The sequence below is a fragment of the Vanessa cardui genome, chromosome 10 (genome assembly GCF_905220365.1).
Source record: "Vanessa cardui chromosome 10, ilVanCard2.1, whole genome shotgun sequence".
NCBI classification, from domain to species: domain Eukaryota; kingdom Metazoa; phylum Arthropoda; class Insecta; order Lepidoptera; family Nymphalidae; genus Vanessa; species Vanessa cardui.
The window spans coordinates 5,217,160-5,460,952 of record NC_061132.1 but is presented as its reverse complement, the minus strand read 5'-3'; the positions used below and the strand labels follow the sequence as shown (position 1 = coordinate 5,460,952).

The window sequence follows — 243,793 nt, the reverse complement described above, 5'->3', positions numbered from 1 at the left end:
AATCTTGCTTACTTACTTACTAAATAAAAGTTTAAAATAATATTCAAATACATAAACAGTTCAATTCGAGTCGAGATGGCCCAGTGGTTAGAACGCGTGCATCTTAACCGATGATTGCGAGTTCAAACCCAGGCAAGCACCGCTGATTCATGTGCTTAATTTGTCTTTATAATTCATCTCGTGCTCAGCGGTGAAGGAAAACATCGTAAGGAAACCTGCGTGTAACAAATTTCATAGAAATTCTGCCACATGTGCATTCCACCAACCCGCATTGGAACAGCGTGGTGGAATACGTTCCAAACCTTCTCCTCAAAGGGAGAGGAGGCCTTTAGCCCAGCAGTGGGCTTTACAGGCTGTTGTTGTTGTTGAAACAGTTTAATAGCTAAATTATAAGTAAGACATTTTGTAATATTTCCTAATTAAAGTTTTAATAAGCGAGTCCTCTCTAAAAAACTATAACTCTCTACAACATAGCACAGTACACACAGCATGTTCTACAGTGCATCAGGCAGGATTCTATCCTTATCGTTATCCTCACGAGATCCTAATAAAGGAAGAGATCTTAAAGAATTTACTCAAATAATAAATATATAAGTTTCAAAATAATGTCTCGCGAAATGTACAAGTAGGGGTATCAATGTATAGTAGGACACAAATTAGATGTAGCATCGGAAAATGCGATGGAATGAAATTTAAACCGATTACTGCCGATTTATACAACCAATAGAAATAGCTCCCTAACGCGCCATTCGACACTATTCGTCGCTATAGATTCTCGCGTTAGAGAAAGTAAGTGCATGTGAATCGACGTGTCAAATTGACGAATATATGTATTAGGTCATACGATATTACAAGTTATTACGTTTGTGTAAAGATCATATTCACATAAGAAATAAATATTGTTAATTTAGGATAGCGTCCTTAATTCGGATGTGATCGGTTTTACGAATTTTGCCGATACTGCATTTAAGTTGTTTCTTACTAAACATAGTAGTCATACATAAGTACACGTATTTTTTATAAATGATAAAATAAATTACGAGTCATAAAATTTAACATAAATTTATTTTGCTCACACTATTTACATAATATTGCGTAAAGTACAAATTTAAAATATACATCAGTATAATACTACCTACTGTTAAAGTACAAACGTCTTTATGTATATATGACAAGAAAAATTACAAAACATTAATATTTCGGAGTCTTGGAGAATCCCGTTTCGTCGCCGGTGTACTGTGGAGCCTTACGCTTTTGTATTATATTCTGAATCTGAAAAAAAAATGTATAACATGTCTATTAATATATACAATTGAATATTATTTTAGAGCAGGAAAGCAAATAACTAGACGAAACAGTAGTTATGTGACATCATAATATTTAAACTCTAAATATTTCGTCATTGAGTGGATCTAATATAATTATTTAACAAAATCATAACACACAGCTTAAGAAACAAACACAAAATAAATCTTTATAATCCTAGAACGAAATATGGTAATAGAAGCATTCTGTTTAACGGGGTAAAATTATATAATAGTTTGCCGAATAGTACAAAAGAGTGTACAAGTATAGCTAACTTTAAAAAGAAACTAAAAATATTTATAAGCGAAAATATATATGAATAAAATTGGTAAACATTATTTCTATATTTAAAATACAATTTAATGTTACTAAAATTTTAACCATTTACTACATAATTTTTTCATTGTTTTTATTTATCTTCTTTGGGTCAATGTCGATATTTACTCCCGCGGATTATACCACAAAAAACAAACTTTGTATATAAGATATGTGTATTGCTCATTGCTCATTCTTTATGGGTAATAAAGTTATTTAACCTGATATTTTGTGCTTATATGTACATACATACAACTGGCTCACTAAAAACTAAGAACTAACATTAAGAGAGCTACACACTACGAGCAATAAAGCAATGGTTCAATGAAACGAATAAATGTACCTGCTGCCACTCTCGATCGAGCTCTGCCTTCTCACTCTTATCTTTGGTCTTCCTTGTCTTGCGTCCGTCCTGGGTCTTCACGCCGTACTGGAAGGCGGCCTTCGGCAGGGCCTCCTTGCTACTCATGTACGCCGAGTACTCCTCCTGTGTATCGAAGTCCCACCGACCTACAACGAGAGCGACGATTAACCACGGACCAGGGCCGTATTTAGGGCAGGGCAACCGGAGCAACTGCCCTGGGGCCCCCACATGAGTGGGGGCCACATCAGTTTCCAACGAGTTAACAAATACCGAGATATAGTCAAATTATAATAATGTTACTACTTAATAATTTAAAAGTTACCGATACAAAGTAATTAAATCATAGCTTACATATTGAAATAAAAAAAAGTAATTAATTCATGATAATATAATTATTAGGTTTTTCACGCTTCTGTTTATCTAGGGCCCCCACTGCCCTCCAAAACTTTAAATCCGACTCTGCCATGGACGGGGGGGGGGGGGCGGCTCGAGTTCGCTCGCGTCAATGCTCACCGATGGGGCCCTTCTTGTTGCCGGCGTCCATCTTGGTGTAGTCGACCTCGTCGTCGGAGTCGTCGATGGCGTCGTCCATCTCGCGCAGGCCGGGGTAGCATTCGGCGTAGCCCTCGGGCTCGGCGGCCAGGCGCGACAGCAGCGCCGCCGAGCGCTTGTCGCGCTCCGAGGGGTTCGCGGCCGCGCGACGCGCCGGAGCCCCGGGGCCTGCGCAGGCGCACATGCTACTTATTAAGAAACGTTGACAAGCCTGTCGCCCGACAGTCAAGGGCGCACTTTGTTAACAAATGCTATTGAAACGCTGTCAAAACTGTCGCGAGACAGTCAAGGGCATTGTTTAGGTTTACGACGAAGGCTCGATAGACAAACGAGCCAACAAATATTAAGTGTTCACAGCTGCCTATTGAAATTAGCTTTTTATGGCATGTAAGCCATCCTATACGTCGCCAATGCGCACAGACATTGAGGACTAACGTGATATGTTCCGCACGCACTTCGTTAACAAATGCTATTGAAACGCTGTCAAACCTATAGCCCGACAGTCAAGGGCATTGTTTAGGTGCCTTACGACGAAGACTCGTTTGTCTAACGAGCCTTCGTCGTAACAAATATCAAGTGATCATAGCTGCCTATAGAAATTAGATCATTATGGCATGTAAGCCATCCTTTACGTCGCCAATGCGCACAGACATTGAGGACTAACGTTATATGTTCCTAGGCTTTTTTAATGATATTCAAGTGGGCTTTCAAAATCAAAGTATACTTTATTCAAACCATAATTTATTATATTTATTCTTAATATAATAAATTATGTCTTAATATTATTATATATATATATATATATATATATATATTTATTCATATATATCAGCGAACGGGCCAATGGACCACCTGATTGCCATTGGTCAACACCGCCTATGAAATGGCTGTTACAAAACCTTGCCGCCAACGCTGAAAACTAAGATGTTATATCCTAAGCCCGACGCTATACGAACCTTCTTCCTTTTCGGTTTCAAGCGGCTTATCAAAGTAGGTCCGGGGGCGATCGTCTCGCCGGTCGCCCCGCCGGTCGCCGGCGACGTAGTCTCCGATGTCGCCGTATATGGAATCGTCGTTACGACCTTTCTCCGTCGCTTTATCCTAGGAGAAAACGTTGTATTAATATTATATTATTAATATAATTTATACAAACTTGAAATAATTATTTGTGCTACTAGTCATAATTTGTACTCGTGTCTGGTTGGTTATATTTAATTTTATCATTAAAAAAAAAGAAAAAAAATACCCGCTGAGTTTCTTTCACCGGTTCTTCCTAGGTCAGGGTATCCTTTTCCGAACTGACGCTACTGTTTAATTTGACTATCAATGAGTAAGACTGAGTGATTCATCAGTACGAAGACTAAGCTATTAAAAGTAAGAGTTATCACATTTTAGGAGTAGGATCGTTCTGTTGAAAAAAACCCATCCACTAAGTAAGGAATACAAAATTACAAATAAAGGAAGGAATTTAAAATTATAAGTATGGCCTATTTGATTTACCCTGCTTCAATGATATTCTAATAAACAGATATGTTATATCCATACTAAACAACAGTAAAAAGGGTGCCGCGCCGGGGACCGTTTATTTTAGTTTATTTTTACATTTCGTTACAAGTAAAAAGGATAGCTTGATAAAAACAATAAGTAAAAGATACTAGATATTTTAATTACGCAAAACGTATAACTACGTAATTATGATGTATTATAACGTATTACTACGTAAAACAACTAAAGGCAAACGTCCCAATTAGGACGTTTTCTAGTCTTCACTTTTTGCGCGTTAATAACATATCTGTTTACTAGAACATCATTGCCCTGCGTGAAAAAAAAAAAAGTATGGCGTATTTAGCGTTAATAACATATCTGTTTACTACAACATCATTAACGTGCGTGAAAAAAAAAACATGTATGTCGTATTTAGCGTTAATAACATATCTGTTTACTAGAACATCATTGACCAGCGTGAAAAAAAAAAAACAAAACAAGTATGGCGTATTTAGCGATAATAACATATCTGTTTACTAGGACATCATAGCCCTGCGTGAAAAACAAAAATCAAGTATGGCGTATTTGGCGTTAATAACATATCTGTTTACTAGAACACCATTGACCTGCGTGAAAAAAAAAAAAAAAAAAAAAAAAAAAATACAAGTATGTCGTATTTAGCGATATCGTCGGCGGTACCTTGGGCTTGCGCAGCTTTCGGTGCCGGCCGTGGCGCAGGTAGGCGAATATCTGCGCCAGCTTGTCGAGCACCGCGTCGGCGGCGCCGGGCGAGCTGCGACGGTCGCAGTCGGGCACGTCGGCCTTGCTTCGCGTCAGCGTCGTCGGGATGTCGCTGTCGGCGCCGCCCTCCTCGTCCAAATCGACCACGTACGCCATGCGACCCGCCGCGAACAACTCGTTTCGCACCACCTTCTTGTTCCTGAACGAATATGTACGGCCCGGTGTTACAACCAGTCGCGTAGTTAGGTGAGGAAGGGCCCTTGTGAATAGAAAAAGAATCGGGCCCCCACGCCCTCTCAAACTAATAATTACGCTATAAAAATTATAGATACCAAATAAGAAATCTTTTTTTTCTAACTTCAGAAGCTTAAGTTATAGTTTAGAGGGCCCCCTGAACTCCGGGGCCCTGGTGCACTGCACCACCTGCCCTACGATAGCTACGCCACTGGTTACAACGCGCCCATCTCGACCGATGATTACAGGTTCGAAGCCAGGCTAGCACCACTAAATACTCATGCGCTTAATTTGTGTTTACAATTCATCTCGTTCTCGACGATGAGGGAAAACAACGTGAGGAAAGATGAGTGTGTCAATTTCATAGAAATTCTGCCACATGTGGAGGAATATGTTCCAAACTTAGCCTTAGCCCAGCAGTGGGAAAATTACAGGCTGTTGTTGTTGTTGCACTTAGTGGACAGTCGATTATATCTTGTATCAACCTACTAGGAAATAAAGACAAATATTATGTATAAATAATGAAATGTATAGAACATTACACTTAATAGGTGAAACTTACACTGAGATTTTAAATAAACATGGTTATTTTTCGTAGATAAAAAAAAAAGTAAATGTCTCGTCTTAAATATTTGTAGTTACACTGAGATATTTTATATAACTAGACTAGTTGTTGTTTTAGAAGTTGGTCAAATCAAGTTGGTTGGTTGGTTTCTTGGAGTTCAAATTAGCTTCACAAAAATTTCATCATATTCGTTTCATCGGTTTGGTCGTTTTTCTTTCACATTTATAAATATAAATATGAGACAACATCACATACATTACTTTGATCCCAATGTAAGTAGCTAAAGCACTTGTGTTATGGAAATCAGAAGTAACGACGGTACCACAAACACCCAGACCCAAGACAACATAGAAAACTAATGATAATCTACATTGACTCGGCCGGGAATCGAACCCGGGACCTCGGAGTGAGGTACCCATGAAAACCGGTGTACACGCCACTCGACCACGGAGGCCGTCAAATTTATAATATTAATATAGAATAGTGGGCATTATTGTTTCCGACGTGCTTTAAAAATTGTTTCAATATCCAGACAAATAATCAAAATATCTTCTACCAGAAAATAAAACGCGTAGTACAAAATCTTTACTAATATTATAAACGGCTCTGCATTTTACACTTTCACTGCGAAACCGCAGACGAATTTAATTACATTTGTTATGAAGCAAACTTGAATCCCAAAGAAGACCCTTCACAACCGATAACGAAAACGCCTGCGAAGATGCGTGGAACTACTAGTATATGCAGACCCTTCTTCCCCTGTGGGCGCTTTGGGCACGTGCCCAGGGCCCCACAAATCACAATCGATAGGGGTCCGTCCGCCCCGTCGGTTCATATAAAATATGTGAATATTTTCAAAATAAATATTCTGACTTTTACGATAAATCCAACCTACAAATATAAATCAACACAGCATTATTTATTCACAAATTGAAGAACAATCAAAGTTTTTTCGTCTAAAAGTGTTCTGTCAAGTTCATAGGGCCCCATTATCCTAATATGCCAACTGGCCAAGGCCTCCAATAGGTTTAAGGCCCTGTATATTGTATGTTGATTTTAATCACATAAGTCAGAATGTACTTTCCGGATGTATAAAGTATATTTGATTTAATTGTTTCATATTTCACTTACTTTTGTTCCATGATCAAATTATGAATGTTTCTAGCCATGGGCGATTCATATTGTACCTCTTCTTCCTGTAAAAAAGTATTATTAATAATAAGTTAGACGATATCATCAGCATTATGGGTGTTTATCTAGATTATACAGTAAATTATGGATACCGCAGAATTGTGTGAATTACAACGACGCCAATCGACAAAAAAATATATAGTACGACACAAATTAGATGTAGCATCGGAAAATGCAATGGAATGAAAATAAAACCGATTACTGCCGATTTACACAACCAATAGAAATAGCTCCATCCAGAACGACAAATATCTAAAATGACTTTTTCATTCCAAATGATCTCATTTCCTACATACTTTCTAGTGTAATATTGTCAGAATTATTGTTTCAATCATTTTTGATTGACATCTATATAACAATAATTCTGACAATATTACACTAGAAAGTATGTACGAAATATCATTTAATATATACCAATGACATTCTAATAAACAGATATGTTATACCCATACTAGACAACAGAAAAAAGTGTGCCGTTTATTTTAAATTTCGTTACAAGAAAAAGGGATAGCTTGATAAAAACAATACGTATAAGGGATAAATAGATGTTTTAATTACGCAAAACGTATTACTACATAATTATGATGTATTATAACGTATAACTGGCATAATTATGATGAAAACGACTAAGGCAAACGTCCCAATTAGGACGTTTTCTAGTCTTCACTTTTTGCGCGTTAATGACATATCTGTTTACTAGAACCTCATTGATATATACTAAAAGTCATTTTAGAGATTTTTGCAATAGTGACGATGTCGTTCTGGATGAGCGATATTGTTTTAAATCGCATACACGAAAACAGTATCAATATTCAAACCAAATACAACACTATGCATTAAAAAACATTGAATAAGTACTAACTTTCTTTTCACTTAGTATTGCCTGACCTCAATGAATACAACTATACATTACATACCGCTGGTAATATTTCTTTGGTCTCCTGTATCGGTTCTATCGGTGCTGATACAAGTCGTTCCATTTCTGCCTCTTCTTCTTGTTCACGAGTTTGAATCTCTGAACGTACCTGATAAACAATAAAAGGATCTGTTAGTATTATATTGATTTTTAATAACATTTTCATTAACTATTTTGTATCACAGCTTTTAACATCCATGTATGATTTACCAATGCCAACACAGTGCACAATGTGTGTGTGTGTGTATGTGCACATATTTTATTCTCACACTCTCATAGTCCAAGGATACAATCCTGCATAAGTTGCATTCAGAATAGGAATCAAAAGCTTCCGATCAGAATCATGAGTGATTCGAGAGGAAGGTTTTTGTATATAATACATGGACAATATAGTACAGAAACACTGATAATTTAGAGGTTTCTAATGTGATGTAAATAAACAAATTCTGTAGTATATTTAATATCAATATTGCAACTGGCAGGTCGCTAGTGTATAATATAGCCGATCTGTTAGCAAGTGACATGAATTACGAAATGTAAGGTTTGTTTAATTCTATTCCTTCAATGAGAATAAATATAGCTCATTCTCCATGTAGGACATATCCATTCTCTGCTGACGCAAAGTATTATTGCACTATAAGATACATAGATTAGAAATTCAACTTACTTTTTGCAACAGAGCATAGTCAAGACCTTTGACCAAGTGAGTATGCTCCATATCACCACCAAGATATTTAGATTCCTGAAATAAAACATAACAATCATCACTGTCAAGTAATATATGACCGTAACATTTTTAGTTCCTAAAGTCCCTCACCCTATATATATTGAATGTTTGTTTAAGCATGTGTTTAGTCCATTTTGTTCATTCTTTTGTAAATATATCAAATGTAATAAAATTAAGTTGTCAAGTCCAATTTAGTATCATATTTAAGTATATATGTATATAGTTTAGAATAATAACAATTATTTTTAATTTACCCTATTAGTAGATCGTACTGATGGTGTTGTTGTAGGTTAAGGATTAATAAGTAAATTACTACTACTAGGCTTTAAAATTTAATTGTTTTTACCATTTTTTCATTTCATTTGGCCTTCTCCATCCTATGTGACTGGCCTGTATGTGGCCATTAAACAAAGAATTGAATTTAATTGAACATTTTAGTGAAGGAAAATATTGTGAGAAAATCTGCATGTGTCTAATTTCATAGAAATTCTGCCACATGTGTATTCCACCAACCCACATTGGAACAGCATGGTCAAATATGTTCCAAACCTTCTCCTCCAAGGGAGAGGAGGCCTTAGCAGTGGAAAATTGACAGGCCGTTGATTTGATTTCTTTTGAATTATTTTTTACAAAGACCAGTTTACCTGAATCATCTGCCTTCTCCTTTCTTTCGCATCCATCCCAGATTTAACATCGGGTGCAACGGCTCTATAAGAAACAAAAAATAAGTTTTATATTATTAAACATTTCTTGTGAAGTACAATTTAATAATTCAATAAGTTTTTGAGAAAGACTTACGTCTATAATTTATTATCTTTATGTCTATAAATTATTGTTGATCAACAAAAAATTACTAAACAGTCAATTTTAGAACTTCAAAGCAAAGCTACCTGTATGCGCTACTGGTGTTACTTGTAGGATCGACAGCACAAATATCATTAACTCCATCTCTTCTTTCTCGTGCCCTGTCTCTGTATTTTTCGGCAAGCTCTGCAAGCTTATTGTCTTCTTGTTTTTTTAAAGCAGCATAATAGGATTTCTTTTTACGACGAAGTTCACCTTTGTTTTCAGCTGGTGGCGGCATAGACCTAAGATATTTAACAGAAAAAGTCATAAACTGCAAATTAAATTGATGACAAATGTATTTGAGTTACAATATCTTAATTATATGAATTAAAATTGTTCAGAAACACCATTCGAATTACCCTGAATTAGCCATGGCCTCCCTCACAGATCCAGCGGGGTGGGCACCTCCGGCTGGTGTTGACCGAGGAGTCATTAGCAATTTCCTGAAGTCGTCATTTGTCAGTCTTTGAGACACTGGAGTGTCTTCAACACTTCTGTGATCCTCCATTTCGTTTTTTGATCACTCTAATTCAGTATGTTAAGATATCGCAACCGATTAGGTGAAGTAATTATATAGCTTTTTTTAAAATAGAAGCTTAACAATCAATAAACCGAACAGCAGCATCCCAAATACAGAAGAATATAAAATTACTATAATATATATAATATGAATATAACATTAGCTTTTAGTTTAAAAACATTTCCCACTTGTCACAATGAAATGAATACTCCAAACTCCAAAGACTGGGAAAACAGATTAAACACTACAGTGTAACAGGCGACAGCTATAATTTTGATTTTTAATTTTTGATAAGAGAGGTATATGAAATATTTAAACGGAGTATAGAGTATAATAACACTGCCGCCTCTTGTGTATCTTTCTCAATCGTGTTTTAATTATTTATTTATTGGTGTACAATAAAGGGTATTTTGATTTGATTTGATTTGATTTACTGTAAAATTAAAAAATTTCATTTTTTCGACTGTAAAAATAAATATTGAAAGAATATCACACAAAAATCAATAGCAATAAATGAATAATTATTTTTAAGATTAAACTACAAAATCGTAACAATACATTTGTATTTTTGTTTCCATACATTCTATTTTTTTATTTTATTTATTCTGGCTAGTTAATAACTAGTAGTTATTCATTGTCCTAATAAAAACAGAAACAGTCGATCCTCCTGAGTAATAACTTTCATTTAATATTAACTCACTTTTGATAAGTCAAATTCCTAACTTTGGAGGAGATTCATTTTTTATATTTTTTTTGATATTTCAATATGATTGTAACTGTTCATTAACTGTTCTGTCTGTATTTTATTCGATAGGGTTTTTATTTTGAAATAATATCTACTAAAATTGTCAATCTAATCTTAAGTCTCTTTTAGAAAAATTAAATAAGGTAACTAGTTACGATTTAGTTAAAATGATTGAGAGAAGCTACTCAAATAAATTATATCTTGATTCGATTTGCTTCTGCAAATAACCATTGCAACCTTTCTTTTTTTATGTAATTACCGTTGCGGAGTATTTACATAGAAAAATATAGACTCAGCCTAAACAAAAGCTTGATAACTAGATAATTCCACGTTTTTTAATATCTCAAAAAATACTTTATAACGTCGCACCTACATCTCACCGGCAGTGAACACGATAGTAGGTATGCTTACGAAGTGGCGGTACCCACCGCTCTTCAGTGGGTAATCCGGTGCAGTGAATCCACCTTGAAAAAAAAGCACTGCTGCTCACAGGATTTCGCCGTTAGTTAATATTTAACATTGAATAGGGATCATAGAGAAATTGATATATTAATTATTTGTACGTACCGTCTGAACAGGACATAAAAAAGAAACCTTGTCGAATATTTTGCGTTGTACATTTGCGTGAAAAAAAAAAACAAATTTAATTTTTAAAGTTTTATTTTGATAATATAATATACTAAAAAATACTAATATTCATATTTTAATAACAATTCCTGGGAAATATGAAATGCAATTATCCAAATAATGCATGGAAAGTTGTACCTTTAAATCCAACATTGCCAGTAGGATTATCTTGAAATGTTATATACATCCTGCAACATTAAAAAATAATATAAGTAAGTAAAAAAAAGTAAAGTAACAGCCTGTAAATTTCCCACTGCTGGGCTAATGGCCTCCTCTTCCATTAAGGAGAGTGTTTGGAACATATTCCACCACGCTGTTCCAATGCGGGTTGGTGGAATGCACATGTGGCAGAATTTCGATGAAATTAAACACATGCAGGTTTCCTCACGATGTTTTCCTTCACCGCCGAGCACGAGATGAATTATAAACACAAATTAAGCACATATATATAGTGGTGCTTGCCTGGGTTTGAAGCCGCAATCTTCGGTTAAGATGGACGCGTTCTAACCACTGGGCCATCTCAGCTCTTATAAGTATGGAGTTGTAAATAGAAATATTTATGAATGTTAATTGGACGAATATGATAGATAAGTTTATCACTTGATTTAATATAATTATTATAACATATACAAATTTAACCTCTTTTGACCTGAAATTTATATAAATTTTGTGTCCTTAATTATATGATTGATAATGTATTAAGATTATATAATCCTAATACTATTAATATATTACTATACTGATCTACAAAAAGTTTCATCAAATTTATTTTTCTTGTTCAAATTTTTGAAAAAATAAATATTGAAATTTTAGTTTAATAATATCATATTTTTCTTTTTGTAAAAACTTTTTCTTCTACTTCTGTATATATATTAATAATGTTCTTGTTTTAATAATATCAGTATAATAGGCCTTTCCATGTCAGTCAGTGCCTATGTCTATGGGCTTTCTTGCCTACTCATCATCATGGCTCATTCGCTAGTTTGCATAATAAACAAATAAATAAAAATAAAGGTAACAGGCTTTGTACTTGTATAATACTAAGTACTTATTACATATTTGCAAAAATGTTAAAATATGAAAATAATTATTATAAGATACATTATTAAATAATAACTAGTTTAAAAATAAGCACAACTATTACCTATCCTGTGGGACACCCAATTCTTTTTCTACTAGTTCAAATAGTATTTTAGCATGTTTTTTATTCTGTTCAACACCAAGAGCTCCAATAGACATAAGATTGGCAATTGCACAAGGTTCAGTGGTACCACCAAAACTCATTGGTATATCCGGAATAACAGACACTACACAATACTGAAAAGTTGAACAAGATTTTACTCATTATTTAAAAATACAAACTTGAAAAAGGAGATGGAGTACCTCAGTGAACAAAACAAGTGAACATTGAATCAAGATTGCAGGTTAAAACCCTGGCATGCACTATGGAATTTTAAACTGTGATTATAATTACATCTCATGTTTGATAGTATAGGAAATCAAACTGAGAGAACACATTGAAATGGCAGAGTGGAATAAACATTATTGCATTACATGATTAGACAATAACAACAGATTTGACCCGTGGTCCCACTGTGCCAATACCTAATGTTAATTCCTGAAATTATTTAACATAACAAAAATATTTAAATCAGTGGCTACCTATTGATACATTTATATTTTAACCTCCAAAGATTATATCATAATCAATGTTATATTTTTTGTACCTCAATTTAAAATATTACAGCTAAGAGTAACTATTACACCATTTATTTTTATTTTTGTGTGATATATAAAATTATATTGACTACCTATTAACTGTACCAATATTTTAATATGATACAAAATTAATATAACAGGATTTAAATTCATAAAGGCAAATTTGATGTTAGGGAAGATGAACAAATCCAGAAGTAGAAGTAGGAACATGAGACATGAGTTCGCTGGTATCCAACAAGTATTTATACACTCCGTTTATTTGTGCCCACAGCTTAACGTGTACAAATAGTTACTGATGAATGTCCCAAGTTTGATTTTACTATATCTACCTGCTCAGGCTTTCCAAGAGATTTAGCCAAAATCGGCACTGCTTTCGTCACGAAATCCTGTGGAATTTTCGACTTCGGCACATTCGTTTCTATTCTGAAATGCGGCATTTTAAATAAATCCCGTTCTAACTCAAGCAGATTTTATGATGTAGTTACTCAGCAACTTCTTATTAGTACTGAACTTTTGATATTATAAGTAGTAAGTACCTACATATTATGGTTATATAGGTAATCTTTATTATAGAACTACTATCAAACAGTATTTAAATACGTTCTACTTATTAATCTCAAACTATAGTCTGTGGTCATGGTGTATCGATTTAATGTTTGCAAAGATCTTTGTTCTCCAAAATTAACTACACAGAGAAGATTAAAAATTCAATTGAAAATTTATTTATATTTGGATATTGAGTATTGGGTATCTACTATCCAGTAAGATTATTGTTTATGGCAAGAATGATTATCCAATACAATAACCTATGAAAGAAGGATTTTTTTTTATTTGTTTAAATAAAATATTATTAATAGCTTATTAAAACTTAATACATGATAGCTTAACTGAGCTTAAACCTTCCTTCCTTCCTTCCTTCCTTCTTTAACGATTCTATTTAAGTATAAGGTATTTACATTACATTATACTTGGTAATTGGTAGGTTGTAAGATTTACTTTGAAGCATGTGTGAGCCGGGAGCCCGTGACTAATGTAACTACAGGCACAAGGGTCCCTTGAAGAGACATAATAAGTTACATCTTAGTTCCCAAGGTTGTTGTTCTTCTTACAACGTCAATGTTTATAAGTGACTAGTTATAATTTGCTAGTAGAAAAGCATATTGTGCAGAACTTATGGATTTTGATTAATATGAATAATATATCTTTTTTTATGATACAAAACTATTAACTATACAGCTTTGTCCATCCAAAATCAAATCATAATCAAAACAAAATCCATAGTGAATATCATAGACTAATCAAGCTCTCGACCAAAATTTACTTATATCGCGTTAATTTGTTGTCTTTGAAAGAAAAGTCTATGGTTGGTAATTTCCTATGGGGTAGTTACGAGTACCTATATTATTTTACACTATTTAAGCCGTGTAATTATTAGTATCAAGTATTTAGTATAGAATTATATACGCATTATGTGTGGTCTTGTAACGTGCTTTATCATATATTTCAATATTGTCCCAAATTAGTTTTCATATATTTTTATTTTTGGAATAGAATAAAAGTGTAGTACAGTGATTAATGACAAAACTCATCTAAAATAATATAAGCAACTTTTATTTATTAATTTTGTTAATCAAAGTGTTTGCATCTTACAATTACTTTCTTTTGTCAATTATAAAATGGGGGCTGATAACTCGAAAACTACGAGAAGGTATGTTGATATAAAATTATAAAATTAACTACCTATAATAACCATATATCATAATAAATTATATCTAAATATTACTAATAATCGTGTGAATCATTGTGGTTTTTCAAGTTGAATCCCAATTACGATATTTTTTGTGAAAAATGAAGTCTCTTGTTATATTATTGTTATTAACATATCACTTCAAATTATTTCTCTAATTTGTTTTCGTATTGAGTAAACTATATAAGAAAATTTGATATTAATCAAAACAAAGTAAATATGATAAATATATTTTCGTATTAAGTTTTAAAATTGTATTAAACTCAATTAATGGCCCCTTAAAATATATTTCAATTATTTATTCATAGATAAATATGTAAAATCATAAATTAATTTAATCTATCACAAAAGCAGGCAAGATTCTAACGAATTACATCGAGATTTGCAGTATCAAGAAGAAGAATATGCAGAAAAATATATGGCTTTTGTTCAATCTCAGATTGAGATTCATGAATCTATCAAAAGAAATCGAAACAGGTATATTAAATAAACTTATTTTTAAAATATATTTATATCAACTTAATGAATCAATTAACAAAATTAGTTTATTAATACATTTACGCAGAAGAATGGTGTCTTTATATACTAGAAGCTAGAACTATTAGCATATGTTTAACCCTTACTTGATGAACTTAAGTTAGTTTATTGATTAGCTAATTATGTTAACGGATGATCAATTAACTTAATTATGTTACATGTATAATATGCAAACTAATTTGTTTATGTATAAATGAACACAAATATTTTACGTTAATATACCTTATACACTTTGAGCTCAGTCTCCTCGTAGGAAAACATTTTGTTTCTTTTTCAAACACATTTAAACTATTTTTTTTTAACTATTATGGATATTCTGAAAAATTAAGTGTATATAAAAATAGTGACCAGGTTTGAACCTGCTATCTGTTAATATATACTTTATCAAGTACAGAACTATCCTGAATCAAGTTTTCAGGAATTTTTCAAACTATTTAATATCAATAAATAGTCATATAAAAGAAATATCAATGCTGGTACTCAGTAAATAAACGAACTGTTAATTCTTGTTTGTCGTTGTAATTAAACTATAATGTTAGAGATAAACACCAATGATGACATGGAAACAAATGGAAATACTGGGTTCAAAGTAATTCATATTAGGCTGTTTGGCTGGTTTTTTAAATCCATTTTATATTATTTAGTAGAGGTCAAGGAACCCAGTTAAAGTTTTTTTTTTTTTATATATAGTACATTTTTGTGGAAAAATAACAAATTAAATATTCTATAATTAAATAGCGCCCGAAAACGCTACTGACAATATGGCGCTGCAATGGACTCGGTGACGTCACTTGCCTGTATTGGTACATTTAATCCATATACTATAGGCAAGGAACGTTCACAATCAGGAGTGTTTTGTGTGTCATAAAAAAAGTTTTAAAATATTTTTTTTTATTTATGGAGTTTTGATTAAATTCATTATTATCTTCAACTTTTGTTAGTAAATAACCATTCTTAAATTTATAATTTATAGCGATTACAATAATTGACACTTTATTTTCCACATAGTCAAATAGCCTATAAGGGATGGGGTGAAATTTGATTGAAATGTTGATAATTTGCAAGATAAACGGAAAATAATTTACTGATATGAACTATTTTAAATGATATTAATATATATCATACTACTTATCATAACTGTCAAAAAGAACTAGGCCTGTATATACACTTGAATATATGACATTTTAATAGAAATAAGTAAACTTTCGACTTAAGAAAGTCGAGATGGCCCAGTGGTTAGAACGCGTGCATCTTAACCGATGATTGCGGGTTCAACCCAGGCAAGTACCGCTAATTCATGTGCTTAATTTGTCTTTATAATTCATCTCGTACTCAGCGGTGAAGGAAAACATCGTGAGGAAACCTGCATGTGACAAATTTCATAGAAATTCTGCCACATGTGTATTCTACCAATCCGCATTGGAACAGCGTGGTGGAATATGTTCCAAACCTTCTCCTCAAAAGGGAGAGGAGGAGGAGGTGGGAATTTACAGGCTGTTGTTGTTGTTGTAAATAAAGTAACAAAAAACGACGAAAATCTAACCAGTGGGCCATCTCGGTTCACTTTATTTAATCATCGTCAAATTCCAGATCACACGTCCCACCCGTACCTTCAAACTCGTCTCGCATTTCGCCTCCGTCAACCAATATAAATTCTGTAAATACAACGCACTATGATGCGAGACCCTACTTCAGGTAAGGGAAACATTTTTAACTGATTTTGCCCGCGAACACGTTTATTCGTGACAAAAAAAGTTTTACTGCGCTTTTAATTTTTTTTTTAATCATCGTCAAATTTCAGCTCTGCATTCTCATCAACGCCTTCGACTTCGTCTCACATTTCAACTCCAACTACCAATATAAATTCTGAAATTCCATCGAACTCAGATACTACTAGATCAAATTTCAGGTAATCTAAACATTATCAACATGTTAATTGTGTCTATTTGATTGAAAGATGGTTTGAGTTCTGGGGAAGGACAATGGCTACCTTTCTTTAATTCCGAGGGTGTAAACGGGTAAAGCCGTAGTTTCAGCTAATAATAACAAGTAAGGCAAGAAAATCAGTAGTTACTCTGTTTCAACATTTAAAAATGCACTCGTGTTTCTTGCCGGTTCTTCTCGGCAGAACCTATTCTCCAAACCGGTGGTAGCTTCACTTAAAATAGTTGTTAAATGACGATTTATAAGTACTCGTAAATGCGTACTTGAATAAAAATTATTAGATTAGATTTTATATGAAATATATTTTTTTTGACTGGACCTTTTGACACAAAACTGAAAAAAGAAGTAATTTCTAAAAGTGAAGAAGAAACTGGAGTCCGATTTGACAAATTCAACTTCAATTTATTTTCGAAAAACGCAATTAATTTTCGTTTGTGTCAATGTTATATTTTTATACAACTATCGAATAAGTAATCATAACAGGAGTGACGTCACTGAACGCTAATTAGTGTTTTGATATCCGTTCCCAAGTTACTTTTAATTCGTAATTATTCTTAAAAACATATAAAATATAAACCTAGCAGTGGCCCTTCTTTGATTTATTAACATAAGAATTAACAACATTAAATGCTTAAATATATATATACAAATATTAACTAAAACTAGTTACTGTATAAATCTTGACCGCATGGAATGGTGGCAAGAATGCTAGCAGCATTCCCCGTTGAATCGCAATTCCGATCCTCTGGGCAAAAAACGAACCAGCCCTCCTGTCACCAGTGGAGGCAATGAGGCGAGGTGTTATACTTTTGATGAAGCTTTTTGCACCACTACTCCAAGGGCCAAGCGTTTCGATTGTTTTTTCGTTTTTCGTTTCCTTCTTTGATATATTTTTAACTATATTCTCATGTTCCCTATTGTATTTAGTATAGTAGACCTCACCTTATTTGTAATTCAGACATTTTATTCATCAATAATTGAAATGAAATTATACACACAAATAGTGGCGTCAATAGGGCGGTGCCACCGGTGCCCAGGCACAGGGCATAGACTCTCGGGGGCGCAAGAATAGACAGACTGGGTAGGACTATTGTTTTTTTTGTTTTGCTCTTGTCAATATTCCGCTGAGTCCCTACAACTCGAAGAAGTTCACAGTAGTGAACCTGCGTTTAAGTTTAGTGAGTGAGACAGTATAATAAGCAAATGGTCTGCTTAAATAGGACGCAGTTATGTAAGCTCGCACAGGGCGCAGATAAGGCTATTTACGGCACTGCACACAAATACTATTAATTACTGCATTTCCTTTTGTAGAAAATTTCAGCTTGTTTGTAGGTCTATTGCTCTTTGACTAGAAGGCGATGCAGTCGAATCCTACCAATTTTAAAGTTCACATCTCCATTTATAAAATAACTCTTCTGAAAATTCTTTGAGCTTCATCAGAGTCAGATTTAAAGGTCTGGAGGTCCCCGGGCCACAAAGCAGTGGGGGCCCTAGACAAACAAGAGCGTGAACAACCTAATAATTATATTATATTTATTATATTATCATGAATTAATTACTTTTTTTTTATTTCAATCAGTAAGCTTATGATTTAAATACTTTGCATCGGTAACTTTTAAAATATTAAGTAGTACCATTATTATAATTTGACTATAACTCGGTATTTGTTTACTCGTTGAAAACTGATGTGGCCCCCACTCATGTGAAGGCCCCAGGGCAGTTGCCCCGGTTGCCCTCCCCTAAATACGGCCCTGAGCTTCATGATTGTTCTAACTTAATATTATGTTTGTCATTTTATATTTTCAGTTCGTCGACCTCTTCGACTTCTCCGCACTCTTCTCTATCTTCACCTCCAACTAACGCCGTAACTCCTTCTAACAATACAAATGCTGGAAACATACATAATAGGGGAGCTATACCGAAATCTAGGTAAAGTACAACTAAAATGTACTATTAATAACTTGATGTATTTATTATTATTATTTTTTTTATAGGGTATAGGTTGGCGGACGAGCATATGGGCCATCTGATGGTAAGTGGTCATCATCGCCCATAGACAATGACGCTGGAAGAAATATTAACTATTCATTCAATGTGCCACCAACCTTGGGAACTAAGATGTTATGTCCCTTGTGCCTGTAGTTACACTGGCTCACTCACTCTTCAGACCGGAACACCACAATACTGAGTACTGTTATTTGGCGGTATAATAACTGATGAGTGAGTGGTGCCTATCCAGACGGACTTGCACAAAGCCCTACCACCATTAAATACATATATACAAAGATAACCCAAGGGTTACGGTTTAGTACGCGTGCATCTTAATCTATGATTGTGGATTCAAACCTAGGCAAACCACAACTGAATTTTCATATTCGTAATAGTTTGTGTCTATAATTATTTCGTAAGAAAACTGGTCTGCATTGAAGCGACGTGGTGGAAAATGCTCCTAGCCTTCGGTTAGGTCTCCTTAGACCTGCAAACGAACAGTTACAAGAAAAAAAAAAAAAAAGAAATATATATATATACAGAGCCATATTTAGGGGAGGGCAACCGGGGCAACTGCCCTGGGGCCTCCACATGAGAGGGGGCCACAGTTTTCAGCAAGTTAACAAATATTGAGATATAGTCAAATTATAATAATGTTACTATTTAATATTTTAAAAGTTACCGATACAAATACGAAACAATTCATAGCTTACTGATTGAAATAAAAAAAATAATTAATTCATAATAATATAATTATTAGAGTGTTCACGCTTCTGTTTGTCTAGGGCCCTCACTGCTTTGTGGCCCGGGGGCCTCCACACCTTTAAATCAGCCTCTGTATATATAAATATCCACGGCTCACGAGGATCTCGGTTCAAAGCCCCCGGCGGGGTCGACATACAGTTAAGAGGCTTTTATATTCCTTGTTAGAGGTCGGAGTCAGAAAGCACAGTCTTTGGTCCTGCGCCTGAAGTTCACACACTAATACTTATAAAATATTTAATTTAAGGAAAGTTCCTGACACACGGATGAACAGTTCACCTGTGGGCGTGAAATGTGTGACATGTAATACTGACTTTAACCTGCAAATATACCAATGTCGAAACGGTCATAGTTCCTGCAACTTGTGCAAGTTTATCGGAAAGAATTGCGGACGTTGTTCTATGCCAATAACGGCCGTAAGGAACATAACACTGGAAACAATTATTGCGGATATGAAGACAAAAAACACAACTACTACTAATGTATGTATTTCATTTTCATTTACTTCAAATTAAAAGATATCATTTCATAATAATAATTTAGTGTATTTCTAGTTTTATACAATAATATTGTAATGAACAGATATGTTATATCCAAACTAATTTATAAATAACAGAAAAAAGTGTGCCGCGCCGGGGACCGTTTATTTTACAATTTCGTTACAAGTAAAAAGGATAGCTTGATAAAAACAATATGTAAAAGGGATAACTAGATGTTTTAATTACGTAAAACGTATTACTACGTAATTATGATGTATTATAACGTATTACTACGTAAAACGACTTAAGGCAAACGTCCCAATTAGGACGTTTTCTAGTCTTCATTTTTGCGCGTTAATAACATATCTGTTTACTACAACATCATTGGTTTTATACATTAAAACATTCTTATAGCTAAAGTAATTTTTAGACATAACATCACCATCATCCTCCTGCCCTTATCCCAATTTTACTCGGGGTCGGCGCAGCATCTCTTCTCCTTCCATACTTCTCTGTCAGACGTCATCTCACAAGTAACCTTTTTTCTAACCATATCCTCTTTCACACAATCCATCCATTTCCTTGGTCGTTCTCTACCTCTTCCGCCTTCCTCAAATTTTTAGACATATATACCTACATATTCTATGCAATTTTCTCATATATTTGCTATAGCGAACTGATCATATGTTGCTAATCTATCTTAACTTTTTCCGCCGTCTGATTAGACTGTACTTATTTATTTAATTGTGCAAACGGAAAACTGTTATAACATAGTGTATTGACAAATATAATTATTGGAAAACACAATTTTTAATAATTTTGATGAAGACGATTTAATTTGCCTTACATCATTTTATCTATACATATAATAAATAATAATGATGAAATTGGAGTGTCTGTTTGTAATATTAAAAAAGCCCTTTTTTACTCAATGCATATGTGTACACGGTACATATACCAAAATAATATTTTTTACAATTTTTGTCTGTCTGTTTGTTCCGTCTAATCTCTGTAACGGCTAGAGCGATTTTGACAGGACTTTCACTGGCAGATAACTGATATAATAAGTATACTAACTAATAATAAATTTAAACGCGTACTTACTAGGTCGCGGGCACAGCTAATATTATATATAAGTATATATATATATATATTTATATTTTTTTGTGATCTGTCGCCAGTTAATAATTTTAACCTGCATGGTCATTGGTCGACGGCAGCTGATCACGCCGTATGCGACCAATGACTGACCTTGAAATGAAGACCAGTCTAGTGATAATTCAATTTTGTCCAAATTTCAGGAACGTATTAAGTGTCGCAATGCAAGTATTGGTTGTTGTCTTTCTTTCACGATACACGAAATGGACAACCACTTACAAGAATGTCCTTATACGGATATGGAATGTCCACTAAAATCAATATTTAATACCTGTGCTTGGAAAGGTATGTGATTTGGATATGTACATGTTGTGTTAATTTTTATTATAGTATTTGACTCCGGTCTCGATCATTCTGATTCTGACTTTTAAATTGAAAAAATATTTACGACTATTAACTTCGTAGAATCGTTTTTTGAATAAATTCATAAATATTTATTTTTCAGGTAAAATTAACGATATATATACCCATTTTAAAAGCGAACACCCAGACAACTGTGTAGCAGATGTGGACAAAGAAATGGCTCTCAGAAATATAAATAAGGATCAAACTTACGTTTATTATGTGAAAATTGGTCAATTCAATTTCATAATTTACATTGAATTAAATAATAACAAGAGGACACTATCTATGACGGCTCAACTTCTGGGCACAAAAGTCAGTGCATCAAAATGGACTTATGAGTTCATTGTGTACAATAAAAATAATCCACAAAGACAATTTCAGTACAATGATGTTTGTTATTCAACTACGGCAATGATTAAGGAAATATTTAATAATCAGCAATGTGCGACAGTCAATGCCGAATATGCCAAAACATTTGTTAATAGAGGTTGCTTGACTTACAAGTTTTTCCTAAAAAGAAACTCGCAAAATAATTCCAAAAACTCTGAAAAAATATGATTTAGCAAAAAATTTATAGTACATTTTCCAATTGAAGTTCAAATATCCCAAGAAGGTACATATAATTAACAGCTTTAGAATTTGACGTTATTAATAAGATTAATTCGTGTTTGCATTTAGATAAGGGCTGTCAATTTCACAAAAATAAGTACAAACATAACAATTTTCTGACTATTTTAAGTGCAAAATGTTATACCATAATTGAACCACCAATTGAAAGAAGGGAGTAAATCCAAACAATAGGAACGGAGATATTAAAAAAAATATAACTTTTTGCTTTCAACTTATAAACTTATAGGACATCAATGATTATAAAGAAAATATCAATCCTGATTCATTCACCGCCAGACCTGCCTTAAATGTATTATATTTAGCCCTACGTCTAAAGAATGTATAAAATAGAATATGTCGAAAAGTGGCGTTTATTCCCTTCTTCCAATTGGTGGTTCAATTGGTAATAAAAGCGAACTGCTGAATTTAGTATTGCCAGTCTTCATTTCGAACACTAAAGATTTATCATGTAAACTGTAGTCATCACTATCGTCTCTTTTTTCGTCACTTTAACTGAGAAACTATTTAATTTTTGGCGGTGTAAGTTGTTTTTTCTTTTTCTTTTCATAGATACAAATGTAAAAACTGTTTACCAATTTTATTTTAATTTTCCATTCTTTATATCTCTAAATATTTTTATCTATCTATCTATAATATACGAAAGCATTTTTATTTGTTAATCTATTAATCGTGGGAGATTAATCAATTACGACAATATTTGTACAATTTTTAGCGGGTGTTTTAACACTGTTTTCACTGTCTCATTCTTTTATCATTGATTGATTCGACAGAAGACAAAAGTATAAGTAATTGAAATCCAGCATTTATATGGCAATTTTTTTTAACTTTATAATTGTAACGCACTGTACGTTTAAGGGTAATAAAAAGTACCTCATGCATCATAATTTAATTCAACGACAATCTGTAATAATACAAGCTTTTCATCTAATTCTACAGGTGTAATTCTTCTACATTTTTGTATACCTTTTTTTTAATGAGTATCGAATTATAGACAATCAAATCATAATATGGTTGAGATCACGAATTTTTACTCATTTTAAATGTCACATACTTTTTTCATAGATTACATATAGATTAATTATTTGTTATATTATTATCAAGATTAATCGATCAACAGAACATTTTGCGTAAACATGCCAAATTCGCAGTCTCTCGCATGTATTTGAATTGTGAACACATGATTGTTTTATATTTAAAATATATCTTAAAACAAGGACACTTTCTCAACTATAAACAAGTTGATGGACGGCATTATCAATGTGATTTTACAATTTAAGATCGACGAGTGTTTATATCTAACATTATGCCGCCTTTTTAAACAAAAATTGTAAACTTATTAAATATATTGTAAAATAATCAATACTTTTGTTTACTAAATCAGCTGGCTTTTATACCACACTGGCAGTGTTACTTCTACAAAATTAATGCATTGCTATCACATACTATACAGTAAATATTAATTATGCTATTGAGAACATATTCCATCCGAGTAAGTCCAATATTTAAGAGTAGTATATGATTGTTATTTCTGAATATTTTATGATATAAATATTTGACATGACTATGAATAAAATAATTGTATTCCTAAATTAAGTTTTTTATTTCATTCTTAGAAACAATGTTTTTATTAATAAACTTGGTTATCCTCTCTCGTCACACTATTATATTATATTTGTTTCATATCCCTCGCAATCTCGATATCCCTGTAGTAATTCACGTATATTGTTTCCTCCAGACCAAGTCATTATAACTTTTTAGCATAGCACATACACATACTGACTAGAATAAATTTTAAAACTCACTGTGTATAATTAAAAGTGTTGTCACACTAAAATGTATTTTAAAGTGACCAAACAGTGTTACACACAAATTATCTTAAGTGACGCAAACAGTGCTTAGACAACAACTCACAATACCTATCAAAAGTTTATAGTAAATTATTTTTCAAAAAATAATCTAATGAAATAAATTAGATATTACCCAATATCTGAGTAATATTCACTAATACATAATGATTTTTGTGTACATATTATTTATAATATGTATTTAAAGTTGTCTTTTTCCTAACAATTTAAATATCACAATATTGTTGGAGATACTCGGCACTAGTATTTATACTTGTGTCAAGTATCTTTATAAAAAACAAAAAAATTGTAGTTATATTTTCTAAATAAAATAAACAATAACAACATTACATATTACTGTGGAATGTATAAAGTATAAAACAATTAATGTTTCTATATTATGAAAAATTATAATGAACACTGATTTTTATTTTCCGAAACATATTTCTGCAATTATTCATTACTTCCCTAAATAACAATTGTTTTTATTAAAAACTTAATTAAAATAAATAAATAGTCGAGTATAAAACATTAATAGTTTCAAAATAAAATTTCTATTTAAATAAATAACTATTGCATGTAAAAAAGACAGTATTACATTTTTTCATGTCATCTATTAAATTCTCTTACGATATTAAATTAATAAATAATAGGCATACCATTATATAATTAAGTTAATAAAAATTTTAGTGCTTATTTTCATTAAATTGTGACAAGAAAATACATTTGTTTTCTTAATTGTTTATACCACCGTTGTAGGCATAATCAGCTTTGTTATGCATGACTAGGTGATTATCCACAAAGTAGAAGCTGTCAGAACAAGTTTCGAATGGTGCAGCGATCATCTCTTCAACTGTAATAAGAAATAGTAATATGAAACAAACAGAGATATAGATAATTTTTCTTTAACATAGTTAAATTTATAGCTTAAACAAATTACCTAGATCAGGTGGCAAAGAAGGAAATTCGTAAATATGTTCACAAGTATTTCTCGAAAATGGAATACAAAAGCCAAATTCGAAATCAAATGTCTTCAGTAATGTATCTCGGAAAAAATGTTTTTCAATCATTCTGAAATGATTCACGGGACGAGCACCAACTGTGAATTCAACCCTGAAATAATTCCAATATGTATGCATTAATTCTCTTAACATCATATATAATCTACAAAATAAAAAAATATACAAAATTGAAACTACCAACTCATTGATGCCTAAGCATGTTAATAATGATGCTAATACATGCTAAATTCTTACTTATCATTGAAATATTAATATTCTCTAATTCATAAACGAGGTTTGTAATTTTTAAAGAATTGACACTTACGTAGCCCCTACGGTTTTGAGTTTTAAAAATTGCGGTGTAAATTGGTACCGGACGAATCTTCCGGCATTTGGATCTAAGGGTTCTTCCTGGACATCTTCAGTTCCATCGTTATCAACACCAAAGTCAGTTGGTGGTTTGGCAATCTCAAATAACACAGTGCCAGTTTCAAGATCACGTATTTTAAATCTTGTAAAATCTATATCATATACATTGGCCTCGGGACTACATAAGTATGTATCCGTAATTTTATCCAATCTTAAAACATCCTCCGGCGTTACATCGTTACGAATTACATCGTCTCTGTTTGTTTCTGTAAGGGATATTGATTCGCACTTTTTTCCAACTAAACTCATTTTCAAAGAATTGTACTTTTGATATTAATATCAAATAAAATAATTAAATCTCAGCGCAAAAGATTACATACATTAAAAAGCTTTAAAAAATCATTTTTTGGTATTAAGTAATTGTTTCGTATTTTATATATCTATGATTAACATTTGTTTGAATTGAATTCTCAATTCTCTGGAAAGTAGAAAGTCACAAAGACGTCACTCTCCACAACTCGACATCGACTTATAATTTTGAATTTGTGACTTAGGTTCTTATACAGACTATAAAGATTTAATATATACTAACAAAATAAAACAATAACAGTTTTTATTGTGAATAATGACTATTTTTTCTATTATAAATATTCTAATCGTAAAAATCAATAAGATAAAATTGCAGAATGTCACCAATAATTATTTAATTGTTATTACATACTGAAACTATTTTTTTGAAACAGTTATGTATAAATTTTACTTATATAAATTATATTGTTAAAGTAAATTAAAACACGCATTTAAAGAATAAGCAGGGCCACAGAAATAGTGACGGTATCTTAGAATAACTCACTTATAACAATTTATTACAATGAAAGATTCTGTATTTTATATTTTAAAGTTTATTACTATAGGGAAATATTTATTTATATTTACTGCGAATTTAATACAAAGGGGACGTGACACTAAAATTATAAATTGTACTTGGTGTAAAGCTTATTCATTATATTCAAAATGAATATCGTATTTCCGAAATCACTTTTATTATTCTGAACGAATCTTTAAGTGTTGACGTAATATCCGTTGCATCATTGAGTTGAAGCATGCGCCTTGTCATTTTCAGTCATTGGTTGGTCAAAGATTTTTAAAATTGTAATAACTCGGATAATCGGCTCGTAGCTCAAGTGTCGAACTGTGATAAGTTTATTTTAGGTTTTAGTGAAATATCTAATGTGCATTTAAGTGAAATACACTAAATATTCAAGATGCTTATCAAAGAATAGTAAGTAAAGCAAAGGTTATATTGTCCTTTTGTTAATATAAATCGATTATATGTCGTCAGCTAAATTTGTTAAGGCGCCGTCAAGTAATTTTGTGTCGAATAAATGTTATTTTGTTTCAATAAAAAAACTATTAACTACTTTGCTAATAGATCAATTTCATCGTTTTGAATATTTTTGACAGTGTATGTCATTAAATATACCTTTATTCTGACAAAAGCCATTAGTTAAAACTAATATTTCGAATTACTATAAACCATATGGGAAAATTAAACTTTACTATTTCTTTTTCAGTCGTGTTACTCTTCCTTTAACAGTAGAAGAGGTAAGCATTGTTATTTTATATTGTGATTATGGAATAAGTATTAATTTACGATATCTAGACATTTTTTTTCATATTGTTTATATTAAAATTTGATCATTCGAATTATTAAAAGTTTTGATAAATTTTATCAGTATAATATCTATATAAAGCTTTATCTTATCTCCTTAATATGTAATCATACTTAATGAGCTTGATATTTCAATTTTGATATTAGGTGAATAATATATAAATATAAATGACAATTGAGTAAAAAAATAAATAAATCGTGTTTTTGAATTTTTAATGATTCTCAATTTTATTGTTTTCTTCATACAGTTATTGTAATTACATCCGAAAAAAAAAAGAAATTACATAACACTTGTTAGTTTCGATTTCTTGTAAGATTTTATATTCTAAAACACAGAACCGTAACATGATTGTACAAATATTTTTAAAATTTTCCATCAAATATCATTGTTAAATAACCAAATGAAAAATCTATATTCATGTATTTATTGCAGTTCTTCATTAAAACTCTGAATCATAAATTATTGAATATAACTATTCAAAACAAAATTCAATAATTCAGAGCCAGATGGCCTTGTGGTTTCATGATGGATCAGATTTTGACTTTAAGTATGCAACACTCCAGCTCAACTGGATAATTGTGTGCTTAATTTATTGTTAAAATTCATCTTGTTCTTAATGGTGACAGGATCCTGCATTTAGCAATATATATATTATACTTATAGCCTGCAACTAAACATCTCTAGATACTCATAATGTATTTTTTATAAATAATAATTTCATCCTCCAAAGCGGTTTGTCTAAAATATAAGAGTATTCATGAAATGGTTTGATAAATTAGTTCACCTTGAAGAAAAAACAAAGAATAATCTGTATTTGAAATACCCATTCTTAAAAAAAATATTAAGAAGAGTGTAAATTTAATTTAATATAAATTTAGTTTTAAATATTGTATTTATTATACAATTTTTTTTATATAAACTCATATCTAATTGTTTGTTGGATGTATAACAAGAATTAAAATGAGCGCTATGTGACCTTATAAATAATTATAAATTAAGTCATAAAGCCATATCATGAGAATTTTGTCATCTTGATTATAAGTATTTTTGTTTTGAGTTTTATTTCCTTAATTAAAGTATAGTTAATTATCCCCTATTAAATCTTCAAGTGTTATCATTTGTCTAACTGTTGGATCATATAACTTTAAATAACTTGCTTGATTGAAAGTCAGCTTCTGTGAAAAGTCACCTCCTTTATTGATAAACATTATTATCTTTTTAGTTTAACGGACAAAGCCGCAATATTTTGTTATATTTATTTTAGACATTATATTATTTCAACATATCATTAAAAGTTAATAAACACTTACGACTAGTATCGAAATTTCTAATACAAGCTAAACCTGCGGCTTTGCTTATTTTGAACTCAGTTGCTGATGAAAAAAAAAATTCTCCCTCAGAGTTCTTGATCGAAAATCGATCGATTTAACCGTGAAGCGTAACAGACAGAGAGCCGAACTTTCTTTCGTATCTATAATACAAGTATGGTTGTATATACAGAAATGAAATACTTAGTTCCTTATCTGAGTATTAGTGAGCACCTATTATTTTTGTATTTTATATTCCGAATGCATTATAATTGGTGGCTTTACTGATACAAAGTCTGCCAGTAATTAGTTGGTTTACACAAAAGCTGCGCTTGCGAGGTCGCGACTAGACTAGGTCAAGGACCCTCGGTTCAGCGGGCTCGGCTATGAAGTGCTGCACACGTACCGTGACTTGTCTCATGCTTCTATCTACTTATGTTTTTGCAATGAAAAACTGTAAAAATAATAACTAGCATAACAAAATCAATCAACCTTGACTTATAAAAAGACCTATTCGTATTTTATATACGATTTTTTTTGACCTCGCTAAGATTTATAATACATATATATAACGAATACATATTATGTGTTAATATCTGCATTACATAACCTTGGCATAGTCGTCGTTCTTGAACTTGTGGCAGTTTAGAATAGGATGAAGGTTTTAATAGCACATTGAAGCCGTTACACTTGACAGAGAAATGCAGTATATTAGATAAATATATACTTTATTATGTACTAATGTTTTTTTTTTCTTTATACATTTGTATAGTTTACATATGTAGCTCTATTTAAATAAGTGTCTTAACTGTCGGAATCTTCGTAAAATTGCGCATTCCTATCGCGATAAGGATTATTATAATTTATATTTGACAAAATTATACATAACAATCATGTCATAAATAAATCACGATGTTTCAACGTGAGAGAAATAATAGTTAGGTAAATAGTCCGTTATTTTTTTTTTCATCTAGAAAATTTCGATTGTTTTTTTTTTTTTAGTCTGTGCTGAATAGACGTGAAAGTGAATTAACTGATGGCTTTTATTTTATCCAGTATCAAGTTGCGCAGTTGTACTGCGTCGCTGAGGTCTCCAAAAACGAAACTGGTGGCGGCGAAGGTATCGAGGTCATCAAGAATGAACCGTTCAAAGACTATCCTTTGCTTGGTGAGTCAATTTTTTAATGTACGTAATATATATCGACGTGAAATAATTATCTTTATTTATTATCGATGAGATTTTGTTTTTTTTTTGTTATGTCAACTTCCCCTTAAATTTGACAAGCGATATTAAAATTATTTTTAATGACATAATATATAATGTTTTTATCTAATCGATTAAGTTCGATGTAGATTACGATTTTATAATTATATTTTTAAATTTACGTGTTATTTGATACAATGTTAAATTTAAAGGGGTTTATAGATTTGTTTTTTTTTTATACAATGCATTATGGCTGTTTACTGTCACCTCACAGACACGGTACTGTTACAAATTTAAGAAATTTTGAAGCATAGAAAACGCAATCAATGCGGTGTTACGTCCCTTTTCGTGTGGGTAGCTTCCTTAAAACCGTTCTTGTTGTTTCAAAGTAACTCACCCAGAGGACTTTGCATATATAAGTTCAAATAAAACTTGTTATGTTCGATAATGATTACATAATCAGTAATTATGTTTTTTTTATAACCGATCTTTTTATATATGTAATAAGTGACGTCTTCGTTGTGTCCGTACTAACAAATACTACGAATTTTATGTGAATAAATAAATACTAATTAATTAAGCTGTAAGATTACATCAAAATTTTAAATACTGTCTTTAATTTGATTTTTAAATGAATATGAAGTTAAAAAAGAATCAGTAGCAGATTGAGAAGGTTATTCGAAGAATATAAAATGATGTTCGGTAAAACATTTATTTTAAAGCTTTAATAATGACTGTAAGTTCGTGTATTACTTTCATTTGTGAAAGTGAGAGTGACCTATAATTAAATAAAAGTCTCGTCTGAAAAAGATCCGTTGCAGATTATCGCCTCAATAATATTCTTGGCTTGAGATACTCGTGATGCGTAAAAATTACTTTTACTCATTTCATTATAAACACTAAGCAGTCCTTTAAACGGCTTTTATATAAATAAAGACATGATCCAACAAGAGTCGAACAGCTTAACAGCATTTTACGTGCTTTCCAAGGCAAGTAATAGTAACATTCGTCTTCCTTATTCACTGCTTCTACTGAGAATTCCTTGAATTTTATACTGGCCTAAGATATTAATACGAACATGTATAAGCAGGCTCATAAGCTGGATACTAAGTCAACGACACACACAAAATTCACACTTAGATCGTATTTATATTTACGTAATCGACAACAAAGTTTTTTTTTTTGTCTTATGTAATTTATTTTTAACCTTGTAGTTTATTTTTTAATTTCTCAATTTGCATAAATGTAGTTTGATAAACAGCCAGTCCTACCCGTGGTCTTACTGTCATTTTTTTTTTAAATTAATTATTAGGTAAACGTACAAATGTATCATCTTATAGTAAATCCCACCAATCTCGATAGACTAGGTTCTTTAAAAAATATCGTTATATCTCCACATCAAATTTTGGGACTACCGATAAACGGTAAAGTTCCTTGTATATAGACACAAACTACTGATTTACACTGGCTGACTCATTTTTCAAACCGTAATACGACAATACAAACTAATGCCTTTATTATGAGTAAGTGTTACCCAGTCAATCATGCCCAAAGTCCTACCTTGTGAAAAGAAAGAGTTTCTAAAGAAAATTTTTATAATTTTTGTGTTTGCCATTCTACACAAAGAAACTGAAGTTGCATAGTTTTTTGGTGACGCTTTAAGCTAATTACAGATACTTACGTCACTAATGTGTGTTAGACACAGAAAAGATTGCCATAGCTTCGCCTTTTGTAATAATGGCTTTTTTTTAACAACGGAGTCAAAGATGTTTGTGATTCTTATATTGATATTGGGTCTAGACACTCATGAAGCAAACAGAAAGATATCTAACTTATTTTTTACTGAGTGACGATTTGATAAACGGATTTCGACATGAAATGTTGTATTAATCTCCTATTTGAACTTGAAGTATCAGTAGTATTTACAGGAAAATTGTTCAGGCTTAACCATGCAATGGCAATAGACCATACACGTCTCTGGCCCTCTTTATTTTTTTTTAACTTCCTTAAATATATTTTTTCCATCACAACTCAATTAGTCATCTTTGCGTTTTTCTTAAACTAAATAATATACGAACATTTTGTTTGCCGCGGCTTCGCTGGCAGTTGGGGGTTGGTCGTCAGGTGTTAAATAAGAAAAAAGAGAAAAGGCTTCCCTACGGCTCTGAACTAAGGTTCTGTTCAAAATTTCATCAAAATCGTTCCATTGGTTTGGCTGTAAAATTTTAACAGACCGACATTATTAAAGACGAAAGCCATCATCGTATTCAAATAGGACCATTGTTAAGCATTCATAATTGTTTTTTTAAGAACGGTAATGTCAGTTTCCATTTGACAGTTGTCTAAATTTGCCAATGGTAGCTATAGGGCACGCGTTTGGCGAGTAGATTCAAATTCAATTAGATCCTTCAAAGAACAGACGATAGATTCAGTAGTTATCTTTATCTATATGTTAATTATTTGTTTAAATTTTGTTGCATGTTGGCAATGTAATTATTAATGTTAGTATGGTTATGTTGGTACTTTTGTTTGGTTATGGCTGGCTGTTTGCTGACTATATATGGCATTGTATGTAATGTTATTAAAAGAATAACTTTTGTTTCTACATGAATTACTATGTATTTTGTATGAATTAAGATTTGTTTCGTCTGAATATCTTTTCCATTTCGTCATCTTCACAAAACCGAAATACGCGAACAGTCGATGGTAGTACACAAAACAAGAATGAATACTTACAGTTTAAACGACTTAGCACGAAGGCCCATGCAACGATAATATTTACAAATCCTAAGATTTTATTACAATTTGGGTGTGGGTCAGATATTTTAATTAATATTGAATGTAGTTAATAAAAATCTCATACACTTGACATATTTTTGTGCTGGTAACATTTTAATCTGTATATTATATCAAATTTTATTGCGTGTATTAATTGTCTAATTTACTTTAATAGATGATAATTTATTTAATTTTTGTTATATTTTAGTTAAGGATAACTCTAAAAACGAGCTAAATACTAAAATTGGTGAAAAGTCAAGTGAGACATCTACGTGTGGCACTTGTTCTGCGTGTGTTTATGATGGTAAAACATTATATTATGAGTAACCATCTGTAGCTCGTACAATAATTTGTGTTGATTTTTATGTAATACATAATATATCGGTAGATTTTGTATGGGTTACCTTAAAAAGGTTCTTAAATTATATATTCTACAAAGGTACTCCCAAAAGTTAATCTTTCATTTAAGTAATGATTACGAATTGATATTTGAATCATTTAGTAGTTCAAATTATTATCAATTAAAAAGTATAACAGTTTAGTTACATAATCGTATTTTGGTAACAGTAGTGCCCGTTAGTGATTAATGCATAAGATATACTAATGCAAAGAAATATCTTCAGTAGATAAATGAGAGGATAGAAATATTTATGTTATAGCAAATTCCGGCAGACTTTATTTTCGTAATGGCGATTTACACAGAAATTGATGTGCATTTAATGCTGATATACAACGTGGATACGATAAAACCTCCATGAAAAAATAATACATCGTAATCCGTCAAATAATGTTGTAGAAGATTTGATTTATATCTGGAATAGATATCAAATCAATTCATCCATTCATATATATTTAGATATATAGGTCAACACCCACAATCTGATCCGTCGAGATGAGGTTTTATTTGTATGGAAAAATCAATATATATCGCCCCAGTGAAATACTTGGCGGAAAATACTTGGTTACGGCAAGTATTAAATGAGCAGCCTATGTAGAATCACGTTTATGGCATGATGCCAGTTACATACGTGGCAAATTCATACGCCGTAAAGGTTAGGGCGATTTTAATTTTGTTCATTTTGTTGAAAGATAATTCTTAATACTGTCATTCGTAAGCCACGTCTTAGGGGTAATAAGCGGGTGCCAGTGGTCTTTTAGCAATCTTGACACCTAAAATTACTTGTCAGATATCGGGCTTTTCGGCGATGTTCTGAGACCATATCGGTTTATTTACACCCCTCATCTTAGGTAAAGATAGGCTTTGATATTGTCATAAAGTTTTATTAACACAGAAATTTAAAAATACAGATTAAACAGAGTGAAATCCAGACCGTTTTTTTTTCTTATATTGAATCACACATGTCAAAGTATACAAATAATATTTATTTCTCTTTTATCTCTTTAGTCTACACAGACAAAGAAAGTGTGCACTGCTCTTTCAGTTTATGGTCCAAGCTTAATCTGATATATTGATGCCATCAAATCGGGATACAATAGCGCATACGAAAGTGATTGTTTAAATAAATATAGTGTTTTCTTTACTTGGTACACTTTACTAGATTTCAATTTGGTGCAGTATTTCAGGGTGACATAAATAAAATAATATCTAATTTGCAATTTACATATTGTTTTTCTTTCGTCGTCGAATTATAAAATATTAATGAAATGAAATTAATTAGATTAAACTAGTCAATATATTAGAAATTATGACATTCAATTTCGGAATCGCTGTAATACAAATCATCAGATTTATATTGTAATCGACGTACAACAACAGCCTCTAAATTCCTACGGCTGGGCTAAAGGCCACCACTCCCTTTGAGGAGAAGGTTTTTGGAACATATTCCACCACGCTGTTCCAATGCGGGTTGATGGAATGCACATGTGGCAGAATTTCTATGTAATCGACGTGCTTTCATTAATTTTTCGTTGAAATTGATAAGAACATAATATGATTGTTGTACTGTCGCTGTCACAACGTGGTGTATCGTCATATTACTGAAGCCCAAAGTCTCCAGATTATAGCAACGAAGTCGTGTGTAACCTAACAAGTTGATTTCGTTTCCATCGAAGTCCAGGTTATCTTTTGTATAGGGCTGTGTTATAGTTAGTCGAGTAGATAAATACAAGTTACTGAAATTGCTTTGAACATATAACTTCTTGGACAACCAAAAGTATGATTGAACAATTGTTAGTACAGACAGTGATGATTTATTAGACGATGTTTGTTCCATTATTAATTACTACTAAGTCTCAGAGAAGCGTTCGACAATGGTGTCTTTGTTATATTTTATTGTAGAATTATACTTTTTTTTTAAATTCCTCACTAAGTGTATGTGTGTCGGAAAAATACACAACCATCCTCTTCGAAATCGTCCATCATAAGTGGTTACAGATATCGTGGGCGTCCCGATATATTTTTCCTTTGGTCACGTCATAACTTGAGATCGACTTGACCGATTTTGACATTTTGACATGACTATTTCTAAGAAAAATACATAAGCGTTTTTGCTGTGCTTTAGCAATTTACGTGGATTTTACTTTTTTTTTGTTTTCTTTTTTTTATCCCAGTTCGAATTGTATATTCATACCTAAGATCGAACAACGTGTGTCGGTTAGTTATATAATACTATACAATCGTCTTTCTGCATTTAAGTTCTTCGCCTCTTATCGATCTTTTGATTTCCGTTTTGGATGCGGCAATGTTACATTTCCTATGTAAGATTGCCGCATCCAGTGTTCGCTTTAGTGTTCAAATTTGTTCCTCCAAGGTCCAGCAAGCGCTTCGATAACATTATACCTCTGCTTCGTATTCTTAAAAAAAATGTACTGAGATGTGTGGAGGTGGCTTTATTTTTATTGTAAGGTAATTTTTAATTATCATATCTGTAAACAATTTTATGACTAATATTTAGGTCGATATCTGATGCGCTTATCGTAATGTGAGACGTCTGCTGACTCAAAAAACGTACGTAATCAAACGGTCACGTACATATTTACATTTTTGCCCGCTACTGCATTATACTTCCGCGATCGTTAACGTCGACTTATTTCTTTACATTTGCTACAATTACAACCTTTTTTCCTTATATAATATATCTGGGTTATCGTGGTAAAATGATTTACATGCAGCTATTAACTTATCATGTGTCTAAAAATTACCGAACACCTTATGTTCCTATTTTAAAAATAAATAATGTCATATCTATAATATTCTTTTTACATGAAAGTAATTTAATAATTTCGAGAAAGATATTTGTTTTACGTCTGTGACGATATTATATTGTTATCATAGGAAAAATAATAAAATTACAATCTTTTCATGACACCATTAAACGAATATAGATCTTCCGTTAATTTTTATTTTACTCTTTCGTCTAGTAAAAGTTAGTAGTGCTGTTTTTTACGTCATAAGGGCGATTATTCCGTGGGTTCATGCATATATCGCCGTTGTTTAACTCACTAGCGCACAATTATTGTCCAATGACGTCACATTCTAGTTTACACAGATGTTAAATGTTTGATTAACGCGGTTCGAAAAAAAAAACCTTTATGACTTCCTTATTCTCGTTTTATTTTACGTAATATGATTTTAAAATTTATATTAAATATTAAAATCATAAGATTATTTTTATTCATTATAATTAAAAATAATTTGTTTATTTATTATTGAGATAATTGTGTGTGAGGTATGTTGAGGGTTGATTTTTTAAGTACGCCTGATACAGTTCGTTTTTTAAATGTAATATTTTATTTTACTGTTTATATAACTTACATTTTTGAGACTAGAAGATCGATAGATCGATAGATTTTGTGAAATCAAAAAAAAAATACTGTGTTCCATTTTTGAACGTAATCGAATCTTCCAGACGTGTCCATATCTTTGATGTTGCTGTTTTTTATTATTGGTTTTATTTTTGATGTCCCTTCATGTTTTTGTTTCCAGGCAACATTAAAATTGAATTCTTTTTATAAACATTTGATCTATTATTAAACTATGCAGTAGGGTTATTCATGATTTTTAATCGTAGTAAGTTAATTATTATAATTATATTTATATTAATAAAATAATTTCATTTAGAATATCATTATGTATAATTAAATTGTATGTATACATACATATACATTAGTTAACGTAAAGTAAATAATTGTTATTTATTAATTTGAAGTGTTTTAATCTTTAGAAATATATTTTTTGTTTTTTTTTTTTTTCATATGATCTAAAAATAAATTTTAATTATTCAGATGAGTATTTATCTCTTGCTAGGAACGTTAGTTGCTAATGGATAATTAAAGACCAGTTGTTGGATTATTATGAAGATAACGATTATTTAAGAACAACTTTGAATCATGAAAATATATTCGAATCGAAAGTCGTATTTGATTCGAATATATTTTGCCTAAATATCGATATTCTGGACGATAAATGAAAAGTTGATTAAGTTGACCTGACTCTTCAAAGTTAATCATCGTTCATCTTGAATTACTCTTGTTATTGAGTTAATTATTGAAACATATATTTTATTTATGTTTATTACAAAGAGGTTATATTTGTTTGTTTGTATGTATATAATATAACTGATGAGCCAATTAAAAAAAAAAATAACAAATTGGTGTAAAGTTACATTATTTCTGAGTGCTATAGGGTTATTAATTATATTTGTATCTTATAATGTTCTTTATTAATACAATGCACCCGTGCGAAGCTGGGGCGGATCGTAAGTTTTATTGTCATTTATTTATATTATATGTTTATACGGACGGATTTAGATTATCTGTCTGTAATTAAAAAAAAAAATACATCCGTTTGTTACAGCGTACCAAATTTAATACTGAAATATTATTTATTGGTTTTAAAAATTGTATTTAATATTTATTTCGAAATATATAGTTCGTTAGTTTAATTGATATATAACGTTCTTTAATAGTGTTTCTTGTTGTATATTAGGTGGTAAATACTCATCCGGTCAGTACACGTACAAGATCTACCACCTGGCGTCTAAGGTGCCAGCGTTCATCAGAATGCTGGCCCCAAAGGGCTCCCTAGAAGTTCACGAGGAGGCATGGAACGCTTACCCATACTGTCGGACCGTGCTCACGGTAATTATGTATTAATTTACTATATCCAATGATGTTCTAGTAAACAGATATGTCATTAACGCGCGAAAAGTGAAGACTAGAAAACGTCCTAATTGTGACGTTTGCCTTTAGTCGTTTTCATCATAATTATGCCAGTAATACGTTATAATAAAACAAATATAATATATCTGGGATATCGTTGTAAAATGATTTACATGCAACTATTAACTTTTCATGTGTCTAAAAATAACCGAACACCTTATGTTCCTATTTTAAAAAAAATTATGTCATATCTATAATAATCTTTTTACATGAAAGTAATTTAATTATTTCGAGAAAGCAAAAAGTGAAGACTAGAAAACGTCCTAATTGGGACGTTTGCCTTTAGTCGTTTTCATCATAATTATGCCAGTAATCTGTTATAATACATCATAATTATGTAGTAATACGTTTTGCGTAATTAAAACATCTAGTTATCCCTTTTTCTTATTGTTTTTATCAAGCTATCCTTTTTACTTGTAACGAAATGTAAAATAAACGGTCCCCGGCGCGGCAAACTTTTTTCTGTTGTTTAGTATGGGTATGACATATCTGTTTATTAGAATATCATTGACTATATCTAATGTTGCCATGCTTAAAACTAACCATCTGCTCAGAGCATATTGAGTATGTAACATGTGTACTCTCATGATTCGATGGGAAGGAGATTTTGACACGATACAAAAGATAGCAAGCGACTTTCTAAGTCAAGGGAATTTAAACTTTGTTAACTTCAAGACTCAATTTTGTTCCTGTTACATTTAATTGAATATATCGATCTTTATGTGTGTGTGTGTGAAACAATTGTACATGTATGTCTTAATGCTTAATGGAAAACGATACTTAAAGTGATGTCATTAAGCCTCATTATCCAATAATACCCGTTTTGGAACTTTGGCTTTTCTTAATTTTCATTAACGATATAAACGGTTAACGTGTCAAGGTGTCTTAATATATAAATGTCTAATAAAAATGATTTAGTCTGCGAAATTATAATTGTTTTTAGTATACATTGTATTTTATTAATATAAGATTGATGCGTTTTTGTTTCTTTCGTACAAGTTTGTAATAGGTGTGTTTTTACTTTTAGAATCCTGGCTACATGAAGGAAAACTTCGTCATCTGCATAGAGTCCTTGCATTTACCGGACGCAGGCGATCAGCAGAATGTAAGTATATCTTTTAATGTAAAACATTTTCACTATGATGTACCGCCAAACAGCAATGCTGGGTATACTATGGTAAGTATGGTAAGTATGATGATGATTGATGATGATGATCGTTACAACGATGACCTGGATGATGATTTAAATTTATTTACCCGTATGGTACCATTCATTTATTATGTACGACTATATTCGCTAGTTTTTGACTAGCTATAGCTTTTGCTAGTTATTCTACCGCCAAATTACAGTACTCAGAATTGTTGTGTTCCGGTTTGAAGGGCGAGTGAGCCAGTGTAACTACAGGCACAAGGGACATAACATCTTAGTTCCCAAGGTTGGTGGCGCATTAACGATGTAAGGAATAGTTAATATTTCTTAAAAGTCTATGGGTGATAGCGACCCCTTACCATCAGGTGACCCATATGCTCGTCCGCCAACCTATATCATAAAAAAAGAAAAAAACTTAACAATTTTTTAAAAATATTTATTTGAAACCTTCAAAGTTCTTAAGGTACGCATCCGAGCGAACTTTGGCATTAGCTCGGTTTCCTGCGCTTTAACAAATAATTTTAACTTTCCGCATTATTTTGATCTTACGTAAGAACTATCGAATTTATTACTCCTTTCCACTACACCTATAACCGCATTGGAACAGCGTGGTGAAATATGTTCCAAATCCACTCCTTAATGGAAGAGAAGGCCTTATCTCAGCAGTGGGAATTGTACAGGTTACTTTACTTTTACCACTACACCCCTCTCCTCCTAAATCGTATTACGTAGTAAATAAATGGTCTCATACAGGTAAATACATATCTAAAAAGTTTGTAATATCAAGAAATTAATTGGAGCCAATGTAAGAAACATTTATACTACCTACATTTACAAAAGTCAACCCTTATCGTCGATAAGTCTCTTATCGCAGAGTATGAGACACATTTCGTTAATGTACATTATCAGCGATTACAATTTCTGTTAAATGGAGAATTCTAGAATATATTTTAGGTTTTCAATAATGCCTCGTAAATTACTTGTTGGTAGGGCTTTGTGCAAGCCCGTTTGGGTAGGTACCACCCACTCATCAGTTATTCTACCGCCAAATAACAGTACTCAGTATTGGTGAGTTCCGGTTTGAAGGGTGAGTGAGCCAGTGTAACTACTGGCACAAGGGACATAACGTCTTAGTTCCCAAGGTTGGTGGCGCATTGACGATGTAAGGAATGGTTAATATTTCTTACAGCGTTATTGCCTATGGGTGATGGTGACCACTTACCATCAAAAAATAACATAAAAAAAATATTCGTAAGCAAAACGAATCATAACAGTGATCGAACACTGATCTTGGACATTGCAATGAAATTCGAATTGAATGTTAATAATGTTTTGACCAGTTTCAAAGTGCTCATGATAAATGGAATGACTGCAAATTAACCCAAGTATTGGAGGTCAAGTAGCGACGAATATTTTACTGAGGTTCTTATAATTAAATTATGTATTGAATCGTCGGTGCACCCAATTAGAGTTGGGTATCGGAGATGATTTGATTCGCTTTTAAATTCTATACTAAAAGTGTAATAGCAATTCGGTATTTCAATATACATATTTAGAATAACCAAGGGTTACTAAAACAATAGGCCTAGGGCAGTGTTGGGCAAATTTTAATTGCAAGAACAATTAAAGATTAACAATTAATTAATTGTTAATTGTTACTAATACAGTTAACAATTAATCAATTGTAATTGTGGAAAATCACAACTAACAATTAATTAATTGTTAACTGTATTAGTAACAATTAACAATTAATTAATTTTTAATTGTTTTGTTAATTTTAATTAAAAAATAACAATTAAAAATACTGCTATAATATAAAGCTGGTACATATAAATATACAATATACCCGTGTGGTTCCGGGTAGTAGAATAGTGCCCCCATCTTTTCATGTAGTTAAATAAATATGTTAGCAACAAATAAAAGACTTGAACGAAGACGACGACTTGAAATGTTTTTGTTTTACACCTACGCTGCGGAAATATTGATCACAATGCAACTTTATATTATATAATATAAAAATAAACACTTTTTTTTCTGTGGAAAGAGAGATTTAGAAAAAATAAGCTATACTTAAGAGCCTTTGACCACATTTTTATTCGTCTGAAATCTAATACTTATAGCTTAATTTTCCTAAATCTTTACTAATTTCATTTTGATATATAAAGTTAATTGTTAGTTTTAATTGTTTTATAAAACAATTGAAAAAGTTAATTGCAATTATTTTAATTGTAAGTTGCAATTGACATACGTTAATCAAATTAATTTAATTGCAAGGTGCAATTAAAAGTGTAATTTCGATTAATTTAATTGTAATTAATTTAATTGCAATTACTTTTTTAGTCAATTAATAAAATAATTGACAATTGCTTGATTAATGCCCAACACTGGCCTAGGGTTAGTATCGAATGAGAGTAACTATTAAGTTTCTTGCCGGTTCTTCTCCTAAGCTGAAGAAGTTCTGCGTTTTATGTATTTCTGTAAAAGGATCACTCAGAAGTGCCTGTAAAACCTCGTAGGAAGTAAATCTTAATCTAAAAATAAAATTAAGTCTTTACAGGAAGTTCTGTCGAATTCTGATGTCGAAATTTATGGTTATGAAATTACAATAAAAGAAAATATACAATAGTTATCGGTAACGGCATATGATTTATGATTTCCTAACGACGGATCCAAGGAACGCCAACAGAGGTTTCACGTCAAAAAGCTATACTAATAATTATTAAATAGACGTTCCATTGGGTTTTTCTGTATAATAGTTTGTCTACATGTAGTCTATTTATTGGTAGTGATGGTTTATGGGTTTCAATTAATTTCTTCTTTCTTTAATCACGTTAAGAAAACTTATTTATTCACAGCAAGAACACTTAGTTACAACGACGAACAGCCATAGATAACAGTGTTGCCACACATAGTATAGACATTTGCAACCAATGTTAAATTTTATTTTTATATATCTAATAGGTAGAATATAAAGTATTAGAGTTCTATTAAGAATTGTTTTATGTCCCATTGTGTTGGTAATGGGGGTATTTATCTCGTATCGTCAGCTCCGTCTTAAGTATAACAAGAGTACTAGTAACCTTCTGGCGATCCCTTCTTGAAAAAAGTTTTTAAGAGATCTTATATGGCGCTTCACCTATGGTCTAAGACCTGATCACCTAATGTTTGGTCTCTTGGTTTATTACACACCATGAGTTAAATGCTATTAGTAGTAGATGATGAATCGTTTTTATTTTTATTTTAAATAAACATGTGATTTGTGTACAATTATTGATATTGACCGAGAAGGTCATGTGAATTTGTTTTTATAATTAATGACGTGCTCGGACCTCGGAGGTGAAGGAAAACATCGTGAGAAAAATGGCATGTGTCGAATAAAATTCCGCTCCGTACATGTGTAGGTACTGCATCGCTATATGTGTGTATAATGTACAGAGTAAGAAAACCTTCTTCAGTTTTTAAGTCAATTTTCCTTTGGCAAGTCTTAAACTCTTAGTACCTTTTGAAACTAAAGCACTAAACTGACAACTGCATACAAAATTAAACTTACATAGTATGATAACATGGTTCAAAATAGTGTAACATCTTTGGACTCGTTGGACTAACATGAAATCTCTTTAATGGTGCATTAGATATTCCATATTTAAATTAGATATGAAATCTTCTACTGAAATGGCAAAATGTGTCTTACAGTGTTATATATTCTCGATCGGTAAAGCAGACTATAGTTCATACTGAGCACACGAAAATAGATCTTAAGGTGACGAACCTTTCCTTACCTCGACTGTATAAGTTCCAAATCTGCTGAAGGTAGGAAGAACGTATTTGACCAGACGCGTAACATTTACACGCTGTTATTTTTTTAAATAAAAAATAACATAACAGTACAAAGGTCTAATTTTTTTTTAATCGTTTCAAGGATTAATTACAGATAAAAAAAAGAAACTTGTCATAATTTTTAAACGGCTTCACCTTATTTCCTTCTTGTTTATTAAGTGTCATTACGATAGTTGTTACGTAAGCGGTATTGATTGCTTCTCAGACCAGCCTCGTGGCCTCCGCTCAGTTCTACGGTAACTTACAGAAAAATAATGAATACATACAGCATTTTTTGTATTGCAATGTCTTGAATATATATCAATTAAACATATAGTTCTGAAGTTGTCGGTCTTAGATTTTAGGTAGAAAAAAAGTAGCCCATGCCTTTTCTTGGGTTTCAAGCTTGACTTATTACCTTTCTTTAAAATTTAGTTCAATAGCTTTATAATATTGTTATAGATTAATAATATGAATACTAAAATCACTTTATTTATTCCACATAATAAATAGCAATCAACTAATTAAAAAAACAATTGAATCATTTTTTTTTTTTTGGATAAGTAATACAAGGAATTCAATTTTCTTTTGTTTTTGGTAGTGGTTATCCAGTCCAGTTACGTAGGTCATAATCTTACATTTAGCTTGGTTACTTGGTCCGTAGATTGCTTGATTAATACGTTTCCCTTTTAGCTGTTAACTCAGTGTAAGGCTATAATATGCCAGGATTAACGTTCTCTTATCACTTAGCCGACACAGATGTATTAAGGAAATAATTATTATTGTACGTACAGCCTAGTTCAGCACGTACAATTACAGCGCGATTAATGGCAAATAAACAACTTTGACATTGAAATGACAGCACACGATTGGTCAGTGTAAAAATCTATGGTATGGTCTATGTATAAATCAAATTTGAAATTGTTGTGTTTAATTTTATGCCGTCGAAGTTGTTATCAGAATTTATGAAGTTTATAATAATATTGTAAATGCGAAAGTTACTTTGTCTTTCTGTCTGTTCATCATTCACGACCAAACTAATGAACCGAATTTGATGAAATTTGTTGTGAAGTAAGCTTGAACTCCATGGTAGGAAATAGGCTACTTTTTTTTAACTAGCTCATGACAACCAACCCACTAAAACTTGAGCGAAGGTGTCTTGTATAAAGCAAGCTAGATCTCCAGATATATAGGCTACGTTAAACTAAAATACAATTATATCGTAAGCGTAGCCGAAGGCAATAACTAGTTATCAACCGACTTCAAAAAAGGAGTAGGTTCTCAATTCGACTCGTAAGGTTTTTTTCTGTTTGTTACGCGATAACTCCGCCAATTATGAACCAATTTGAACAAATCTTTTTTCGGCGTATAGGTAATACCTCAAGGGTGGTCACATTTAAATTTAATAAAAAAAAAAAAACAACCCCCCAAGGGTGGAAAATTGGGGATGAACGTTTTATTTTTATTTAAAGTTTATTATATTACTTTTAATTAATATATAATTAAGAACTCTCTGTAGTTTTGTTTGTCTCGTAATTATAGCAGAGTTAATAGCAAACTGCTTGGAATATACACTGTATGAGGTTCTAAGTTTTGTTTATCTGTCCACCTTCGATTGTAATAGCCAGGCTTTGTTATGTATTTCACTAGAATGTACTTTACCCAACGGTGTTTAGGTTCATGTCGAATTGAATGTGTAACACGATGAAATAAAGAAGTCTAAAGCGTTCGTACTACCCAACTCGAATAATGTGTACTTTTAATTTGTTAGTGTTCATATTAATTTTTTAAATATCTAGACTGTGACTAGGACTCTGTCCTATTTTTAATTTTTTAAAGCTATATTAAGCATTTATCTGAATTTTAATTCCATTATTAAATAATACATTTAACTGATTATTTATTTATAATCAATTAATCATATATTCTTTATATGTTACTTTCTGCTTTGTTTAATCTAATCACTTAAATAATCATACTATCAAATTCTTGTATCTATATAACACAAAACACAATTTGGGTGTGTATCTGTGATGTGATCCACCAACTCGCATTGTAAATCGTGGAGTAAGCTCCAAATGACTTCTCAAAATGGAGGGGAAGTCCTTGCCTAGTGGGACGATAACATTATGTTATAGTACGACACAATATATATGTAGCATCGGCAAATTTAATAAAACCGAATATTGCCGATTTACACAACCAATAGAAATAACTCCCAATCGCGCCATTCTAGGCTATTCGTCGCTATAGATTCTCGCGTCAGTTCATCCCGAGAAAGCAAGTGCATGTAAAGCGATGTGTCAAATAGACGAATATATTAGGTCATATGATATTACAAGTTATTATGTTTGTATAAAGGTCATATTCACATAAGAGATAAATTTGGGATAGCGTACTTAAATCGGAAGTGATCGGTTTTACGAATTTTGCCGGTGCTACATCTAAGTTGTGTCGTACTATACATTTTCTCGATTCAGTCTTACTTGGTAGTAGGGATTTTTGCAAGGCTATTTGGGTAGGTTTATTAGATAGTCTACCATCATATCAAAACTTAGAATTAATTGACGGATGGGCGAGCCACTTATCACCAGTGCTACGGGTTCCATTTGCCAATTCGCCTGCCAATTCGCCTACATATATTTTAACTAATAAATAAATAAATTGTGTCTCGTTCGAAATTTAAAATGTAATAACATATTTGCCAGGTCCACGAGTTGCCGCCGGAAAAGCTCAAGACCCGCGAGGTTGTCAACATCGACATCGCAAACGACCCGCTGCCCAGCGCGGACTATAAGCCGGAGACGGACCCGACCAAGTTCAAGTCAGCCAAGACCGGTCGCGGCCCGCTCGTCGGCCCCTCCTGGAAGAACGACGTGAAACCGGTCATGACCTGCTACAAACTAGTCACAGCCGAGTTCAAGTGGTTCGGCTTACAGGTCAGTACCATTCTTAATTCACTCACTCATCATTCAACAAACAACAACAGCCTGTAAATTCCCACTGTTGGGCTTAAGGCCTCCTCTCCCTTTGAGGAGAAGGTCTGGAACATATTCGACCACGCTGTTCCAATGCGGGTTGGTGGAATACACATGTGGCAGAATTTCTATGAAATTTGTCACATGCAGGTTTCCTCACGATGTTTTCCTTCGCTGAGCACGAGATGAATTATAAAGACAAATTAAGCACATGAATCAGCGGTGCTTGCCTGGGTTTGAACCCGCATCATCGGTTAAGATGCACGCGTTCTAACCACTAGGCAATTCTTAATTCACTCACTCATTATTCACTCATTCTTAATTCAAATCCAGATTCCAGGTTGTGTGCGAAGTTTTGAAGGTGTTTGTTTAATCTTTTCGTAATTGAACGATTTCGGATACGATTGTTATTCCTAAAGATTGTTGAATATTTAAACTTTTAGAACAGTATTTTCAAAGCCCATCTGGGTAGATATCGACAATTATGACTGTAGGACCCTCCTGTATTGATATGATAACTATTATAGACACTGGCTCACTACTATGTCCGTCTCATACTTTCTTCAACACGACTCCCCCGACAGTCCAGCTACCCCCTCCAGTGTGGTGAGACAGTGTATTATATCTACTGTATAGAAACAAACACTAGTGTGGTGTTACGCGAATGGATAGAGTAAGGAATGAGTATATAAGAGGAAGTTGACAAGCGTGATTGACAGTAGTGAAAGTGACACCGATAGCCGAGAAGTTATGTGGAAGGCGGCTATCATGGTATGGACATGTAATGCGGAGGAATGAGGAACACATTGTAAGGAAGGCCTTGAGCATGGATGTGGATCGATATAGAGGTAGAGGACGACCAAGGAAACGATGGATGGATTGTGTGAAAGACGATATGGCTAGAAAGAATGTTACTTGTGAGATGACGTCTGACAGAGAAGTATAGAAGGAGAAGACATACTGTGCCGACCCCAAATAAAATTGGGATAAGGGAATGATGAGAAACAAACACTACAATGATCATTTTTATATTCAGATTTGAAGGGTGGTTCATTCCCAATGTTGGTGGCGCATTGCAGTTGTAAGGAATAACAATTCCTTTATAATTCTTAATCCGCTAAAGTCTATCGACGATGTTTACAAAATTGGATTAAACCGGTTCATGTGAATACGATAACACGAGTGCTCTCTCGTAATCCGTTGGGACGGCAAGACGGTCGGAAAGAGTTGACACGCATGATCAAGGGGTTTCAAGGGGGGATCAAGGGGACATGACATCCGAGGCAGGAGAGTGTAAACGCCGCCATTTTACAGAAACACACTATAACTTTTTAAATTGTATGTCCATTATACATATTGTTACTGGCGTACACTAGCCTAAGATGGATTATTAACATAATGTCATCAACGCCTCACTTATCATTTACTAGCGACCCGACCCTGCTTCGCACAGGTGCAATACTGATTCTAAATATTCAGGATTAGTTTTTTTTCGACATCACATTATAAACTTAAAATTATTAGTGTTTTTTCCTTCCTCATGAACCAATCTATCTAATTAAAAAAAGGCATCAAAATCCATTGCGTAATTTTAAAGATCTAAAAGCATACATAGGGACAGACAGCGGTAAGCGACTTAGTTTTATGCTGTGACATTGTATTAAGATCTATTTGTATAGGAGCGATGTGTTAAAGACGTTTCTTATATAACACAAGAACAGCCCTATATTAACACGATACTTCACACATTAAGTAAATTAATGTACGTTTCAAATACAGGCTGATGCTAAAAGCAGTCCTACGTAAGACAAATTATTTTATATATTCGCCATTTTTTTGTATTGTCAATAGATACATATATTGTATCGTGTGCATATGAAAGTTAAATAACAAATACTACCTATTTTATATATATATATAGACATACTATGGAGTACGCTAGTAATGGTCTCTTGAAGTCGTGTAGAGTCTACGCGTGCTGCCTTAGTGTTTATATATTAATATTATTAATGTGAAAGTGATTCTGTCTGTCTCTCATTCACGAAAAAACCGCTGAACCGATTTTGGTAAAATTTGGCGGGAAGCAAACTTGAACTTCAAAGACGGACATAGGCTACGTTTTTTTCCTAACACATATACACAATAAACGCCCAAAAATGCGAGCAATAACTAGTAACATTTAAATATGTTACTGGGAAGAATGAACTAGTTACTCGAACATTGCGTGGTCATCATTACAATTAATGTAACTTTAATTGTGGTCGTTAGGACATTGAAACACTTAGCAAATACCATATTCAAAACTTATTCAATTAAGACACAAGATTGTGTCATACCCATTATTAATAATTAAAAATAATAATAACAATATCTCTGCTTAATACTCTCTTAAAGACAACTCAAATTTTTGTTTTCTTCGGCGTTGTAATGTAGGTTTCAGAGCAGCCTGTATATAGTTCTAATCACATTTTGTTAACACAATTTAGCAGCGTTGAGCGTTATAATGCGCGAGGCGTACATGAGTATTGAGTAACGATAGTGCTTAGAATTGTTTGAGTTTGAAATGAGTATTTCAATTCTTATAATACTTTTTTTTAATTTCCTTTAATTAATAATAATTAAACCGTTTTTTGTAATAGTATGAATTTACAGAGTATTTCATTTGTTTTAATATGAAGAATAACCTCGACGACGAACGACCTCCCTGGTCGAGTGACGTGTACATCGCTTTTCATGGGTACGCCACTTCGAGGTCCCGGGTTCGATTCCCGGCCGAGTCGATGTAGATTACCATAAGTTTTCTATGTTGTCTTGGGTCTGGATGTTTGTGGTACCTTCGTTACTTCTGATTTTCCATAACACACACAGTGCTTTAGCTACTTACATTGGAATCAGAGTAATGTATGTGATGTTGTCTCATATTATATATCATATTAAAAGGGTGTCGGCAACAAGGTTTAATCAAAAAAAAAAAGAATGAGGATATATAGTAGGGTAAAAAATGCACATGGGACATATACTATGTCATGTCATGGTATGGTATCATATATGGTGTACAGAATGACTTATATGTCTATTGGCAAAGTTTACTAATCTTCACTTGGCTATCTTTTTCTTATTAATACCTTGTCTATTCATAGATATCGAATTACGACCATTTCAGAATTTAGACCAGTTACAAGTTAAAGATGACATCTGCCCATATATATAAGTATTATAGAATAAAGAATAAGATAGGATCCCTTTCTCTAAAGATACTTTTATTTACATTTGAGAAGGTTTTATTGACACCACAAAAAAAAATAAGGAGGTTTTATATTTTAACCCATTTGTGTATAAATATATTAAGTCTTTATGTGATCTTAACTCAAGTATTTCTTTAGTATTTACTCCACCTGTGCACGTTTAAGTAAATATATAATAACTCTTTGAACACAACACGTTACTATGTAATATAATAAGATTACCATAAGCTGTATGATTTACTTTAGCATATAAGGTTATATGATTTAAATTCTCCACCATATATCATACCGATAGGTCAAATCGTATACATAGCCACTTGAAGTTGCCCCACGTGAAGTAGTGTTTATATATCGGACTTACTTGTACCCAGGATACCTAGTAATGATCCGAGATGGCCCAGTGGTTAGAGCGCGGTGATTGCGGGTTCTAACTCAAGCAAGCACCACTGAATATTCATTTCATTCATTCATCTCGAGCTCGGCGGTGAAGGAAAACATTGTGAGGAAACCTGCATGTGTTAATTTCATATAAAATCTGCCACATGTGTATTCCACCAACTCGCATTGGAGCAGCGTGGTGGCATTTGTCACTAACCTTCTCATCAAAAGAAAGGGGGGCTCAGCAATGGAAAATTTATACGCTGTTGTTGTTATTGTTATATTTACTCTTGACATTGCAATATATTATATGTTACCTGTCATCATGACATATTGTATCTGTTAAGCTGTAAAGTAATGCATCGCCTTATTTCAGTTCCGGTACATTGAACATGATTGAAATATGAGTTTGTCGACCTGTATAACTAATATGCTTTTTTGTATAACGTGATACTCGAAAGAGTTGAATGTACACGTATTGGTTTAATTAACGAATTTTATTCATTCGTTTTCAGAGCAAAGTCGAGAGTGTGATCCAGAAGTCAGAGAGACGGCTGTTTACCATATTCCACAGGTAATTATAAATTTTAATGTCGTATTATGTTCTAGTTTTTATTGAATGAACACATTTATTTTTCTACACACATACATTACATAGATTATACAGAAAAAAAAAATTAAATTTAAAGAACACAGTGTAACATCAGTGCTAATGCACAGCACTGATTTTCAGATGGCCCCTGACTATTGGGTAAACATACATAAGTTTTAGTGTTTATTGAACGAACAGTCTGTAAATATTTTTGCTGTGAGGCATTGGATCCAAACCATTATTTACTCCTTAAATGAGGACAGCTAAATCGCTCCAAAATCGTATCCACCGGGCACCGGATGATTACCACAACATGTTAATTGATGACAAATATTCATTGGGAGGTTCTTTTCCTAGAATTAAAGCATTGTAACGTCCAATCGGCCCAGCCATTTTGGATTTGCCCTTCGATTTTTAATGTATCGATGATTAATTTGTACTTTTTCATAATTTCCAGGCAGGTGTTCTGCTCCATGGACGACTGGTACGGCATGACGATGGCGGACATCCGAGCTATCGAAGATCGTACCAAAGAGGAATTGGAAAAGCTTCGTCGTGAGGGAGAAGTTCGCGGAATGCGTGCTGATAACGAGTAATAGGCGCGTGCGTACACACTGCGTGCGTGCGTGCGTGCGTGCGTGCGTGCGTGCGTGCGTGCGTGCGTGCGTGCGTGCGTGCGTGCGTGCGTGCGTACGTGCGTGCGTGCGTGCGTGCATACGTGCGTGCGTGCGTGCGGCGCCGCGCGGGAAACATAGCTAGCGAGTCAAAAATCACAATCCTATTTCACTTACGGAGTATCACGTATATTACTCGACAACATACGTTGTAATAATATATTTAATGTCATTATAGTGTACGCATCGGCCGTTCCCGCGTGACGTCCGGCGCTCGCACGATGCCCGAGCCTCAAAGTCAGAGATTGCGTTTCAAAACGACTGCAGGCAGTCCAAAGCTCACTGTTTACACTACCTATTGTATGTATGTTAGGTCGTTTTTCCCGAATATAACTGTTAACTTTTAAATAATATTGACTCGGTATTATCCATGAGAAAAAAAATCTTGATGTTTATGAATTTTTCAATCTCGTTGCGTAGACTTAGATGAATAATTTATTGACGATTTTCACATTGCACAATATAATGTATGTACATATATATGTTATAAATGAACATTACAAGCAATATGTGTTAGTATTAACATAATATTAGAGGAAAGTTCATAAAATGTATAAGAAAAAGTTATTCCCGGCCTATACACTCGAACGCCGATCTCGTTTGGAGCGAGGGCATACCTTACCATTAGCAAAATAACTTCATTGAGATGTGGTATAGATACTATTTAAATAATAATAAGTCGATGTAGTCAGTGGTTAAAGGTAGTATGGTCGTTACATAACAAAATTAATTCAAAATAAAAAAAAATTTTTTAGACAAATACTAGCTACGATTATTGATCGAATATATTAATGGCATTTTAGGTCCGATTTTAAATATTTCGCTGTTTAATAAATAACATTCTACTATAAGTGAACACCTGTCTAGAGCGGGTATCGTTTGGCTGTTGTGTATTATACTACGGTAGATATAAAATGATTCATATTGCAAGTCTGTGGCCTGGTGCTAAAAGGGTCTAAGTGTATTGGACGAGACATTCGAAAAAATACCTTATAACAGCGGACCGTGAATGTTTTGTAAAAAGCTGACAAACAACTTACAAGAAATAGCGTCTAAAATGCAACCTCAGACATCAAACTAAAATTTGTGTAATGTCAGTTTCCTATTTAGGTTGTTTGCAGTTTACATTTCTTTATTTTTCTCAAATTTTTCTAAGCTCAAACGTATAAACATAATGGAAGTATTATGTGTACGAATTAAATTCTGTATCTTTTAAAAATTTTCAATTACTGATTAACACTAATTATGCGTAGGTATATTGGGCTTCTAAAGTTAATACTGTGACCTTTGCCTACCAAAAGGTTGCCGACCGCTGCCTTATAATAACGAATACCGAACAAGATCCAAACAACATATGTCCATTATATCTTCTCTGATCACTCAAAGTAAGGGTAATCGACATAGGACCTTTTAGAACCAGGCCAGAGATATAATATCGCGTAATAGTTTTTTGAATTAGTTGAGACACGAATGATTTAGGGAAAAATTTAATTGGTGCAATATATATTCGTATTCTATCGACGGCATCCTTAGATATATCAAATGGTAGCTCGGATACTTATTTTATATATATATGGGGTGTTGCAAGGTGAATTTTGGAATATTATTTATTAAATGTGTCGGTTCGGTGGCTGGAGTATCGTTGGCGCTGAGCGTTCATTTTGCAACATCCGTGTAAGGTGATCGCATGTATATTTTTTTTTTATTTAAGTTCGTTTAACAGATCAGTATTTTTTTATTATTGTGTGACATTCCAGATTCTGTACCGAGAGACATTTGAACATTATCGATTCATCTCCCTAAGTAGCTCTCTGTCTTGTCGATTGCGATTATGTGCGATTATTGCACAGAGAACGTTTCTTATATATTATACTTAATTTATTGTCAGTACATTGAGTGTCAAAAGTTGTTATTCAGTGGGAATACTATTAAAGTGTTTATGAAGTATAATATTATTGTTCATGTTCCTTAATTTTTTTTTTACATAAATAAATAGTTTGTGATCGTTTATTTTGATTTTGTATTCATTAAAATTTTCAGAATTCATCAATTTGAATTTCTTTTTTTTTATGAAATAGATACCTTTTATGGTTCTTAATACAAGTCTTTTATTATATTTCCTAGGAATTGAGTTTCACTAAATAGTGTTTTTTTTTCGTTTTTTTAATTTTTTATTTTATAAAATATTCATTTTACAACAAACAATATATCCGGGAGCATTATTCTAATAATTTAGAGGATAATTGGCTTCAGCTTTTAGCGTCGCATAGTGCTTTTGTGTTTTGTTTTTTTCTGTATTTTTATAATTTTTTTTATATCTGTTTGCATTTAAGCTACTTAATTTTACCTGTTTTCATTGAATTAATTGTTTGTGCATAATATTTTAGCACTTCTGTGGCCAAAAGTAAATCGACGAAAGGTGTGAAACTATTGACAAAGGAATGCAGTTCGCATTTTATATTATTTACAATAAAACTTGTTGCAGTTACCAAATAAAAATTAAGTACATACGAAGTATTTTGTTGTTATTTCCTCGATAGTACTTTAACGAAACACCTAAAGTCATTTGATTTTGCGAATAAACATTATATTTGAAATAGATATATAGTAATGCTTAAACTTAATTTATCAATATATTTTTGAAATTTAAATTTATTAGTAATGATCTACACTTAGCTATAACTTAAATTAATAGAAATATTTAAATCTTATTCCAGATTTTATTGTTTGTGAAGTCGGTATCCATGCGCTCCTTGTAAGCTTCTAATGTGATTTAGACTAGATTATCATATTTAATTATATTTCTAAATTATGTCATCTGTTATTTAAATAGAACACAAGATTTTTGTAGATATATTCAACAGCAGTTACATTCTTGGATATCCTTTGTATAGAAAGCTGTAATTGTCAATTTTAATGTCTAGAAATTAAAAAGTTTCGATGAATTCTCGCATTGATATATGTAAGGTAAATAACATTTGTTGTAAAATGTATTATGGATATTTTGAATGCCAACAGAAATAAAATACTTTTAATCTGCCCATGTTTTCTATTATTTACTCTTGTCTCTCGTCTTTTAACTTTCGAAACTACAATTAAGACTCATCTTTACATAGTATAAAACAAAGTCGCTTACCGCTGTCTGTCCCTAAGTATGCTTAGATCTTTAAAATTACGCAATGCGGATTTATGCGCAATTTTAATGCGGTTTTCTTTTTAATTGATAGAGTGATTCGAGAGGAAGGCTTTTGTATATAATACATGAACAACATAATAAAGAAAGGCTGACAATTTTAGAAGTTAATGTGATGTCGTAAATAAACAAATTCTGTAGTATATTTAGTATCAGTATTGCACCCGTGCGAAGCCGAGTTAGTAAAACTATATGTACATTTTTATAACAAACTGAATAACACAATTAAACTTTTACATGTAATTTTGAAAAAATCGGGTTAGGATTTCCTTAAATGAAAACGACGGATTATAGGCTCAAACTCTGTAATAAATAGTAAAAACAGTGGAAATATGTATATTTGCAAAATAATTACATTGATTTCATAAACTAACTAAAACTAAGAGATCTTTTCGGGAAGAGTATCGCGTAAATATATGACACAGGAATACTTTATTATTGATCGTTTTGTTGATTTAATTGATAAAAGAACATAGGAGCTACAAATCCATTCCAATTTTAAAGTTTATAATGATTACCATCGCTGTTAGACCGCCATTTTACAAATATATAATTAGGTACAATTATTAGTAGAAAGTGTAAAAAGTATGTAAATTTTTAAACAGGATTTCAGGTTAATTACAATGATGTTCTAGTAAACAGATATGTCATTAACGCGCAAAAAGTGAAGACTAGAAAACGTCCTAATTGGGACGTTTGCCTTTAGTCGTTTTCATCATAATTATGCCAGTAATAAGTTATAATACATCATATTTATGTAGTAATACGTTTTGCGTAATTAAAACATCTAGTTATCCCTTTTACTTATTGTTTTTATCAAGCTATCCTTTTTACTTGTAACGAAATGTAAAATAAACGGTCCCCGGCGCGGCACACTTTTTTCTGTTGTTTAGTATGGGTATAACATCTGTTTATTAGAATATCATTGTTTATTATAATATATTTAAGTTATGCGAACAAATTAGTTGCGACGTGCTGATAAGTCATTTCACAAAGTTCTTGTATTTTAACGAGAGAATAAATTACACTTCACAAATACCCAGAATGTTTATGGAAAACGGGTTCATGAATATATCATTACTTTTCTGATAAGTACATTGTGATTTTGTAAAGATCTTATTGTTCTTTAGATTCCAGAACGCAAATTAAAACCATTTATGGTTTTTGTTTGTACTGCTTGATGTTGCTCAAAATTTACCGTCTTTATCTTTAAATATGTATATCTTTTAACGGAATTTACAGCGGCCGTGATAAAGATGGTGAACATTACATAATATTTAAAAGATTATACAATAAATATGGACATGATAATCATTTTGTTTCAGATTTAGGAAATCAGAACTGTTTTATAATATGTATAACATAACAAATAACATAAAAAAACGTCAAAACTTTTATTTTACTTAACTTTGCGGCCGTATTCAATATACATATATTTTTCATATGTCGCAGTGTTACCATAAATAATGCCACAGGATTTCTAGAATGTAAGCTATGTTAACGACATTGATATGATGCTAATGATCGTAGCAGGCGGAGCAATGGCATGCTGGAATGTCACATACTCCGACCAAATATTAAGCAGGCTTTTTCAATATATTTAATAATTGATAAAATAACCTTACAAGTACAAATAACAACAACTAAAGTAAATGTTTTTTATAATTAACCAATCACATACATAGTTTTAATTTAATATAAATGTTTTTATGTTGCAAGTACAGGTACTGTGAAGCATTCAAATCGCAGAAGTTAACAAACCATAGACTTACAATTGCTATGCGACCTGTTAATGCTGCTTATATTATGCTCTTTAGAAACAGTTCTTGGTTGCAGTAGCGGATTTACAAATCTGCCGCTAGTAGGCTAGTCGGCCATAAAATTTTTGCCTCCTCTACTTTTTTTGCAATATTAATGATTTGTGTTCTATCATCCTCATTATATCGGTTTTTTTCAGGTTATTAGTGTGATTATAAACTAGGTGATATTTCTGTCAGTTACTAAATTATTTTTCCAACCCGCTATGTAGTGACGAGTATACGGATTACGGACGTAATGTGTACACATTTAATTATAAGTTGTTTTATTTATTTCTGTAAAATAATAACAAATTTGGGCTAAATTTGCAGCCCCTCTAAATCTGCCTTCCTAGGCTCCAATCTACTTAGCCTATTGGTAAATCCGTCACTGCTGGAGCTAAATGCGACTTTCGATGATGAAATAGAGGAACAACATTTAAAAACCATACATTTGTGTAGTGCCATCAACTGACGATATAAAAAAGAGAGCGGTAATTATAAAGTGTTGTATTTATGATCCACATACTAATAACCACTTAAATTATACTTCCAAAGTTTCTTTAGTAACATCGCCGACACTCAAAATATCATTCTTTACGAATCAATAATAAATTACCGTAGATTATTTTAGATATCGTCAAAATCGCAAGATTTCAATGTCAAAACTGTATTCGTCTTTTCTCCTTCTGTGCAGAGTCTGATTTAAAGGGCCTGGGACTACATAGCAACAGAGGCGTGAAGATTCTAATAATTATAATATTTAAATTTAAATTAATAAGCTATAAATTATATTCTTTTTCAGTAACTTTAAAACCATTAATTAGTAAAATTTGTAAAACTTTTTTGAGGCAGTCATCCCAGGCACCTGAAAGGACAACCTTCACTAAGTCTGACCCCGCTTCTGTGACTCGAATATCTACTAGTATTGCAAAACTATCGATACTATCAATAGTAACATTGTTACCAATAGTAAGCAATACTTACAGAGGTAGCAATGCATAGTATCGAGAGTATTGCTTACGGAAAGCTATCGATCGTATTGATCAAAACGATACCATCGATTATAATCGATATCCTGAATAGTTTTCGAGGTCAGCTATCGATAGTCTAACTATCTATAGCTATCGATAGAACACAGATACATATATAAATTTAACATTCACTAATCATTATTAACAGTACCTAATAAAAACGAGCGCGTTTTCTAAGGACGTATGAAAAAAGCGCTTTATAATAAATAAATAAGTCACATAAACACACAGGAACTATCAGTCTATGAAAATTGAAATAAATTACAATAGAATATTTAAAATGATTGTCAATTATCGGAATTTATATAATTTTTTCTTAACCTAATTTGAACATTGATTCAAAAGGATGACATTCAAAAACGTCTTTTTATATAAAATTTTACATAATATTTACGAATTACGATGCACTATACGTTGATAGTGATAGGGAGGAAATATTACACATTTTTATACAACTTTTCTTTTTACAATGCAATGCTACTGAGTCAAATTGAAGGTTAGAAAAAAAACCTATCATCTTGCTATGTGATAAAAAATAAGTGTGTTTTGGGGATATTCCCCATTAAGAGAAAAAAAAACAAAACAAAAACAAATAACAGAACAATAACAAATACCATATGTTTAAATTATATGTCAAAAGATGACACGGCGCGAAAAATTTCCTTACGATTTGCTCAAAAGGTCATATTTTCAAAATAGCGACAATTATTGTACTTACTGAAACTGCTTGATTAATCTGCCAGCTGAATAAAGTTGCATTGTCAATTGAAATCAATTTAAATTCGTTAAAAAATATCAATAAACAATAAAAGGTATATACAACATACTGTATGATTACCTCATGTCAGAGTTTCACGTTCAGTCTTGCTGGTAACGACGAATATCGAACAGTCAGACAACTAGACCACTCGGTTTTGTAATAATCAAATTATTATTATTATATAAATGTACATAGAGCGGCAAAATTAAAATATTTACACATTATGACATAAAACGATTTTGGTAATATAATAGTTTGTAATAAAATTGGCAGAATATATATTACGCAGCATAACATAAATTTCGATATGTGTAGACTAGAAAATAACATAAAATTATAAATATATAAAACGAAACAGTGATATAATGTCACATGTCACAACGAAGTCTTGATGAATTATGACAGATGCTTTTGGAATTGTCAACACAAGAACACCGACTAAAGCTCTAATACCTCATTACATACAGGAATCATTTTTCTAGCATGTACGAATAACAGGCATATTGCACAAAACATTAATCGTCAACCTCTAGTTCGAGTTCAATATCGGCGAGATTGATTTTCCTAAGCGTGTTTATTATCATGTACCTAGAAAACATTATGTATAAATATCTAAACCACACCATTTGGCTTTTGTGTTTCTTCATAGCTCGTGTCACACGACGACTTTCCGTCCACCTCAAGAAGTACCTGAAAAATATTATGTTATTTTACATTTAATCTTACGGAAAATTCAAGGGGATTACAAAGAATTTGTTGAAGTTGTTGTATTGAGATATGTTAAGGTTGCACTGTATTTATCTATGAAACGGAGAAATTAAAAGATAAAACCTGCCATGTCGTTCCGACGTCTAGACTGACGCACGGCGGAGCATTAAGATTCAAGGGGATTCACTTAATTCTGGATTTCCTAAACTAATGCTTTTTCAACTTCTTGAATACGAAACCCCTTCTATTTATTTACTTTCTAACATTAAAATGTATACGATACCCTCGGGGGTCACGATCCATTGTTTGAAAAACACTGTCCTATACCTTCCACCACTGTCGTCTTTGCCCTGTTTGCCACTGTCGTCTTTGTCGGATTCGAACCGCCCGAACTTTATATAAATATTAATTGTAACATAAACTGCTATAATTATATAACCATATGTTAGTATGTAATGTCCAGTATATGTTGATGGTACTGTGCCAGTAATTTACACAAAAAAATATGTTTAAACTCTTTACAATAGTATAGTGGGAATATAATACATGGACAATATAGTAAAGATACACTGATAACTTTAGAAGTTTCTAATGTATTTTCGTAAATATACAAATTCTATAGTATAGTTAATATCAGAATTGCACCAGCAGATTTATCTATATAAACAAAAATATATGAAGTTCATATGAATATTGACACTTAAAAACTCCTTTAAAATTTTTTATACATGTTTTGATGAGTGAATTGTAAACTGGTGTTAGAGTAAAATACAATATTGATAATTACCTTTTGGAAGACAGTACAAAACTAAGTGGCAAATCCAAGAAACCCAAATACTTTCTTAATATATTTACAGAATCTAAGGTATATACTGTGCACTCTGAAACAGAAAAAGCAACATTAACACATTCAATTAAATATTTTATAATTTCATAAAGAATTGAGAAGTGAGAACGCAATATTCAAGTGATAATGTCAAATTAAATTTAAATAAGACCTCACATGAGGTAAATAGTAAATATTACACTGCAGTATAGACATTAGAAAGTTAGAGAAGTGACTAAAAGAAATGTAACTATTTTGTATATTTTATTTAATGTATGTAATGTGTGAATATCTCAGATTAAGCCTTTAAAAATATTATACCTAATCAAAGAGAAAGCTAAAATTATTTTCCATCAAAAAAACAAAAAAAATAAATAAAAATACACTTTGAACTTATATAATTATGGAAATAAATATCAAAATGAATTCATATTTGTTAATTAATGATAAAATAATACATTTTAAAATACTTACTTTGTGGCATATTTTTTTCAACAAACATATATGCAACTGCATAAAATACTGCTGAGTGATTTGGATGAGAGGAAACACCTCCTCTATCAAATGTGACTAGAGTATCAATGTCTAAAGCTTCCACCTGATGCTGTATAAGCTTTGCTATGACTGGAACTGCCCACTGGGCCTTAGGGCTGTCTTGTAGCCTTGTGTCTGTGATGAGGCATATATTACTGTCTGGAACCCCGAGAACATGACAAGCTTCCCATAACTCCTTCTTTCTTTCCCCACCTTTTCCTTCATAATTACCTATAACAATATACCATTAATTGTATCAATCTTAAATTAGATAAAAAAATATATAGACATGGTCACTGTTTAATTACCATTGGACAAACAAAGTAAATACACTTCAGCACCTTGTTCGCACAATCTAAATATTGTGGGACCAAAGAACATGCACTCATCGTCTGGGTGAGCGACTACTAACAGCACTCTCTTGGCTCCGAGGGCTCCACGAGTCCGAGTTGGTAGTTTCCTGGCGTAACGACGATACACAACACAACACACTAACAAGTAGCCAAGCAGCCAGAAACTAATGTACAGTATAAAATTTCTTACATAAATTAATGTTTCAGCTACAAAGTTCAAGTAAATATTATAGATGTATTCTAAATTTTGTGTTGACTCATTAAATAACATTTCTGACTAGGACATAAAGTACTTTTTATCAAATATTTTAGTAAATACTTTTTATTCATCTGTTTTATTCTTAAATATATAATTATTAAAATGAATTTGTTTCTAAATATGTATGTTGTGACTTGTAGATAATTTGATACACATATGATTTGATTTTGTTTAAATGACAGTTGTAATGTCTAATATTATGTTTAATCTGTGGTATCTGTATTCTATAATATATTTCATTTGGCAAATAATTAATGATTAAACGAACTTACCTGTAAGTGAAGTTCTATCATAATTATACGAAGTGCTTCGTCCGAAGAGATTAGTAATGTGTGAGTATTATTGAACAAAATATAGTAACGCATAGGTGACACCACTTCATCACTATAGTTTAGAAAAAACAAATAGCCACTACTAAAATGGCAACACTAAAAACAAAAAAATAGACAAGGTATGTTCCTACCCCACCGAAGTCAGCCCACCTGCTATGAATTTACTCCACAGCCCCTCAAATAGTTTAAAGATTATTGGATATTTCCTCCATCAATCATTGCGGGCCACTTAGGGAGGGTGGGTGTTACTAATCTCTTCGGACGAAGCACTTCGTATAATTATGATAGAACTTCACTTACAGGTAAGTTCGTTTAATCATTAATTATACTCGTGCTTCGTCCTCGAGATTAGTAATGTGTGAGTATTATTGAACAAAATGTAGATGTTGAGAGTGAGTGGAGGGAATATCGTAAATAATAAAGATAATGGTATAGATCACCAATCTTTATTTATCATAAAGAAAAAATAATACATAAAATTAAAATAATCACAAGAAAATACAACTTTGTAATTTTTGATTAATTTACATAGCATACTTAATCAAAGAGAACATACTGTTCGCGCTAGTGCCATGTTATCTTCATTATGAATAACAGGTCTGTTATAAAAACGAGCAAAGGTAGTGGAATTGCCGCTCCATCCGGCAGTTTGCCTAATAACATCTAGATTGACTCCTAGTTTATGGGCAATGGATGTCGAAGCATGCCTAGTGCTGTGGGAAGAAAATACAGAGACGTCAATTCCACTAGCTTTTAAAGCAGACTTAATCCAGCGACTAAGGGTTTGAGTTGAAACGCCTGTATGGGGCTTATGAACTCTAATAAAAAGTTGTGAAGATTGACGCAGGTCTTTAGTTTTATTTACATATGCCATAAGGGTCTTTGCAGGACATATCTCTGGGCGTTCGCCAAAGAAAGGTAAATAAAGGATCGGATGCTTTGCACCTACTTTGGATGATTTAATTAGTTCCGTGATCCTAATAATGATTTGATCGGTTTTAATTTTGGATAACGTTTGCACCCTGTGAGCAGTAACAAGAGCAAGCAGGGTAATACATTTTTTTGAAAGTTGGTCAAGTGTTAAGCTTTCATTAGGAAACAGGGTAGCTAAATGGTTTATAACCAAGCTTGCATCCCATGTAGCGCTATACCGTGGTAGCGGTGGTCTTAGCTTGTACACGCCTTTACAAAATCTCGCAAGTCTATCATCATCGGATATATTACCAACAATTAAGGAAAGCGCAGCTCTATGGCTATTAATTGTCCCATATTGACCGCCATCGTTAAATATTTTTGTAAGGAATTCTATGACCATCGGGATTGATGGCGCATACATGTTAATTGAATTATTAGAACAAAAATTATACCATCGTTTAAGGCAGACATCATACTGCTTTACAGTGTTTTCCGACAAGGAAGCCAGTACGATGTCTAATGCGGATTCTGGGATGCATCGCTGTTGCAGCGCCGTCCGGATAACATTCCGACCGCCAGGGTAGTGTGTGCTTGAATGTTCTGGCTAGAATTTGGAATTATGACATCATTAGCTCTTAGCTTTATTACATCTGAAGAGAGAAGTCGCGTAAATAGAGGGTACCAGGGTTGGGTAGGCCAATCAGGCACCACGACAATTCCTTTAGCTTTATCTGATATTATTTTTCTTAGTGTTTTAAGGATAACTGCTACTGGTGGAAAAGCATAAAAAAGGTATTTGGACCAGTCTAACGTGAAAGCGTCAAATGCATAGGCTTCAGGGTCTCTGTGCCAAGAGGCATAAATATTGCATTTCTTATTAATTCGACTGGCAAATAAATCAATTTCGGGGACTTGAAAATGATCTACAACTTTTTGAAAACCTGAGGCAGATAACTCCCATTCAATATCAGGGTGCGTTCTTCTAGATTCCTTATCAGCAACTACATTATCTGATGATCTTATATATGACGCTACAATAAATATTTTGCGAGTTTCACACCACTGCCATATATCTTTTGTGACCCTATTCAGGTGGGGATATTGGACACCACCCATGCGATTTATATAACTAACGGCAGTGGTATTGTCAATACGCAATAAAATTTGACAGTTAAAATAATTTTTTGCAAATATTTTTAGAGCGAAATAGGCAGCTAGAAGTTCTAGTTCGTTAATATGCAATTGTAATTCACTTTTTGACCAACGACCACTGGCTTTTTGCCCATCACATGCCGCACCCCACCCAGAGAAGTTGAGGCGTCAGAGAATATCTCCAAGACATAGTTATCGTTCCTAATTCTATGTACAGAATCATTGATAACATCAAGCCACCAGTTTATATCGGGCAACAATGATGGTGGTATTAGCATGTATTTATTGTAATCCTCATTGCCTCGTAAATTTAGAACTTAACGCGTTCTAGTTGCTTAGTATATAACCATCCGTATTCGATGGCGGGGCAAGCAGAAATTAATAACCCTATGAGCTTTGCGAATTGCCTTATTTTGCAGCGTTTTAATGTTTTTATTTTTTCTAACTCAAATTTAATTCGAGTTCTTTTGTCTGACGGTAAGCTTAACTGCCATTTATGGGTGTCTATTTCAAATCCTAGGTATTTACAGACTTTCGAAGGTACTTTGACACTTTTTTCTTCGTTGATAATAAACCCTAAAGCCTGTAATAACATTTGAGTGATATCAATGTTTTGTATGCACTCTTGATAGGAATAACCCGCTAAAAATAAATCATCTAGATATATAGATGATATAAACCCACATGACCGTAACAAGCTTATGATAGGTTTCATCAATTTTGTAAAAATGAACGGCGCCGTACAGATACCGAAGGGCAGAACGTTAAATTCGTACAATTGACCATCTATAATAAAACGGAGATACTTTCGTGACCCTGGATGTACACTAACGAGAAAGTATGCATCTTTCAAGTCCAAAGTCGCGATATAAGACTCATTGGAAATGAGTTTTAGGACAGTACGAATGTCCTCCAATTTAAAGTGTTCCGTATTAATAAATTTATTTAATTTTTTTAAATTTAGGATAAATCTCATTTTGCCATTCGGTTTCGGTACCAAGAATACACGTGATAGAAACTGATCAGAGCAAGGTTCACACTGGGATATTGCTCCAATAGATAAAAGGTTACGTAAGGTATCAACCAAGTGGGTTCTTTCAGATTTTGTGAAAGTGTTTGGCTTTGGTAAACAAGGTTGATGGACTGGTTGGTTAAACTTTATTTGGTAACCATTTATCCATGATAAGATAGACTGATCACGTGTTATTAAGGACCATTGTTTACAAAAATGTTTAAGTCTGCCAGCGTAACGTACCGGATCTACGGGCGGCGGGTCTGCTTGAATCGCTGCGCGTAGTTTTGCGACAAGGGCGCGCGATGCTGCGCGTTGTGCGTGGCAGGCGGCTGGTAGCGCGGCGACGGACCCGTCGGTTGCCTGCGAGCCGAGGTCCTCGCCTTCCAGTTTAAATGTTTGGTAGAAGCCGCAGGTTTCGGTTTCTTCGGTGCATCCTGCTTAAGATCCGAAATAGATTTTGAAACAGCCTTTGCTGTTTTTAGAGTCTCGGCCAAGTCGTTCCCGAATAGGTATTTGTCAATTTTTGTTATTGACAACTGGTCCTTGAGTTCTTTTTTAACAGAATAAAGTGCAAAGTTCCGCCTTGCTTCAGATTCGGTATGTTGGATGTCGCAGAACATTCTACCAACATCCATAAGGTCTTTTATCAACTCGTTATTTTTATCTTTAGGACCCAGCTGATTAGAAATAATAATGCCTAAAGATGAAATGGCGGCAGCCATTTGCTTTTGTCTTGCTTCGATGGCCCTATCCCTTTTCACCACCTGTTCGGATAGGGCCGCCTTAATTTCAGCATTTAGCTGTGGTGCCGCTATATTTTTACAGTTTTGAGGTACTAAATTCTTCATAAGAAGATTTTTCCGAACCTCTCTGCTTAACCCAGACGTAGCAATGTGAGCAAATCTGGACGCTACGTCTTTGTTAATATCTGGGCCGTATTCAATTGTTACGGACGGATCCGCTCCCAATATGTCCAGTAATTCGGTGTTAATATCGTCGCTTGGTTCTTCATGCGAACATGAAGGCCGTGTATCATCTTGTGAATTATCGTTTATCTCAATGAGCGGTATTTCGTTATTTTGGGCCGTAGACGGTTCTACGTCGATCGTTTCGACCCTTGGAACAGTATTTGCAATTGTTTCCTGCCCTGAAACAAGACGATGTGCTTAATGTAATGTCATAAAAACATTATATAATACTGTTAGTTTTTTTTTTTTTTTTTGGAGGGTATGTACACATTTGCAACAAAATGTTCCCACACAATACTGACGCAATTTGAGGTTTTGCTTGTATACGATTCAAGTGCGGCGAGATAGTCCCTCAGACTACTCTGATGCATAATTACAAGTTTGGCGTTTATCTCCATTATAATTTGAATGCGATGAGTTAGTCCCTCAGACTACTCTGATGCATATTAACAAACTTAGCTCTTACAGCCATTACGATACAAATGCGACGAGCTAGTCGTGCAGACTACTCTGGTGCATATTTACAAACTTAGTTCTTACGGCCGTTACAATTAAAATGCGACGAGCTAGTCCCGCAGACTACTCTGATGCATATTTATTCGCTTAACGCTAACGGCCGTTACAATGCAAATGCGATGAGCTAGTCCCGCAGACTACTCTGATGCATTTTTATAAAATTGGCGTTTACGCAGGCAATTATGGTACTTTCCCCGATTACGTTAAAAAATAGTTCAAAATATGTCAAATTACTTACCTACATTCTGGGTTTGGCGAGGGTACTCGTGATGAACAAGAAGATGGGCACGACGATGACGATGACGAACTTAATGAAATATTATTACGTTTTTTTTGACGTGAGCGTTTCACTTCCTTTTCCAACTGTCGCAATTTCTTTGCTATAAATTCTAAGCTATTATCACTTGCACGTTTCGGCATGATTTTTACCTAATTTGTGCGAAAGTGAAGTGGTTGAGCACTAAAATGCGAATGAGGGGCTGTGGAGTAAATTCATAGCAGGTGGGCTGACTTCGGTGGGGTAGGAACATACCTTGTCTATTTTTTTGTTTTTAGTGTTGCCATTTTAGTAGTGGCTATTTGTTTTTTCTAAACTATAGTGATGAAGTGGTGTCACCTATGCGTTACTACATTTTGTTCAATAATACTCACACATTACTAATCTCGAGGACGAAGCACGAGTATAATATGGTTTTCTGACCACTACAAAAAATAGATAGGTATATAATAAATTTATTAAAAATATTTTTAATTTTATGATGACAATTTACATTAAGAAATTAATACTACCTTCTATAAATTTTCGGCAGTTCTTTAGTACAATTCGATTTTATGAAAAATTACCTATATAGAATTTAATAATTTACCTAAAAATGAAATGGTACCATATTTTATTGTAAAATTATTCTATCTTTTGTTAGTTAAGTCTGAACTGAGAAGTCAGTTAAATAGTAAATATTTTTCCACTTATGCATCAACGTTAAAACGCAACATAACGTGCAGTGCTAATAGTGCTATGCGAAAAAATAGTGTCAAATTTATCCGCAGTGGGAATGGGCATTAATAAAACGAAAACAATTGTATTTTGTTCCGGAAATAATCTATTACATTATTAAATACAAAGCACATTATTTAACTACGTTGTGTTTTTCTGATTTTATTTGTTTAATTAAATCGTGTCAAATACATTATATAGAATAAAAGCTAAGAAGAGAAGATGATTCAACCTGATTATCCTTCCACTATCGGCCTGCTGGCTCATCTAAACTCTGATGAGTTGAAAGAAATGCTAAATGATGATACAAAATTCGATACTGTGCTAAAAGACGTGAAACAGGTATGTACATAAATACGATACTAACTATTCATCTCTAAATATGCGAAATTTTGTGTAACGAGTGACTCATTTCTTATTAAACTATGAACTTGTTCCGCGATACAAAACTTTATTCTTAAATATTGACCATTTCTTTCTTTATATCAAGGTAAAAGATTGGGAGACAGAAAAAGAGATGATCATAGCAAGTAACAGATCACTAGCTGAATTCAATTTAAGCAAGGAGCCAGATTTAGAAGAGTTGAAATCCCAAGTCCAAGAAAAATCTGAATTAGGCGAGCAATTATGCAGTCGCATACAGGAGCTACTAAATGAATACAGTGAGTAATATTACATTGTAAACAATGAGTAGCGTGGAACTAGACAAAAGTCACATTTTGCTTCAATACTGTGTGTGTCCTAAGCAAGGACCTCCTCAACTTATAAGTAGAAGGCTGATTCCACAATTACAGATTGTATAACTTAATATAACCTATATAATTATTTGTGTAAAATATTTTCAGAATCTAAATCGGCAGGGATATCACCTGACACAACATTAGCACTATTACAAACAGCCTCATCAGAAGCAGAAGAACAATCAGAAAATATCGCACAAGATTTTCTTGCTGGAAAAATAGATGTAGATAAATTCCTTGAAGACTTTGAACCAAATCGAAAAATTATGCACTTAAGAAAATTTAAATCAGAAAAAATGAGTGAACTGTTGAGGATTGGTGGCCAAAGTTCCTATGGTAATGGAATATCTAAACCATTTTTGCCATATCCCAGTTACGGAAACCCACAGATAATGCCAAACACTCCATATCCTGTAGGGCCATTAAATATGCCAATGCCAGGTATGTATGGCAACCATTTTTAAATTATTAGTTAATTATTTACATTTTAGTATCATAAAAAAGTAATAGTCAAGAAACTGCATCATAAGCTGTGTGATTGCTTATATACCTTAAAACTAAAGGACAGGGAAATTATTATTTGTGTTATTTAATTTAGTCAAAAGTATATTATATTGCATAAAAATGTATAAAATGGATATACTCATTATCAACAAATGTTTAAAATTAAACAATAGTAGCAGTGGCCATTGTATACAACATAATTAAGAATTTAAGTTCCAAATTAGAATACTTTATAAGTTATTTTAGTTCTATTTTCCACAATAATAAGAACACAAAAGAAATATAATTGCTTATTGTTTTCTTTTAGTTTATTAGAAGTGAGATAATCTGATCTGTATGAATTAATGACATATAGATATGTAAAATTAATAAATAGAATATATTCACCTTTAAATGCTGTAAAAATAAATGAATTTTTAATCTGCACTCCTATTCATAAAAATGACATACCTTACTATATTAAATCAAGAAATTTTAATAATTACATCCATATAATATATTACAGTCGGATAGTAGAATGCACTGTTGTAAGAAAATAATGTTCTCATTTGAATAATTATTTTTCTCTTGTAATTCCTTTTATTAAAAAAGTTAAACATTACATGCATACCTCTTTGTTAAGTCATATAATGTTTTTTCCTATTGTCGGAACAATAACTGTTCATCATAACAGTCATGTATTATTTATGAAAAGGTCACAAAACCATTGGCACATTTAGTATAATTTATGTATGTGTAACTGTTGCAGCAAAGTAACATTACAATGTTACACAAGATAACTTTGAAGATAATCAAATATTTATGTTAATTAATAGAAATAATGGAATTTATAGTATTAAATAAAATTTGAAACATGTTGCTTTTATAATAAGGATCATACTTATTAAATAAAAAAAGTTTTTAATGTCAATTGATTTAAATTAATACATTTTGAACTATCCGCTTGATGTTGGTGCTTGTAGATAAAATGTGATCATGTTTTATTGTAGGATATAATGATGTAGTTTGATTAAAAAAAGAAAAGAAAAGTATATAGAAAAGTAAGTTCAAAGATGTCATCTTAAAGCATAAATATGTGTCTGAAATATTTATTATGTAATCAATATTTTATTTTCTGATCTAAATATATAAGTACATATAAATTTATCAAGAAGACGAGTGTTTCATTGTTATACTATGAGTTGCATATCCCATGTGTGTAAATAGTTTTATCATAAAAATAAAAACTCTTTTAATATTCTAGTAATTTATTAAACAAAAATAATTTATCTACAATTATCCAGTAATGAGGTATGTACAATATATACATATTAATATATGTTTCACATATTTAGATATAGGATATTATTAATTAATGATAACATAGCATTATGTGAAACAATAAAATATATTTCTATTGTAATTGATCTACCTATTAGAAGCTTCTTCCAACTATACATTGGTTGCTGATTCTTTTTCGGCTTTCTTTTGTTTTTCAGTAGTATCCGAGTCATAATCACTTTGGCCATAAGCTATTAAGCCAATAAATAGTATGAGAATCGAAAGCATTACATACATTATCCTTTCCTGACTTATATCATTTTCAATATGTATTTGTTTTTGCTGTTGGACTCTTATGAAATTTTGTTCATACTGTTTTTTCTTTAATAAATCTCCATAGTGATTTTTAGACCTGAAATTGTTTTAATAAATAATTAATATACTGTTTTTAACTTTTAGTTTTAGAATAATAGTGTAAAGGATAATTAAAAAGATTATTTTGAATATCATTTGTACACTGATAGATGTCTATGACATTATATACATTGTTAAATTTTAACACATGAAAAAATGAATGTTTGAGTCTGTTGATTTGTATTTTAGCAACTTGTAGCAAATATTTAACTTAACTCAAAATAGAAATATAAGTAATGGCTTGTGAACAGATACTGTTTAAATTATCTTATAAAAGTTATAAATCAGAAATTTTGCTGTAAACCATTTTCATACCAAGTATCAAAGTCATAAATGGGCGTCCTGCCTTCCATGTTTGGTACAACATTTCGTGCTTGACGTGACTTATAAAATTTAAGCGTCGGATCTGTAGGCTCAGGTTCTGGTCTATAATCCATACGAGTTGTATTCTCCGTACCAACAAGAAGACCTGTAAAGAAATTTAACCCATAATTTAAAGTAGTTTATATATCAAGTGAGGTATAATATTGTAAATTTTATTTTCATACCTTTATCATACATTTTTTTAAGTTTTATATTTCCTAATACTTTATATGCTTCAGTGATTGCTCTAAATTTTTTAGCTGATTCTTCATCCTAAAATAAAAATGCTATTAATTATTACGTTATTGATATGCCAAAAGAAAATAACTAGGACATTTTTACTGTATATTAATTTGGTCATGTTTATTAAATCTGAAATTAAGCATTATTAAACGTAGTCTATGCATTACCATTGTTTATCTTTCAAAACCAGATGACAATAAATGTTTGAGTTAAATTATGTGTAATTTCAGATCTAAAATTCCATGAGATTCTGCTTTTACATAATACTTAATATGAATATTTTATAAGAAAAATGAGCAACAATAGGAACAGGCTGGATTAAAGAAATCTATACTTTCATTAAATTTTTTAATGTATTAATAATAATTTTTGACCTTGGACGTATCTGGATGGTAAAGCTTCGATAATTTATAATATGCAGACTTTATATCGCTTTGAGTGGATGACGGTGTAACTCCCAACACATCGTAATGACTGGCTGCAAAACTAGGGGTCGTGCTTATTGAACGTAGAACTCCATAAAGAACCCTTGCCTTACTTTGGCCTAACATTATCGAAAACTGGAAAAACGAAATGACATTATGACACTTAAAAACGTAATTTAGTCGAAACTACTTAACATTAAATTATATTTTTAATTTTGCTACTCAGTCGCGTGATTGGAATTTGCCAATATTACGTACAATAATTATGCACCAACATTACAAATTAGATATTTTAGTCTAAAGTGATTGTGGCCATGATGATTGACTCGTGTTTTGATTATACAATAGCTGTCAATGTCATTGTCAAAGTGCAACAACATTATGTTTACAAAACTTAGGAATAAAAATTATTCTCTTGTTGCCAAGTAATTGTATTTGATAATTTTTATTTTGTTATATTAACTGAACGTTAACTGTTCTTCATAAGTTCATAAATAAATAGCTCATATTTTCTCTACGACACAACTATTTTTTATTATTGATATTGACAGTTTCTATTAACGTTAGCAAGAGCTTTGCTCTATGCTCTTCATGATTAATATACTTAATTAACTAAATGATTACGAACTATGATAAATGTTGAAAAAATATAAAATTTCTATATTGATTTTTTTTTTAACATTGGTACACATATAAAATAGTCTGTGGTCAACAAGTTACGAGAGACAACTTTTATCTATAAAAATTCGTTATCTTTGCTCGTTAGGTATTTTTTAGTATTAGTCATCGGAACGAACGTTAAACCGAACTATACGTTGATTGTTTTATTATTAATTCAGTTCTTGAATTACTGTTTTAGATTCTATAAAAGTGTTAATACATATTTTGTGTAGTGATATTTTTATTTTAACAAATTTAATAAGTAAGTATTACAAATTAACTAAAAAACTCCTATATAGTAATTCGTTTGTTACGATAACATTTGTACCTCCGCTGCAGACAAATATAAATTCAGTCCCTTTTATGGTATTCTAGTTGAGATTGAATTGTGACATCGTGTGTCCTACATACATTGCAGCTGTTTTCCTTGAAAGCTTTTAACAAAAATATATTCGTTGGGGTGACTCAGCTTCTTAGTAATACGTGCATTAGTGAAAATTGGTATTTAGTGATTTAGTTCAACTTCATTATTAATAATGTGGTAGTCTTCATTGTTCTTCATTCGTTAAAAGTTCGCTTACGATTTATTTATTTAACATATAGTCTATATTCTATTGAAGACAGTTCCTAATTTGTACTTTGTTTTTATTAGATTATAGCTAAGATGTCCTCTCGCAAGACAGCTGGTCGTCGTGGCACCAACAAGAAGCGGGCCCAGCGTGCCACATCCAATGTATTTGCTATGTTTGATCAAGCACAGATTGCAGAGTTTAAAGAAGCATTCAACATGATTGATCAGAATAGAGATGGATTCGTTGATAAGGATGATTTACATGACATGCTTGCTTCTTTAGGTAAGAACTATTAATTTAAGTCATCAATAAGTAGTTATTAGTGAATTTTGTGTATTAATTATATGTTCTACATAATAGTGCTGCTATTTGAATTCTTAGTGTACTGTCATTTGAATTTATAAACCAGAAAATTTATCAGCTTATTATATATAAAGATAAACAGTTGATGGATTGATTAATTGCATTGCATGCACTAATCTCAGGATCTAACAGTTAGATAAGAAAAATCACTTTTTGTGTTGATAAGCTTGTTTATTGAGGCTTATAGACTAAATAATGTTACGCTATACATGGGGGCAAGTGATGCTTAACAAATCTGTTCTAGGGATACATTGAGTTTCAAGCAGATTAAACATAATTATAAATAATTAGCTGTTTTAAGCTGTCTTTGTGAAATAAATGTGTAGCAAGTATATCAAATTGTCAATTTTAATAAACAACAGTCTTACTGATATTTCATTATCCTCTTTATACTTAGCCTTAAATCCTTTATATCCAATAGTATATAGTATATAACAATTTATTTTATATAATTTATGATTAATTAATTTTGTATAACTAGCTAAAATATTTACTAATTAATAAATTGTATTTAAACTGATAACTTTGTTCAGGCAAAAATCCAACGGAGGAATATTTGGAGGGTATGATGAATGAAGCTCCGGGTCCCATTAACTTCACCATGTTCCTAACACTGTTCGGTGAGCGCCTACAGGGTACTGATCCAGAGGACGTTATCAAGAATGCCTTTGGGTGAGAATTCTATAATATAGATATATTTGTCTATTATGTTAATATGTACTACTATCATTTGTGCGGAAAATTAGCGTGATTAAGTAGATTGTAAGAATACAAAATTATGGTATAGATTTTATTGTGAAGAAAAATAATGACACTGCTGCTGCCAAAAAAAAATTCAGAAGTCAGTTCTGTGATTGGTAAAAGATTGTTTCACCATACATTCTTCAGTGCGAAGAGTGTACTTATATTAATCAAACATGTTTTTTGACAATGTCCACTAAAAGGGAATGTTCTGAATATTCTCACATTATTTTTAATGGAATATTCTCCCCTACCAGTTAGATCAGCTGCCTGGAAAGTGTTATTTTAAAAACAATAAATAAGTTAAAGAATTGTATTTGAATAAATAACATTTGCCTGATACCTTAGCCTACTCATAAAATGGAAGGTGTCTCATTAAGAAATTAATGGCTAAACTATTTTAGAGTTCTATAATGCAAGTATACCATAAATAGGTAATTATAATAATTAGTGTCTGCAGTTCAAGCAGAATAATTATAGTTATCATTAGACACAAGCATAGAAATGGATCATGTGACTTATCTACCAATTATATACATATTATATGCATATAATAATGATGGTTTTTGTGTATCTGTTAGTTAGTTACCAGTATAGTTGACTTGAAAATTATAAATTCGTATTTCTGGATAATATTGATGTAATACATAATATATCAATAATATATGACACATAAACATACAGTATAGCCTATATTCTACGTGACATAACTTATTTCAATGTAAATTTTTCAAAACAATCAGTTTATTAAATTTTCTTTGGATACAGAAAACATAACAAATAAAAAATAGTAAATTTAAATGGTGCCTTAACATGCCAACAAAACTCGTTATCATAATGTATTTGATAATTAATTGTATGAGTAAGGTAATGACACCTTAGCATGGCAACACTTTTCACTTTTTAATAGGATGTATCTTGTAAGATAATGAAAGCCTAAGTGATACACTTGTTATGTTATTGGCAATAATGTCAGGGATACAAATAGCAATTAACTTTCTATTTATATATATATTTAACGTTTTTAAAAAAAGTATGTTATAAGTTGACCCTCTGTGCCCCATTACTTCTGTAAAATATGTTTGATTACAAATGTAAACCTAGTCAGACGTAAATTTACCTGTAGCATGAGTTAAGGTCATTAACATTTTCAGACTATTTCTCAAAAAGAAAATTGTCGAAATATGTAAATAAAATGTTCAATTAACGTTTTAGATGTTTCGACGAAGAGAATACAGGTGTTATTGGAGAGGAACGTCTCCGTGAATTGTTGACGACGATGGGCGATCGTTTCACGGACGACGATGTCGATGAAATGCTTCGTGAGGCTCCGATTCGGGACGGTATCTTCGACTACGTCGAGTTTACGCGCATACTCAAGCATGGCGCCAAAGACAAGGACGAACAATAAAACAATAACAGACGGCAGGTTGAATAACTTTATTTGGGTGTATTTTTTACTCTGTGAATATTATGACTGATAAATAAATAAATCGTAATAATTAACCGACCTATACAAAAGAGAAACAACTGTTATGTTTTGACGTTCCATTCTTTTTTTTTTTTACAAATATATTTCAACCTGCCATTATAATGTATAATCATTTTTTTTTTTAATTTATATTATGTAACCATATACATTATATGCCAAACTAATCCATTTTTATATAAGGTCTACTAAATCTTATTAGATATAAGTTTGCTTGTATGGATTTCGTCAATCTCAAAAGACACCGCGGTGCTAAGTATAAAGATATGTATTAGATTTGTTGCGATTTCGATTGATTTTAATCATGCATTTGTTATAAACATTTCCAATATAATTAGGTTGAGTGTATATCGTCCGTTTTCTATTTTTTGCTTATGCGATTATTTATTGGCGTTTATTTGTACTTAATTCCAATTCGATGTCTAGAAAATTGTTCGTGGATGTCTCAAATTGATTTAAAATGTCCGTATGAATTTGATAAAGTCCTAAACTTAATTATACGAAAATGTGAATTGTATGTGATTCGAAAAGTATTAAGTCATTCCGTTTTGTAACAATATTGAAGCTGATTATTATATGAAATTATGTTTTGGAAGTATAAAATCCGACTTAATTATGAAGTACTGGTAGTGTAGTATAAACTAACAATAAATATTATCTGACTACTAACCAATCATGTGTAGGAAGAAACATATTATATATTCAATGATTATGTATTTATTTTGTGTTTTTCTTATAAATTCTTTTAAAAATTATTCGTCTTTTTTATTTATAAAACACCTTTTATTAATTAGTTGAATGATGAGCCGTTTAATGAACCATCCGTGTTGAAAGCTTAGCTATTTTTATAATACCCTAAATAGCGTATAGCGTCGTGTGTTCGTTCCGAAATAAACTTCGATACATTATTATATACATTTATAGCTTGTAAATTTCTCACTGCTGGGATAAGGGAGAGGACCCTTTGAGAAAGGTTTAAAACATATTTCACCACGCTGCTTCAAAGCAGATTGGTTGATAAACATGTGGCAGGATTTCGTTGAAATTAGTCGCAGGCAGGTTTTCTCACGATTTCCTTCAATACCTATTAAGCATATGAAAATTCAGTGGTGCTTGCCTGGCTTTGAAGCCGCAATCATCGGTTATGATGCATGTGTTCTACAGGTCAATGAACTTTGACAAACAATTTTAAAATATAGAAAAAAGTTGAATAAAGGAATTTGATGTTGTATATTTATAAATGAATCCCTTTTTCCTGTGGTCACGCCAAAACTGAACAGCTTATCGAATACCTTTCATTATGTTTTTAAACTTTACTCATACCTCTCTCGAAGATTGAAAATATACATTATTTTCAGGAAACGGAGCTACCATCCCGTTTTTTGAATGTAAAGGTATTAACTTCAGCAGTACCAAGTTTGCCGGATTCTGTTTTATAAATAAATTGAATTCCATTAACATGATGTATTATATAAACATGCGTTATTCCTGTAGGATGTTGATAACACCCACCCTAATTCCGTGGTCCTTGTTTCGCCCTCTGTGGTCGAGTAGTGTGTACACCGATTTTCATGGGTACGCCAATATGAGGTCCTGGGTTCGATTCCCGGCCAAGTCGATGTAGATATATCATTAGTTTTCTATGTTGTCTTGGGCATGAGTGTTTGTGATACCGTCGTTACTTTTGATTTAAAAAAAAAGCTCAAGAACGAAACTCCGAAAAGAAGATCAGATAATATAGTTTTGAAATACTTGTTATTTCTTACTCAATATTAAAACTCATTTTTTGTAATTTAAAAGTATTTTGTGGTTTATATTTAATAACTCTTAACAACTCGAATGTCACTAATTGTCACGAATAGAGTAATCGTTTAGTAGATTAAATACCGGTTGATTAATAAATATACTTTAAGTGACGTAATAGGGTCTCATCGTCTAGATAATGATACAGTATGCGTTGTTTTACTAATTGAAGTAAAAATTCTTAAAATATTTCACTAATGATCAATTAATTGATTTGATTACGACAGAGCTTCCCAGTCTATTTTAAAAAAATCTTTTTACGAAAATTTACACTAAATGTTTTAAATATAAAATCGTCTCAGAGTATTCTTCTTTATTTATTTAGAAAAGTAAGTCTTTACCCAAACAGAGCCTATTCAGACAGGGGAATCTGATTCCAACCACAAGTTGTTTGAAGTCGGGGGAGATCAATTTACTATATAGGTACTCATATATTTTTTTGCTGTTTCACTTTTCACTCCTTACTTCTTCTACGTATCTTAATTATTCAATTAAAATTTTTAGTTAATGCAAATTTAGCCATGAGTTAGCAACATTGGTATTCATTTATATAAATTTATTTGAAATCAAACATATAAATAGATAGTTGTCATAAGTCTTGAGCAACGTCGGACGGTAAAGGGTCATTACTAAGTGAGATGATACTTTAGAAGTACTTTAGCTAGCATTTTTAAGAAGTTGGAATTGTAATTGAAGGGCCCTTCAATAACAATTCCAATGCAGTACAATATTTTGATCGATAGGAAAACTATAAGGATAAGTAGAGGGACAATTACTAAAGATGGAATAATGAGTTTGCTTACTTATTTTACAAGAAGTGCTCTTAAGAGAGGGGTACTGATACTGGGGTCTTGTGATAGGACATATTATGTGTAGGGTTGGGTTTGCTTGGAACAATGAATAGAATAAACGTCTCTTTTGCCATCTCGGCATATGATATTTAGTTCGAATATTTCACTTTTTTATTTCAATCGAAAATTTCGATAATTTTATAAACTTTATAGTAACGGGTATAAATCGTCGTTTAATTTGATAACGTCGGATCCACTCTGTATATTATAAATACTATAATTCGGTAATCGACTACAAAAATACGCCATTGCAATTGAAAGTATTTACTGGGTTTTGAGTTACTGGTTGCATAAACTTGGTTTGCCTTCATTGAGAAGAACGGTCCATTCCAGTACGCCACCTATTCGCATATGGGCATTCTCGTTCTTGACTGCAATGACGAAACAAAATTTGAGTTAAAGTAAATGTAATAAGTTACATACATAAGTTTGTATATGTCATGGGATTGTCGGAATTTAGGGAAAATTTAAGAACGATTTCAATGAACCAGATTAGAAACTTAAGAAGCTTTTTTCAATTATCTTAGCCATTTTTGGGTACACATCTTAGAAGAAGTTACAAATGACCATTACTTTAGAACATTGATTGGCTAACAACGTCATATTCTAACCAATCATAATGAATTCAAATTGATTTGAAATATGTATATTGTACTTTGTTGTTATCCTAGGCTTAACAGCAGCCTGTAAATTTCCCACTGCTGGCCCTTTGAGGAGAAGGTTTGGATCATATTCCAACACGCTATTCCAATGCGGTTTGGTGAAATACACATGTGGCAGAATTTCTAAAAAAATGGACACATCCTCACAATATTTTTCTTCACCGCCGAGCACGAGATGAATTATAAACACAAAATTAAGCACATGAATATTCAGCGGTGTTTGAATGTGTTTGAACCCGTAACCATCGTTTAAGATGCACGCGTTCTAACCAGTGGGCCAACTCCTAGGCTTCTCGAAATAATTTATTTGTCTGATTAGTCTATAAAGTCTGTATATGTAGTCTTTGAAACCATATTGCACTTATATTATACTAGTTTATCCTGAGGCTGTATCCTCGCAAAACTTATAAAACACAAATTTCCAACAGTCGTTTAGCTTAATTAGGAGTGATATTTTGTAGAATCTAGGATTGTCTACACCCTATAATGAAACACCTGCGAGATTTCAAGTTTGTAGGTGTTATAGTTTCTGAGATTTCATGATTAATCAGTATCATTTAGCTTTCTTATATAGGTATAGAAGACTGTACCTTGTGCTCTTACAAATTCTTTTGTAGGCAAATCATATGGCTTCCACTTTGGTCTACTAAGTTGAAAGTGAGTTGTAGAAGCAATGCCTTTGTGCTCTTCCTTAAAAAATGTTATTTTAAAATAAATATGCTATCAAATTTTATACTATAAATATATAAATAAAATGAGTGACACTAAAAAGGCATGAGGTCTTTTCACTTTCGATATAATAATTAAAAAATATATTAGACGTTATTTAACTTGGCAGTCTGACAAATTGGTCACTTGATGGTCATTACACCATTGGCACAACACATTGTAGACATTTTAATTGCTTAGAGGTCCAATGCACCATAAACCTTGGAAACTAAGATGTTATGCTCCTTGTGTCTGTAGTTATACTTACTCACTCATCCTTCAAACAGAACAGAACAGTATTGCGGTTTGGCCCTAGAATAAATGATGAGTGGAAGGAACACACCAAGTATATTTAACTTACTTGTTCCCACATATTACGTCGTATAATTTTTGGTTCTTGTCGATCAGATCTCGCAGACTTTGGGTTATAATCGGGAGGATGGTAAAGCATATCGTAGGCACAAAGGCGTTCCCTATTACTTTTCCATTTCGTATTAAAATATGTCTCTTTAGAAACGGGTATGACCATCTGTGTTCTAAGTCGATCTGCTAACATGATACTTATAATTTGAAAATATTTAACTATAATTTTTACTTTGTACCCATTGTTTGAAGTTTTCTTAATGTCAATGAATTTTCAATCTTTAGCCATAAAAAGTTTTATATCGATTTGACAAAGATTATTAAATTGTATGCAATTGCTCTATGCCATGTTATGTGTCAGTTCTTAAATAACTGTAACATATAATCCTCCTCAAAGGAAGTTTTCGTCAATACTTTTAGTAAACGTTTTTTAAAAAACGTAGTTTCTAGTTCAATTTTTTGGCTCGTAGACCCTGGCTATGAATTTTTTTTAACGATGAACATGCGCCCTCATATTTGGGTACTAAGATTCAACTTTTATGGAGTCACACTGACTCACTCATGGCCTGTTATACGCACGCACTCAGCGTACAAACTAAAAGTATTACTAAACGGCACTGGCCAAACGGCCGAACGACGAATAAAAAGCCACCTTGTTGTGAAGCTATATGCAGTGATAAAGTTATAGTTTACATAGTGTTTTTGAATTATACTGAAATAATCATGGTATATAGAACAACAAAAATAAAAATAATAATAACATTCCTATAATGAAAAATTACGGTATCAATTCATTAAAAAGATCCATAATCTAAACGGATGACAGGTAATACAAAAGAGATAAGGCATGGAGGAGGTTGATTGTACGAAAAAGTCATTAAAAATCATAAAAGTTTATAAGCGATCATTTTAGTTGACATTTATAAAAGTCAAGAATATGAAGGCTCAAAGACGTTTTTTTACTATATTTATCTAAAACTTGGTGAAATATATTAAAACGGGTATAAACTTAATACGACTTTAAATTTGCAATATGGACGAAAACAGTGATTATTCGAAAAATTTGAGTCAGTTTTGATTTATTTGTTTTTTTTTTTTCATAATATTACTATGCATATGTTTTATTTCTTTAGATTCACTGGACTTTCTTCTTTTCCCTGTTAAAAGGACAAACGATTCGTACACAAACTTTATATATAAAGAGAAAAATCAAAATCTAAGTGGATATAATATTGTAAATAAATATCGAAACAAGATTAACAGACAAGCGAAAAAACTATACGAGCGATCTAATGTGTCCGATATAGAAATTTTAACTTCTACAAAATTTACAGTTAATAAAAGGTATCAAAATATCGTCAAATCAGTTCAAAGCTCCGTCTCAAATCTAGAAAACTCAATTAAAAATCACAAGGATCGAAGTTTTTCCAAAAAAAATCACAGAGTGTTACATAATATTAAAACGACGGATAGTATTAATTCTTTTAATAAGTCGAAATATGAAAAACTTTTTAGTAACGAAAAATATATAACTGTTCCATTAAATATGGAAAGAAACAGACGTCAACAGAATAAGACAAATACAACTCGTAATGAATGCTTGGGCTGCGAATGTTCAAATTGTAAAAATAATCAGTCAAACGACGTTAATAGTCGTAAAAGTCGAGTGACCATTTTTGGTCAACTTGGATTGACAGAAGACGACCGCTATGTTTTAAACTGTGCTGCTACGTTGAACGACAAACCTAGTAAGACTTTTAAGTTATAATGTAACTTAATATTATTTTAATATTTAATTCATCGAATTAAAAATGTGAATTGAAATTAACATTATTTCAGTACAGACGAATTATATGGACAATAATATGAGCTTTTACCAGAATGAAACTAACAGGAACTCAGAGACGTTAGTAATCAAATTACTATTAATATTTATATCACGAAATTAAGTATTAAAGGGAAAATTGTTTACGATTTACGTAAGGGCCGCCTTGAGTAAATCGTAGGAGCTGAATGCGAGTAGCCGAAGATCGATCACAGTGGCGTGCAATTAGGGAGTCCTATGTCCAGCAGTGGTCGAAAATGGGCTGTTGATGATGATAATTGATGATGTTGTCCGATCTTACAATAAAAAAAACCTTTACAACATAATACATATGACGATAGAATGTTACATTCATTCATATTAATTTATAATATTTCAATAATTGATTTTCATTTAAGTCACTGAATATTCATGTGCTTAATTTGTGTTTATAATTCATCTCGTATTTGTGGTGAAGGAAAATATTGTCAGGAAATCTGCATGTGTCTAATTTCAAAGAAATTCTGCCATATGTGAATTACACCAACCTGCATTAGAACAGTGTGGTATAATATGTTCCAAACCTTCTCCTAATAGGGAGAGTAAGCCAAGTACATATATAATGTAAGAATAGAGTGAGTGATGTAAGGAATGGTTAATGTTCCTTACAGCGCCATTGTCATTGACGGTGGTGACCACATATCATCAGGTGGCCCATGGGCGCGTCCGCCTACCTATGGCAATACAAAAATTCAAATAGATTAAGGTGTTTTCATTGTAATAACAGAACTAAAGATGTGTAAAAATGTGATAAAATATGCTGTTTTCAGAAAGGCAACGCAGGCTACACAAGTAAATTTTAACTTTTCAAACCAAAAACCGGTGAAAGGATTCAAAAATAAAACAGTGCAATGTTGTTGCAATGATACAAATTGCACAAACATGGTAGCACGTGTTTCTGAAACTGAATGCGAAGATATTGAACTAAAACAATGCAAAAGTCCAATAGTCGTGATATCAGTTTATCCAAGGCAGGATTCAGAAGAAAATATCAAAAATAGCCCCGTCAAAATAATTCATCATCAAAACTCACCGCAGAATAAAATATTTAGTAAAATACACCAAGTGAACAATGCCCAAGTTAAGAGTGAAAGAAAGCCAAGAACAGAAACGAAAAATAACAGTTTTGTTGATCGGAGATTGAACAAAAGTAGATCTCCTTCTCCCGTATTTGAGACTGTTAACAAGGCGAAATATAAAAATACAGATTCAAAAACAAGAACGAATATAAGACCAAATCGAACAAGTCCTCTCCGTCAAGCAAGTCCTGATAAATCAGCAAATAAATCGAATGAAATTCAGAATACTTATAATACGTCTAAATATATAACGGAAACAAATATTCGAAAAGAACAACATGATATTAGAAATTCAAATAAAGAACAGGTTAAAAAGGCTTTGGTTGACACTTTTCTTAAAAATAATAAGTTATTTGATCCGAAAGAAGATACTTCAAAAATAACCGTAGATATTAATGGTGATAAAGAACAGTATAATGTTTTATTTGAACAACGTAATTTTGATACTGGGTTGACTGTGCGAAAAACATTAAAAACACAGTCTCACAAAAGAAATGATGAAAAGAATGGTGGAAAATCAAAGAAAAAATTATTACTATCAGAGAATGATGACAAAGAATGTTGTAAAAATAAGCTTTACACACCGGTAAGATTTTTAACGTATATAGATGTGGTCTTTTTTAAGATAAATTTGTTTTCGATTTTTTTTTTCAGCAATGTCGCAATGTTCCTACGAATTTGGTTTCTGAATCGGGATTAAAAGTGAAAGATAGTCTTGAAATTTGTCACAGGTAGTAGAAGTTTTATTTTTATTTTTTAATTATTAAATTAATATTCGGGTTACTTGATGCTAAAATCTACCGATCTTTCTACTTTAATATATAAACATATTGGAATTGATAGCATATTAACATTACAAAATATTTTAGGCGAGACGGGCGAGATAACTCTAGATTAGAGCAAAATCCAAAACCAACAAATTTGATCAATTGTAAGTTCATTGAATTTTTTATTTCATATCATCTAATTATACAAATTTGACAACTATAGAATCTTGAATCGACGTAATTTATTTTTAAAAAAATACCTTATAAAATTAAGGTGTTAATGTTTTAATGAGATAAGTTTACTATGAAAGACTGGGGTATGGTTTCGGTGAGAATGTTTATTCGACTAATTTGTTCCTATGCCAAGTAATTCGTAATATGAATTATGAATATTATATTATTTTGCGGTTTCAAGATTTACATGCTATAACAATGTTTGAGCAATAATAGGGATAAGTTTAAGTGGTTACATTGGATGCCTAATTAATTACAAGGTCACTCTGGCTCTTATTGCGCTATTATAGAAGAATATTCTATTATTTAATAGATTCCCTAATTATCCATTCTTATAGCCACTTACATAATTAACTTAAATTTCGAGAACTTTTCCTTTCGTCAGCCCCGAGCAAACATTTCCGAGGTGACAACTGTTCCTTAATAAATCCAGATGAAAGAGATAAAGAAATTAGAAAATTACTTGGTGTGCTAAGGGATACTAATTACCAACGTTACCAAGATCGGAAAGAACCAAAGGTATCAGTGCCAAAGAAGTGACTTGTTTTAATGTTTTTTTTTTTTTAAACTGCTATTTTTTTGTAATTATTCATTATTGTTTTTTTAGATTTGTCCCCAATATGAAACTGGAGATTGCTGTATTCGTAAACAACGGTTCTTTTTTATTATTTTTTTCATTACTTTTCATTAGTAGTCTTTAATTACATTTAATAATTACAAGTCATTAATTATTTACCACATGATGTCAATATTTTTTTCTGTTCTACAATTACAGTGTTAAAGAAATACTTCCTTCAACTCAAATCATGACGATAAAAATTAAAAAGGAAGTCCAAAAAGATTTAAAATTTGATACTGAAAAAATAAAAGATAAGATATTTTATGCTCAAACAAAAATACAAGACAACAATATCTCATTAGACAAAAAAATGGAAACAAGATGGAACACATTTAATAATATAATGGCAAATCATGTGCCTTTAAAAAATCACACTTCTATTCTTCCATGCATTGAAAACGAAAATAAAGTTTTATCACATAAACAAAAAAATAATGAAAAAAGATCAATAACACTGACAAAGAAACAATATGAAAAAGTAAAGAGAATATTAAAACAGACTGTATCAACTAAATTGAGTTCGGAAAAAAGAAAACGATATAGTATCAAACATTGTAATGTTGTGTCCATAGGAAATATTAAAGTTAAACGTAAAATAAAACGACAATTGCTTTGCCATTGTGAAGTCCAGACAGACGTCATATTTAAGTGCGTCGGAAGTCAATATGACCCACAATTTCAAAATAAGCTGACCTTTAAGGAAAGCGATAGAGAAATTAATGATAGTATTTTAAGCACATCTAAAAAAGATAAAAATGAAAAGAAGTGTGCATCTCGACATGTTATGTCCTCCATGGAAATTCGTTACGCAAGCGTTGGGTACATGAAACACGTTTCAATGTCATCAATGCAATTTGGAAAAGACGCGGATAAGCCTTTATACGAGAGAAATGCTGAGAAAGAAGATAAGACTCTTCGAACAATATACAAAGGTGCCTTTGTGTATTACTAGAACTTTCGTCTGATCATAATGTCATAAAAATACTCTTTTTTTTTTTTTTAAAAAAACATTGTATGAAAGTTTACCTTGTATGCATTTTTCTCATATATTCCATCGATGGGATTTTTCACAAATTCATTAAATTAACGTTTATCTACATTTTTGTTTCTTGGGAATTTATGCAAAGACTTTCCTTTTTTTCATACTAACTCGATCGAACTATTTTTAAATCAAGACAAAATTTTCCTTTGCGCCTATCATAGGTAAGTAGTTACGTTTGTTATAATTATTTAATTTGCTTTCAGGGCCACGGAAATGCGTTACACCCAATCTTGGTACATCGGCATTTTCATTAAATACAAAGGAAGATAGTAGGAATGGTTCTAACTATTCCATTAAGCCACCTCCGTGCTCAGGCGATTTTAAAATGAAGAAGCCATTTTTACAGAGGTTGTTGTCCTGTTTAGTGATGCGATCACGTGAATCATCTGATTTAAAGGATATTAAGAGGATACATAAATTGCCAATCCAAAACAATTCATTAGATTCCTATTTCATAAGCACATCTTTGGGTGTAAGTATTAGTACTCACTAATTCCATTTAAGTTTATCCTGCTATTGTTCAATTAATTTATTTTTTAGGCGTTAGAAATGTCATCAACCCTTTATGATACATCAGCATCCTTCTACAGCAACCATTCCATTATTCCAATTAATAAAACAAAGAGGGGATTCTTTAACTCAGTGAGAGGATTTTTGACAAAAACTCAAAGATGAGAGTTTTTTTTAATAACAATAATTGGTGTTCATTTTGTATTGTATACGATATAGAGTTTGTTATAATTTTTTACATTTTTGTATAAATTGTCGTATATTATACTTATTATGGTTTTTTTACTGTAATAAAAAACAGGAGTTTTATTACATAATAAGGAACGCTGAATAAATCACGTAGCGATAGTAGCAATTGCTACGGACCCGCGTGAAAGGGTGCCCCGCATACTTACCCACACTTCTCTGCCTGAGAGTAGTTTTTTAAAAAAAAATGTGTAGTTTAATCAGTTTTCAATAGGCTATTTGAATGGTTTTTAAAATCCATTTTATATTATTTAGTAGAAGTTAAGAAACCCAGTAAAAGTTGTTGTTTTCTCATTTCTAGTACATATTTACCGAAAAATATCATATTAAAAATTCCATATTTAAAAAACGCGCAAAATCGCTACTTGGGTAATATGGCGCTGCAATGGGGTCAGTGACATCACTTTCTTGTATTTTAATCTGTGGTACATAATATAGCAGAAAAGCAAGGTTATACCCTCATTACAAAAATTCACAATTTATTAAGTTTCTTGTCAATATTATTAATATTGGCAGCAATCTCATATCTGACTTTTTGTACATACCAGAGCCAAGAAGGGTCTTTAGAATCTACTAGGCTATCATTTACTCACAAAAATGTAACATAAATGTTCTTTTACTTTTATTACTTTAGACTTAAGTCGTTCGCAGATCAAACGTTTTTCGAAAAAAATTGCAACGGGCCTCGTGCTTGCTTGAGTATGTTGAAGTTGTGGATTATATTACCCCACGCTAATCCAACGCTGGCTAGTGGATTCACATTTGGCAGAATATCATTGAAATAAGACACATACCGGTTTACTCACGATGTTTTGTATATATTTGATGTTTGCACGAGATGAATTATAAATACAGATTAAGCACATGGAAGTTATCGAAAAGATGTGTAGAAGTTTATATCCTATATAGTATGTATAGAGTGCGGGGTTTCGAGCGGCTGTTCTATTCTTGTTATTCTCATTGGGTTGTATGACATATACCTTCATCCTTTTGAGAAATATAGAACATGAAAAAAACCTTATGTCAATGTCATTTGTCAGTGTATGTCGGATTTCACAAACTCGAGAAATTGAGCTGAAATTAAATAACATAACCTATAAAATTTATATTTATTTTGTAGTTTAGTCACTACTGTTAGATTACGAAAACAGTACAAGAATATAATTTTAGTACAAAGCCATGTTTATTTTTCATTAACATTCATAAGTGCATTATTATAACTATAAAATGGCATTTGTAAGACGTTTTACACCCTTATTAACCAAAACTTTTTTGAATTTTCCTGTCAATACACAAGGTAAGCCACTAATAATATTATTCATGTGTGATAAACATACGTTTCAATGTTTTGATTAAATTTGTTTCATTTTATATACTATTTCGTAGGTCGGAGAATACATCGTTGGGTATCACCAACTTTAATAGAACTAAAGTATCGTGAAAAAAAGCAAGGCGGAAAAATCACGAATCCTAGAAACACATTCTTAGAATGGAATTTGGAAGCCGAACTATACGCATTCGGAAAGCGTCTCAACGAAGAATTTGATTCGGATCTTTTACTTCAAGCTTTTACAGATCGGTCCTATGTAATTAAAGAGGAAATGAAACAAAAGGAAATGGAATTTGATTTAAAAATGAAAGATAATAGGGAATTAGTTAAAGAAGGTAAAGTTTAATGAAAATATAATAATGTATGTAAATATTGTAAAATCTTTAGTAACTATCAGGTTTTAATGTTAAAATCCATAACATATTAAATTTGCTAGTCAATATGAACACAGAGATGCCTAAATCAAATGTATTCAAATCATATGTATTCAATAATTAAGACAGAAATAATAAAATTTCAGCATATTTAATTGCATAATCAATTTAAAAATACCCTTAACCAAATATAATCATTTTTTTGGTGTCATATCATTAAAGTCCTTTCTTTCTGTAGAAGCTTGTTTAATATTACTGCAAGAAAATAGATTGTTGTCTTGTATGATTTCTGCTGCCAAAGTACATCAATCACTAGAATAAAAATTTCTAATAAACATTATTTTTTAAATATTTTACAGGTGAGAAATTTATGTCAGAATATATTAAACTGTATTTGGAAACAGTTTTACCTAAGTTCCCAGTGGAAGGTATACTTGGTATTAAAGATCATCTTATGAGTGAGAGTGTCCTTGCCAATATATCCCTGCACCTCGGTACAAAGGACATCATATTAGCTGCTGTAAGTAAGCTGTGGTTATCTATTCCTTTGACAATATTAAAAAAAAAGGAAACTTTAAATTTTCCCCTACCAGACCAAAGCTTTCTTTTTTATTTCAATCAATGGCCTATCATAGCTCTAAATTATATCCATATAGTATGCCTCATAACATCTAGTTATTCTTTCTTGAAATGTTTATAGGAATATCCCGTTGAACGTCAAATACTAGCAAATACATTCAAAGCTTTAGTTGGAGCCTTATTACAATCATCCGGTGAAGAACAAACTGCACATTTTGTAAGAGACTTTGTGATCACACAGTTACAAGGTAAATATGAATTACACTCAATATAAAACTAGGTTCAATATTTGAATATAAAACTTATGTGCAATGTACACCATACAATGTTCAAAATAAAAAAAATGGGTTTGTGTCTGATTCTTTACAATTTGTTAATATGTTACACCAGTCATTCATAAGCATTATTTACATTAATATATAATAATGAGTGACTTTGTGGAATGGTGGCAAGGATGAAATTGGTTCATATGTAATTCTGATCCTCTGGGTAAAATATTGACCAGTCCTCCTGGCACCAGTGGAGGTATTAAGAGTGGGTTTTACTCCCAGGTTTGATTGTTTCACATAATTGTTATAACATATTGAATAGCATATAAATGTGTTACTTGCAATGCTCTTCTTGTTTATACTTGTCAGGTCAAGATGTTAATGATTACTGGCACATTGAAGATCCTTGGACAATGCTTACTGATTTGATATCAAAAACGGGCAGTGAATTAGAACCCAGGCTAATTGGTGAAGTTGGAAAGAATACATTACTTGCCTGTTACAGAGTCGGTCTTTATTTGGACAAGAAAATGTTATCTTCAGGTTGGTGTTACTATATTGATATTATATTTAGGTGTCATCTAGATTATTTTCAGAATGCCATAAAAATTTTTGGTAAAAAGGAAACTCTTTTTTAACCATCACAATTACTGTTTAAACATTACCGAATCAATCATAAATGTAACAACAGCCTGTAAATTACCCACTGCTGGGCTAAAGCCTCTTCTCCCTTTGAAGAGAAGGTTTTAGAACATATTCTACCACACTGTTCCAATGCGATTTGGTGGATTACACTTTGCCAAATGTGTAATTTCTATTGAAATTAGACACATTCAGGTTTCCTCACAATGTTTTCCTTCAAGCCGAGCATGAGGTGAATTATAAGCACATATCAAGCACATGAATATTCAGTTATGCTTGCCTGGATTTGAACCCACAATCATTAGTTAAGATGCGTTATAACCACTGCGCCATCTCGACATAAATGTAATGTAACTGATATATTTGTTGTATAAATAAAAATTACAATTTTAGGCTTTGGTGAAACAGTACCAACAGCAAAGGAAATGGCTGCAAGAGAAGCTTTGAAAAAGATTTTCGCCACCGAGGAAAATATGTATCCAATAAATTTCAAATTAAATGGAATACCAAAATCAACATCAGATTTAAGATACAAAATATCTGCAAATTGATTTATACCAAATAGTGTATGTAGAATAAGGTAATAATAATAAAAATCCTAATGTAACTTTTAGTCTTTTATTCCATTTACATACTTATTTATTAAAATAAATAACAAACATAGATATAAACAATTATACAAAATTTATTGACACTAGTAAACAAGAACTGGCTCAATAGATAATATATTAATTCTTATTAACTATAGCCCAGGTACTATATTAAAAAAGCGATTTGTTCTGCTTGTTGATTATAGAATTATCAAATAGACATTTACAGCTGTTATTGAAATAATAAGCACCATCATCATACATATATAGTCTATGTACTATGAAAATGAGATGGTACTTTGTCAAAGTAGCGACAGAGCGTTAGCAAAATAATTTTAATAAGGATAATAAGATTTTAGCAGGTTATATTTATGTAGATATGCATTTATGTATGAATGTTCAACTGCGGCTATCATTTCGTGAGTGAGTTTTCAATATGTAATATGTCTAATAATAATTTTGACATAAAAATTTAATTTAATATATTGAATAACTTTACAATAATAAATAAGTATTATATAATAATATGAGTTTGGCTACGCTACCAAGAGCGGGTGGACCGCGCGTTCAGTTCTAAAAGGTCGGATAATCGTAGAGTCGATGTCGCATAATAGCTGTTTTACATACCGTCTAATCTGTAACCAAGCTGAAGGTAGCTTCTGAATTATCCCTCATTAAAAATTCAACTACTCATCAGCAGAACAAATTGTTTCTTCAATATCGTAACCAGGTGTAAATATTTTCTTTTTACAAAAATACATTTATTTCCAAATATAAAAGGCACATGAAATCACAGTAAACAGCCAAATTCGATGCTCAACCAGGAGCAGAGTCCATAATGAGATTGCCGTGTTTATCTTTAATTCTTATCCGACCAGATGCATAGCGTGTTTCCGATGTACCATCATTGTAGACTAATTTCACACTACCATCCGGAAATTCACGACGCTAAAAGACAAATTTGCAATTTAATTATGTTTCATTCGTAATTTTCTATGATCATTAGAAAAAATTGAAAAAAAAACAATAATTTTATAATAATTATGTATTAAATTCATGCCTTTATTTATAATAATTTTGATGTTACTTTTTTGGATGGGGGCCATTAATTTATTAAGTAAGTCGATTTAGGGAGTGACAGGGGTCGATCATGACTTATGTTGTTTATGGGTTTTATTTTTATTTGTTTATGCTTGGGTAGGAGTTTCGATAGCACTTACGTGAGATCAAATAAATGCACAATTTAAAATTATTTGAAAAAGTATAGGAAACCGCGCGATTGCCGAGGTTCGCTCGGATGCTTACATTTGAAATTACAAATAAATTGTTACTTTGAAGAATTAACTTTAAAATAAACTAAACGTGTGTTCATTTTTTCCTTTAGATTCATAAGTAATAAACATTAAACAGGGGGAAGGTTTTGGCCTATCTAGAGTATGTGTATTTTATTTATATTATTTTAAAGCTGTACTCAATTGTGTTTTAGTAAACAGATATGGTATTAACGCGCAAAAAGTGAACACTAGAAAACGTCCTAATTGGGACGTTTGCCTTTAGTCGTTTTAGGTAGCAATACGTTATAATACATCATAATTACGTAGTCATACGTTTTGCGTAATTAAAACATCTAGTTATCCCTTTTACTTTTAACGAAATGTAAAAATAAACTAAAATAAACGGTCCCCGGCGCAGCACACTTTTTTCTGTTGTTTCGTATGGATATAACATATCTGTTTATTAGAATATCATTGGCTGTACTGTATTGTTTTTGAATGGTACCTTGTGATCCTTAGCATGAACTTCAACTTGTCCGTTAGCAAAGACAATACGTTGTTCACCATTAGCGGAGACAGTCAGAGAAGCACCATCCGGGAAACGCCACTCTTCACGCACATGTTCGTTCTTAGGGTCGTAGTATCGTATACTTCCATTTGGTAGTTTAATTTCTGATGATCCATCTTTGTAGCGCTTCTCTACTTGACCACTGCAAACCGTAAATTAATCATAATAACAATGTACTTTAATGTGTTCCCTTTTATTTTAGAAATATACGCTTACATTGTAAACACTGGCTGGATTCTACGAGATAGATAAAATAAAGTACTACTGAATTGTACACTTTAAAAATTTTACAAAGTCTGCCGATGTGTATATCTTTCTCTTCGAGATAACCATAACCATTTCCTATTGCTAAATTTTTGCGAGAAGTAATGCCTTACGAAGCTATTTTAAGCAATACAGCATTAATTCTTATCCAATACTTAATTGGATCTAAAGTATATTGTGCATTTAGTATAGATCAATGTGGTCCTATAAAGCATATAATCTACCGCCAAACAACAGTACTCAGTATTTTTGTGTTCCGGTTTGAAGGGTGAGTGCGCCAGTGTAACTACAGGCACAAAGGACATAGGTAACAACTTAGTTTCCAAGGTTGGTGGTGCATTGACGATGTAAGGATTAGTTAATATTTTTTACAGCGTCAATGTCTATGGGTGATGGTGAACACATACCATCAGGTGGCCCATATACTCATCAGCCAACTTATACAATAAAAAAATTAAAAAAATTTAAATGATTATTTTCGAAGATATTACAGATTTAAAGTGCTCTCTGCATAAGCATAGCAGTTTGTATTGTCTAATTATAAAAAAAGTGGCACATGTGCAAAACTGAGGCGGGTCACTAGTATACAACAAAATTAAAATAATCGAAACAAGTACACTCAAAAAACTTACTCAGGAAACTCCAATATTTCCAGTCCATCGGGATGTGTAGTATGAAACGTCTTTGTTTCAGCGTAATAATATTTAATTCTACCTTCATTATAAAAGTTTTCTTTGATATCACCATTGTAGTACAAAAACTTGCTATATTTCCCATCAGCTGACATGATCTTAACATTACCATTTGGAAACCTAAGTTCTCTTGTACCATCCGGCTTCCTTATTTCTGTTGGATTCAAATTCGTCTTTGATAATGTTGTTTTACTTGACATTGGTTCCGGACTAGGAATAATCCTATCAGAATATACATCTTTATTTATAACAGTTCCCGATTTTAGACTGGATGAAGAGTGGTTGCTTAAAACAGAGACTGGTGATTTACTTCTATGATTGGTATCAATGTGGTTATCTAATTTGTTGTCAAAGTTTTCACTGAAATAGTTTGTTGGTGATGTAGATTCATGAGATCTATTGTACGTTATTGAAGGGGATTTAGAAGTTCTTGAACGTGAATGAGTTATTTGTTGTGATTTTGATGACAAACATTTGTCTACAGATTTCAATGAAGAGCTCTTGTTAGATTTTTCAATGAAATAATCACTATTACCAGAAAGTCTATCTGAGAGCTCAAATTGTGCTGACCCATTTGATGATCGACCTTCTAAGGATGTTGATTTAAATCTGTCATTATATAATTTCTCTAAATTGTTATCTTCATCAGTATCAGAATTACTGTTTGATATTTCTAAATCATTAGAATTGCTTTTGCTGTTACTATGATCATTATCCATATTAATACAATCAATATTATCTATTAGTTCCATATTTTTATTTTTATCACTAAGTGAATCTTTTTGACTAAAATATTTGGCATATCTGGAAGTAACATGCAGATTTGGCACACTTTTTGCCCTCATTTTCATAGTACCATTTGTATTAGGATAACTTTTCCTATTTCTACTTCTACTCTGTCTTTCAATTTCAAAAGCCTTATATTTTATGTTAGAATCTAATTGTACATCTGGTATAGAATCCTTGGAAGTCATATTAGAAAGCTTTTTATTTATTTGTTCGAGATATTTAAGATTAGTTAATCTTCGTGTTATATCGTTGCTATGTTGTATTCGCTTATTTTCTTTTTTTAGTTTTTCTACTTCATCTTCTAGATTCTTTTTATCTTTTTCTATTATTTTTATTTGATTACGTAGACGAGCTATGGTAGATGTTGATTTGGCATCTTTGATTTTTATTTCATCTTTCAAATCTTGAATTTCTTTTTTCAAGTTTATTACTTCATCTTTTTCCTTTTTATTTAATCTTCCTCTCATTTCTCTGACATATCTTTCATATGTTTGCTTTTGTTTATTTAGTTTTTCTTTTTCCTCAGCTAAATAGTATTCTGATAGAATTTTCTCTTCATTAAATTTTTGTTCAAATATATTCTTCTCTTCAAAAAACTTTTGACGTTCCATATCAACTTCTTCTCTCATTCTAGTCAAATTGGCATTTTCTTTTCTAAATGTCTCAATTTCATCCTCTAATTCTTTGAGTCTATCTTTTAAAAGTTCACTTGTGGCTATTAACTTAGCATTCATCTCTGCCATGTTAGAATTCATTGCTTCATTTTCAGCTGTCAGTGTGTCATTGTGACTTATTTCTTTTTCTTCATTATTTTGTCTGTTAGGCTTAGATCTCTGCATTTTTACAGTAGGACCTTTTTCATTATTTTTATCTTCTTTAATGCAACTTACAGATATGTTTGCTTCTGTTATAGTTTGGCATGAACAGCAGCTTGATACAGACGAACAGTTTTCACTGCATTCTGTACAATCACTGTTACATGTTTCAAGATCGCTAGACGAGTTATCATTTCTTTTTCTTGGTGCTATATCTGGCAATATATGCATTAAATTAGGATTTTTATTCAAAAATTTCTGCATTACTAGTGGAGTGCTCTCACCGGAACAATCCATGCCATTCTTTTTCAAAAACCGGTTGAAGAATGAATTGTCTATACTAAAACTTTCATGGGTGACTTTATTCTCAATAAGTTCAAATAAATTTTGTTCAGCAATTTCTCTATCCTGTCTTAATCTGGATAGGTTTTCATTGCTGCTTATATCCGATAGTGTACTTTTGGCTGGGGAAACAAAGTTTTTGTAATACTCACTCTGTTTTAATTGTCTCAGGAAGTCATCTTGCTCCTTGGTAAATACTGAAGCCCAAGTTTTGCCTTGACCAGTGTGTACAGGTTGTTTCTGTGTGGGTTTACTAATAGCAAGTTTCTCTATATTTTTTGATGATAATTGATTAGCAGATGTACTTGATGTTTGTTCATTCTGGTTAGATTCTTTTACTATTTCTTTAGGATTTAGAACACTATCTACTTTGCTGTTTGTTTTCTTAAATGAATTTTGAGGACTATGTTCTTTTAAACCTTTAGGTGTGCTATCCTTGTCTAATATTTGTATTTTAATATTATCATTTTCGGGTAATTTCTTTTTAGTCTTTTTATTAGCTACTTTGGGCACTGTCTTATTACCAACGTTTTTTCTTTTCCATGGTAAAGATTTTGTATTCTGTATGACCAAGTCATTTTTCTGGATACCAAATCGGCCCATACCTTCACCTTTCCTAAGAAATGGTTTTTTGATAGTTTTCTTTTGGTTCAAATCAGTGGGTACTTCTTTTATAATCTTTTTTTCATTCTTTAACTCTTCAGCTATTAAAGTTTCGAAATCTTTTTTTGGGGACAGTATCGGCATTTCATCTAGAGAAATTTGTTTTTTTGAAAGATGTCGCTCTACGACATTATGAGATCTTTCGCTATCCAGTCTCGGTGAACTTGAATTTCTAGATGAAACAGAATTAGCAATAAATTCAGATTCTTCGGATAAATTCAAAACTGAAACACCTTCTATAACATTTTGCAAGTTCTCTTTTCTAAATGAAGGTGTTGTGTTCGAATGTGATACTTCATTTGTCTCTTGAGTAGACTGCAACAAACTTCGGAAAGTGTTATAACTTGTACTGTTACTAAATTGACTAACGATTTCAGTGATACTAGAAGTTATTTCAGGAGAACTTTCGTATTGTAGACGATGCTTTTGCAATTTCCCGCGTTGTAAAATTTGTAATTGCCTGAGCACTTGTAAACGATCTAAAATTTGTGATGGAGATATCGAAACATCACTTTCTGAGTATGACTGATCCATTATTCTATACTACAAGAATGTACAAAGTATTACTTGTCATCTAGTATCATAATATTAAACTTTGTTGAGCCCACAAAGTTATGCACAACAATTACTATTATTGAATATTAAGTATCAACCAAGTATCAACAGAACAGTACATTTCAAATTTCTGTCAGAAATCATAAGGGAATTTTAGAGTTGCCACCTTCAATATTCTGATAATAATAGACTTGAGAAAATAAATATTGAATATCTAGGGAATACATTGTGTTATGTGGTTTTTTTTTATGTCTTTGATCCATTCATAAAATCAACCATATACTTATTCTGTAAATGAAGAATAAGATTTGTACATTTTTAATAAATATACATATGACGATGGGTTTATAACAGTGAACATTCAGATCCGTTTATCAAATGTAAGTATTATTTAATTTGCCAAAAAATAAAATTTTATTATAATGAAAACGATGCTATGTGTTTTATCATATTTTTCAATTGCTGTGCCGTTTTAATCATTATTTATATATATGGAAATTTGGATGTGTAAATATCGTATAGCTAAATTTGTTAACGTTTAAACTATGGAAGTAATGACAAAAATGTAAAACATTATATATCATATTAACATATTATAGTTCATGCGTATTGAAATAACGACTTTTGCAGGAGCAACGACGATATATGACTTGTCAAAATTACACTTAAATTGCCGTATAGTTTTAAAGCATAGACATTAGAAGATGACGACTGAAGTTAGGTTCTGTCAAGGTAATTGTCAAACGAACCAATAAATGTCAAAATTTTGGTTCACATTCATTCAATTTCAAATAACTTCTGGTTCTCTGCATACAAAAAACATACTGACCAAAATGTCTAAGAGAAGTAGCTTTCACAGAGCTCCGAAATTTAAGCCTGAAGTAAAAGCCGCCAATAACCGACCTAAACATTCGGTTGCTATGTCCAGTAGGAAAGAGAAAGTTCAGGTTCTTCCTGAACCCATCAAGTCTGTGTCCGATAAGAAACTTTACAAGTAAGTTCGCATTTATTTACAAATTTAGAATTAAAAAAAAACGTTCATAATAATAATAGTATGAATCCTATTATACTATTTATATTCTTTACTAAAATGTATTTTCAGTTTACCTTTTTTTTTGGATTTGTGTTATTATGTATGTGTGAATTACTACAATTTCTTAAAATAAAATCAAGTTAAAGAGTAGTAATTAGCTAATAAAATAATAAGTAAATGTACATTTGTGTTGTATTGGTTTTTATTTCCTCAATTAGTCTGTATGTATGTATAAAGCATGTATCCAGAAAATGTATTTTTTATTGATTATCCTACCAATGCTATCATAGTTTATCAATCAATTTTATTTTATAAATTAAATGTTCTTATTGATATAAAATGTATATTTGTAATAATGGATTAACCTATTATACTCTGTAAAGTAATATTTTATTTGCATTAAAATTAAAACAGTAAAACAAATTTAACATTTCTTTATAGTATTTATTATATTAAGTAGCAAATATTTTTTTACTAGAATTAAATTGTATTCTAATTTGAATAAATTATAAGTTTTTCTCCATATAAGCTTGTTTCTTTAATCTTTTTATATATTTATTTAAATTTTAACAAAAATATATATTTCAGAACAATTCGGTTGGAAAATGGCCTCACAGCACTCCTTATATCAGATCCAAGTCGGCAATTTGTTGCTGACGAACACAGTTCAAGTGAGGAAGAGACAAGTGGCTCTGATGACAGTTCAGGGGCCGAAACTGATGGTAGCAAATCTGGTCAGTCAGCAGCCAGTGACCAACATGGCAGTAAAAAGCGTTCGGAATTTGATGAGGAAAAACTAGTTAGTATGATTTATTATTTTATTAGCTGTTAGCTGTTGTGTATTTTTTTGTTTATTTTAAAATGATAAAAATCTACACTGTAATAGTTTTGATTAAAGTAAGTTTACCATTGAATTAAAATAATATAAATTCTTAAGAAGTACAATAATTTTAATAATAGTCAAAAAGGTTCCATTATTGATAAAACTAATAATTACATAAAATTATTTAATTATTGTATTATTATTTCATATATAAATATGTCTCAAATGTTTGAAAGTATAAAAGGTTAGAAAGTAATTATTAGATTTGTTAATAGACTTACTTGTATTTAAAAAAATACATTGAAATTAATAGTCTGTAAAAAGTTTATATAATTAATTAATTTTACAAGTGGCAATACAGATACACAAAAAATGTTTTTCCGTGTTATATTATAATCTGTATTTATTAGGAAAAATAGAATACTATACATTGGTGAAACCTAGGTATATATAAAATAAATATTAATTAGTACCGTGACTTAACTCATATTCGAAAAATAAAATCCGTGCAATTTAGAATTTTCCATGGTCACAAAAACATCGATATCGACGGAAAATCGAACGGGGAAAAAACAAATGAACACCGGCTTTGTTAAAATAAAATGTCATTGCTATGTTAAGAAATTAATTTAAATTTAATTTAAGAAAAAAGAGCTGAGTTGGCTCAGTAGTTAGAACGCGTGCGTCTTAACCGATGATTGCGGGTTCAAATCCAGGCAAGAACCACTATATATATATGTGCTTAATTTGTGTTTATAATTCATCTCATGCTCGGTGGTAAAGGAAAACATCGTGAGGAAACCTGCATGTGTCTACTTTCTTCCATCAACCCGTATTAGAACAGCTTGGTGGAATATGTCCCAAACTCTCTCCTTAATGGAAGAGAAGGCCGTATCCCAGCAGTGGGAAATTTATAGGCTGTTACTTTACTTTTTTACTTTATGTTAAGAAATTAATTTAAATATGGAACTCTATGTTGAATAAAAGGTATCGATCTTCGGGCTCGTATTAAAAATCGACAATTTTAGAAAAAAAATATTATATTCAGCCAATATTTTGTTACCACGTTTATTTAATCGTGTTGCAATAATGACCATGATTTAAATAGTTCGTTTTGTAGAATAACCTTCTTTCAGTTCATGGCCGAATTTATTGTTGTGGCTGTGAACTTAACATTATAGATTTCTAATTAACAAAACAAACTAAAAAAAAATACAATGACGCGATTTTTTAAGCATCAATTTATGTAAAAATACAACGTAAGTAATCTATTTTGCTTAAATATTCCGTAAGTAAAATTGCGTGTATCTCAACCGAAACGGCAAATCCGTGTTAGGTTTCATTGGCATAAGATTATCTCGACAGTGACTTTAGAATCTAAAGTGGTAATAGAATTTACCAACTTTCAGAGAATACTGGTTCTGGGTAGTATCTTTAAACTATCTCCTTAAAGCTTACGGATATTATATTACATGTACACTTGTACAGCCTGTAAATTTCCCACTGCTAGTCTCCTTTTCCTTTGAGGAGAAGGTTAGGAGCATGTTCTACTAATACTACTCCAATGGACTCCCATGTGGCGCAATTTCGTTGAAATTAGACACATGCAGGTTTCCTCGCGATGTTCCAACACGCTGAACACGAGATGAAATATAAACACAAATTAAGCATATGAAAATTCAGTGGTGCTTGCCTGGCTTTAAAGCCGCAATCATCGGTTATGATGTACGTGCAGTGGCGGATTTACTAATTTGCCGCTAGTAGGCTATTCAATAATTACTGACTTTTGAAATTCAATACGTTAGTTTAGTTCACAATCATATTGATTACATTCGTTCTGAAATTGCAACTTTTCCGACTCTTTATTCTTAAACTTTCACGTCTGAACATCTAAATCGTTCATCATAACATTTTGAATCACATTGTCATCTATATATATATATATATATATAAGGACGTATGTTATGCAACATCTGCTCCCACCAAACACACAGACAGATCGACGGGCGAAAATAATGGTATAGTACGACAGAACTTACATGTAGACTGTTGACTTCCAAGCAGGACATATTAATTAATTTAAAAAAATGTATTTAACTAACTTGACTTTGTATTTTTTAAACGTTGAGAAAGAGTTACTACTGAGTTTTTTGCCGGTTCTTCTCGGTAGAATCTACTTTCCGAATCGGTGGTAGCTTCACTTAATTGTAAAGTGACGATTTAAAAGAGCTTGTAAAAGCCTACTCGAATAAAGTTTATTTTGATTTTGAAATTTGAGTATCGGCAAATTCAATAAAAGCGATTACTGCCGATTTACACAACCAATAGAAATAGCCCCCTCTCGCGCCATTCGACGCTATTCGTCGCTATAGATTTTCGCGGTAGTTCAACCCGAGAAAGCAAGTGCATGTAAATCGACCGGTCAAATTGACGAATATATTAGGTCATATGATATTACAAGTTATTACGTTTGTGTAAAGATCATATTCACATGAGAAATAAATATTGATAATTTGGGATAGCATACTTAATTCGGATATGATCGGTTTTACAAATTTAGCCGATGCTACATCTAAGTTAGTAGTTTCCAAACTTATTTTTCTCGTGGACCACTTTCAAAATTTTATTGGTTTCGGTGGACCCTCTGTTGTAACGTTTCTATCTCATTCTTAGAGTCGCCAAACAATAAAAATTGTGTCGCTTCTGAGTCATGTCCCTATATTCCGATAGGTGAAATAAAAACGAAAAATAGTACATTTTCTAACTCTTTACTCATTAAAAGAATATAATTACAAGAAAAAAATATTAAACTAATATAACTATGTATGCTTACATTTTTGCTCTTTACAATCAAAAGCAGATAAATTTTCCATTAACATCTTATAGACCCCCATTTTTTTATTCAAGCTTACGTAGACCCGCATCATGTCTCCCGTGGACCCCTGATCTATGTTGTGTCGTACTTTATAAAGATAGGATATCTTTCTATGAATATGCTTTTGCAGTGTTTTATAAGTTGAATAGTATTACGTGAGTCGTTTGTTACCTACAATTGAAATAGAGCGAGACAGCGTTGATGATGTTTGCGTTTTTATCATCGATTTTGTAAATACAACACGTTTTGTTGTGCAACCTAACGTCTAGTTCGACAAGACATTTATTTTATTATTAAATAACAGTTCTTGTTTATTAAATCGATATTGTTATTTAAAATAAGGAATTAATAACAACCCTATTGAGCATAAATATTGTGCTAGTAATGATACTATTATACTTGGCTTCCTAGGACTATAATAATCTTAGTGATCATTAGGTAATCACAAGTAACGATGTTACCGCAAACACCCAGACCCAAGACAACATAGGAAACTAACGAACTTTTTCTATTGCCTCGGCCGGGAATCGAACCCGGGATCTCGGAGTGGCGAACTTTGTTATATGTATCCTACGAATTTTATAATTACTGTAGTCAATGTCACATAGCACATGCGCCACCACTTGGGAACTGAGATGTTATGTCTCTTGTATAGCTACGCTGGCTCAATCACCCTTCAAAACGGGCACAACAAAACTGAGTAATGATAAAATAACTGATGTGTGTGGTTACCTACATAAGGCTTGCACAAAGCCCAACCATCAATTTGAGAGAAGCGTTGGGGTATTGCACTAGTATAGTATAGTAAAAAAAAAGATCTCGAAGAGTTTCTTTCGCCGGTTCTTCTCAGGTTTGAGGTATATATTCCGAGCCGGTGGTAGATTTTCGACAATCAATAAGAAAGTGTAAACACTTCCATTTTGATTAAAGGTTTTTGACTTTGATTTGATCCGTACATACAGTATGTTAATGTGTTTATGGCATTTGTTGCTAAATATAGGCTCGGAATACTTCCTTTACTTCATTTAAATAAATTAATCTGTTCGTACTTGAGTAGTGCGTGACAGACATGTCTAATCACCTAATGAGCTTAAGGATAATTTATCTCTTGAACTGTGTAACAAATATTTTCTAACTATATGAAAGAAAATTATTTTTCTTTATGACGTAATTAGTCGCAGGTTCTTTGGGGCATAATCAAGGCATTTAACTCGAGGGATTGTTAGTTAGTTTGTTTGTTTGCATGCTCTCATAAAAAATATATACACTCGTGGGATCAAAAAAAATTGCCCCATTTATTGACCGCGTGTGAAAACGGGCGAATCAGCTAGAATTTATATCGTTCGTAAGCATTTCTAATTACAAATGAAATAACAAAGATAATTAAGTTAATTTTTAATTAGAAAATGTTTGATTTACTTATAAAACCGTGCTAACACTTCATACCTTTGACAGGATTGTCGGCATAAACGCAATATATTTAGAATGATGAAGAACAAGTTTGAACATATATCTAGAAAGCGCTGCAAGATATTGTTCAGACAACTTTCACTTGACACGGTATGAGGTGTTAACACCGATTGGCCAACTTTTACTACCGGCTTATTGATATAGTACCATATTAACATATCATTCGTTCTTTCATTCATTCAATTAGTAAATAAAAAAAATAGATTTGTTTATGGTACATGTAGTGCAAATATGTTTTTTGCATTAATTTTCAAATCTATTATGTTAATATATGTATCGCTATTGTTTCTTTATTTATTGTAAATTTTAGATTTGATATTATTTATCATAGATTATTTATGCAAGTGTACTTGTATAAGGTATTTATATAGTAGATTGTAATGTTGCCATTATGTTTAAATATAATTCTGATAAATGCCAGTTCGGAACTATCTTCGTCATATTTTTGGGAACTGCCCAAAAGAAAACTTGTCTATGAAAAAAGAAAGACAAATTTGAAATAAAATTTTAACGCCCGTATTAATAAGTCTTCAACCTATTTTATAAATGAAAAAGAAAAGCGTGAAAGATGTAGTCGTTCACAATAATATTTTGAAAAAACATGAACTGGCTTTGTAATTATAATTACAACCTTCGATATTATTCTTGACGTTCATTGTTTTATTTAAATTACGATGCGGTCAACCGCAGATGTTAACGCACTAGCTTATTGCGCTTTTCATAATAAATAAATATGTGCTCATATTGATGTTACAACTTCTAATTAATTTTTATTTTTGTTGAATAATTGTACAACAACAGCCTGTAAATTCCCACTGCTGGGCTAAAGGCCTCCTCTCCCTTTAAGGAGAAGGTTTTTGGAACATGTTCCACCACGCTGTTCCAATGCGGGTTGGTGGAATACATATGTGGCAGAATTTCTATGAAACTTGTCACATGCAGGTTTCCTCACGATGTTTTCCTGCACCGCTGAGCACGAGATGAATTATAAAGACAAATTAAGCACATGAATCAGCGGTGCTTGCCTGGGTTTGAACCCGTAATCATCGGTTAAGATGCACGCGTTCTAACCACTGGGCCATCTCTGCTCATAATTGTAGGATTGAGGGAACCAATTACCCTCCAATGAAGTTTGTGTGAGGAGTGGGGAAGACGGTAGATCATGGGTCACGATCAACCTGTAACTTTTTACGTCGCGTAAATCATTATGATGCTTTTTTGCATTATAGTATGTCCTGCGTAGTTTGCTGGTCTGTATGAGAGTAGCCGCGGCATCATCATAAATATATCTTCAATTCAATAAGTTTTATACACGGTTATGTAGTTAATATCACTTGAATGAAAAAATTGGATGCCACAAATATTATACTTCGACATTAAGTAAATCAATACGAACGGTGATAAATATCATTTGTAAAATACTTGAAAGTTTTACGTTCAGGAATTGTAATCAAAGATTAAATCGAAATTGACATTAATATGTATTCAGTCATCTGAAGTTATGTGTGGCTTCTAAATATATATGACTTTTTAATTTATGATATCGAATACTCGCTCATCATTATAGTTGTAGCGAATTGGGGGTGTCCCTTTGGATAGATACCATTCATTCACCAATGAATCTACAGCCCGACAGTAACAGTTTCCATTACTGCATTCGCGTTTAAGGGTTTAGGATTTAGAGTACAGCCAGTCCTCTTACTTACGTCATGTTAGGTACTCGAAATGCGCAACGTAAATTGAAAATACGTAAGTCAAGACATATTAGATTGCTTCGTTTTTTTCTTCTTGCTATGGACATTGATCTCGCCACAAGTGAATTCTCCTGTGCCGAAACGACGTAAGCCAAGGACGGCCTGTATTTGTATAAGAGTAGTAACATCTTAGATCCTATAAAAGTCGGCCTATTAGGGCCAATATCTATCCAAGTCACTTTTTGAAACCTCCTTGAAAATTGACCACGTATTTCCATCAGGAAGTTTATTTACGCATTTGTATTTAAAAAACGTGTCAACCTATGTTCTCTTTTTCTACAGGCGGCATGTGCACTCTCCGTAGGAGTGGGCAGCTACAGCGATCCCCCCGATATTCAAGGCCTCGCTCACTTCGTTGAGCATATGGTCTTCATGGGCAGCGAGAAGTATCCCAAGGAGAATGAGTTTGACTCTTTTATTAAGGTAAATAGAATGAAAATCAATTAATAAAAACGACGGGTCCCAAGAACAAAATCGTATCTGCGAAATTCCTACTTTACAGTGTGTGGCTTAAAGTTTTGTAAAACTATGTTTATGAATAATTTCGTTTGATGAATAAATTTCGAAGGTTTTTTGATCAAAGTACATTCAATCAAATCAAACAATCAAACACACTACCGTGTAGTTAATGTTATACAGATTAATAATTAACAATAAAGTCGATTTTGTCTTATTTTTCCATAAGATTTTGTTCTTGGGACCTGTCGAAAAAGATTCCATTCGTACTGTCTTACACGCTCAGATATTAAACTCAAGGTAGAGATACATCATCAATCATCATCAACAGCCTATTTTTGTCCACTGTTGGACATAGGCCTCTCCCAGTGCACGCCACTGTGGTCTTTCTCCGGCTACTCGCATCCAGCTCCTGCCTGCCGCCTTGCGTATATCGTCACTCCACCGTGCCTGAGGACGTCCTACACTACGTTTGCCGAGACGCGGTCTCCACTCTAGAACACGTTTTCCCCAACGGTTGTCGGTTCTACGACAAATATGACCAGCCCACTGCCACTTCAGCTTACTAATCCGGTGGGCTATGTCGATGACTTTGGTTCTTTGACGGATCACCTCATTTCTGATGCGATCCCTCAAAGAAACGCCGAGCATAGCCCTTTCCATAGCACGCTGAGCGACTTTAAGTTGGTGGACCAGCCTTGTCGTGAATGTCCACGTTTCGGCTCCGTATGTCATGACGGGTAGGACGCACTGATTGAAGACTTTCGTCTTAAGGCACTGTGGGATCGACGATGTTAGGATTCGACGTAACTTCCCAAACGCTGCCCAACCCAGCTGAATTCTTCTATTCACCTCGTCCTCAAGGTTGTTTCTACCTAATCGCAGAGTCTGCCCGAGGTAGACATATTTTTGAACAACTTCGAGAACGGTACCGTGTATCGTAGTCGGTTCCGGTAGAACATGTTCATTGAACATGACCTTGGTTTTATCCAAGTTCATCCGTAGGCCGATACGCATAGAAGAATCAGCCAGCTCGTTCAGCATTTGTTGTAGGTCCTGCAGCGTTTCTGCCACGATGACGATGTCGTCTGCGAATCTCAAGTGAGAGATGTATTCGCCATTGATGTTAATGCCACGTCCTTTCCAGTTCAGCGTCTTGAACATATCCTCCATTGCATTAGTGAACAATTTGGGGGAAATAACGTCCCCTTGTCTCACTCCTCGATGCAATGGTATGGGATTTGTTTGCTGATTCTGTACTCGGACGGACATGGTGGCAGCTTCGTAGAGACATCTCATCACTTGGATGTATCGCCAATCAACTTGGCAACGCTGCAGGGACTCCAGAACAGCCCAGATTTCAACCGAGTCAAAGGCCTTCTCATAGTCCACGAATGCAAGACACAGGGGCCGATTATACTCATGGGACTTCTGTATAATCTGCCGCACTGTATGGATGTGGTCTATGGTGCCGTATCCGGTCCGAAACCCGGCCTGCTCCGGGGGTTGGAATTCGTCGAATCTTCGCGCAAGACGGTTCGTGATCACTCTTGAAAACAGCTTATAGACGTGGCTCAGTAGGGATATGGGACGATAGTTCTTCAGCAGGGTTTTGTCTCCCTTTTTGAAGAACAGGACGACCACACTCCTACTCCACGCCTCCGGAGTTCTCCCTTCGAAGAGGACAGAGTTAAAAAGCGTCTGAAGTTCCCTAAGTACCGGTTTACCTCCCGCTTTTAATAGCTCTGTGGTAACGCCGTCCTCTCCAGGGGCTTTTCCATTTTTAAGCTGTCCAAGAGCAGTCTCGATTTCGCCAATACTGACTTCAGGCAGGTCTTCGGAGAAATGGCGTGTTAATGTAGCTCTAGGATCCTCATTTTCGGGATCAGGTCGAGATGCATGCGATGCGTATAACCGGCCGTAGAAGTCCTCTACTTCCGAAAGTACTGCCGGCTTAGAAGAAACGACTTCTCCACTTGCTGTGGTCAACTTCGTCAGGTGGCTCCTTCCAAGAGATTGTACGAACACCTTAGACCCCCGATTCTGCTCAATAGCTCTTTTTATTGCAAGAGTATTGGAGCACCGGAGGTCGTGTCGTACGCGCCTGCTGATCTCTTGGTTTAATTGCCGTTTCTCTGACGAAGTGACAGGTGGGTTTTCACGTCGTTTCTTCATGAGCCCCAAAGTCTCTTCCGAAAGGTTCGACTTCCTGCCCTTACGCTGCATGCCACAATATCTCGTGCCTTCTTCCCTGAGAATTCGAACTACATTTTCGAGGTTCTGGTTTACGTCCGTTGTGGTTTCCACGGCAGCGAATCGGTTCTCCAGGATTGACTGGAATGTTTCAGATCCCGCAATGGTTTGGAGCAGCTTTGGTCGGAGCGTGGACTTCATCAGACGGGCGCGCTCGGCCTTAAAATTAATATTCAGAGAGCCTCGGAGGAGTCGGTGATCACTACCGGTATTGAACCTGTTAATCACTGAGACGTCTCTGAATATATGCCTCTTGTCCGTCATTATAAAGTCGATCTCGTTTTTCGTCATAGTGTCGGGGCTTTGCCACGTCCACTTCCTTTGCGGCTGCTTCTTGAAGAAGGAGTTCATCAAGAAGAGCCCCTCCCGTTCGAGGAAGTTGACAAGCATTTGCCCCCTATGATTCCTGCTTCCAAGTCCATGGGGTCCTACTACCGATTCGCTGCAGTTCTGTACTCCCACTTTAGCGTTGAAGTCCCCCATGACAACGTTGTAGTGGGTTTTCGTGGTGAAGTGGAGGGCCCTCGATATGTCATCGAATAATTCTTCCACTTCATCGTCCGAGTGTGTCGAGGTCGGTGCGTACGCTTGCACCACCTTGAGGCTGTACCTCTCGGTGAGCTTTATAATGAGGTACGCTACCCTGTTCGACACACTGGAGATTTCCACCACGTTGTCAACTAGGGACTTATTTACCAGAAACCCAACGCCACCTCGGGATTGTTGGTCACCCTCTCGGAAGTACATTAGGTGGCCTGATTCGAGGGTTACGGTGTCCTCTCCCTCTCTACGGACTTCACATAGCCCTAATATGTGCCACCTAATTTTCCCAAGTTCTACCTCAAGTTGCGCTAGATGCGAGTCAAGCCGTAGCGTGCGTCCGTTGTACGTCGCAAGGGTCAGTCGGTTGTGGTGGCCTCCCGTAGCCCGGTGATTCTTAGCACCCCCCGTCCCGCCGTTACCATCGTCGCCACCATGACGAGGAATAGCGGGGCTGCCGGGAACTGGGGGCCGTGGCTTGCGTGTGTGCTGTATGTGGAGGTTGTGCCCATAATCGCCACGCTGGGCAGGCGGGTTGGCGATCGCAGGGCGTAGCTTCTCGCACCGGTGACGCTGCTGCCCGTCACCGGCCTGTGGTATTTAGCTACGCCTATTATGTTGATGGTTATACCGCCATCAGTCGGTCGCCAGAGCCTCGTTTGCTGGTCGGCAGGATGCACCACGGGCAGGTGAGGTTGGCTTGGGGCACTAAGGTGTAGTTTGCGCCCCCTTCATCCCCCAGGTAGAGATACATTGATTGTTTATTTTCTTGTAGAAAAAAGGTGGCTCCGACAATGCATCGACTGACTGCGAAATAACAACGTTCTACTTCGAGATACAAGAGAAGCACCTGCCCCAGGCTATGGATATTTTCAGCCAGTTCTTCGTGAGTCCGCTGATGAAAAAGGAAGCGATGCAGCGAGAACGAGAGGCCATACAGTCAGGTATAATACGAGACTGAATCGATAAATAAACATTAATAGTTTATACATATATTTCTCGTGAATAATTCGTTAAACAAACATAAGATTATGTTTTATTGTTCTTTTAGATTTGTCTATATCAATAAGAATCTTTTAAAATGGTAACAATAATTGTTTACAGTACTTTAATTAAGATTCGCCAAACCTTCATCTTGTTTTTTGTAATTGTAATCGAACAGTGCATTTATTTCTTAAATTACTTCTCTTCCAACCGAGTCATCATAAGCCCCGTAATAATTTAAACTGCACTAAAATAAAACTAGTTTTAACGGATTTGAATCGCGTATATTAATTATTTTTAACATCCCGACGTTGTAAAGCGCTCGAAACGTCGGGATGTTAAAAATAATATACGCGATTCAAATCCGTTATAACTAGTTTTATTTCAATGTGTAATCGCGAAAATTTAAGACGACATTATGTTAAACTGCACTAATTTCGCAAAGTGCTTTCGTCAATCCATATCTCTGTGTCTGTGTGAGACCATCTCATCTCACCCGGATGCCTTCGCTTCGACTGTATCGAGTCGGAGAGCGAAGGCAGCTGAGTGTAAGAGCGCGGCGTGTGCAGAGCAGTGTTGGGCAAATTTTAATTGCAGGAACAATTAAAGATTAACAATTAATCAATTGTTACTACTACAGTTAAAAATTAATCAATTGTAATTGTGGAAAATCACAACTAACAATTACTTAATTGTTAACTGTATTAGTAACAATTAACAATTAATTAATTTTTAATTGTTTTGTTAATTTTAATTAAAAATAACAATTAAAAATACTGCTGTAAAATATAAAGACTTGAGCGAAGACGACGACTTGAAATGTTTTTGTTTTATACCTACGCTGAAGAAATATTTATCAATGCAACTTTATATTATATAATATAAAAAAAAAAACACTTTTTTTCTGTGGAAAGAGACATTTAGAAAAATTAAGCTTAAAACTTAGAGCCTTTGACCACATTTTTATTCGTCTGAAGTATAATACTTGTAGCTTAATTTTCCTAAATATTTACTAATTTCATTTTGATATATAAAGTTAATTTTTAGTTTTAATTGTTTTATAAAACAACTAAAAAAGTTAATTGCAATTATTTTAATTGTAAGCTGCAATTGACATACGTTAATCAAATTAATTTAATTGCAAGGTGCAATTAAAAATGTAATTGCGATTAATTTAATTGCAATTACTTTTTTAGTCAATTAATAAGATAATTGACAATTACTTGATTAATGCCCAACACTGGTGCAGAGTTCGCGATCGCGGCGCCGTCGGACTCGAACCGAAAGGATCAGTTGTTGTCGAGCACGTTCCCGGCGGGGCACCCGGCGCGCACGTTCACGTGGGGCGACATGCGCAGCCTGCGCGAGCGCGTGGCGGGCGACGAGCGCTTGCACGCCGCCGCGCACCGCTTCCGCGCGCGACACTACAGCGCGCACCGCATGACCGTCGCCGTGCAGGTACCGTCACCACGCACCACGCTTTACTTTACTTTACTTGGTGGTAGGGCTTTGTGCAAGCCCGTCTGGATAGGTACCACCCACTCATCAGTTATTCTACCGCCAAATAACAGTACTCAGTATTGTTGTGTTCCGGTTTGAAGGGTGAGTGAGCCAGTGTAACTACAGGCACAATGGACATAACATCTTAGTTCCCAAGGTTGGTGGCCCATTGACGATGTAAGGTAATATATCTTACAGTGTCATTGTCTATGGGTGATGATGACCACTTTCCATCAGGTGGCCCATATGCTCGTCCGCCAACCTATAACATAAAAAAAAAACACCACACACCACACACCTCTACTCCCTCAATCAATTCGCGCGTTCAACATCGAAGCCCGAGTGCAGACTAGGCTAGGGATTATTCCCTTCCTACTTACAGGACCTATGTCCATGTGCAGGCTTATTTGCCCATTGCCTTTCTCTAACATATATGGTTTGGAATTTTATGATATATCATTTCAACTTAGTAGTTTTGCGATTAGTCCTTAGACTTTTCTAAAATTAATTTACAACTTAGAATATAACAACCCAATATTTAATACTAAATTTGTATATAAGATTTGAAATAAACATGGTTATTTTTATTATTATAGTTATTCATTTCGGGATATTTATCATGTTTTTTATAAATTAAATTTAATTCGCATTTAAAAAATTATTATTATTAATATTAAACTGTAATAAATACTAAACCTTTTCAAATCTATCGATTCGTTGTATAAACAAAACCTATGAGAACGAATTGAGAGGCGGAAAAAGCGACTTTATTGTGTATTGTTTAAGGATAAAAATGTTTAAACTCTTTCCAGGCTCGTATGGAGCTATCAGCCTTAGAACAATACGTCGTGAACACGTTCGGGCAGATTCCCTCAAACAAGCTGCCGCCTGATGACTTCTCCGAATTCGCGTTCAAACCCGACTTGGTGTCTCCGGAGTTCAGAAGTCTTTACTACATTAAACCCGTCAGTGATACGACCGAGGTAACTATTTTTTTTTTCTCTTTAATTTAAAGAGCTTGGTCCTTTCCTTGGACTACGTCGCTCCATAGAGTACACAAAATTTTACAAATAATCCATATCAACTTAAGAGCTACTAAACATATTGTTAGATACACTGTTAGCCCGGAGACACGACCGAGGTAACTATTATTAGAACATTAATAACTATTTATATATTATACCAGCTAGTGTGTATGTATGTAACATATCGTAATAACGATAAGTGGAAAAGCGCCATCTAGCGGAAAATAATTACTGTATAGTTTATTTCAATTTCTGAGCTGAGATGGCCCAGTGGTTAGAACGCGTGCATCTTAACCGATGATTACGGGTTCAAACAGCACCACTATATATATGTGCTTAATTTGTGTTTATAATTCATCTCGTGCTCGTCGGTGAAGGGAAACATCGTGAGGTCAAACATGTGTCTAATTTCATCGAAATTATGTCACATGTGCATTCCACCAACCCGCATTAGAACAGCTTGTTAGAATGTGTTCCAAACCCCCACCCCCTCCTTAATGGGAGACAAGGCCTTAGCCCAGAAGTGGGAAATTTACAGGCTGTAACTTTTTTTAATTTTTTTTCAATGTCTGTAAAAGGTAAGGTAAACAAAACTTAGATATACACTCATTAAAATACATATATGTATATGTTTTAATGAGTATCTCTTCCGTAGTTTAACAGTAAACCTGTAAAAATAAATAGCTCACCTCTCTAAGAGCTTTCTTCAATAAAGTATATCGAGTCTTTAAAAATATTTTAAACTCTATGTACCCGGCTATAGAGTTGGTTTTACTTTGCAGGTACACTTAACGTGGTGCATGCGTTCGCTGATCTCGGAGTACGAATCAAAACCGCATCAGTACATATCGTACTTGCTGGGTCATGAAGGCAAGGGCAGCTTGCTTTCCTACCTAAAGAATAGGTACTATGCACATATATTTTTAATATAGATTAACTGAACTTTCGCCGACCTCCGTGGTGGACTGTGTACGCCGGTTTTCATGGGTACGCAACTCCGAGGTCCCAGGTTCGATCCCCGGCCGAGTCGATGTAGAAAAAGTTCATTGGTTTTCATTGTTGTTATGGATCTGTCTGTTTGTGGTTTTCTTTTATGGTATAGGTTGGCGGACGAGCATATAGGCCACCTGATGTTAAGTGGTCACCATCACCCATAAACATTGATGCTGTAAGAAATATTAACTATTCCTTACATCGTCAATGCGCCACCAACTTTGGGAACTAAGATGTTTTATGTCCCCTGTGCCTGTAGTTACACTGGCTCACTCACCCTCCAAACCGGAACACAACAATACTGAGTACTGTTATTTGGCGGTAGAATAACTGATGAGTGGGCGGTACCTACCCAGGCGGGCTTGCACAAAGCCCTACCACCAAGTAAAGAAAAGAAATTCGAAGAAATTTTCAACTTGAACTCTAAGAAAGGAACTAGTCTATTCTTTTGCCGAACACATGACAACCAATTTCTAAAACGCAAGCGCAACCGCAGGCAACAACTAGTTAAGAATAAATCCTCACTAATATGAACTATAGTGTATCGTTGAGTCGAGATGGCCCAGTGGTTAGAACGCGTGCATCTTAACCGATGATTGCGGGTTCAAACCCAGGCAAGCACCGCTGATTCATGTGCTTAATTTGTCTTTATAATTCATCTCGTGCTCAGCGGTGAAGGAAAACATCGTGAGGAAACCTGCATGTGACAAATTTCATAGAAATTGTGCCACATGTGTATTCCACCAACCCGCATTGGAACGGCGTGGTGGAATATGTTCCAAAACCTTCTCCTCAAAGGGAGAGGAGGCCTTTAGCCCAGCTGTGGGAATTTACAGGCTGTTGTTGTGTATCGTTGAACTTATACTGTTTACAGGGTGTGGGCGCTCGGTATATACACGGGTAACTCGGAAAGCGGGATCGACTATACATCGATGTACAGTCTGTTCTCGATACAGGTCGTGCTCACTAAGGATGGGCTCGAACACGTTGACGAGGTAAGTGGCCTACGTATAACCTGCCTCACGATGTCTTGATATGCATCCTCACGAATATTATTAATGCAAAAGTGAAGAAAAAGAAAGTACATGAATTATACATATAAATTTCTTGAATCGAACTATTTATTATGTGTAATTTTAGAGTTCTAAGCATACTTAGGTACAGACAGTGGTAATCGATTTTGTTTTATGTTATGCAATGATGATAATGATAAAACATCCTTTTGAATCAGTCTATCAATAAAAAAAACTGCATCAAAATCTGTTGCGTTATTTTAGAGTTCTAAGCATACATAGGGACAGACAGCGGTAAGCAATTTTGTTTTATGTTATGCAATGATGATAGTGATAAAACATCCTTTTTAATCAGTCTCAATAAAAAAAAACTGCATTAAAATCTGTTGCGTGATTTTAGAGTTCTAAGCATACTTAGTGACAGACAGTGGTAACCGATTTTGTTTTATGTTATGCAATGATGATAGTGATAAAACATTCTTTTGAATCAGTCTATCAATAAAAAAAAACTCCATCAAAATCTGTTGCGTGATCTTACAGTTCTAAGCATACTTAGGGTCAGACTTTGTCTTATACTATGTAATGACGATTTGATGTCATAACAACTCAACAAATCACCATAGCGTTGTCGAGTTGATTAATTTGGCCGATGGTGACCATTATCAGGCCCAAATAATCGTCCACTTACCATCATCTATCGTACATATAAGATAATCAATAATAGTTAGAGTTTAAATTATTTCTAATGTGCCCAATATGCTTTCAGGTTCTAGAAGCGATATTCTCATATATAAATATGTTGAAGAAAATCGGTCCATCGGAACGCATATACAAAGAATTAAAGGTAAGTCAAAGAAATAGTAACAGCTAGTAAATAAATAATTAATCTCCATGGTGGAGTAGTGTGTGCACCTTTCATGGGTACGCCACTCCGAGGTCTCGGGTTCGATTCCTGGCCGATGTAGAAAAAGTTCATTAGTTTTATATATAACAAGTGCATTAGCTGCTTACATTGGGATCACAGATAGATAGAGAGCGGCTAATGTATGTGATGTTTTCCAATATTTATTTATTTCCTTACGGCTGGGACCATGCTGCTTCCACCATGCAGGTCCAATAAGAGTTGGAAACATGCATGTCTCTGTAACCATAATTAATCAAATGAATGTTATTTGTTGTCTTTCTGCAAGCTTGTACAGGCAGGTACCACATGCTCATAACACCTATGACCACCAAGCGACAGTTCTGTAGTGTGTGTCTATAAAGGTGTTTTTCATCTCTTATAGACAAAAAAATAATATATTTATTTTTTGTCTGCAACACGTATGTACAACAATATATACAAAAAAAATCAATGGTAAGTAACATAAGGTTTATAGTAAATATACAAAGAGTGTTAGAGGTTTGTTTAATTTTATATGTACAACAACAACAGCCTGTAAATTCCCACTGCTGGACTAAAGGCCTCCTCTCCCTTAGAGGAGAAGGTTTGGAACATATTCGACCACGCTGTTCCAATACGGGTTGGTGGAATACACATGTGGCAGAATTTCTATGAAATTTGTCACATGCAGGTTTCCTCACGATGTTTTCCTTCACCGCTGAGCACGAGATGAATTATAAAGACAAATTAAGCACATGGATCAGCGGTGCTTGCCTGGGTTTTGAACCCGCAATCATCGGTTAAGATGCACGCGTTCTAACCACTGGGCCATCTCGACTCTTTTTTTTTTAATTAATTTTGTATGTAACCTCTTTTAATTTATCAATATCAGACGATAGAGGAGACCAGCTTCCGCTTCGAGGCGGAGTCGCAGCCGGCCGACTACGTGGAGTCGCTGGCCGAGAACATGCACTTCTTCCCCCCCGAGCACTACATCTCCGGGGATAAGCTGTACTACAAGTTCGAACCCCAGGTACATCAGTTTCTTTTATTTATATTTACTATTGAGTCGTTATGTAGATTATATTAGGGGTGTCAAATTATTTTGAAATCTAACAGTAATGTCCTGGCAATTATTTTCGTAGTAATAGTAGTAGTAGTTAAAGTCAGTTGTCTTAGACAGTCCTGAAACAAATGAAAGTCTAAAAAATAAGGATATGAAGGGGGTATCAGCACTACTCGTTCTGTTACCACACCGTAAGTGACAGCAAATTTTGTTTAACTTGGTGGTACAGCATTGTGCAAGCCCATTAGGGGTAGGTACCAACTCCTCATCTGATATTCCACGGCAAAACATTTTTAGTATTGTTGTGTTCCACTTTGATGTATGAGTGATCCTAATTAAAACCACAAAGGCTTATCTCCCTATCTCCCGAGATTATAAATATAACCCAGGTATTATATTCTACAGCGTCAATATTTCACTTATCATAAGATCTACCTGTAAATGGGTGCGTCAGCCTACCCCTTTACATAAATAACGATACTGATTTAATAAATGGAATGTTAATTAAAAATAATTATCCCTTGGTGGCAGAGGATCACGGAGCTGTTGGACTGCATGAGCGCGGATATGGTCAACATCATGATCCTGTCAAACAAACACTCGACGCCCATACACTACGATTCCAAGGAGGAATGGTTCGGCACGGAATATAAGAAAATAGGTAATTGTTAAAGACTAATAAAATGGAATATAAAGTAAAGTAAAGTAACAGCCTGTAAATTTCTCACTGGTGGGATAGGATAGGTCTTCCTTCCATTAAGGAGAGGGTTTGAAACATATTCCACCACGCTGTTCCGATGTGGGTTAGTGGAATGCACATGCACGAGATATATAGTGTATATAGTGGTGGTGGGTATATAGAGATATATAGTGGTGGTGGGGCCTCGGTTTGAACCCGCAATCATCGGTTAAGATTCACGCATTCTAACCATTGAGCCATCCCAGCTTCAATAATGGAATACGTGTAATAATATTGGTATAAGGAACAAACACAAATTCAATATTCCTACTTTATTTACATTCTGTAATGTACATGAGAAACTGTGGTACTCATAGCATTGGGACAAGGTACAAACTTTGTTACTTCTGTTACTCTACTGCATAGAGTCAGCAACTCTTTTGTGGGCCAATTTATACATATTTACACTAGATTTACAGATCAAATTAAAAAAATTTTGTTAAAGAATACTTTTGTGTAAAGGGTTATTATAGAATTAGTTAGTTCAAAGTTGACAGCACAATTTGAAATTAATATGTAAATAGACCAAAAAACGTGTTGAGAAAATTTTCACAGGTTCTTCTCAGGTTAGAGTATTCTTTCCCGAACCGGCAATATAGTGTTTAATTTGACAATCTATAGTTCAATAATAGTGCTTCTATATTGAAAAAGATGTCATCAAAATTAGATAGATTTACGTACCTTTTTTTTTCTAGAAAAACCAAAAGCATGGCTAGACAAATGGTTAAACGTGGAGCCGTACAGAGATTTCTACTTGCCGGAAAAGAACATATATATCACGACGAACTTTGACCTCGTCCCCCCCGCGCCTCCCTACCTCGAAGAGGCCGAGAGGCTGGGCGTAGACCTAAAGAACAGCTCAGTCAAGGACATACACAAGAAGGTGTCTTCGAGCCAGAGGGACACGAAAGTGCTGACGCAAGGGGATTTGATGGCGACCGTTAATAACTTTAGGTAAGGCGAATTTATTCTTCATGTTAACTTGTATTGTAATTTTTTTTATGTTATTGCTTGGCGCTGGCATATGACCACTTATGGTGACCACTTACAGCTTTTTGCATGGTGATATATGTATTTTCTGGGAGTTGTAGTAATTTAATACTATGGTGTAGATGGTAAGGAATTACTCCCGTACTGGAGAGTACCAGTGGAACGATGTAAACTTTGTCCAAATTCCATATTCTAAGAATCTCTTCTTTAAGTTTCCGAGTATTTATGTATTTTATCTGCAATTGTTTGATTAATATTTGGAACGGCTATGTCTATTAAATATGCATATTTATTCGATTTATCAACTAGGGTGATGTCTATAATTATTATTATTATGATTATTAAGAGATTATCGCTCATGCTGAGCACACGAGAATAGACCTTAAGGTGGTGAACCATTGCAGACTGGACCAGCCCAATCTGCTTCGCAAGAACCGTCACATGGAACTGTGGTACAAGCCGGACTTCAAGTTCCGTCTGCCCACAGCGCTGCTGTACTTCTACTTCATCACGCCGCTCAGTCTGCGCTCGCCGCGCGAGTCAGTATACCTCCTAACTCCTACTGGGTTATATATGAGATCATCTCCCTTCGAGGTGTTAACTAAGCCCTTGTTTGGATTATGTATGCAGAAGATTAACTGAATCCCTGTTTGGTGCGATCTTTAGGGTCATTATCCATTGACATGCCTGTGATAACCTTTCTCACTCTGAGCTCTTGAACCGTTTTCACATCAGGAGTCCATCTTTAAGTTCCATTATATAACAGACATTCAAATTCTTTATTTATAGACATAACAAAATTGGAGTGTTTGTTTGTAATATTGAAATATGTATGTACATATACACGGTACTTATTGCAATTTTTTTTACATTTTGTGTTTGTCTGTATGTTTGTTTCGGCAAATCTCTGGAACGGCTGGACTTATTCTGACGAGAGTTTCACTGGCACATAGGTGATGTAATGAAGAGTAACTTAGGCTACATCAATAACGTTATTTGTTAAATTAAAACGCAAGCGAGGTCGCTGGCATAGCTAGTAATTTAGTATAATCTTGCAGGGCGTGTCTCATTGATCTCTGGACTGATGTGATGCAACAAGGACTGAAGGTAATTTCTTTTTATCTATCTGCATCATGATTACATGATACATTCTGATACATCTTTGAATGTACGAATATATACATAGGTATACTGGATATGGAACTAGATCCATACTTAGATCTACTTCTGGTGTTGTTATGCGTTCTAATTTATTATTAATGTGAAAATTTGTTTTTTTATTGGTTTCCATTTCACGTCTTAACAACCAGGGCCGTATTTAGGGGAGGGCAACCGGGGCAACTGCCCTGGGGCCTCCACATTAGTGGGGGCCCTGTTTTCAGCAAGTTAACAAATACCGAGATATAGTCAAATTATAATAATGTTATTATTTAATATTTTAAAAGTTACCGATACAAGTAAATAAATCATAGCTTACTGATTGAAATAAAAAAAGTGATTAATTCATGATAATATAATTATTAGGTTGTTCGCTTCTGTTTGTCTAGGGCCTCCATTGCTTTGTGGCCCGGGGGCCTCCAGACCTTTAAATCCGGCTCTGTTAACAACTAGACTTATTATTATGAAATCTTGCATTGGAAAAGTTGTCAGCAGTATAGATATGAAATTAGATGATCTGACAACTGACCTCCCTTAAAATACGTGGATGTAAAGTTGTAGGCTATAATTTCACGCTTATGACATGTATGATTTCATATGTAAATATTATTTTCGTGATGAGACAAGTATGTTTGTTTATAGGAAGAAGTGTATCCTGCGAACATGGCGGACCTGGCGCATTCGTTATACGTTTCCGATAAAGGGTTCACGTTGAAAGTCAGCGGCTACAATCAAAATTTACATGTGAGTACTGTTTATATGTTTTAGAGTATATGAACGCAAATTGTAATTTATAAATGAACACTGGGTCCTGCTTTTGTGTTCTAAATTTAATTAGTAGTATGTCTCGACTTTGGAGGAGGGATATAAGTATTATTATAGATCTGATCGCAGTACCACCTCACGGGTCCAATCTAAAACCTTCAGGGAATTGTAGTGAATTTCATTATTATAGACCCGATCGCAGCACCACCTCACGGGTCCAATCTACAACATGAACCTTCAGGGAATTATAAATAACAACTTTTTTTTTTTTTTTAATAAATAAATATGAGACAACATCACATACATTACTCTGATGCCAATGTAAGTAGCTAAGGCACTTGTGTTATGGAAATCAGAAGTAACGACGGTACCACAAACACCCAGACCCAAGACAACATAGAAAACTAATGGTAATCTACATCGACTCGGCCGGGAATCGAACCCGGGACCTCAGAGTGGCGTACCCACGAAAACCGGTGTACACACCACTCGACCGTGGAGGTTGTCAAATGAATGTAGTGAATTTCATTAAAATCTATTACGAGTCAAAGCCCCGTCACGCTGCCGTCGACGCAGATACAATGTGGTGAATGATGGTATGTGGTGGCAGCTGCTGGTGTCTCTGGTGGCGCGCTCGGTGCGCGCGGGTGCGGCGCGTCTGCCGCGCGCGCTTTTCGACGCCGTGCGCGACGTGCGCACGCGCACCTACCACAACGTGCTCATCAAGCCGCACAAGCTCGCCAAGTACGCCCCCCCCCCCCCCTCACAACAACAGCCTGTAAATTCCCACTGCTGGGCTAAAGGACTCCTCTCCCTTTGAGGAGAAGGTTTTTGGAACATATTCCACCACGCTGTTCCAATACACATGTGGCAGAATTTCTATGAAATTTGTCATATGTAGGTTTCCTCAAGATGTTTTCCTTCACCGCTGAGCACGAGATGAATTGTAAGACAAATTAAGCACATGAATCAGCGGTGCTTGCCTGGGTTTGAACCCGCAATCATCGGTTAAGATGCACGCGTTCTAACCTCCCCTACGTTAGCTCATAAATACCACCAGTCGTTGCCATGTACGCTACATGTATTGTTTACATCAATTACGGAGTATTTTTTGTTAGCCAAACGATAATGTGATTCAGAATTAGTAAAAAGAGTGACGCCATCTATTGATAAATCATTTGACCATTCCGACGGGTCCCAAGAACAAAATCGTATCTACGAAATTCCTACTTTACAGTGTGATGGCTTAAAGTTTTGTAAAACTATGTTTTTCATATACGGTATTGTTCTACTGGTTATCTCAAAAAGTAAACACTTAATTTAAAAGAAAAACACACTACCGTATAGTTAATGTTATACAGATTAATAATTAACAATAAAGTCGATTTTGTCTTATTTTTCTATAAGATATTAAATCTGCAGTAGACATTACCATGTACAACTATGTATTTAATCGATTGTTTATAACATGTGCCCTTACATTTTCCACCTTAAAAGAGCCTGAGAGAAGAAGCTAACTGTCTTGGCGATAAGACCGCTTCTCCTACATTTTCAATTATTTATATTTTTTAGTTTCATTATTATCCAATGCAGATTATTTATTTTGTATATAAGAATGCCTTGAGCATGCATGTGGATGGATATAGAGGTAGAGGACGACCAAGGAAACGATGGATGTACTGTGTGAAAGACGATATGGTTAGAAAGAATATTACTTGTGAGATGACGTCTGACAGAGAAGTATGGAAGGAGAAGACATGTTGCGCCGACCACAAATAAAATTGGGATAAGGGCAGGGGGATAATAGTTTATTTAATGCATTTGCAGGGATATTCGAATGAATATATTACTAGAACCGTACATTTCGCCACGCGATAAGGCTGCGGTCATACACAATATAACATTGGCGGATCTACAAGACTTCAGCGAAAGATTGCTGGAAAAGCTTTACTTACAGGTGAGAACTTTTTCATTTGTTTTCGATTTATTTCGATACTACGATTTTAAATTTCGAATAACTAATAACCGTTTTTCTTTCTAGGTATTAATACAGGGTAATATACCATGGCACGAAGCGATCAAAATATCAGAAAACGTCTTGGATACTATTAAATGGGAACCGTTAGCAGAAAACGAATTTCCCGAAGTGAGAATGATTTTAATTATAATATTGCATGGATAGTATATAGAGTAGTTGTTTATTTGTACTAATCCTCATTTCTTCTAGGTGCAAGTGCACCGTTTGCCCCTCGGCGAGCGTAAGATTCGGGTGCGAAGCCTGAATCCCTCGTCGACCAATAGCATCGTCACCAACTACTACCAGGGTGACGCCACCACGCCAAAGCACACCGCCGCGCTGGAAGTGCTAATGGTGGGTGATCATCTAAAGTCATTTACAGCTTTTACTTGAATCTTTTTTAGGGGACTTGTCAATGATATTCTAATAAACAGATATGTTATATCCATACTAAACAACAGAAAAAAGTGTGCCGCGCCGGAGACCGTTTATTTTTAAAGGATAGCTCGATAAAAACAATAAGTAAAAGGGACAATTAGATGTTTTAATTACGCAAAACGTATTATTATTATGATGTGTTATAACGTATTACTACGTAAAACGACTAAAGGCAAACGTCCCAATTAGGACGTTTTCTAGTCTTCACTTTTTGCGCGTTAATAACATATCTGTTTACTACAACATCATTGGGACTTGTATGAAATTAAAATATATTTTTTTCTCGGATCTTAAAACCTCTTTTGGTAATGTCATTTTTTAAGAATAATTTTAATGTCGTGATACTCTGTAGTTATTATTATTATATTCAATTAAAATTAATTACATCACAATACGCAAAACAATTAAGTAAAATGATTAAAACAAAGCTTTTGTGTCATTTGTATTCACGTACACTATTATGTGCCTTATGTTTATAGATATATGTATATATTTAAGAATTATTTAAAAAATAATTCACTTTTGTTTGAATAGATGCTTATGGAGGAGCCTGTGTTCGACGTTTTGAGGACCAAAGAGCAACTCGGCTACAGCGTCTTCAGCATGATGAGGTACACATTCGGCGTGCTGGGATTTTCCGTGACGGTCAACACGCAAGTCGACAAATTCAGGTAAGACGTTTAACTAATCAAAAACAAAAGAATGATCAAAATATATTCCAAATAAGTTCATTCAAGTACTACAGTTAGCAAAATAATACATAATTTAAGTAAGGTGAGATGGCACAACAAAAAACAACAACAGCCTGTAAATTTCCCACTGCTGGGCTAGTGTTTGGTTTGGAACATATTCGACCACGTTGCTCCAATGCTGGTTGGGGTAATACACATAGGGTAGAATTTTGATTAAATTTGACATATGCAGGTTTCCTCGGTATGCGTTCCTTCAACACCGATGATGAGATGAATTATAAACACAAATTAAGCAATTTGAATTTGGATATTCTGTGGTGCTTGTCTTTTTTTATGTGATAGGTGGCAAACGCAAGTGACTACCACCGCCCATGGACATCTGCAATATGCATCGGGGCTTGCAGGTGCGTTGCCGGCCTTTAAGAAAGGAGAACGCTCTTTTCTTGAAGGTTCCCATGTCGTATCGGTTCGGAAAAACCGCCGGCGAAATCTGGTTCCACAAAGTGGTTGTGCGAGGCAGAGAATGTCTAAGAAATCGCGCTGTTGTCGCGATTTTCAGACATCAAGGTGGTGGTGAAAATTAGAATTTTGACGACGAGCACGAGATGAATTATGAACACAAATTAAGCACATATATATAGTGGGGCTTGTCTGGGTTTGAACCCGCAATCATCGTTTAAAATGCACTCGTTCTGACCACGTATGTATCTGAATGGTAACTCAGTGTTCCGTTTGTTGTCAGCGTGGCGCACGTGGACCGTCGCGTGGAGGCGTTCCTGAAGAAATTCGCGCGCGACACGCGGCGCGGCGGTGAGCGCGCGCTGGCTGCGGCCAGACACGCGCTAACGCAGCTCAAGCACACCACCGACTACGAGCTCAAGGAGGAGGTGCGCACGTCTGGCCGACTACGACGCCACTTAGATATAGCGTCGGCAAAATTCGTAAAACCGATCGCACCCGAACTGAGTATAGTACGACACAACTTAGATGTCGCATCGGCAACATTCGTAAAACCGATCGCATCCGAACTGAGTATAGTACGACACAACTTAGATGTCGCATCGGCAACATTCGTAAAACCGATCGCACCCGAACTGAGTATAGTACGACACAACTTAGATGTCGCATCGGCAACATTCGTAAAACCGATCGCATCCGAACTGAGTATAGTACGACACAACTTAGATGTCGCATCGGCAACATTCGTAAAACCGATCGCACCCGAACTGAGTATAGTACGACACAACTTAGATGTCGCATCGGCAACATTCGTAAAACCGATCGCACCCGAACTGAGTATAGTACGACACAACTTAGATGTCGCATCGGCAACATTCGTAAAACCGATCGCATCCGAATTGAGTATAGTACGACACAACTTAGATGTCGCATCGGCAACATTCGTAAAACCGATCACATCCGAATTGAGTACGCTACCCCAAATTATCAATATTTATTTCTCATGCGATTATGATCTTTGCACAAACGTAATAACTTGTAATATCATATGACCTAATATATTCGTCAATTTGACACATGGATTTACATACACTTGCTTTCTCTGACGCGAGAAACTATAGCGACGAATAGCGTCGAATGGCGCGATAGGTAGCTATTTCTATTGGTTGTGTAAATCGGCAGTAATCGGTTTTATTTTCATTCCAATGCATTTTCCGATGCTACATCTAATTTGTGTCGTACTATACGCTGTCCCAAATTATCAATATTTATTTTTTATGTGAATATGATCTTTACACGAACGTTTGTAATATCATATGATCTAATATATTCGTCGATTTACATGCACTCGCTTTCTCGAATTGAACTGACGCGTGAATCTATAGCAACGAGTAGCGTCGATGGCGCGATAGGGAGCTATTTCTATTGGTTGTGTAATTCGGCAGTATTCGGTTTTATTGAATTTGACGATGCTACATCTAAGTTGTGTCGTACTGTGCGCCTCGTATATAGATACTCCTCCGTTATCCGGAGACCATAATGTTTTTTTGATAAGTTGTAGGAAACTGAATAAATATATTTATATGATGCCTATTGAAAACAGAATACTATGGTGTACTTACTTAATACGTGGTCTCCTTGACCATGTACCGCACTGAAGAAATAAAATTCGATCGAATCACAGCATCACATCACATTAAGTTTTAGTTTCTTCAACTTTACGGGGTCTTAAACGCCCCGTACCGCAGGCATGGAAAAAATAAAAACATAATGCCCCAGCGAATGTGTTAAGACGACAAATTAGGTTATCTTACTTAATTTCTTTAAAGATTTAATATTAATAAAATACTTTTTTTATCCTTCAAGGTCGAGAGAAATTGGCGCGAGATCGTCAGTCGGGAATATCAATTCCAAAGACTGTTTATAGAGGTATGTTGTTAACAAATCATCATATCATCACAATCATCATATTGATGTGTGAAGTCTTGGTTAGTTAAATAAAGTTCTGAAATAAAAGAGGTTTTATAATAAAATTTCAGGCAGAGGCGATTGAACAAATTAGACTTTCTGATATAAAAAGTTGGATCGACGATCACTTCAGTAGTGGGAATAAGTCACATTTTAGAAAATTGTCTATACAGGTAAAAAATATTTTTTTATTTAATCATATTAAATTTAAAAATCGAACAAGTGGCTTTTGAAGTTGCGTCTAACGCTTTGCGGTTGCGTCTAACTGTTGTCCTGTCGATATGAGTGTTTTGTATCTAAGTGCTCCTGTATTTGCACTCATATTAAATTGGAAGTCCATAAGTGCCTTGTAGTCCGCCTATTTTCTTATTAAAATTGGTAGTGGTAGCTTCAATTATTGAATATTTTATTAAATACATTGATAAAAAAAAGAATAAATAATTAATTTTGAGACTAGCACTTTGTTTTAGTAGTATGACCAAATCTTACAAACGATTTTTAACCAACTCCAGTAATCTAGAGTTAAGGTTTTGTATACATTAAATAAAAATGATTTCATTTTTTTTATATTTCCAGATAGTGGGAAATAAGCCTAAGGATGAGAATGAAATAAGTGACGAAAAGCCAAAAAATTTAACGCTTAATTATTTGGAAGTGAATGAAGATGGTGTGGAGGACTCCGCCAATGAGAACGAAGCGGACTTTATAAAAGACATTGATCATTTCAAAAAAGATTTACCAATAATCGATGTTCCTAAAGTCGAATTAGCTCAATGTTAATACAAATAGGGCCTAAAGTTTTTATACGGATAAAACTTGACCAACTAAGTTACTTACGGTGTTGCTACTTACATAAATATACATTATTTATATATTTAAAAAATGACTAACCATATTTATACAATTGTATAGAAAGTTATATGAAATACTATCATAATATATTGTTATTGTACTGTGCATAGAATAAAACAATAAAATTTGACTATTTCAAAGAAATTGGTAATAATTTCTCGGAATTTAAAATAAAGGTACCCATAATGAATTGACAATTTTTTATTTTTTTACGTATCAATTTCAGATCAGAGTGAATTGTTTTTTTTTTTTAAACTCCAGCAATCGTATTGGATTAATTGATTATATAATTAAGTAACGATTTCAATTCGTCCGTCCAAATATTTGAAGACGGTGCCTTGTCGACGCAAGTATTTCTGCAGCATTACGTAATCCAAATCTAGAGTAACTAGATTCTCTCTATTCTGTGACAGCATCTGTAATTATGACATAATCTATGTTGAAACCAAATATATTTTGACAGATTTGACATTTTATTTAATTTAAAGTTTTTGCCTAATGTGTAGTAAGTGTTAGTTACGTGTTCTTATTCTTGATGTTTTCGAATAGCAATCGTGCTGGTGCAATATATCTTCAATTAATTATAAACCTCTAGTGTAAAGTTTAATGTCGTCAAAGTAATTTAAATTGTGTTTGTCATTGCAGACGAAAATAATCAAATACGTTGTTATATAACCTCGAAATAAACGATAATGCTTAGGCATTTTTAATTTTACATTGTTTTTTTTTCCAAAATTCATATAATCTCCCAAAGTAACTTATTAATAGTTAATTTATAAATGTCTATTAAAATAAACTTAACAAAAATTAATGATTTCTTAAGTTTTCGGGTTAAGGCTGTTAATGTGGCCTTGTACCAAATAAAGTCAATTACTAAATGAATGACAGAACGCACAACTTAAATCGGTCAGTGTAGAGATATTCTGACTTTCTTATATAAGTAATAACTTAGTTTATTTTTATTCATTACGAACTGAGATAAAATAAACTTTAAAGTTTAATAAGTACCTAACGCCTTAGAGAATGTTCACTGAACAAAACTGAAAATTGACAATGACTTCGATGAAAATATTTTTGGAATGGACAATACCAAATGATCTGATGAAGATTTTGAGATGATAACTTTGCAACGTATATACCGCAAGAAATATAAGTCAAACCTTACATCGCTAACTTCATCAATTGGGATCAGAGTAATGTATGTGATGTTGTCTCATATTTATTTATTTATTTATTTATTTTATTTACTTATACGCCGACACAAAGAGGTCGGGATATGTATGTTACCGTGTAGCCGCCGCCGCCGTCGCCGATGTAGTTCTGCGAGATGACGCGGTAGAGCTTGTCGCGCTGCAGCGGCTCGTAGCGCGGCACGGCGCAGCGCACGCAGCGCACGGCGGCGCGCACCACGCGCGAGCCCGCCGGCCGCGACGCGTTGTACACGGCGCGCAGACCTGCGCACACAACGACACTACAGACCTGTTACACTTTTAAAAGTACCCTGGCTGTTTCCCCATCTAGCTATCGCTAAGTCCTGATTATATTGGAGCTGATCCACTTTTAAAAGCATCCTCGCGGTATCCCCATCTAGCTATCGCTAAGTCCTGATTATATTGGAGCTGATCCACTTTTAAAAGCATCCTCGCGGTATCCCCATCTAGTTATCGCTAAGTCCTGATTATATTGGTGTACACAAAAATTGTCGTAAACACACGAGGGTTGAGATGAGATGGATTTATACAAATCGACCTCCGCAACCTCCGAAGTGTTTCCGATATTTTTGAATCCTGGCACAATTTGTTACAGTCGACGTGTACACGATTATTGTATTTTGAACTTTCTTGTAACAATAGTTACAACGTAATTTTTGGCTTAAGAATATAGTATCATATTCAGTGAATATAATTATTATGAATCAAATAAAATGTAGAAATTTTAGCATACCGCCTATTTGCAACATCCGACCGCTGTAGAAGTCGTTAGGATCGCTTAATGACACTCCTACTGAGAATTCCAGCGCTTCCAGAAGATACTCCCCTTTCAGATCGTAAAGCTGGACATAATTCTCGAACGGGAACGCCATCAACAGTGCCTCGGTCGTTATTTCTGTTTAATAAATTGTTACTTGTAGAGACATAATCACTTTAATTATTGTTGTATACCATACGTATTTGTTGATATCATTTTATTGGAATATAATTTTTGTATATCAAATTTTACAAAAATATGCAGACAGAGTTTCACTGCGAGTTATATAATACTGACTTTGTTGAGCAAATGATGGTTTTTATGTTGACATACAACAACAACAACAACAACAGCAGCCTGTAAATTCCCACTGCTGGGCTAAAGGCCTCCTCTCCCTTTGAGGAGAAGGTTTGGAACATATTCCACCATGTTCCAATGCGGGTTGGTGGAATGCACATATGGCAGAATTTCTATGAAATTTGACACATGCAGGTTTCCTCACGATGTTTTCCTTCATCGCTGAGCACGAGATGAATTATAAAGACAAATTAAGCATATGAATCAGCGGTGCTTGTCCCAGGCAAGAACCCGCAATCATCGGTTAAGATGCACGCGTTCTAACCACTGGGCCATCTCGACTCAACATGTTGACATATTTCCCGTAAAAAATTGATCAACTTAAATTTCATTTATATTATGTGTTTAAATATAATTCGCCTTCAAAGTTTCATCTAGTGTCGTGTAAGCGCACCTCCGACGTCGATGTGCGCGCGCACGCCGCCCGCGTTCATAAGGCACACGTGCGCGGCGCCCCACTCGCCCGGGCGCGCCATACCCACTACCTGCACACCACGAGCGCTCCCTTGTAGAACCACTATTCCATTCATTGATATCCACTTTGTTTTACAAATGGATCAAAACATAAAGACTGGCTCGATAGCTAATTTTTTTTTTTTATTTTTTTTTTTTTTTATGGTATAGGTTGGCGGACGAGCATATGGGCCACCTGATGGTAAGTGGTCACCATCACCCATAGACAATGACGCTGTGAGAAATATTAACTATTCCTTACATTGTCACTGCGCCACTAACCTTGGGAACTAAGATGTTATGTCCCTTGTGCCTGTAGTTACACTGGCTCACTCACCCTTCAAACCGGAACACAACAATACTGACTACTGTTATTTGGCGGTAGAATAGAAATAAAAATTATTCGACATGAAAATCTTACGTCACAGAAGTGATACCCTACGTCGTCACCGATCCCATTTGAGGGCCTTCGCATAGTTTTAAGTGGGTAAGGATTGTAAATGTTTGATTCGAACAGATTTTAGAATGAAACGAGGTGATTCACCTCATCGATGAACCCATCACAAGCCCAATTTGCCAAATTGCATTCCCCGCGGTAACAGCCGCGCTGCAGCGCCGACAGCGAGCGACCTAACACCTCCTTGCCGATTGCGTCCACTTCCTGTCTCCACGGTTCCAGCAGACTCTCTATATGGGGATCTGGAAAAGGATACCATAATAAACTTGCTTTTACCTCATTTTTTACGTTTCATATTTATGCATAATCAGTACTTAGTATAAATTTTCAATGCGCCACCAACTTTTGAACTTTGTTATGTTATACTTACTCAATCGCCCTTTGGACCAAAACAAAACACTAAATATTACTGTTTAGCGGTAGAATAGTAGGTATGATTAATGGTATGATACCTCAATGTGGACTCTATTTAACTCAGAGGGAAACATACCGCAACAATAAGTGCCTTGGCTTTTTGCAAGCCCATCTGGGTAGGCAAACAGCAGTACCCAGTATAGCTGTATTCTGGTTTGAAGGGTGAGTTAGACAGTGTAACTAAAGGAACGCGGTAGATAATATCATAGTACCCAAGGTTGGTGGCGCATTGGCGATATAAGGAATAGTCACTATTTCTTACAGCGCCATTGTCTATAGGCGATGGTGACCAGTTACCATCACAGCTATATCATAAAAAGTGCATACCTCTGACTATAGATGTGCCAAGGTAAATAGGTTGTCCCTCCCAAGATACAATTTTTCCAGCTTTATCAATATATAGCTTTATGTCACCCAGGTATCTTGTGTAACACGAGGCCTGTACGATTAGAATCTAAAACAACAGTATTAAATAAAAAATGTTTAGTACAGTCAACAAAAGAATTTATTTTTTGTTATGCAATTTTGGACCACTCATTTAATTCTTTTTATAATACTTTTTTTTACATCTATTGGTGCAATAGGCTCAAATGAACAACTTTAGCGTTGAGCGTTGTTAACCTATAGCCTTTTTAGTTTATCTTTTCGAAAATATCAGTCAATACTTACTCTGTGCCCACTGTCTTGTGTGACGATTGTTGGGTAATCCCCGACCGGGTTGGAGCCGTCCGGGGCTTCGCCGTTGTAGAGCAACGTGTGCGAGTGACCACCAACTATGATGTCTACATCCGAAGACATACGTGCTGCTAACGAGCTGCAAATGATATTTCAATATAGTCCAGTCAGCTGCCCGGAAGATAGCAATACTATTAGATGGTCCAAACGTTAGTTGGTTAAAGCTAGAACACGTCAATATTCTTAATCGAGTGTGGCTTTAACCACATCACCTTATTTTAATTTTATTAATCATATTATATGCGACGGCAAAAAAAACTCCCGAGGAATACATATGTAGATGAATTATATCGGATGTATTTCAGCTACATACGTATTCATTAATTCGCTGTGGAACAGCTTAGTGGAATAAGATAAAAGTTTCTGTTTCGGACATTGAAACGAAAGTCATTATTAATCAAACATTAAACGCTGTTGTAATTCATTAATTACCATGTAAAAAACCTTCGGCTTAATGAATTATTAAAATTAAGTACTTGAAACGAATAAAATGAAAATATGAAATCAAATTATAGGTATTATACATCACTTACATATCACTGCTATACCCGACGTGGGATAAAACTATGATAATGTCGACTCCCTGCTCGGTGAGCAACGCCGCTTCTCGATTGACCGCCTCTAATTCATCTTCCATTATAACACGTCCAATTGGGGCAGAGAACTAAAATTTAACGTAATTAAGTTTATCATTGTTTTTATGTCATTTGTGGCAAACGCGCAGGAGGCTCACCTGATGGAAAGCGATTACAACTGCACATAGACATTTGCAATAGAGGGGGCTTGCGTTGCCGGCATATAAGGAAAGAGCTTGCTCTATTGTTGAGGATTCCCAGGTGGTGTCGGTTCGAAAAAATCGCACTGATGTGGATTTTCGGACATCAAAAAAGCGGGTGAAACATCTAATTTTTACGAATTGTCCGACGGTTCAGCAGTAGCGAAATTTCAATGTGAAAATATTGGTAAAAGGTGCAGAGCGATCCAATTATATTAAATAACTTATAGTAAGAGTTATACTGGATAATATTAGATATGTATGTGAATAAATTAGTGGTGTCCTTTTGTGAAGACAGACACAAAAAATCTTTATATGTGTGTATGTATCGTGTATACATCCCTAATAAATAAAAAAATTAACAAAAAGAAAAATCGACTTCAAACAAAACATTATTTTAAAACAAATAAATATGCACTAAAAAGTAATAAAAATAATTGCGTATTTAACATATTTTTTAAGAGTCCTCCTAAGTAAAATGAAATGAAAAATATTAGACTACTTAAAAGTCGATTTACGATTATATAACGTAGTTATAGTTATTGTTATATTTGGAGCCGGTGTCAGCAACGGGTACGCGCCTCAATAATCAAAAGAATGAAGCGATACGAGCCATTTGATTGACCTAGTAAGTATATTATCGTATAAAAGGTAATTTGTAAAAAATATATTTGTTAAAGTATTCTCGTATTGTTTTTTGATAGATATACTGTAGGGTTTTCTTGGACGAATTGATAACCTCCTCCTTTTTGAAGTCTAAAAATAAAAATGCACTGTTATTGAGCGTTATATTGATACTAATACAAGAAGTATAAGATGACTTGATAAAGGTTAAATTACTTATATTAATTACTTACATTATTAATAAAGGTTAAATTATTTATATCTCAAAAGATTATCGTCTATCAGATGGGGAATTACAATTTTACGCGCATTTTGATAATTATTTGACACATGATTATACGTATAGATAGACAGTTATAAATAGATAAGTATGAAACATTGAAACAGTAATGATTGATGTTACATTTATCTTGCTTTGATCGAATATTTATTATTTTTTATTTAGAATCTAATGTTTAATTTTTAATATTGTTTGAAGGAATAATGCGGAGTCGTAATCGTTAAAGGGATGGCAAGTAGTGGTGGTCTTGACTTGGATCGCAGAAAAAAGTATTAGTGTGATATATGTACCTATAGTTTTATACATCCGTAAGATATATGTATAACAGTAAGATTTGATATGTATAGCATTTCTATATACGTTTTCAAAATTGTTGTGTTTAATAGTATATGCTCATCAATTAAATAAGTTTAGTATTTTCATTACCGTCCTTAGACCTTGACGCCTTAAGTTTAACTATTCCTTAGATCGCCAATACGCCACCTATCTTGTGAACTAAGTTGTTATATCCATTGTGCCTGTTAGAATACTAACTGGCTCACCAAATGGAACAAGTCCTTACAAAAACCTTATGTAAATAATAGCTTATATTAAAATTAGAAATATTTTAATAACTAACCGTCCGCAGTAGAACGCCGATGATCCCAATCTTGCGTTGGTTTCGTTCAACGACGATATGGTTCTTCACAAAGGGCGTCATGTCTGGTTCGAAGGTGGTATTAACATTGGCACCCAACATTGGTGCTTGCAGGTGTTGCAAATACGGCAGTAGACCATCAACGCCGTGATCGAATTCATGATTCCCAAGTACCTTTTCACATACAATCATACGTCATTTATTAATGAAATTATTTTTTATTTTATAACTTCGTTACATTAAAATAACCAACTTTTTACTAAAACAATTTGTATTTTTTAAACCAAAATAACATTTTTTTATAATAATTGTGTGACTGTCTGTTTGTCCCGGCTAATCTCTGGCACGATTTTGATGGGATTTTCATTGGCAGATGGCATTTAATAAAGAGTAACTGAGGCTACAACAATAATTTTTTCGTCAAATTCAAACGCATACGAAGTTGCAGTCACAGCTTAAAATTGTCTCGTATTGATGTTGTCGTCGTATCATGTTTTAGATAACGTAGATTTTATTTAATAAATAACTTACATGGGCGTCATGCGGTAACATATTCATAAAGTGCTGGCTAACATTCCATCGTAGGAAGTTATACCATATGGTGCCTTGGAAGGTGTCTCCACCATTGAGCAGTAGGGAGTCCGGTTCCGCTTCCAGCGCCTGCATGATAGCGGTGTAGAGGCGCGAGAAACCACCGATGCAGTCTCCTTCCGTTGGGTTGCATGGTCCACCAGATAGTGCGATTTGGTCAAAACTAAAAATATACAAAGTATAAATTAATTATAAGTGTGAACGTAAGTGTCGTCATGTCAAAATTTTTTAAACTTAATACCGACCAAAAGCGAATGACATCATTATAAAAAAATATATTTAATTACTTTGTGTGTCATTCACGTGAAAACTACGTGTTTCATCGATAGGAATTTAAGAGTAGTTTATGATGGCCAGTGGTTAGAACGCGTGCATCTTAACCGATGATTGCGGGTTCAAACCCAGGCAAGCACCGCTGATTCATGTGCTTAATTTGTCTTTATAATTCATCTTGTGCTCAGCGGTGAAGGAAAACATCGTGAGGAAACCTGCATGTGACAAATTTCATAGAAATTCTACCACATGTGTATTCCACCAACCCGCATTGGAACAGCGTGGTGGAATATGTTCAAACCTTCTCCTCAAAGGGAGGGGAGGCCTTTAGCCCAGTTAGTTTAACAGTGGGAATTTACAGGCTGTTGTTGTTGTTGTTATGACATTCCATTTTTTTTCTGCCGTGGTATAAATAAAATGCCGTTAACTGACATCTGATAGATTACCAACTTCTGATGGCATAATAATAAGAAAAAAAATATCTATCGTCATATATTTGCCTGACATATTTCCAAAACCGTTAATGGGAGAGGAGGCCTTAGCCAAGCAGTGGGAAATTTACAGGCTGTTACTTTACTCTACTTTACTATATATTTGCTATTTTTCGAAGACTTGATTATTTTGGGAATTATTTTATGGTCTTATTATTGATGAGATACACACATTTTACATTTTAACGTCGTCGAGCTCATAGCTCATAATTGTGTTTAGGTAGATAACAGCATTATATTATGTAGATATACCACGGCAGATTTGAAGTTCAACAAAGCGGGCATGTAACATATACACACAATTGGGTACTTTACATTGTGTACACTGAGAGTTCTTCCATGAGAGAGAATCCTTAGCATGGCTATGTTTCGTTTTGAGCTAAGGGTAATTTATATAATACAAGTATTCTTCTACTAGATTGTTAAAAGTTAGATGCCGTAATTGACATTTATATTTGGGGGAAGTTGACCTTTATGATCAATCGGTTTATAAGCTTGCCTGCGTTTCTTAAATAAATATAATTATAATTATTAATATAAATTAGAAATACTTACTGCGCATGGAAATCGTTGTAATGAATAATATTCAATTCAAATAAGTCACTATCATTTTGGGCAGATACTGCACTTATAACTAAAATAAGTACTAAAGTTACGGACATAGCGCCGTGTCCCGCGGATGGTCACTGCGTGGAGCATGCAGAAAATACGATATCTGGAATCTTATCTCGCTACATCAATATCAGCTTAGTTTAATAATTAATATCTAATCATTATATTTAAATGATCACCAGTTCTATAGCTGGCAAAGGATAGTATAATAATCCACATTTAGATATGTTATATTAAGCATAGATAACAAAATTCCACTAACAATAAAATGTTTACTAATCCGATTTCTATTGAATTTTTACAGTATGACATATCTTAGTTGCAAACCAGAGGAAAAATTAAGATTGAAAATATAGATTTTCTCAACGTATTTATCCAGACTAACTTTGTTATATCTAATTGTTAGGAATCAATTATTTTAGTCGGTAGTTACTTCTTGAGGAGGTTTAAATGATAACATGTTAAAGCGAAATACAAAATTGTATCATATTTTAGGGTGAAGGTTGTGGCACTAATGTTGTGATGATTAATTTCAGTCAAATCAATGCCATCAATAATCAATGCCATTCATATTGGGAACAATGTGTGCCAAAACACAACATTCTTCTCTAGTAAAGGAGTTGGAATAATTTGACACAATTGTCAAGGAGAGATTTAGGGACAGATAAAAAAATTTAAACGAGGTTTGTGTTTATAAAAATTAAAGAAATAAACGATAGATTCGGTTCAATTTATTCATCGCTGAAATTTAGAATTTTTTTTTATTTGTAATTCGTCTATTGGTATCATTGCGAAATATTTTTATAAAAAAAGAAGCACTGTACGAATATATTATTTATTATATTCGCTCTTGCTAATAGTACACAAAATAAAAATTTGACCGTTATAGAATTTTGTTTTTGTTTTGTTTTTTTTTTACAACATCACATACATTACTCTGATCCCAATATAAGTAGCTAAAGCACTTGTGTTATGGAAAATCAGAAGTAACGACAGTACCACAAACACCCAGACCCAAGACAACATAGAAAACTAATGAAATTTAAATTTTGACTCGGCCGGGGATCGAACCCGGGACCTCAGAGTGGCGTACCCATGAAAACCGGTTTACACACTACTCGACTACGGAGGTCGTCAAATCATGCTCGGTAGCTGTGATATAAAGTGACAAGACATGAATATTGACAGTTTCCTAGTGTCATTAATTATAGTAAAGAAATCAAGCTTATCTACAAAAGGAAGTAAGTGGAAGAACATTATTTATAATTGTAGATGTAATCTGTTTCAGATATGGTAACCTCCATTGTTTTTTCCTTTTTTTTTAATGCGACAATAAAGAGCATATCTTTGCATTGCATATATTTAGACGATTTGGGATTGATACCAACTTTACACCTTTACGTGTTCCTGAATAAAAACATTTTGACGAACGACCGGAAAGACGGAAGGCAAAGTGACCCTGAAAAGTAACACAATAAAAACGGGAGAAACAAAAAAAGTCCAGTTTAATTTCAAGCATTTATTACAATAAATTTAAAGAGACAAGAGCTGTATTTAAACAATATATATTTTTAATAAATGCATTTTTGTTATACAATACCGAAATATATTTATTCTCTTCCACTCAGGGCAGTGGTACTTACATTATCAAATAAATATTTTAGATATAATTTAATACACATTTAATCATGCAAGCTTTTGACTGCGTTTGTTTGTATGTGTGGGTCAAACATTACAACTGCTTTGATACAGTGTATCTCTTAGTTTTAACTGGCCATTAACATATAACCTTTTTTGTTACAAATTTTCCACTCTGTAGTATGTTTCATTTTTTTTATCTGTAATGCATTAAGTACTTCATAATAATTTTAATACTAATCTGAAGGATATTATTCTAACCTAAAAATTACAATCTAATATATCTAAAAGGCACTTAGCAACATTTTTTGTTCTTTAAATATTAATATAAATATTCACTACAAAAACCTACTAACATTAAAAAGTGTTCAGTGGGTGTACAGTTAAACATTGCTTTATCTCTTTCTGGCACCATTAATTTGATGTTTGAAAGAAGAAGACAACATCATTTAACTATTCACCTCCCAAACAACACAGATAATAGATAAAATCCTAACATTAAAATACTATTAAATAAATAAAAATATTAGTTAAAACTAAATGAATAATATAACAATAAACAGTTTATCACAAATAATATTCTAGAACAATATCAACAAAAATAAGGTTATTTTAAAAACAAGCCTCTAATTTCGAATTTTTCGCGGTAACCAGTTTCAATAATCATTGTTAAACAAATAAAAATATTACTTAAAATATTTTTAATTCTGTATATGAGAACATTATTGATTCAAAAAAATAACTTTTACATTCATATTTGTAACTATGATTAATTCATATATTATAAGTTAAAATGTATAGTTTTATCAAGTATTTTTAATAGTGATGTGGCAAGTTCCGACATCGTGTATTCGATTCGTCATCGTAACGTTTAAATTTTGTTCACTTACGAAACCTTGTATCTTCAAAATATCAGCGTGTATATCAGTGTAACGTCAGTGCTTACAACATGTCGTAGTGTGCGTGAGATCACTAATATACAACTAAAAAATGATGTTCTAGTAAACAGATATGTTATTAACGCGCAAAAAGTGAAGACTAGAAAACGTCCTAATTGGGACGATTGCCTTAAGTTGTTTTACGTAGTAATACGTTTTGCGTAATTAAAACATCTAGTTATCCCTTTTACTTATTGTTTTTATCAAGCTATCCTTTTTACTTTTAACGAAATGTAAAAATAAACTAAAATAAACGGTCCCCGGCGCGACATACTTTTTTCTGTTGTTTAGTATGGATATAATATCTGTTTATTATAATATGTTTGCGACTAAATCAAAAAGTACAAATAATATTAAAATATTTAAGGTGGAGAAGCGCATCTTGATTGAACGGATACACGATGTCGCAACTACTATGTTAATTAGCACTTACATATAAAAGTTTAGCGTTTGTTTATTTCGACATTGTCGTCTCTTTCTTTTAGCATTGATTTAACATTTGAAAGAAGAAGACGAAGCATTGTTTAACCGATCACCTACAAATAACATTTATGGGTAAACACTTACCACTAATAATAATAATCATAGGTAAGAAGAATACAAACGTCATGATCGAATTTCAGAAATAGGTTGTCATAGACAGATACGAGATTGAACCTTAATGGTATAATTATAAGGTTCAATATCGAAAGTACAAAATTCTAAATTTTTAACAGTAGGTACTTAATTTTTTTTAGTTTTTTGTCAGTAATGAAGAGATCATTATAAAACAGTCAATAATCATAAGTGAAACGGATTTAATTGATCAATAATAGAATAATACTGGCAACATAAAAATCACTGCAATCTTTTTAGAGTTTAGTTTATTATTAATTGTAATCATTCAGCCGCGATTTTAATTATTTGAATAAACTTTATGTTTTTCATTTCCCGAATAAAATTTATAAACTGAATCTTTGTTAATAGTAATTTTCAGTAATGTTTGCTGTTCATAAAAGGCCAAAGAGTGTTTATGATATTTCGATGTCACGAATGTAATATCAGTCGATATAATCGGCGCGATGAGAATGGGATGGAACTTTGTCAAAGTACGATATAATCAGTTCTCGAGAGAAGGAGTGAATTTCTGAAGAAATAATCGTCGGTAATTATTCTGGCAAAGGGAGCGTTTAATTATTAAAGATTTTTGAATCTCTCTCTTTCCCTCGTAACGCACCGTAATGTTTTTCTGTATACAATCGAGGGATTCCCCGTAAAACGTAAATGAAAAAGGTTGCAAATTTGGGAGTTTTGATTGCCTAATTTTTATTTAAAAATAAAATCAATAGTTACAAAACGTGTTGTAAGAAAGACCCCCTCCCGCCCCTGTAACGCATTGTACGTTTTACGAGACAAAAAATTGTAATACTTGAAAACGATAATAAAGACGATTACGATTTTTGTGGATTATGTATTATTTCACACGATACACTTTTCAACATTTTACATATTTATTATCATAATTATAACGACGACTACGTTAAATAAACCATAATTAAAAATCAGGAACAAATTTTCGCGAACATCGATGCGAGTTTTGCTGACGGTACTCTTTGCTTTTTTTCTTATCTCAGATTTAAAAGATCGCATCCCATTCTGATAGCGCGCAGATTATACAAGAAAAATCTCAAAACTTATAACACTACATCATGGTAACAACAAATGCATGTCAAAGTTGTAACAAAACGCTTTAATATTTATTTTAGAATTCTCTTCAGACGGTACTAATGTATCTGTGGTACAGTTTAAGAGTACGGAGTGCGTGGGTTCACGTTGATCATTTCGGTTGTGCTGGAATTAAACATAATTCTATATTAGTTTTATAATATTAAATATTGTATTAAAAAAATATATTTTATTATGGCACTTCACTCGCTGTAAATGTACAAAACGAAAATATTTTTTTTTTAATGTAAGCTATGGTAGGTGGTTAATCTGATGCAAAGTGACTTCACTCATGGACATCCTCAAAATCGGGGGCTTGTAAGCGTGTTGCCAGTCTTAGATAAATGAGTATGTCCTTATCTTGAAGTCCAATATGACTTGGTTTTTTTATGGTATAGATTGGTGGACGAGCATATGGGCCACCTGATGGTATGTCGTCACCATCACCCTTAGACATTGAAGCTGTAAGAAATATTAACTATTCCTTAAATCGTCAATGTGCCACCATACTTGGGAACTAAGATGTTACGTCACTTGTGCCTGTAGTTACACTGGCTCACTCACACTTCAAACTGGAACCCGGAACACAAAAATACTGAGTACTGTTATTTGGCGGTGGAATTTTTTTTTTTTTTTTTTTTTTTTTTTTTTATGGAATAGGTGGCAAACGAGCAGGAGGCTCACCTGATGGAAAGTGACTACCACCGCCCATGGACATCTGCAACACCAGGGGGCTTGCAGGTGCGTTGCCGGCCTTTGAGAAAGGAGTAGGCTCTTTTCTTGAAGGTTCCCATGTCGTATCGGTTCGGAAAAACCGCCGGCGACAGCTGGTTCCACAGAGTGGTTGTGCGAGGCAGAAAATGTCTAAGAAATCGCGCTGTTGTGGATTTTCGGACATCAAGATGGTGCGGGTGAAACTTAGAATTTTGACGAGATGTCCGAAGGTGAAATTCAGCAGCCGGGATTAATCCGAACAATTCCTCGGAACATTCCCCGTGAAAAATTCGGTAGAAGATGCAGAGTGATCCAACATCTCTACGCAAAGCCAAAGGATCAAGGAGATCGGAAAGGGCTTGATCGTCGATAACTCGAGCCGCTCTACGTTGGATGCGGTCAAATGGAAGGAGCTGGTACTGGGGAGCACCCGCCCAGAGATGAGAGCAGTACTCCATGTGAGGCCGAATTTGCGCCTTGTAAAGTTTTAGGCGATGGGCCGACGTGAAGTACTGTCTCGCCTTGCTGAGCACACCGAGCTTCTTTGAAGCCAATTTGGCTTTGCCTTCCAATTGACCGCGGAACTGAACGAGGCTCGAAATATCAACGCCAAGTATTCCGATACTACCTGTAGCGGCTATCGGGATGTTCTCAAATCGTGGAGATACGACAAATGGTGTTTTTTTAGCGGTTAACGCGCAAACTTGCGTCTTTTTGGGGTTGAAATGGACTAAATTTAGCCGGCCCCAGTTCGAGACTTCGTTTAACGAAGACTCGATTTCAGACACAAGTTTGTTCCGGTTTTCTTCGACGTTTTCCCGAGAAATATTAGCGCGGCCGGTGTATAAGGTGTCAACGGTACTGTCGTCTGCATAGCAATGAATGTTCCCGATTTGCAACAAATCATTGATATGCAGAAGAAACAGAGTGGGTGATAGAACGCAGCCTTGTGGAACACCAGCATTGACGAATTTTAAGTCAGAGCATGCACCGTCGACAACGACCTTGATGCTCCGATCTGCCAAAAAGCTGGTAATCCAATTGCATAATTTCCCGGGAAGCCCATAAGAAGGAAGCTTCGAAAGAAGCGCTTTGTGCCATACACGATCGAAGGCCTTCGCTATGTCCAAGCTGGCTGCTAATGCCTCCCCCTTGCTCTCAACTGCTTCAGCCCACCTGTGAGTAAGGTAAACTAGAAGATCACCGGCTGAGCGACCCCGACGGAAACCGTACTGGCGGTCACTAATCAGCTGATTCTCCTCTAGGTACCGCAGGAGCTGGCAGTTAATAAGGGACTCCATTATCTTGGAGAGCAAGGAGGTGATGGCTATAGGCCTATAATTGGACGGATCTGAGCGGTTGCCTTTTTTAGGGATCGGATGCACCAAAGCAGTCTTCCAGGAGTTCGGGACGACGCCTAATGCGTAGGATTGCCGGAAAAGACGCGTTAAGACCGGTGCCAACTCGGGAGCACATGTCCGTAGCACGATTGGAGGGATGCCATCGGGTCCACTCGACTTGTGAATGTCCAAGGAAAGAAGTGCTTTCCGAACTGCACTTTGCCGAAATTTAACCTCCGGCATCGTCGTATCACATCGCGGGATTGATGGAGGTGACTTTCCTTGGTCATCCATAGTCGAGTTCGACGCGAAGAGAGACCCTAAAAGATCGGCCTTCTCCTTCGCGGTATGGGCCAATGACTCACCGTCCCTGTGCAAAGATGGAAAAGAAGGCTGACAGAAATTCCCTAGGACAGCCTTAGCGAGAGACCAGAACGCACGTGTTCCTGATGGGAAGCGCACCAGTCTCTCGCCAATTCTGCCAATGTACTTCGACTTCGCCTCAGCTATCACGTTTTTGAAGGACCTGGAGGCAGAGTTATATTCCTTTCTGAATGTGCTGGTGTTTGTATCACGAGACGCCGATGCGTTAGCCCAGTCTTGGTAGCGTTCCCATTTTCGGCGTGAAGCCGTCTTACAGAGGCGACCAAACCAGGGCTGGGACTTGCCACCAATGGGCACCGCAGAATATGGAATGAATAGTTCCATACCCTGAAGCACCACATCGGCGACAGAGTCAGCAACAACGCTCGGATCATCCATCGAGAAACAAACTCGCCCCCATGGGTAAGATGCAAAGAAGGACCGCATCCCATCCCAATCTGCTGACTTGTAGTGCCACACGCGACGACAGCCCGCGAAACGAGGTCGTGAGTATCGTGTAACTGGCACTGTACTCCGGACGAGACAGTGGTCCGACGAGCCCAGAGGGGGATCGACGACAATCTTATAGCCGTCCGGATGCGAAGTCAGCAGAAGGTCCAACAGGGAAGGTGTATGATCCTCCACGTCCGGTATTCGCGTTGGCGAGGTGACCAGTTGTGTCAAATCATAAGCCAAAGCGAAGTCGAGAACAGATCTACCCGCATGATCAGTGGTGCGTGATCCAAGCCACTCTGTATGATGAGCATTGAAATCGCCCAGAATAATGATCTCTGCGGATGGAGTCTGCTGCAGCACGGAATCTGTAGCCAATTGGACGTGCTCAACCAGTCGGTCAGTTTCGGCATTACCGCTATGGGACCTATAAAGGCACGCGTAGATTCGCGGATGGTCGTCGCAGTCTACGCGCAGCCAGATAATTGATAGGTCCTGCCCTTCAAGGCTGCCGAGGCGTCGAGAGCAGATATCATCTCTGACGTAAACGCACACCCCAGCTCGTGGCACAAAAGTATGCTCCAATTTGTACCCGGGGTAAGAGAGAAAAGACGTATCGGCAGGAGAAGATATCTGGGTCTCGGTAAGAAAGAGCAAGGCCGGCTTCGCCGTCTCAAGGTGAAAGTGAACGGCATTCAAGTTGGAGTTGAGTCCCCTTATGTTGCAGAAGTCCACAGCGAGTGTGGTAGGGGTTGCCTTATGATGCCTGCTCCGCTTGCCCCGAACAGTGGCGAGCGCAAAATTGCCCCCCCCAGAATTCGGAGGGCAGCCTGGGCATCCCTGCTCAGGCGGTGTACGTCCTGAGCATGGATGCCCAGAGAGGGATTCTCCATCGCAGTCGCTGATGGTACCCTCCTGGGGTAATGTCACCAAATTCTGCACAACCATGTTTTGGGGGGAGAGGGATCGGGCCTCCGGAACTCTCACTTACCGAGCGAAACGCGGTAGCATAGCTACCACTTCACGCCGATTTTAAGTGAGAGAGTGGTACTTCCCCGGGCGTGCCGGCCCATTCGACTGCAACCGAGAGGTATGCAGTGTGGCACTACCACTTAACTGGTGAGTGGGTGGTAGTGCCAGACAGGCTTGCACAAAGCCCTACCACCAAGTGAAAGTAGTTGCGGAAATACCACCACCAAAACTACTAAAGTGTATAAATTAATCTATTGATTCGTCTAGGATGTCTAGTGAGGTACTTGACACAAACTAAATCGGTTCGCTGATTAAATTAACGTAGCTATTACATTATTTTGTAAATAACCGAAAAAGTCTGTATATTTAAATTTTGAATGTTCAATGGGTATTGTATTGTTATACGAATATAAGCTAAGTGGAGTGCCGCCTTTATGTGTTGTATTTATAAAAAATAAAATATTATTAGAAACAAACCATTTTATTAGGAACCGAGGAACTAGGAAATATGGAAAAGGATAAAAATGACTATCTATAAAATAATATACTTCAAACAAAACTAAAAAAAGGTAAACAAATCTAAGCCTAAAATTGAGTATCATTGAAATTACAACCACAATATTTTAATGTAGACATACACCAATGTTACTAATATACTGGTACTAAGTAGTAAAAAACAACATCTAAGATGAAATAATTTGACAGAATTTAAACGAGTTGCACTTTATCACCAGTTGATCTTCAAGCAAATAAAGGCCTAATTACGTTAATAATAAGATTCAATTCCGCTCAATCTGATTAAATTTATTACATTAGTCGCACGTGTCGTTGTATGTAAACACAAATTTGTTTGATGTTTTATATCTCTTCAAGTATCGTTGTCATCGTAATAACAATAATAAATAATACGATGAAATATCTTTCCTCGCTCTAATTATGTATAGAACGACTCAACTTAGATGTCGCATCGGCAAAATTCGTAAAACCGATCACATCCGAATTAAGTACGCTATCCCAAATTATCAATATTTATTTCTCACGCGAATATGATCTTTGCACAAACGTACTAACTTGTAATATTATATGACCTAATATATTCGTCAATTTGACGCGTCGAAGTACATGCACTTGCTTTCTCTGACGTGTGAATCTATAGCGACGAATAGCGTCGAATGGCGCGGTAGGGAGCTATTTCTATTGGTTGTGTAAATCGGCACCAATCGGTTTTATTTTCATTCCATTGCATTTTCCGATGCTACATCTAATTTGTGTCTTACTATAAATAAGTAATAATGATTCATCAAAATATTCATCAAAAATGTACTAAATTATTTAAAAGTACAGTCAGTGTAAGAAAACCTTGGTCAGTTTTCAAATTCTATTCTTATTCTTTCATCTTTTTTTTATGGTATAGGTTGTCGGACGAGCATATGGGCCACCTGATTGTAAGTGGTCAACATCACCCATAAACAATGACGCTGTAAGAAATACTAACTATTCCTTACATCGTCAATGTGCCACCAACCTTAGGAACTAAGATGTTATGTCCCTTGTGCCTGTAGTTACACTGGCTCACTCACCCTTCAAACCGGAACACAACAATACTGAGTACTGTTATTTGGCGGTTAAATAACTGTTGAGTGGGTTGTACCTACCCAGACGGGCTTACACAAAGCCCTACCACCAAGTAAAAGTCAAGTCGTAAACTCTTAGTTCGTTTTGAATCTAAACATCGAATCATTGCGACGCAATATGTCATTCTCGATCGGTAAAGCAGATTATCGCTCATACTGAGCACACGAAAATAGATCTTAAGGTGACGAACCCTTTATTACCCCGACTATTAAAAAACAAACATTTATTAACGTACAGTCCATTTCAAAGTCAAGAGGACTTTAGAGAAATAGTCATTTAATTTGACCTTGAATTTGACCTGTAGGAAGCCATTACTGATTTTGTTACATAAAGGCTTAGGTAAAGGTTATATTATCGAAACATTGAATGCGTCGAAACGATACTGTCAGATACATTCGTATTATTTATTATTCACAATAATTATGTCTATGAATAATAAAGTACGGTCAGTTTTGCGCGAAACAAAACATTATGAGTTCATATAAATGTTGTGTAATTTTTTTTTCTGACTTTATTAAATACTTTTTAAGCAGTTTTATTATCACCCATTAGTCAGCTTGCGTCATGGGCTCCCATCAACCAATGAGCTTTCAGTTTAATAAATCCTACATAGATAACCGTTTAAGAATCTAGTGGCGTAACAGTCTAAAAATCTAAAATTTAACTAAAAAAAACAAACAAAATAAACTTACGAAGGTAAAGTGACATTTCGATTTATAACAACGTGTTCTATGTAACAGGCTCGGGGGATATGTGGGGGGTATCTACAATTACAGATTGGTTTAAGACATGTCTATGAGTCGAGATGGCCCAGTGGTTAGAACGCGTGCATCTTAACCGATTATTGCGGGTTCAAACCCAGGCAAGCACCGCTATATATATGTGCTTAATTGTGTTTATAATTCATCTCGTGCTCGGCGGTGAAGGAAAACATCGTGTGGAAACCGCCATGTGACAAATTTCATAGACATTCTGCCACATGTGTATTCCACCAACCCGCATTGGAACAGCGTGGTGGAATACGTTCCAAACCCTCTCCTTAATGGAAGAGGAGGCCTTATCTTAACAGTGGGAAATTTACAGGCTGTTACTTTACTTTACTTACTTTATTGTTATGATATACATACCTCTTGGAGCATCTCACGTGTATCACGAGCAGTACGATGCCCAGTAGGAGGCAGAGCGTGCCCACCACGACGTAGGCCACGCCCAGGAAGGGGTTCTTGCCCCCGAGTAACGACGTTGTCGATATAATGAAAGATTTCGTTCCGTCGAAGTCTGTCACGGGGTAATCTGGGCAAAAAATTTCACGAATTAAACGTCATCAAGATAATAAATACACGATATGGAAATTATTGTTGTTTTGAATTAATTACCACCGTATATTTTCTAACTGTGAAAACTTTTTTCTGATTTTATTACAAAAATGGTCTTCCGTTTTGTGGCTGCATATTAGTCGATTATGGACTCATTTTGAAGAGTTCCGGCCAAAGATTTGCAGAAACACTTGATTGAAATTTACTAAATTGTTACGATTTCATAAAGAATTAATCTTAGTGAGCGAAAAGTAAATTATTATTGACAAAAACCAAAAATAATTGAACTACTTCAATAAGAACAGAAATAAACTAAAATACTATTTGACATTAAAAATTTCATTACGAAACGGGGTCTGACGTTTTCGCGCCAAATGTAAATGACAGGCAGGTTACAATAAAATGAAATAAAAAAAAAAATCGGTTTCGAAAAACAAAAACTTTTCAATAATAAATTAAGTTTCGCAGGAGACTTACTAGTAAGAAAATAAATAGCAGAGTAATATACTTACTGTATTCTACTCTTAGAATGTAGGGTCCTTTGAAAAGTCCAGTACTGAAGCCAACTTGCGAATGATCAACTCTGCGGTAAAGCTTGCGGAACGTCGGCAGAGCCGCAGTACGCATCCACACTATCAAATCTTCGTTCTAGCAAATGGTACACGATAAAATTTTAACAAAAAGAAAAACCGACTTCAAACAAAACACTATTTCAATACAAATGAATATGCACTAAAAAGTAATAAAAATAATTGCGTATTCAACATATTTTTTAGAGTCCTCCTAAGTAAAATGAACTAAAAAATATTAGACTACTTAAAAGTCGATTTACGATTATATAACGTAGTTATACAAAGTACTTTGTTTTATATAACGTAGTTATAGTTATTGTTATATTTGGAGTCGGTGCCAAACTACCCTTGAAGTATATATTTTATAATAAAAACAGAATCATCAAAATTGGTTAACGTGATTTTCAGTTACTCACCTATTTGTCGCGCATATACATAATGCAAATTTAAGACTTATGTCGTTTTCATACGGATACCATCACCGGAAAAAATAAAATTAAAATGTGACCCCACGGGAAGCACTACATTTCAAACAAAAAAAAAATACAGACGAATTGATAACCTCCTCCTTTTTGAAGTCGGTTGAAAATATTAAGCCATAACGTTTAAACTAACAGCTTACTAATAATGGTTTCCTCACTGCTGGGAACCTTGTATAAATTGGTATTTTTATTTAAAATATCAAGAGATTTCTAATTGATTACTCCAGGGCGATGACAAAGTACTTTGTATAATATGTATACTCTCATCTGTCACTTGTAAGTCTATTTAAATATACTTTAGACACAGACTTAGGAGACTGGGTCTGGTTTCAAGGCCCCCAAGGTAAGGTTTTGCCGCTAATTATCAGTGCTTTGCTTGAATTATTTTCGTTCATTTCTTATTTGCTAACTCGTGGATACAAATAAATTGGAATTTTATCTAAATACGTTGGAAACCATACTCTATTTCTTCTCATAATTATTGGAAGTATAGAGACTGCATGTTTGCATACCAACTTGTGTACTATGTATGTTCTATTTTTCTAAAATCTGTTGTGTTTCAATGTTTTAATTTCGTCAAACTGGTAATGACGTCAATTTTGGGAGAAGGGGGGGGGGGTGTCATTAAGAAATTACGATAGGATGACTGTAGGGGGGGGGGGATGTCTAACGTCTGAAAAAATCGACGTAATTTATGGACGGCCCCTTAGGCAGATCTTGAGAATAATCGCCGTGAATAAAATTTGTCAGGAATTGGAAATCATTGAAATATTAGTAAACTATCTATCTATATTAGTAAACTATATCTCTCCCATACAAGACATAAACCAAAACTTATAATCTTACCTGGAATCCATTGTTATCTGTATTATTGGGATCCAACATCCAAACCGGATTACGCCAGTTGATCGGTTTCGTAAAGTTTGCAAAGGCTGGAATAATTATGAGATTATACATTTATAGTTAGTATACATATTTTCCAATCCACTGTTATACAATTTAAACATTCCATTAGTCTTTGGGTCAAACATACAAAGGGTAGCTTTCGATGATTCTAGAGCAAGGTAAAGTAAAGTAACAGCCTGTATATTTCCCACAGCTGGGCTAATGCCTCCTATCCCATTAACGAGAGAGCTTGGAACATATTCCACACGCGTTTCCAATTTGGGTTGGTGGATTACACATGTGGCAGAATTTCTATGAAACTATACACATGCAGGTTTCCTCACGATGTTTTCCTTCACCGCTGAGCACGAGATGAACTATAAAGACAAATTAAGCACATGAATCAGCGGTGCTTGCCTGGGTTTGAAACCGCAATCATCGGTTAAGATGCTCGCGTTTTAACCGCTGGGCCATCTCAACTCTATTCATTACATTACATATTTAAAACAATTAAGGTCCATTATGTAATACTATAAAGATAGGCAATCAATTTATTAATGAATCTCACCTGTCTTCAGGTCTCCAGGTGGATTTCTAAACTTGATATCTTTATCAGATGTCCATGCAATACCTGTTCTTAGAACTGGTACATTTTTATCCGAATCCTGAGAACGTACTAGCAATGTATCTAGAAAAAAAAGAAATATTAACCAATTTACACTAGTGGCATTACAATATAACCTAAAATCAGATTACTATTAATTATACACGCACTCCACGACCTATGACCATAAAGCACAGCCTCATTGGAAGATTTTGCACATTAGAGTTAGTTGTGACGGCTTTGGGCTATTGTCTCTGACGTATAATGTGTGCCAAATATCCTGTTTGAATTGGTTAGTTCAACATTTGTACAGCATATACTGAGTACAGCAGGAATAAAGGCAAATATTTTTTTAAAATACACAGTATTATTATTAGAAAAAAATTACTTTGGAATGTTTTGAACATTGTCAGCAGTGTTAAAAGAGCTTCATTTTAGCCAATTTTTAATGAGTGTTTAATAATAGTTAGGCTGTGACTAGTATTAGCAATGTAAAGTAACAACAATATTAAGGAAACTGTGAAGGAACTTTTTGAATTGGAATGAAAATTTGACGTATTCTCATACATAATGGATGTAACTAAAAGAGTGTGAGCATGAAAGTTAAGAGTGGTAAGGGATGAGTCAACCTAACATAGCCATTATAACTTTTATTTTAGAAAATATTTAAAATAAATATTCCATAGATATGTCTGTCTGTCTTACAACTAACTAAAATAACAGAAACTTATATATGAATCAGTATTCCAAATCTAAAAAATATACTTAGTTCTTTATGATATTGGAGTGATTATGTGTTCGTTTCTAGAAAATAAAATAAATAAATCTTAATGTAGAAATGAACTCACCATTAAAGAGTGAATTAGCGATAGCACCACAGGGTGCAATAGGCTTCATCTTCCCATCTTCTTCAGCATATGCAAATGGCTCGCAATCCGATGATGGTGTGAGTGACAAGCGTCCAAGCAGCTGACTATCATCCCTACACAAATAAATAACAATTATTCATCACTTCAATGGAGTCACTACTTACCAATATAATTTTTAATGTAGCAGTAAAGTATTTACCTCGATTTTACATATCTTCGGTGATTTTGGTAGTAGTTGCTGAGTCCATAGTAGAAGTAGACATCGCCTTTAAAATCCTCGGTTAGATTAAACGGTATTTGACAAGTACAAGGCTCCATGTTATTCTGCCTTATATATTCAGCGCATGTTATGTTTTCATCATCCTTTAGGCAATATGTATAGTCTATAACATGCTCTTTTACCTACAATGAGCAAATTAATAAAGTAAGTTTGTTTTCATAAAGTTTTTTTATGATTATGATACAAGGAAGTGTTCTGTTGTTCCAATATCTTTTAAAAGGCTTTATATAGTGATATGAATGTATGTACTTTTTATTTCAATAAATTTAACTAAAAAACATGCATTGACTTTCTCAATGTTTTATTTTAGCCACAAAGTTTAATAAGAATACAAAAATTAAATGAGAACAAATATTAATGAAAGTAAATTAAGTAATGTTTTGGTATAATTTTTTAAAGATAATGGTATTTCAAGACATATTTAAATTGCTTTGCTAAAAGAATTTTACAATTTAAATCTTTGTCAAATTGGTGAATTGATTTGAACTAATGTTAAGGTCTTATCTATTTATGAAGCTTACCTCATCAGAAAAATAGAGCAAACCAATACCTACAGGTATAAACGCAATACCTATCACGAAAAACGTTGGGAGAACGGTGCCTGCTGTTAGAATAGGTTGCCAAGCAGGCAATCGCTGCTGCTTAAAGGCCGATTCTAGAAATTAAAAGTTAAATATCACGGATCAATAACGCGAGGCCACTAAAGGTGTGTCGTTATTTTCCTATATTACCTGCAGGACGTCTCGATTTAACGTTCTGGTCCGATGTATCACTTGAAGTCGCCATTTTACTTTCAAACTTGTAATTTCATCGACATAAAGTGATTCTTTCAATTATTTTAAGCGCAATAATACGACCATATAAATACAAGTAACAACTAACAAGATAAACTCTCCATATGAATTGTCATTTGTCACTTGTCAATGTAAAAATTAGTTCAATGTCAACTGTCAGTGTCAAGTGTCAACGTGTACGGTTTTTTTTTTCCTTAAATAAGCAACGGCGAAATAATCTTTGCCATCTTGCACCGTTCAATCTCCATCGTGTCTTCTTCATCGCACGTGACATTGGCAAAATAATCTGTACCCTCTTGGTGATAAAAGCCATAAAAAAATCTTTGCCCTCTCTGCACAAATAAAAGTCAAATAAAATAATATTAAACCACAGCATGCAAAAAGTATTTTTAAACATAAAGAAATTAAAAGTGAAAAAGTAATAATTAGAGGTAAAAATACAAATCAGAATCTTTAAAAAAAGAAAAAAGCTTATAAATTCTATTTTTATATTATTGTATTAATAATTTTACGTTAAAATTTTAGTGAGACGCATTCTGAATTTGAACAAGCTGTAACGATAAATAAATATCGAGTTCGATATTACAACTAGAAAGTGTGTTATACTGTCTTCAGAGCCTTGGAACAGCAGCGTTATGTCCTAGGTTTGATTGAAATGTCGGAATATTGCTCTTATACGAGGCAAACGAGAAGGAACATTGATTTGAAGCTTTTATAGAAGATTACTGCACTTAGTTTGTGTAGAACTGTAAGATCTATAATATTTCTACGCGTTATAAAAGAGGTCATGTGATAATATTTAAGTCTGTCGTTGTAGCTCGTGATGTTTTTAGCCTGTAAATCGAGATGGTAAAGAACGCGTTTTGAATTTTTTCTAATGTATTGATGTGGACATTATACTGTGGGTTCCATATGCTATTGTATTCCAGTATGGGAAGAACTACGGTCACGAATATTTTAATTGTTGTAGAAATGTTCTAGAAGTCCTTCATATTACGAAGTATAAAACCAAGAATTTAAAATCCATTAGATACAATATTAAATATGTGGGTCTCGTGCAATAGATGAGATTTATTGTTTGTTGATGTAATATTCATTCGGCTCAGCTTTTTTATTTCGAGTAAATTGTAAATAGTGACATTTTTTTATATTAAGAATCATATTGTTACCATATCTCCAATCTGTTAATATCTTCTTGCTATTTAAATACATCATCGATTGTAAATATAGACTTCATTCATTTTAAATCATCAGCAAATAAGTAGAAGCTTGCGTGGTAAAAACATGTAGTGATGTCATTAATAAATAGGTTAAAAAGAATAGGTCTGATTAGTGATCCCTGCGGAACGCCTGACACCCCTTCAAAGCTATCCGAACAATGACGATTGATGACGACCTTGAAATTTCTATTCTGCAAATATGATGTAAACCAATTGAGAAGCGCTCCACTTACATCAAATTCTGAAAGTTTATGTATTAAAAGCAAATTATCAATTTTATCGAAAGCTTTACTGAAATCTGTGTATATTGCATGATAAGGTATTCGGTTATCAACATTCTCGGATAAAGCGACAGTAAAACACAATAATTTAGTGGTGGTTGATCTTGACTTTATAAAACCGTGTTGGTTGGGGCGATTTTTCGCATCAGGAACCATAAATAATTCAATACAAATTCAAAGTATCTAATTATTATCTGTAGAAGCATTAGATTTACTTACTTATTGTCAATAAAATAGAATAAAAAATTTTAGATAGTTCATATAATTACTATTATAAATATTTAAATAAAAAATATATTACATTATTATATTGCATATATTAGTTAAGAATCCACTTAAAATCGTCCATGACTATGAAAAGATTTTAAAAGTAAATTTAAATCTATTCATATGAATATTGGCTTTAAAAAAAAACTAATTTAGTTACAAACTAATGACATTTATTATACATTGTATGTATACATTTTTTATCTGATCGTTTGTGATGACCGTCACGCGAACTGATTTTTTACATTATCTTTTATTTATCATTACCAACAAAAAAAAAAAAAAAACAGAAATCCAACACACTAATCGTAGATAAAAAACAAGACTAAGATTGATAACGAATGACATTACTATAAATACGCGCCAAAGCATAATTTTGAAGCTCTCTCTCTCTAGCGATGTAAAAAGTACTACTAAAAAGGAAAAATGCTCAATTAGATAAAATTTTAAATAAGTTTATAATGTTTTATTGCGCAAATTAAGCAACAGTTTACATAAGAAATTATTATAAGTAGAATTAGTAGGCGATGTTTGCTCAATGTAAAATGTAGTTGTCATAAATCAAACGGTAATAACTCAATAAACAAAATTAGATATTGTTTGGGGTCGAAATGAGCATTACTATTTTAGCATTACTTATTTGTTACTTAAGGTACAGATATGTGATACATGTATCTACGACTTCGACCCTTTTTTATATTTATGTAGGGTTAGCTGCGTGGATAGACTTGGGGTCCCATTGATATTGTGTTCTGATAAATTGTGTTAAGAAAAATAGTTTTTGCGCTTTGAAGTTGATTGATGATTATAATAAGGACTATATATAAAGTAACCAGTAATTTTACTGAAACCTTGGGCTTCAGATCCCTCTCCTTTTTAATGAGTTTGTTCTGCCATTCAATAAGGGTTCATGGATGTAGGTATGAGAGATTTTGATCTCTAGCATGTGGTTTACTTTCCCCGTGTATCAGGAGACGAAGTGTTGTAAAAACAAATAAGGCACATAAAAATTTAGTGATGCTTATATCCTATGAAGATATCATCGGTTCAGATTGACGCCTAATCATTTGAACATCTTGGATTATGGGGTTTAATTCATTTTAATTTCTGATAATTCGCTCTTATCTATATTGATCTTAATGTATACTGGTGTTTTATGATCCCCATACAGATATACCATCGCTGTATTTAAAAACATCGGAATTAATGGTGAATTAAGCATATCCCCGATCCATCCATTGAGTAGATTATAGATAAATTGTCGGAAATATTCTATATGACGTGCGTATATTAAATATATGTATACACACGTTATCAAATACACTGTGTTCAACACAACTGCCGCTTGTTGTGTGGCTCGTGGCACGATTCAAGAGCGCGAACGAAACCTCCACTATAGCAGTTGCAAAAACCAGACGCTGTAGGTTTGCAACTATTACATAAAAATGAACGTGTCTTTTGAATAAATAGAAGAGTTTAAAGCCTGTTTTTAGTTCCGTAGCTTGAAAGGAAACAAGGAACACGTATAAGATCAATTCATTTTTTGTCTGGTCGTCTGTCCGCCTGTTCGCCTATCTGTCTATATTGACGGACGAAAAGAATGTAGGAAAAAAATTCGGGAACCGTAAATTTTTTGTTACATCAGTGTAACTGACAGTATTGTGCGGTAATCCGGAAAGCTCAGTGCGGAAATTCGACTTGCAATTCTCCGTTTTTTAAGATGTTATGTTCTTGTTTCTTTAGTTATACTGATTCACTCACCCATCGAACTGCTGTAGGTAGAAAATCTGATGAGTGCGTTTCATCAAGTACAAAATCTAAGACCGTATAACCTGTATTAGATTAGCTAAAACATGGATCGTACTGAGCGATGCCAGATCAGCGGTCCACTAGCAAGAGTGCTTCGCATCTCCAGCCTGCTCTGTGTCGTACCGCTTCAGTTGACGCCGCTTCGCAACGAGCCTCAACGCGTTTCAATTAGCGGCGCACGGACAATCAAATCAGCGCCCCTCAGCTACATCGCCTCAATATCGCGCAAACGTCAAATTAGCGTCTATGTCGTGATATTACTAATACGTAAGTATTAATTGAATGGAATGAATAAATATTGAATTTCCTTAGCAAATTCCAGAAGTGTGTACGCGCTTCATTTCGGCCAGGTAATATAAATATAGTACTATTGTAAAATTTTGGTTTGCGTTTTTAATATCGACTTATTTCAAATCTTCTATATCTTACTTCCATTCAAATTTATCTATCCCTGATAATGTGCAACAGTTTTTATAATTGCTAAATTGTTTAAATAGTTATCTTGATAAATATTAAAAATCATGCCATAGGGTTAGTTATAACAAAATCCCGGGGCTTGTTGTAACATGTTACAACAGTATTGACAGGCACTCCTGAAAAGGAAGCTTTACAAAAGAAATATGAGGAAAATATGAAGAAAACACAGAAAAAAGATGACAAAATTAAAAGAAAAGGGAAGGAAAGGGGAAGGGAAAAGCCAAAGGTACGACAAATAATAAAACCGGAGTGGACAGGGGAAAAAAAAGGTTTTATGTTCAGATTCAGAATCTGAATCAGAAGAGTAGTATCGGTCTGTGGTTAAGCTTACACAGATACACATGAAGAAGATTGGATAGAGTGTATCATTTATAAGATTTGGGCACATGTAGGATGTGTTACATGAGACATATATTTTATATGTATTAATTGTAGCTCAGATGAAGACTGAATTTAATTATAATTAAACCCACTATATGTTGATTCTTACATAAGTAATATTTTATTATTATTGTTAGATAGCTATTAGGAAGAGATATTTACGAAGCATACCTTAGATATAAATAATATAATTACTTACTGTGATAATTATATGTAGTATTTAACATAAAATTTTAACAAAAAGAAAAACCGACTTCAAACAAAAAACTATTTTAAAACAAATGTATATGCACTGAAAAGTAATAAAAATAATTGCGTATTCAACATATTTTTTAGAGTCCTCCTGAGTAAAATTAAATGAAAAATATTAGACTACTTAAAAGTCGATTTACGATTATATAATGTAGTTATAATTATTGCTATATTTGGAGCCATTGTCAGCCACGGTGCCCTTGCCCCAACAATCAAAAGAAAGAAGCGATACGAGCCCCTTGATTGATCCAGTATATTATTGTATAAAAGGTAATTGGTAAAAAACATATTTGTTAAAGTATTCTCGTATTGTTTTTTGATAGATATACTGTAGGGTTTTCTTGGCTGACACCGACTCCAAATATATCAATAATTATAACTACATTATATAATCGTAAAATCGTTGAATTATACAATACTTACTTCAGAAATTATTTAAATTTTGTTAAAAATAAACAAAGAATAATTGTTTTTTTTTCGTTACTACTTGCCCCGGTGGACGTTACAACTTGCCCCAAGCACGAGGTAAGTTGTAACAACGCACTTCTTCTAGAAAATAATTGATTGTAAATTAATGACCAATAGTTATGGTATTATTTTTACTTGATTATGTAGAGGAAGAGTTACAGTATCCATCAATCTTTATTTAGTAGAAATGTAATCAATAGTTTTCAAGATATATTAGTTTTCAACCGACTTCCAAACGGAGGAGGTTATCAATTCGTCTGTATTTTTTTTTTTTTTTATGTTTGTTACCTCATAACTTTTCACTGGTTGGACCGATTTTGATAAATTTTTTTTTGTTTGAAAGGTAGTGCTTCCCGTGGGGTCCCATTTTTTTATTTTTTTTTTCCGATGATGGTATCCATGTGAAAACGACATAAGTCTTAAATTTGCATTATGTATATGCGCGACAAATAGGTGAATAACTGAAAATCACGTTAACCAATTTTGATAATTCTTTTTTTATTATAAAATATATACTTCAAGGGTAATTTGGTGAAAGTTTGGTAAGGTTCTGAGCACAGGATCCATGACAAAGTAACGGAACGGAAGGGAACGGAACAATTCTGAGGAGCTCGTTAGCGATACTCGGTCGAATCTTTTATTTATAGGTTATTTGGATATTTGAGTCACCTTCCGTAATGTGGTTATGTTTATGTAATTATCATAGTCGAATATTATAATCAACTAGCTACCCTCCCCGGCTTCGCACGGGTGCAATACTGATACTAAATATACTACAGAATTTGTTTATATACGACATCACATCGCAAACTTCTAAAATTATCAGTGTTTCTGTACTATATTGTTCATGTATTATATACACAAACCTTCCTCTTGAATCACACTATCTTTTAAAAAAAACCGCATCAAAATCCGTTGCGTAGATTTAAAGATATAGGGACAGAGAAAGCGACTTTGTTTTATACTATGTAGTGATGGAACTCCTATACGGCTCGCAGTTAGGGTGCGATATGGGGCAGAATTTCTTACTATCTTTAATCAAATTTTGTGTATGTGATGTGATGTCATATGATGTACGAAATATAGTTGGTCTTTTTCAAAGTTTTTTTGCTGAGTTCGATTACAGCTCTTTCGAGGGATCCTTGTAGTTTACGCCGCGTGACGTATTAAATCCGCATTTTCGAAAGTCTATTTTTGCTTTATTCGCAAGTTTCCTTTGAAATTGTCCTCGAAGTAGTTTCTGACTCATATAAACGGAACGCTTAATCTATCCATATTAAAAAAAATTAGTTAGTCAACATCAGCTTCACTTAAAATCAAAAAATAAATAAAATTTTAACAAAAAGAAAAACCGACTTCAAACAAAACACTATTTTAAAACAAATGAATATGCACGAAAAAGTAATAAAAATAATTGCGTATTCAACATATTTTTTAGAGTCTTCCTGAGTTAAATGAAATGAAAAATATTGGACTACTTAAAAGTCGATTAACGATTATATCATGTAGTTATAATTATTGTTATATTTGGAGTCGGTGTCAGCCAATAAAACCCTACAATATATCTATCAAAAAACAATACGAGAATACTTTAACAAATATGTTATTTACAAATTACCTTTTACACAATAATATACTGGATCAATCAAGGGGCTCGTATCGCTTCTTCCTTTTGATTGTTGGGGCAAGGGCACCATGGCTGACACCGGCTCCAAATATACCAATAATTATAACTACATGATATAATCGTTAATCGACTTTTAAGTAGTCCAATATTTTTCATTTCATTTAACTCAGGAAGACTCTAAAAAATATGTTGAATACGCAATTATTTTTATTACTTTTTCGTGCATATTCATTTGTTTTAAAATAGTGTTTTGTTTGAAGTCGGTTTTTCTTTTTGTTAAAATTTTATTTATAATGAAAACTGTTACAACAAGCCCCTCGCTCCCCTACTTCTTACACGTTCACCTCATAGTTCAGACGCAATGTGATTACCATTAGATCATAATCTATTTCTCTTTTCTAAACTACTAGATTCAAAATACATAATGTTATCTAGAAAAATCAGCGTTTTCGTGAGCTATGATGAAGAGGATGTCGCCACTAGAATGACATCTTTATTTCAATGTCAACGCTGTCGATTCGAGTTGATGGTCTAGACTGTGTAAGCCTTGCAAAGGTCTGTCGTCTATTGTGGTGTATCGTCCGAACGGGGACTGTTTCGATAGCTTGACAGTGATACCGATACATTTTCGTCTTTATTCCTTTCAACACTAGAGCTAATTTCATCTACACTGCGCTTGTCATCCCGCTAATGTATACGAGTGAAATAATTCTTACATGTTCTTCCTCCTTAAGTTTTCTAGGAATTGAAAATGGAAGTTTTCAAAACTCAACTTCACCTGTTCTTACGAGACCGGCAACGCTTTAGCCACCGTTTTGTTTCAAATGTCCACAGACGATATACGTATGTATGTGAAATTGCAAAATATACTTTTTGTTTCAGTCGTAATGCAAATGATTACTCTACTCAATGAATTCATATTTCAAATAGATTCATCACCTCGTATACGCACAGGATTGTCACAAGTATTCGTTATCGTAATCACGATATTATTATTGACATCAATACTCGTCACGGGGTTCGATGGCGTTAATAATATGAACCGATATATGTCATATGTAAATAAACTTGAAGAGGTAAGCGAGGCCCAGAGCGTTCTTTAATTGTTAGCGTTTAAGAGAACATATTTAAGGAAAAACTTTGAGTTTATAAATTAAATATTCCTTTGCGACAAGACAAAATCTGTTGAAGTCAAAATATAAGTCTAAAGGTTTTACAGCATTAACATAATTATAGGTCATTTTCGGGTAGGCGTAGATTATCGGGTAAGGAGAAGGTAGTACAATAAAAATGTCCTTATAATTGACAATTGATTTACAATAGTGCTTTTGGATTTCACGCAATAGTCTTTTACACAGTTTAATTTCTACGATCATATGATAATTATAGCTAACATAAAATTAGAACGTAACGACCGCCGAGCACGTGAACGCGTGCGCACTTTACGACGATACAAAACTGACTGTCTCTTTGCACCCGATGGCCGCCCGTTCAGTTATCGGGGTTCGTTATGGATGTTGCTATTTGGCAGATCACGTGACGAGAGGCCGATGCGCCGACAAGTCCTTATTTAAGTTGACAGGTCAAAATATTAAATAAATATAGAAGCTTTATAATTACTTATTGATCGTTGAAAACTGGTTCAGGTACTAATATCTCAAACCTGAGAGGCTGAGAAGAACCTGCGAGAGAAAGGCAGCGGGCCTTTAGTATTTGTTTTTTTTTTAATTGTACAGTGCGCAATTGTTTATTATTCAATGTGAAGAGGACACTAATAAATCTAGTAATAAATTGTTACTTCACCGCAGTCAAATACATAGCAAATGATCAGCTCGAATCAGTTATCCTAATCTGCTATCAGAACAATGCAGATGCGATCCGGTATAAAATATCGTGTCGTAATCATATGACGTTTCATTATGATACAAATTAAAAAAAAACTTGAGGTAAGATGTATAAAAATTGATTAAAAAAAAATAACATATTAAACATTACTTCCTTCCAGATAAATCAAGAATTGGAGAGCAGCCACTTAGATATTAACATAAGGTACTCCGGTATTATAACGTGGGGATACTTGTCAATAATTGTGTTCTTTTTTGGCTGTCATGTATTTTTTAAAATGGATTTTAGTTTGAAAGATAATGAGTATGCAATTCATAAGTGTAAGTAAACATTGTTTATGCCATAATTATAATAATAATGACATTTCGAGACGACGTAGAAACCCACGTCTAGTTGATATTGAAAATAGCTACTCCACGTTTAATAATGAACATTGAACAAAATTTCTCCCAAAATAAATCTTTTTAAAACAATCTCTTTTTTGAGAAGTTCTGGACTTTAGTCAACTACTGCTGACCCAATGCGAGTTTGTTGTTAATTTTCCACTGCTTTATGAGATTGATCATAATGACAAATATAATCGTCAGTTAAATTCACTTGTTTTAAATATTTCTATCGCTAGCTGACCTAATTAAAATCATAATAAATAAAAATTAACAAAAAGAAAAACCAACTTCAAACATGTTATATTTGAAGCTGGTGTCAGCCAAAAATGAAATGAAAAATATTCAGCTACTCAAAAGTCGATTTATGATTATTATATAACGTAGGTATAGTTATTGTTATATTTGGAGCCAGTTTATTTTTATTAGATATCGATATAATAGATAGCTCAGCCGAGCTTGGTTTTTATTGAATACCAATCGTTGTTTTAGTAATATCATTAGCTATTTCGCTCGGATTTTTCTTCAAACACCTCTTCAACGTGCTGCTGTGTTTGCAATTTGTATTCATCGTGTGCTCGGTGAACGATACACTTCGAACGCTGAATAAGCGACTACGCAGTCTGATCTTCAAACTAAAGCTTTACGGTCGTATTTTTAGTATTATTTTTTAATTTGTAAACAGTTTTTACTAATATTCAAATCAAATCAATTTTATACAAGTAAATTTCACAATGAAGCGTTTTTGAATCATCAATAATTAAATACTACCACCGTTTCGGAAAGCAGCTTCTAGCGAGAAGAAACGGCAAGAAACTTGCATAGTTGCTCTTTTCAAATAAACAAATTTACAATGCTGTTTATTTACAATTATTTACAGTAATTTCATATGATGGAGCCCGAGCCTAACTCCAGGAGTTTTTTCCTAAAAAGTACTTTTTTAAGGAATAATGAATAGTGTAGATTAAAAGTCTCCGGCATTTTATTTAGAAATTATTTCTTGAGTTTAGTTAAATCGAATATTTGAAATGTGCCGACGAAATCGAGACCCAAACCTCTAGTAACATCGGATAATTGATTTATTTAAATATATATATATATATATATATATATATATATATATATATATATTAATTAAGTGTAACATTGTACAGCCAGAGTAAGAAAACCTTCGTTAATTTTCAAATTTATTTCTTTGTCAAGTCGTAAACTCTTAGTACCTTTTAGAAACTAAAACACTAAACAGACAGCTGCTTATAAAATTAAACTTACAGTAAGTACTCTTTGCTAGACGTGACTTACAATCACATTGCGACGCAATATGTCGTTCTCAATCGGTAAAGCAGATTATCGCTCAAACTGAGTACACGAAAATAGACCTTTAGGCGACGAACCTTTTTTTACCCTGACTGTACATACTAAACACATACATATGTAGGTACTATTGTAAATATTAATTATGAAATTGTAAATATAATTACTTTTGAGCAGATGCGATGAAAACAAAGAATATAGCAAACGCCCACACAACGATCCGTCGTCTGTATCGCGCGCACGTGTCCATATGCGAGGTGGTGAGGAGTATCGACGAGGGCGAGGGGGCCTTGGTGGCGATCTTACTGCTCTCCAAGATATTGGAATGCACGGACAATTTTTATAATTTCATGTCAATATCTTATGCGTTCCTAGGTAGGCGATTATTAATATAAAATTTTAATGTATAATATGTAAATGTTATCTGAACTTATATAAAGTTAAACTAGTTTCAAGTCCATTAACACATTTTATTTGTTGCAGGTGACTGGACGAATAGAAAATTTGTAAATTTAGGAGTGACTTTAATTTGGGCCTCCATTAAGGGAGCTTTGATAGTTCTAATGGTGGAACACTGTCATAAGACGCAAGAAGAAGTATTCATCACACTACATATATGATTGTTTTTAATATTTATTTAAATTAAGTACATACAGATAAAAAAATAGGCTAACGATTTTAATAATATATAAATGAAAACTTGTGTAACAAACAGTCCATAGAAAGTTTATTAACTGTATACTCAACCATATCAACAAAATACTAGTTTTCGCCCTCGACTTTGCTCGCGTTTTGATTGCCATGTTTTCGGCAAAAAAGTAGCCTATGTCTTTCCTTGGAGTTGAAATTTGCTTCATACGATTTTCTTTCAAATTCGGTTCAATGATTTGGTAGTGAAAGAGCGAAAGACAGACAGAGTTACTATTATATTTATAAAATTAGTTTAGATACTTTCTAAACTTATTGTAAATAACATTATTTTGCGCAGTTTGCATCGAGGCGATGGAGTTATCACATGCGGCTCTGCTATCCCAGTCTCGCTTAGCGGAAAGACACATTGATGTCGTTTGTGATGGTTATGCATTTTTTCGTCCGCAGTTTCAAACAACACAAAACCACGTAAGTCACTTGATGTGCGCATCAGCAGACAGGGAATTTAAACATGAACTGTCGCGTTTCTACGACCAAGTTGTTAATGACACGCCTGCATTCTCACCACTGGGGATATGTGTTTTAACGAGGCAGCTCTTAGTTGGGGTAAATGATTCATTCAATAAAAATATATTTCTCTTATTGTTTTACAGTCCGGTAGTCAGATAAAAGACAAAGAATGAATGTTTTTATGAATGATGAAGAAAAGTTATTTACATAAAATACTTCCTATATAAACAACAATTAATTAAAATAAATAATCCTTTCAGATAATCGGTGGCATTGTAACCTTTTTAGCAATTGTTCTACAGTTCCACGTTATAGACAGGGTTAAATTACAAAATTAGACTTAACACTAAACCATAAGTTTGATCTTCAAAACGTGGAGAAACGTCATTTCTTTATGTAGTAAGGAATATTGCTTTTTCTGAATAAAAAAATGTGTTTTAATATTTGTTTTTCAATCATTCATATATCATACGAGTATACTTATTATATTTTCTATTTGGTTCATGAATAAGTTTGTGAGACTTCATATCAAAGTGTCTCCACATTAAATAAAACCAAATTAAATTATTTTCTTCAATATACATTTGTCAAATTAATCACTACCACCGGTTCCGAAAAAGAAATCCCCTGACCTGAAAAGAAACGCCGAAAGAAATTGAGCTCGTCTTTTTTATATTAATTTCTTCTATGAGTATTAATCGATATCTAACTGTATCTCAGTTAAAAATTGAGGCCCTGTACGTTTTTACAAGAAGCGATCAACTGCAAGTAATTAATGCGCTGCGATAGACGAATTCCAGTAGAGGCGGTGTACACCGACTTCAGTGAGGCCTTCGATACCGTAAATCAAGTTATTCTATTAGACAAATCTCACGGGATATTAAATCCTTTATTTAGTTGTTTGATTCTTATCTGAACAATCGCAATGCCGAAGTAGTGTTAAATGTTTATACTTCCAATTCCTTAAAGGTTTAGTCTGGTATCCCACAGGGTTCGCATCTAGGACCACAATTGTTTACAGTTTTTATAAACGATATTAGTGAATGCTTTAAAAACTCACAAATGTCTATTCGCAGATGACTTAAAAGCTACAGCTAGGATTAAGGATACTCCTCTATTTTGTTTCAAAATGATTTAGGTAGACTAGCAGAGTGGTGCAAAAAAAATAACATGTAGCATGATTGACTTTAAATGTAACAAAATGTAAACATATTAAATTCACAAAAACTAATATAGAAAACCGACAATATATAATACAAACGGGTACTCAAAGAGGTAAAAAAATATGCGGGTTTTGGGTATAAATTTTGACCAAAAACTTAAATTTGATAAACATATCAAAGTCTTAGTCCTGGAGGCATCAAAATACTAGGGTTTTTAATAAGATAATCTAATAACTTCAAGCAATCAGCTACAAAAATTGTTAGGTACAATGCATTGGTTAGGAGTAATTTAGAATACAGTAGTTTGGTCTTCTAAATATAAGAACCACATCGATAGACTTGAGTCTATCTATAAAAAATCATTATATAATTAATCTTTAGTTGCAAGCTTAACACATAACTCACATCTTACGATGAACATGAATATTTCAAACTTACTCCGTTGTCGAAACGTAGACGTCTGTTTCACTTAAAATTACTAAGTGAAATCGTTACTGGGTCGATTATTAATTCAGACCTATAACAAAAGCTTACTTTTAATGTACCGACCAGATTACCTAGGTCAAATAATTTACACATTTGTAAAGTATTATAATTTATATATTTGTAAGTATTTGAACATAATGCTCATGATGAATATCAAAACAGTGTAATCTAAATGTTATGTTCATTGTGTCCCCAGTACGAACTTTGTACTGGGCAGTAAAAGTATGTCTAAGTCATCCTTTACCATATATTTTTTATTACATAGTTTTTTTGTTTTTATTTCCTTTTGGTGCATGCTGTGTTCTTCTTTAGGTAATTGTGACACTAACAATATAATTTTACCTTTGTTATATTATATTAATATAATCAGTGTATAAATAAAGTAATCAGGGATGTAAGGGGGCGCAAACTATACCTTAGGGCCCCAAGCCAACCTCATCTGCCCGTGGTGCATTCTGCCAAACAGCAAACGAGGCTCTGGCGACCGACTGATGGCGGTATAATCATCAACAAAATAGGGGTAGCTAAATACCACAGGCCGATGATGGGCAGCAGCACACCGCAGCACCGCTGCGAGAAGCTACGTCCTGCGATTGCCAACCCGCCTACCCAGCGTAGCGGTTATGGGCAATATCTCCATATGCAGCACTCACGCAAGCCACGGCCCCCAGTTCCCGGCAGCCCCGCTAATCCTCGTCATGGTGGCGACGATGCTAACGGTGGTATAGGGGTGCTAAGGATCACCGGGCTACGGGAGGCCACCACAACCGACTGGCCCTGGCGACGTATAACAGACGCACGCTACGGCCTGACTCGTATCTAGCGCAACTTGAGGTATAACTTGGGAAAATTAGATGGCACACATTAGGGCTAAGTGAAGTCCGTAGGGAGGGAGAGGACATCGTAACCCTCGAATCGGGCCACCTAATGTGCTTTCGAGAGGGAGACCAACAATCCCAAGGTGGCGTTGGGATTCTGGTAAATAAGTCCCTAGCTGACAACGTTGTGGAAATCTCTAGTGTGTCGAACAGGGTTGCGTATCTCATAATAAAGCTCACCGAGACAGTACACCTTCAAGGTGGTGCAAGCGTACACACCGACCTCGACACACTTGGACAATGAAGTGGAAGAATTGTTCGATGACATATCGAGGTCTTCCACTTCACCACGAAAACCCACTACAACGTTGTCATGGGGACTTTAAAGCTAAAGTAGGAGTACCGAATTGCAGCGAATCGGTAGTATGACCCCATGGATTAGGAAGCAGGAATCATAGGCGCTTGTTAACTTCCTCGAACGGGAAGGGCTCTTCTTGATGAATTCCTTCTTCAAGAAGCAGCCACAATGGAAGTGGACGTGGCAAAGCCCCGATACTATGACAATAAATGAGATCGACTTCATAATGGCGGACAAGAGGCACATATTCAGAGACGTCTCAGAGAAAATCAGGTTAAATACCGGTAGTGATAACCGACTTCTCCGAGGCTCTCTAAATATCAATTTTAAGGCCAAGCGCGTCCGTCTGATGAAGTCCAAGCTCCAACCAAAGCTGCTCCAAACTATTGCGGGATCTGAAACATTCCAGTCAATCCTGGAGAACCTATTCGCTGCTGTGGAAACCACAACTGACGTTAACCACGTTGACGTTGACGTTAACCGAAAATGTATTTCGAATTCACAGGGAAGAGGGCACGAGATGTTGTGGCATGCACCTTAAGGGCAGGAAGACCAACCTTTCGGAAGAGATTTTAGGGCTCATGAAGAAACGACGTGAAAACCCACCTGTCACTTCAGAGAAACGGCAATTAAAACAAGAGATCAGCGGGCTCGTACGACACGACTTCCGGTGCTCCAATACTTTTGCAATTGAAAGAGCTATTGAGCAGAATCGGGGGTCTAAGGTGTTCGTACAATCTCTTGGAAGGAGCCACCTGACGAAGTTGACAACAGCAAGTGGAGAAGTCGTTTCTTCCAAGCCGTACTACTTTCGGAAGTAGAGAACTTCTACGGCCGATTATACGCATCGCATACATCTCGACCTGATCCTGAAAATGAGGATTATAGAGCTATGTAAACACGCCATTTCTCCGAAGACCTGCCTGAAGTCAATATTGGCGAAATCGAGATTGCTCTTAAGCAGCTTAAAAATGGTCGTTGCCAAGTTGATTAGCGATACATCCAAGTGATGAGATGTCTCTATGAAGCTGCCATCATGTCCGTCCGAGTACAGAATCGGCAAACAAATCCCATACCATTGCATCGAGGAGTGAGACACGGGGACGTTATTTCACCCAAATTGTTCACTAATGCAATGGAGGATACGGTCAAGACGCTGAACTGGAAAGGATGCTGGGCGTTTCTCTGAAGGATCGCATCAAAAATGAGATGATCTGTCAAAGAACCAAAGTCATCGACATAGCCCACCGGATTAGTAAGCTGAAGTGGCAGTGGGCTGGTCATATTTGTCGTAGAACCGACAACCGGTGGGGAAAACGTGTTCTAGAGTGGAGACCGCATCTCGGCAAACGTAGTGTAGGACGTCCTCAGGCACGGTGGAATGACGATATACGCAAGGCGGCAGGTAGGAGCTGGATGCGAGTAGCCGGAGAAAGACCACAGTGACGTGCACTTGGAGAGGTCTATGTCCAGCAGTGGACAAAAACGGGCTGATTATGTGATGATGTGATAATCAGTGTACACATTGTTGAAGAACCAAATAAAATGAAATATAACGACAGGTTGACTTGAAACCAGTCAATGATGTAGATATCACAGTGCACAGGTTTGCGTGCAAATATCTCTCTTTTTCTACTCTTTTTTTCCTTAACTGTCAGTCCAATGTCCAGTTCAGAATGCTACTATGAGACCAACGGCGCATGCAAGCATTAACGAGATGAAATGTGATAACCTCCGTGTTCGAGTGGTGTGTTCAACGGTTTTCATGGGTACGCCAATCCGGGGTCCCGGGTTCGATTCCCGGACCAATCGATGAAGAAAAAGCTAAGTAGTTTTCTATGTTGTCTTGGCTCTGGGTTTTTGTAGTGCTTTAGCTACTTATATATGTTGGAATCAGAGTAATGTATGTGACGTTGTCCATTATTTATTTATTTATTATAGAAATCTGCGTTATGCAGAATATTTTAATAAAATAAAACCTTAATCAAACAAAATTTATAATTCTCAGTAAGCATATTTTTCTAGTTGAATATTACACTTAGTCATATGGCAATATGCGTGGTAAGTGCTTTAAGGATATTATATATATTATTTTCTATATCATTACAGAGACTGCAAGTTGATGGTATCCGTTAGATTAAATTGTAGAATTATTACTAAAAACGTGACAATGCCTCCAATTACCTGAAATAAAAATGACAATTTTAATTGTATGTTTGTTTTATCCTCAACCTTAATATGTATCATTACATAGTATGAAACAAAGTCGCTTCCTATTATGTATGCTTAAATCTTTAAAACTACGCAATGGATTTCGATGCGCAGTTTTTAATAGATAGAGTGATTCAAGTGGAAGGTTTTTGTATATAATACACGGACACTCAAGAAGTTTCTAATGTGATGTCGTAAATAAACGAATTCTGTAGAATATTTAGTATCAGTATTGCACCGGTGCGAAGCCAGGACGGGTCGCTAGTACCCTATAACTGGCACTTACATCAAAGTACATTAATTAGGCTTCTCCAAAAATGTACTCTTATTCTCTGCCGTATACCGGCTCATACAGCCTTCAATCCGGAACACAATAATGTATATAATAATTATACATAACCTAGTGTAATTAGGGGCCTTCTGGCGATGTAAAAGTATAGATTCTGACCCCTTGAATTACCCACTCCCAACACAAGTGATAAGCTTAAAGGAAGGGGTAAATAAGAGTATTAGTAATTACTTAATAATTTGGGGCTTTGTTGGCAAACCTGATGAAAGAACAAAAAGGTTTGATCAACTGTGATACGATATTTTTCTAAATTCAATATTTTTTTAAATGAACATTTTACCGCAATTACGAACTGTCTCCCGAGAACAAATAATCCGAGAGGTGAGAACGCGGGCGGGTTTTCAACGAAGTGATTGCTGTAGTGAGATAATTCGTCTCTAAATTCTTTCTCTGCTGGTGCACACATTAATTGACTCACGAGGATCCGGGCTGCTTCGAACTGTTTAGGAGAAATGGAAAACAGGACAATGTATCCATCAAGTACTGTGCCATTATATTGTGCGAGAGAGATTAATAACAAAATGCCGATATTATAGTAAAAAAATCTCAATAAAACTATTTTGATCACTCCATCCTTGCAGAGAGTAACATTCATATTGAATATCACAATTATTAATGAAGTAATCTTCAGGAGTAGATACCGTAATATACTGAAATTAATATTAATTTTATAAATCTGTCAACAGATACATATCAGCTTCTGTAGAAAATATTAGTGAAGATATAATAATAATTATAAGATTTTGTAAAACAGTGTGAAAGTTTTCAAATTAATTGATTATTATTTGAATTCAAATTTTTGCAGAAAACTCCGTGATAACTTTTTTACAAGAAATAATAAAAAAAGAGTAACAACCTGTAAATTTCCCACTGCTGGGCTAAAGGCCTCCTCTCCCATTAAGGAGATGGCTTATAACATATTCCACCACGCTCTTCCAATGCGGCTTGGTAGAATGCACATGTGGCAGAATTCCAATAAAATTAGACACATGCAGGTTTCCTCACGACGTTTTCCTTCACCACCGAGCACGAGATGAATTACAAACACAAATTAAGCACACATATATATAGTGATGCTTGCTTGGGTTTGAACCTGAAATCAGTGGTTAAGATGCACGCGTTCTAAGCACTGGGCCATCTCGGCTCGGATAAGTAATAAGCCAATTTCTTATGACGAGGCATAGACCCTTCTTGTCCGTTCTTTCTGTTACCTAGTCGAGGAAAATAAAATTAAAGTAGAATGATAAATACTTCCTCTTGGGTCCTGTGGCAGGGCTCCGCCATGAAAATTATTTGAACTACTTCATACAACGCCAAAACGATAAACAGCGCAAATTTAAAAGTTTTGTCGTACGACCACTCATCTGAAATCCATATCTGCGTTAATGCTAATATAATTTTATATAGAAGAACAGATTCAATTTATTTAATAATATAGTCCCATACCTAAGGATGTATATAATATTTTTATGATAATGTGATAAGAGTCCATACATGATATAATCAGACTAAGGAGTAAAGCTGCCACCAGTGCTCCTTCTCCCTCGTCAATACTTCTGACTACTTCACATATCGACACATTTGCGCAACAGAGACGCTGTATTAAAATTACGGATTGTCTGTTGTGTAAATGTGCATTAGGCGCACTTGTCATTGTTTTTGTTTTCTTTGAACCTGTTCGAATTTAAAACATTAATTATGAGATAAGCATCAATAACAATTTGGTTCAAATATGTTTTAAATGCGAAATCATCTTATGCATAGAATAAAATTGAAGTGTCAATTTGAAATATTAAAATAGCCTTATTTTTTATTCAATGCGAATGTATGTATGTGTACACGATACAAATACCAAAATAACATTTTTTACAATTTTTGTCTTTATGTCTGTCTGTTTGTTCCGGCTTGTCTCTGAAACAGCTGGACCAATTTTGGCTGGACTTCCACTAGCAGATAACTGATATAATAAGGAGTAACTAAGACTACATTAATTTTTTTTGTTAAATTCAAAGGCGTAAAGATCACGGGCACAGCTAGTACTAAATAATTTAACTAGTTATATGAGATAAATAAATATGAGACAACATCACATACATTACTCTGATCCCAATGAAAGTAGCTTAAGCACTTGTGTTATGGAAATCAGAAGTAACGACGGTACCACAAACACCCAGACCCAAGACAACGTAGAAAACTAATGGTAATCTACATCGACTCGGCCGGGAATCGAACCCGGGATCTCAGAGTGGCGTACCCATGAAAACCGGTGTACACACCACTTGACCATGGAGATCGTCGAAATTACAACGTTAGTACAGTACGATGAAATAAAAAAAATGACTTCATAAAGAAATAAAAATATACAACCGTATTGTTTCATTTCGACGATCAGACTGCGCAATCGTTTATTCTGAGATCGAAGCGTGACGTTCACCGAGCACACGATGAATACAAATTGCATACAGTTCAGGATGTTGAAGGCGTATTGGTACCAAAAAGAGAAATCAGCCGCAAAAGCAAATACTAAAACAAGCAACAGTAACACCTGTTAAACGTTCGGTAAGCTAATTAATTTTAAAGTAAGTAAGCAGATTGGTAAATGGACTAATGGTTACCATCGCTTATAGGCATTCACGCCGTAGATTAACAATTGCTTACAAGCAAATGTATAACCAACCTTGGGGACCAAGATGTAAATGTCCCTTGCAGTGGCGTAGCTAGGTGCATATATAAAGAATCGGGCCCTCACCCCTTCTTTCCCTTGCCTCTTTAACTAATAATTATAGATATCAAATAATAAATCTTGTACGCAGGGTCGTCATTTTCTAGCTTCAGAAGCTTAAGGTATAGTTTAGAGGGCCCCCTGAACTCCGGGGCCCTGGTGCCCAGCACCACCTGGCCCTAAGATAACTACGCCACTGGTCCCTTATGTTGCTACTTACATACATGTTTGTTTCTCTTTCACGGCTAAACCAATGAAACATATTTGATAAAATTTAGTATGAAGCTTGAACTCCAAGGATGGACATCGGATATAAAAACGCGAGTGAAGCTGAGAGCGAAGTCTAGTTAATATTTGGTGTAGTGGTTCTTTCCAATTATGCGAAGATATTGTGTTGCAATAAAGAGCTGGCTCATTCCGCGAAAGTGTAATATTGCAGAAGCCCCCACCGGAAACCCAGGCTTGAGTTCGAAGGTGAGGAGATGAGTATGGAGGAGGATTAAGTTACGTCATCCGGAAAAGAACTACAGCTATCATGATAAGCAGATACAAAGCGTGAGTATTAGGTATATTTGTTCCATTTTGTACAAGAAGTATGAAAATAATACTATATTTTTACTATACAGAGTTTGATTGAATTGGTTATATTTTAAAATGTCATATTTTACAAAACAGAAGTTTGAAACACAATTCGGTGAAGATTTTCATTCATAAATTTTCCTTCCTTCATAAATGAGAATAAAAAATATTTATACAATTTAATTATTATAGAACACATAACTTACTGATTTGATTTACAGATATCTTTGCAGCCAAAGCGTCTTTCATAAAATAATATCCATTCCAGAAAATAATAATTAAAAAAGTTGATATATGTGCACATATTATAATAGCAGAGTTATTTATTTTAAGATCTGAGGGGCTGCTTTCCAGTTCGTTATTTATCTGCAAGAAAAAATGTTTATATAATATGTTGATGTCACACGACTGCCCAAAAAATTGTGTAATATTTTGAAGGTTTATTCAGTTCGTTTTTTTGTTTAGTTTTTTTTTTGTTATATTTGTATCTCCAGACAGACTTTTATGTGTCTATCCTTAATTTGGATTTTTTATCTGTTTGTGTATCGTCATATTTTTATTAGCTGGCAGCATTACTATTTAATTTTCGAGTGATAACGGTTAACCATACGTTTATACAGGGTTATTAGTAATTCGACGTTTTCCCGTTAGGAGGTGATAGGGGGGGGACTTCTTTCAAATAATTTTAACCTCCCTATGCATACTCGTAATCCAAAAGTGAACCATTTTCGACTTATTACGTTTGTTAGCTTTTTTTAAAATTTGTCATAAATGCAACTTCAAAAAACTATTTTGAAAAAAATATCATCATAAAATCTTTTTTTTTCTTCTAACGGGAATACGTCGAATTACCAATAACCCTGTATACATTTAAGTCGTGTTTTTAGCAAATCAGTCGTGCTTATTATTTTTATATTTATTGGAGTGATAACTTCGTATGGGAGGGAGACCATTTTTCCCTCTCTCTTAAGCATACGCCAGCGATGGGATGTCGACTTCTCTCTTACTCTAACGCTCAATAACTTTAGTTTTTTCTCATACACATACTCTCCTATAGCGCCAGCCGTTTTTCGGACATATTTTCGAACTTCTTTTGGGCGTCCCTCTTCTTCCCTGCGTCCGTCCCTGTTCTTACGTATTTTTTATACATAAATATTCATCTTTCTTGTATTGATTATTACAAATGTTAATACTTACTTTTTAAGAGGTAGAAAAAAGACATAATATTACAAATAAACAACTCCAGTCGAGCATAATTTACCTCTTCAAGTTTATTTGAATATGATAAAAATCGTTTCACTCTATTGGTGCCATCAAAAGCTGCTATGATGATTGAGGAAACTGATAAAATCTCAACTGATACGCAAAAGAATATAGATATTCCTCTCCGGATACGAGTCATAACTTCTATTTGAAATGTATAATCCATAAGGAATATACTAATCACCTGTGATAAAACTGAAACAAAAATATACAACATAAACCATGTTTAGACCGGGTAGACTTGGTGGTAAGGCTTTGTACAAGCTCGTCTGGTTAGGTACCACCCACTCATTATAATATGATGAGTGGTAAGGCTTTACTTAATTTTATTGCTTTCCAGTTTTAAGAGTAAGCGTTAATAAAGGCACAAGCGACATAACAACTTAGTTTTCAAGGATGGTGACGCATTGGGATTGCGAGGAATGATAAAATTGTTAACGGTGCGATGTCTATTGGCGATGATGACCATCAGGTGGTCCGTTTACTGGAATGTTTAATACGAAAAAGGGCAGCAGAATATTGTAAATTAAAACAAAAATATAAACATTTAAATTTCACTTTCTGGGCAAAACAACAATTTCAGCACATTATTAATTACTAAATACAAACAAAAAGGGGTCTAGGCGATTTCAAGGTCAACTAAATAGTATTTAGGAATTGCTAATTAAATATTGAATACCTCACGATATTTTAAGAGAGACTTAAAGCAGTAAGCCGGTAGCCAGTAACTAGACTTCTTGGTGGTAGGGCTTTGTGCAAGCCCGCCTGGGTAGGTACCACCTACTCATCAGTTTGAAGGGTGAGTGAGCCATTGTAACTACAGGCACAAGGGACATAGCATCTTAGTTCCCAAGGTTGGTGGCGCATTGACGATGTAAGGAATAGTTAATATTTATTACAACGTCATTGTCTATGGGTGACGGTGACGGTGATATATGCTCGTCCGTCTACCTATTCCATAAAAAAACATCGCTTATATCACTGCTGTTATTGTAAACGCGATTCATGATGAGCGAAGTATTCACCTACTACGTGGAAAAAGAGAATAAATGAAAAAGAGAAAAATCAATCTTTAATCAAATGTATTCTGTAGTCAAGTAGGTCCACATTTGTCTGGCATATTTGATTGACATAACCTTTTATTGAATAAAGTGTGAAGCTACCGCCGTTTCGGAATTTGAATCTACCGAAAAGCGTAATAACAGCCGAAATAAAATATGCTTATCTCATTTGTTTCTATTATTGTTATTAATACCGTTAATGTAAGGATTCGTATATATTTTATTATTGGAAGCGAAATACTAGTGTGTGGGCGCAGGCGTGCTTCCATTGATTTGTCATGTGTCTATTTGAAAATACAGCGATTTCATCAAAGTGATCTGATTAACGGGCGATACTCAGGTAAACCCAAAGAATATCTTCAGAAGACGCCCGAATTTAGTCCGAATACATTTACCTTCAAATTAAAATAATTTGTCCATTTAAGGAATTGATCTTGATGCAATGAAATATTATATAATAGAAATATAAAACTATAATACCCACAAATTGATTAAGTATAAGAAAATGCATTTTTACAAATAACTTACTCAACACAGATACCAAAACATAGCCGAATATTGCACGCTTGTAAGATAAACAGGCGCTGTAGCCGGAGCGTCTCGAGTAGTCCCTCTGGACTTGGAGAGGTAAGACGCGGATACACTGGTTGTTAACTGGTGATAAGCGGAGCGGCACGAGCCCGAGCACGCTTGAGATACGAAGCACCGTCGCCAGGGGGCCGCACTCGTTGTGTATCTTGGTAAGATCCATATTTTAACTGCGCTGTAAGTACTAGGTTGTATCTACAACATATATAACATTTGTCATTATCTAGAAATAGGTCCCAAAGTCAAGGGTCAAAGCCCTGTTTACACCATTAAAATTTATTGAGTTTTTTTCGTAGCGAAATTATCAGAACTAGCTTAAACCACGAAATTGGCAGATTTTTCACTTATGTGCAAATTGTTTCGAAAAACGCGTAACACCGTTGGACATACATCGGTTTTCTATCCGATCTTGTCTTGTCTTGTGTAGGAAAGCAAGTGAGTCTGTGCTTGCACCCACAGTAAAACATAAAATACCCGCCGTGGTCGAAATCAGACAGAATATAATCATAATTTTTCTTGCTCAAACATAATTTGAAACAACAAATAAATCATACCAAATGTAATACCCTCATTTTTATATGACGATATAAGATATTTAATAACTCTTTTTATTTCTACCATACGCATATAATAATAATGCAAATGTGCATATATATTGAAAGATCTTTAGAGAACGAATCGTTGTACGTGAAACATACTTAATGCTGTACGTAATTGTGCACACAAGTTGCTTTATATTATTCGATCTATATAAATTAAGATTGTCGGTAATTATGATTAAAACACAACTCAGGTATATCTACATTAAATAATTCTCAGCGAATCATCAAGCATATGTAAATTATGTAAGACATAAGTGTTATAAACTAGAATCACACTAAAAACGTAATGAAACTCAACCGATGTGGTCAACCTTAACTGTATATTAACATCAATATATTGAGATAAATACAGCTGATAAAAACGTAACATTTGAATTCAATAAATCATTCTAATATATCAACGAAAGTATGTAAATTCGAAATGTAACAAAATCTATAGATAAGTAGGCACAGAAAAAAACAGTTCAACCTCTTTATTACAAACTTTTTTAAAGCATAGAATGTTTGTTTGTCAGTTCGTTTGATTGATCAAAAAATCTTCCAATCATCCTACGTAGTTAATATCTCATGTATTGGCTTACATTTTTATACTACGCATGAACTATTTTTACAGCCAAGATGAGCTCCCTATGAATGAACTAAGTGGTCCACAATATTTTTTTATACGATGTTTGCGGAAGCGACTATACGGCGCAAACAATCGACTCTAATTCCGTTTATAAATTAAATATAAGTTTGTAAAAAATTTATAAAAAAATGCAATGGACCTTTTTAAAAATTGACAATATTAAGTAACCATGAAAATAATTATAAGTGAACAAATTTCAAATTATAATTTTTCTCGTTTAACAATTGCGCATCGTAGTAATAATAGTAGTCTTGTTGCATCTACTCGAGATAGGAGCTTTGTTTCTCACTTTTCACGGTCTTGGGAATCGCTATTCTGATTATCGCTTATTATCGTTAAAAGATTTCTCTTCTGTATGGGCACTAAAAAAATACGCAGTCTATTCTGTTAAGGTTCCCTTATTAGCTTGCTAAGCTTGCTAGGCTGACACCGACTCCAAATATAAGAATAATTATAACTACATGATATAATCGTTAATCGACTTTTAAGTAGTCTAATATTTTTCATCTAGTCTAATATACTCCCATCTTTAAGTAAAATTTTCGAAAAAATTATTTTAAATCAACTTCTCGTCCATTTCGGTACAAATGCTATTTTTCATGGTGAGCAATTCGGTTTTAGAAGAGGTCGCTCGACAACTGATGCGGGAATTGCGCTTCTCAAACATATTTACGATGCTTGGGAGAAATCACAGAACGCTATTGGAGTATTCTGTGATTTATCTAAAGCATTCGATTGTGTAGAACACGAAACGCTTCTTTATAAGCTCAAATATTACGGTGTTAAAGGTAAAGCTCTTGATCTCATCGCTTCATATTTAAGTCAAAGAATCCAGCAAGTTTTCATTAATGGAATAAAGTCTTCTGGATCTACGTTAAAAATGGGAGTTCCACAAGGTTCAATTTTGGGTCCCTTTCTATTCCTAGTATATATAAATGATCTTCCTTTCTATGTTAAGGGTATTTGTGATATAGTGTTGTTTGCTGACGATACTTCGCTGATTTTTAAAGTTGACAGGAAAAAAAATGACTATGACGATGTGAACGGTGCATTATCACAGATACACAATTGGTTTACAGTAAATAATTTAGTTTTGAATGCTCAAAAAACAAAATGTGTAGTTTTTACCCTACCTAATGCTAGCAAGCAAAATTATAATATATCTTTAAATGGTGACCGTCTTGAAGTAGCTGATACTACGGTGTTTTTAGGAATAGAATTGGATTCCAGACTTCAGTGGACCTCTCATTTATCATCCCTAACAGGAAGACTCAGCTCCGCAACATACGCGGTTAGAAAAGTTAGACAACTAACTGATATTGATACCGCTCGTTTAGTTTATTTTGGTTATTTTCACAGTATTATGTCATATGGCATATTACTTTGGGGTAACGCTGCAGATATTGAATCTGTCTTTATTTTACAAAAGAGAGCAATTCGGTTTATTTATAATCTTGGAGCTAGAGACTCTCTTCGGGATGTTTTTAACAGAGTAGGAATACTTACTGTTGCGTCGCAATATATTTACAACAATATCATGTATATTCACAGTAACATTGATCACTTTGATAAAATCAGTGATAATCATTGTATATGCACTAGAAGTAAGGATAAACTTATAACGCCAAGTTTCCGACTCCGCAAAGTCAATGGATCCTTCTTGGGGCAAGGTATCCGTTTCTATAATAAAATTCCGCAGAAATTTTTAACTTTGCCGTTTAGTAAATTCAAATCTTTTGTTAAAAATACATTGGTAGAAAAAGCATACTATTCGATACAAGATTTTGTAGATGATAAAAAAGCGTGGAGTTAATACCTGTTGACTTCCAAGCAGGATACATTAATTGAAATAATTGTATTTAATTAACATGACGTTGTATTTTTTAAATGTTAAAAAAGAGTAACTACTGAGTTTCTTGCCGGTTCTTCTCGGTAGAATCTACTTTCCGAACCGGTGGTAGCTTCACTTAATTGTAAAATGACGATTCAAAAGTGCTTATAAAAGCCTACTTGAATAAAGTTTATTTTGATTTTGATTTTTTGATTTCATTTCATTTAACTTAGGAAGACTCTAAAAAATATGTTGAATACGCAATTATTTTTATTACTGTTTCGTGCATATTCATTTGTTTTAAAATAGTGTTTTGTTTGAAGTCGGTTTTTCTTTTTGTTAAAATTTTATTTATACTCAGTAGTATGCTCTGCTTCCTAAGTCTGTGAATGAACTTTCTGTTTTTCAAAATGTGTAATTAATATTGAAAATCAGATTAAATAAAAAATAATAAGGCCTTATTGTATGGGTCTGAAATCAATAATTTACAATTACATAATTTATTGTCTTTATATGAGAAGCGTCGTATTTATATTGAGAAACCTCATTAATTCCCCATATCTTTTAAGCAAAATTTATATAGTTACATATGAATTTTGCGTATACAATGTCCTAGCTTAAAGGGTCGTAGTCATTTTCTTGTTTTACTAAAACATAGACCTATTATGCGCTTAATAGACTTACATATAATTCTTGCATGACTCACAATAAAGTTTTCAAAAATTTAGAATTGATTCTGATTTTTGAAATTTACGCAGTTTAGAATTATAAGCTTACTTTATTGTTTTTACGTTATTTATCATCAATCAATTATCAATGGATGGATCAATAATAATTTATTATATCAAAGCCTATTTGGTAATGTTATTGGTTAAATCACCAATTTCGCTCGTGCGAAGTCAGGAGTACAACCTAGTTATCATATTTATTTTGCGAACCAGCGATCTGTTCTGGCTTCGCACGGGTACAATACTGATACTAAATATACTACAGAATTTGTTTATTTACGACATCATATTACAAACTTCTAAAATTATTATCAGTATTTCTTTACTACATTGTCCATATACTATATACAAAACCTTCTTCTCGAATCACTCTATCTATAATAAAAGACATTTTGCTTTTCACTCAAAATCGTCCGAATTCAATAATATGTGATATACGGATATAGGGACAGAGAAAGCGACTTTGTTTTATACTATGTAATGATTTCCCTGCTTTATCTCTGTATCGTGATGTAATAATTTCGTTATATCAATATGCATATTTTTTTTACATTTAAAAGTGGTCATCATTTTCTTTCTTTATATATCCATTAGTGATAAAATATTGAATGATGGCGTACTTCGATTTGAATATAGTGTGACGTCATTAGTGGAGCGTTTGGTCATATTTGCTTTAGAAACTGATGTGCTCTTTGATATGTCTCGGTAATTTCGTTGCGACTGTGAAAACGAGACTACAGTGGACTAGTTCGGCATCAAGACTCTCCAGCTCTATTCAGCGATGGACCGTGGTGCTAAGGATCTCACGTCTGGCAGGCATAGGCACCCTTCAAGTATGCTCCAGAATTCCAAGTGTCGTATGTTTGGAATATATATGGAATAATTTTTATGATCCTTAACGGTATTTCGATTTCTTGTAATGATAAATGTAAAATCACAAGATCGATGTATGAGACTTTATTTATTTGTGGTTTTAGGATTTTTGGGTATAATAACTGTCGCTGGATATTTTGTAATGATTAACTATCAAGGTAAAATAACAGCAGACACAGTCATTAAAATGTGTTCGCTATGTATATTCGCTATAATGAATATGATAGGTGTGCTCACTGCTCCAGCTAGGATGACTAGAATGGCTCACTATTTCTTGAAGCTCAAACAGGTAATATTTATTTAATAGTAGCTACTTGGCCAGATTTCTACGAGTGAAAAACAATTTAGAAAAATTTGAAATTATGAAGTATTTATTTTAAGTAAAAGAAAGAAAAGTTCTTGGTTATGCAGTTAATCTTTAAAGTCTTTGGATTATGTGATTTAGGGAATAGAAAGGGGGGATTCGATTCGACCGATAAAATATTAATAGTTAGATTTTAAATTAAAGCTATGAGCGGAGACTGTCCAGTGGTTAGAGCGCGTGCATCTTAACCATTGATTGCGGATTCAAACCCAGGCAAGCGCCGCTGAATATTTGTGGGGTTAATTTGTGTTTATAATTCATCTCGTGCTCAGCGGTGAAGGAAAACATTGTGAGGATACCTGCATGTGTCTTATTTCATTGAAATTCGGCCACATGTGTATTCCACCAACCCGCATTGAAACAGCGTGGTGGAATGTGTTCCAAACCTTCTCCTCAACGGGAAAGGAGGCCGTAGCCCAGCAGTGGAAAAATTACAGGCTGTTGTTGTATGTCATTTCAAGACATTTTTCTTTGCAGTTCGATGCAAATTTACGAGACATTTGGACGAATTGTCTAATAAATAAATCAAATAATAAAACGCTTTTTTTAATTGGAGGGTATTTTGTCATAAGATTGATATGTCTCGTGAAGGTTCTTTCAGAAACAAATGTGTCTTTTGTCACAGGTAATAAATTCCGTTATAAATAATTTCTAGTAAAACTTATCGTCTTATTTAATCAAAAAGTAATACTAGAGACAATATATAGTTCATAAAGGGATTTATGAGAAAGACTTTTATATCTTTCGAGTTCTGTGAATAATTTGACAAGTCTGAACATATATCGTTGTATATTTGCTATCTCTTTCTCGTTTGTCTCCCCCAATAAATTCGTCAACAATTTATGCGTAATTGGCAGATGATTACTTTTTCTCAAATAAAATATTTACAAATAATCGCTATCAAATGTAAAACTTTTTTCCAGTAATATTGAAAATTGTAACCGCGCATACTTTCTGCTCAATCTGTATATTGGGACTTTGCTGCAACTACAAATAATTTATTTTGCACAAAGAGTGACTATTACTCTGAACGCAATAAACAATACTTTCCAAAACCTGCCCTTTGATCACGGCAGTGGTAGAAGTGCTACAAGGGATAACATACCAAGAAGGCAAATTGGCAAGAATTTTTATTATTTTTAATGGTCATTAAATTTGAAGAGTTCTAAATGAAATGTATTCAGAAGGTTCGAGATTAAAAACATTAGATATGTACTGTGAATCAGGGCATTTTTTTAATTTACATTTTTTGTGGCGTCTTATAAAACTAGTAAATGTGCCTGTAGGATTAACATTATGCATGTCTGAGACATCTCCGAAATTTAAGAATTATAAAAAAGAAATAAATACAAAACATCAAAATTATTGCCTAATTGGATTATATTAAGTGAGAATAATTATAATTTGATTACAGTTACAAAAATATTTTATAGTGTAACAGGATTTCCTTTTTGAATGGTCCTGCTTTTAATCGTCTTTTACTTTTTGGTTGTTTTTTAAAAATAGCCAATGATGAAACCGAGCCGTATAAATTACGGAAATTAGTACCATATTATAGTTTAACATGCCAAATTGTTATGAAGACAACAAAAGCAGATGGCGCTGTCATGATGTTGGCGTTGTTATGTATGGCGTTTCATTTAGAGATACAACTCCATCCAATTATTGCTTCAGTCGTGTCAAGTAAGCTTATTATGATACTTGGTTTTATTCATCATATACTCTCCGTTTTTTCACAGATGTGCTTATGGTAGGTAATTGGTATTACAAAAAGCATTCCTCATATCGTTAATGCGCCGCTGACCTAAGGAACTAATATGTTATGTCCCTGCTCCTGATCCATGTAGTGACTTTCTCAGCCACGTTTTAAATCAAAATAACAGTCTTATGGAGGTAGGAAATCTGTTGGTAATATTTAATCAGCAGCACCAAGTAAGGTAGATAATACGATGGATATGTCAGTATAGCCATCGCATCACAGGATTGACTGTATTTGTATCTCTACATAATCTGATCAAGTACTAATATTTAAATAGGATTTGTATTTCAAAAAATATTATTTCTAAATATATGAAGATGTAATATGATAGAAGAATCTCAATTATCCGAATTACTTCGGACCGATTAGTTCGGATAATTTCAAAGTGATTAATTAAAATGAAATGAAATGTTACTCAAATAATGAATAATACCAGCAAATGCTTCACGCTACTTAATTACTTAAAAAAATAAACTCACTTTCTTTTAGATCCTCTCCTGACAGATGTAGTAAATTTCGCAAATTTTCCATTTTTCTTTTGGTCTATGTGCTGTTTATTTTTCATGATTTATTATATTGAAATATTTCACCAAAAACATTATGAGGTAAGTAAATTAAATGTATTAGTATATGTTTATAAAAGAAGTTCTTTGTTTCCGAAAAAAGTAATTGTCCGATCATGGGTATTGAAATCGTCTTGCAACTGAACAAAGTTTCTTGTTTTTGTCAATCATTTTTTGTAATAAAGTATTAAAACGAGCAAATGGTCCACTTGATGGTAAGTGGTAACCACCGCTATTGCATTCCCTTCCCTTATGCCTTTAGAAAATCTGGATCACTTTTCAAACTGACACTGTTGTGTTTTGGTTGGTAGGGAGCGAACAAAAAAGTCATCAACATCGTTGTTTAACAGTAGAATATCTGACTAATGAGTGGAACATATTCAGTCGAGTCACAAAGCTCTACTAACAAGGTAGTTGAAACGAAAACTATAAACCTAGTTTCATCTCACGCCTAGCGATAAAGAACGAAAAAACCTGCATATGCATATAATTGCATCACATGTATGTACAGTCAGAGTAAGAAAACCTTCGTCAGTTTTCAAATTAATTTCTCTATCAAGTCCTAACTCTTAGTACCTTTTGAAACTAAAATACTAAGCAGACAACTGCATATAAAATTAAACTTACATAGTACTTTGTGCTAGACGAGACTTATAATGACATTGCGACGCAATATGTCGTTCTCAATCGGTAAAGTAGATTATCGCTTTTGATAAGCACACGAAAATAGATCTTAGGGTGACGAATCTTTTCTTACCCTGATTGTACGCAATAAGTTACTTTATGATGCACTATTGACAGATGCAACGGACACATAATCTGATCATCAGTCGACGGTACAAGCAAAATTCAAGACAAGTGGAAAATGAGCTCATTTTATTTTTACGAACACTGATTCTTAACGACGTAAGATACTCGCCACTCGACATGTGCACTTTTGATAGACCGCTCATGATGAAGGTATTTGATTTTAAATTTACAAGTTTATTTAGTCAATCATATAATTTGAATGTAATTCCTCTTTAAGTAATCATATGCTGCCATTAATTGATATGTAGGAAGAACAGAGAATGTATGACATACATGTTCAATCTATATGTATAAAAGCCAAATAGCACTTACTAATTAATGATGATATCTCAGAAACTATAACACATACAAACATTGACGGGATGAAATGCCTGAAAGGTTATATGGTGAAGACATGCGTTAAGGAGTTTACGAAACTTTACGTCTAAGGGGATAAAACAGGGTTGGATGTTTGTATTTTATAATATTTAATTTTTTTCTAATCGCTTGGGTAAAGTCGTTGGTTTAGATAGTAAAGTATACGTGATAGGACAATCAATTCATATAACCTTCATAACATTATAGGTACCATAAATAGTACTAGTTGTCATAACGCGAGTGCGTTGATGCTCTTTTAGTTTCTGTTTCAGAAGAAGCTTTAAAATTTTAAGGTTTTTTTAACATATCGAATAAGTCTCAATCAGGAAGACTCACCCCGCATATGCGGTCACGATTTTTATACAAGACTTTATATTAAATAATTTATGAAAAAGAATATTATTTATTTATTGAAGCTTATTCGTAAAAAAAATTACGAAACTTATAGTATTTGAATAAAGATTACTTTGAGTATTTGAAAATGGAATGATTATTATAAAACAAATAATCGAAATTGATTAAATTCCTTTTTTCAACCGACTTCCAAAAGGAGGAGGTTATCAATTCGTCTGTATTTTTTTTTTTTTTTAATGTTTGTTACCTCATAACTTTTCACTGGGTGGACCGATTTTGATAATTTTTTTTTTGTTTGAAAGGTAGTGCTTACCGTGAAAACGACATAAGTCTTAAATTTGCATTATGTATATGCGCGACAAATAGGTGAATAACTGAAAATCAGGTCAACCAATTTTGATAATTCTTTTTTTATTATAAAATATATACTTCAAGGGTAATTTGGTGAAAGTTTGGTAAGGTTCTGAGCACAGGATCCACGACAAATTAAGGGAACGGGAGGGAACGGAACAATTCTGAGGTGCACGTTAGCGATACTCAGGCGAATCTTTTATTTATAGGTTATTTGAATATTTGAGTCACCTTCCGTAATGTGGTTATGTTTATGTAATTATCATAGTCGAATATTATAATCAACTAGCTACCCACCCCGGATTCGCACGGGTGCAATACTGATACTAAATATACTACAGAATTTATTTATTTACGACATCTCATCGCAAACTTCTAAAATTATCAGTGTTTCTTTACTATATTATTCATGTATTACATAAACAAACTTTCCTCTTGAATCACACAATCTTTTAAAAAAAACCGCATCAAAATCCGTTGCGTAGATTTAAAGATATAGGGACAGAGAAAGCGACTTTGTTTTATACTATGTAGTGATGGAACTCCTATACGGCTCGCAGTAGGGTGCGATATGGGGCAGAATTTCTTACTATCTTTAATCAAATTTTGTGTATGTGATGTGATGTCATATGATGTCCGAAATATAGTTGGTCTTTTTCAATGTTTTTTTGCTGAGTTCGACGCCGCGTGACGTATTAAATCCGCATTTTCGAAAGTCTATTTTTGCTTTATTCGAAAGTTTCTTTTGAAATTGTCCCTGAAGTAGTTTCTGATTCATATAAAAGGCACGCTTAATCTATCCATATTAATAAAATAATGTTAGTCTACATCAGCTTCACTTAAAATCAAAAAATAAATAAAATTTTAACAAAAAGAAAAACCGACTTCAAACAAAACACTATTTTAAAACAAATGAATATGCACGAAAAAGTAATAAAAATAATTGCGTATTCAACATATTTTTAGAGTCTTCCTAAGTTAAATGAAATGAAAAATATTAGACTACTTAAAAGTCGATTAACGATTATATCATGTAGTTATAATTATTGTTATATTTGGAGTCGGTGTCAGCCAATAAAACCCTACAGTATATCTATCAAAAAACAATACGAGAATACTTTAACAAATATGTTTTTTACAAATTACCTTTTATACAATAACTAGCGGCCCGGTACGTGCTTCGCTACGGATACAGTGAAATAATACAAAAACCAGTTAGAACATGGATTAATTTCTTAAAAGAATATGTGACTTAATTGCTAACTGCTTAAAAACGTAATTCAAAACATTGGGATACACCATATTTTTATTTTTCCATTTTGAGTGTGAATAAACAAAAGGCTCAGGCTACCGACTTTGGAACAGGCAATATAAAGTTGGCCATATGAAAAACATGATTCTTCCAAATTTGTACTATATATCAAGCTAACTTCTCCTTTAGATTTAGCAGTTAAGATCGAAAATTCAATACCTCATCTTGATTCATAGCACGGTCATTTGTTTTATATGTCGTGACTACACCTGGCTTTTTCTTGAATTTGAAAATTACTAGCATTGATATGAATGTTCTTTGGTGCTAAAATGGCGCGTTCTCTCAACCGATCATGATTTCTATAATTCTGAAGAATATTCGGAAAAACACATTCAATCATTTCATCTTTCGATTGCTCAATAGTACAAAAATTGTTCATTATAGCGATAAATCTATTGGTCCTGTCGATTTGTATTTTTCCATCACCAATTTCTAACAATTGTTTTGAATACTCATGAGCAGCTGGATCATTTTGTAGGTGAATACGCTTATTAATGTTTAGTGTCAATTTTTGTACATATCTCCAACGAACTGATGATTTCAAACAGAATTTTCTTTGTTTGACGGTGTTGATCGAAGAATGACAGTCAATGTATGACGAAAATAAAGAAAAGAAAGAAAGAGCCACCAAAAAGCTGTTAATTACCACGTACATCTTGCATTGTTCGATTAATACTTCTAGTGATTTTTTATTCGCTATTGTACACTAATCCCAGAAAATCATTGATGTTAATCGCAGAACTTTGGCATAGCAGAATTGCTCGAAATATTGCAAATTGGAGTTTCAATCATCTGTATATTCAATGGCAATTTTAATGCAAAGTGTGCTGTTTAATCACCTTTCTAAAATTTAGCATCAATTCCAAAAGATGCCAGTTCAAATGCAATTTTCTTAATTGTTGCTAAAATCAATGATATAACGAACGTTTTGCCTGTACCACCAGGTGTATCCAAGAAATATAATCCTTCTAAATTTTTGGGAACGGCTTGCATGATTGTGTCATATACTTGTTTTTGCTGAATATTCAATTTGATAATATTCGATTTTAGAAATAAACGCCAATAATTAGAATTGAATTTCTACTCACGTTGCAATTCTCGATCAAACAAATCATGCATCTCACGATTTGGTGCGGTTATACCTAATTGTGCTAATATTTTATTTGCAATTGTTAGACACATATCTTCAATTATAATCAAAGCTTCGTTGTACATTTCCAACGTAATCAACAAATCAGGATTTCTTGCATACAAACTAAAATATATTCTACCATATAATATTTATATTTGTTTCATAATTCAAGTGGTTTAATGGCATACATGTTGATAATATAATGGAAAATAGAATTCGTATTTGCTGTTGATGAGCTGAAGTAGATGCATCATGAAATTTTGAATTCCAATGTGCATCATCCTCCAGCAAATGTTGACATCCACGATATGTTTCACACAAATGACCATTGACTGTTTCAATTCTTGAAACGATTTTGGGCCATTGACGTTAACTAATAACAAACAAATAGAAACACTCAGCATTATTTGGATGTACTATATCCTCCCAATTGCGTCTCTTTGAAAATGCCTGATACTCATCGACTGCTGTTCTCGTTTACGTATCTGATTTTTTTTCGAAGACACATTCCATGTGTAATACTGGGGTATTTCAGAATATAACAAAATTATTGCAAATATATCAGTTTCGTATAATTTGAAAAAGCTCAAATTCCAATATATTTGCTTCATTTAAATAAACAGGTTGGTAATTCTCAAGATGCACAGCCAAGTGAACAACCATAGGATGTCTTCGTGCATTGGAAACGACAGAATCCTCCAGAGAGCTTCATTACTACTAATATAGCATTTGATACTGAGTAATTTCATCATTTCTATTATCACCAGCAACATCGATAACAGCCATATCGCTCCCTATATTTACATACTTTCAAACATATTTGATGAATTTGTCTGAATTACATAACTCCACATTTATGAGCATTGAATATTATCGATAATAATGGACAATACGAAACTATCCAACAATTATCAACTTCAACGTCCTGGTTACTCATCCTAATGATCTGGATCAACAGTTTGATCGAGAATTTCAGCTGATATAACGTTATCGATTTTATCCGGAGTTATTTACCAGCCAAATTAATACATGTGCATGCGGCAATCCCCTTTTTACAAATAAATACATAAGTGCTTTAAATTTATCAGAAAAACTCGTGCTATAATGTCATGACGATCAGTTGTCGACTGTTCCTCAAATAAATTATTTTTAATATCATAATGAATAGATCCGGTCGTTCATATTTTCGTACATAAGACATTGCGTCTTGTGCATATGCGTTCACATGCCTTGAACTATCAATAAACATAGATGGCAATGTAGTCAATCGCCCGTTGTCATTTAAATTAGTAGCATTCGCTATCGCATCTTACAAATGAATATACTCTTCAGATCTTAATTTGGCTAGGTTGAAACGATTAAAATTAAGACGGCCAGTTTCTATTTTGGCATACATGTCAACAATGTACTGATGATATATGGTTACTTCTCTATCTCAAGATATAATTTTGTGCTTGTGGACGAACCATCAATCGATACGAATTCGGGGTATTACAAAATGACTCACCATTTATTGAAATCATTTGTAACAAAAAATGTGATAAATGAAGAACCACTCGACCGATTTTGTGCAAACTTCACATCAACCATCTACTAAATAGTCCGAACAAACCATGACGATTTGGTTTGGATAGGTAGGCCCGTTCTTGAGTTCTAAAGTGACAACGTAAATGCCACTTATTTTTATATATTTAGATTCGAGAAATAGATGTAACGATGTTTCAAATTATGCAAAATCAATTTTAAAACATTTTTTATTATCTAACATCAATAATCATAGCAAATCAATGATAATTCTGTAATAAATCTAATTCTAAGGAAAAACTAAGTTTTTGTTTTAATTATATTCCTGGCATTTTTGTCATACTTACTCACCTTTTAAACCTTCCCTGGACTTCCACGAATAATTAGAGACCAAAATTAGCCAAATCGGTCCAGCCGCTCTCGAGTTTTAGCGAGACTAACGAACAGCAATTCATTTTTATATATATAGAAGAAGAAGAAGAAGAAGATATACTGGATCAATCAAGGGGCTCGTATCGCTTCTTTCTTTTGATTGTTGGGGCAAGGGCACCGTGGCTGACACCGGCTCCAAATATACCAATAACTATAACTACATTATATAATCGTAAATCGACTTTTAAGTAGTCTAATATTTTTCATTTCATTTAACTTAGGAAGATTCTAAAAAATATGTTGAATACGCAATTATTTTTATTACTTTTTCGTGCATATTCATTTGTTTTAAAATAGTGTTTTGTTTGAAGTCGGTTTTTCTTTTTGTTAAAATTTTTATTTATTCTTTTTGTTAAAATTTTTATTCAGTTGTTTGGCTGCATAATAACATATTTGGTTATAATACTGCAGTCGGTTGAAAACCGACTTCCAAAAGGAGGAGGTTATCAATTCGTCTGTACTTTTTTTTTTTTTTTTTTTTTTTTTATGTTTGTTACCTCATAACTTTTCACTGGGTGGACCGATTTTGATAATTTTTTTTTTGTTTGAAAGGTAGTGCTTCCCGTGGGGTCCCATTTTTTTTTAATTTTTTTCCGATGATGGTATCCATATGAAAACGACATAAGTCTTAAATTTGCATTATGTATATGCGCGACAAATAGGTGAATAACTGAAAATCACGTTAACCAATTTTGATAATTCTTTTTTTATTATAAAATATATACTTCAAGGGTAATTTGGTGAAAGTTTGGTAAGGTTCTGAGCACAGGATCCATGACAAAGTAACGGAACGTAAGGGAACGGAACAATTCTGAGGAGCACGTTAGCGATACTCAGCCGAATCTTTTATTTATAGGTTATTTGGATATTTGAGTCACCTTCCGTAATGTGGTTATGTTTATGTAATTATCATAGACGAATATTATAATCAACTAGCTACCCACCCCGGCTTCGCACGGGTGCAATACTGATACTAAATATACTACAGAATTTGTTTATTTACGACATCACATACTTCTAAAACTTCTAAAATTATCAGTGATTCTTTACTATATTGTTCATGTATTATATACACAAACCTTCCCCTTGAATTACACTATCTTTTAAAAAAAACCGCATCAAAATCCGTTGCGTTGATTTAAAGATATAGGGACAGAGAAAGCGACTTTGTTTTCAACCGACTTCCAAAAGGAGGAGGTTATCAATTCGTCTGTTTTTTTTTTTTTTTTTTTTTTTTTTTTTTTTTTTATGTTTGTTACCTCATAACTTTTTACTGGGTGGACCGATTTTGATAATTTTTTTTTTGTTTGAAAGGTAGTGCTTCCCGTGGGGTCCCATTTTTTTTATTTTTTTTCCGATGATGGTATCCATGTGAAAACGACATAAGTCTTAAATTTGCATTATGTATATGCGCGACAAATAGGTGAATAACTGAAAATCACATTAACCAATTTTGATAATTCTTTTTTTATTATAAAATATATACTTCAAGGGTAATTTGGTGAAAGTTTGATAAGGTTCTGAGCACAGGATCCATGACAAAGTAACGGAACGGAAGGGAACGGAACAATTCTGAGGAGCACGTTAGCGATACTCGGTCGAATCTTTTATTTATAGGTTACATATTTGGATATTTGATTCACCTTCCGTAATGTGGTTATGTTTATGTAATTATCATAGTCAAATATTATAATTAACTAGCTACCCACCCCGGCTTCGCACGGGTGCAATACTGATACTACAGAATTTGTGTGTTTACGACATCACATCGCAAACTTCTAAAATTATCAGTGTTTCTTTACTATATTGTTCATGTATTATGTACACAAACCTTCCCCTTGAATCACACTATCTTTTAAAAAAAACCGCATCAAAATCCGTTGCGTAGATTTAAAGATATAGGGACAGAGAAAGCGACTTTGTTTTATACTATGTAGTGATGGAACTCCTATACGGCTCGCAGTTAGGGTGCGATATGGGGCAGAATTTCTTACTATCTTTAATCAAATTTTGTGTATGTGATGTGATGTCATATGTTGTACGAAATGTAGTTGGTCTTTTTCAAAGTTTTTTTGCTGAGTTCGATTACAGCTCTTTCGAGGGATCCTTGTAGTTTACGCCGCGTGACGTATTAAATCCGCAATTTCGAAAGTCTATTTTTGCTTTATTCGCAAGTTTCCTTTGAAATTGTCCTCGAAGTAGTTTCTGACTCATATAAACGAAACGCTTTATGTATCCATATTAAAAAAAATAGTTAGTCAACATCAGCTTCACTTAAAATCAAAAAATAAATAAAAATTTTAACAAAAAGAAAAACCGACTTCAAACAAAACACTATTTTAAAACAAATGAATATGCACGAAAAAGTAATAAAAATAATTGCGTATTCAACATATTTTTTAGAGTCTTCCTAAGTTAAATGAAATGAAAAATATTAGACTACTTAAAAGTCGATTAACGATTATATCATGTAGTTATAATTATTGTTATATTTGGAGTCGGTGTCAGCCAATAAAACCCTACAGTACCTATATCTATCAAAAAACAATACGAGAATACTTTAACAAATATGTTTTTTACAAATTACCTTTTACACAATAATATACTGGATTAATCAAGGGGCTCGTATCGCTTCTTTCTTTTGATTGTTGGGGCAAGGGCACCGTGGCTGACACCGGCTCCAAATATAACAATAATTATAACTACATGATATAATCGTTAATCGACTTTTAAGTAGTCTAATATTTTTCATTTCATTTAACTCAGGAAGACTCTAAAAAATATGTTGAATACGCAATTATTTTTATTACTTTTTCGTGCATATTCATTTGTTTTAAAATAGTGTTTTGTTTGAAGGCGGTTTTTCTTTTTGTTAAAATTTTTATTTATTCTTTTTGTTAAAATTTTTATTCAGTTGTTTGGCTGCATAATAACATATTTGGTTATAATACTGCAGTACGAACCCGTAACAAGAAGCCCTATAATTACAACTCAACCCTATGATTACAATGCGACTATACACTCGTAATCATAATCTTATAGCTGTTCATTGCTGGCCAGACTTCTCCACTGGCACCCAAGTTGCTTGACGGCACCGACTTAGACCTTTAGCTCTCAATTTACATACACTTATATATATTGTCACTCTATCTGGAGGATGACTTACGCTACAGATCAAAACTTATCTATACTAACGGTTGCTGATTCTAGAATAATTGTGCCCAGGATACAGCCACTTCAGCTTACTTTAAAAAGTCTGATGATTGAATGAATTTATGTTTTATTTTGATTGATGATTAAAATATTGTGCAAGCTTAATTGTTTATTCTTTCAATTGCTTAAGTCCTTTTGTTTTCTAGTATTTTTTTTAAATACTATTGCACAACACATGGAAATATATATGAAATACATAAATAAAATTTTAACAAAAAGAAAAACCGACTTCAAACAAAACAGTATTTGAAAACAAATTAAAATGCACTAAAAAGTAATAAAAATAATTGCATATTTAACATATTTTTGAGAGTCCTCCTAGGTAAAATGAAATGAAAAATATTAGACTACTTAAAAGTCGATTTACGATTATATAACGTAGTTATAGTTATTGTTATATTTGGAGCCGGTGTCAGCCACAGGCACACGCTTCAACAATCAAAAGAAAGAAGAGATACGAGCCTCTTGATTGACCCAGTATAATATCGTATAAAAGGTAATTTGTAACAAACATTTCTTAAAGTATTCTCGTATTGTTTTTTGATAGGTATAGTATAGGGTTGGCAAAGACATCGAATTAACATAATAATAATTACGTGAATTGAAATTAAAAAAAGAAACTGATATCTGTATAATACATATAATACATAAATAAAAAATGAAAAATATATTAATAAGGTATGTTAATGCACACTATTATATATTATTACTATTATTAAAAAACGTCATGTCATAACCTAAAATTCATTTTTAGACCACCTTCACAAAACTTTGTGCGATAAATATAAATGAGGGAGCCGTCTCGGGAGCAGCAGCATGCTGAGATAAATATTGCTGAAATATTGGGATGTTAAATGTGTAGTTTATTATTATACCTTAGTAAAAATATTGTTATATTATACTCTATATCTTTTTTCTATATATTTTTCTTCACTTACCTGTTTTCGTTCTAACCTCCTATCACCAAAGGTTGTCTGTGAGATATCGCTATAAGCGATAAGACCTCCTTTGCGCACCATGTATCTAATTGTTTTCAACCGACTTCAAAAAGGAGGAGGTTATCAATTCGTCTGTATATTTTTTTTTTTTTTTTATGTTTGTTACCTCATAACTTTTTACTGGGTGGACCGATTTTGATAATTTTTTTTTGTTTGAAAGGTAGTGCTTCCCGTGGGGTCCCATTTTTTTTTATTTTTTTCCGATGATGGTATCCGTATGAAAACGACATAAGTCTTAAATTTGCATTATGTATGTGCGCGATAAATAGGTGAATAACTCAAAATTGGTAGGCACAATTTTGATGATTCTTTTTTTATTATAAAGGATATACTTTAAGGGTAGTTTGGTGAGGTTCTGAGCACAGGATCCATGACAAATTAAGGGAACGGGAGGGAACGGAACAATTCTGAGGAGCACGTTAGAAATACTCGGTCGAATCTTTTATTTATGGGTTACTTGGATATTTGAATCACCTTACGGAACGTGGTTATGTTCATGTTATTGTCATAATCGAATATTATAATCAACTAGCGACCCGCCCCGACTTCTCACGGGTGCAATACTGATACTAAATATACTAAAGAATTTGTTTATTTACGACATCACATTGCAAACTTCTAAAATTGTCAGTGTTTCTTTACTACATTGCTCATTTATTATATACACAAACCTTCCCCTTGAATTACACTATCTATTAAAAAAAACCGCATCATAATCCGTTGCGTAGTTTTAAAGATATAGGGACAGAGAAAGCTACTTTGTTTTATACTATGTATTGACGGAACTCCTAAACGGCTTACAGTTAGGGTGCGATTTGGGGCAGAATTTCTTTCCGTCTTTAATCAAATTTTGTATTTATGATGTGATGTCATATGATGTACGACATAGCATACGAATAGCTCTTTTGCAAAGTTTTTTTACTGAGGTCGATTACAGCTCATTCGAGGGTGGTAACTTGTAGTTTATGCCGCATGACGTATTAAAGCCGCATTTTCTAAAGTCTATTTTTGCTTTATTCGAAAGTTTCTTTTGAAATTGTCCCTGAAGTAGTTTCTGATTCATATAAACGGCACGCTTAATCTATCGATATTAATAAATAATGTTAGTCTACATCAGCTTCACTTAAAATCAAAAAATAAATAAAATTTTAACAAAAAGAAACGGTTTTTCTTTTTGTTAAAATTTTATTTATTTTTTATTTGTTTCAGTTAGTACTTTGTTATGTTTGTATAATGGAATCTCCTAAATCTTATACATTAATAGCATAACCCTTTTTTTCTCCCAGTGATTATGGGATAAAAATCTGTGTCAAAAATCAAAAGTGTGCAAAAAAAAATTGGAAGTTACTAAATTGTTACATTTTAAAAAATAATTAATTTTAGAGATCAGAAAAAACTTACTAGTCGATTAGAGTAAAAGAAAATAAAATCAGAAACGTTTTTTATCGGCAAATTCCAATTCTGACACTACACATGAAAACATAAGAGAAATATAAAATAATAGATAAATGGTGCGCAAGAGCAGAGAGTGATGGAACTCGACCATAACATTTATTGAAAATGTTAAAGTAAAGTTATTCGAATATGAAGTGGCGGGAGGACATTGTGCAAGCCCCCCTGGTTGGTACCAACCACTCATAAGATATTTTACCGCTAAACAGCAGAGCTGAGTATTGTTGTGTTACGGTTTGAAGGATAAGACAGCCAGTGTAACTAAAGGCACAAAGGACATAACATCTTAGTTCCCAAGGTTGTCGGCGCATTGGTGTTATATATGAATATTATAAATGTGAAAGTAACTCTGTCTGTCTGTCCTTCGCTCTTTCACGACCAAACCGCAGAACCGAATTTAATGAAATTTTGTATGAAGCAAACTTGAAATCCAGGACATAGGCACATTTTTTTGCCTAACCCATCCGTAAAACGTAACTACCGGCTACTATTTGTAGATAATACTTCTTACAGCGCCATTTTCTTTGGTTGATCTGTCATCATCAGGTGAACCATTTGCCATAAAATTAAAAAAAGATAAACACAGTAATTTAATTCAAATCAAATAAAGATCACTATTTATCGTTAAATAAAAACAAGTGACAGACGTATTAATTACATTTATGTAAAAAGCTCAGAGACCTAAAGTAACTAAAGTAAAATAACAGCCTGTACATTTCCCACTGCTGGGCTAATGGCCTCCTCTCCCATTAAGGAGAGGTTTTGGAACATATTCCACCACGCTGTTCCAATGCGGGTTGGTAGAATATACATGTGGCAGAATTTCAATGAAATTAGACACATGCAGGTTTCCTCACGATGTTTTCCTTAACCGCCGAGCACGAGATAAATAATAAACACAAATTAAACACACATATATAGTGGTGCTTGCCTGGGTTTGAACCCAAAATCATCGGCCAAGATGGACGTGTTCTAACCGCTGGACCATCTCTTGTTCAGCTACCTAAACTATTCTTAAATATGTACATATGTACTCATTTTTTAACAGTAAGCCAAAAATATAGTCACATTCCTTCCTTAGTGAGTGTTTACTCAATACTCAATAGAACGACGCTACCTACCAAACATAGCTCTCACTTTAATAGATCGCTTATCTTTTGATTGACTGATTCATCGTCATCGAGCGATAAGATAGGACATGTTACTTTATAAATATATAAGATTATATTATTAGCGACCAACCCCGCTTCGCAGGGGTGCAATGCTTATAATAAATGTACTACAGATATTTTTTTGTTTCATTACTATAATGTCCACTACCGGCCCGCCCTGATTTCGCACAGTTTTTAATGATATTACATCATAGTAGAAATTTCTAAAATTATCAGTGTTTCTTTGCTAAATTGTCCATGTATTTATTTATTTATTTATTTATTTATTTATTTATTTATTTATTTATTTAATCGATACACCACAGTATTTGAAATATAACACTTAAAACAAGAATACAGAAAAAGACACATACAACTTCAAACACTTAATAGGTATATACAGCATTAATAGTTACGTTAGCCTCCAATAACAATTTTTAACTATACTCTATTCAATAAATACTACAGACTGCAATAATAACACGCTTATTAATTATTTAACATTTAGAAAATTGATAAAAAAATAAAAAATAAATGAAGTAGAAAACGAATACTAAATACACACAAATGACAATATAGGATTCTTAGAGATAATACCATAAATTCACAAAATTAAGCAAAATATAACAGTTTAAAAACAACAACAATAAAGATATCCCAATCACAATAACGCTCCCAACATTAATTTTTTGCGAAATATAGGTAGTGAGTCGTGAAAAATGTCAATGCCATTACTGTTAACATTATTATATAAGTTTATGAGGTGGTTGAGTGGAGAGTATTTACCTATGTTTGTTTTGGAAATTCGAGAGGAGAAAAGTTTTTTTAGAGGTTGCCTAGGTGCAGTACGTGGTACTGCTATGTTAATATCTTGTAGTAGATCTGTTGCATCCAAGTGGTTGTTTAATAGTTTATAGAGAGTAATTAGAGAGGCAATTTCGCGGCGTTTTTCTAGAGTGCACAGTCCAAAATATTTTAAACGTGATTCATAGTCGGCCCTATAAGGGCAACTGTTATTTCTACTATCTAGTAATTTAGTAAATTTGTGTTGTATGCGTATTAGTAGTATTATAATACATTTTTCAAATATCTACTAAGAAAAAACCGCATCAAAATCCGTTGCCTAATTTTAAAGATCTAAGTATACATAGGGACAGACAGCGGTAAGCAACTTTGTTTTACACTATGTAATGATAATCGGGCATAAATTTATTAGTTTGGGTACCTAAGAATTGTCATATACTAGTGCTCTTTGTGCTCTATTCTACATTACGATCTTTCTCGATCAGTTGATAGAATTAAGAATTTAAGACAACGCTCAATGAGCGATACATTCATATATTTTTTTTTAATTTAGCGATGGATGATAAACACAATCTATATGGCAATCATTAACTACCGACCTTACTAACCGACCAACCTTAGGAAGTAAGGTACGTAGTATGTCCCTTGTGCCTGTAGTAACCCTGAACCCGTTTACACTACTAACAATACTAAGAATTACATTTTGACCGAAAAAAAAATACGATGAATAGACAGTAAGTACCTACTGTCCAGCATAACAATACAACATTAACAGCCTGTAATTTTCCCACTATTGGGCTAAGGATTTCTCTTTGAGGAGAAAGAAGGTGGTGAGCATATTCCTCCATGCTGCTCCAATGCGGGTTGGAAACACATGTGACAGAAACGTTTAGGTACTTATACCGTTTATATACATTCTGTAAATATAACATTTGTATAGTAAAACAATGATGAAAAAATACGTGAATGCTACTTTCAAATATGTAGATCTCACTTCCATCGGCGCACAATTATTGTTATTAGACTAACTGTCGTCGTTACTTTGTCATAAGGTTGATTAGTATGACTGATTTACGTTTAATAGAAACGATTTTTATGAAAGCACTTTCTTGATTATTTCGTCGTACTCAGTTTTGTTAGTATGGTACGATCAGAACAGAACTCTGATACGAGTTTTTATTCAAATCTAATAATGCGTTTTCGAGAATACAATAAACTTAATAAGAACGACTATAATGAAATAAAACTAATAATGATGTCTCGGCTACTTCTAGGGCAGTACACGAAATTTCATAAAAGTCTCGTATTCGATATAATTTCTAAGATTTATTGCATAATATTTGCCATAGTTTTGACATATTTGTGTAAGAATGAATGGACGATGGAGCATAAACATGGAATGTTCATTTGGTTTCTTCTTAAAGTGATAACATTCAACTTGTTCATAGCGGTGTCTCTTCTGAGCGACGGTGAAAATTTCTTCAATTACTTGGAAACATCGGACAAAGTCGATCCTCTGGGACTCGTTAAGATAGTAAAACATAAAGGACTCGTCTGTTTTCCCATATTTATCGCTGTCGTTTTGTTGCACGTGTGTCGATTTCTCGTTCTGCGAGCAAACGGTACAATTGATATGAATATTATTGTAACAGATACGATAATGGTATTAGTGTTACACTTGAATCACTTGTCCAGAATGTTGATGTTCGAAATAGTGTGGGTTCGTGTGAGATCTCTGAGAGTTGCATTGGATAACTTGGAAAGCACATCAGATCCTAAGACCGATTTACAAGCCCAATTATTATCCATGAAGATTGTTGAATATTTACAAGTTTATAGAAGATTGTTACGTAATATCAAGAACATTGGCAACGCACCGAAGTTCCTGGCAAGTATACTGGTTTTTTTGTCTTACTTGGCGCCCCGGCTTCGCACGGAATTTATATGACATCACAGTAGAAATTATCAGTGTTTCTTTACTAAATATTCCATGTATTATAATATAAAACCTTCTCCTAGAATCACTCTATCTATTAAAAAAAACCGCATTAAAATAAAATACGTTGCGTAGTTTAAAAGATTAAAGCATAGATTGGGATATAGAGTCAGAGCAAGCGACTTTGTTTTGTACTATGTAGTGATACATTTAACGTACTTAGGTTGTACGTGTGCTTTGTCAAATAAATATCGTGATATTCTTTACATGAATTTTATAAGTGAATTTAAAAATTCTTCTTTATTTTAGATGGTGATCGCCTTACCGACATCTTTTATATCTTTGCTTAGCTGTGTGTACGTCGTTAGTCAGAATATTAAAATAAAAGTAAGTATCTTACAAAAATGGTAGAGTAATAAAATATTTAGTGTGCAAAATAAAAATAAATTAAAAGGAATTTGTGACCTTTTAGAACTAAGATATGCAACATCCGCTAGCAATAGCAATATTTACCGATAAATATTTAAGAGAGTAGTATTATTTAGCAACTATTATCACTCGAAATTATTCTTGCAGTTTAGTATCTAAACATGCAAATACTATGTAACATACACATCATAGACGTCGTTATGGTTTTCGGGATTCTCATTGCAGAAAGTTATTGTTTTTTTTTTTTTTTAACAAATTTCCAATCCATTATAACAGCGCCCAAATTATAGATCAGATTTTCTGGGTGTTTCCGTTAAAAATAGTTTGTTTTAAAATTGATCATATTACGTAAAAACATGGTTTTATGGTTCATTTTCAGACCTATTTAATAATTACCTTAACAACGTTACTCAATATCATCATGCCATGTGTTCCGGCTGTTTTTGGAGAATTGAGTAGCGCCGAAGCGGATAAGATAAAAGCCAACTTGGTCAGACGATACCGAATTTGTAATAGTAAGACTGATGCCCTTATATGCCTTTTATATCGCGTGCTTAAAGCAACAGTCGGAAAGCCGACTCTTCGTAGCTTTTCTGTGGTCCTTTTTGAATTTTTTATATTAACATCTGTCTGTATGTCACATGTTTAGTCAAAACACGCTAATATCAGTTTTATAAATAAACCCGGCTTCGCACGGGTGCAATACTGATACTAAGTACACAACAGAATTTGTTTTTTACATAACAAACTTCTAAAACCTTTCACCCTCAATTATTTGAAAGAGTTCTTTGTCTATCTGTTTATTGACGAATTAAGTTTTTTCTGAACGTTAATATAATTAGTGTTTAAGATAAAATTCAAGAGAATGTTAATCAAGCAGACTATGATATGATATTTACTATTTTCAGATGTCGTTCTACGAAAGAAAATTTTTGACGGAATCAATTTCCTCCAAACCAATCGCATGAGCTTCACAGTCTGGCGTATCTTCACCGTTAATTTGTCGCTATTCCTGTCTACCGTCGGTGTGTTAACCACTTATGCGATTGTGTTGTTACAGTTTATTCAAAGTCAATTATAAAAAAAAGTCGTGTGCCTATTTCTTAGCTTAATACAATGTGTGATTTGTCATTTGCTTAAATTTATATTAACGTTTTTTGGTTCATTTATCCATTGAACGTTTATATTATACCTTCTCCTTAATGTGAGAGGAGGCCTTAGCCCAGCTATGGGAAATTGATAGGCTGTTGTTGAATATTAACGTAACCGCTTATTATATTTTAGTATAATTAAAGAGTGTTTTAAATGTACTTATATAATTTTAATTGAAATAATAATGTTTAATAATTTTAAATACGTTACGTCACGTTGTTAATTGAAATAACATTTATTAGTATGATTATTGATTCGGTTATCAACACCGTATTGTGGCACTCCCGTCACTTCCTTCTGTGGCGTGGTGCGGCGAGCTGGTACTGCCTGGCACGAGAAAAACAAAAGGCGGTTGATTTTGGATGGGCAGAGGAGAAGAAACCGAGATTCTGAGGCGGGCGGTGAAACTATATAATGAAAATACAATAAGCGGATAATTAATATATCTATCGATTGGTAAATTCGTATAATGACAAATTAATTCTATGTGAGTAGTTTTATTACATAGTAAACTTTTCTATAAAGCGTTCGATCCAGAGATTAGGAATTCGTATCAGCTATGCGAATTTCTTGTCACCTTAATTGAACCAAATCTATACACATTATAAAATTGGAGTGTCTTTTTATATAAAACAACCACTTTATACTAAATACATATGTATGTATACCCGGTACATATACGAAAATAACATTTTTATCAATTGTTGTCTGTTGGTCTGTCTGTCTCTTCGTTCTGGCTTATTTATGGAGGCATCTTTATCGCTAAAACAATGAGAGATAAACGTGAGTATATATTTATATTGTTTACAATAAAATAAAAAATTAGAATTATCTTGAAATTACTTATTTTTATTTTTATTTTATTAACACAGAGTCCTTTGTATTGAACAACTGAATTTTCATTTGCTTAATTTGTGTTTATAATTCATTAAAACTTTAAATTAAAACTTTAAAATTAAAACAACCTGCATTGGAGTGGCGTGGTGGAATATGCTCCTTATCTGCTCTTCAAAGGCAGCGGAGGTCATAGCCCAGCAGGGGAAATTTATAGGTGTTACTATAATTTTTTTTGTTTGATTATAACGTAAAAATATAACTTGTATATGGATTTTAACGAAACATTAACTCTGATACAATCGATTCGATTCTTATCACCTTTAGGAAGCGTGTCAGTTTATAATGACAAAATAACAGACATCAGTAAGCAACGGAACACACGAGTCATACGCTGAACAAGAATATACGTTTTTATCGATATTAAAATTATAAATATGAAAGTACCTTTGTTTGCCCTTTATATGTAATTTTATAATTATGGAAATAGTTTGAGTCCCAAGAAAGGACATTGCTTAGTTTTTTTAATTCATTCCTCGAGGGGATAAAATGTGGATAGACGGCTTGTAAGTTATAGATAACATTTTATAAATTAAGCGAGGTAACACCTGTTCAGCTAGTTCCTAAAATTAAGTAGGATACCTATTTATTTTTTTATATTAGGACCCATTTATTTATATTAGGACCCAATTAACAGATGTCCATTATGATAACACCGCAATTTTGGACTTCTATTAAAAAAGAAGTGTGCTGAAATGTAACCAGTATGTGCTTTGATATGCCGCTTGAATACAAAAATTACTCAAAAAAATATTGCAAACCGAGCCGAAGGCGAGACTTTTTTTTTACTTGTAAAATTGATTAAACTTGTAAAATGTATTTTTTTTTCATTTATTTACATCTGCACATGACAGTACATGTCGAACACATTACGGCACAATTTTAATAAATTCGATAAAGTAAAGTAGCGGTGCTAACGGGACTTGAAAAAAAGACCTCCTCTTAAAAATTATATTTTTTGAGTAATTTTTTTTTCAAGCGGTACATCGTAGCTGTTTTTTATATAGAAATTCAAAAATTGGGGTGTCATCTCAATGGACTTATGTAACAGTCTCTGTTAGGTTATCATAATCTACCAGCTTCCGTTTCATCATCGTCATTATTTTTTTTATTTAACGTCAACATTGTATTAGTAGCGACATCTGTTCAGAAAGTACGCGCAGTCCTCTAACGCGTCCTCGTCGTGAAAATTATAAATAAATATACAAAAATACATTTAACTCGACAATTATAAACACAATTTGCAAACAGAAGAAGTCAATATGTTTGAATTGTAATTTGAAAGATTTTAGTTGGAATAAAGAAGAATAAAGAACTTGACCACTTGGTAAGAGGTGTGAAGATGCAGGATGAAGCGTGTAAAGTTCAGGGTGCGTTGGCCGTCGTGTTGCGCCTGTCGCGAGCCCTGGGGCTTGCTCCGCTACGCTTTGCTCACGACCGTGGAGGCTACATAGTTACAGTATCCCGACGAGTCGCTATATACGGTTACATCCTATCGGTCTGCTCTCGTAAGTTGTATTACTATCGATACTTGGGGACGTGATATTTGACGATCATATATGGCAAAATAAAAATTAATATAACATAAATATTAATAAACTTCTAAGTAAAGTTAACCAAAAGTTATGTAATTAATTACGCATCGTGTGAACACCCTAGCTGCGTTATCGACACAAAACAGTTATGTAGGTAGGTACATTTAGTTATCGTGCGGTAGTTTACCTACATCCAAACGCCGCGTGTTAACAGGGTAGCAGGCTACCTTAGATAAACAAAAATGATCCAAATCCCTTCATACTTTAATCCTGGCTTAGGACAGGCAAAAATACCAAGATATTTCATTCGTTTAAGCAACCAATTTATTGACTAGGTAAATGGTGTGAACTTAACACAAAAAATAATATGAACTGTTTACGAAATTTTTAGTATTTAAAAATGGAATCATACTTATTTACAACAATTGTCAATCATTAAACTACCTATTTACCTACACTAACCTTAACAAACGTTCAAAGTGAGCTCCTTCTCGTTTGATACACAGTTCGGCACGTTTACGCATATTGTCTTTCACACGATTTAATACGAATGGGTCACTTTTAATAGTTTCGAAAGCACTAGTGATTTTTACAAATTGATTGCGCCCGGCAAGCTATCATTTGCACGCGCATACGCACGAACCATGTCCAAGTATTCTGCATTTGTGTATTAATAAGCCATACTTAATTACTAATAAGTAATAACGGGTCACACGCACACACGACAGATTAGGTATACGCGTAAGATCGATCGCTAGGCGCGCGCGCGGGAAGACGGACGTACAGACCTTACGGCGGCGCTCGCTACGGGGCGGGGGTTGGGGGTAGCGACACACGCGTGCGGCGGCGTGGTGTTGTATTAGCACGCCGCCGCACGCGCCGCCGGCAAGGCTGGGAACGTGTCCACACTTTATTTATTTATACGGAGATGTGGTCAAAAATTAAGTACCTATTTTTTTTACATAATTCGAATGAGAATCATGTACCGAGTATTCTCCTTAAATATTGATAGTAATTAACCAGTCATCCTGTATAAATCATCATAATAAATAAAATTTCTTGAATAATGTTTATATATAAGATTATTCAAGAAATAGTCTTTCTGTCCAGTGATTTTCTACTAATTACATGGCACGCAGTTTTATTACTATAAACTTCTGTACCACTTCATTGAAATTTATTTTTTCCTCATTTTAGATATTTGTGGAGCAGTATGGATGTATCTAAGTATTTTTGAGTTTTACGTGGTGTATTCATCGTTTCCTGTTGGAAACTTTATCACTGTGTCAGCAATAATGTTTGTAACCCGAGTTGGATCTTACGGGAGCATCAACCGCATCAAAAATATAGCGAAACATTCTAATTTAATCTATAAAGTAATATTATAATTTTCCGCAATGATAAAATTCAATATATTTGTTTTATAGTGTAATCACTGTGAATGTAGTTTTTTGTATGTTAGTAATTTTAAAATTATACTACTTGCTACAAAACAACTTTGCTTTATTTGCAACGGGATATAGACCATGATTTTTATTTGGTGGAGCTCGATATTTCGACATTATCTACGAACGTCTTGTTTGCGAGGCTGTATATTCATCAAATAATAATAAAAAGCAAGGTAGACATATCGTTTAAATACCTGTAGTATTAAAGCAAAGTTGTTTTGTAGCAAGACTTGTATTCTAAGTAGCTACACTACGTTAGGACAGCTCGATGACGTTAGGTTTGCGTGTGGCTGGAATTAGTATGACATTTTTTTAGCAATCATTATATTTCAGATAAATTACGATTTAAATGGTAAAACGGATTTAAAACGAAACAAAATTCTATTTGCTTTAATTTTTATTAAGGCAATAACTTTAACTTTAATGATCGGGCTTACGGCAATTTCTAAATATATCGCCTTCGGAAAAAATGGACGTGAGTTCTTTGAATCGTTATTTTCAATTTCCGGAGATTCGTTGTCCAGTAATATGACTGCAGTTAAAACACGTGTCACGGTTTATATCCGGACAAGCAAAACTGATGATCAGTTGTGTGCTTAGGGGTTCTACAGTTAAGCAGCAACACTTAATGTGGTTGTGTTATGTTTGGAAGGAAGTGCGGTGGTGTACGATGAGTCATTATAAATAGACAACCTAGCATAATATATAACAAGATCATAGCACTGTGGGACTGTTTATCACCAGGCTCATCTTTAAGTCTGCCAAGTTAGAAGGACTAAATTATCATGTGAAAATATTTAGGATGGATTTTGAAATCCTAATCATTCCGCATTCTCCGGTCTCTGCGTCTTTGCCCCGCTAGAAAAACGCTTTACGCGCTTCTCCCACGTGATGGACAGTGGAGGGGGGGTGTGGGACTCCCCGGTTTCCTGAACGCCTAGTGCGCCTAGGTCCAACGGGTTTACCCACTAAGAAACCAGTGGTACCCTCTCCGTCTTTCGGCGGGCGCCACGGGATCGCTTACGCATGCTACCGTGACGGTCGGCCCGCCTATGCGGCCCTCAAATACCTAGGGGGGGGGGTTCCCAGGGTACTGACACCCCCCTGGCGCAATTAATACCTATTTTGATTTTTTATCAGGTCAAAAATTTATACGAGACTTTTTTTAGTGCTATATATCGACATTATGATTTATTTGGAGTTCAGCAGAATACATCTACTCTTTATAGAGAATATGCTTATAAATTTTGATCTATATTGTATACTGCAGACGGTGAGTCTGAAGCTAAGGGAATGGGTAGACAAGTCAAATTCTGGTAAGTATGTAGCGATCATGTCCTCATTATACTTAGTTTCTTCTAATTTTTTTTCGATGCGAAATCCTCATTTTCTCTTCTTTTTCGAAATTCTCAATTTTGAAAGCCGATTTAGATATACAATATAAATTCGATAAATAAATATTAATATCGTAATACTGTCTTAAATAATATTTCAGGGGCGGCGTGCCGTTTGTCACTGACACGTTTCCGGGACCTTACAAAGGCTTATGTGTCTGTTTGCGAAGCAGTGAAGGGACTGAGCGAGACCCGGGGGGGCTTCATGTTTATTTTATTTTCTGCGAAATCTCTGTTTATGACGATGTCTTTCTTCAATTTAATTGACTACTCTTATTTTACTTGTATGTATTACACCTGGGATTCATTTTATTACTCTTAATTATATCAGTCGAATTAAGAATATTTGGTATAAATTTTTTTTTTCGTTCTCTTATTTCTAAAGCAGGCGCAAGGCATCACGCTTTGGATGTATTTGTTAACGTGTTCTGGTGTGTTATGCCTTTGTCTACGGCTGTTGTATTCATTGAACCGTGGCATCAAATAAGTGCGGAGGTAAATTGATTATAAAAAGTTTTATTTTCCAATATTCCCGTTGATTTTAAAAACATCGTGCAAAAGTTATGAGTACTGACTATCTTCAATTTCTTTGAAGATTTTTTTTATGGCGTATTTAGACGGAGGGGCAAATAACACCTATGTATGTGGTCACCACTGACACTGGTAAGTCAAAACTGTTCAACCTTACATTGCCAAGACGCCACCAACCTTAGAAAGTTAGATGTCATTCCTCGTACCTGTAGTTACATCGGCACTCTCGTCATACCTACCCATAAGGGCTTGCATGACCAAAAGACGAATGTTACACATAACTTAAAATATTTTTCTTTGTAGGTCAAAGCCATGCGAATACTTTTGATTAAGTTGAAATTGAATATGACGCCAGTTGGAATGTCGATCCCTTTAGAACTGGACCTGATGTTCAAACAGCTTCTTCTCAACCAGCCGACGATGTCTCCGCTGGGCCTTGTCACCATTCAGAGATCACTTCTCACAAAGGTTGTTGTAATAGAATACGTTGTTTATTTAAAGCATTAATAACGGGAGCCTACGATAATATTATAAATGGCAAATTTGCTTTCTTGATTTGTCTTGGCCGAGTGAACCCATTCTCAGTGAAGGACTATGATATCGCGGCTTTGCTCGCGAGGAAATTATATAAATAACTCAACAGACTAATTTAAAATCTTACGTCAATTGAAGACCACCAGTGTTTAATCGTTTTTATAAACCAGAAGAAAAAAATATTGCAAATAGTCCCCCATATTATCTCCTAACGGATGTACGTCGAATTACCAATAACCCTTTATATATAGATAGATATAGAAAATTGTTTTCTAATTTAATAATGTTTGTTACAGACGATAAGCTTTATAACTACCTACTTTGTTATAATGATACAGTGTATGCAAAAGAGATGGGAGAAGTGAATAAACTCGCAAAAAAATAATTTTGTGCAATTAAATATTGTGTAATTAAATAATATACTTGACTTTGATGAAAATAAATTTAGTCTAAGAACGTCCTACCTCGTGGACACACTAAATGGTGTTGAAAAAAACCTTGCGTTTTATTTAAATCTTGAGACACTTAATAACCTCCCTAGATAAAACTAACAAGTGGCTTGATGTACCACATTGTAGTTTGATTCTTAGACCTTATTTAATATAAAAAGTGTCAAAGCAAAGTAAACATTATTTTAGGACTTTTTATAATCAGTTTTGAATGCAATGTACACCAAATTTATTTTTCGAAGCAAGGACTAAAGGTGGAATCAGACGGTTCATTTTTTGTTCATTTTCGTGTTTCATTTTGCATCTTTCACTCAAAGTGACACGCTGAACAAAAATGAAACAAAAGTGTGGAATTAATTTATCAGTTAACTGATTCAATGACGTTTATCTTTCACGGCATCTTTCATTCCTACTCAGAATGAACGAAAAAGAAACATTCTGAACACAGAGTGAACGTTCACTTGGATTTGGCCACTTGTCTCAAACTGCAGCGTTTGTTACGTCGACGCAGACGGTCGTTACGTCAAACGTCTAATAAATAGTACTTACTTGAGAATTCAAATTGCGATTAATGGCGTCAACACTACTTAGTAAAAGAATCAAACAACTCGGCAGGGCCATCATCATCTGAAGCGTGTATGAAAATATATTAGAAATAATGTAAATTCATGGTAGACTGGTAAAATAATTTCAATATCATTCAAAATTAAATATTATTAATTGAAATCTGTTTTCGTATACTTGCCAGCAACTTCGGCGCGTTGCCAATATTCTTGATTTTTAGGAATAATCTTTTATAAATCAGCAAATATTCAATTAATTTCATGGTTAAAAAATCGACTCGTGTTTCATTTTCAGGATTTGAATTGTTTGCAAAGTTGTGTATTGCTACTCTAAGATACTTCAAACGAACCCACAATATTTCGAACATCAACAATCTGGTCATTTGGTTTAAATTTAATGACAATAAAATTAACGTATTTGTTGCAAGAAGTATAGCTCCAAACCAGTTGCCAGTATATGGCCATGTTATCAAGAATGGATGAGAATTCAATGGAAAAACAGCAATGAATATAGAGAAACAGAATCGTACTTTAGGTTCTTTTATTTCAACAAGCCCTAAGGGATCGACCTTGTCCGATTCTTCCAAGTAATTGAAGAAATGTTCTCCGTCACTCAACACGGACACGACAAGCGAAAAAATCAAAGTCACAATTTTGAGGATAATTATAATTTATTTATTATAATTTATTTTTATTATCACTCCATCTTGTTTTGCTACATTTAATTCATAACTGCAGAAGTAAATCAAAACTATTGCGTATACTACACAATAAACTTTAGCAACAACAGCGAATCCTAAGCTGTTGTGAAGTTTCGAGTAACATCCTAAAATTAGACGAGTCGTCATAATTAACTTTATTATATTATAATCTATTTCATTACGTTTTTTACATTCCTGACAAGGCATTGTGGAATTAAAAAATAATCTCGACTGAGTTCTGTTCAGACTGACACTGAAACAAATCTGACTCGAAAATAATGACTAATTGTAAGTGCTTTTACAAACACCACTGCAATCATTCTTAATTTAAGTACTGTCAGGATTAAACATGCACCTATAAACCTCCTTTGTATTTCTTAAAGTTTTCTTTATATTTAAATTATTCTTTAAGTTGTCATGTTTAGTTATTAATTGACCCCTAAATGGCCTTGTTCAATTTTTATAAGTTTTTGAATCGCGCAATCGTTTTGTTATTCTTTAAATATAAGACATTGTGAAAATTATTGTTTGGTGTGAATCGTCTCAAGAAGTAAACGGAAGCTTATACAGAACTAAGTGTTTCATTTCGTGGATAAGGAGCCTGCCGGAGTTTATTCATGGTCCTTCGAGCCGGATTGGCTTGGACAAATTTTTGTGGTATTGCTGCGGAAGTGGTACAAGAGTTTCGTCCCGTTTCGTCACTACTGGACAGTAGATCGCTGTCCAGATCATCCCTTCAGCACGGTGCCACAAGCGGCGCCACGGCAGTGGAGGGAACCGGGAGTCTACAACCCGGAGGAGCGACGGACGGAAACAGGCAAGCAGCAGCGGTGGAGGTTGCGGAACACGAGGTGGCAGGCCACAGGTGCCACAAAGTGAAGACAAGTAAGATTGTTCGGTGAAATATTGTGAGTACATTTGAAATATTACTATAGAAGAAATTAACCTGGAAATTAAACCTTATATCAAAGATTAGTGGAATTTAAAGTATTTGAAGAAAGTGAAGTACTTAGAATAAATTCAATAGTTTAGGACTTTTGCTCATCTGTTTCTTGAACTTGGAAAATATTGACTAAGTAAAATGATTCAGTTTGACGTTTAACTTTGTAAATTAAAGTAAATTGTTGTTCGGTTTTAGATCTACTATTGTCAAGGTTTATAATTAATATGGAGTCCTTTAATGATCTGCAGGAGGATATAAGAGCTAGAATACTAAAGGTTAAGACTAATTTTAAAAAGTCTCCTAAGGATCGTTTGAGGGTTGCTTATATTGAAACAAGGCTAGATAACTTAGAACAACAGTGGAGTTTGTTTACAGATACTCGTACTAAAATTATTAGTCAAGTTAAGCGAACTGATTTCTATAGTTCGAATTATTACAAAAATAATGTGTATGATGATGTTGAAGAATTATATGTTGAATTTAAGACTGTGTTAAAAGAAACATTGTATAAATTTAAAACACTTGAATCAGAAGGCAAGTCAAGTTCAAATAGTCAATATGAGAGTTCAGAAAGACGTTTCAAGCTACCGGAAATTAAAATACCTATCTGTTCCGGTAAGTACACAGAGTGGCAGACATTCAGAGATTTATTTTTAGGGCTTGTGCATGAAAACAAGTCACTGGATGATGCCCAAAGATTTTATTATTTAAGGGGTCATTTAACCGGGGAAGCCGAGCAACTATTACGTAATATTAAGGTGACTTCGGATAGTTATCAAATTGTTTGGGGGAAATTAGATAGTATGTATAATAATAAAAGATTTTTGGCGAACGGCATCTTGAAGCGTCTACTAAGTCAAAAAAGTTTGTTATCCGAATGGCATCGGAAATTAAAAACTTAATTAGTACAACTTCTGATTGTTTAGACTCAATAAAAAATATTGGTGTGGATGTTTCATCTTGGGATATCCTGATTATCCACATTATAAGCGCTAAGTTAGATAAAGATACGCGAAAGATATAGGAGTTAAAGGTATCTTCAGATCCAAGTAATGAATTACCCACGTTTCAACAATTTTCCAACTTTTTAATAGGATGTTTTAGAGGTCTAGAAAATATTGATTATAAAGTACATCACAGTGAGAAAAAGTTTACAAAATCTTTCTGGTACTCTGTAGATCTTGCGCCGCAAGAAGAACCTGTAACAAAAAGGAAAATTATATCTGATATATCTCGATTATTTGACCCACTTGGGTGGTTAGCTCCTTGCATTATAGCAGCAGAAATACTCATACAAAAGCTTTGGTTAGCTGGTATTGGATGGGATGAGCAAGTTCCTACTTATTTAATAAAAGAATGGACTACTTACCGTAAAAATTTAACTGCATTACAGAATATCAAGATTCCGCACTGGATAGACACTTCTAATAAATATAAGCGCGAGTTGTACGGATTTTCTGACGCCTCGAAAGTGGCTTATGCGGCTGTCGTATATCTGCGAGTGGTAGATGAAGTGGGAAATGTTAACGTTTTTGGTAGGGGTAAAAAGTCTTACAAGTGATACATTGCTCTGTTCATTTGCATGTCAACCAGAGCCGTACATCTTGAAGTGGTGAGCGAGCTGTCTACTCAAGGGTTTATAGCCGCTTTTAAAAGGTTTGTCGCAAGACGAGGTAGGTGCGCTGAATTATACAATGGTAAGAATTTTGTTAGTAAAAGGCGAAAGATTTATACGTTTTGAAGGGAAACCAGAGTAACCAACCTGCATTGTAATATGTTCCAAACCCTCTCCTTAATGGCAGAGGAGGCCTTATCCCAGCAGTGGGAAATTTACAGGCTGTTACTTTACTTTACTTTACTAAGAATTTTGTGGGTGCTGCTCGAGAGTTACTGTGTCTTTTCAGCGAAGAAAAAACGAATTTTAAACCTAAACTGGCAGATTATCTGGCAACCAACGGAGCAAAATGGAATTTTATTATTCCTCATGCTCCGAATTTCGATGGATGGGAGGCAGGAATAAAGTCCACAAAGTTCCACCTTAAACGTGTGGTCGGAAACACTACTTTGACATATGAGGAGATGGCCACAGTGTTATCTCAAATAGAGGCCTGTCTTAATTCAAGGCCATTGTATCGTGTAGAGGATCAAGAGGTCGTAGAGTTGACTCCTGGTCATTTCTTGGTAGGGGAACCACTCATAGTAGTTCCTGATTCAAATTATGAGTCGTTAAATATGTATAGTTTGCGAAGATGGCAACTCCACCAGCGAATGATGCAGGACTTTTGGTGTCGATGGTCCCAGGATTATCTTCATCAGTTCCCTCAAAGGTATAAGTGGGAATATCAGAGTTCAGAACCATCAGTGGGGGATGTTGTTAAGGTCAAGGAGACTCACAGAAAAAAATCCGGGACCCGATAAAATAACGCGAGTAGTCACAATACGTTCCAAAGATACTTTAATTAAAAGACTATTCTGAGATAGCAATATTACCTGTAACTAAATAAGTAATTACTTAAGTAATTCATTACAGTTTGGATTGTCGCATGGTGGGCGGTATGTCAGGATTAAACATGCACACCTATACACCTTCTTTGTATTTCTTAAAGTTTTCTTTATATTTAAATTATTCTTTAAGTTGTCATGTTTAGTTCTTAATTGACGCCTAAATGGCATTGTTCAATTTTTATAAGTTTTTGAATCGCGCAATCGTTTTGTTATTCTTTAAATATAAGACATTGTAAAAATTATTGTTTGGTGTGAATCGTCTCAACAAGTAAACGGAAGCTTATACAGTACTAAGTTTTTCATTTCGTGGATAAGGAGCCTGCCGGAGTTTATTCAAGTACTTTTTATCAAAGTTATAATAAATTAATTTTTTAGTGAATACAATTGTATTAATGGCATTTTTCATTTCAGTTGCAAGTAAATGAATTTTCAAGGGAGACTTTTTCGATTTATGATTGATTCATTTTGATAAAAGAATGTCAAGTATTTTGTCAGAGTATTATTATGATTACTGATAACTCACTCAATGATTCTTGGTGGTAAGGCTATGTGCAAGCCCGCCTGGGTAGGTACCACCCACTCATCAAATATTCTACCGCTAAGAACCTTTGATGCTTTTGATGGTGAGGAATTCTCATTTGACATCCTTTGCAGGGATCGGCTTCACATCATACGTGTTAAAGAGTTATCTATCTTTATATTTAACGGTCTATTACACTGATTAACTCAAATTGTCATCATTATTAAATTTTGTATATTTTCATATTATAAGGTCACATGCATTAAATTTAGTATTTTAACAAATATTTATTTAATTTAAAATAACCCAATGAACAGGATTAGGTTTTTTTTAATGATATAACTAGGTAGGAATAGGTAGGCAGGGTGCGTAGAACGGTAAACTGTTGGAAAGCGGTCACCGTTATAAGAAATTATTACTTTACATTGCCTACACGCCCCCAACATCGAGAACTCAGAAGTTCTTTCCTGTAGTTCCTGCTCGTTCACCTTTCAAACCGGATATATATAAAAATTATAACAATAAATAAAAATTTTAACAAAAAGAAAAACCGACTTCAAACAAAACACTATTTTAAAACAAATGAATATGTTAATAATATGTCAGCCAAGAAAACCCTACTGTATATCTAACAAAAAACAATACGAGAATACTTTAACAAATATGTTTTTTACAAATGACCTTTTAGAGAATAATATACTGGATCAATCAAGGGGCTCGTGTCGCTTCGTTCTTTTGATTGTTGGGGCAAGGGCACCGTGGCTGACACCGGCTCCAAATATACTAATAACTATAACTACGTTATATAATCGTTAATCGACTTTTAAGTAGTCTAATATTTTTCATTTCATTTTACTTAGGATGAGTCTAAAAAATATGTTGAATAAGCAATTATTTTTGTTACTTTTTAGTGCATATTCATTTGTTTTAAAATAGTGTTTTGTTTGAAGTCGGTTTTTCTTTTTGTTAAAATTTTTATTTATTTTTTTATTTTAAGTGAAGCTGGCGTTGAATAACTAATTTTTCTTAATATGGATATATTAAGCGTTCCGTTTATATGATTCAGAAACTACTTCGAGGACAATTTCAAAGGAAACTTGCGAATAAAGTAAAAATAGACTTTCGAAAATGCGGCTTTAATACGTCATGCGGCATAAACTATAAGAAATTCGCACCCTAACTGTGAGCCGTATAGGAGTTCCATCACTACATGGTATAAAACAAAGTCGCTTTTTCTGAACCTATATCTTTAAATCTACGCATCAGATTTTGATGCGGGTTTTTTAATAGATAGTGTGATTCAAGGGGAAGGTTTATGTATATAATACATGAACAATATAGTAAACATACACTGATAATTTTAGAAGTTTGCGTTGTAATGTCGTAAATAAACAAATTCTTTAGTATATTTCGTATCAGAATTGCACCCGTGCGAAGCCGAGGTGGGTAGCTAGTTGATTATAATATACGACAATGATAATTACATAAATATAACCACATTACGGAAGGTGACTCAAATATTCAAATAACCTATAAATAAAAGTTTCGACCGAGTATCGCTAACGTGCTCCTCAGATTTGTTCTGTTCCCTTCCGTTCCGTTACTTCGTCATGGATCCTATGCTCAGAACTTTACCAAACTTTTACCAAACTATCCTTGAAATATATATTTTATACTAAAAAAAGAATCATCAAAATTGGTTGACGTGATTTTCAGTTATTCACCTATTTGTCGCGCATATACATAATGCAAATTTAAGACTTATGTCGTTTTCATACGGATACCGTCATCGGAAAAAAAATAAAATTAAAATGGGACCCCACGGAAAGTAGGTAGTACTTCCCGTGGGGTCCCAAACAAAAAAAAATCAAAATCGGTCCACCCAGTGAATAGTTATGAGGTAACAAACATGAAAAAAAATAACAACAAGCTTTACAAGCAGCGTCTTAATGAATTAGCAAAATTTTATGATGTGCAACACAAAGTAAATACAGAAGCAACTCCTAGAGCGAATGGTCGGGTGGAGAGGTTTAATGAACCACTTTAAATGTTCTTACCACTTTGAATCATGGAATGACAACATTTCAAACATTCAGTTAAGGGGACTACAGGAGCTAATTGCCCTTGAGAATCACGCGCACACATACATACACTAACGAGTCTAACGACAAAAACGGCATGTCCCCGCGCGCACTACGCTTAGCGAGGCGGCGAGGTTACGCCTGAATATTCCAATAGATGGCGCCGAACCGCCGCGCGCCGCGCCGAGCGAAAGCGAAGCGAAGTCAATTCTATCAATTCTATCAATCATAGATTTCATAAAAATAGACAGGACAACAGAATTATTTTAATTTCTTTGTGTCATTTAAAAAAATATGATAAAATTAAACAGAATTAATTAAACTTAAATTATTATTATTTTATGTACAAAAAATAGTTAATTTAAACATTTTTTTCTTTAATTTTTACTGTATCAATTCAATTAGTTGTAATACTAAATATTAAATCGTACCTATTTTTAAATTTTGTAAGTTTGTTAAGCGATTTATTAAATAAAATTGGAACTGTTCGTAATTTGTACACTGACAAAAAGCGTAGAGTTTGTTCGTTTTACTAATATCGGTACACAAAGAAAAAAAATTAAGTTAAAAAAGTCAGCATCAAAAAGTTACTATAAAAATAATATTGTCAAGTCAGTTTAGTAGAATTATTGGTTAACTCGGTCAATCACAGTGGGTTTAGTCATAAATCTCATAAAAATAGTTTGGATATTAGAATTATTTGTATTGTTTTTGACTGATATTTGAAATAAAACTGATTCAATTAAATTCAAATATTTTTATTTATTTTTGGTTTAACAAAAAAACAAATAAATTTCGTTTCAATTTTTTTATTAAAATATTTTTTTTAATTATTCGTTCGTCGTCGTTCGTTATTAAAATATCTTGGATACTTGCAATCAATATTTCACCCACTTTCACTGAAGCTACGAGCTAAAATTTTTCAATTGATACTATTTCCAATCTTTAAAAAATATTGAATTACGTATTGTAATGACACTTCTAAATATTTTAGTTCTTTGTTTCACAAAAATTACATATTTCAAGATGGCCCAGTGGGTAGAACGCGCGCATCTTATTGCGGGTTCAAACCCAGGCAAGCACCACTAAATATTCATGTGATGTGCTAATTTGTATTTATTTATTTTTTTTATTATTAAATTTCATCCATACATAACTATATTTCCTATTATACACAAAATTGATAAAATTAAACTCTAACGTAATAGAAATAGCTTCCGTGTTATTTTTTTTTTCGATTTTCTTAATTCTGAAAAAATAAATGCATAGTTGTTAGGAATTAAATTTTAATAATTATAAAATATATATATTTTTTTAAATATAGTCCTTTAAAAATAATAAAATTTTAGTCCAGAGTGCGGGGATCGAACCCGCACATTCTTCTTGGACTTGCTTGCATTGACCAAATACTCCATGGTGACTGTAAGAAATCTGTCGAAAAATCTGATTCTATGCGAACTAATTGCATTGTTTTTAATAAATGTTTCCAATAATCATTATTTATAATATATATATGTTTACTAATTAAATACTCTTACCTTTTCATATTATCTTTCATATGTTCGGCTTTTTAAATTATATGAACGTTTTTTAGTTTTCTTCACAGATTGTACTTTATTTCCAAAATTAAACTTTATAAAAAATAACTTAACAAAAAAATAAATGGCTAACTACAACTAGACTATTTTAACTTAATATATTTATTTACATAAAAGAATAATATTCGACAATTAATTTACAATTAAATTTACACAAAAATAAAATCTACGAGATTTTATTCGCAACGATGCGGTGAAAAGAGCGACACGTCTGTATAGCAACAGGCCTCGGCCGGCAGTGTCTGTACGAGGCGCTCACGCACACATGCTTACGCATTTTGGTCGAAAATAAGAAAATCTGATTTAAAAAAAATCTATTGATTTTACTAAATAATTAACATAATAAATTTTTAGTATATTGTTTGTAGAATAATCTGACAAAAGACCAAAATTATTGAAGGTATATAAGTGTAGTTAAAAAACAAAAAAAGACTTTTTTAGAGGTAACTTTGCGATTTTTTTCTATCGTACCAAATTAATTACATCATGTTTTCAACACAATTAATAACTAGCATCTATCCTGAAGATTAACATATATTTTTTTCATTTGGTTTATTGCATTGGATTATATACTTTTTGGCATTTTAAAACTTGCATTTAGCTCATGTAGTCCCCTTAAGACTAAATATGAAGACATATACAGCCAATGGTCCCAAAACAAGTTATAAAGTATCAGTGTCACATCATATAAAGATATTGTTCCCAACGATATATATACATATATGTCTCTGAGGATGCTGTGTTATCGCGTAAAAATAACCATCGCTACGAAGCCATCATTGCAGTAGACAAAATACAGCCTAGGTTAAATTTTCCTAGAGGTTTTGTAAGTAGTTCAGAAGAAAATTATTCTGACAAAGAATAATATAATAATAATAAGTTCATATCTAATACGAGTACATACTAGAAGACATTTTTAACTTTCGTTGCCGTTTCGTAAATTCAAATCGTTTGTAAAAAAATACAATATAAAAAAGGGCATATTATTCGATACAAGATTTTATAGATGATAAAAAAGCGTGGAGATAATACCTGTTGACTTCCAGGCAGGATATATTACATAAATGTATTTTTTTTAAATGACTTTCTTGCCGATTCTTCTCGGTATAATCTACTTTCCAAACTGTTGGTAGTTTCACTTAATTATTAAATGACGATTCAAAAGTGCTTGTAAAAGCCTACTTGAAGAAAGTTTATTTTGATTGATCGATTGAGAAGGAATATTTCAAAATAATTTAAAAGATACCTGTGCCAAGTTTAATATCTGATAGCATTTGTAACAAATAACTTAGTAAATGTTAAGCATTAATTTAAAAATTTATAATATTTTATGTTGAATAAATAAGCAAGAAAGAGGACAAAAAAAAATTAGAAAGAGATACGCGAGTAGATTTTAATAATTATGTTTCATTTTTAAGAAATTGTAAACTTGTAGCCGGAAGCGAAGGGACTCGCTCTCAGCAGGAAGGCCGAGCTGTAATCCTATAAAGTATTTTAAATATAATATTTATAAATAATCATTAAATGTTATATAACTTCTAGCTGTTGAGCTATATTCAGTCACAGAATTATATGAATGTAATGAATACTTTTTGGTTTGACATTTTTATAAATAAAAGTAGAAATAGAATATTATTACATTTGACATGGGAATTGTTAATCTGCCTTTAAATACGGAAGATAATGGATGATTGTAAAGAAAACTGTAAAAATAAATATTGTAAACCATATTAAATATTGTTAATTATTTGATGTTCCTGTTTATCTGAAGCTGGGTCTACAATAATATAACAATATTTTACTAAGGTATAATAATAAACTACACATTTAACATCCCAATAATACACACATAAATATAGTACACATATATCAAAATATATATATATATATATATATATATACATAATTATAAACTACATGTTATTACATATTTGCATACATTATTTAGGTATGCAAAGGTAATAGTTTCTCAAGCGATGCTTAAAGATTGCCAATCTTGTGTGTGTGATTCGCATTTCCGATGCAAAGGCACAATAAAGTAGACGATGAAATCTGCTTTAATTATAAATAAAATATCATAATTAACTGTATACATATACTTATATAATTGTAATTTAACACACCAAATGAACGATTTTTACTTATATGTTATAAATAATGCGCACAGATTATTACGTGCAGAAATTTCATTTGCACAATAAAACACGATTGCAATTTTCATCATTAAAAGCGTAGCGTAAGCCAAAAGTATTTAATGGAATTTGTTTTGACTGAAATTGTTTTAATAAATTATGCATGTATCGGTTGTCGGTCGGTATCGATTGTAATAATTGGTATATACTTAATATTTATTCACCGATAAATATATGCAGCTGCAAAATGTTTATCGTATAGAGGTGAATTAAATTAAAATAAAGAAAATAATATATCATATTCAAAACAATTCACTTAAATAAATTACCAAATCATACATATACAAGCAAAGTACTTACTCAGTTAAGCTAATAAGTCCAAAAATAAAATACAACAAACGCTTTTTAATAAATCACAAGAAAAGATTATGGCGGTTTTATTCTGATTCGCGCGCGTTCTTTTTTTATTTGTTTCAGTCAGTACTTTGTTATGTTTGGATAATGGAATCTCCTAAATCTTATACATTAATAGCATAAGCCTATTTTTCTCCCAGTGATTATGGGATAAAAATCTGTGTCAAAAATCAAAAGTGTGCAAAAAAAAATTGGAAGTTACTAAATTGTTACATTTTAAAAAATAATTAATTTTAGAGATCAGAAAAAACTTACTAGTCGATTAGAGTAAAAGAAAATCGGCAAATTCCAATTCTGACACTACACATGAAAACATAGGAGAAATATAAAATAATAGATAAATGGTGCGCAAGAGCAGAGAGTGATGGAACTCGACCATAACATTTATTGAAAATGTTAAAGTAAAGTTATTCGAATATGAAGTGGCGGGAGGACATTGTGCAAGCCCCCCTGGTTGGTACCAACCACTCATAAGATATTTTACCGCTAAACAGCAGAGCTGAGTATTGTTGTGTTACGGTTTGAAGGATAAGACAGCCAGTGTAACTAAAGGCACAAAGGACGTAACATCTTAGTTCCCAGGGTTGTCGGCGCATTGGTGTTATATATGAATATTATAAATGTGAAAGTAACTCTGTCTGTCTGTCCTTCGCTCTTTCACGACCAAACCGCAGAACCGAATTTAATGAAATTTTGTATGAAGCAAACTTGAAATCCAGGACATAGGCACATTTTTTTGCCTAACCCATCCGTAAAACGAAACTACCGGCTACTATTTGTAGATAATACTTCTTACAGCGCCATTTTCTTTGGTTGATCTGTCATCATCAGGTGAACCATTTGCCATAAAATTAAAAAAAGATAAACACAGTAATTTAATTCAAATCAAATAAAGATCACTATTTATCGTTAAATAAAAACAAGTGACAGACGTATTAATTACATTTATGTAAATAGCTCGGAGACCTAAAGTAACTAAAGTAAAGTAACAGCCTGTACATTTCCCACTGCTGGGCTAATGGCCTCCTCTCCCATTAAGGAGAGGTTTTGGAACATATTCCACCACGCTGTTCCAATGCGGGTTGGTAGAATATACATGTGGCAGAATTTCAATGAAATTAGACACATGCAGGTTTCCTCACGATGTTTTCCTTAACCGCCGAGCACGAGATAAATAATAAACACAAATTAAACACACATATATAGTGGTGCTTGCCTGGGTTTGAACCCAAAATCATCGGCCAAGATGGACGTGTTCTAACCGCTGGACCATCTCATGTTCAGCGACCTAAACTACTCTTAAATATGTACATATGTACTCATTTTTTAACAGTAAGCCAAAAATATAGTCACATTCCTTCCTTAGTGAGTGTTTACTCAATACTCAATAGAACGACGCTACCTACCAAACATAGCTCTCACTTTAATAGATCGCTTATCTTTTGATTGACTGATTCATCGTCGTCGAGCGATAAGATAGGACATGTTACTTTATAAATATATAAGATTATATTATTAGCGACCAACCCCGCTTCGCAGGGGTGCAATGCTTATAATAAATGTACTACAGATATTTTTTTGTTTCATTACTATAATGTCCACTACCGGCCCGCCCTGATTTCGCACAGTTTTTAATGATATTACATCATAGTAGAAATTTCTAAAATTATCAGTGTTTCTTTGCTAAATTGTCCATGTATTATAATACATTTTTCAAATATCTAGTAAGAAAAAACCGCATCAAAATCCGTTGCCTAATTTTAAAGATCTAAGCATACATAGGGACAGACAGCGGTAAGCAACTTTGTTTTACACTATGTAATGATAATCGGGCATAAATTTATTAGTTTGGGTACCTAAGAATTGTCATATACTAGTGCTCTTTGTGCTCTATACTACATTACGATCTTTCTCGATCAGTTGATAGAATTAAGAATTTAAGACAACGCTCAATGAGCGATACATTCATATATATTTTTTTAATTTAGCGATGGATGATAAACACAATCTATATGGCAATCATTAACTACCGACCTTACTAACCGACCAACCTTAGGAAGTAAGGTACGTAGTATGTCCCTTGTGCCTGTAGTAACCCTGAACCCGTTTACACTACTAACAATACTAAGAATTACATTTTGACCGAAAAAAAAATACGATGAATAGACAGTAAGTACCTACTGTCCAGCATAACAATACAACATTAACAGCCTGTAAATTTCCCACTATTGGGCTAAGGATTTCTCTTTGAGGAGAAAGAAGGTGGTGAGCATATTCCTCCATGCTGCTCCAATGCGGGTTGGAAATACATGTGACAGAAACGTTTAGGTACTTATACCGTTTATATACATTCTGTAAATATAACATTTGTATAGTAAAACAATGATGAAAAAATACGTGAATGCTACTTTCAAATATGTAGATCTCACTTCCATCGGCGCACAATTATTGTTATTAGACTAACTGTCGCCGTTACTTTGTCATAAGGTTGATTAGTATGACTGATTTACGTTTAATAGAAACGATTTTTATGAAAGCACTTTCTTGATTATTTCGTCGTACTCAGTTTTGTTAGTATGGTACGATCAGAACAGAACTCTGATACGAGTTTTTATTCAAATCTAATAATGCGTTTTCGAGAATACAATAAACTTAATAAGAACGACTATAATGAAATAAAACTAATAATGATGTCTCGGCTACTTCTAGGGCAGTACACGAAATTTCATAAAAGTCTCGTATTCGATATAATTTCTAAGATTTATTGTATAATATTTGCCATAGTTTTGACATATTTGTGTAAGAATGAATGGACGATGGAGCATAAACACGGAATGTTCATTTGGTTTCTTCTTAAAGTGATAACATTCAACTTGTTCATAGCGGTGTCTCTTCTGAGCGACGGTGAAAATTTCTTCAATTACTTGGAAACATCGGACAAAGTCGATCCTCTGGGACTCGTTAAGATAGTAAAACATAAAGGACTCGTCTGTTTTCCCATATTTATCGGTGTCGTTTTGTTGCACGTGTGTCGATTTCTCGTTCTGCGAGCAAACGGTACAATTGATATGAATATTATTGTAACAGATACGATAATGGTATTAGTGTTACACTTGAATCACTTGTCCAGAATGTTGATGTTCGAAATAGTGTGGGTTCGTGTGAGATCTCTGAGAGTTGCATTGGATAACTTGGAAAGCACATCAGATCCTAAGACCGATTTACAAGCCCAATTATTATCCATGAAGATCGTTGAATATTTACAAGTTTATAGAAGATTGTTACGTAATATCAAGAACATTGGCAACGCACCGAAGTTCCTGGCAAGTATACTGGTTTTTTTGTCTTACTTGGCGCCCCGGCTTCGCACGGAATTTATATGACATCACAGTAGAAATTATCAGTGTTTCTTTACTAAATATTCCATGTATTATAATATAAAACCTTCTCCTAGAATCACTCTATCTATTAAAAAAAAACCGCATTAAAATACGTTGCGTAGTTTAAAAGATTAAAGCATAGATTGGGATATAGGGTCAGAGCAACCGACTTTGATATTGTACTATGTAGTGATACATTTAACGTACTTAGGTTGTACTTGTGCTTTGTCAAATAAATATCGTGATATTCTTTACATGAATTTTATAAGTGAATTTAAAAATTCTTCTTTATTTTAGATGGTGATTGCCTTACCGACATCTTTTATATCTTTGCTTAGCTGTGTGTACGTCGTTAGTCAGAATATTAAAATAAAAGTAAGTATCTTACAAAAATGGTACAGTAATAAAATATTTAGTGTGCAAAATAAAAATAAATTAAAAGGAATTTGTGACCTTTTAGAACTAAGATATGCAACATCCGCTAGCAATAGCAATATTTACCGATAAATATTTAAGAGAGTAGTATTATTTAGCAACTATTATCACTCGAAATTATTCTTGCAGTTTAGTATCTAAACATGCAAATACTATGTAACATACACATCATAGACGTAATCGGCTAAAATCGTTATGGTTTTCGGGTTTCTCATTGCAGACAATTATTGTTTTTTTTTTTTTTAACAAATTTCCAATCCATTATAACAGCGCCCAAATTATAGATCAGATTTTCTGGGTGTTTCCGTTAAAAATAGTTTGTTTTAAAATTGATCATATTACGTAAAAACATGGTTTTATGGTTCATTTTTCAGACCTATTTAATAATTACCTTAACAACGTTACTCAATATCATCATGCCATGTGTTCCGGCTGTTTTTGGAGAATTGAGTAGCGCCGAAGCGGATAAGATAAAAGCCAACTTGGTCAGACGATACCGAATTTGTAATAGTAAGACTGATGCCCTTATATGCCTTTTATATCGCGTGCTTAAAGCAACAGTCGGAAAGCCGACTCTTCGTAGCTTTTCTGTGGTCCTTTTTGAATTTTTTATATTAACATCTGTCTGTATGTCACATGTTTAGTCAAAACACGCTAATATCAGTTTTATAAATAAACCCGGCTTCGCACGGGTGCAATACTGATACTAAGTACACAACAGAATTTGTTTTTTACATAACAAACTTCTAAAACCTTTCACCCTCAATTATTTGAAAGAGTTCTTTGTCTATCTGTTTATTGACGTATTAAGTTTTTTCTGAACGTTAATATAATTAGTGTTTAAGATAAAATTCAAGAGAATGTTAATCAAGCAGACTATGATATGATATTTACTATTTTCAGATGTCGTTCTACGAAAGAAAATTTTTGACGGAATCAATTTCCTCCAAACCAATCGCATGAGCTTCACAGTCTGGCGTATCTTCACCGTTAATTTGTCGCTATTCCTGTCGACCGTCGGTGTGTTAACCACTTATGCGATTGTGTTGTTACAGTTTATTCAAAGTCAATTATAAAAAAAAGTCGTGTGCCTATTTCTTAGCTTAATACAATGTGTGATTTGTCATTTGCTTAAATTTATATTAACGTTTTTTGGTTCATTTATCCATTGAACGTTTATATTATACCTTCTCCTTAATGTGAGAGGAGGCCTTAGCCCAGCTATGGGAAATTGATAGGCTGTTGTTGCATATTAACGTAACCGCTTATTATATTTTAGTATAATTAAAGAGTGTTTAAAATGTACTTATATAATTTTAATTGAAATAATAATGTTTAATAATTTTAAATACGTTACGTCACGTTGTTAATTGAAATAACATTTATTAGTATGATTATTGATTCGGTTATCAACACCATATTGTGGCACTCCCGTCACTTCCTTCTGTGGCGTGGTGTGGCGTGGTGCGGCGAGCTGGTACTGCCTGGCACGAGAAAAACAAAAGGCGGTTGATTTTGGATGGGCAGAGGAGAAGAAACCGAGATTCTGAGGCGGGCGGTGAAAGTATATAATGAAAATACAATAAGCGGATAATTAATATATCTATCGATTGGTAAATTCGTATAATGACAAATTAATTCTATGTGAGTAGTTTTATTACATAGTAAACTTTTCTATAAAGTGTTTCGGGAAGCAACACCCAGCGATTAGGAATTCGTATCAGCTATGCGAATTTCTTGTCACCTTAATTGAACCAAATCTATACACATTATAAAATTGGAGTGTCTTTTTATATAAAACAACCACTTTATACTAAATACATATGTATGTATACACGGTACATATACGAAAATAACATTTTTATCAATTGTTGTCTGTTGGTCTGTCTGTCTCTTCGTTCTGGCTTATTTATGGAGGCATCTTTATCGCTAAAACAATGAGAGATAAACGTGAGTATATATTTATATTGTTTACAATAAAATAAAAAATTAGAATTATCTTGAAATTACTCATTTTTATTTTTATTTTATTAACACAGAGTCCTTTGTATTGAACAACTGAATTTTCAACCGACTTCCAAAAGGAGGAGGTTATCAATTCGTCTGTATTTTTTTTTATGTTTGTTACCTCATAACTTTTTACTGGGTGGACCGATTTTGATAATTTTTTTTTTGTTTGAAAGGTAGTGCTTCCCGTGGGGTCCCATTTTTTTTATTTTTTTTTCCGATGATGGTATCCATGTGAAAACGACATAAGTCTTAAATTTGCATTATGTATATGCGCGACAAATAGGTGAATAACTGAAAATCACGTTAACCAATTTTGATAATTCTTTTTTTATTATAAAATATATACTTCAAGGGTTCTTTGGTGAAAGTTTGGTAAGGTTCTGAGCACAGGATCCATGACAAAGTAACGGAACGGAAGGGAACGGAACAATTCTGAGGAGCACGTTAGCGATACTCGGTCGAATCTTTTATTTACAGGTTATTTGGATATTTGAGTCACCTTCCGTAATGTGGTTATGTTTATGTAATTATCATAGTCGAATATTATAATCAACTAGCTACCCACCCCGGCTTCGCACGGGTGCAATACTGATACTAAATATACTACAGAATTTGTTTATATACGACATCACATCGCAAACTTCTAAAATTATCAGTGTTTCTTTACTATATTGTTCATGTTTTATATACACAAACCTTCCCCTTGAATCACACTATCTTTTAAAAAAAACCGCATCAAAATCCGTTGCGTAGATTTAAAGATATAGGGACAGAGAAAGCGACTTTGTTTTATACTATGTAGTGATGGAACTCCTATACGGCTCGCAGTTAGAGTGCGATATGGGGCAGAATTTCTTACTATCTTTAATCAAATTTTGTGTATGTGATGTGATGTCATATGATGTACGAAATATAGTTGGTCTTTTTCAAAGTTTTTTTGCTGAGTTCGATTACAGCTCTTTCGAGGGATCCTTGTAGTTTACGCCGCGTGACGTATTAAATCCGCATTTTCGAAAGTCTATTTTTGCTTTATTCGCAAGTTTCCTTTGAAATTGTCCTCGAAGTAGTTTCTGACTCATATAAACGGAACGTTTAATCTATCCATATTAAAAAAAAATTAGTCAACATCAGCTTCACTTAAAATCAAAAAATAAATAAAATTTTAACAAAAAGAAAAACCGACTTCAAACAAAACACTATTTTAAAACAAATGAATATGCACGAAAAAGTAATAAAAATAATTGCGTATTCAACATATTTTTTAGAGTCTTCCTAAGTTAAATGAAATGAAAAATATTAGACTACTTAAAAGTCGATTAACGATTATATCATGTAGTTATAATTATTGTTATATTTGGAGTCGGTGTCAGCCAATAAAACCCTACAGTAAATCTATCAAAAAACAATACGAGAATACTTTGACAAATATGTTTTTTACAAATTACCTTTTACACAATAATATACTGGATCAATCAAGGGGCTCGTATCGCTTCTTTCTTTTGATTGTTGGGGCAAGAGCACCGTGGCTGACACCGGCTCCAAATATACCAATAACTATAACTACATGATATAATCGTTAATCGACTTTTAAGTAGTCTAATATTTTTCATTTCATTTAACTTAGGAAGACTCTAAAAAATATGTTGAATACGCAATTATTTTTATTACTTTTTCGTGCATATTCATTTGTTTTAAAATAGTGTTTTGTTTGAAGTCGGTTTTTCTTTTTGTTAAAATTTTATTTATCATGTGCTTAATTTGTGTTTATAATTCATCTAGAGCTGGGTGGTGAATTAAAACAACCTGCATTGGAGTGGCGTGGTGGAATATGCTCCTTACCTGCTCTTCAAAGGCAGCGGAGGTCATAGCCCAGCAGGGGAAATTTATAGGTGTTACTATAAACTTTTCTGTTTGATTATAACGTAAAAATATAACTTGTGTATTGATTTTAATGAAACATTAACTCTGATACAATCGTTTCGATTCTTATCACCTTTAGGAAGCGAGTCAGTTTATAATGACAAAATAACAGACATCAGTAAGCAACGGAACACACGAGTCATACGCTGAACAAGTATATACGTTTTTATCGATATTAAAATTATAAATATGAAAGTACCTTTGTTTGCCCTTTATATGTAATTTTATAATTATGGAAATAGTTTGAGTCCCAAGAAAGGACATTGCTTAGTTTTTTTAATTCATTCCTCGAGGGGATAAAATGTGGATAGACGGCTTGTAAGTTATAGATAAAATTTTATAAATTAAGCGAGGTAAAACCTGTTCAGCTAGTTCGTAAAATTAAGTAGGACACCTATTTTTTTTTATATTAGGACCCATTTATTTATATTAGGACCCAATTAACAGATGTCCATTATGATAACACCGCAATTTTGGACTTCTATTAAAAAAGAAGTGTACTGAAATGTAACCAGTATGTGCTATGATATGCCGCTTGAATACAAAAATTACTCAAAAAAATATTGCAAACCGAGCCGAAGGCGAGACTTTTTTTTTACTTGTAAAATTGATTAAACTTGTAAAATGTATTTTTTTTTCATTTATTTACATCTGCACATGACAGTACATGTCGAACACATTACGGCACAATTTTAATAAATTCGATAAAGTAAAGTAGCGGTGCTAACGGGACTTGAAAAAAAGACCTCTTAAAAATTATATTTTTTGAGTAATTTTTTTTTCAAGCGGTACATCGTAGCTGTTTTTTATATAGAAATTCAAAAATTGGGGTGTCATCTTAATGGACTTATGTAACAGTCTCTGTTAGGTTATCATAATCTACCAGCTTCCGTTTCATCATCGTCATTATTTTTCTTATTTAACGTCAACATTGTATTAGTAGCGACATTTGTTCAGAAAGTACGCGCAGTCCACTAACGCGTTCTCGTCGTAAAAATTATAAATAAATATACAAAAATACATTTAACTCGACAATTATAAACACAATTCGTAAACAGAAGAAGTCAATATGTTTGATTTGTAATTTGAAAGATTTTAGTTGGAATAAAGAAGAATAAAGAACTTGACCACTTGGTAAGAGGTGTGAAGATGCAGGATGAAGCGTGTAAAGTTCAGGGTGCGTTGGCCGTCGTGTTGCGCCTGTCGCGAGCCCTGGGGCTTGCTCCGCTACGCTTCGCTCACGACCGTGGAGGCTACATAGTTACAGTATCCCGACGAGTCGCTATATACGGTTACATCCTATCGGTCTGCTCTCGTAAGTTGTATTACTATCGATACTTGGGGACGTGATATTTGACGATCATATATGGCAAAATAAAAATTAATATAACATAAATATTAATAAACTTCTAAGTAAAGTTAACCAAAAGTTATGTAATTAATTACGCATCGTGTGAACACCCTAGCTGCGTTATCGACACAAAACAGTTATGTAGGTAGGTACATTTAGTGCGGTAGTTTACCTACATCCAAACGCCGCGCGCCGCCGCGTGTTAACAGGGTAGCAGGCTACCTTAGATAAACAAAAATGATCCAATTCCCTTCATACTTTAATCCTGGCTTATTACAAAAAATAATATGAACTGTTTACGAAATTTTTAGTATTTAAAAATGGAATCATACTTATTTACAACAATTGTCAATCATTAAACTACCTATTTACCTACACTAACCTTAACAAATGTTCAAAGTGAGCTCCTTCTCGTGTGATACACAGTTCGGCACGTTTACGCATATTGTCTTTCACACGATTTAATACGAATGGGTCACTTTTAATAGTTTCGAAAGCACTAGTGATTTTTACAAATTAATTACGCCCGGCAAGCTATCATTTGCACGCGCATACGCACGAACCATGTCCAAGTATTCTGCATTTGTGTATTAATAAGCCATACTTAATTACTAATAAGTAATAACGGGTCACACGCACACACGACAGATTAGGTATACGCGTAAGATCGATCGCTAGGCGCGCGCGCGGGAAGACGGACGTACAGACCTTACGGCGGCGCTCGCTACGGGGCGGGGGTTGGGGGTAGCGACACACGCGTGCGGCGGCGTGGTGTTGTATTAGCACGCCGCCGCACGCGCCGCCGGCAAGGCTGGGAACGTGTCCACACTTTATTTATTTATACGGAGATGTGGCCAAAAATTAAGTACCTATTTTTTTTACATAATTCGAATGAGAATCATGTACTCTCCTTAAATATTGATAGTAATTAACCAGTCATCATAATAAATAAAATTTCTTGAATAATGTTTATATATAAGATTATTCAAGAAATAGTCTTTCTGTCCAGAAATTTTCTACTAATTACATGGCACGCAGTTTTATTACTATAAACTTCTGTACCACTTCATTGAAATTTATTTTTTCCTCATTTTAGATATTTGTGGAGCAGTATGGATGTATCTAAGTATTTTTGAGTTTTACGTGGTGTATTCATCGTTTCCTGTTGGAAACTTTATCACTGTGTCAACAATAATGTTTGTAACCGGAGTTGGATCTTACGGGAGCATCAACCGCATCAAAAATATAGCGAAACATTCTAATTTAATCTATAAAGTAATATTATAATTTTCCGCAATGATAAAATTCAATATATTTGTTTTATAGTGTAATCACTGTGAATGTAGTTTTTTGTATGTTAGTAATTTTAAAATTATACTACTTGCTACAAAACAACTTTGCTTTATTTGCAACGGGATATGATTTTTATTTGGTGGAGCTCGATATTTCGACATTATCTACAAACGTCTTGTTTGCGAGGCTGTATATTCATCAAATAATAATAAAAAGCAAGGTAGACATATCGTTTAAATACCTGTAGTATTAAAGCAAAGTTGTTTTGTAGCAAGACTTGTATTCTAAGTAGCTACACTACGATAGGACAGCTCGATGACGTTAGGTTTGCGTGTGGCTGGAATTAGTATGACATTTTTTTAGTAATCATTATATTTCAGATAAATTACGATTTAAATGGTAAAACGGATTTAAAACGAAACAAAATTCTATTTGCTTTAATTTTTATTAAGGCAATAACTTTAACATTAATGATCGGGCTTACGGCAATTTCTAAATATATCGCCTTCGGAAAAAATGGACGTGAGTTCTTTGAATCGTTATTTTCAATTTCCGGAGATTTGTTGTCCAGTAATATGACTGCAGTTAAAACACGTGTCACGGTTTATATCCGGACAAGCAAAACTGATGATCAGTTGTGTGCTTAGGGGTTCTACAGTTAAGCAGCAACACTTAATGTGGTTGTGTTATGTTTGGAAGGAAGTGCGGTGGTGTACGATGAGTCATTATAAATAGACAACCTAGCATAATATATAACAAGATCATAGCACTGTGGGACTGTTTATCACCAGGCTCATCTTTAAGTCTGCCAAGTTAGAAGGACTAAATTATCATGTGAAAATATTTAGGATGGATTTTGAAATCCTAATCATTCCGCATTCTCCGGTCTCTGCGTCTTTGCCCCGCTAGAAAAACGCTTTACGCGCTTCCCCCACGTGATGGACAGTGGAGGGGGGGTGTGGGACTCCCCGGTTTCCTGAACGCCTAGTGCGCCTAGGTCCACCGGGTTTACCCACTAAGAAACCAGTGGTACCCTCTCCGTCTTTCGGCGGGCGCCACGGGATCGCTTACGCATGCTACCGTGACGGTCGGCCCGCCTATGCGGCCCTCAAATACCTAGGGGGGGGTTCCCAGGGTACTGACACCCCCCTGGCGCAATTAATACCTATTTTGATTTTTTATCAGGTCAAAAATTTATACGAGACTTTTTTTAGTGCTATATATCGACATTATGCTTTATTTGGAGTTCAGCAGAATACATCTACTCTTTATAGAGAATATGCTTATAAATTTTGATCTATATTGTATACTGCAGACGGTGAGTCTGAAGCTAAGGGAATGGGTAGACAAGTCAAATTCTGGTAAGTATGTAGCGATCATGTCCTCATTATACTTAGTTTCTTCTAATTTTTTTTCGATGCGAAATCCTCATTTTCTCTTCTTTTTCGAAATTCTCAATTTTGAAAGCCGATTTAGATATACAATATAAATTCGATAAATAAATATTAATATCGTAATACTGTCTTAAATAATATTTCAGGGGCGGCGTGCCGTTTGTCACTGACACGTTTCCGGGACCTTACAAAGGCTTATGTGTCTGTTTGCGAAGCAGTGAAGGGACTGAGCGAGACCCGGGGGGGCTTCATGTTTATTTTATTTTCTGCGAATTCTCTGTTTATGACGATGTCTTTCTTCAATTTAATTGACTACTCTTATTTTACTTGTATGTATTACACCTGGGATTCATTTTATTACTCTTAATTATATCAGTCGAATTAAGAATATTTGGTATAAATTTTTTTTTTCGTTCTCTTATTTCTAAAGCAGGCGCAAGGCATCACGCTTTGGATGTATTTGTTAACGTGTTCTGGTGTGTTATGCCTTTGTCTACGGCTGTTGTATTCATTGAACCGTGGCATCAAATAAGTGCGGAGGTAAATTGATTATAAAAAGTTTTATTTTCCAATATTCCCGTTGATTTTAAAAACATCGTGCAAAAGTTATGAGTACTGACTATCTTCAATTTCTTTGAAGATTTTTTTTATGGCGTATTTAGACGGAGGGGCAAATAACACCTATGTATGTGGTCACCACTGACACTGGTAAGTCAAAACTGTTCAACCTTACATTGCCAAGACGCCACCAACCTTAGAAAGTTAGATGTCATTCCTCGTACCTGTAGTTACATCGGCACTCTCGTCATACCTACCCATAAGGGCTTGCATGACCAAAAGACGAATGTTACACATAACTTAAAATATTTTTCTTTGTAGGTCAAAGCCATGCGAATACTTTTGATTAAGTTGAAATTGAATATGACGCCAGTTGGAATGTCGATCCCTTTAGAACTGGACCTGATGTTCAAACAGCTTCTTCTCAACCAGCCGACGATGTCTCCGCTGGGCCTTGTCACCATTCAGAGATCACTTCTCACAAAGGTTGTTGTAATAGAATACGTTGTTTATTTAAAGCATTAATAACGGGAGCCTACGATAATATTATAAATGGCAAATTTGCTTTCTTGATTTGTCTTGGCCGAGTGAACCCATTCTCAGTGAAGGACTATGATATCGCGGCTTTGCTCGCGAGGAAATTATATAAATAACTCAACAGACTAATTTAAAATCTTACGTCAATTGAAGACCACCAGTGTTTAATCGTTTTTATAAACCAGAAGAAAAAAATATTGCAAATAGTCCCCCATATTATCTCCTAACGGATGTACGTCGAATTACCAATAACCCTTTATATATAGATAGATATAGAAAATTGTTTTCTAATTTAATAACGTTTGTTACAGACGATAAGCTTTATAACTACCTACTTTGTTATAATGATACAGTGTATGCAAAAGAGATGGGAGAAGTGAATAAACTCGCAAAAAAATAATTTTGTGTAATTAAATAATATACTTGACTTTGATGAAAATAAATTTAGTCTAAGAACGTCCTACCTCGTGGACACACTAAATGGTGTTGAAAAAAACCTTGCGTTTTATTTAAATCTTGAGACACTTAATAACCTCCCTAGCTAAAACTAACAAGTGGCTTGATGTACCACATTGTAGTTTGATTCTTAGACCTTATTTAATATAAAAAGTGTCAAAGCAAAGTAAACATTATTTTAGGACTTTTTATAATCAGTTTTGAATGCAATGTACACCAAATTTATTTTTCGAAGCAAGGACTAAAGGTGGAATCAGACGGTTCATTTTTTGTTCATTTTCGTGTTTCATTTTGCATCTTTCACTCAAAGTGACACGCTGAACAAAAATGAAACAAAAGTGTGGAATTAATTTATCAGTTAACTGATTCAATGACGTTTATCTTTCACGGCATCTTTCATTCCTACTCAGAATGAACGAAAAAGAAACATTCTGAACACAGAGTGAACGTTCACTTGGATTTGGCCACTTGTCTCAAACTGCAGCGTTTGTTACGTCGACGCAGACGGTCGTTACGTCAAACGTCGCGGCAAAATGGTGTACAAGTGGAACGATCAAAATACGTTGCTGTTTTAGTATTACCAAATGCCATATTTGAAAGAAACTACAGATGAGTGTTCTTTTTACGTCATACGTGCTAAGCCGTATGTTCACATATTTATTATTTTCTTTCAATCTATGTTTACACATAGAATGAAAGAAAAATTAATCATTCACTCAACAGAACATTCACTCGAATGAACCGTCTGATATTACTTTAACGATTGGTAATGTAGATGATATCAAGATGGCCCAACAAGAAAGTCGGAAACTACTGTCTGTGCAACTACCCTCATCTTAGATTTTATATCCACAAGTACATTCGTTAATGTTGTAATAATTAAATCAAACCAAGATCATCTTATGTAGAATAGGGCTTATGAATATTAACATTTTTTGATATTATGAGATTATAAATACAATTTTAACAAAAAGAAAAACCGACTTCAAACAAAACACTATTTTAAAACAAATGAATATGCACGAAAAAGTAATAAAAATAATTGCGTATTCAACATATTTTTTAGAGTCTTCCTAAGTTAAATGAAATGAAAAATATTAGACTACTTAAAAGTCGATTAACGATTATATCATGTAGTTATAGTTATTGGTATATTTGGAGCCGGTGTCAGCCACGGTGCTCTTGCCCCAACAAGGAGCGTTCCGTTTATATGAGTCAGAAACTACTTCGAGGACAATTTCAAAGGAAACTTGCGAATAAAGCAAAAATAGACTTTCGAAAAGGCGGATTTAATACGTCACGCGGCGTAAACTACAAGGATACCTCGAAAGAGCTGTAATCGAACTCAGCAAAAAAACTTTGAAAAAGACCAACTATATTTCGTACATCATATGACATCACATCACATACACAAAATTTGATTAAACATAGTAAGAAATTCTGCCCCATATCGCACCCTAATTGCGAGCCGTATAGGAGTTCCATCACTACATAGTATAAAACAAAGTCGCTTTCTCTGTCCCTATATCTTTAAATCCACGCAACGGATTTTGATGCAGTTTTTTTTAAAAGACTAGCTGACCCGGCAAACTTCGTACTGCCATAATCGAAATGCTTAAATTGGTCCAAATGTGATGTGCATAGAAACCATTGCACGCAGCGAAACTGGTGATCTGAACTGTAACAATAAACAACTGATACATTAAAAACGACACTGTCAATATTTTTTTCTATATTTTCAATGACACAGGAATCATGAGGTTGCGTGATAAATTGCCATGTTGCTATGATTAAGTCCTTACAACATAAAATTTGCAAAACCAATTATAATAAACTGGCTATACCATAAGTTTTAATTTGAAACTCATTTACAATACCAATCAATATAATTTCACTAAATACAACACAGATAAAATATTGGTGGTCAAGTTTTATTATGGTGTATATAGTAGTAGGTGGTAACCGAACACAGTGGGTAAGCGAGCGCACTCCGGAATAAGGTGCGGGAGGCGAAGGGTTTGTTTCGACCAATCAGTGGGGCCTAAATGGTAAATTAGTTGCGACATGCCTGCGCGCCGCACTATGTGTTGTTTGTAGTAATTGCTAAAAAAGTATTTTCGTTGATTTACTTTCAACTTTTTAGTGTTTTGGAAAACACTGATACGTCTCAAACTATTCTGTAATTACGATAAATTACGCTTTCGTTTATCAAATATACATTCTTCTTTCGATTGTAGTGTGTTTAGAGGTTATGTTGAGTGTTTGGGAATTGGCCGTCATTTGTTTGATATTAGGCTTTCTGGGTAAAGTGTGCGTGGGTAAATGTGCGCATGCACACGCTTACAACATCATCATTATCATCATCATCAGCCCGTTCAGACATTCGGCTCCGTATGTCATGAAGGGTAGGACGCACTGGTTGAAGTCTTTCGTCTTAAGGCACTGTGGGATCGACAATGTAAAGATTTGACGTAACCTCCCAAACACTGCCCAATCCAGTTGAATTCTTCTATTCACCTCGTCCTCAAGGTTGTTTCCAACTAATCGCAAAGTCTGCTCGAGGTAGACATACATATGAACAACTTCGAGGACGGTTCATTGAACATGATCTTGGTTTTATTCAAGTTTATCCGTAGGCTGATACGCATAGAAGAATCAGCTAGCTCGTTCAGCATTTGTTGTAGGTCCTGCAGCGTTTCTACCACGATGACGATGTCGTCTGCGAATCTCAAGTGAGAGATGAATTCGCCATTGATGTTGATGCCACGTCCTTTCCAATTCAGCGCCTTGAACATATCATCCATTGCATTAGTAAACAATTTTGGGGAAATAACGTCCCTTGTCTCACTCCTCCATGCAATATTATGGGATTTGTTTGCTGATTCTGTACTCGGTGGTAGCTTCGAGACATCTCATCACTTGGATGTGTCACTAATCAACTTGGAAACGTTGCAGGAACCTCAGAACAGCCCAGATTTCAATCGAGTCAAAGTCCTACTTACAGACCATGAATGCATGACACAGGGGCCGATTATACTCATGGGACTTCTGTATAATCTACCATAGTGTATGATGATGTGGTCTATGGTGCCGTATCCGGTCCGAAACCCGGCCTGTTCCGGGGGTTGGAATTGGTCGAATCTGCGGTCAAGACGGTTCGTGATCACTCTTGAAAACAGCTTATAGACGTGGCTCGGAAGGGATATGGGACGATAGTTTTTCAGCAGGGTTTTGTTTATATATATTGGATAAAATAGAGTTCCTCAGTCTAATGATTTCAAGTCCCCACTGCTATCTTTCGTTGTGCGCTTGCGCAAGACTGCGAATCGTGGTAGAAGGAGTAAAGAAACGAAGTTGGGGACCTGAAAGATAATTTAGTTTGACTGATTTTAAAAGAAAACTAAATATTTGTGATAATGTCTTTATAATTTTTTTTTGGATAAACTGTTTAATTTCAGCTTTCTCTGTTATAAGTTGATTAGTTATAGAATGCGCTTTTAACCTGTTGCGTTTACTTACCCCACGGGTGCCCGCACACTTACCCACAATGTGGGTCAACTGTCCGCATTCCGACTTATTATCAAAATGTAAATTTTTTTGCTACGGAATATTTTTTGAACGGGATGTTTTATATTTTATGAAAAAGAATACTTATTCGGGTATAAATTGAATAGCTGAATAAGTATTCTTTTCGACACTATTTTATTGCTCAAATTTTGCTTTCGTTTTGCGCAGTGAGGCTGAAAACAGTGTGTGCACTTGGCCCTAATGACTCTACTTTATATTGCTCAAAAATAGTCACATAACAACAATTAGATACTTATAAAACAAAGTTTGTCTAAAATACTGGCTATTTAAAAGTTTTTAATTACAGTGATATTGACACACACACAGTAACAATACACTTTGTTAATCAATTTAAAGAAGACTGATAAACTTTTTTTTTTGTTTTGTTTTGTGGTGCGTAAATAAACAAAAATGATTTCTGGCGTATCCATGTCCATGCGTGAAACAGGGAAACTTCTATGTTGGCGTTCATAAATGTAATATGTGACAAAACTTAAGATTTATCAAACAATCTATCTACATAAAATTGATTTGATAGGCAGTAAACAACTGAAGTTAGTTAAAATTAAGGTTCTTTTTGTACCTCCTAAACATGTACTTATAAAGATATAACTATTCTTTCAATTTGATTTCTGCATTACGGGGGCAGCATCAAATGTTTGACAAAGTAGGGATGATTCATGTTACAAAAGCATGATTATGGCGTTGATAATGACATCAATACCGAACATTGATTATTGATGTTTATGGAACAATAATCTTTAATCGATAACATCGATATTTTTTGCGACTGGAAGAAATTATTAAAATTGAGAAATAGATGTAACAAACTCATATGTAGCTCACCGCATAGACCATGTATCATATTTTTAACGACAACGTGAAATAACTCTGGATCAAGAGTTTCATCGGGAATTTCAGCTGATATAATGTTATCGATTTGATCCGGAGTAATTTTATGTACCAGCCAAATTAATACATGTGCATGCGGCAATCCGCTTTTTTGCCATTGGAGTAAATATGACAACGCACCTCTCCAAATATACATTATTTTTATAAGTGCTTTAAATTTTTGCCGAAAAACACGTGCTGTAATGCCATGCCGGTCAGTTGTCGACTGTTCTTCAAATAAATTGTTTTTAGTGTTATCATCCCACTGCGGATTACATGTAAATGTAATGAATAGATCCGGTCGACCATTTTTCGTACATAAGAAATTGCGTCTTGTGCATATTCGTTCATATGCCGTGGGCAACCAATAAACGAAGATGGCAATAAAGTCAATCGCCCGATGTCATTTACATTAGCATCATTCGCTATCGCATCTTGCAAATGCAAGATGCGATAGCGATGCGATAGCGAAGCTATTCGGATCTTAATTTTGCTTGGTTAAAATGATTAATATTAAGACATCCAGTTTCTATTTTGGCATACATATCAACGATGTACTGATGATACAGTTTACCACATCTCGAAATATAATTTTGTGCTTGTGGACGAACCATCAATCGATACAAATAAAAATTCATGGCAGTAACTCTATTCTGTATATTTAGACATGAAAATAAATGCAAACACTCTACTTTTAAATAATAAATTGAAATAAGACGTATTACCTATTGAAACTGGTGGTTGACTGTACTCATTTTTTAATTTCTACTTACTTTTAATTTAACAGCACAATTCCTCGTTTGAAAAATCTCCATTAACAAAATCACCCGCCATTTATTGAATTCATTTGTTACAAAAAATGTGATTAATGAAGAACCACTCGACCGATTTTGAGCAAACTTCACATAAACCATCTACTAAATAGATCAAACAAACCCTGAAAATTTAGTTTGGATAGATGAGCCCGTTCTTGAGTTATAAAGTGACATCGAAAAATGCCACTTATTTTTATAGAAATAGATCCGAAAAATAGACGTAGAGATGTTTTAAATAATGCAAAATCAATTTTAAAACACCAATTTTTTATTGTCTAACATCGATAATCATAGAAAATCAATGGTAATTCTCTAATTAACCTATTTCTAAGGAAAAACAAAGTTTTTTTTTTTTATTATATTCCTAGCATTTTTATCATACTTACTCTACTTCTAAACCTTCCCTGGACTTCCACCAATAATTCAAGACCAAAATTAGCCAAATCGGTCCAGCCGTTCTGGAGTTTTAGCGAGACTAACGAACAGCAACTTATTTTTATATATATAGATTTGAAATAGCAATAAACTATTTATCCTTACTGAATACTTAATGAATAATTTTACTAACTTACCTCTATGTGAAGTTCTATCATTATTTTCTAGCTTCGACCGAAGATATCAAATGGGAATTCATGTTGTGTCGCGTAGTCATTCGACCATCTCGCACTTTTCTCTCATTTCAAAAAGAAGGAGGGACTCATTTCGACTGTTTTTTTTTTTACACAAACCTGAATAAGATTATTGTCACGGCATCTTTTAGGGAGGTTCATGGACGTTACGAATTGGGCATGTTTAACTTTTAGGTACTCCAACCGGCGAATTTTATTTGATGTTTCCAGTCCGTACTGGTTCACATGTTGTCTTAAATTTTCGCGATTATTACACATTGGAATAAAACTAGTTATAACGGATTTGAATCGCGTATATTAATTTTATTTTGGACATCCCGACGTTTCGAGCACTTTACAGCGTTTGTGGCCACTGGTAGACGGTGTTTTTTTTTTGTTTATTTGTAACTCCGGACTTTCGACTTGGTAAAACGATTTAGATAATTCATTTTTTTCATCATCATCAACTAATATGGGCTATATTTGCCCACTGCTGGATATAGGCCTCTCCAAATACAGTAGTTTCTTCGGCTACTCGTATCCAGCTCCTTCCAGCCGTCTTGCGCAAATCGTCACTCCAACATGCTTGACGTCCTACACTACGTTTGCCGAAACGCGGTCTCCACTCTTGAACACGTTTTCCCACTGTAGGTTGTTATGGTTTTAATATTTGTTGGTTACCTTGCAATCTCCGGCGGCTGATGATGTGAGGTAGGTAAATAATACTAACGTAGACATACACGAAACTTATAATATATGAAGAAAGGTTCACAAATAAAGCACGGCACAGGGAGAATGTCAGAAGGAGAAATACAGTGGAAATAGAAAGTTCAAGCACTGAGAGTAACACGTAATAAACAGACTAAAAACACAAAGCGAATAGTACATATAGACACAGAACGAAACAATGTAAAAACGATAATTAAGCGGCGCGAGCGCGAGTGACATGCAAATGGCGTCAAGACGTATATACGACTGCCGGTACGCCGTACGCGGTAGCTCCACCTTATGGGCGGCGCTTGCGCATCGTTCGAGCGATACTGCCGCTCCAGACGACGCTGATATGAACGCCGCGGCTGGCGCACGGGAGAATAACCGCGCGTTTATAAATAATATTAAATATATAAATGTTTTGTATTGGTGTATTGATAATTATAATATAAATACAATTTAATAAAATATATTAACGTGAGTACCTGTAATATTTATGTATACATAGGTTAATGTAAATATTATTATAATATATGTGGTGTCTGTGCGTGTGTATATATATAAATGTGTGGGTGATCCCCACACCACTTATCGTGTTGTACATTTTTTTATACAAAAGCTAGTACTTTCCGTTCCCATTTCAATTTGGTACAGTTCTGATAATGGCATCCATAAGAAAACCATATAAGTCTTAAATTTGTATTAAGTATGTGCGCGACAAATGAACGAATAACTCAATATCACGCCAACCAATTTTGATGACTCTTTTTTTATTGGAATGGATATTCTTCAAGGGTAGTTTGCGGAGAGGTTGTTCAGGTTCTGACTATGGGATCCAAAACAAAGCAACGGAATATTTCAATTCGGTTGTCAATCCGGATTTATGAGTCACCTACTGTAACGTGGCGCTGGTCAAGTAATTGTCACAGTTAAATACATATGTAATAAAGAAGGGAACTTCACAACGGTTCGCACTAATAGCACGATATGTTGCAGAATTATGTTGAACTATGTTGCATGGTTTTCTAAGATAGCGCCTCTGATTGTGACATTATTATCTATACATATAATAAATTGGATTGTCTGTTTGTAATATTAAAATAGCACAAATAACACTTTTTACTTAATGCATATGTATTTATACACAGCACATATACCAAAATAACATTTTTTACAATTTTTGTCTGTTTTTTCCGGCTAATCTCTGAAAAGGCTGGTCCGATTTTGACGGGACTTTAACTGGCAGATAACTGATATAATAGGGAAAAACTTAGGCTTCAATAATATTTTTTTTGTTATATTCAAAGGCGTACAAGGTCGCGGGCACAGCTAATTTATTATAGATACTCAACGGTGTGTTATTCGAACTGAGGAAAATCGATTTCAACGAAAATGCGAACGAGTAGAGGTATTGTAACACATTTACAAACAAAACCCTTACTGTTATATTATACAAGTGATTATACAGTTGATTGCATGATTAGTTTAAATGACGTCATAGATTTGTACGAATTTGGAAACAGTAATAAAACAACTTGGGATATAAAAAAAGCATTTAATTTTTGATTATATCTCTGGAAAAAAAAATTGCCTATATTAATTTCATTAATATTTTAAAATACAAACATTCATTTCATCAAATGATTAACAACAATAACAAAAAATTAAGCTGATAAAGTCGTTACGATGAAAAAGATATTCCGTAGTTTACATATTTTTCACATTGTTCACTTGCATATGGACCTCGATGTAAAGTATTCGATGATGATAAATAAAAATTTTAACAAAAAGAAAAACCGACTTCAAGCAAAACACTATTTTAAAACAAATGAATATGCACGAAAAAGTAATAAAAATAATTGCGTATTCAACATATTTTTTAGAGTCTTCCTAAGTTAAATGAAATGAAAAATATTAGACTACTTAAAAGTCGATTAACGATTATATCATGTAGTTATAGTTATTGGTATATTTGGAGCCGGTGTCAGCCAATAAAACCCTACAGTATATCTAGTAAATAATAGTAAATTCGGTAAATAATACAGACTTACATTTTTTTGAATTAAAATAGAAATATTTTGTAAAAAGATTTAACAAAGCGTATAAAATTAAAGACACCGAAGGAATCTTAACGAACAACCTTTTGTTGCGATTTATGTCACTGTTGCAATTAACATCTTTGTTTATCTAAAATATAACATATATTCATCAAACGGAGAGGAGGCCTTAATCCAGCAGTAAGAAATTTATAGGCTACTAGCTGACCCGGCAAACTTCGTACTGCCACAATCGAAATACTTAAATAGTCCAAATGTGATGAGCATAGAAACCATTGTACGCAGCGACACTGTTGATCTGAACTGTAACAATAAACAACTAATACTTACATTAAAAACGACACTGTCAATATTTTTAATTAAATTAATTTAATTATCGCTATAATTAAGTCCTTACAACATAAAGTTTGCAAAACCATTTATTGTAAACTGGCTATACCATAACTTTTAATTTGAAACTCATTTGCAATACAAATCAATATAATATCACTAAACACAACACAGATAAATAATATAGGTGGTCAAGTTTTATTATGGTGATTTTGCTTATAATATTTTGAAAATATTGTCTGATTTATATTGCTCATAAATAGTCACATTACAACAATTAGATGCTTACATAAATTAAAATTTTAACAAAAAGAAAAACCGACTTCAAACAAAACAATATTTTAAAACAAAGTAATATGCACTAAAAAGTAATAAAAATAATTGCGTATACAAAATATTTATCAGAGTCCTCCTAAGTAAAATAAAATGAAAAGCATTAGAGTACTCAAAGGTCGATTTACGATGATATTAACGTAGTTACAATTATTGTTATTGTTGTTGTTGTTATCGAGTCAGTATATTATCGTATAAAACCAAGCCAGCCAAGAGCTAATACCGACTCTAAATATGACGACCTCCGTGGTCAAGTGGTGTGTATACCGGTTTTCATGGGTACGCCACTTCGCGGTCCCGGGTTCGATTCCCGGCCGAGTCGATGTAGATTATCATTCGTTTTCTACGTTGTCTTGGATCTGGGTGTTTATGGTAGCGTATTTACTTCTGACTTTCCATAACACAGTACTTTAGCTACTTAGATTGGGATCAGAGTACCTAATGCATGCGATGTTGTCTCATATTTATTTATTTAATTGACCTTAGTAAAAAAACTTTGCAAAAGAGCTAATGTATGTCGTACATCATAAGGTCACACATCATGTTGAAATGCAGCAACGAACGTAAGCACATTAAAACTTTACTAAGGACAATAACCCACCTACCGCACCCTCGCTGTAAGCTGTTTAGGAGTTGCATTGATTATCATATTCGACAATGACTTGTTGTTGTTGACTTGTATTACTTGAACACGTTACGAAAGGTAACTCAAATGTCCAAATAACCCATATAAGATTCCGCCGAGTATCGCTAACGTGTTCCTTAGAATTGAAGAGTTTCGTTACTTTGGATCCCAAGCTCAAAATTAATCAAACTTTCACCCCTTAACAGATAACAGTACCCTTGAAGTATATCCTTTCTAATAAAAAAAGAATCATCAAAATTGCTTGCGTGATTTTGAGTTATTTACCTATTTATTATCGCACATGCATAATGCAAATTTAAGACTTATGTGGTTTTCATATGGATACCATCATCAGAATTGGTTAATATTAAAATGGGACCACACGGGACCACAGTTTCACTGCGTGTAATGGTTTAACATCTGCGTTTTTTTGCGACTGGAAGAAATTAGTAAATTCGAGAAATAGATGTATAGAACTCATATGTAGCTCACCGCATGGACCATGTACCATATTTTTAACGACAACGTGAAATATCTCTGGATCAAGAGTTTGATCTGGAGTTTCAGCTGATATAACGTTATCAATTTGATCCGGAGTTCTTTTAAGGAACTGGCAAATTAATACATTTGCATTAGGGAATCCCCTCTTTTGCTATTCAGTGGAGTACATATGACACCTCTTCAAATATACACAATTTTACAATTAAATATCATCCCACTGCGGATTACATGTAAATGTAATGAACAGATCCGGTCGACCATTATACGATTATGTCGACGACATAAGAAATTGCGTCTTGTGCATATTCGTTTATATGCCGTGGGCAACTAATGAACAAAGATGGCAATATAGTCAATCGCCCGATGTCATTTACATCAGCATCATTCGCTATCGCATCTTGCAAATGAATATATTCTTCGGATCTTAATTTTGCTTTGTTAACGATTAAAATTAAGACGGTCAGTTTCTATTTTGGCATGCATGTCAACGATGTACTGATGATATAGTTTACCATATCTCGAGATATAATTTTGTGCTAGTGGACGAACCATCAATCGGTACGAATAAAAATTCATGGCACTAACCTTTTTCGGCATATTTAGACATGAAAATAAACGCACACACTGTACGTTTAAATGTATTTTTTTTTTTGATAATAATAAATTGAAATTATTCGTATTACCTATTGAAACTGGTGGATGAGTGTACTCATTTTTTAACTAATGCTTACTTTTAATGTAACAGCACAATTCCTCGTCTGAAAAATCTTCATTAACAAAATGACCCGCTATTTATTGAATTCATTTGTTACAAAAAATGTGATAAATGGAGAACCACTCGACCGATTTTGAGCAAACTTCACATAAACCATCTACTAAATACTCCAAACAAACCCTGAAAATTTAGTTTGGATATTTGAGCCCGTTCTTGAGTTATAAAGTAACATCGAAAAATGCCACTTATTTTTGTAGAAATTGATTCGAAAAATAAACTTAGCGATGTTTTAAATAATGCAAAATCAATTTTAAAACACCAATTTTTTATTGTCTAACATCGATAATCATAGAAAATCAATGGTAATTCTCTAATAAATCTATTTCTAAGGAAAAACAAAGTTTTTTTTTTTTATTATATTCCTAGCATTTTTATCATACTTTCTCACCTTCTAAACTTTCCCTTGACTTCCACCAATAATTCAAGACCAAAATTAGCCAAATCGGTCCAGCCGTTCTGGAGTTTTAGCGAGACTAACGAACAGCAACTTATTTTTATATATATAGATTGTTGTTGAACTAATGTGGATGAACGAGGCTGCTGTTTATACAACAAAGTAATATATTTAAAAAAATGGCTTTCAAATATCTTGGACATAATATGACAGTATTTTAGGAACAAACATAATTATTATAAAAGAACTGAAATAATACTTTATGTAATGCGATCGAATGTTTGATGATTCCTTTCATGCGGGAGACGCCTGTGTAAGAAAAAAATCCATTTGTTATCATTATAACTAATGTAATGCAGACACTTCCGACAGGAACTATTTCGAAGTCGAAAATATATATCAAGATTGTTGCAAAGCTACATATATCTGAAAACAAGAGATACAATATTCTCATTTCATACAATTTCATCATCATCATCATCATCATCTATATATCTACAAGGTAAGTAGTTGAAAGTTATTCAATAACATATACAATATTTTAATATGTTTTTGTAAAATAGACAGTATAACGATATTTTTTCTTTGTTAATTTTTTTTTTAAAAAAAATTACCAGAAATGATCAGTAGGTTATATTATTCTTGATTAATGAAATTCTTATCTAAAAACATACATATATGCTCAGGAATATTTGAGAAAATAAACTTACGGATACAAAGACTAAACATGCAGATGTAAACAGCAATCGACCTGGAGACAGTCGCTGTGTATCCTGCGCGGTCTCGCGCCAGGTGTAGCGGAGCAAGCCCCAGCACACGTGATAACCGTAACACGAACACCAAAGAGGCTGGCACCCTGAATAATCCACTTTCCATATTTAGTTTTACTTCTCGAGCGCTTTCTTCAGATTCAACTATTCATTCCTTTATATTTTTAACACACCTAACAAATGAACACGTCTGTGACTTAAGCCATTACGAACATTCTAAATACATTATTTTGTCAATCAATTTATGTTCAACCAAACAAGCTCGTTTTAATTTTTGAGGTTATGATTACTATAGAGGAGAATCACATTGTAATTACTACAATGAATAACTTTTTTCACCTGCCGACGGGCCTAGCAGGCTTAGTTATAATTTATTTTAAAGTAATATTTTATCTTTGTAGACTAGTCAGCTCAGGTATTATTTGGTATCGATTTGGTGCAGCCATATATTTACATAATTTACTTGTTTAAATAAGGTGATTTTTATGATAGAACACGCATTAGTAACCCAATGATAACCTTATATGATACACTTTTAAATATGACAAAGTTACCTTCACGAATGTGCTACACATTTTTAGAAATATATTAATTATATTTTAGTACACTATTAGGTTAGTTATTGTCTGGAATCGATTTAGTACAGTCATATATTTACATAAATTGCTGACTATTATTCCGTGATTTTTATGATAAAAATCGCATTAGTAACTTAGCATGTTACTTATAAAAATACATGACTGTATTTTTTAAATATTGAAAAAGAGTAACTACTGAATTTCTTGCCGGTTCTTCTCGGTAGACTCTACTTTCCGAACCGGTTGGTCACTTAATTGTTAAATGACGATTCTAAATTCCTTGTAAAAGCCTACTTGAATAAAGTTTATTTTGATTGGTTTTGATTAATTTTATTTGTTATTTTCAGTTTGTTCATTTGCTTAAGAATTCTTTTGAAGAAGAAAATTTAATTTCTAGCTATAGCGCAGCGATCACAATAACAACGGAATATTTTGTCTGCTGGTTCTGTGGTAACAATGGAAGTTCCACGTCGATTAATTTTAATATTTTTTTATAAAGAATCTTTTTTTATTTTAGAAATATTCACTTCACTGGGCATTAGTCGCAACAATTTTTCTACAACAATGTACAAATTACAAAGGAACAAATCAACAAATATGTGAGTCCTAATAAAATTCTTAAAAGTCATTTAATTTAATATTCGTCATCTATTTTATCTTCTTCGATGATGTTCTCGATAGGCTATAGATTGTTCATGACATCCATAAACTTGTTTTCAAGATCACATCTTCTTCCTTTAATTGAATTTTCAATTTAATGACTTTTAGTTGCCTCCAGGCTATTTCAAATAACCGTAATATTTTTGTTATTGTATATGTAGCATGAAATTAATGAAAAAAGAGATCCCGCTGATTTTCTTTCGCCGGTTCTTCTCAAGTCCGAGGTGTCAAATTTCGAACTGGTAGTAGATTTTAGACTATCAATAAGTAAGTGTAAATATAAACTTGATACTACTAAATGGACCAGAAAAGAGAGCAGTCTTTTGTAAAATAAAAACAGATTCAATATCTGCAATGTTACCCCAAAGTAATAGTCCATATGACATAACACTGTGAAAAAAAAAACAAATTACACTAAACGAGCGGTGTCAATATCGATTGTCTAACTTTTCTGTCTGCGTGTGCTGCGGAGTTGAGACTTACTCTTAAAGACGGTAAATGAGGACTCCACTGAAGTCCAATACTATTCCTAAAATGGTAGCGGGTTCAAACAAGCACTACTGAATATTCATGAGCTTAATTTGTGTTTATAATTCATCTCGTGCTCGGCGGTGAAGGAAAACATGCCAAACCTGTATGTGTCTAATTTCATCGAAATTCTGCCACATGTGCATTCCACCAACCCACATTGGACCAGCGTGGTGGAATATGTTCCAAAGTTTCTCCTCATAGGGAGAGGAAGCCTTAGCCCAGTAGTTGGGAATTGGAAACTGTTGTTGTTGTACTTAATAATAAACGCTTCACTTAAGCAACATCCCTTCTTCCATTCCCTTATATGATGTACAGCATGTGCGATGTAGTTAAAAATTAAGCTAATCAAAACATGAGGTTTCTCTAAGGGGTTCCCTTAGTTTGATGATTGAAAAGGTTGGGTACGGTCACATCACAGTAGCGTTAATATAGGCGCAACAAGCATTCTGGTCACCAAAAATAATAATAACCACTTTATGTGGGGAAACCCGCAAGAACATTTTTCAGGGAAAGAAAAAAAAGGTTATAATAGTCTTTCTAAGGATGTATTAGATATTAGAAGTGCACAAAGTCAATTTATTTTTTGAATCAATCATTTTAAAGTATACAAAGACGGAAAAATTTATGAACTATAAGCGTTTAGAGTGCTACATTTATAGATCACGAAGACGAATTTCAGTGTTTGTGGAAAATTGTGATAATATTAATAAAAACGTAGTAATGGCGCTTAAAACCTGAAACAGAAAAAAAAATAGTATAAAATCATATCTCGAAAAAACACAGTAATGTACATTTGCTACAACTAAAAGAAAAACAAAGTCATAAAATGCAGCTAAAACTAAGCCTAGTTGTTTCATTTCTGGGAGACTTAAGCATTGCCGAGACTGTTTGATATTTTTACGTATAAGGGCTAGGCTATGTTGAGATAAATAAAAAAAATCCGCAGACATTTTTAACTTTGCCGTTTTGCAAATTCAAATCGTTTATAAAAAAATACATTGGTAAAAATATAGATAATAAAGCGTGGAGTTAGTACCTGTTGACTTCCAAGCAGGATATATTAATTTAAATAATTGTATTTAACTAACTTGACTTTGTATTTTTTAAATGTTGAAAAAGAGTAACTACTAAGTTTCTTTGATGGTTCTTCTCGGCAGAATCTACTTTCCGAACCGATGGTAGCTTAATTGTAAAATGACGATTCAAAAGTGCTTGGAAAAGCCTACTCGAATAAAGTTTATTTTGATTTTGATTTAAATTTTGATTTTAATTAAAAAAAAATATGAAACAATATTTCTTGCTATAGATTTATAAAACACAGCTACCTTCAATGAGTGAATAAATTAATGAATTTATGGTCAGCGTCACCTGGAATGTGTGGGAATTCTAACGGTAACTCTCAAATCCAAATTAGTTCAGTCATTTTAGAGTTGTGATAAAATAAAGAAACTGAACTTCATACATTAGTCCTGAAAATACAACACTTCTATACGGTATGTTACTTCTCTTGTTCACATCAGACCGTATAGACTCATTGCCGAAACAGTCATAAAAATAATGCAATACAAACCACAAAATGGAATCCTCTCGTTATGTTGAAAACGCCGAGCGGTGAAAAAGTGGGCTTGTTGAATGTAACGTGATAGATGAAGCTGTTCAGATCATCCGAGTGTGGCTCTTTACTGACGCAAATAAGTTGACTAACTTGGTGTTGTACGTGCTGTAACTATGTCACACTATGCTGTAACTTTGTCTCACTAAATGTAGCCCAAGCGTCACATTCTTTTAAGTTCATATCTCTCGATACATAAGCTCGTACATTTATCTTTCCGTTTCTTTCACAGCTTGATTTTGATATTACATCAGTATCAGTAAGAAAGTGTAATACTTCTATATTGATTATAGTAATTTATTTTGAGTTTACAGTTTACTTTGCTAAGACACTTTTCCTATTAAAAAAAAAATTCAAGAATCAAACTACGATGCGGTACTTCAAGCCACTATTTAGTTTTAGCTAGTGAGGTTTTAAAGTGTTTCAAGATTTAAATAAAACGCCAGGTTGTTTTTCAGATAGGACTTTCTAAAACTATATTTATTTTCATCAAAGTCTACAAGTCTATTTATCGGAATCAAAATACAAAATTATTTTTTTGCGAGTTGTTTCACTTTTCCCATCTGTTTTGCACATACTGTACCATTATAACAAAGTATGTAGTTATGAAGCTTATCGTTTGTAACAAACGTTATCAAAATAGAAAACAATTATATATTCTACAGAAAAGAGCTATCCGATCTATTTACAATATTAGCTCCAGGACATCATTACGCGAAAAATTTAAAGAAATAGGTGTATTAACGGCTGTTTCACAATATATTTATGATAATATAATCTTTATACAAAAGAATATTAAAAATTATTCTATCAATGCTGATGTACATACTATTAATACAAGAAATAAGAATAAACTTGTAACCCCCAGTTTCCGTTTGCATACGGTAAATAGAACGTTTTTGGGCAATGGTATACGCATATATAATAAGATACCGGAAAATATAATCAATTTACCATTTTCAAAATTTAAAAATATTATTAAGACTAAATTAATAAATAAATCATACTATTCATTAAAAGAGTACTTTTTAGAAAGAAACGCCTGGAGTTAGGCTCGGGTTCCATCATAGGACGCTAATTACTGTCAATAACAGCATTGTAAATGTGTTTATTTGAAAAGAGCAACTATGCGAGTTTCTTGCCGTTTCTTCTCGCTAGAAGCTGCTTTCCGAAACGGTGGTAGTATTTGATTATTGACGATTCAAAAACGCTTCATTGTGAAGTTTACTTGAATAAAATTGATTTGATTTGATTTGATTTGATTTGATTTGATTTGATTTGATTATCAAAGTCCTTCACTGAGAGTGGGTTCACTCTGCTCAAACAAATCAAGAAAGCAACATTGCCATTTATAATATTATCTTAGGCAGCCGTTATTACAGCTGTAAATAAA

The 243,793-nt window shown here is 33.7% G+C and overlaps 19 protein-coding genes across 25 annotated transcripts; 8 read left to right on the top strand and 11 right to left on the bottom strand.

The window, feature by feature from the left end:
• Nucleotides 1-1,046: 1,046 nt before the first annotated feature.
• On the bottom strand, nucleotides 1,047-9,891 carry LOC124533147 (protein Red). The gene is made up of 11 exons (XM_047108312.1): nucleotides 9,601-9,891; nucleotides 9,286-9,483; nucleotides 9,040-9,103; nucleotides 8,336-8,410; nucleotides 7,670-7,777; nucleotides 6,693-6,757; nucleotides 4,721-4,961; nucleotides 3,493-3,637; nucleotides 2,498-2,704; nucleotides 1,964-2,130; nucleotides 1,047-1,272 (listed from the first exon to the last, which is right to left on the bottom strand). The coding sequence occupies exons 1-11, from the start codon at nucleotides 9,747-9,749 to the stop codon at nucleotides 1,192-1,194; spliced, it is 1,500 nt and encodes a 499-aa protein (XP_046964268.1). The 5' UTR covers nucleotides 9,750-9,891; the 3' UTR covers nucleotides 1,047-1,191.
• A 1,257-nt stretch (nucleotides 9,892-11,148) lies between these two features.
• LOC124533188 (macrophage migration inhibitory factor-like) lies at nucleotides 11,149-13,513 on the bottom strand. The gene is made up of 3 exons (XM_047108361.1): nucleotides 13,182-13,513; nucleotides 12,278-12,450; nucleotides 11,149-11,321 (listed from the first exon to the last, which is right to left on the bottom strand). The coding sequence occupies exons 1-3, from the start codon at nucleotides 13,287-13,289 to the stop codon at nucleotides 11,243-11,245; spliced, it is 360 nt and encodes a 119-aa protein (XP_046964317.1). The 5' UTR covers nucleotides 13,290-13,513; the 3' UTR covers nucleotides 11,149-11,242.
• Nucleotides 13,514-14,255: 742 nt separating this feature from the next.
• Nucleotides 14,256-24,032, top strand: LOC124532725 (E3 ubiquitin-protein ligase Siah2-like). 2 transcript variants are annotated; one of them, XM_047107768.1, is made up of 8 exons: nucleotides 14,256-14,560; nucleotides 14,954-15,076; nucleotides 16,727-16,831; nucleotides 16,938-17,045; nucleotides 18,887-19,009; nucleotides 20,079-20,313; nucleotides 21,612-21,753; nucleotides 21,914-24,032. In XM_047107768.1, exons 1-8 carry the CDS (start codon nucleotides 14,529-14,531, stop codon nucleotides 22,369-22,371), a joined length of 1,326 nt encoding a protein of 441 aa, XP_046963724.1. In that variant the 5' UTR covers nucleotides 14,256-14,528; the 3' UTR covers nucleotides 22,372-24,032. The 2 variants fall into 2 exon arrangements, with proteins under 2 accessions (XP_046963724.1, XP_046963723.1); XM_047107767.1 differs by having other exon boundaries at nucleotides 14,951-15,076.
• Nucleotides 24,033-24,746: 714 nt separating this feature from the next.
• LOC124532726 (protein unc-119 homolog) lies at nucleotides 24,747-26,200 on the bottom strand. Its single transcript, XM_047107769.1, has 3 exons — nucleotides 25,614-26,200; nucleotides 25,228-25,400; nucleotides 24,747-25,140 (listed from the first exon to the last, which is right to left on the bottom strand). The coding sequence occupies exons 1-3, from the start codon at nucleotides 25,964-25,966 to the stop codon at nucleotides 25,022-25,024; spliced, it is 645 nt and encodes a 214-aa protein (XP_046963725.1). The 5' UTR covers nucleotides 25,967-26,200; the 3' UTR covers nucleotides 24,747-25,021.
• A 542-nt stretch (nucleotides 26,201-26,742) lies between these two features.
• On the top strand, nucleotides 26,743-53,674 carry LOC124532721 (phosphatidylinositol transfer protein alpha isoform). Of its 3 annotated transcripts, none has more exons than XR_006966662.1 (10): nucleotides 26,743-26,939; nucleotides 27,232-27,262; nucleotides 29,694-29,805; nucleotides 37,326-37,337; nucleotides 37,568-37,719; nucleotides 38,828-38,905; nucleotides 45,475-45,705; nucleotides 49,883-49,941; nucleotides 50,417-50,616; nucleotides 50,677-53,674. XR_006966662.1 is itself a non-coding variant. In XM_047107759.1 (10 exons), exons 1-9 carry the CDS (start codon nucleotides 26,923-26,925, stop codon nucleotides 50,553-50,555), a joined length of 831 nt encoding a protein of 276 aa, XP_046963715.1. In that variant the 5' UTR covers nucleotides 26,743-26,922; the 3' UTR covers nucleotides 50,556-50,600; nucleotides 50,677-53,674. The 3 variants fall into 3 exon arrangements, 1 of the variants encoding a protein (XP_046963715.1); XM_047107759.1 differs by having other exon boundaries at nucleotides 50,417-50,600; XR_006966663.1 differs by lacking the exon at nucleotides 37,326-37,337 and having other exon boundaries at nucleotides 26,745-26,939.
• A 1,597-nt stretch (nucleotides 53,675-55,271) lies between these two features.
• Nucleotides 55,272-60,259, bottom strand: LOC124533167 (N-acetylglucosaminyl-phosphatidylinositol de-N-acetylase). The gene is made up of 4 exons (XM_047108335.1): nucleotides 59,793-60,259; nucleotides 59,425-59,715; nucleotides 58,912-59,005; nucleotides 55,272-58,106 (listed from the first exon to the last, which is right to left on the bottom strand). The coding sequence occupies exons 1-4, from the start codon at nucleotides 60,106-60,108 to the stop codon at nucleotides 57,932-57,934; spliced, it is 876 nt and encodes a 291-aa protein (XP_046964291.1). The 5' UTR covers nucleotides 60,109-60,259; the 3' UTR covers nucleotides 55,272-57,931.
• Nucleotides 60,260-61,415: 1,156 nt separating this feature from the next.
• On the bottom strand, nucleotides 61,416-65,677 carry LOC124533144. 2 transcript variants are annotated; one of them, XM_047108309.1, is made up of 4 exons: nucleotides 65,237-65,677; nucleotides 64,499-64,657; nucleotides 63,751-64,111; nucleotides 61,416-61,947 (listed from the first exon to the last, which is right to left on the bottom strand). In XM_047108309.1, the coding sequence occupies exons 1-3, from the start codon at nucleotides 65,412-65,414 to the stop codon at nucleotides 63,756-63,758; spliced, it is 693 nt and encodes a 230-aa protein (XP_046964265.1). In that variant the 5' UTR covers nucleotides 65,415-65,677; the 3' UTR covers nucleotides 61,416-61,947; nucleotides 63,751-63,755. The 2 variants fall into 2 exon arrangements, with proteins under 2 accessions (XP_046964265.1, XP_046964264.1); XM_047108308.1 differs by having other exon boundaries at nucleotides 63,751-64,657.
• A 282-nt stretch (nucleotides 65,678-65,959) lies between these two features.
• Nucleotides 65,960-68,332, top strand: LOC124532844 (vacuolar protein sorting-associated protein 37B). Its single transcript, XM_047107946.1, has 3 exons — nucleotides 65,960-66,330; nucleotides 66,479-66,650; nucleotides 66,834-68,332. Exons 1-3 carry the CDS (start codon nucleotides 66,211-66,213, stop codon nucleotides 67,190-67,192), a joined length of 651 nt encoding a protein of 216 aa, XP_046963902.1. The 5' UTR covers nucleotides 65,960-66,210; the 3' UTR covers nucleotides 67,193-68,332.
• Nucleotides 68,333-68,461: 129 nt separating this feature from the next.
• Nucleotides 68,462-70,464, bottom strand: LOC124532843 (dnaJ homolog subfamily C member 30, mitochondrial-like). Its single transcript, XM_047107945.1, has 5 exons — nucleotides 70,196-70,464; nucleotides 69,887-70,072; nucleotides 69,455-69,542; nucleotides 69,222-69,375; nucleotides 68,462-68,904 (listed from the first exon to the last, which is right to left on the bottom strand). The coding sequence occupies exons 2-5, from the start codon at nucleotides 70,061-70,063 to the stop codon at nucleotides 68,664-68,666; spliced, it is 660 nt and encodes a 219-aa protein (XP_046963901.1). The 5' UTR covers nucleotides 70,064-70,072; nucleotides 70,196-70,464; the 3' UTR covers nucleotides 68,462-68,663.
• Nucleotides 70,465-70,672: 208 nt separating this feature from the next.
• On the top strand, nucleotides 70,673-74,517 carry LOC124532986 (myosin regulatory light chain sqh). 3 transcript variants are annotated; one of them, XM_047108130.1, is made up of 4 exons: nucleotides 70,673-70,859; nucleotides 71,250-71,451; nucleotides 72,066-72,204; nucleotides 73,489-74,517. In XM_047108130.1, exons 2-4 carry the CDS (start codon nucleotides 71,262-71,264, stop codon nucleotides 73,682-73,684), a joined length of 525 nt encoding a protein of 174 aa, XP_046964086.1. In that variant the 5' UTR covers nucleotides 70,673-70,859; nucleotides 71,250-71,261; the 3' UTR covers nucleotides 73,685-74,517. The 3 variants fall into 3 exon arrangements, with proteins under 3 accessions (XP_046964086.1, XP_046964087.1, XP_046964088.1); XM_047108131.1 differs by lacking the exon at nucleotides 70,673-70,859 and adding an exon at nucleotides 70,973-71,168; XM_047108132.1 differs by lacking the exon at nucleotides 70,673-70,859 and adding an exon at nucleotides 70,995-71,138.
• Nucleotides 74,518-76,683: 2,166 nt separating this feature from the next.
• LOC124533101 lies at nucleotides 76,684-78,663 on the bottom strand. Its single transcript, XM_047108265.1, has 4 exons — nucleotides 78,652-78,663; nucleotides 78,148-78,405; nucleotides 77,669-77,768; nucleotides 76,684-76,787 (listed from the first exon to the last, which is right to left on the bottom strand). The coding sequence occupies exons 1-4, from the start codon at nucleotides 78,661-78,663 to the stop codon at nucleotides 76,696-76,698; spliced, it is 462 nt and encodes a 153-aa protein (XP_046964221.1). The 3' UTR covers nucleotides 76,684-76,695.
• Nucleotides 78,664-79,290: 627 nt separating this feature from the next.
• Nucleotides 79,291-84,449, top strand: LOC124533007. Its single transcript, XM_047108162.1, has 10 exons — nucleotides 79,291-79,897; nucleotides 79,989-80,055; nucleotides 80,784-81,678; nucleotides 81,747-81,823; nucleotides 81,962-82,023; nucleotides 82,479-82,612; nucleotides 82,701-82,747; nucleotides 82,869-83,644; nucleotides 83,958-84,226; nucleotides 84,295-84,449. The coding sequence occupies exons 1-10, from the start codon at nucleotides 79,696-79,698 to the stop codon at nucleotides 84,427-84,429; spliced, it is 2,664 nt and encodes an 887-aa protein (XP_046964118.1). The 5' UTR covers nucleotides 79,291-79,695; the 3' UTR covers nucleotides 84,430-84,449.
• A 1,089-nt stretch (nucleotides 84,450-85,538) lies between these two features.
• On the top strand, nucleotides 85,539-88,312 carry LOC124532822 (39S ribosomal protein L44, mitochondrial). The gene is made up of 6 exons (XM_047107907.1): nucleotides 85,539-85,807; nucleotides 85,897-86,175; nucleotides 86,574-86,734; nucleotides 86,915-87,041; nucleotides 87,432-87,605; nucleotides 88,098-88,312. Exons 1-6 carry the CDS (start codon nucleotides 85,738-85,740, stop codon nucleotides 88,253-88,255), a joined length of 969 nt encoding a protein of 322 aa, XP_046963863.1. The 5' UTR covers nucleotides 85,539-85,737; the 3' UTR covers nucleotides 88,256-88,312.
• A 504-nt stretch (nucleotides 88,313-88,816) lies between these two features.
• LOC124533224 (centromere protein J) lies at nucleotides 88,817-94,381 on the bottom strand. Its single transcript, XM_047108425.1, has 3 exons — nucleotides 91,033-94,381; nucleotides 90,074-90,278; nucleotides 88,817-89,242 (listed from the first exon to the last, which is right to left on the bottom strand). Exons 1-3 carry the CDS (start codon nucleotides 94,233-94,235, stop codon nucleotides 89,111-89,113), a joined length of 3,540 nt encoding a protein of 1,179 aa, XP_046964381.1. The 5' UTR covers nucleotides 94,236-94,381; the 3' UTR covers nucleotides 88,817-89,110.
• Nucleotides 94,382-94,975: 594 nt separating this feature from the next.
• On the top strand, nucleotides 94,976-123,701 carry LOC124532754 (nardilysin-like). The gene is made up of 24 exons (XM_047107810.1): nucleotides 94,976-95,250; nucleotides 95,878-96,088; nucleotides 102,494-102,634; nucleotides 106,236-106,404; nucleotides 107,694-107,902; nucleotides 108,757-108,927; nucleotides 109,752-109,873; nucleotides 110,837-110,957; nucleotides 111,742-111,819; nucleotides 112,751-112,891; nucleotides 113,456-113,585; nucleotides 114,359-114,617; nucleotides 115,058-115,192; nucleotides 115,712-115,760; nucleotides 116,454-116,555; nucleotides 117,187-117,320; nucleotides 118,404-118,533; nucleotides 118,618-118,722; nucleotides 118,804-118,947; nucleotides 119,566-119,702; nucleotides 120,466-120,610; nucleotides 122,049-122,111; nucleotides 122,222-122,323; nucleotides 122,727-123,701. The coding sequence occupies exons 1-24, from the start codon at nucleotides 95,012-95,014 to the stop codon at nucleotides 122,928-122,930; spliced, it is 3,441 nt and encodes a 1,146-aa protein (XP_046963766.1). The 5' UTR covers nucleotides 94,976-95,011; the 3' UTR covers nucleotides 122,931-123,701.
• Nucleotides 123,293-131,805, bottom strand: LOC124532755 (apyrase-like). Its single transcript, XM_047107811.1, has 11 exons — nucleotides 131,613-131,805; nucleotides 130,234-130,456; nucleotides 129,685-129,876; nucleotides 127,920-128,050; nucleotides 127,321-127,465; nucleotides 126,979-127,105; nucleotides 126,325-126,479; nucleotides 125,722-125,812; nucleotides 124,947-125,108; nucleotides 124,290-124,456; nucleotides 123,293-123,418 (listed from the first exon to the last, which is right to left on the bottom strand). Exons 1-11 carry the CDS (start codon nucleotides 131,717-131,719, stop codon nucleotides 123,293-123,295), a joined length of 1,626 nt encoding a protein of 541 aa, XP_046963767.1. The 5' UTR covers nucleotides 131,720-131,805.
• Nucleotides 131,806-135,821: 4,016 nt separating this feature from the next.
• LOC124532921 (cell cycle control protein 50A) lies at nucleotides 135,822-147,337 on the bottom strand. Its single transcript, XM_047108047.1, has 9 exons — nucleotides 147,166-147,337; nucleotides 146,956-147,089; nucleotides 146,354-146,556; nucleotides 146,134-146,267; nucleotides 145,250-145,369; nucleotides 144,643-144,728; nucleotides 143,255-143,390; nucleotides 142,554-142,719; nucleotides 135,822-136,075 (listed from the first exon to the last, which is right to left on the bottom strand). Exons 1-9 carry the CDS (start codon nucleotides 147,218-147,220, stop codon nucleotides 136,030-136,032), a joined length of 1,080 nt encoding a protein of 359 aa, XP_046964003.1. The 5' UTR covers nucleotides 147,221-147,337; the 3' UTR covers nucleotides 135,822-136,029.
• Nucleotides 147,338-157,492: 10,155 nt separating this feature from the next.
• LOC124533204 lies at nucleotides 157,493-159,154 on the top strand. The gene is made up of 4 exons (XM_047108391.1): nucleotides 157,493-157,927; nucleotides 158,036-158,148; nucleotides 158,651-158,809; nucleotides 158,974-159,154. Exons 1-4 carry the CDS (start codon nucleotides 157,735-157,737, stop codon nucleotides 159,049-159,051), a joined length of 543 nt encoding a protein of 180 aa, XP_046964347.1. The 5' UTR covers nucleotides 157,493-157,734; the 3' UTR covers nucleotides 159,052-159,154.
• Nucleotides 159,155-163,641: 4,487 nt separating this feature from the next.
• On the bottom strand, nucleotides 163,642-170,474 carry LOC124533100 (gustatory receptor for bitter taste 66a-like). Its single transcript, XM_047108264.1, has 5 exons — nucleotides 170,252-170,474; nucleotides 165,545-165,772; nucleotides 165,350-165,462; nucleotides 164,379-164,537; nucleotides 163,642-163,722 (listed from the first exon to the last, which is right to left on the bottom strand). Exons 1-5 carry the CDS (start codon nucleotides 170,472-170,474, stop codon nucleotides 163,642-163,644), a joined length of 804 nt encoding a protein of 267 aa, XP_046964220.1.
• Nucleotides 170,475-243,793: the final 73,319 nt, after the last annotated feature.

Excerpts from the sequence above, each read along its gene's own strand:
- LOC124533147 (XM_047108312.1), bottom strand. The coding sequence starts at position 9,749 with ATGGAGGATCACAGAAGTGTTGAAGACACTCCAGTGTCTCAAAGACTG. Across the intron at positions 9,104-9,285 it reads AACACCAGTAGCGCATACAG|AGCCGTTGCACCCGATGTTA; the intron begins GTAGCTTTGCTT and ends TGTTTCTTATAG. Across the intron at positions 1,273-1,963 it reads TCGATCGAGAGTGGCAGCAG|ATTCAGAATATAATACAAAA; the intron begins GTACATTTATTC and ends TTTTTTTTTCAG.
- LOC124533188 (XM_047108361.1), bottom strand. The coding sequence starts at position 13,289 with ATGCCGCATTTCAGAATAGAAACGAATGTGCCGAAGTCGAAAATTCCA. Across the intron at positions 12,451-13,181 it reads CTCTTGGAAAGCCTGAGCAG|TATTGTGTAGTGTCTGTTAT; the intron begins GTAGATATAGTA and ends TCAACTTTTCAG. Across the intron at positions 11,322-12,277 it reads TTGGGTGTCCCACAGGATAG|GATGTATATAACATTTCAAG; the intron begins GTAATAGTTGTG and ends TTAATGTTGCAG.
- LOC124532725 (XM_047107767.1), top strand. The coding sequence starts at position 14,529 with ATGGGGGCTGATAACTCGAAAACTACGAGAAG. Across the intron at positions 14,561-14,950 it reads AACTCGAAAACTACGAGAAG|CAGGCAAGATTCTAACGAAT; the intron begins GTATGTTGATAT and ends CTATCACAAAAG. Across the intron at positions 15,077-16,726 it reads ATCAAAAGAAATCGAAACAG|ATCACACGTCCCACCCGTAC; the intron begins GTATATTAAATA and ends GTCAAATTCCAG.
- LOC124532726 (XM_047107769.1), bottom strand. The coding sequence starts at position 25,966 with ATGAGTTTAGTTGGAAAAAAGTGCGAATCAATATCCCTTACAGAAACA. Across the intron at positions 25,401-25,613 it reads CTCAAAACCGTAGGGGCTAC|GGTTGAATTCACAGTTGGTG; the intron begins GTAAGTGTCAAT and ends GAATTATTTCAG. Across the intron at positions 25,141-25,227 it reads TTCTTTGCCACCTGATCTAG|TTGAAGAGATGATCGCTGCA; the intron begins GTAATTTGTTTA and ends TTCTTATTACAG.
- LOC124532721 (XM_047107759.1), top strand. Across the intron at positions 37,720-38,827 it reads ACTGTCGGACCGTGCTCACG|AATCCTGGCTACATGAAGGA; the intron begins GTAATTATGTAT and ends TTTTACTTTTAG. Across the intron at positions 45,706-49,882 it reads TCAAGTGGTTCGGCTTACAG|AGCAAAGTCGAGAGTGTGAT; the intron begins GTCAGTACCATT and ends ATTCGTTTTCAG.
- LOC124533167 (XM_047108335.1), bottom strand. The coding sequence starts at position 60,108 with ATGTTATTTAATGAGTCAACACAAAATTTAGAATACATCTATAATATT. Across the intron at positions 59,716-59,792 it reads TTTACTTTGTTTGTCCAATG|GTAATTATGAAGGAAAAGGT; the intron begins GTAATTAAACAG and ends ATATTGTTATAG. Across the intron at positions 58,107-58,911 it reads TTTGTACTGTCTTCCAAAAG|GTACTTCTTGAGGTGGACGG; the intron begins GTAATTATCAAT and ends AATATTTTTCAG.
- LOC124533144 (XM_047108308.1), bottom strand. The coding sequence starts at position 65,414 with ATGCCGAAACGTGCAAGTGATAATAGCTTAGAATTTATAGCAAAGAAA. Across the intron at positions 64,658-65,236 it reads ACCCTCGCCAAACCCAGAAT|GGCAGGAAACAATTGCAAAT; the intron begins GTAGGTAAGTAA and ends GTCTTGTTTCAG.
- LOC124532844 (XM_047107946.1), top strand. The coding sequence starts at position 66,211 with ATGATTCAACCTGATTATCCTTCCACTATCGGCCTGCTGGCTCATCTA. Across the intron at positions 66,331-66,478 it reads TGCTAAAAGACGTGAAACAG|GTAAAAGATTGGGAGACAGA; the intron begins GTATGTACATAA and ends CTTTATATCAAG. Across the intron at positions 66,651-66,833 it reads GGAGCTACTAAATGAATACA|AATCTAAATCGGCAGGGATA; the intron begins GTGAGTAATATT and ends AAATATTTTCAG.
- LOC124532843 (XM_047107945.1), bottom strand. The coding sequence starts at position 70,063 with ATGTTAGGCCAAAGTAAGGCAAGGGTTCTTTATGGAGTTCTACGTTCA. Across the intron at positions 69,543-69,886 it reads ACCATCCAGATACGTCCAAG|GATGAAGAATCAGCTAAAAA; the intron begins GTCAAAAATTAT and ends TTTTTATTTTAG. Across the intron at positions 68,905-69,221 it reads ATTTATGACTTTGATACTTG|GTCTAAAAATCACTATGGAG; the intron begins GTATGAAAATGG and ends AAACAATTTCAG.
- LOC124532986 (XM_047108130.1), top strand. The coding sequence starts at position 71,262 with ATGTCCTCTCGCAAGACAGCTGGTCGTCGTGGCACCAACAAGAAGCGG. Across the intron at positions 71,452-72,065 it reads TGACATGCTTGCTTCTTTAG|GCAAAAATCCAACGGAGGAA; the intron begins GTAAGAACTATT and ends AACTTTGTTCAG. Across the intron at positions 72,205-73,488 it reads GTTATCAAGAATGCCTTTGG|ATGTTTCGACGAAGAGAATA; the intron begins GTGAGAATTCTA and ends TTAACGTTTTAG.
- LOC124533101 (XM_047108265.1), bottom strand. Across the intron at positions 77,769-78,147 it reads GACGTAATATGTGGGAACAA|GAAGAGCACAAAGGCATTGC; the intron begins GTAAGTTAAATA and ends ACATTTTTTAAG. Across the intron at positions 76,788-77,668 it reads AGAATTTGTAAGAGCACAAG|TCAAGAACGAGAATGCCCAT; the intron begins GTACAGTCTTCT and ends TCGTCATTGCAG.
- LOC124533007 (XM_047108162.1), top strand. The coding sequence starts at position 79,696 with ATGGAAAGAAACAGACGTCAACAGAATAAGACAAATACAACTCGTAAT. Across the intron at positions 81,824-81,961 it reads AGTCTTGAAATTTGTCACAG|GCGAGACGGGCGAGATAACT; the intron begins GTAGTAGAAGTT and ends AAAATATTTTAG. Across the intron at positions 82,613-82,700 it reads AAGATCGGAAAGAACCAAAG|ATTTGTCCCCAATATGAAAC; the intron begins GTATCAGTGCCA and ends TTGTTTTTTTAG.
- LOC124532822 (XM_047107907.1), top strand. The coding sequence starts at position 85,738 with ATGGCATTTGTAAGACGTTTTACACCCTTATTAACCAAAACTTTTTTG. Across the intron at positions 85,808-85,896 it reads TTTTCCTGTCAATACACAAG|GTCGGAGAATACATCGTTGG; the intron begins GTAAGCCACTAA and ends ACTATTTCGTAG. Across the intron at positions 87,606-88,097 it reads CAAGAAAATGTTATCTTCAG|GCTTTGGTGAAACAGTACCA; the intron begins GTTGGTGTTACT and ends TTACAATTTTAG.
- LOC124533224 (XM_047108425.1), bottom strand. The coding sequence starts at position 94,235 with ATGGATCAGTCATACTCAGAAAGTGATGTTTCGATATCTCCATCACAA. Across the intron at positions 90,279-91,032 it reads GAAATATTGGAGTTTCCTGA|TGGTCAAGTAGAGAAGCGCT; the intron begins GTAAGTTTTTTG and ends TACGGTTTGCAG. Across the intron at positions 89,243-90,073 it reads TTCATGCTAAGGATCACAAG|CGTCGTGAATTTCCGGATGG; the intron begins GTACCATTCAAA and ends TTTGTCTTTTAG.
- LOC124532754 (XM_047107810.1), top strand. The coding sequence starts at position 95,012 with ATGTCAAAATTTTGGTTCACATTCATTCAATTTCAAATAACTTCTGGT. Across the intron at positions 112,892-113,455 it reads ACTACAAGTTCGAACCCCAG|AGGATCACGGAGCTGTTGGA; the intron begins GTACATCAGTTT and ends CCTTGGTGGCAG. Across the intron at positions 117,321-118,403 it reads AAGCCGCACAAGCTCGCCAA|GGATATTCGAATGAATATAT; the intron begins GTACGCCCCCCC and ends ATGCATTTGCAG.
- LOC124532755 (XM_047107811.1), bottom strand. The coding sequence starts at position 131,719 with ATGTCCGTAACTTTAGTACTTATTTTAGTTATAAGTGCAGTATCTGCC. Across the intron at positions 124,457-124,946 it reads TCGGATGTTGCAAATAGGCG|GTCTGCGCGCCGTGTACAAC; the intron begins GTATGCTAAAAT and ends TTGTGTGCGCAG. Across the intron at positions 123,419-124,289 it reads ACGGCGGCGGCGGCTACACG|ATGCTGTCACAGAATAGAGA; the intron begins GTAACATACATA and ends TCATAATTACAG.
- LOC124532921 (XM_047108047.1), bottom strand. The coding sequence starts at position 147,220 with ATGGCGACTTCAAGTGATACATCGGACCAGAACGTTAAATCGAGACGT. Across the intron at positions 143,391-144,642 it reads CAGATAACAATGGATTCCAG|AACGAAGATTTGATAGTGTG; the intron begins GTAAGATTATAA and ends ACCATTTGCTAG. Across the intron at positions 136,076-142,553 it reads CACGTGAGATGCTCCAAGAG|CACAACCGAAATGATCAACG; the intron begins GTATGTATATCA and ends GTTTAATTCCAG.
- LOC124533204 (XM_047108391.1), top strand. The coding sequence starts at position 157,735 with ATGAAAACAAAGAATATAGCAAACGCCCACACAACGATCCGTCGTCTG. Across the intron at positions 157,928-158,035 it reads AATATCTTATGCGTTCCTAG|GTGACTGGACGAATAGAAAA; the intron begins GTAGGCGATTAT and ends TATTTGTTGCAG. Across the intron at positions 158,810-158,973 it reads CGAGGCAGCTCTTAGTTGGG|ATAATCGGTGGCATTGTAAC; the intron begins GTAAATGATTCA and ends TAATCCTTTCAG.
- LOC124533100 (XM_047108264.1), bottom strand. The coding sequence starts at position 170,474 with ATGGATCTTACCAAGATACACAACGAGTGCGGCCCCCTGGCGACGGTG. Across the intron at positions 165,463-165,544 it reads AATATTATATACATCCTTAG|ATGAGTGGTCGTACGACAAA; the intron begins GTATGGGACTAT and ends TATGGATTTCAG. Across the intron at positions 164,538-165,349 it reads GCCACAGGACCCAAGAGGAA|TTCGAAGCAGCCCGGATCCT; the intron begins GTATTTATCATT and ends TCTCCTAAACAG.